At 39.8% G+C, this 288,358-nt stretch overlaps 5 protein-coding genes and 2 non-coding genes across 8 annotated transcripts in view; 1 reads left to right on the top strand and 6 right to left on the bottom strand.

Moving 5' to 3' along the window:
- Positions 1-28,663, bottom strand: part of HLTF (helicase like transcription factor) — a 46,689-nt gene extending 18,026 nt beyond the window's left edge. The window contains exons 1-15 of one of the 2 annotated variants that reach the window (XM_049785334.1): positions 28,497-28,663; positions 26,531-26,738; positions 21,275-21,441; positions 19,889-20,022; positions 19,257-19,354; positions 16,416-16,490; positions 15,961-16,152; positions 14,798-14,893; positions 12,661-12,736; positions 9,042-9,135; positions 7,235-7,314; positions 7,109-7,150; positions 6,920-7,009; positions 3,655-3,752; positions 853-996 (exon numbers count right to left, since the gene is read on the bottom strand). In XM_049785334.1, coding sequence (XP_049641291.1) covers positions 853-996; positions 3,655-3,752; positions 6,920-7,009; positions 7,109-7,150; positions 7,235-7,314; positions 9,042-9,135; positions 12,661-12,736; positions 14,798-14,893; positions 15,961-16,152; positions 16,416-16,490; positions 19,257-19,354; positions 19,889-20,022; positions 21,275-21,441; positions 26,531-26,738; positions 28,497-28,516 — 1,614 coding nt within the window. In that variant the 5' untranslated portion in view covers positions 28,517-28,663. The remainder of the gene's footprint in view (positions 1-852; positions 997-3,654; positions 3,753-6,919; positions 7,010-7,108; positions 7,151-7,234; positions 7,315-9,041; positions 9,136-12,660; positions 12,737-14,797; positions 14,894-15,960; positions 16,153-16,415; positions 16,491-19,256; positions 19,355-19,888; positions 20,023-21,274; positions 21,442-26,530; positions 26,739-28,496) is intronic. The other variant, XM_049785335.1, reaches the window with a different exon arrangement.
- Positions 28,664-51,495: 22,832 nt separating this feature from the next.
- HPS3 (HPS3 biogenesis of lysosomal organelles complex 2 subunit 1) lies at positions 51,496-95,918 on the top strand. Its single transcript, XM_049785523.1, has 17 exons — positions 51,496-51,712; positions 57,277-57,768; positions 58,356-58,527; positions 59,252-59,337; positions 62,581-62,773; positions 65,392-65,473; positions 72,002-72,141; positions 72,632-72,743; positions 74,729-74,910; positions 76,265-76,445; positions 77,914-78,147; positions 80,334-80,519; positions 82,215-82,403; positions 83,886-83,993; positions 88,373-88,579; positions 89,693-89,783; positions 95,338-95,918. The coding sequence occupies exons 1-17, from the start codon at positions 51,496-51,498 to the stop codon at positions 95,463-95,465; spliced, it is 3,000 nt and encodes a 999-aa protein (XP_049641480.1). The 3' UTR covers positions 95,466-95,918.
- On the bottom strand, positions 68,973-69,076 carry LOC126026788 (U6 spliceosomal RNA). The gene has a single exon (XR_007502008.1). It is a non-coding gene; the product is annotated as a U6 spliceosomal RNA (small nuclear RNA).
- A 10,508-nt stretch (positions 95,919-106,426) lies between the features above and the next one.
- Positions 106,427-167,743, bottom strand: LOC126025741 (ceruloplasmin-like). The gene is made up of 19 exons (XM_049785522.1): positions 167,358-167,743; positions 155,500-155,747; positions 153,675-153,887; positions 151,747-151,920; positions 150,095-150,349; positions 148,040-148,208; positions 145,579-145,718; positions 143,405-143,557; positions 141,283-141,494; positions 123,931-124,081; positions 123,329-123,541; positions 122,309-122,592; positions 120,626-120,821; positions 119,089-119,217; positions 115,325-115,438; positions 114,540-114,679; positions 110,821-110,992; positions 108,870-108,981; positions 106,427-106,493 (listed from the first exon to the last, which is right to left on the bottom strand). The coding sequence occupies exons 1-19, from the start codon at positions 167,501-167,503 to the stop codon at positions 106,427-106,429; spliced, it is 3,288 nt and encodes a 1,095-aa protein (XP_049641479.1). The 5' UTR covers positions 167,504-167,743.
- An 11,566-nt stretch (positions 167,744-179,309) lies between these two features.
- Positions 179,310-203,720, bottom strand: LOC126025739 (ceruloplasmin-like). Its single transcript, XM_049785521.1, is given in 18 exon segments — positions 179,310-179,468; positions 181,670-181,815; positions 183,294-183,454; positions 183,486-183,517; positions 185,946-186,052; positions 187,445-187,584; positions 188,357-188,560; positions 189,869-190,085; positions 191,491-191,641; positions 194,577-194,788; positions 195,057-195,203; positions 197,637-197,879; positions 199,295-199,430; positions 199,432-199,469; positions 199,954-200,166; positions 202,187-202,429; positions 203,342-203,457; positions 203,677-203,720. Coding segments are annotated over 18 exon segments (2,709 nt in total).
- Positions 203,721-224,380: 20,660 nt separating this feature from the next.
- On the bottom strand, positions 224,381-245,984 carry TM4SF18 (transmembrane 4 L six family member 18). The gene is made up of 5 exons (XM_049785366.1): positions 245,761-245,984; positions 239,890-239,979; positions 237,890-238,032; positions 225,545-225,725; positions 224,381-224,489 (listed from the first exon to the last, which is right to left on the bottom strand). Exons 1-5 carry the CDS (start codon positions 245,935-245,937, stop codon positions 224,475-224,477), a joined length of 606 nt encoding a protein of 201 aa, XP_049641323.1. The 5' UTR covers positions 245,938-245,984; the 3' UTR covers positions 224,381-224,474.
- Positions 245,985-273,806: 27,822 nt separating this feature from the next.
- Positions 273,807-273,913, bottom strand: LOC126026613 (U6 spliceosomal RNA). Its single transcript, XR_007501836.1, has one exon. It is a non-coding gene; the product is annotated as a U6 spliceosomal RNA (small nuclear RNA).
- Between the last annotated feature and the right edge of the window lie 14,445 nt (positions 273,914-288,358).

Genomic DNA, 288,358 nt, shown 5'->3' with positions numbered 1-288,358 from the left:
TGAGCATATCCAAGAGTAATCTCTGAGCACTGTGCAGTGTGGTACCAAAACAAAAATAAACTGTAAAAATCATAGCTGATAAAATAATCTAAATGTTAATAACAGTTATTTATGTTTTAACATAAAAAATAAACTCTTCCTGGAGCTGGAGTGATAGCATAGCAGTAGGGCATTTGCTTTGCACACAGCTGACCCAGGACCGACCCAGTTTGATCCCTAGCATCCCAGATGGTCCCGCGAACCTGCCAGAAGTGATTTCTGAGTGCAGAGCCAGGAGTAACACCTGAGCAGGTATGGCCCACCTTCCCCCAAACCCCCAATGAAATAAGTAAAAGAATAAACTCTTCCTATCAGCAGAGTGGCATTTTGGGCCAAAGAGATAGTACAGCGGTAGGGCATATGCTTTGCAAGCAGCCAACCCAGGACCAATGGTGGTTCGAATCCCAGCATCCCATATGGACCCCGGTGCCTGCTAGAATCGATTTCTGAGCAGATAGTCAGGAATAACCCCTGAGAACAACCGGGTGTGGCAAAAAAAAAAAAAAAAAAAAAAAAAAAGAGAGTGACATTTGATGAGATATTTTGAAAAACATAAAATATTTCTATTTCATAACAGGAATATAGGAAAATATAAATTAAACCTCAAAACAGACTAGGCAATTTGTGAATTTCATGTACAAAACCTTAAAGACTAAAATTACTGCTAAAAATTCCCCAGATTGTAAAACATTATACTCACATTGTTAAGTAGTTCAAATAAAAATTTTAACTTTCAATTCTTTAAAGGAGAGAAAGGAAGAATGGAAACCCTAAATCTCAATATTTGAAAAGAATCTGTTTCAACATACTCACCCCATAGTCATGAGTTAAAATATTATATGTAGTCAAAACAATATCCTGTTTTGAAAGCAAGGCTGGATCTCTAATACGATCAGAACCATAATAAACATAAAAATTCAAGTGTACATCTGATTTAATATGCTGTCCAAACTGATCCTATAAAAATAAAAGAAACATTTTTAATAAGCAAATTAGTGGTACATTTTATACATGTGTAAAAAAAGTACACTCCTGGTTAGTGTCACAATCAATTCTTTTTTTGGGGGGTTGGGGGTTGGGTCACACCTGGCAGCACTTGTGTTTCTCCTGGCTCTACAGTCAGAAATCACTCCTGGCAGGCTCAGGGGACCATATGGGATGCTGGGATTAGAACCACTGTCCTGCATGCAAGGCAAATGCTTTACCTCCATGTTCTCTCTGGCCCCACAATCAATTCTTAGAATTTTATAGATCATATTCCCCGGGCCTGGAGAGATAGCACAGCGGCGTTTGCCTTGCAAGCAGCCGATCCAGAACCAAAGGTGGTTGGTTCAAATCTCGGTGTCCCATATGGTGCCCCGTGCCTGCCAGGAGCTATTTCTGAGCAGACAGCCAGGAGTAACCCCTGAGCACTGCTGGGTATGGCCCAAAAAACAAAAATAAAAACAAAAAAATAAGGGAAAAAAAAAAGATCATATTCCCCACAACCAGAACAGCAATAATAAACGATACTAATACCTTATGTAAGAAAAACCTAGCATATACAAAACAATAATATGTAGTTTTGTTTTTGGGCCACACCAGCAGCGCTCAGGGGTTATTCCTGGCTCTGCATTCACAAACTGCTCCTGGCAGGCTAAGGAGACCATATAGGATGTCGGGGATTGAGCCCGGGTCTATTCCGGGTTGGCAGCGTGCAAGGCAAATGCCCTTGCTGTGCTATCACTCTGGTCCTGGTAATATATAATTTTGTCAGACCCAATGTGTAGTCACTTTGTTTATAGATAGGAAAATAAAAAAAAACCAGCTAGAGGCCCGAACAACAGTACAATGTTTGCTTTGCAAGCAGCAGACCTAGGTTGATTACTAGGCATCCCATATAGTCTCCAGAATCTACAGGAATCGAATCTGCAGGAGTGATTCCTGAGTACAGAACCAGGAGTAACCTGAACACAGCCCATGTATAGCCCCCAAACCAAAAACAAAAAGAAACCCTAAAAAAAAAAAAAAAAAATCTAAAATATTTTAAGATAATAATTAAGCCATTCCATGGGACCGGAGAGATAGCATGGAGGTAAGGCGTTTGCCTTACATGCAGAAGGTCGATGGTTCGAATCCCGGCATCCCATATGGTCCCCTGAGCCTGCCAAGAGCGATTTCTGAGCATAGAGCCAGGAGTAACCCCTGAGCGCTGCCAGGTGTGACCCAAAAACAACAAACAAAAAAAATTAAGCCATTCCAGTTATATCCCTGGCCAGAGAAATAGCATGAAGATAAAGCGTTTGCCTTGCATACAGAAGGTCAGTGATTCGAATCCTGGTGGGTCATATGGTCCCGAGCCTGCCAGGAGTGATTTCTGAGCGTAGAGCCAGGAGTAACTCCTGAGCACTGGCGGGCGTGACCCAAAAACAAAAAATAAAAAAAAAAATACATACATACATACATATATATATATACCGTATTTTCCGGTATATAAGATAACTTTTGAAACAAAAAAAAGTCAACCGAAAACGGGGGTCGTCTTATATGCCGAGTGTATCTCGAAAAATGTTTCAACATGCCGATAAACGAAACAAAAAAATCAGGCCGCAGTTTCCAAATCTCTTTCTTGAGGGCTCCCAAACAGTACTCAGGAGATCTGGGGGCCACTTTTGGCAAAACCCAGCTAACCGTGTTGGTGGTTCAGTGCTAGGGTCCGAGGATGGGGTGTTGTTTGGTTCATGTAGTGGGGGAGATTAACTGACGCCACCAGGGAATTGCCAGAAAAAGTACCTATGATGAGGGACCAATCACTGCAAGGCTGCTTGGATGCCTCTCTAACAGCCAATCCAAGCAGGCTTTTGATGCATGCAAATTAGACAATGTTCTGGACCCGAATCTACACTGTAAAAAGCCTGCTCAGATTGGCCAGAGTCAGAGAGGAAGTCTATTACGGTATAACCTTTGAACCTTTGCTTGCTGTGATTGGCTCACTGTGGTACATACAGTTGCAGCACAGAAACGTTCTGATTCAGCGAATATAGGCCTAAACCTATGTTTTAACTGCAAAATTAGGTGTCGTCTTATACTCCAGCAAATATGATAATAACAGTAGTAGTATTACATGTAAAATATATATGAAAAGGGCTCAAGGAGAAACCAAGAACGTAGGAGCTCACTATATGTTACAAAATATAAAAATACTTATTAGCGAAGTTCTAATACTTTGAGGGAAAGAAATGGAAGAGGAAAAATATAAGCCAGATCTCATGACAGCAAGTAATATTTCTCTACTATAAATCAAACACAGTAAATATACCCAATAAATAATTACTTGAATAAAGATATAAGGCACTGAGCACTGACTAAGCATCTGTCTCCTACTTCAACAATATTTCAAATTTTGTTTTTGGGGGAGGGGGCTGGCAGCATACAATCAGGGGTGTTCAGGCTTATTCTTGGCTCTGAACAAAGGGATCACTGCTGTGTTCAGGGGGAATATACGGGGTGCCAGTGATCAACTATATGAGAGGCAAATAAATGCTCTTGCCACTGTACTATATTCCTCTGGCCCCCAGTATTTATTATGACAAATATAAATTTTATTATACTTTATAAGCAGCTTTCAAAACTTACAATCCAGTTGCTTAAGACAGAAAGTGGACAGATAATGAGTGTTGTTCTTGGTCTCTCTTCAGTATCAGTTTTCTTTGAACCCTCCACTGCAGATGCTCCTGAAAAAAATGAATTGGCAACAGTCTTTAGATGCTTTTCAACTTAAACATGAAGCGACTAAAGTGATAAATCATCTCTATTAAGAGACAAAGTAGGAAAGATAACTATGACTTGACCATATAAAGTAATTAAATTTTTTTTTTTTTTTGGTTTTTGGGTCACACCTGGCAGTGCTCAGGGGTTATTCCTGGCTCCAGGCTCAGAAATTGCTCCTGGCAGGCACAGGGGACCATACGGGGCGCCGGGATTCGAACCGATGACCTCCTGCATGAAAGGCAAACGCCTTACCTCCATGCTATCTCTCCGGCCCCATAAGTAATTAATTTTTAATTTATAGCATTTTACCTTGACACTCAATTCTGGATAATTAAAAAACCAGTAGTGATCATTTTTATGGGAAAGGTAGAAAATTATGATTGAGAATGAGCACAGAAATTGTGACTATATTCTGATCTGTTATGTTAAAGTTAATCCTTCAGGTGAAAATAACTTCTGCAATTTTTTTCTAAATCTGTATTACAGTTAATATGGAAGTCAGACAACTTCCTGAAACTCAAACCTTTATAATTTCTGCCTCTACTCTACCAGAGTTTTTCTACGTGACCAACAGGATAGTGTATAGTTTCTAAGGCTATAATATTAGAGATGTAGCTCTAACCATATGCAATGGATTAAGTGAGATGCCATATTGTGGATGCATCAGGCAAACTACAGGATACAATCCATTCCACTATTGGGTAATACTTACATTATTTCTAATACTTCACTAAAATAATGCGACAATGAACATTTTTGTCTCCTTTATCAACCTAAAGAGTACCTATCATTAATTTCATATTACAGAATTGCTCTCTAAAGTGCATGAACCAATGTCACGAGTGTTTTAAAGTAGTTAAGATGGCATCTGACAGTTCATTAATTTACTCTCACCAGACTCACATCATTTCCTTTTTTGGGGGGTAACCTTTCTGCAGACTCCACATTTATATTCTAGTGAAGTTAGTCTTCTATTGGGTTACTTATTTATATTTAGGGATTTTTACATATTTTAGATATTACTTGCTAGTTAAATTTATCAGAAATTTCTTTTCTTTTCTTTTTTTTTTTTTTTTTTTGGGTCACACCCGGCGGTGCTCAGGAGCCACTCCTGGCTATCTGCTCAGAAATAGCTCCTGGCAGGCACAGGGGACCATATGGGATACTGGGATTCAAACCAACCACCTTTGGTCCTGGATCGGCTACTTGCAAGGCAAACGCCGCTGTGCTATCTCTCCGGGCCCTATCAGAAATTTCTTTAGCCTTCTCATTCTACATTACTGTATTACCCCTGTAACAACCCTGCAGCAGCCATAAAAGGGGTAAGACCCTTTAATAAAGACTTTAATCACCTGTCATTGGCTGGCAAGTTTGGCTGGTGGTATAAAACCCCACCCCAAGTGAGGCTTGGTGGAAGAGTTGTGAAGTGGTATTGGAGAAGCAAGTGTACTGACGAGCTTTTTCTAACTCCAGGCTTCGGCTTGCTCTAAATTCTACGGGACTCAGCTGTATTTACCTGATTGTTAGTCCTTTTACCTTGTTTACTAATTCTCATCATTTTGTGCTAACCTAATAGTCCCAGCTTAAACAGGCCTCATTATTGTAAATTTTATTTCACTATCATCCTTCATTTGCTAAATTGACAGAACTTAGAATGTGCCCTTATTTATTTTGAATCCCCTTTCTTTAGGTATAAAATCAATGAAATAAGAGGAGATAAAAGTGGAGATATAACTGCTTGTCCTAGATCTCTGTAACTTTAGTTCTTATCTCTTTATCTCAAACATTCAGATTTTTAAGCAGTTTACCTATGAATTACAAGACATAAAATTATAATAAGATTACAATGTTTTTAAAAGTAAACTCTATTAAAACCAAGAATTAAATGATTATAATTGAATTTAAGTTAATTTATATTTAAGCAGCCATAAATTATTCTCTACCTTCACTAAATTATGTTATCAAAAAACCAAACTTCTTCACATATTTTCAAAGTCAAATAAACCAAATAGAATAATCAACAACGCTAGAAACAAAAACCCATCAAAATGCAGTTATTTAAATGGATCAAAAAATTTTGGTATCCTCTAAACCAGGGGTCTCAAACTCAATTTACCTGGGGGCCGCAGGAGGCAAAGTCAGTAGTAAGCCTTGAACATTGGGGGGTGTGATCCAAACAACTAAAACAAAACAAAAAAGATTCCTCTAGGGCAGGGCCACAAAATGTTGTACAGAGGGCTGCAAACAGCCCAAGGGCTGCGAGTTTGAAACCCCTGCTCTAAACCTTTAGTAATATAATTTTTTATCTTGTGACATTAGAAATACATTTTCATTGAAAAGGCCAAAGAGAGGCCGTCGTGGTGGCGCTAGAGGTAAGGTGCCTTCCTTGCCTGCGCTAGCCTAGGACGGACCTAGGTTCGATCTCCCGGTGTCCCATATGATCCCCCAAGCCAGGTGCGATTTCTGAACTCATAGTCAGGAGTAACCCCTGAGCGTCTCCGGGTGTGGCCCAAAAACCAAAAAAAAAAAAGAAAAAGAAAAAGCCAAAGAGACGTACTTGCCTTCCAAATAATAAATCTAGATTTAATCTTTGGTACCCTCTATGGTCCCGATTGTCACAGTGATAGTCTGAGCAGAGCCAGAAGCAAGGCCCAGCCTGTCCCCCAAAAAGAAAAACCTCTTTGGTTTCCTTTTTCAAGCCTGTGTTCGTTTGAACACATCTCTTTTCGCTTCTTTGCTTGTTCTTTCAAGGTTATGTTCTCTCTTAAACATGTAACTTTGCTTTCTTGCTTTTACAAATCCAAGTTTATTCTCTCTTAAACATGTATTCCTTTCCTAACATCATTCTAAGTAAATTTCTATTTTTTGTTTTTGGGTCAAACTCAGCAGCACTCAGGAGTTACTCCTGGCTCTGTGCTCAGAAGTCCGCTCCTGGCAGGCTCGAGACCATATGGGATGCTGGGATTTGAACTCAGGTGCGTCCTGTGTTGGCCTTCTGCCACTATGCTATTGCTCTGGCCCCATTCTAAGTAAATTTCATTTAATAAAAACTACCTTACTTCACTGAAGTATTCAAAGTTCTTTTTCACTGAAAAAGGGAAATAAAACAAGCTTTAAAAAATTTACTAACCCTTTTTCACCATTTTCTTTTTGGTTGCAGGGGACGATGAAGAGAGTGCACATGCAAACTCTGTATCTTCTTTTACCTTAGATGATCCTGCTGTAGAAAAGTCACAAAATCATTTAAAAAATGTATACAGACATATGTGTAAACACAACATATACACATATATATGTATACACACATACATTCACCTACCTTTTACTCTTTTATTCTCCAATTGGGCATTTTTTAGTTTGCCTAAAAATAAAACCAAAACCATCAGTCATATTACAAAGTCAGACCATAGAACACATGACCAAATCAAATACATTTCAGTTGTACCTTTCCCTTTCTGTGGTACTTCACTTGTTTCAATTTCCTCTGAATCACTGCTTTCATTGTACTGGACAGCAATCTTTCTTCTAAAATTTAATATACACAATTACTTAAATAGAATATAAAAAGCTTTTGTCTGGCTTCTGTGAATTTTGGGGAAAATATTTAAGGGAAACTTTAACAAATTTTCTCGAAGACTTATTTTCATAACTTATTTTATTTACTATGTACCAACAAGTTCCACTATATGAGAAAATATGGAAAAAATAAACCATTCTAAAATAGTAATCCTTGGGGCCAAAAAAACAGCACATACGTAGGGAGCTTACTTTGCAGATTCAATCCTGAGCATCCCTCTCCAGTTTGAGGGGCCAGAGCGGTAGACACCGTGCAAGGGCATTTGCCTTCATATTGTCAGTCAACCTGGGACAGACCCAGGTTTGATTCCTGGCATCCCATATGGTCCCAAGGGGCCAGAGTGACAGCACAGTTGTTAGGCATTTGCCTTGCATGCAGCCAACCCAGGACGGACCTGGGTTCGATCCCCAGCATTTTATATGGTCCCCCAAGCCTGCCAGAAGCAATTTCTGAGCCAGCAGTAACTCAAGAGCCGCTGAGTTTGGCCCCAAAACAAGACCCCAGTTTTTAAATCTTTTTTTTGTGTGTGTGTGTCACACCCGACAGTGCTCAGGAGTTATTCCTGGCTCCAGGCTCAGAAATTGCTCCTGGCAGGCACAGGGGACCATATGGGGTGCCGGGATTCGAACCGATGACCTCCTGCATGAAAGGCAAACGCCTTACCTCCATGCTATCTCTCCGGCCCAGTTTTTAAATCTTTTCCTTTTTTCTTTTTTTCTTTTTTTTTTTGCTTTTTGGGCCACACCCTGTGTCACTCAGAGATTACTCCTGGCTATGCACTCAGAAATTGCTCCTGCCTTGGGGGACCATATGGAACACTGGGGGATCGAACCACAGTCCATCCTAGATTAGTGCATGAAAGGCAAATGCCCTACCATTTGCGCCACCTCTCCAGTCCCTTAAATCTTTTCTTTTTTTTTTTTTGGGGGGGGGGGGGAAGCAAACCCAGCAGTGCTCAAAATCAAGAAAGCTCCAGTTTTTAAAATCTGTAAAGCTAAGGGGTTACTCCTGGCTCTGCACTCAGAAACCACTCCTGGCAGGCTCAGGAGATCATATGGGATGCAAGAGATTGAACTCAGATCAGGCGCGTGCAAGGCAAATGCCCTACCTGCTGTGCGCTACCATGCCAGCCCAAAAATCTCTTATTAGTTAATAAACTCAATACAGATTTTGGTGGTAGGAAATACAAAATCAAGTACTTAGCTCCAACTCAGAAGGTAAAATTACTAAAATGAAACTTAAGGATCCAAATTGAGATTCAAGAGCATCCTTTATTTTATTCATATTCTCCCATATAATATTAAAACTTCTATCAATACCATCTCTTGCTTCCATTAAAGATAAAGTTCTTAAATATTAGCCCTTTGGTCAAGCAAGCAGTGTCAGTTTTCTCTCCTTAAATTCATAAAATTCTTCCTAAGTCTCAACTACAGTCAAGAATCCAGAAGCTAGATTTAAGTTCCGGAAAGGGGGAGAAGAGGGTCAGGGAGAAAGAATGGTGGAAAACCATGATTACAAATTCATATATAATTTACTTGCTGAAGTCACAGTGACTTTAGGAGTTTCAAGTAAAAGAATATATTTGAAATAACTCTGTAACTAAGATATAAAGATTTTATTTCTTGCCTAATACTAGAAAACATAACCTGAATAACATAAATAACCAAAGTTTTACCTTTTAGGGCGGGAGCTAGGTAACTCTGTCTTAGAATATTTATTTTTTTCTCTGACATCTGAAATACTGGATTCTCCACCACATCTAGATCCTCCTATTTCAAAGAAAAGGATAAAAAAAAAAAACCAGTATTAGTCAACAGTCTTGGACTTCAAGTATCCTTATTAAAAACCTTGGTTTTCCAACTCAATGGCTCTCCTAATTTCTTCATTTATGTTCTCTCAGTGAATTGTCACTTCAGTTCCTTAATTAGCATGTTCTCACTAGTAATACTTCCCATTTTTGTTCCCAGTCATTTACCTGTAGTTATCCAATAATACTCATTACTAGCTGAATTTCAAGCATTACCAAAGTAGCTGAGAGCTGCTGGACAAAAATGAACAAGAAATAACACAGCAAATTTCCAGTTTCAATTTCAGCTGTTGTCTTTGTCACTTAGCAAACTCTTACATACCATCTACCTATTTAACTAGAATAATCCATATTATACTGGACGCTTAGTCTAGATTCTTTTTTTATTTTTTGGGGCCACACCCAGCTGTGCTCAGGGTTACTCCTGGCTATATGCTCAGAAATAGCTCCTGGCAGCACGGGGGACCATATGTGACGCCAGGATTCGAACCAACCACCTTAGGTCCTGCAAGGCAAACACCGCTGTGGTACTCTCCGGCCCCTAATCTAGATTCTTAACTTTCTGCAAGCTCTTACACATCATTATGTAGTATCATTATCCAATCACCATACTATATTATCTAATCCATAGTATACCGATTACATGATTATTATATATTGCATGTTATATATATTATGATTTTATTTTATTGTTTTTTAACCCCCAACCCAACTTTTTTATTTTATTTTTATTTATTTATTTTTGTTTTTGGGTCATACCTGGCAGCGCTCAGGGGTTACTCTTGGCTCTACACTCAGAAATCGCTCCTGGCAGACTCAGGGGACCATATAGCCATATGGGATGCCGGGATTCGAACCACCATCCTTCTGCATGCAAGGCAAATGCCCTACTTCCATGCTATCTCTCCGGCTCCATAATATGATTTTATATACTAATTACATATATTATCTAATCCATATTATACTGAACCCTTATCTTAGGTCTCAATTCCTTGTATTCTGAGCAGATGACATATTGCACTTCCCAAAGAAAATCAGATGTCGTTCTGTTTTGTTTTATGGCCATACTTGGCATACACAGGGATTACTTCTGAGTCTTCACTCAGAAAAGCACTCCTGACAGGCATGGGAGAAACATGTGAGATGCCAGGGATCACTCAGGCCAGCGTGTGTAGTACAGTACCAGCTGTACTGTTATCTCTAGTCCCATATATCATCTAGGTTAGCGCATGCAAGGCAAACGCCCTCCCCCAACTCCTTAACGCATTTCCTCCTGATTAGTTCTATAAAGCATTCTCCTCATTATAACCAAAATCTTGTTCTAAACGTGGATTTTTTTTTTTTTTTTTTTTTTTTTTGGATTTTGGATTACAGCCGGTGGCGCGCAGGGGTTACTCCATGCTATGAGCTCAGAAATAACTCCTGGCTTGGGGAACCATATGAGACATCAGTGGATCAAACCTTGGTCCGTCCAATGTCAGCCATGTGCAAGGCAAATGCCTTACCATTGCACCACCACTCCAGCCCCTGGATTTCTTTCTTAAATGCTCTTAAATCATCAAAAAACGTAACTCAATTTGCTGCCATCATTTCTCTTTCTTGGGGTGAGGGGTGCTTTGAGTCGCACCCTATAGTGGCAGGGTTCACTCCTGGCATAGATCGTGGTATGATATTGGATACTAGAAATAAAACTGGGATACATGCAAGACAAGAATCTTTAATTTTTTGCTTTTTGTTTTTTTTGGGGGGGGTCACACCCAGCAGTGATCTGGGGTTACTCCTGGCTCTATGCTCAGAAATCGCCCTTGGCAGGCTAAGGAGACCATATGGGATGCCTGGATTCGAACCACCGTCCTTCTGCATGAAAGGCAAACGCCTTACCTCCATGCTTTTCTCCAGCTCCAAGACAAGAATCTTAATCCCCAAGCTGTCTGTTCCCTATTTTTTTATTTGTTTTTGTTTGTTTGTTTGTTTGTTTTTGGGCCACACCTGGCAGCACTCAAGAGGTTACTCCTGGCTCTTCGCCCTGAAATTGTGCCTGGTAGGCTCGGATGAACCATATGGAATGCTGGGGATTGAACCCGGGTCCGTCCTGGGTCTGCTGTATGTAAAGCAAACGCCCTACTGCCATGCTATTGAATGCTCCAGACCCTCACTATTTCACTTATCTTAAATTTAGCAAATACATAATAGTATATACTTCTAAATCTTCACTAACCATTATTAATTTGAAATCTATCTTGATCAGCTCTAACCAATCATAAGAAACTAATTATGTATAAGACTATGCTATATCTCAAATTATGTAAGTATTAAATTTCAAAGATAATATTTCTCCTAACTAAAATTTGGCTTGAATCTATCTTCCTTTCCTATATACTGCTATTCTTTCACATTATAATATAGATACTATAAATTACTAAGGATTCAAAAAAATTTCTTAACTGGTATTTTTAAAATCTGAACCCAAATTGGTCTTCCTCCACTTCTCTATTGGGTGGACTACCACTACTAGCTAGCTCAGCATCATCACCTCCTTAACAAAATGTTCTAACCAGTTCTAACTCAATTCTTTATAAATTCAAACTTTGTGGACCTAAGGGATAGTGAAGAAGATAAGCTTGGGGCTGGAGAGATAGCACAGCAATAGGGCATTTATTTGTCTTGCATGTGGCTGACCCAGGATGACCCAAGTTCGATTCCCCGCACCCCATATGGTTCCTCGAGCTTGCCAGAAGCAATTTCCGAGCACAAAGCCAGGAATAACCCCTGGCCAAGTGTGGCCAAAAACTAAAGAAAATAAAAAGATAAGCTTTTCCGTGACTGGCCCAGGCTTGATCCCTGAGCTCAGAGCCAAGAATAAAACCTGACCACAGTGAGTTTCAAAAATAAAAATTAATAATAAAGGGAGGCAGGAAAATAGCAGGTAGGGGTGTCTGCCTTGCTTGCACGTAGCCAATCTCCATCACTAGCCAACTCCATCACTAGCATCCCATACGGGGCCCCAACTCTGCCTAGACTTATCCCTGAGTGCAGAGCCTGAGCACGGCTTGATATGACTACAAAACAAAGCAAAATGAAAACATTCTGTAGAGTACGAAGAACAGAGCTGGATTTAAATCACTAAACTAAAAATCTAAATCAAATATAAAGTCATATTCAAAATAACAAAGCTGACCCTAATTTGATCATGGTATTGCATATGGTCCTCTGAGCACTACCAGTAATGGATTCCTGAGCACAGTACCAGCACTAAGAGAAAAATACTTAAGCGTGGGGCCGGAGAGATAGCATGGAGATAAGGCGTTTTTGCCTTTCATGCCGAAGGTCAACGGTTTGAATCCCGGCATCCCATATGGTCCTCGGAGCCTGCCAGGGACGATTTCTGAGCATAGAGCCAGGAGTAACCCGAGTGCTACCGAGTGTGAATCCCCCCCCCAAAATACTTAGGTATATGTCCAAAAAAGAAACAAAAATTAAATTTTACCTCTGATTAATCCATCCATCTTTTCATTGGTATTGTTTCTTCCAAATTTCACAGAGTCGTCCTTAACATTACTTTCCTGGATGAGAAGAAGTATTACAAATTTTTAATGTTAGAATAAACATAAAATGCATTTAAAATTTCTGCCCTAACATAAAATTAAATTGCTGCCCCATTTTGAAGAAATGGGAGATGAATTACAGAATAACATAAAAATAAATGTTTCTTTCCCCATAGATATTTCAAGAAATGGAATCTAATCTTTTTTCAATGCGAATACAAAAGGAAAATCTTAGTTGTAAATAGCATGCTATTGTAACATTTACAAAATGAAATTTACTTTATAATTAAAGAGAAAACTTTATATTACAAATTTTCAAAACTATCGTTTTAATTAAGAGATTATCAATGAAGCTGCTACTGCCACTTTCTTTGTAATGTTGGTACATATTAAAGCACAGACCTAAAGTGCCTGTCTCCTTATCTGATCAGGGATTAATCTGCTAATCTTGACTTTTTCCTTTGTGTAGTGTTGTTGCTTCAAAATACATCCATGTGGGACCTACGTGATAGCACAGCAGATAGGGTATTTGTCTTGCACATGGCCAATCAGGGCTCTAATCCTGACCAGGGTTCTATCCCCAGCATCCCATATTTTCCCAAGCCAAGCCAAAAACAACCTGAATGCTGTCGGAGGTGGTCCAAAAACAAACAAAATACATCAATGTATTATATACAAAGTACAAAAAATTATATAAAAGTAAAAGTAGAAGGAAAAGCAATTCAGTTCAGAAACAAAATTTTTAAAATTCACTAAAATGTGCAGGAAGCTAATGTGCAGCCACTTTGTAAAAGAAGTAGAAGATTTACAGAAAAAGTTCTTTGAATCAAGATTTAGCTCAATAGACTAAGTGCACATTCAGCAAGTTAAAGGCCCAGGTTTTCTTCCTGGTATTAAAAGCACCACTGAAAACATACCCAAAGCAGAGGGTTGGGTGGGAATAGCTGGAAAATAATCAGTGTGATCCAAGAAACAAAAGGCTATTTGAATATACCTTCTGCTTAGTTATTTCCTACTTTATTATTTCTATATTGTTGGCTGAGTATAAGATAATTTTTGTACTATTAAAATTTGTCCTTCTAAACTAATTCATTTAGGGGCCAGAGACAGCACAGCAGTAAGGCATTGCCTTGCTTGCAGCTGACCTAGGAGGGACCCAGTTTGATTCTGGGCTTTCCATATGGCTCCTCAGCCTGCCAGGGGTAATTTCTGAGTGCTGAGCAGCCCTGAGCACTGCTGAGTGTGCCCCAAAAATTAATCAATCCATCAAGCTTAATAAAAATAAACTAATTCATTTATTAGAGACAGAACATAAATTTATGTATTAAATACAATATACATTAAGTATCAAGAGTCACCCATATTGGTACCACTAGGATATGAGCATTAACATCCTGGATTACAAAGTGGGTGCAACCACACTTAAAGCATACATACGTTAATGAGGATTAACTATGTACAAATGGATAGTTGTTTTTTGTTAACTGAAAAATAGGAAGTCTGTATCCATCAAAAATAGAATTTGCTAACTGCACATAAAATGTTATGGCTGTATCATAACTTAGCATCCATCCTATTAGCTCTCAAATTTTCTACCTTCAAAATAAAAGTTGTTTCGGAGAAAAAAAAGATTTTTTGATGTGGAATTACTAACTCAAAAGATTTTTTTCGCACACTGAATATTCTTGAACACTGTCATCAAGTATGTGGTACCAACTCTCACTGTTAATGGGAATGCATAAAGGAGGTGATTAATCACATCTCTGAAAACATCAGATATTAAATTGGATTGGAAGGCCGAAGAGATAGCACAGCAGTTGGGCGTTTGCCTTGCATATGCCCAACCCTGGACAGACTCAGGTTCAATCCCCGGCGTCCAATAAGGTCCCCGAGCCTGCTAGGAATGATTTCTAAGATCAAAGCTAGGTGTAACTCCTGAGCACCGCAGGTTGTGGCCCAAAAACCGAAATTAAAATAAATATATATATATATATATATATATATAAAATAAAATAAACTGAATGGCAAAACGAAAAAAGTTTAATAATAAACCAGAGACTAAAGAAAACAGTACTGTACCTTCTTTAGCTGATTCTTTTTAGTTCTTTCAACAGGAAGAGGTTTACCATCATGGAAGTTGGTAAGAATGACTGCAATGGCTGTAAGAGTTTTGCCCTATAAAATTTAAATAGAAACAGGTGGTCAGATTTTGAATACAGTTGACCATAAATATCCCAAAGCCTTTTTAAAATCAAGAATATAAAGAAAATTTGTTGTTTTCTTAAATGTAAATGTAGTTGTTTTTTTGTTTTTTTTTTAATTTTCTACAGCTGAATGCCTAAACAGAAACAAGTATTTGGGCTGGATCAGAGTACAGCAGTAGGGCATTTGCCTTGCATGAGGCCAACCCCAGACAGACCCTGGTTTGATACCACAAATTTTTTTTATTACTTTTATGTCTTTTATGATCTTTAAGTCAGATTTTAAATAATTTCTCTTTTAATGTAATGTGTGTATATGTGTTTGTATAAATATGGAAATTGTATATATGGAATGTCATGTTTGACATTTGCTATGAATTTCATGGTAATAATCAATGACTCAGTTAAGTTTAAGTCTTTTTTATTTATTTATTTATTTATTTTTGGTATTTGGGTCACACCTGGCAGTGCTCATGGGTTACTCCTGGCTCTGCACTCAAAATTGTTCCTGGCAGGCACGAGGGACCATATGCGATGCTGGGATTCAAACCGTCCTCCGTCCTGGATTGCCTGCATGCAAGGCAAATGCCCTACTGCTGAGCTACTCTCTGGCCAAGTGTAAAAGTCTTGAGTAACAGATACTTATCAAAATTACTAAGATGGCTTGATTTTTAGATTAAACAATTTATAGAATTATATCAAGTCCCCTAAGCACTACCAGTAGTTAATTAAACCAGACCAAAGAACCAGGAGTAGCCCAATCAATCATCTTACCACCAGACCACCGCAAAATGGAAAAAGTTAACTCATGAAATTTAAAAGAAAACAGAAAATTGAATTGTTATTTTACTGAATCTTAACCCCCCCCCAAAATAACAATACTTTGAAGCCAAAATTTATGGGAAAAACTTAGACCATCATAAATGTAGAATCTTAGCCCCAAACCAGCACAGCATATTTCTACCTCTCAATATTAATTTTACTCTTGATAAAAATGTAATCACCAAATAAAAGTTTAGTAACTGAAGAAAAAAAAATTACCAAACCCATATCATCAGCTAAGATTCCTCCGTGAACATTTTCCGGTCGTTCCTTCTCAGAGAAATTTGTTATTGTATTATAATATATATCATTTCGCTGTTCCCAGAATGGTGGAAGTTCTCTACTGTTTTCTCGTGAGACCATCCAAGCTAAAGCTTGTTTCTGATGTGGAAGCAATGGTGTTTCAATAGCCTAGAATTAAATTTATAAAGTTGAGTTTTTTTTTACATCCAGAATTTGAAAACAGGTTATTTTATGATAAAATTATAAAAAAAAAAAAAACTTATTTTAAGATCCTAAATAGGTTTTTAATTCAACTTGTTCACTTTTTATATTGCTTTAACAGCAAATAACTAAAATCGTTCACTTTTGGAAGGAGATAGAGGAATTAATCTGTGTGAAACATGTGCTTATAAATTGTTATGACTGTAATCCCAAAAAGAAAATATCAGTACCTCTGCTGGTTCCATTTCATGAGTTTTATCATCTTCTTTTAAATCTTCAAACAATTTGTCAAATTCTGTTTTAAGCTAAAACAAATGAGAAACACTGTAATTAAAATTCTTTAAGAGATTTCAAATAATGTAATTGAAAATAGAATACCAAAATATAACTTTTTTGCGTTATCACACCTTTTATTTATGGAAAACTGAATAGGTACTTTTTGTTTAAAATAAAACTACTTGGGGCCAGATTGATGGTGCAGATGTAGGTAGGGTGTTTGCCTTGCATGCGGCTGACCCAGGATGGACCTCGGTTCGACACCCCACACCCCATATGGTCCCCCAAGCCAGGAGTGATTTCTGAGCGTATAGCCAGAAGTAACCCCTGTGTCACAGGGTGTTGCCCAAAATCCAAATGAAATAAAACTACTTCACTGTAAAAGTAACAAAAAGACAAAAATATCCTGGCCTTTGGTCAGTTTTGTCTCAAAAACATAAACCATAATTTTAAAAAAAGATTAAGCTCTATAACCTTTCTCTTTTATGAGAGATACTGGCTATCAAACGTGGGTCAACCACATGCAAGGCAAAAGCCCTAACTAGTGTATTTATCTCTCTAGCCCTACTTTATTCTTATACAAACCAGATTTAAAATGTTCCCAAGGTCCATTTTGCCACCAACAACTCATTTTTTTATTACTTGTATTTAAGTCACTTTGGAAGTTAAAACCAGATCCATTTATCCTTTTTTCACATTAATATTTGATTTATCATTACTGCAAAGAAATAGTTGGATGTGGTAGAGAAATAACACCAGGTTAAGGTGCTTTCTTTGATACAATGAATCCTGGTTGGATGGATTCCCCAGCACTGCATTTGTCACCCAAATATTACAAAGTCAGTAACCCCTGATCATGACAGGGTGTGATCCAAGCACACCTCCCCACCCTCAAAAATTTAAAAAACAAACAAACAAAAAACTATGGACTAGACAGTATAGGCACTTGCCTTGTACACAGCCAACCCAGGTTCATTCCCCAGCACCTATGTTCCCCAAGTATCATCAGGTAATATGCAAACCACATCTCCCCAACTATGTTCCTATAAAAAAGTATGGGTGGACTCTACTCTCAAAACAAAGTAACGTATGTATTACTATGCTAAAATTGCATGTCTAATTACAGCAGTGATAGAAGTAATTGGTAATAGTTTTGAGTATTCTTTTTTTTTTTTTTTTTTTTTGTGTGTGTTTTTTGGGTCACACCAGGCAGTGCTCAGGGGTTATTCCTGGCTCCAGGCTCAGAAATTGCTCCTGGCAGGCACAGGGGACCATATGGGGCACCGGGATTCGAACCGATGACCTCCTGCATGAAAGGCAAACGCCTTACCTCCATGCTATCTCTCCGGCCCCTGAGTATTCTTTCTTAAAAGATGCTTATTATAAAGAAGATAAATTTCCAAGGAGCCCCAAGTGGTGGTGGTGCTTTTTAAAGAAGGTAGCATTCCTAATCAATATAGGAATCTGAATTGGAATGTATTATGTATTATTCGTGTAAATTATAATAATATACAGCAGTAGTGAATAACAAAAAAAAAATTTTTTTTTGGTTTTTGGGACACACCCAGCAGCGCTCAGGGGTTACTCCTTGCTCTGTGCTCAGAAACCGGTCCTAGAAGGCTCAGGGGACCATATGGGACGCTGGGATTTGAACCACCATTGGTCCTGGGTCAGCTGCTTGCAAAGGCAAGTGCCCTACCGCTGTGCTATTTCTCCAGCCCCAGAAGAAACCATTTTACATAAAAGTATGAGTATGTTATCTGAAATTTGGCCATCAGATACAACTGCAAGTCCTTTCAACAATGAGCATGAAAAAAATAAGTAATTATAATTAGAATATAAAAGGCTAACTTTTATATGGAAGTGAATTTGATTTAACTTGTAGATTGTATTAGTTTGTATCTTTTATTTCAAAAGAAATCAATATTAAAATAGTGCCAAAATATTGCTCAGGAGTTACCCCTGGTTCTGTGCTCAAAAACTGCTCCTGGCAAACTTGGGACCATATCAAATATGCCGGAGACCAAACCTGGGTCAGTCACATGCAAGGCAAACACCTTCCCAGTGCTATTGCTCTGGCCCCAGAATTAATTTTTTTTGACACGACATTTTTAACTTCCCTGAAAGAAGTAAATTTCAAGCTTCACCTTTTAATTAATATTTGAAGACATAAATTATTCAAAGCATGTAATAACTCATGCATATAAAGTCATGTTTTACTGTCTATATGGTTGTGTACATTATAATCTACTTAATTTTTTTGTGTGTTTTTCTTTTTCTGTTTTTGTTTTTTTTGTGTCAGACCTGGTGGCACTCAGGGGGTTACTCCTGGCAGGCTCGGGGGACCATATGTGATGCCAGGATTTGAACCACATTCGGTCCTGGATCAGCTGCATTCAAGGCAAACGTCCTACCGCTGTGCTCTCTCTCCCGTTCCCCATCAGTATTTTTAAAAGTACTTACAGTATCTAAGTATATCATGTGTAATGTTTTATAACTTAAAACATATCTGAAGATCACTACTACCAGCACAAAAGCACATATATATTTCATTATTTAAGCTCATTGATAACAGTACTAAAATTTGGTTAATTAAACCACATTCAAATGTGAGCCACCAGTGGTATGCTACATCATCAACGTGGCCCTGCGCAGAAATCACTCCTAGAAGTACTCAGCAGATAATTTATGTTGCCAGGAACATAGGTTGACGGCATGCATGCAAGCGTGTTATCCACTGTATTATCTCTCTGGTACCTGAAATTTTAACTTTTAGAAGCAAAAGAGAAGCAAACCTGTTCAGTTGTCATCTGTACTGCGGCATGAACTGGCATACTATAACTTGGTCCAGCTCTTCCAGAGCCCCAACCACTTTCCAAACTGAATCCTAAAGCTTTAAATTTATAAAATTGAAATATCATCAAATGTTACCTTTTAGTTTAATATATATTACAAAGTATTTTAATAAACTATTTTATTTTAAAATAAGCTACATTAAGTTATTAATAGTTAAAATATTTTAAAAAGCTACTCCTATTTATTCAAAACATTAATAAAAAATAACTCCGCAATTTTCACTCCCAATGGGGAGATATTTTTTGCTTATAATTTATCAAAGAGAATGTTTAAAAACAAGACAGTATCTGGGTATTCAGATATTATCGGGAAACAGTATGGAGAGAAAATTCAGAATCAATGTACATTTGTATTTTGCACATGCAACCTCCTATAAATTTACAAAATTTCAGAACAGTGTGATAAAAAATTCAGAGATTTCCTTTGAAACACTCCTGAAAGTTTTAACTTGATGCCTTCAACATGAATTACTTTAGATATCCAAACTTAATAAATGCTTAAAAAGAGAACATGTATTTTACAATTGCAACATCATACATGATCAAAGTATTAAGTTAAGCCCTAAACTTACTTTTTGGTGCAGGACCCAATTTAAATCCATGTTTCTTTAACTGATCTAAAACCGCTTTTCTATTTTCTTCTTTCCCCCAGAAAGTCATCTGCAGAGGCATGGTAAAAGCATTGTTTGCACCAAAAGGAACTACCCTGTATAAAAAGATGAAAAGAGCAGTATTATACTTGTGTACATTATCATCTACATAATTTTTTTGTGCTTTTCTTTTTCTGTTTTTGTTTTTTTTGTGTCAGACCTGGCGGCACTCGGGATTACTCCTGGCAGGCTCGGGGACCATATGGGATGCCAGGATTTGAACCACGTTCAAAAAAAGATAAAAAGAGCAGTATTATACTTTTTTTTTTGGACTACTATTAATAATTAAATATTCTAAGAATATTTATACCCATTTATACCCTAAACAGCCCATATTTAAAATAGGAATCCCTAAAGGAGAAAAGGCAGCTGAGGAAACTCGGTTTAAAAAAAAAAAAGGTGGGGCCCGGAGAGATAGTACAGCGGCGTTTGCCTTGCAAGCAACCGATCCAGGACCAAAGGTGGTGGGTTCGAATCCCAGTGTCCCATATGGTCCCCCGTGCCTGCCAGGAGCTATTCCTGAGCAGACAGCCAGGAATAACCCCTGAGCACTGCCGGGTGTGGCCCAAAAACCAAAAAAAAAAAAAAAAAAAAAAAGGTGAATTTAGAATGTACAGGAATTGGGATTCACTGCTTGAGTTAAAAAGGCTGCTAGTAATTCTAGTCAACTGACTGATGTCAGGTAGAAATGAGAAATCTACATCTCCAGAACTTCCATTTATCAAGAGAATTATTTGTAATCTTTATAATTTAGAGAAAAATACTGCATATAACATAAAATATTCCGATATTAAATAATGGAAATAAATTTTAAAGTACTACAGACCTACACCTAATCATAGGTTAGCCTGTGATTTACCTCTTAATTTAAACAAGTATGTTCTAAGTCCCAGGTCTGAAGAGAAGCTGCACTTGTCTTAATATTTGAACCAGTCTCTTATTCTCCAAATTCAATAGAAAAGTAAGGAAAGCAATTAGTTGGTTAGAGAAGTAATGTTACTACATTCTTATAAGTATCGTGATAAAGGCTGTTTGTTAAGATAACTAATACAACCCCTTTAACACACTCAAAGATCGCTACAACTCACAATTATTAAAACTAAACTCAGGGGGCCGGAGAGATAGCATGGAGGTAAGGCGTTTACCTTTCATGCAGAAGGTCATCAGTTCGAATCCCGGCATCCCATATGGTCCCCAGTGCCTGCCAGGAGTGGTTTCTGAGCACGGAGCCAGGAAAAACCCCTGAGCACTGCCGGGTGTGACCCAAAAACCACAAAAAAAAAAAACTAAACTCAGAAAATGCATTACCCTTCAACTTGTGCCAACTTGTTGTCCATGATATGGGCCAAAGCAGCTGCAAGATCTTTCTTTAAGTGGCCAACCTGATTTCCATTCACATTGTTCACCTTAATTGCGTTCTTATCATAAGGGTTACTGGGCTCTCGTTGTAATGCAACCATTTCATTATTATTAACCTAAAAAAAATAATGAACAAATATAATAGAAAATGTATTAATAACTTCATAACTTTATCTGAATTTACATTCACTGTTTTCGTGATTTCTGAATAACGTTACGTATTTTTTAAAAATCAGTATTTTCTTTTTTCTTGTTTTGTTTTTTTGGGTCACACCAGGCAGTGCTCAGGGGTTACTCCTGACTCTATGCTCAGAAATCGCTCCTGGCAGGCTCAGGAGACCATATGGGATACCAGGATTCGAACCACCGACCTTCTGCATGCACAGCAAACTCTTAACATCCATGCTATCTCTCCGGCACCCTAAAAAGCAGGATTTTCTTGGACTCAGTGGGGGCCATGTTCCTCATCCACTTTAAATCAAAATGTACGTATTCCAAGACTGAATTTACATGAACTGATTTTATTTAATTACTTTTGGGTCACCCTGACAAGTGTTCAGGGCATATTCCTAGCTCTGTGCTCAAGAGACCATATGCAGTATCAGGATGGAAATAGAATTGGCATGATACAAGCTAAGCATCTACAGCCCTGTTCAAGTTCTCTGGCCCCAGATTAACTTTACAAAGCCTCACATTCCTCCTCTTATATTCTCCTGGTATATTCTAGCAGTATCCCCATTTTTAGACAAAGACACTAAAGAACAGAAAAATTAACTTGCCAAAGAGAAAAAAAAATTTTTTAGAGGGGCAAGATAGATTAGTAGAGCTGGTATGGCACTTGCCTTACATCCAGCTGACCTGGATTTGGTCCCCATACCAATAAGGTCACCCAAACCTACTAGGAGTGATGTCTGAGTGCAGGGCCAGGAGTAGGACCTAAACTAACGTGGATACGGCCCAAAAAAACAATTGCAGCACAATGGTTCCTAAGCCTGAAATTTCTAGAACTTGATAAAGCAGAATAAAACTGAATAAAACATACCCATATTTTAATTCATACCATTCTAATTCTACTAGATTATAAATTACTTGAAGTGACAACACTAAAAATAGAAGAGTAAGAACTCAAAATTCACTCCTCTGGTAAATAATGAAAATGGTCATTATCTGGGTATCAGCTCAATGGGCTGGAGTACATGCTTTGCACACAGAAGGCACAGGTTCAATCTCAAGAACAAGGCCTCCCAAGCATTACACCAAGTACACCCCCAAAAGAAAAACAAATCAGAATTTAATTTTTTAGTATTCTGGAAACCAACAATGGCTTATTAATTTTAGGAAAAAGGCTTAATAGCAATGCTCTAGTCCCATCTTTTAATTTTTTTTTTTTAAGGCAGTCCTCAGAGGTAATCCTGGTAGGTTTGAGGGACCAAGAGATGCCAGAATCGAACCTGGGTACATCCTGAGTTGGGCACATGCAAGGCAAGGCCCTGCTATCTCTCCAGCCCCTCCCCATCTTTATCTTTACCTATACAAAAACACAGCCTGGCAAACCCAGAGGAAGCAGAACCTTTCAATGATTTATATTCCCCAAAATTGTCATAATTTGGCCTGTATGACAGTTCTATAGAAGATGAGAACTTTCTAATGGGCTCTTCGACTTGCAAACTGCTTTTACATGACTTCTAGAAAGCCTTCTCATTTGGGTGGGTGTTTACTAAAATAATTGTACAGACAGCAGTTAAAAATTGAAGGAAATATACAAACCCAAATATTTAAGGAAAAACTGTAGGAAAAGATATCTACAGAAGATCTGAAAAGCTCTAATAAATTAGTAAGAATCGATGGTTGAAAGCAAGCATAGAACTGCCAATCTGCTCCAAGTTCTACATTTGCTCCAAAAAAGACTCTATGCCCCTGTGTTATATCCTGTGAAATCTTTTTTATCAGCTCTAATTCAAAGTAAGGTTCTGAATTAGCACAAAGGCAAGGTTTTAAAGCACAGCTGTCAACTGCCTGTCTTGGGGTTAAAGGAGCACATCTAGTTTCAGTAAAAAGCAAATTTATTGATCTTAATACCACCATTAACTAAAAAACTCAGTATAGGCACCTGAGTAGCCACACATACAATGTTATAGCATTAATTCAGATGTCACTTATTAAAACAATAAGCAAAAGTGAACAATGGGGAGAATAGAAAAGAGAAAAATGTGTCTTTTTTTTAACAACAAAGATATAAAATATCCCCCAAACCCAAGAAAGTACAGTTCACATACAGGAAAAAAAAAAAGTACTATCAACTATGATTAAGAAAAATGCTTGACATGGCACAATAGCACAGTGGTTGCCTTGCACATGGCCAACACGAGTTCAATCCAAGACATCCCCCCTATGATCTCCAACCATTGCTAGGAGTAATTTTTGAGTACTTAGCCAGGAGTAACCCCTAAACAAAGCTAGTGTGACCCCTCAAAAAAGTTTGATTTACAATAAAATTTTAAGTATGTTCAAAACACCCCCCAAAAATTATAGCAAGGGAACAGATGAATATAAAATAAAAACTTGATTTTTCAGAGAACAAACTTAGACACAAGTATAAAGAATACAAATTTAGGGGCCGGAGAAATAGCATGGAGGTAGGTGGAGTAGGAGAAATAGTATATGGAAGGACAGTGGTTCAAATCCCGGCCTCCCATCTGGTCCCCTGAGCCTGCCAACAGTGATTTCTGAGTGGAGCGCCAGGAGTAACCCCTGAGCATTGCCTGTTATGACCCAAAAACCAAATAAATAAATTAATAAAAGAAAAGAAAAAGAATACACATGTAAGACTTTCTGACGGCCAAGGGTGTGGAATAAGTGGTAGTAGGGACCTACTTTGTATGTGAGGCCCTAGGTTCAATTCCTCAGTCTCATTCCACACATCAAAACACCAAATATGGCCACTAACATAACAATGATAAAACTAGGCATTATAAAAAGCATAGTAAGGAAACAGACAATGTAAAATTCTTAAGTGAGATATTCGATATAAATGATTTCAAGGAATAGAACACATAAAAACACAAGTAGGAGCAGAGACAATACAGCAGGTAAGGCACTTGCCTTAAAAATGGCCTCGCAAGCCATAAGGTACCCCAAATCCCAACAGGAATGATCCATGAGCAGAGGGAAGAAATTCAACTATACAGGACACTGTATGTAGATCAGTGGTTTCAATAAAATTCTTTAAAAGGATTAAAAATTAGGGGCCGGAGAGATAGCATAGAGGTAAGGCATTTGCCTTGCGTGCAGAAGGTCGGTGGTTCAAATCCCAGCATCCCATATGGTACCCTGAGCCTGCCAGGAGCAATTTCTGAGCATGAAGCCAGGAGTAACCCGAGTGCGGCCTAGTGTAACCCAAAAACAAAAAACAAAGAAACAAAAAAATTAAAAATTAGGGGGCCGGTGAGACAGCATAGCAGAAGAGCTAATTTACCTGGGGGCCTCAGGAGGCAAAGTCGGGGTGAGGCAGGGCCACATAAGGGATTTAGCTTACCAAATATTCGCAGTAAAAAATCGCATTAGTAACAAAAAAATCTCAAAACATCGCATTTAACATTTGCATACCCCCGAAGGGAACTGCTCGGGGTATGCAAATGTTTAATGCGGTTTTTTTCTTACTAATGCGATTTTTTTTTTTTTTTTTTGGTTTTTGGGCCACACCCAGTAACGCTCAGGGGTTACTCCTGGCTATGTGCTCAGAAGTTGCTCCTGGCTTGGGGGACCATATGGACACCGGGGGATGGAACCGTGGTCCGTCCAAGGCTAGCGCAGGCAAGGCAGGCACCTTTACCTTTAGCGCCACCGCCCGGCTCACTAATGCGATTTTTATTGCGATTATTCGGTAAGCAAATAATCGCGAATAGTGCGATATCTGAAGACAGGCCGAGGGCCACAAAATGTTATACAGAGGGCCGCAAAGGGCCCGCGAACTGCGAGTTTGAGACCCCTGCCTTACATGCAGCTGATCCAGAACAGTCGGTAATTCAAATATCGGTATCCCATATGGTCCCCCAAACCTGGCAGGAGTGATTTCTGAGAGCAGAGCCAGGAGTAACCCCTGAGCATCACAGGATGTGACACCCCCAAAATTTAAAAATTAAAAGATCTATTAATATAAATAATGGATTCATCCCCAAGGAGTCTCCAGTGAAACATGCTTAGATAAGCAATCTGAGAAGTTTCAACATAAAAATATGGTGGCTAGAGATTCAGTTCAATGGGCTAAAGATATGCTCTGTATGTAGGAGGTCCTGGCACTGAATGGTTCCCCAAATACAGAGCAGGTAGTCTTGAAGCACTGTGCCTGAGCAACTCCAAAAATAATCCTTACACACAGAGAAGAGATAGGACACGGGAAAAATCAGAACACAGTGTCCTCCAACCAGAAAAAAGAAAACTCGGTTATTCAATGGACGTTTACTTTACATTAAAACTAGTAAGATGTAAACTGTGCTAAGAGCTGGAAAAAGCAACCCACCACAAATAGATGTCACAATAAAATCAAATCGTATCTATATTTTTGGGTAAATCATTAAACCCAGCTAAACTTGAGGATTTTCAGTTACAGAGGAAAACATATGTCTTGGTTCATTATACCAATCAAAATGCTTTTATTTTTATTGATTTTCGAAGGTTCACATCTAGCAAAGTTCAGGAGTTACTCCTGGCTCTACACTCAGCAATCACTCCTAGGGGATTCCATAGAGGTTCCAGAGAGGATGCTGGAGAATGAATGGGCGTTGGCTGCATGCAAGACACCCTTATCCACTGTACTATCACCCTGGCCCAATCGAAGTATGTTTTGAATACAAGCATGATGTGAATACAATAAAAAATAAAATCAAGGGGCCGGAGTGGTGGTGCAGCGGTAGGGCATTTGCCTTGCAAGCGGCAGACCTAGGTTGAACCGAGGTTTGATCCCCTAGCGTTCCATATGGTCCCCCCCAAGCCAGGAGCGATTTCTGAGCGCATAGCTAGAAGTAACCTCTGAGCATCACAGGGTGTGGCCTAAAAGAGCAAAAAAAAAAGTCAAACAGTTCAAGTATAAACTTTTGCCTAAATATTCTTCTATAATAGTGTATATTACTTGTAAGTAGCACATGCATTTCTAGGTAAATCCTATAAATATACGGACTTTAAGTTAAGATCTAAAGTTACACTCACAACTCCTGTGTAATATCGTAGTCCAACCACATGCCCTCTCAAAGTCCCAAACAAAACTGAGTCGAGCTCTTCATCGCTAGTTAGAAAGTCGTCTGGAGGGATAATATCTTGAAATTCAAAACGAGGAAAGAAAGTTGGATATGAGAGGCGTGGAAAACTCCCATGGACTCCATATTGGACAGTCTGTAAGTACTTCCAAACAGGATCTCTATTAAACAAACAAAACAAACAAAAAAGGCATAAAATACAATATGAATAAATACAGCATTTAACCAAACATTTCTCAAACAGCACACACAGTATTTAAGAGCCCAAACATTCCCTCTCTAGGTGTCAAAAAAAAAAAAAAACAAAGCCCTCCAAGTGCAAGAATGGCCCTCAGGGCCGGAGAGATAGCATGGAGATAAGATGTTTGCTTTGCATGCAGAAGGACGGTGGTTGGAATCCTGGCATCCCATATGGTCCCCTGAGCCTGTTAGGAGTAATTTCTGAGCCTAGAGCCAGGAGTAACCCTGAGCGGTGCCGGGTGCGACCCAAAATTAAAAAATTTAAAAAAAAGAATGGTTCTCAATAAATAGTTGCTCTGAAGCGGACACTGGGTTGAGTCTGGAAGCCTATGGGCACACTAACACCTTTTCCTGCATCCTCGCCAACATGGGTGGAAAGGGATGTGCCCAACCTCTTGCCCAATTCCCAGGGCATTAGCTCAGTGCTGCTCAATTATTTTCTGTCATGCCCTCCTAGGAAGAAAACATTTTCGTGCGCTCTCAAGCACGACTGTCAATAGTATCTTTATTTAAAAAAACATATAAATAAATATATATATATATATATATAAATAGGGGCCGGAGAGATAGCATGGAGGTAAGGCGTTTGCCTTGCATGCAGTAGGACAGTGGTTCAAATCCGGCATCCCATAGAGTCCCCGAGCCTGCTAGGGGCAATTTCTGAGCGTAGAGCCAGAGGTGTCCCTTGAGCAAAGCCGGGTGTGACCCAAAACAAACAAAAACCCTTTAACCTGCAAAACAAAAATATACCAAATAACTTGAGCAGATTTTTTTTCATCAGAGGTGATGTCTGCATTCAGGGCTACAAGAAGCACGTTTTGCAAGGCATGGCTTTTCTTTTCGAAGCGGGGATGGAAGCAGGAGGCAAGCAACTCTCAGAGAGAGCTCCAGAGACATACAGTAGAGACATAAACTCGGGGTTTAGCTTAGGACAGTTTTAGCTTAGGTCCAATGCGCCTCACTATTGGAGAACCAACCACTGCCTTAGCCCGACAAAGGCCGGGGGGGGGGGGGGGGGCGAGGCAGAGCAGGGCTGCCAGGAGCGAAGCAGGTGATGCCCATTGCTTGCAGGCCCGCTGGGCGGTGATGGAGCATGGAGCATCCCCGGGGCCCTGCAACGCCTGGAACAACAAAACCTGCATCTAAGACCTGCCAGTCCCGCCTCCATGCACGGGAAGGGGTGGGGGGCGCCTCCTGCAAGAGAATGGGGGGGTGGGTGGGAGTCTCCTGCACGAGAATGGGGGGGTGCACGCTTCCTCCAGTCCAGGCAAACCTGGAGGGGGGTGCACCCCGCTTCCCGGGCTGGGGGGCGGGGGGGGTAGTGTCTTGCAGAATGTTGCCAACAACCTGGAGCGAGGTGCATGGAAGGTTCCAGTTGCAGCCCGGGATGGATGCACGCGAGATGGGATGCACCTTCCCGGGGAGAAGCCTTACCTGGGCCCCAAGACAACAATGAGGGCAGGGGTGCAGGGGTGCAGACTGAAGGGGTGCAGCCAAGCCCCCCCCACGGAGCTTCCCGGGGAGCCCCACCCCTTCCCCCGGGGTTGCAGGCCGCGGAGCTGCAGCTGCTGCTGCTGCTGCAACCGCTCGGGCCCCGCGAGCAAGAGAAGGGAAGGTCAGGTTCATGTGGGGACGCCGCCCGCCCGCCCGGCCGTTAGAACCCTGGCCCCCCACTTCACCTCTTGAACATCCAGGACATGGCGCTGGGCGCGGAGGAGAGCGTCGCGCGACGCTGCAGCGCCCGGGTGGTTCGGGGAGCCGCTGGCAAGCGTCCGCTTTCGGGCCCTGAAGCCGAGAAGCCGGAGCCAAGAGCGAGCGCCCGACTCCAGATGCGACGCGACGCGACGCGACGCCGCCGCGAGTCTGCTCCGACGTCGACGCCGTCGCCTAATAGCAACAAGCTCAGCCCGCCCACCTCGGCGACGGACATCTCAGGCGTCCAATCGGATCGAGCACCCTGCGCGGCTCAGCCAATGTGAACGCGGTATGACGTGTGACTCCGCCCCCAAGCCTGCGCGCGGGGGGGGGGTCGCGGCTGCAGGGGGGCGGCTCCATCCGGGTGCTTCCCCGCCCCCAAAGCGAGCGCGCGGGAAAAAGGCGCCAGCCAGCACGACTCCCGCGCTCTCGGCGCAGTGGCTTCGTGGCCTCAGAACCCGACGACCCTAAACCCTAAATCCACGATCCCCCTATTTTTTTCCAGGCCACACTTCATCCAGCCTCTATTTCTCCATAAGGAGGCCTACCAGAAACCGAGCCTCGCTTTGCACTCTGCACCAGCAAGCCCCTGGCTGGGTCTTCTGCAAGATCCACTCTGCAAGACTTTTAGGCCCGATCCTTGGTGCTCAAGTTCAAGCTTTGCAAACTATGATTTCGGGGGGCCCCCGAACTAGGATGGGTCTTGCTGGGGGGACCGTGGCCTTCGTCTCCACAGCGAGCACAGTTCCTTGGCCTTGTCTGAGCCGCCAAATGGGCGTTGGCCCCAGACCCAGCGCCCCCAAACCGGCTGCAAAGGCTGGTTCCAGGGGCTCTGGGAGACAACGCCTCCAAACTGGAGATGGGAGTAGGTGGGGTGTCAGATTGCCTCAAGGACCTCTCTGTTTGCTCCCCCAAGGCCATAGAGGAGGCTGTTGGCAGAGCAAGAGGGGGGGACCCCCCCCCAAATCCAGGACAGGGTGAAATGGCACTGCAAGCCCGTGCACAGCTTTTTATATTTCCTAGGGCTCCAGTTGGGGAGCCCAGATTTTAAGGGAATGTCAGGAAATTAGGCCAGGAAAAATGCCTGGATGGGAAAATGTTTGGAGGCCGGGGGATAAATTTGGGTTCCAGATGGAAAATGGTTTGGGGTATCTGGATTTTAAGTGGATGCTGAGAAAACAGACTAGAGATGGAAAGTTAAGCGGGAGGGGAAGTGAGAAATTTGGTGTCCAGCTGGAGAATGGTGTGTTTCTGATTTGCACTATCAGTTTTAAGTGGGTGCTGGGGAAAAAACAGATCAGGAAATGGTGGGGTGGAACTGACTTAGCCCGACTCGTGAGACTGATTGAAAGATAAAATCCAAATGGGAAAATAAAAGTGAAACCAACAGTAAAAAAGATCTTGGGCAAGGGGGAATATAGCTCAAGGGGCACCATGATAGAAATGGAAGAAGGGAACCTCCTGGTCTGAACCTCTTAATCACATTCCTTCCTGCAAGGCTGGGGGGACTATCCTAAGAAAGTGTTACAAAGGTGCCCCCTCATATATACATATACCCCAAAATATCAAACTTAATTAAATAGTACAGTCATGGGGCCAGAAAGATATGGTGGTTGTTTTGCATATGCCAACATGGGTTCAATCCCCAGCACTCCCTGTCATCCCCTGAACCTGTCAGAAGCAAGCTCTGACCACAGCAGGGGGTGATTTCCCCCAAATAATACACAAATGCCAGCCTTGAGGCAAGCACTCAATAAATGCTCAATGAGTAGAACTCTGGCTTTGCCCCTGGTTCAATCCAAGCACCACAATAAATAAGTATTCAATTATCATTGTTACTATTATTAGAATAAGTCATTGTATTTATTAAGTCTTCTAGCTCTTAACATAGCTGAGGCCCGAGTTTCTGGATCTCATCTTCAGGTTTTCTTGTAAATATCAAAGTAATTGCTTTCAGAATTGCTACCATGTGCATGCACTTGAAAATAGGCCCTTTTTTTTTTTCCTAGAATTCAGAGACAATGATGACAACTCCCACTCTGAAGAATATTTGGTGCATCTTTCCCAGGAGATAACTGTTGCCTCCCCTTTAGAACTTGGCACACACAACGAGCTAAAGTGTGTGGCCCATCCTTGCAATTCTTTTTTTTTTTTTTATTTCCATGACTACTGCAAAGTAACGAAAGACAAGAGTTTTCAGAGCTTCCAGCATGAGCCCTGCACCCACCTTTAGCTGCTGCCCAGAAATTTCCCAGATTCAGAACAAGTATCATTCAAGGTCATAGAATTATTTAGGGTTAGTGTTATAGCTGTGGCAAAATTCCTTTTTATTAAGAAAGAGGGGTCAATGAGGTGGTGGTCAGGGCCATTGTCAGAGATCTTTGCTAACTGAACCAGCATTTCAATTCCAGGACTTGAGGAGGTGGTGCTGCTTTAATTTTATAGTGCTGGTACCTTCCAGCACTATACCTGGTGATGCCCTAGAGGCTGATCAAATCTTAGGCATATACCCTAGACCTCTGAACTCTGACCTCTGAGTTCCCCCAGCCCAAGGATCTCTGGCCGCAAGTTCTTGCTGTTCTTTTTATTTGTTTGTTCGTTTTGGTTTGGGGGCCACACCCTGCTGTGCTCACAGGCTACTCCGGGCTCTGTGCTCAGATATTGCTCCTGGCAGGCTCAGAGAGGGGACTATATGGGATGTTGTGGATCGAACCTGTGTCTGTCTTGGGTCAGCTGCGTGCAAGGCAAACACCCTACAGCTGTGCTTCCGCTCCAGCCCCTTCAGTCCTTTTTATTTTAATGACTACTGCAAGGACTGGAGATATTTTGGCTAAAATATTAAAAAGCCTACCAAAGTAGGCTGGAGTGATAGCACAGCAGTAGGGTGTTTGCCTTGCACATAGCTGACCCAGGATATACTCAGGTTCCCATTTGTTTCCCCAAGCCTGCCAGGAGCAATTTCTAAGCGCAGAGCCAGTAGTAAATCCTGAGTGCTGCAGGTTATGCTCCCTCCAGAAAGGACCAAAGCATTAAATTTACTTTTGATAGACTCAAAAGCATTTTTATACATACTTAAATTTAAACTGTCATTTCAAATGACCCTTTAGAAATTCCTTCATACATGCAAAAGAAAATGTTAAAAAGTTGCATTTATTCATTTTAAGGTAAGAAAACACTTTGAAAATACTCTAGTGAACTTATCTTCAGATCTAATAGACTTGGAAATTATGAGTCTCGAATTCCTAAAAAAATTAAATATAGAGTCAAAGCATATTAATATCTGCATTAAAATTATAATTTTCAAAGAAAATGTTCAGCTCCCAGATAATTTCATAAGTGAGCAGTCTAAAAGTAACACAGCTGCCTGTTAGTATTTTGAAAATTCAGTTTATTAGGAAAAATTATTAGCTGGACAAGTTATAAATGTGTGAACAGAAAAAAATAAAATGCACAAGCTATTTTTACCCATAAAACTATTTACCATAGACATTTAAAAAAGACAAGAAACACAGTTTGGTGTGGTTTAAGAAGAGAATTTTTCAGGTACCTCTGATAAGAGATAAATCACTATTAACTTGTCTGAAAATTAATACTTTAAAATTTAAAAATGGAGAAGAAATGGTGCATATATCAATTACATATACATATAAAAATAAAACTTTTGCTAGATACCAAAAAGATTAATTCTCAGTCTTTTCCCAAGAACAGCAAATCATTCAGATTTTTATAAATTTATTTGAAGGTTGTGGGTTGGAACCACATCCAGTGGTGCTTAGGGATCAAACTTGGCAGTGTTCTGGAATCTGAAAGTGATGATTGACATTAAAGTAGGATTAGCCACATGCAAATGCCTTACTTAACCTATATACTATCTCTGGCCCAATGTTCAAGTTTCCATCAAAAGTTTCTAACTAATGTTAAAAAAAACTTAAGATGATATATTGAGTAAAACTAATTTTGAGAAGTGTTGGATGTCCTCTATGATGCTCTTCAGAACTGTTTGACAGACAGAACCCCTGCAGAGCTAGATATTCCAGGGGGCCTTGTAGAGCTATTGTTCCAGATATTCTCCTTGAGACTGAAAACTTAGGAGACACCACCACACCAGAGATGGGGTAGGATGGCATGAAGAGGGCTGCCCCCCCCCCATTTTGATTAGTATTCCTCATTGAGCTTAACTTTGGGCCATCCCTCCTTCACAAAGAGCTCTGGTTCTAATACCTAGCTATACTGTCCTGCTCCAGTACACTCCTAAACTGCATTGTTCATGCTGAGCTCCTTCCTACCCAGTGCCTCACCTTTCCCAAGGGCTATGTTGTTACCCTTCAGACATCCCAGTTCCTTTTTTTGGGTCCTATATAAGCATTTATATAAACACTGTTGTACAGAATAATTTACATTTGGACAATGAATAATGTACATTTGGATCCTCAGCCCTGGCCTATTTCTTTGTGGTCATCAACTGGGGAAACATCCTCTGTCCCCTTCACACTAGGTGAGCAGAAGCAGACCCTTGCCAGCTGACAGGGTCAGCATAGGTGGCACTCGAGTTGACCTTTGCTAGCCAACAAGTTCAGCACAGAGAAACTGTGTCAAACATGAACTTTAAAATACATTTATTTGGAGGGCAGGAGAGACAGCACAGTGGGGAGAGCACTTGCCTTGCACAAGGTCAACCCAGGTTTGATCCCCTTCATTCCCTAGAGTCCATCCAGCCTGCCAGGAAGGACCCCAGAGCACACAGCCAGGGGTAACCCCAAAGCACTATTGGATGTGGCCCTAAAACCATATGTAGGTAGTGTGTATTATATGTGTATATATATATATATATTTCTTTTTTATCATACTATAACCATTGTATTGACTTTTATGGTTTTGATATACAAAGATGTTGCATCTTTACAAAATCAAACTGCCCAAAACATGCCACCACTATCTTTGTATCAGAAATTTTAAATCCACCTTTCCCTCCTTCCTGCCCCTCTTTCCCATACTTATTTCCTTCACAGCTTAGTATCCATTTGTTTTGTATTTGGAGGAAGTTACCACACTCAACAATGCTCAGAGCTTTCTCTTGGCTCTCTGCTGTCAGGCATCATTCTGGGTGGGACCTGATTGGTACCTCAGTTTTATCATCAAAACCCAGGGTTTATTGTCTTCCCATACTATCTACCCCCTTGTTTTGCTTCTTAATACACCAAACCTATACTTTTAAAGTAAGAAAGAATGTGTTTTAATTTCTTTCACACAGAAAATAGGTTCACAAGTATTTCCAACTCTAGTTTCCTGACTTCAACCTGGAAATTATAATCCTTTATGTTCCAGATGCCGTAAAGATAAGTAACATTTCTAACTATACAAAAAAAATAATGCAGATTTTGGATGGGCTTACAAAGCAGCAAGGTACCCCAGAGAGACAAATCAGGAAAATGCAAGGAAGATTAGCCAAGCGCAGGCACAGATAAAAGCAGTAGGGTCTAGAAAGTGGGGAAGCTTGTTCAGACAAAGACTTCATGGAGGGGCCGGCGAGGTGGCGCTAGAGGTAAGGTGTCTGCCTTGCAAGCACTAGCCAAGGAAGGACAGCGGTTCGATCCCCTGGAGTCCCATATGGTCCCCCTAAGCCAGGGGCAATTCCTGAGCGCTTAGCCAGGAGTAACTCCTGAGCATCAAACGGGTGTGGCCCAAACACCCCCCCCAAAAAAAAAGACTTCATGGAAAACAAGCAGCTTTGATGAGTGAGTACAAAACAAATGAAAATATCATCCAACTAAAGCCAGAAATATAGTCCTGCATTTCTCCATATCAATTCAGTATAGAATCTAAGGTTGCCTACAAAAATAATAAGAGGGTCAATCTTCTAACTACTCAGGCTTAGCAAGCTTTTGAATATTGTTATTAGGCAAAGGGCTATCTGCTGTATCTACCACCCACCTCAAAAGTTCCCTGTAGTCAAGGCCACACTAACTAAAAATCTTCCCTAATTGCTATTTTCTCTGTCCCAAAGAAACAGAAACTGAAACACAAGACAAACAGAATTCACCACAAAACTCTCAGAGCACTGCCCATGCTTTAATAAATTCCCTTCTGTACTTCGAATTTTTCCTCCTACTGCTCCCCAAATTCTATACAGCATAAGAATAAAAGTACACAAACCTGGGACTGGGGAGATAGTACAATGGGCTGGCCACTTGACTAGCATAACATGTGATCACCTAAGTCCTCCAGGAGTAATTCCTAAATACAGAATCAGAAGTAAGCCTTAAAAATAGCTGGGTACAGTAGCCCAATAGCCCCCACCCCCCAAGAACCTATTACAATACTATGGCACAACTAGGATATTACTATTCTCTTTCAATGTCCAAAACAGACTTACTTGGAGCATTGTGGGGAGTTATACTAATATTGCTATTGGGGTCACACTCAGCAGTGCTCAGGAATTACTTCTGGCTCTGCACTCAGAAATTGCTCCTGGCAGGCTCCAGAGACCATGGGATGCCGGGAATCCAACCAGGGTCTGTCCTGTGTTGGCTGCATGTAAGGCAAACGTAACGCCTTATTTGCTGTACTAACACTTCAGCCCCTAATATTGCTATTTTTAATATTTATCTTTCGGATAGAAAGTCCCATAACATGACAAAATTACTGCCGATGAATTCTCCCAGGAGGTTGATAATATAGATCCTAATTTCTGATCCAACCTAGTGTAATGTTCTCCCTCAGAGCACATAACTTAATCTCACAACTGAAAATAATAATCAGGGGTCTCAAACTCAATTTAATTGGGGGCCGCAGGAGGCAAAGTCGGGATGATCCTTGAGTGCAGTCAGTAGTAAGCCTTGAACATTGGGGGGTGTGACCCAAACAACTAAAACAAAACAAAACAAAAAATGATTCCTCTAGGGCAGGGCCACAAAATGTTGTATGGAGGGCCGCAAACGGCCCGCGGGCTGCGAGTTTGAGACCCCTGAATAGAGGTTATGTCACACAAAAATCCAGAATTAAAAAAGTAAACAAAGGATTCAAGGCATTGCACAAACTGATTAAACTCACTTTAAAACACAACTATGCACTCCCCCCCAAAAAAATCTATAGGTTTTTACATTTTTTTGTCCCCCCATTCACAATAGACCAGATTTTTTTTTTCTATAAGTGTTTTAGAAAGTACTTGAGAAAATCCCTTTATAAATATAGCAAAATATTCCTTTTTTGTTTTGCTTCGGTTGTAATTTTTGGACCACAACTAGTGGTACTCAGGATTTATTCCAGGTGGGCTCAGGGGACCATATTAGGTACAGGGGATTGAATTCAGGTCAGTCACGTGGTAATGATCTCGCTGTACTATCCTACCTACCTCCCCCAAATCAAGTCACACTTTGGACTAAATACCTCCCCCAAATCAAGTCACACTTTGGACTAAATGTTCTGACAAAATAGTCATATCCTTGAGAATAATGCAGTGGCCGGAGATAGTACAGTGGTAAGGCATTTCCTTTCCATGAGTTGACCCGGGTTCTGTTAGTATCCAGATTTGAAGGACAAAACTACACAACTGGAACAAAGTGCCAAAAGGACCCCAAAGGAAATGAACCCTGCCAAGGTCAACAGGAAGATTATATAGGGAAGAGATATAGAGAGGTTCCAGCTTTCTGAAGATCTTTAAGATTGGCTATTGTCAAGGGATACCTTTCTACTGCTCCCTCATCCTTCCCTAATTAGGCTACCTGATATGGGCAGATAGCTTGGGGCGGTGTTAATGGAAATAGACCTTTGGAGACCCAGCATGCAGCCCACACCACGTGGTTCCCACAAAATGGCACCTCTCCTTGTTCAGAACCCAGGTCCTAATTGTTCCTTTCCTGGCAAGATGTACTGTCTTGAGGGCACCACTCTTTGGTGTGGCCCAAACCCCTTCTTAAAACTGCTCTCATTATTGAATATTTCAACAGCCAATTTCCTTCACTGTGTGACTCATGCCTGCTTCATAGGTACCTGCTTGGCAGTGTAAGTTTCTACGGTTTTTTGTGCTGCACAATCCATGTGTGCATCTGCTGCCAAGACCTTCAGTTTGCCCACTATTCCACTATGATTCATTCCTGTGTTTTTGGAGACATTCCGACAACTTGTTTGCATTTCTTTAATGGTAATCTCTGGGGAAAAAATCTGAAAAAAAGTAACACTGCCTAGGAATACCTAGAATATCATAATAGAATGACCAATGAATGAAACAGAATGAAATTTTTCCTAATAATTTAGTCCTGACTCATGCAAAAGAGATCTAGAAAGCTGATACGTATTCAGCTTCCAAAATACTGTTAGGGGGTCCTCAAAGACTAGAAAAGACTAATCCTAATGAAGATAGTAGGCAAGGATGGCAGGGGGAGACTGAAAAAGGCTGCCCAGACAAAAATAAAATAATGGTACTTTGAAAATTAAATATACAAATTTTTAATACTGTCATACTTTGGACACAGCAAGTCTAATTTGAGTGAGCTATCCTAAAACAATAATTTAAAAAGAGAAAACTAATTTAGACATAGTAACTACAGAATTCTGTGTCATTCTGAAAAGCCTAAAATTAAATATTAAGGTACCTAATTATGGAAATGGAATTTATTTTTTTTTGTTTTTTGGGCCACACCCAATGGTGCTCAGGTTAACTCCTGGCTCTAAGCTCAGGAAGCACTTTTGCCAGGATCAGGGAATCATATAGGATGCCAGAAATTGAATCCAGGCCAAATGTGTGCAAGGTAAATGACCTACCCTTTGTATTATCACTCTGACCCTGGGAAGGGAAAATTTTAAAATTAAGCTACTCTTCCTACATTATTCTCTAAATCTAGAGAATGAACTGACATTAGCAGGGGGTGGAAGGGTGGTTGGCACATTCAGTCTTGCTCAGTGGCTACACTTGGTATTGCTGGAGGTATCAGTCCAGATTCTTGCCTACAAAGCATGGATTCCAGACTGCCTGAAAACGCTTTCTTTAAAGTGCCAGAATGTAAATAATGTTTGGTTATGCTTCATTCTGTGTACAATAATAGGAAAGCAATTATAGACAAATGAATGGAGGAGGCTGTTTTTCAACAAAACTTTACTTAAAAATAGACTCAGGCCACACTTTGTGGATCACACTATACTGTTAATTAATTTTTCTTTTGTTTTGTTTTGTTTTGGGCCACACCCGGTGATGCTCAGGAGTTACTCCTGGCTATGCACTCAGAAATTGCTTCTGACTTGGGGGACTATGGGATGCCAGGGGATTGAACTGTGGTTCATACTAGGTTAGCACTGGTGTCACCGCTTCAGCCCGTCATTTAATTTTCACAGAACTTATAGCTAACTGCAAGCTTTCGGGCTATCTACATAGTACAGGACTTAAGGAGCCTGCCTTGCATGTAGCCATCACCAATCTGATCCCCAGCACCACATAGTCCCCTGCGTACCACCAGGAAGTGAAGTCCCAAGCACAGCAAGAAGCTGTCTGAACACAGCAAGTTTAGCTCTGAAACCAAAAACCAAAAATACAAATTAGGCTAGTTAGGGATATGGCTCAGTGGCAAAGAGTATAGCTGACATTTTTCAAAATCAAATTTTATTCTGTTTATATTCTACCATAAAAAGGTGCTATATAGCTATTTATAAAATTATAGCTAAAAGCTAATGATTCTGCATTTCTCAAAAATACTTCTTATTTTGTAGCTATTTCAATTTATCGCAATAACTATTTTGTAGCTACTCAACTTACCCAAGTAACTCCTACTTCCAAATGGATCTTTTGTATAGCTATTTTACAAGATGTTTTTTACTTTGAAAGAAAAATAACCATATGAATCTGGTGACCTTGATAGAGCAAAAAAGAAACATTCACCGGGAATATTTGCGCTGAATCACCTCTCCTTCCCATCCAGATCCAATGAGTATGACAATTGTTATCCTTTCTGTGTCTAATTTCTACCAGTTCTTAGTCTTATTCTCAGAATTTTTATATTATATGTTCCACCATAACTACATTCCATCACTTTTTAGATTTAATGGTGGATGCTATGAATAATTCTAAGTTTTCAGTGGGCATTTTTAGCGTTTCTGAAATTAAACTGTTCATGTAACATGAACATTTTACATACAAGATCACTGTAATTAACAATAACTATTACGCATGAAGGCTTCACGGTTTCTTCTTATTATGTAAAAACTAATGTGAAGACTTTTTCAAATTTAGATCCAAAATTCATTCTGCTTGTCTTACCATTGGAAAATATTTTTTTTAAGTTTGGGGGCCATACCAGCCATGCTCAGGGGATAACTACTGGCTCTGCTCAGGGAATCATGTGGGGATGCCAGGGATCTATACCAGGTCTACTGTGTGCAAGAAAAGTACCTGCTATACTATCTCTCCAGCCCCCAAAATTTATATAATGTTTAATATGAGTATTAACTGCTACACCATTTTAATCTCCTGACTCTAGAGTCTGGAAAACCTGCAAATAGAAGAAAGGAAGAAATGATGAAAAAAAAAGTGCTGATGTCCTGTTACTTCCCTCCCCCACTTTCCTGTTTTGCTCACCTTGAGAGGCAGACCTGCACACATCTGGGAGGGGTCTTTGGCTTCCTGCTTTGCCCATCAGAAGGATAGATGGGAATGTTCAGGGGGGATTAAAGAAAGGTTTCAGCAAGAGATATGGCTAATAGAGATAGGTTTGAATGCAGGACGACTTATGGAGCATGCTTAAAAGGTTAAAAAACTTAGGACCCACACAAGTGGTTAAGGCCTTAATAAAGTTTATGTCTCCTGAAACCTGACTTGCCTGTGGATCATTTCCTCGATGCCACCCTGCAGACCCGGCTGGCTAGAAGGGGTTGCTGGTGTGTAGAAAGGCCCCTCCATCCATCTCACCATCATCCAGCACCATCAAGGAATTTTATAATTAATATGTTTTTCACAATGTCCCATTCTAAAAATATTAAATCATAGATACAACCAGGGATTGTGCCAGGGATTGAACTCAGACTTACGCATGCAAAGTATGTTCTCAGCTTGTGCTGACCCTGTCAGCTGGCAAGAGTTAACTTCCCTCCTCCTGTGTGTGTCATGTATTGTGTTCGTCCAACCCCCACCCCATGACTGGGAAAGAACAGATCCCAGGCTGATGACCAGAGACAGTTTATTCCATTACAACAGTGCTTATATAGGACCAAAAGAGGAACTGGGATATTGATGGATATGGGAGTGGGGTGGGGAATTAGGTGTGGTACTGGGAGAAGCTCAGCATGAACCATGGGTCTTAGGAGTGTCCTGGAGAATAGCCAAGGAGTATAGCCATGGCAATATAGCCAGGACTCCCTGTGATAGAGGAAGGATAGCCCAAGGTCAAGCCCAATTGGGAATATTAATCACAAGGGAATGTTGCCCCTCTTTGTACTGTTCCTCCCCATCTTTGGTGCCTGGTGTTTCACAAGCTTTCAGCCTCAAGGAGAATACCTGGAACAAACATTCTACATAGCCCCCTGGAACAAATAGCTCTCCAGAAGCTTCTGCTAGGGGCTTCCTATGCCAGGCACTTCAGGAACAGCATCACATATCACATCCCAACACAGCTTACGCAGTTTTTAAGCTATCTCTCCAGTTCCCTACTAATTTTATTTATTGGACCATCATGAAATACACAATTACGAAGTTGTTAATGACTGAGCTTCAGTCATACTAAGTTGAACACCCAACCCTTCACCAGAGCAAATTTCCCCCATAAATATCCCCAGTTTCCCTCTCCTTTCTCCCTCCCTCCTCCCCATTATTTATTTTCTAGAGCTTTTCTCCTTTCTAAACAATGATTTGCAACGTGGTTACTATCACTTGACCTCCTTTCAGTACGCAGTTCTTGTCCAGATTGATCATTCTCAGTTGTCCTAATTGCATTCCCTCACTCTGTGGAAATCTTTCTACCACGAAACAGCCTTCCTGGACCTCTTCTCTATATTGTGTTTGGGTATTATTGCCATATGCCATACTATTTTCTAATATCCCACAAATGAGTGTGATCATTCTGTTTCTCCCTCTCCTTCTGAATCATTTTCCTTAGCGTAATACTCTCCATATCCATCCAAGCAAAAGCTAATTTATGACTTCATTTTTCTTAACAGCTGTGTAGTATTCCATTTTATAGATATACTATCTCAAATGTTATTTTTGTTTGGGAGCAAAATCACACAGTGTTTCAGAACTACTTTTGGCTCAGAGTTTGTATATCTATCATTCAGGTGGTGCTGAGTATCGAACCCAGGGCTCCGGCACATAAATAAAGCTTGTACCTCAGCTACTTGAACCCTCTCCCCAGCCCTCTACTTCTTCAATTGCCGTGTGGGTTCCTCTCTATACAGAGGTGCCTGAGCTCTCACTGCAAGTAGCCAAGACAGACATTAGGAACCTTTAGCTTTCGTGATCACCATTTCATATTCTCATTGCAAAGTTCCGATAAGCTTCTAATTTTTTGAAAACTAAGCCAAGAGAAGTTAAACAGTGAGAGGGAACATCCCTTGCCAGCATAATGGGCTGGAATAGGAGTTCGATTGGGACCTGCATTTATTTTTCCCAGTCTAATACAAAATATCAGTCTTTAGCTAAGATCAAGTATACACATGAATATCTTCCAGATCCCACCCTCTTCAATCTCCCCAAAGTAGCAACCAAAACAAGTCTTCCCACAGCTCTGGTGGGAGATAATTTGCTTGTAAATCTTATCTTAGAGGAAGACCCTTTGCACAGGAAGCAACTTTGGGAAAGTCACCTGCTTGGTTGGCCTCAAGCTGCATCGGGAGTGGAACATGTGCTTACTTCTCACGAGATCAGCATCTAATGAGGTTGTGCTTGTGTAGTCCTAGTCCCTACTTGCCCTGATTTTACCCAGATTTCTCCAGGGACACTGTCTCTTCAGTTAGGACTACATTTCCCAGAAAGTCTTGCAGAGGGCTCTGTGCAGACCAGGAGGCTTTTCTTACCCTAGTACACTGATGAGAGAATTACCGACATTGCTCCTCATTTTTTTTTTCAACCTCGACCCCTCCTATCCCAATTCTGGTGTCTGAGCGGTTTCTTCTTCAGCCCTTATAGTCCCACGGGTCTCCCCTGTGCAGGATCATAGTGTCTCGAGCTGGTACTCCCTGAGTTCGGGGTGTAAGGTAACCATAAGCTTTTGCAAAATTGTAAGGAAGAGTAAAGTTCCGTGCTTGGTCATCAGTTTCTCCACCTTACACGAAGCTCCTGAAATTCAGGACCTGAAGAATTCAGATCATGCAAAGATGTAGGACCCAGTTTCTCAATCCTTTCTCAGCCAGGCCCTCTTCTGACCTTGTTTTCTTTTTGTAATTCTCTGTCCTAATTGAAATTGGCACCCTAGTCGACCTCCCCTTCCTAATTTCATCTGTTGCACCCTTCGACCATCCCAGGTGCCTCCACTTTAGAAATGCTGGTCTAGGAAATGTTTATCTAAATTTAGGCCTTTGTCTCCTCTTCTGTGAAATGAATCCAGCCTTCCTTAGTCCAACCCTTCTGACCCTGTGGTCAGACTTTCCTAATCGTGTGTCTTCTATCCCAGGGGAGAAATCGGAGAAGTTTCATAGGACTCAGGTCAGTTACTTAGCTGTTGCCAGAAATCGAGGGTCTTGCTAGATACAGCTGGACACTCGGTGCAGGCTAACGATTACATAAAGGAAGTTGTGATCTGTCTTATCTGGGGGAGGCGGATGTCCTTGGGAGAAAAAGGAAATTGAGGGAAGCAGCCAACTTTCAGTTCTGCAGTTAACGATGGTTCAGCTGTGATCTCAGGATAGTCCTGCACTGACTGCAGATAGTCTGCATGTGGAGAGGGGCACCTTCATTTTTCTTTTAGGAGCTTTCTTCTCCAATATTGGAATATTTGAGATTCTTCGTATACCATCAGAGGGTGCTGTTGGCTAACTTTTCTCCTAGAGAGCCCTTGCTTCCTTTTACAACTCAGGCCACAGTTCTATAAACACCCCTTAGAAAAAGACCCAAGACTCCATCCTAGGCTTTGTCCTAGGATCTGATCAAAATCAAGACCACTAATTACAGAGGACTGATTGCAACAACAGTGATGGAACTGAACTTCTAGAACCGTAAAGAAAAACTCTCTCCTACCCTTTGTCCTATGACCGACCTATCTATGCAAATACCAAGATCTCTAGCTACAGAGGCATGATGTTATCCACAACTGAACAGAAAGCTTCCTGGCACCATAAAAAGACTTTGGGGTGTGAAAATCAGCATGTATAGAGCCTGTAGTTGTTCCCATAGCAGTATGCTTCAAGGGCAGAGAAATCCTGTATCTCTTAGGCCAAGGGAATTCCCAATCTAATTTCCCCGATTTACTGTGCCTTTGCAATAAATGTATATATACATATAAAAGAGGAAACAAACCATTTTTATATAAATATTTAGGCACCATGATTACAAGCGTGTTTGTAGTAGGGCTTCAGTCATAAACAATACCCCCCTTCACCAGTGCAACATTCCCACCACCAATGCCCCCCTCCTCCCTCGCCCCTGCCTGTGTTCGTTACAGGCATTCTACCTCTCTCATTCTTCAACATTGTCATGCTAGTTTTAAGTGTAGTTATTTCCCTAACAGTGTTCACCACTGTCTTTGTGGTGAGCTTCAAGTTGTGAGCCAGTCCTTCTAGCCCTTGCAGCCCTTAACTCTATTGTCTCTGGGCCTTATTACAGTAATATCTTTATTTTTTTTTGTTTTTTGTTTTTCTTAAAAAACCATAGTTGAGTGAGACTATTCTGTGTCTATCTCTCTCCCTCTGACTTATTTCACTCAGCTTAATAGATTCCATGTACATCCATGAATAGGAAAATGTTATGACTTCATCTTTCCTGACAGTTGCATAATATTCCAGTGTGTTTATGTACCACAGTTTTTGTGTTTATTTTTTTTTAGCAATTCTTCTGTCAAAGGGCATCTTGGTTGTTTTCAGGGTCTGGCTATTGTAAATAGTGCTGCAATGAATATAGGTGTGAGGAAGAGATTTTTGTATTGTATTTTTGTATTTCTAGGGTATATCCCTAGGAGTGGAATAGCTGGATCATATGGGAGTTCAATTTCCAGTTTTTTGAGGAATCTCCATATTGTTTTACATAAAGGCTGGACTAGATGGCATTCCCACCAGCAGTGGATAAGAGTTCCTTTCTCTCCACATCCTCGCCAGCACTGATTGTTCTTTGTGATGTGTGCCAGTCTCTGTGGTGTGAGATGGTACTTCATTTTAGTTTTGATTTTAATCTCCCTGATGATTAGTGATGTGGAACATTTTTTCATGTGTCTTTTGGCCATTTGTATTTCTTCTTTGAGGAAATGTCTGTTCATTTCTTCTTCCCATTTTTGATGGGGTTATATATATTTTTCTTATTAAGCTCTGTCAGCACCTTGTATATTTTTGATATTAGTCCCTTGTTTGATGGGTATTGGGTGAATTAGTTTCTCCCATTCTGTGGGTGGCTTTTGTATATTAGGCACTATTTCCTTCGAGGTGCAGAAGCTCAATATAGTGCCATCTGTTTATCTCTGCTTCCACTTGTTTGGAGAGTGCTGTTTCCTCCTTGAAGATGCCTTTAGTCTCAATGTCATGTAGTGTTTTACCTACAGTTCTATATACCTTATGGTTTCAGGCCTGATATCAAGGTCTTTAATCTATTTGGATTTGATCTTTGAAACACAAAACCTTTTTAAGTAGTGTTGCTGGTTTTGGTTTTTTGACTGTTTTTGTTTGTTTTTGTTTGTTTTCATAGTTGCTGGTTTTGCTTTTTGGTTTGTTCTTTCTTTTTTTTTTTGTATTTTTGTTGTTACTACCTTGTTGTTTTTTTTTTTTTGTTTTGTTTTTTGTTTTGTTTTGTCTTGTTACCTTTTTCTTCTTTTTTCCTTTTCTTCTTCTAAATGGATATTTATAACACCTAGATGGTCTCTTCCTAGTTTTTTGTTTGTTTTTTCTTTTCCCTTATCTTTTCTTATATCTCCAACAGAACCACATTACTGAAATCATCTTGTTCAGTCTCATAATTTGAGGAGGGGAAATGGATAGTACCAGGACCAGATAGTTGTATGAACATTTAGGGGAAATATAAAATGATCAGATTTGAACATCAAACCCAAAGTCAATGACAACAGAATCGATACCCAGTCTACAACAAGCTGTACAAGTAGGGAACAGTTACACTAGCATTATGGGGGTAAAGGAGCCCAGGGGGGCAAAGGAGGGGATATGGGATGCATGCTGGGATCAGGGATGGAGGGAGGACAGCACTGATGGTGGGAATGCCCCTCATTCATTGTCACTATGTGCCTTAAATATTACTGTGAAAGATTTGTAATTCACTTTGACCACCATAAAAATATAAAAAAAAGGAAAGAAAAGGAAAAAGACACAATGTCCCAGATAAGGCTTGCATTTATTTAGCACCCTAAATACAGAAGGAAAAGAAGTCTTTTGACCCCAATGGTTTCCAAACTCTGCACATTGAAGTCTTTTTAAAATGCTGAGTGACCAGAGAATTCGTACTGGGATTAAAGCACTTACCTTGCGCATAGTCTCCTAACCCATGTTAGATACCTAGCACCACTTATGGCCATTACCAGGTGTGCTCCCTGTGCACAGGGCCAAGATTAAACCCTAGTGCTCTGAGTATGGTTAAAAAATATTCCCAATTCAAAAAAGTTGATGCCTGGCAGCTAGAGGAGAACTCAGAGGGCTTGAGCTCATGTTTTGTGTGTAGGCCCAGGGTTGATTCCCAGAACCATTTAACCACCAAGTATCACCAGGAAGGAGCACACAACCCCCCATTCACCACCCATCTATCCCCCAGAACACATCTCAGAGTCACCTATGAGCATTGTGGGCTGTGGTTAAAAAAAAAAGATAAACCTAAATTTATAAATAGATACTTGGCCTTGGTTTTCATTACTCTGTTCCACTGACAAGAGGTACAATTCAAGGATCTTGATATTTTTCTAAACGAGTCAGGAAGCCAGAGGAAGACCAGAGAAGAGGTTGTAGGCACAGGGAATGGCAAACACCAAGATTTCAAGGTGAGAATGAGCAGGGTGGGGGTATGCTTAAGGAATAAAGTGCAATGGAAGAGTGGTAGGAAACCAGATTGGAGAGATAATGAGGGTGGCAGGACAAGCTAAGAAATTTTAATTTAATCCGAACATCCTGGGAGGCTATTAGATTATTTATTTATTTATTTTTGTATTTGGGCTACACAGCTCTAAGGGGTTGCTTCTGGCAGGCTCGGGGGACCATATGCTATGTTGGGAATCAAACTGGAGTCCATCCGGGGTTAGGCGTGTACAAGGCCAACCCCTACCACTATGCTATCACTCTGGCCACTATCGGAGTTTTTAGAGCAGGAAAATAAGACCGACTCTTTCTCCTCTATTTAAAACTTTGAATAAATTACTTGTTCAGAACCTGCTGTAATTAAGGTTCAGACAATGATCTTTACTTTGACTCTAGGTGGCACTCTAGAGTAGGTAAGTGTCAATCCACTGGATACCTTCCTTGGGATCTTAAAGCAGAATTTATCAACTTAAATTAAATTCAGGATATGTCTTTTCTTTCTCTTCTCTATAAGTGTCTTAGGTATTATAAGGTTTTTCATGTTTTACTCAAGAAAAAAATATGCTCTGACTTTTGATCTAAGACAGTGATAAATGGGGTTGCTTGTTACTGATTTAGGAGATGAAAGTTGGGGTGAAGGGATTAGGAATTTACACTCTAGGGTTGAAGAGAAAGTACCTGGATTAAGGCACTTGACTTGCATGCAGTCAGTCCCGATTCAATCCATGGCCCCCTGTCTCCCACCCTGCATTGCAGAGAGTGCTCCTGGCCAACCAGGTGTGACCTAACCCTGCCCCCAAATAATATAGAAATGTACTGTTGAGGGAAGGAGCATTGGTACACTGGATAGGGCATTTGCCTGGCATACAACTGACTCTGGTTTGATCCTTGGTGTTTCAGGTGGTCCTCTGATACCTCCAGGAGTGATTTCTGAGCAGAGAGCAAGGAGAAATCTCTAAGCACTGTCATGTGTGGCCCCAAACCAAATAAAGAAATAAATATAAATTTACTATTGAACATCTGAAGATTTTTGTTGTTGTTGTTTGGGGGTTACGTCCAGTGGTGGTCAGGAATTTCTCCTTGCTCTGCATTCAGATATCCCTGGCAAACTCAGTGTACTCTATGAAAAGTGTAGATCCAACTATAGTTGTCTGCATGCAAGGCAAGCTGCACTATCACTTTGGCCCCAACAAATCTGAAGTCTGAAAATTACTATTTAGCAATGGAGTGATTCTATTATCAAGTAACATATTCAAGATCAGAGTCCAAGGGAGAAGCTGAGAACTGGGCACTAGAAATGTTCATTTAGATCATTTTATTTATTTATTTATTTATTTATTTATTTATATTTGTTTGTTTTTTTTGGGGGGTCATATCTGGCAGTGTTCTGGGGTTACTCCTGGCTCTGTGCTCAGAAATCACTCCTGGCAGGCAAAGGGCATCATATGGGATGCCGGGATTCAAACCACCATCCGTCCTGGTTCAGGGACATGCAAGGCAAATGCCCTACCTCTGTGCTATCTCTCTGACCCACATTTGGATAATTTTTAAAGTTATGGCTTATTTCTGAGAGTCCAAATTGAAAGGAAGTGTCCAGGGACATCTAATTTTAGAGTCCAGGAAAAGGCAAGTAGGATCAGCAAGGAGTCCAAGAGAGAGGAAGAAGGTCAGAATGGGTGGATATTAGAAACCAAATGAAAACAGGGGTTTAGGAAGGGGAGCTACTGTCTAGATGGAGGTCAAGACAAAGCATTAGGTTTGGTAGTGAGGGGAATTTTCTGGCCAATGCAGATGGAAACATCGATGCCCTATACAAGAAGAACCAGTAAAATCTATGTGGAAGTTGGGGAAAAGGGAGGAGGATGAGTAGAAATTGAGATTTGAGAGAGGGCTGAGGAGAGGATTGAAGGCAGGTCTAATGTTAGAGTGGAGACTGGAATGTGAATTTACTCCCCACTGACTGGCCTTGCCTAAGGACTGCAAGCTAGACATCTCCAGGCTGATGCTGGTTCTTGTGCCAGCTTCTGATATCTCTGTCACTGGTGGTACACAGAGCCCTGGAAATTGCTTCAACAATGGGTTCAATATAGTGACATTTTATTCTTCATCCTACTACCCAATTAAAAAATCTTTCAGAGGATTTTGCTTTTTTTTTTGAGGAAGGGTGGATAAAAGCAAGCAGAGTCCACCCACCTTGCCCACCCACAGACTTGCCACATTGCTAGAGGATAATGGGGGCTACCTCTGGGTATTGTTTGATTCTTTCCCTATTTGATTTCTGGGACTTTTCCAGAATGTGCTTCTCTGATATGCAGTAGTAATAATAATAATAATTAAAATTAGAGGTAGGTAACATTTTGTGGCTCTTTGATCACTGAAGATATTCAGGTGATAGTATGCTTTGGATCAATTAGACAAAACACATTAATTTCAGCAAATCTGGTGGCTGGAATGGCAACATTCATCCCAGAATGAGCCCCTACAAAAGCTGAGTGAGTTTTTTTTTATTAAGAATAGAGCAAGTAACTGCCCAGAATGAGAAAGTATGTGCTGAAGGTACATTTCTTTTTTTTTTTTTTTTTTGGTTTTTGTGCCACACCCGATGGTGCTCAGGGTTTACTCCTGGCTGTCTGCTCAGAAATAGCTCCTGGCAGGCATGGGGGACCATATGGGACACCGGGATTCGAACCAACCACCTTTGGTCCTGGATTGGCTGCTTGCAAGGCAAACACCGCTGTGCTATCTCTCCGGGCCCTGAAGGTACATTTCTTTTTTTTTTTTTTTTTTTTTTTGGTTTTTGGGCCACACCCAGTAACGCTCAGGGGTTACTCCTGGCTATGTGCTCAGAAGTTGCTCCTGGCTTGGGGGACCATATGGGACACCGGGGGATCGAACCGCGGTCCGTCCAAGGTTAGCGCAGGCAAGGCAGGCACCTTACCTTTAGCGCCACCGCCCGGCCCCCTGAAGGTACATTTCTAAGACTACTTGGACATTAGCTTTAAGGAGTACCTGGAGGAATGAGGGCAGCCGGCAAAACTTCAGGGTCACACAGACACAAGGTCACACTTGAACCTGGCTTCTTTCCTTGGGGAACACTTTATATTCCTGCTAGGTTGTCCTGTGACTGCCCTTATTCATGCCATTTCCCCAGCCATAGTGGAAGTGCAAGGGTGGAGCACTAATTAACCCATTGATTACTTTAAATCTCACCTGCTCCAAAAGGTATCCATTAAAGCAGATGATGGGATGGCTGTAGAAGACTACGGCAGATAAAAGTAAGCCTTTGCCTGGGCAGTGGTATCTTGACCCTTTCACCTATATCCAGACAGACAGTAGGACAGCAAGGATCTCACCTAGGCATACAAGGAAAGAGAGCCATGGGGGTGAAGTCCTAGAGAGATCTAGTAATAGGTTATAGAGTAGCAGCCCCAGCAAAGGATCTCAGATGGCAGGGATCCAGATTTTGGACTAGGAAAGCAGGCACTGGGTAGAGAATTGCGTAGAAATAAGATCACACTGGAGGTGACCTGATGGCGAGACAGGCTGAGTCATATTCTGCACGAGGGTCCTGGACCTATCTATTTGAACTATACAATAAACTTGAGGTTCTTAAATGTTTGAATATGGGGCCCGGAGAGATAGTACAGCGGTGTTTGCCTTGCAAGCAGCCGAACCAGGACCAAAGGTGGTTGGTTCAAATCCCGGTGTCCCATATGGTCCCCCGTGCCTGCCAGGAGCTATTTCTGAGCAGACAGCCAGGAGTAACCCCTGAGCACCGCAGGGTGTGGCCCAAAAACCCAAAAAAAAAGTTTGAATATGTATGCAAATATATCAGACAGTTCTCAATCTCAGGAATAAATCCACATCTGCAAACAAATGTAGGATGCAGATATAGCTTCTTCTTCCCCAGGCTTGCATTTTGTTCCAAAGAATAACAAATGCTGCAGGAATCTTTTTGGAAGGCAGCTGTGAGTCTCTGAAGGGATTGGAGAATGTAGTTTTCGAGTTTTTCCTTTAATCTTACCTTCTCTTTAATCTAACCTTCTCCTCAATAATAGACATTTTTATACAGACTATTAGAATAATCTTTTTTTGTCCAACACCCAGAGTTCCCACACCATTAGATTCTAGATTTCGTTTGATTTACAAGCCTATGAATAGTTTTTTGGTTTGCATGTTGGCCCCCACCTGGCAGTGCTCAGGGATCATTTCTGGAGGTGCTCAGGTGACCATATGCGAAGCCTAGAATGGAACCTGGGTTGGTTGGCATCTGCTAGGCAAACACTCTCCCCGCTGTGCTATCACTCTGGGGCCCCCTAGCCCATGAGTTCTTTCACTCAGCAAATATATATGCATTTAAGTCAAGCACATTCAAGGTTGGCATTATTGTTTCCAAATGGAATCATTACAGAATCCCCGATGTTTCGGAGTGAATTGACAGTGTACATCTGAGTTTATTCTTTACAGCCCTCTAACCTTTTATTTAGTTCCCAGGCAACCGGGGAGCATGGAATAATGTTCTCAAAGCCAGTAGGAAATGTTAGTAAAGAACAGACGTCGAATTGACCTACTCAAAAGAGACTTCCCTTAACAACAACGACCTGCTTGCAGGACAGGGCTCTCTGCATTGCCCTCTAATTGTGAGGTCAAGCTAGAGGACGCTCCACATCATCCTAACTTCAATGTAGGATATGCAGATTCCAGGATCTTTAATACAGAAACCTTACACCAACAACAGCAACTGTGTGAAAAATAAAATTGTATTGGCACTACAGTGACTTGGATTAGACAACCTAGTAGCCTAGAGTTGGTCTTATGCAAGAAAACTTCAGGGGTAGGGTCTCCTTATATTTAGGCCAAGGCTTTTTTTTTTCCTTTCCATGTCCCCCATATTTTGGGGGGCCTATGCAAACAGCAATTGCCACTCTAACACCGGTTTTTTACTGTGCTCCTTTGCCTCTAATCCTTAAAAAAAAAACCACTTAAACTTTTGAGGTTAACTTAAACTAATACATGCATGTGCATGGAACTGTAAAAAAAATACCATGCCTTCAATTTAAGGAGTTACATAAATTTTATGGTTTTAGATTGCTTTGCAAACTAAGAAATGTTATAATGTACTATAATGGGGACTCGAGGGACAAAGTAATTGTGCATGAGTTCTGTTTTATTTTTCTTAATGTTTTTTGGCTGAAAGTTTAAAATTAAGGTGTCAGCAAGGTGATTTCCTCTGCAAATTCTGTTTATGGGTGATTGTCTTCCCACTTTACCTTGTCCTCTTTCTTTGTATCTTTGTTCTCATAGTAAAAAAAAAAAAAAAGAACAGACTTCGAGAGTGAAACACCTAAAAAAGTCTAAACAAGCCTGCTTCAAAGAAGAGGCAAGTGCACAGCAGCCCCAGCACCCAGTAAATGACAGCTGAGTGTCTGCTAGATGAAGCGGCAAATAGAGCAAGAGAACTTCAAGCGCTGGAATCAAAACCAGAACGAGGTTGTGGGCGGGGCTGAGATGGGCGGAGCTAAAGGGGTTTGGGGATTGGCTTGCCTGAGAGAGTTGGGCGTGTCCGAGTGCCGGCGACGGGACGGAAGAAAACATGCGGCCAGCGCGCAGGGGGCGTGGCCGGACGCGAAAGGGCGTGGTCTAATGGGTGCGGCGGTCCAGCTAGCTCTGCCTTCGGGGGCCTGCGGAAGCGGAGCCGAAGGCGGGGCTAGCCGGCCCGTGGTCACGTGACTGGGAACCTGGCTCTGACCGGCCGTGGTCACGTGACTGGGAACTTTGGCTCGCGGAAGTGGTCCAGACGCCCGGCGGGGCGGGCGGACGGGCAGGCAGGCCCGGGAGCCGGCTGCCGGGATGGTGCAACTGTACAATTTGCACCCGTTTGGGTCTCAGCAAGTAGTGCCCTGCCAGCTTGAGCCCGAGCGGTTTTGTGGCGGCGGGCGGGATGCGCTTTTCGTGGCGGCGGGCTGCAAGGTGGAAGCGTTCTCCGTGCTGGGCCCGGAGCTGTGCCAGCCCAGATGCACCTTCTCCACGCTGGGCCGGGTGCTGCGCTTGCTGTACAGCGAGCCCGGTGAGTAGCTAGCTCCTGGGGTGTGGGCTCCTTGGGGATGGGGGGGTCTCCTTTCAGACCCCCCCCCCAAGGGGGTCGGGGATGTGCATCAGGCTTCTTGCAACTAGCTAGAAAGAAGGAGTGGGTTGGGCTGCAAATTGCAGCAGGTGCATTGAGCCTGGCATCTTCCTAGCCCCAGAGACTGGCGAGGTGGACCAGCTGGGTTCCTCGCTACCCAGAGTCTTATAACAAATAGCACTTTTTTATTGTTCTTATTTATTTATTATTTATTATTATTATTTTGTTTTTTGGGTCACACCCAAAAAACCCAGTGCTCAGGGGTTACTTCTGACTCTATGCTCAGAAATCGCTCCTGGCAGGCTCAGGGGACCCTTTTGGGATACAGGGATTCGAACCACTGACCTTCTGCATGCAAGGCAAATACCTTACCTCCATGCTATCTCTCTGGCCCCTGTTCTTATTTTTTTTATTAATATCTTTACTTAACACCTTGGTTACAGATATGATTGTAGTTGGGTTTTAGTCATGTAAAGAACACCCCCCTTCACCTGAGCAACATTTTCATCCCCAATATCCCAAATCCCCCTCCTCCCCACCGCACCCCCAAATGTACTCTAGACAGGTTTTCCACTTCCCTCATTCATTCACATTGTTATGATAGTTCTCAATGTAGTTATTTTTATAACTGCACTCATCACTCTTTGTGGTGAGCTTCATGTCGTGAACTGGACCTTCCAGCCCTTCTCTCTTTTGTCTCGGAGTATTATTGTAAAAATGTATTTTATTTTTCTCAAAACCCATAGATGAGGGAGACTATTCTGTCTATCTCTCCCTCTGAGCATATTAGATTCCATGTACATTGATGTATAGGAACATTTTATGACTTAATCTCTCCTGAGGGCTGCATAATTTCCATTGTGTATATGTACCACAGTTTCCTTTTTAAGGTAGGACTTTCCAGAAGATGGGAGAAAGCCGCCCTGCATCTCTCTTCGGCTGCAGTTCCCCATCTCCAGGCAAACCCTTTTTATCGGTAACCATACCCATGTCCTGTCAATTATGAAAGTGAATCTTGTGTTCTGCTTCCTAAATTTGTGTAAAGGGAACTCAGGTTCTCTACTATGCATCCTCAGCCCCCAGCAGTTGAAGCATACAAAAAAATAAGGCAATACCAAGGGAGTGTGTGTTCCAATTTTAGAAAACTTCATTTGAAAAATAGTTGCTTTGGGCCTAAGAGATAGAACTTAAGAAGCTAGCCTTGTATATTTGACTGACTTGAGTTCATCCTTGGCACCTCTCCTAAGTTAATGACTAAGTCCCGACCACCGTTGGTCATGGTTTCCATCCCTCCACTCTAAGAAACTATGTGTTTTTCCCCATGTTTGAACTCGAGAGCATGGAGGTCTGATCCACCACTAGAAGATATTCCTGGCTTCAGAACACCAAACCTGGAGTATCCCTTGAGCACCACTGGGTGTGACATAAAAACAACAAAAAAAGGTGTAGTTTCACATTATGGAAGGATTCAACCAAGAGTTTACTTAATAACTGAAGAATATGTTTGATTCCTGTTTATTGAGAGGGATGCAAAGATGTAAAATTTTGTATTTTATGTTTAAAAGAACTGCTGGGGGCCGGAGAAATAGTATAGCAGTAGGGCATTTGCCTTGCATGCGGCCAACCTGGGATGGATCCAATTCTATTCCTGGTATCCCATATGGTCCCCTGAGATTGCCAGGAGCGATTTCTGAGCACAGAGCCAGAAGTAACCCCTGTACATGGCCTGGTGTGACCCAAAAAACAATCAATTTATAAAAATAAATAAATAAAAGAACTGCTGGGGGCTCAGAGGTATGTAAGTGAAGTGGAGAGATATAGTTTGCAGAATTGTACATCTCCATTTGGTTCTGACCTTGTCTACAGCTGTTTTGTAATTTTTGTTTGTTTTTTGGGGGTCACACCCAGCCGCGCTCAGGGGTTACTCTTGGCACTGTGCTCAGAAATTGCCCTGGGCAGGCTCGGGACCATATGGGAGGCCAGAATTCGAACTGCTGTCCGTCCTGTGTTGGTTGCGTGCAAGGCAAGTGCCTTACCGCTGTGCTATCGCTCCAGTCCCTGGTTTGCCATTTTTAAAGATGTTGGGTCTGGATTTTTATTTTAAAAAGAAAGAAAAAAGAATTTGAGTTATTAGGAACTTCTAGACATTGGGTTTTGTGACTAAGGGGAAAAAAATGAAGGATTACCATATGTAGTAATACCTGTTGACTCCTGGTGGGCTTAAGGGACCATATGGGATACTGGGAATTGAACCTGGGCTGACCAAATGCAAAGCAAGGCAGTATTACTCTGGACCCTGTCTTGTGTGTGTGTGTGTGTGTGTGTGTGTGTGTGTGTGTGTGTGTGTGTGTGTGTGTGTGTGTGTGTGTGTGAGAGAGAGAGAGAGAGAGAGAGAGAGAGAGAGAGAGAGAGAGAGAGAGAGAGAGAGAGGAAGTTTTCACATTGCTTGAGTAACTAGCATAGTGCTGACAATTGAAGCAGTAATAGCTGCATGCAAGGCATGCTTCTTGTTTCCTGTGGTCTCTCCACATCTGTCCCCCCCCCCCCTTTTTTTTACAAGTTGACTAGAAAGCCAGTTCAGAGAGCAGAAGGTTCTGATTTTGGTATTTCTTGTTTTCTTATGCAATTCTCCTCCTCTTCATTTCACAACACTGGTAGTTTTCTTCATGCAACTTCCCTCTTTTAGAAACAGGAATTTTCACCTTCAAGAGCTTTTGTAACTGTTTTTGAATGAGCGTGTGCATAAATGTGCTCGTGTGTGTGCGCACGCACGTATATGTGTGTGTAGGGAGATCAGAGATTGGCTGATGTTTTTTGTTTTGCTCCAGTGGTTATTCGTTTTGGAATAGGACATGACAGGCTTTAGGGACCCTTCTAGCTTTTGCTTGTCAGTGGTGATTTTTGGAATCCCTGGGAGATACTCTGTAAGCCTGGGTTACCTAGGAGAGCTTTCAACATATGCGTTTCTTGGAGTAAGGGCATAGCTTGGCTCAGGGCCATGTGTCCTGCATTCCCAATGTCCCAAGTTGGATCCCTGACTCTGCATGCTTCCCTAACCTAGCACTTTCTTCAGATGTAGCCTGGAGGCTATTGAGCACTGCTAAAACAATTCTTGGAGGTCCTTCCCACCCTGTACCGGTCAGATGTCCCTGTTGATCCCCTGCACCAGTGGGCTCCTGTAGCCATATCTCTGGGACCCAAGTCTAGACCCATCCTGCCTGGTTGTATATATGCCCAAGAGTGGTTCCTGGACTTCTTGAGCACAGCTTGGAATGGCTTCAAAAAACAAACAAACAAACAAACAAACAAAAAAACAAATTAAAGTACTCATTCCCAGAGAGACAGTCTTAGTTCCTTGTGGTGTGGCCCAGCTCTGAAGTAAGGCAAACCTTTTCTCCAAGATTGGGAACTGCTGACCTAGAGCCTGACCACTGCATCCATGAGTAGTGTGATAACCTCCTGAGCAAGGTCTTAGGAAACAAAGATGTTTTTATGATCCACTTTACTGCCTTAAGGAAAGTTCTAGAGTCATGTGGCCCCATTAGTTTAGGTCAGAGAGCTCTCACCTGACTTTCTCCCTCACTTGAACTTCAGTCACTGGTTACAGTTTCTGTTAACCCATTAGCAAACTCTGCCAATCTTCAGTGCACTGGTCTTTTCACCTCGCTACTTATATTTTAGGTCTCACTCTTCCTTTGGATCCTGCTCACTGTAGTTCATCTGAGACCTGGAGATTCCTATGTAGTTTCTCATAGTCCTCTCTGTTAGAGCAAAAGTCCATTGAGGACCATAGAGACCACACACACGTAGTTTCTCATAGTCCTCTCTGCTAGAGCAAAAGTCCATTGAGGACCATAGAGACCACACACACACACACACACACACACACACACACACACATACACACATACCTGGACACACACACACCTGGAGATTCCTATGTAGTTTCTCATAGTCCTCTCTGCTAGAGCAAACGTCCATTGAGGACCATAGAGACCACACACACACACACACACACACACACACACACACACACACACACACACACACACACACACACCATAGAGACCACACACACACACACACACATACACACACACCATAGAGACCACACAGACACACATACACACCTGGAGATTCCTATGTAGTTTCTCATAGTCCTCTCTGCTAGAGCAAAAGTCCATTGAGGACCATAGAGACCACACACACACACACACACACACACACACACACCTGGACACACACACACACCATAGAGACCACACACACACACATACACACACACACACCATAGAGACCACACAGACACACACACACACCTGGAGATTCCTATGTAGTTTCTCATAGTCCTCTCTGCTAGAGCAAAAGTCCATTGAGGACCATAGAGACTACACACACACACTCATGCACGCACGCACGCACGCACGTGCATGCGTGCGTACACACACACACGATACTTCTTCTCTCCTTCATAAAAGAGTTTTTATTTATTTCTCCCAAGGAGATTGAAGCTATAATCCTATGTAGTTTCTATATATTTCTCCCAAGGAGATTGAAGCTATAATCCTATGTAGTTTCTTGTACACACACACACACACACACACACACACACACACACACACACACACACACACACACTCCTTCTCTCCTTCATAAAAGAGTTTTTATTTCTCCCAAGGAGATTGAAGCTATAAAATTACTCCAGATATTCTGGAAAGAAAGAGTACAGTGAATGAAGTGAAAAGCTCTTCATGAAAAGCATAGCACACAAGCTTTATATCTTAGATGGGTGAGAAGGAGGGATATGAAGGTACAGTTTAGATCAGTGAAGGGGACAGTGATGTAAGAGTTGAGAAAAATAAACCCTTTGAGGACAATCAGACTCCTGTAGAAAAGGAAACATAAGGATAATGGGATCCGCAGATGATAGAGAGAGAAAGATGAAGAAAGAAGACAACGTGGTGCCAGGGCAAAGAATTATTGAGGGAGAGCTTCCCAAGCCTAAAGAAAGAATCTTGGTGGGCCTAGTAGATAGCCTGTTAGAACCCAGGACTCCTGACTTGGCTTGATCCTGATCCCCCAAGCATCATTGGGAGTGATTTCTGAGCATTGAGCCAGAGAAGACCCTGAACATTGATGGAGTGACCCCAAAACAGTGCAGAACAGAACCATAAAAATCCCAAGCTGATAGAATGTCCAGATTTCTAAATGCAAAAGGGAAAATATTAAAGGCTGCTAGTGGGGGGAAAAAAAAAGCTAACATATATAAAGGCCTGATTGGGCAATCTTTGGATTTCTCTGCAGAAACCCTTCAGTGTTAGTGGAGCCTAGAAATCCCAATTAGGGTAGGACCAGTAAACTAACACTACAGGTTAGTAAAGTGTTTAATGACATAGTCACAATTCTGAGGGATTAAAAAAAACTTTGCTTCAGCCCTTCCCGGGCAGATTCATTAACCTGGCACAAAGTAAACATTTGTTTGTGACAACATATTCTTTCTTGCTCAGGAGACTATTTGGTAACAATTGAAGAGAAGAATCAAGCTACGTTTCTCCGTGCCTATGTGAACTGGAGAAGTAAGAAGAAGGAGAACTCGCGCGTATGCATCCGGATGCTGGGCCACCACTTGGAGACGCCCTTCAATGACAGTTTTAGGGACCAGATGTCCATCGTGGAAATGCCGTTGGCTGAGACTCCACTGTGCATCTCTTGTTGCCCTGTGAAGGGAGACCTTCTGGTTGGCTGTGCCAATAAGTTAGTCTTATTCACACTGAAGTATCGGAGTGTTAGTGACACACTCTCTCTGGTGGACTTTGAAAGGTCTCTGATTGTACACATAGACAGTATCACCCCTGTGGAAATTTCTCTATGCCTGGGATATATTGCTGTTATGTCAGACTTAGAAGTCCTTATCCTGAAGCTAGAGTCAGATTCTAAACACCCAGAGTCTGCCTACCATCGTCCGCATAAAACCAGCGACCCATTGAGACAGGCTGTAGGTAAGTAGTGGATTCTGCAATCTCTTCTTGTCTTAGGGGGTAGAGAAAACTTTTCCAGCAGTCCTTGAAAGGACCGGAGAGATAGTACAGCGGGTAAGGCTGTTCTTGTAAACAGTTTCCTTATACTCAGCTGACCTGGGTTTGATCTCCAGCATCCTGTGTGGTCAACCTGAGCACTGCCACGAGTGATTCCTGACAAAGCTCAGGAGTAACCCCTGAGCATTTCCAGGTGTAGTCTCAAGGCAATACAAAAAATAAATAGAAATCTCCAAAGTACAATAATATTCATAGTCAACCTGTACTATTGCTAGGGGTTTATGTTAATATCCAGGTGCTCACATTGGATCGTTAGCACACAAATGTATGTATGGAGGATCAGAGTGTTACTCATTGACTAATTCCCAGCCTTGAAATTCAATTTTCTAGTTATGGCAGGGAATGAATGAGAAAGTGGCATTACTTCAAAATGGTCTGTAGGTGTGTGTATGTGTGTGGGTGTGCACAGTGGGGAGATACTTTGCTTCATTTCTCTTCAAACAGTACTTAAAACTTTAAATCTTTTCAATTTTGTTTGTTTATTTGTTTAGGTCTCAGGGATGAAAGTCCACAACTTGAATCAGATGATTTTGTTTTCTGCCAAAAGCCATTGGAACTTCTTGGAGAGAAAAGTGAACAGTCTGGATTGTCTGTTACCCTGGAATTGACGGGACTGACTGAAGAGAAAGTAAAAGACTTCCATGTTCAGCATCTGCTTTATAGGTACAGAATCTCTTCCCCTTAATTTTTTAAATTAAGATTTTTTAATATAATTTTTATTTTGATCATAGTGGCTTACATATTGTTGACAATAATATTTTAGATACATATTTACATAAAATCAGGGGGATTCCCATCGCCAATTTGTCCTCCCTACACCTCCGTTTTCGTCCTACCTCCCATATTCTCCTCCCTCACCCCTGGGGCTGCTAGAAAATGTGGTCCCCTCTATACCTAGTGTAGTACTTAGTAGTCTTGCACCTGTTTGGTCTTGGTTCCTCCCTTATTTCCCCCTCTAACTGGGAGGCAGGACTAGATAGTTCAAGTTATGTGGTTTTGTTTGAAGAAGAGAAAAGCAATAATCTGGAGTAAAAGTCTAATATGCCGAAAATGGGCAGAATCCTTCTAGAGGCTCTCATCATCGTTTTGAAAGACGAAGGAGAAAAATAAGGTGAAACACCCCAACAGTACAAAAAGAAGTGTCAAACATCCAGTGAGCACTCCAACAATAACAAAGATAAGCACCACAAAAATAGCCGTGGTCTTGAGATAAAAAAACATGGCAGGGCACATAAAGTAAGAAAAGAAAAGAAGGAACATTTTATTTTATTTATTTTAATTTTTTAATTAAGATTTTATCCACCATTGTTTCCTATGTGTTTGCTTGCTTGAAGTGCAGGGAAATGAGATAGCTTTCACTTCCTCTCCTATCTTCTCGCACACACAGGCGTTTTACTCCTGATATTTCATCCTTTGAGCTGCTCGGTGATGTCAGGCTGCATTCCCTTCAACTGCTCCCCATTCTGCACACAGGTGAGTAACTCCTCAATTCTGGGAGCTTGGCCAGGGGAGGGACACCAGCATGGCCTCTTAATCAGGTGCTTCCATGGGCTTTTCTGGGGCCCCAAAGAAGTTTCTTGCCACTGTCTAGGTGTGTCTGTTGGAGTAAGCCACAGAGAGGACATCATGAATGAAACCTACTTCCTTCCAGAAATAGTTCAAGGCCCATGAAGAAAAATTGGAGCCCCATTAGAGCTGAGGTTCTGTTGCATTCAGCAAAACTTCTTTTTTTTTAAATTAATATGTTTATTTAAACACATTGATTATGGTTGGGTTTCAGTCATGCAAAGAACACCCCCCTTCTTTACATGACTGTAATCATACAACTATAATCATATTGTAATCACGGTGTTTAAATAAAGATAATTAAAAAAAAAAAAAGAACATCCCCCTTTACCAGAGCAACATTCCCATCACCAATGTCTTAGTCTGGTCTGCAAGCAGGGCAGGGTTATGAGGGGGTCATAGACCAAATGGCATTGGAGGTCAGTGGTTTTTCAATATACTACTGCATATGGATTGGTTGTAGAGTTGGATGCATTTCAGAATGCTGATGCTCTGGCTCTATGGCTGAGATCTGCTGTTGACTTTTCTTTGACCCGCTCTGGGGCTTCGTGTTAGTAATTTGTTATAGCACTTAGGGAAGCCCAGCTTAAGAATCACCACAGGCTTCTAGATGTGGTCCTGGGTGTCCAGCCTCTAACGGTGGCCCAGAGAAAGACCTGGAGTGCTGTTCTACTGAACAAGTTCTACTTGTCCATTTCAGCAGCCAACCACCAGCTCCTGTATGGTGACTTATGGTGCTTGAGGAAAGCAGAGGTGTCTCTGGCTTGCACACTGACTGTCCAGGGCATGCAGCTAAGGTGGAATGACCTCAGGAAAGGATGTCCAGCTAAGCATTGCAGGGCAGGGACCCTTCCTGAGTGCTTACCTGTTCTCTAAGGTCTGGAAAGGGAGAGGATTTGGAGGGAATTTGGAGGGTGAATGCTGGCAGGAGAAGTGGTACAGACTGATGGTGAGACTGCATGTGAGGAACTGAGAGGAGAGGTGGGACTAGGGTGAGCCAAACAAGAAAGAATCTATGTAGGAGGTTCAGGTCTGGCTTCCCAAATAACTTGGAAGAAAATACCCAGTTTGGGCAAAGATAGAACAGGGGTGAAAGTACTTGCATATGTCTTGCATATAGCTAGCCAGAATCAATCTCTGTCTCTGCTCATGGACCACTGAGTACAGAGCCAGGAATAACTCCTGAGCACCATTGCTTATGATCCCCACAAACTCAAATAAGAAACATGCAGCAGTGCAAATAAAATCAAGTCTCTCCTCTTGTCCTAAATAGACCTTCCCCACCCCTTTTCCCTACTGTGGCTCTTTATGTGTGCTGTGTGACCTCAGATTTCATGCCTTCCTATCACTGGGTTCATGCCTCCAATGTCACCTCACTGCAGGTAATTAGTGTTACCTTGATGCTCTGCAGGTCTTGGTGCTCTGTTCATCTTCCACCCCTGAATCATCCCTGAAAGGATGCAGGAACCTTCTCTGTACACTCTCATGTGCCTGGAGTGGGGTGGCGTGTAGCAGTGATCTGATGGCTGTTTGAGGAAGGGTGGGTAGGAGGGTGGTGTTGAGTAAAGTCTGTTGAGATAAAGATTTTGGTGAGGGTTTACAAATAGGGACCCAGCATGGACATAGTGCACTATATTCATATGCTAGGTTAGTTCTGCTCAAGGGAAACATGGGGAAAAAAGAGGGAAGAAAAATGGCTGTTTTTTGCTTCACTTTGGGCCAAGTGTGCATGTCTAGACTTTCTAATTGGTTTGGCGCTATACCCAGTGGCACTCATGGGCTACTCCTAGCACATTGTTCAGAAATCGCTCCTGGCAGGCTTGGGGGACATATTGGATGCCAGGAATCGAACCCGGTTCCGTCCCGGGTCAGCTGCATGCAAGGCAAATACCCTATAACTGTGCTATCGCTCTGGCTAGACTTTCTTATTAATGGGTGGCTTGAAACCAGAGATATTTAGAAACATGGTTATGAAAACATTCAGGTCCATGGAAGTAGAGATAATAGTGTAGGAAAGGAAACCCAGGTCCCCATCACACTACTCAAGGTCTGTTGCTTTCCTGTCAGGAATCAGATCCAATGATTTTTTTTTTTTTTGGTTTTGTTTGTTTTGCTGTATTGGGGATTGAATCCAGATCTACAGACATACAAGGCAAGGCAAAGTTCTACCTTAGAACTATATCCTCATCCTCTCATGTCAGATTATTTTGATGGAACTCTCATCTGATGTCATTTTATCCATAAATATTTTACCATGTATTTCTTCAGTGATTCCTTTCCCCCACACACATATAAACTGTCCCATAAAAATACATTTTGTGGGGCTGGAGAGATAGCACGGAGGTAAGGCGTTTGCCTTGCGTCTAGAAGGACCGTGGTTCAAATCCCGGCATCCCATATGGTCTCCCATGCCTGCCAGGGGTGATTCCTGAGAGTAGAACCAGGAGTCACCCCTGAGCGCGGCCAGGTGTGACCCCAAAACCAAAACCAAAACAAAACAAAAATACCATTTTGTATTTTGGGGTTTTATTCATTTCTTTCTGTGGTGGAGATCCGGGGTAGCACTTGTGCTTGGTGGTGATAGGACAGTTGCACACTTGAGTTGTGGTGCTTGCATAGTTTACTGTGTCTCACTAGAGATCATGCACATCTTTGTGGTGCTGAGGATCCCAGACAGCAAAGATGCTGGGTCTGTGTTGTTGTTCTCCTTATGATGATTATTGGTCTAAGAAATAAATACTGTATGCGGAGTACAGTCAAGGCTCTCAGACTATGAGGCTATGATCTCCTTGATTCCATGCTTTTTCTCTTTTATTTCTGTCTCTTAACCCTTGTGGCAACCCTGTTTCAGGCCTGTCCGCCCAGGCAGCCACTGAGTCATTCCCCTGGCCTCCCATTTCATATTTGAAATAAGTTGGTTGATAAAACAGACTATGGGGCTCACCAGTAGAGCATTGACCTTGCATATATGAGGCCCTGAGTTCAGTGTTCAGCAGCACCTATGCACAAAATAAATCAATACAAAGCCGCTTCCCCCAGACAATTGGTTAGCCAGTGATTGGCTTCATTGCATTGAAGTTGAGATGCTATTTTTTTTTCTTTTTCACCTGTCTCAGGATTTGTTTGATTCTTTCATTGTTTCCATTGCAGGTTCTCTTGCTTCTGATGAGAAACATTCATCTCAGGAAAAGGACTTGCTCAGCCTTTTCTGTTTCTTCTCCTTGCCTCATGTGGGTTACCTTTACATGGTCGTCAAGTCTGTGGAGTTGATGTCAGTCTATCAGTACCCCGAGAGATCGCAGCAGGCTGCACTCACACCACATTTTCTGCATGTCATCACCAGGTTGGTCTCAGTGCCGTGTGATGACCTTTGTGTCACTTAGTTTCCTGTCAGTTCTTGCTGGCTTTTACAATTTTTTTTTTGTTTGTTTTTGTTTTTGGGTCATACCCGGCACTCCTGGCTCTATACTCAGAAATCGCTCCTGGCAGGCTCAGGAGACCATATGGGATGCCGGGATTCAAACCACTGATCCTCTGCATGGGAGGCAAACGCCTTACCTCCATGCTATCTCTCCAGCCCCTAAGCTTTTACAATTTTGTTTTGTTTTTGGGCCACACCCATTTGACACTCAGGGGTTACTCCTGGCTATGTGCTCAGAAATTGCCCCTGGCTTGGGGGGACCATATGGGACGCCGGGGGATCGAACCCGGTCTGTTCCTTGGCTAGTGCTTGCAAGGCAGACACCTTACCTCTAGTGCCACCTCACTGGCCCCAGCTTTTACAGTTTTTTATGGTCTTATGCCAGCCAGGTGCCAGCATTGTGCCATTCTCCTGGACAGTTTGTTTTTTGAAGGCCCAGAATCTGCCTTCTAGCCAAAATGTTCACACTCCAAGATGCAGCAGTACAGTTGTTGCAGAGCTCAGTGGAGCCACTCGGGGTTGTGCTCTGGATTTTCTTTTTGGATTTCCACATGCCTTCCTTGCCTGCAACTGCCATATCCTTTTAGTCTGAGTCAACTCAGATTCTACCATCTGGTGAATACAGATGGGGAAGTCACAGCAGGCTTGAGCTGTGACTTAAGCTGTTTGGTGATAACTCTCTTCTGGTTACCACACCACTGTAGATGGTTTGCTACAGCAGAACTTAAGCTCATTTTCTTTTCTTTCAGTTGTTGGAGGGGAGGAGGCTTTTGATTTTATTTCTGGTGATTGCATATTACTCTGAGAGGACAAAGATGCCAGAAAGAGGTGCAGACACAAGGAGATATGTGCCAAATGTCTCATGACTTTGCAAAAGTGTTGTTGGCTCTGGGTGGAGGGAATGAATCCTGCTGAAATGTTGAGTTTCAAGTAAGGCCTGAGAGCTAGTTAGACTTTGACAGATGGAACTTGGGAGAGCAGGGTGGGATATAGATTGATAGAAGGTCCTAGAAGGTTGCAGAACTGCCTCCAGTTCTGTAGAAAGTCCCACATAGGAATTTGCTTTTATTGGACCCCTGGTTGTTTCAGTTTCACCAGCAGGTCCACACAGGGACCCATTGGACACTCAGATATGTACTCTCTGATCTTTTTTTTTTTTTTTTTGGTTTTTGGATCATACCCGGTGACGCTCAGGGGTTACTCCTGGCTGTGCGCTCAGAAGTTGCTCCTGGCTTGGGGGACCATATGGGACACCGGGGGATCGAACCGCTGTCCATCCAAGGCTAGCACAGGCAAGGCAGGCACCTTACGTCTAGCACCACCGCCCGGCCCCTGTACTCTCTGATCTTTCTGCCCCCATCTTTGCTTTGAGGGTCGATGCTGCCTCACCTCTTCTGTGAGCACTGCAAAGAGAGCCAGATTGCCCAGTTTCCATAGTGTTGTTGAGTGATGCTTGCCAAGTACAGAGAAACTGCAGTGTGATGAAATTCTGCTAGCAGAGCTGCTCAGGGCTGTGAAAATTCAAGTTAGGATCTAATTGGTGAAAGGTCTTATCCAAAGGTAGTTAGAGCATTGCTTAAGATAGAAACTGATAAAAACTGAGTAAAGGCAGGTCAGCTATTTGGACGCTTCCTATAAGGCTGCACCGAGCAGTGCAAGAAAGAGATAGATTGGGTGCCAGAGAAGAAAATCACAGAACTTAATATTTGGAGCTGGAGAGATAGATAATATAGCAGGTAAGGCATTTGTCTTGCATGCAGCTGACAATGGGTTCAATCTCTGGCATCTCATCTGGTCCCCAGAACACTGCCAGGAGTGATTTCTGAGAGCAGAGCTAGGAATAAGCCCTGAGTACCTCCAGGTATGGCCCCAAATTTGGGCAGTGGGGGAAGCCCAACAAAACAAATCAAGACTTGGTCCCTGTCGGGACATATATATAGTATATATATGGAGGGCGCAGGTCAGGTGGTATAGTGTGGGGTCCAAAAGAAGTTGAATTTGCCGTCAGCTTGCCAGGGGTAAGGTAACATCATGTGGAAGCGTTTGTTTTTCATTTTTCGGTTTTTGGGCCACACATGATGGTGATCAAGGGTTACTTCTGGCAGGCTTAGGGGACCATAGGGGATGCCACAGATGGAACTCAGGTCGGTGTTTGCAAGGCAAACACTCTACCCACTGTTCTGTCACTCTGGCTCCATATAGAAGCATTTTAAGCATTTAGACAAGTAGTCCAAAGGCTGGGTAAAAGAACATTGAGCACCTGATTTAATAAAATGGAAGTGATGAGCCAGAAAGTGACCATAGTCCCCAGAGCATGTAGACTGAGCAGAGCAGTTGAGGAACTGAAGTCTGGTCTGGGACTGGTCCTACATAGACACATGAGAGGGAGAAGGGTAGAAATTTGAGGGATGCAGGAGAGCCAGAGGCAAGCATTTCTTTGCAGTGGAAACTGAGGTGTGGAGGAGGAATAAAATGTTGATGGAAGCCAAGCAAAGACCGTGCATTGGCTCAGCTGCCCCTTTCCTCTCTCTTCTTCCTAGCAACAACCTGCAATGCTTCACTGTTCGGTGTAGCGCAGCGGTGGCTCGTGAGGAGGACCCATATGGGGATAGCACCATGCAGGTGAGAGCTGGTGTGGATGGCTCCTAGCAGACATGCTGTCCAAAGCTACCTAACACCACAGGTCTTTGTGTTTGTGTTTGGGGAAGGGAGCACAGTCAGTGGTGCTCAGGGAATACTCCTGGCTCTGTGCTCAGAAGTGACCCCTTGGTAGTCCTCAGGGGACCATTTATGTGGTGCCTGGAATGGAACCAGAGCCAGTAATTTGCAGAGCCTTAAGCCCTGGACTCTCTTTTCTTAATGACTTGTCTGTTGAATTAGAACTTTTATGAATGAATCCTGTTTGAAGTGAGAGGTAGATATTTTTTCCTATAAAAATACCTAAATTTAGGGTCTGGAGTGGTGGCGCAGTAGTAGGGCATTTGCCTTGCACACAGCTGACCTATGACAGACCATGATCCCCTGGTGTCCCATATGGTCCCTCAACCCACGAGCAATTTCTGAGCTCACAGCCAGGAGTAGTCCCTGAGTGTCACCGAGCATGGCCCAAAAACAAACAAACAAACACCTAAATTTTTACTCTTACTTTCTTTCAGTTTTTTCCACAATATTTTTTTTATTTAACCACTGTGGTTTCAAAAATGTTCATAGTTCGGTTTCAGTCATAGGGGCCAGAGCGGTGGCGCCGAGCGATAAGGCATCTGCCTTGCTGGTGCTAGCCTAGGACGAACCGTGGTTTGATCCCCCAACATCCCATATGGTCCCCCAAGCCAGGAGTGATTTCTGAGCACATAGCCAGGAGTAATCCCAGAGCGTCACTGGGTGTGGCCCCCCCAAAACCAAACCAAACCAAACCAAACCAAAAAAAGGCTAAAAAAAATACACTTCCCCTTCACCAGTGTAACTTTTTCCCTCCACCAATATTCCCCATTTCTCTCCTCCACCATCCTTGCTTGTCTTCAGGACAGACATCCTATTCTCTCACTATCATCCTCATGGTAGTTGTTGGTGCAGTTATTTCTCTAACTGCTCTCATCACTCTTTGTGTTAAACTTCATATCATAGACTGGTCCTTCAGCCTGCATCTCGCTTGTCTCTGGGTACTATTTTCTTTTTCTTTTCTTTTTTTTAAATACTGCATATGAGTTAAGACTATTTTGTGTCTTTCTCTCTTCCTCTGATTCATTTTACTCAGCATGTCCAACACATGTAAAGGCAAATTTCATGACTTCACTTTTCCCAAGAGCTGCATAGTATTCCATTGTGTATATGTGCCACAGTTTCTTTAGCCACTCATCTGTTGTCTGGCATCTGGGTTGTTTCCAGATTCTGGCATTTATTGTAAATAGCGTTGCAATGATCATAAGAGTACAGGGGATAATTTTGTATTGTGTTTTTGTGTTCCTAAGGTATATCCCAAGGAGTGGTATTGCTGGGTCATATGGGAGCTCAATGTCCAGTTTTCTGAGGAATATCTACATTGTTTTCAGGAAAGGTTGGACTAGACAGCATTCCTATGAGCAGTAAATGAGAGTTCCTCTCTCTCCGCATCCACACCAGCACTGGTTGGTCTTGTTCTTTGTGAAGTGTACCAGTCTTTTTGTTGTGAGAGATGATATCTCATTGTTGTTTGGGTTTGCATATCTCTGATTATTAGTGATATGGAGCATTTTTTCATGTTCCTTTTGGCCATCTGTATTTCTTCATTGAGGAAATGTCTGTGCATTTCTTCTCCCCAATTTTCGGTGGGGTTAGATGTTTTTTCTTGTTAAGTTCTATCAGTATCCTGTATATTTTAGATATTAGACACTTATCTAATGGGTATTGGGTGAATAGTCTCTCCCATTCCAGAGGTAACCTTTGTACTCTAGTCACTGTTTCCTTTGAAGTTGAGAATTTTTATTATGAATGGGAGTTGGATCCTATTAAATTCTTTCTCTGCATCTATGATATGATTATGTTTTTTTTTGTTTGTTTATGTGGTATGTAATTTGCATATGTGTTAGACCATCATTGCCTCTCTCCAGAATGAATCCTACTTAGTCATGGTTCGACATTCTTGATAAGGCACTGGATCTATTTGCTAGGATTTTGTTGAGGATCTGTACTCATCAGGGATATTGGTCTATAGTTGTATGCGTGTGTGTGTGTGTGTTCTTTGCTTTTGATATCAGGGTGTATTTAGCTTCATAAAAAATATTTGGGAATGTTTCTGTTTTTTTGTTTTGTTTTGTTTTGTTTTGTTTTTTCAGTTTTCTGGAAAAGCCTGTAAAGGATTAACAGTAGGTCCACTTGAAAGAATTTGTTAGTGAATTCCTGGACCTAGGCTTTTGTTTTGGGGAAGATTTCTGATTACCATTTTAATTTCCTCAATATTGGTGGATATGTTCAAATATGCTAGATCATCTTGGTTTAACCTTGTGAGGTTATGAGTTCAAAAATTTTTACATTTCTTTTAAGTTCTCTTGTTTTGTGGCAGAGTTTTTCAAAGTAGTTTCCATTACCCTTTGAATTTCTGTATTATCTGTAGTAATCTCCCCGTTTTCATTTCTCATATGGTTTATTAAATTTCTCTCCTTTCCTTTGTGAGTTTCGCTAGTGTTTATCAATCTTATTTATTTTTTCAAAGAACCAATTCTTGCTTTCATTGATCTTCTAGATTTTTTGATTTCCAAGTCATTAATGTCTTCTCTAAGCTTTATTATTTTCTGTCTGCCTATTTTTGGTTCATTTTGTTGATCACTTTCCAATTTATAATCTGTGCTATTAAGTTCCCTTCTTCCTGATGTGTGCTTGCAATGCTATAAATTTTCCTCTTAGTACTGCTTTAGCTGTGTCCCATAGATTCTGATAATTTGTGTCATTGTTCTTGTTTGTTTCTGGATATCTTTTGATTTCCTCTTTGATTCTGTCTTTGACCCACTGGTTGTTCTTTAGTGAGCTGTTTAATTTACAGGTTAAAATTTTTCCTCTATGTCTGCTTGTCACTCACTTATAATTTCAGTGCATCATGATCCCAGAAGGTAGTTTGTACAATTTTTATCATTTTTATTTTATGTAGGTATGCTTTATGAGCTAGCATATGGTCTATTTTGGAGAATGAGCCATGTGCATTGTAGAAGAATGTGTATACAATTTTCTGGGGTTGGAGAGAAAGCCCTATATATTTAGTAGGCCAATTTTTTTCATTTCTCCTTTCAGAACTGTATAATCTTGTTAGATTTTAGCGTGGCTGACATATCATCAGGTGACAAGGATGTGTTGAAGTCTCTCAGAGTTGTGTTGCTATTGATATCTTCCTTCAAATTTGTCCAAGGTTTGTATTATCTGATCTTAGTATGGCCATTCCAGCCTTTATAAGGGAGTTGTTTACCTGTCTTCTAAGCTTTGACTTTGAGTCTGTATTTGTTTTGACTATTCAGATGTGTTTCTTGTAGGCAGCGAAACATTGGATTCAGCTTTTTGATCCATTTTGCCCCTCTGTGTCTTTTAACTGTTGCATTGAACTTATTGATATTGAAAGAGATAATTTGTCATGGGATTTAGTGTCATTTTTGTTTTTTTTAATATGGAACGCTTCATGAATTTGCATGTCATCCTTGTGCAGGGGCCATGCTAATCTCTGTATCATTCCAATTTTAGTATATATGCTGCCGAAGCGAGCACTAAACTTCTTTTAATAGGAGTTTGATGTGTCTCTTGGTCTGTCTTATCTTAGAGTACATTTTTAGTTCATCCTTTAAGGCTGATTTTGAGTCTGTAAAGTTTCTGAGCTGTTGTTTGTCCATGTAGCTTTGTCTTCTTCCTTCAAACATGAATGTAAGTATGGCTGGGTGAGGTACCCTTGGTGATGCATTAATTTCATTGTGTTTTGTCACTATATCTTACCACTGCTTTCTGGCCTTGAGGATTTCTTGTGACAATCATGTAAATGTTGAAGATTCACCTTTGAATGTAATTTCCCTTGTTGATCTTGCTGCTTTCAGTATTCCATCCCTATCTGTGGGTTTCATCATTTGACTAAGATATGTCTTGGGATGCTTTTCTTTGGATCTCTTTTGGCTTGTACTCTTTTCGTATGAGGATTTGGTTGCCTGCACTCTTTAGCTCTGGGAGTTTCTCTGCATGATGTCCTTGACTGTGATACTTTGTTGTTGTTGTCTTCCTTTGTGACTCCATTGATTCTTATGTTGTTTCTGTTGAGTTTATCAAAGACTTCTAGTTTTTTTTTTAATTAATTGATTAATTTAGGTTTTGGGCCACACCCAGTGGTGTTCAGGGGTTACTCCTGGCTCTGTGCTCAGAATTCCCTCTTAGCAGGCTTGGGAGACCATATGGGATACTGGGGATCGAACCTGCATCTGTTCTGGGTCAGCAACATGCAAGGCAAACGTCCTACTCCTTTGTTATCACTCCAGCCCAGACTTCTAGTTTTGTCTGTTCACATTCTTTGTGGACTATTCTCATTGCCTAATCATTTGTTTTAAGCCTCTTTCCAACTTCTTCTGTACATGGAGTTATACGTTTCATCTTCCAACTCCTTGATTCTGTTTTCAGTCATTGCTCTGTTGAAAAAGCTTTTCAGTGAGATTTTTATTTTGGCAATTTTTTAATCCTTTTATTTCAATTTGAAGTTTTCTCATTTCTACTCTCATATCCTCATGAATCTTATTTGTGGCAATTCAGTTTGTTCCATCCTTTGAATTCTGTGAACATCTTCTATTTTTTTCTCTAAATTTCTTATCTGAGAGTCTAAATAGGTGATTGGTACTTTTCAGGTCATCAGAGCTACCATCTTCATTCTCTAAGCATGGTGGAAGTCTGCGTTGTTTTCCATTGTCACAGTGTGGTGTGGCGTTTTCTGCGTCCAGATCTGGCATTTTTTGATTAGGAAGAGTGTGTGGCCAGCCTTGGGTTCTGTCTGTTCACTTGGGCAGTGCCCTCTGCTGTTGCCCTTTGGTTACTGTTGGGAGGTAGGCTCTACCGAAGTGAAAACTTATTGACTTTTGTTTCTCATTATTTTTCAGGGGCCTCCTAAGTGGTACTCAAGGAACCCAAGGTCCTCTTCAGAGATTCTTAGGGAACCTTGTTGGTGATTTATTGCAGAGACTCAGGGATGTGGTGCTGCTTTGGTCTGGTGGTGTAGGGGATTTCTTGGGTTCCAGGGTGGTGCTAGGGGTCTTCAAGACTATACTGGTCTTGCTTGCGTAATCATGTTGTACCAGGAATCAAACCAGGGTTAGCTTTATGCAAGACATGGCCTTACCCCTGTTTGTGTCTCTGGCTCCAGATTTCTTTGTATTTCATTTTTAGGCTACATTGAGCAGTTCTTGGGTATATTCCTGGCTCCATGCTCAGGGATTGCTCCCTAGAGTGTTCAAAGGACTATGGGGTGCAAGGGATTGAAGCTGGTTTCTTGCATGCAAAGCATGAACTGAGAGCATTGTTCTATGACTGGAATGAGATGAGAGCTTTTAAGGTTACTGTGAAACATCTCACTTAGAATTAGTATAGGATATTGTTTTTAAAGTTTGCACAGGTAGCAACTCACAACTAGGATGTCGCATGTTAATTCTTTGCTTTTGGGCCACACCCAACAATAATCAGGGCATATTCTTAGCTCTTCATCCAGGAATCATTCTTGGCGGTGCTTAGGGGACCCTTGCAGATGCTGGGGATCAAAACCAGCATGGCTCTGTAAAAGGCAAATGCCTTACCTGCTGTATACTATCTCAATGGGCCCATGCTTTTTCTTCTTTAGTGGCAAAGCATGCTACCCCAGAAACAAAGTGTAAGCATATGCAAGAGCACCAAACTAAATAAAGCACATTGACATGGGTATCAGATAGCTTCGTAATTCTTTGGCCATTTTATAAATTGTCTTTGTTTCCATAATGTGAGAGTTAATGGATTTATCCGATCGATAGTCTCATTTTTCAGTGAGAAGTACTATGCTTAGTCTCAGAGAGGTTCCTGACCACAAAGTAGTCTGGTCATTTTATGCTGAAATTCTGTTTCCTCTGACCTTGAGTTTCTGTTCTCAGAAATACACAGCACACATGCCTGAGACCACATGCTCTTGCACACAGGCTCTGCAGGTGGATGTTCATTAGAACCAAATCTGATGTGGCAGAAAACACCCAGGTCAGGATGGTGGATGCCTCACAGATTACCTTATGTCTGCCTGGCATCTGCAAGTATTCCTGATGGTGATGTTAACAAGTCTCTGGGCTTGGCTTTTTTTCTGCTTACCTTGAGATGTGATAACCCCAACTGATTACAGTAGTTTTGTCTTGTTTTGTTTTGTTTTGGGGCCATAACTAAACACACAGGGGCTACTCCTAGTTCTACATTCAGGAATTGATCCTCAGGGTACTTAGGCTTATATATGGGATGAGGGAAATCAATCCTTGGTCAGCTTTGTGCAAGGCAAGTGTCCTCCCTGCTGTACTGATCTCTATACTGTGTTTTTTTTTTAATGGCATCTAGGGCTCTGGCCCTTAGATTGTGTGTGTTTGTGTGTGTGTAAACAGACTGACTTTGAAAAAATAAAGACCGTGTAGTCTTGAATGTGTGGTTTTACTTTCTTAGGCTTGCCCGCCGGTCAGTATGGATGTCTGTGCCTTGAGAATCCAACTCTTCATTGGTTTGAAAGCCCTCTGTCACTTCCAGAATCACCTCATTCTTTTAACCAAGGCGGTCCCTGAAGGCCCCCCACAAAGAAGACCACAGTAAGTTGTCATCACCCCTGTGTGTGGTGTGATCTCTGAGCCCATCTCTTTTCATGTCCATACTTGGAACTGTCAGATGCTTTTCTATGCTGCTTTTCCAAATATAGTAGTGGGGTTCTGTAGCAGCCTTTGTCGTTGACCCAGGAACTTTTGGAAGAAAATTAATTGTTTCCATATGATGAAAAGGATAGAATAATTGCCATAAAAATCCATATATTTTTGTTTTGTTTTTGTTTTAAATTAAATCACTATGAGATACAGAGTTAAAAGTTGTTGAATAGCTTAGTTTCATCAGACAGTGTTCCAAAACTTATCCTTTCATCAGTGTGACGTGCTGCAGTGCTTGCCTGTACTAGACATCTCTGAAAGGATTTGGGATGAATCTGATGTCAGCTGTCTTGCTTTAGGGAGCTAATCATTGCTATAGAAAATTGTTAATTGCTTATAATAAACACAGCTTATTAATTTCTGCTCTTCATTTTGCTTGCAGTTTTAGAAAAGGTAGTACCCTTGGAAAACTGAGAAACTCTCCTGCGGCGGAGGTGGGGTGGAATCTATATGTTGTGAATACTATCTCACCGGTACAGCTGTACAGAGAAATGGTAACTCTTTTCAGACTTCTCCCTCCCTTCATTCTATTTTTCTGGCTTTGTTTTTTGGCTTTGTTTTGGGGCCACGGCCATTGGTGTTTGGGGGTTGCTCCTAGCCATGTTCAGGGGATAAGAGGATGTGGGTGATCAATCCCATGCCTTCTGCTTACTCAGCCCACACTCTAGCCCTCTTATCTTTTGTGCTGCTTTTCTGGTCCCCACACTTTTTTCCTTCTGCATGACATGAAATGGGTTTTACGGCACATCATCCCTGTGGATCATTTAGCTGCTCTCCGCCAGATGACAAAGTCTGGCTTTACCTTTCTGTCCATTGAGGGTTGTGGGGAGAATCCCCCTTCCCTGACTTAGGGCCTGATGAGCTAGTGTCAGCATAAGTAGCCTCTGATCTTTGCTCTGAACCCTGGCAAAGAGTCATGAAGCAGAGTGGAACATAACCTTAAGTCATGCGTCTCATTCTCCTTGAAAAGGACAGTAGTGGGTTGGAGAGATAGCATGGAGGTAAGGTGTTTGCCTTGCATGCAGAAGGACGGTGATTCGAATCCCGGCATCCCATATGGTCCCTCGAGCCTGCCAGGAGCGATTTCTGAGCGTAGAGCCAGGAGGAGCGCCCCCCAAAAAAAAGAAAAAAAAAAGAAAAGTATAGTAGTGTGGACCACCGGTGACTGAATTAATCTCCGCAGTGCTTTTCCTCATTCTTTCTTTTGCAATAATTTCACTAGCAGTGAATCTAAAGTCATCAGAAGAATATAGATGAGAGCTAGGACACTTTACCCAAGTCAGTGGATCAGCTTGCATCTCTCTTATCCCCTACCCTTCCAACTCTTACACTTCCTATTTTATTTTATTTTTGGTTTTGGGACACATCTAGCAATGCTGAAGGGCTGTTCCTGATTGGGTTCTACGTGAAGAAATCGTTCTTGGCAGGGCTCAGGGGACCATATGGAATGCTGGGGATTGAATCCAGGTTGGCTGTGTGCAAGGCAAGAACCCTATCCACTGTGCTATCTCTCCAGGCCCCATTTCACACTTTCTAAACCCATATAGACACACACTGGCTTTCTTCTAATCTGCTGGAAGATAGCTTTTTTTACCCTGATGGTTCAGGTTATGTTCCTGAGATTAGGTAGTACATCTAATTATTATGCTTCTTTAGTTTGAGCCAAGAATATATCCCCTTGCTTTATTTTCTTTTTATGACAAAGGAATTTTTTTTTTGGGTAAGCTGGGGGTATTTTGAGCCACATCTAGTACCCAGGCTATTCCTGGATCTGTGCTAAGGGATCATTCTTGGTGGGGATCATATGTGGTGCCAAGGATTGAATCAGAATTGGCCACATTTAGAGCAAGCACCTTCACCCCTGTACTGTCTCTTTGGACCATAAATTTGTACTTTTTCTAAATCTGTTTAATAATCTATAGTAAACTCCCTCATAATTATGGGGGTGGTAAATAAAAACTCTGGAGTTAGGCTCCACATAATGGTAACTTATTTACTTCTTTTAGATTGATTTTTTTTTTTTTGCTGTTTTTTTGGGTCACACCCGGCAGTGCTCAGGGGTTACTCCTGGCTCCATGCTCAGAAATTGCTCCTGGCAGGCACGGGGGACCATATGGGACCCCGGGATTTGAACCGATGACCTCCTGCATGAAAGGCAAATGCCTTACCTCCATGCTATCTTTCCGGCCCCTAGATTGATTTTTAATATGTCCAAATATTAACTTCACTTACAAAGTGTATTGCTATTCTTTTTTTGATTGTTTTTATATGTGAGATACACCCAGCAATGCTCAAGGGTTACTCCTGGATCAAAATGCTCTGGGGACCAAAAGTGGTGCCTGGTATTGGGCATATTAAGGCAAGCACGTTAGCTGCAATACCATCTCTCAGGCCCTATATTGACACTCAAAAAAGCCTTGAGCTTTTGGGGTGGGATTTTGTCTGTAGTGACGTTAGTTGTTGGTTTTCTTGGTTGTAGATTGAGTACAGTAATACCTATAAGATGACCAAAACTCAGAGCTGCATTCACCTGCTCAGTGAGGCCCATTTGCTGGTGAGAGCTGCCCTGCTGGATGCTGCTCAGTTGGAACCTGGAGAAAAGGCAGAGCTATTGGAAGCATTCAAGGAAAGCTGTGGACATCTGGGGGACTGCTACAGCAGGTAGGCCATGCGTCTTAGAATGGGGGAGAGATGTGTATGAGGCTTTGGGTGGACTCAAAATGCCTAAATGGGATTTGGGAGGGGGCACCTGAAGTTTGAACTTAATGGGCTCTCTTACTCCACCAGCTTTGATAAGGTCACTCTGTGGACCAGCTACTGTGAGAGACTGAACCCTAAGGGGAACCTGGTCCATGACTTGCCTTCAGGGAGAGGGTCTGTGAGAAGAGCAGTCTTAGTGTCTCAAGTTCCTGCATCTTTCACCACTTCATTGACTCATATGAAATGTCATTTCATGACCAATGAGCATCCTTGGGACAGGGCTGGAGAGAGAGAGAGAGGATGAAAAGGAGAAAGCAGTTGTCTTATGTGCCACTATGGTGGCTTTGAACTTTCAGCACCACTTATGGTCGCTGAAACACTGCCAGGGGTCACTTCTGGGTGTTACCATAAAATTTATTCCCTTACTCCATACCCAAAGTTCCCAGGACAGCCAAATTACTCATTTGAACCTTTAGCCTAAGGCAGAGGTAGCAGTTGGACAATCTGTGATTTTAATCTTCATAGTCAATGTTTTTATGAGCTTAAAAAAAAGGCCTAAAGATGCATGGTGGTTTTTTTGTTTTGATTTTATTTTCATTGGGTATTTTTGGTTTGGGGGGTGTATTAAGAATAGTACAAGTGTATTTTATGGTCATTAAATTTTGGTGGTAATTTGGGGTAGACCCAGGCAATGTATGCGGTTTGCCGTGAGTGCTATCTTAGGCCTGTTTGGAGGTAGTCAGAGATTCATATGCAGTGGTAAGAAGTAGTGAGTAGTACAGAGATCTCCTGTACCTAAAAATTTTAATGCAGTATTACTACCTGTTATTGACTTAGTGTAAAAAAAAAAACAACGTTGATTTTGTTTATGGTTCCCTAGTTTGACTTGTTCTTTGTGTGAAGTGTGTGTGCATGTCTGTTTGTAAATGTGTGTTTAGTTTTATATAGTTTTATTTAATGAATTTTTTACTTCGAGGAATATTTAGACATGTTATTGCTTCAAAGGCAATCATATTTCTTCTTAGGAAAATGATAAATTAATAGAATGCAAATTTGCACTCTAATAGTTTAGAACTAATAGTAACATTTACTTAATGCTGTTTAATTTTCTATTATAGTGGGCAAAAGAAATAGAATCTTTCTTAGTCTATAGGATGCCCCTGAAAAAAAAACAAACTAAAAAATCAGAATAACTACAAAATAACAATAGAAAATACTTTGAGATTTACAGTGATAGAATCCATGATCTATTTCATTATGAAACATGCTGACATTTGAATGACATATTTAGGATTTTTTTCCTTTCTTCCTTTAGGCTCAACACCCAGCATTGCCACCTTGCCTTGCCATACTATAAAATGTCTGGTTTGTCCATGGGTGATGTTCTGGCTCGCAGGGACTGGGCAGTAGACTGTGAATCGCAGAGCTATGAGAAGGGATTACTCTTTTACATTAATCACTCACTTTATGAAAACTTGGATGAAGAATTAAGTGATGTGAGTATTTGAGTATCATTTTCCCTTTTGTTGGCTCCAATATCTTTTGCATTGTAGTGAATTCCTGATGAAGAAATTTGAAAGTCTTGTTCCAATATACTTTCCTTTTGGTATTATTTTCTTCTTTTCCTAAAAGAGTAGTTTTTGTGCTGCTTTCTTTGTCGTTAACCATAAAATAGTGGGCTGGATAAGAAGCTAAAGTTGCCAGCCTGAGGCTGGAGCAATAGCACAGAGAGTAAGATACTTGCCTTGCCTGTAGCCGACATGGGTTTCATTCCTGGCACCCCATATGGTCTCCCGAGCCTGCCAGGATTAATTCCTGAGTGCAGAGCCAGAAGTAACCTCTGAGCACCTCCGGATGTGACCCAAAAACCAAAAATAAAATAAAATAAATTTGTTAGCATGTTTCCACGCTTTCCTGGTTAATGACAAGAGACCGTGACCCAGTGTAGTTGGTTGGATAGCGCCAGTGACTGTGGCCTGTTTTAGGAGAACATTTGAGCACTGTCTGTTCTGTCTCTGCAGCCTGTTCACAACCTTGATTGCCTTTCTCCGAATATCTGAAACTTCACTTAGCCACTGATCTTTAGACACTGAAGGGTTGTTTATAGCCCCGGATGTATTTTTGTGTTTGTTTGGGGACCACACTCATTGGTGCTCGGGCTACTGTCAGCCTCATGCTGGTGGTGCTCAGTGCTAGGGATTGAGTCTGGGTCTTCCACATGTGAAACCTGTGAGCTTTCTCCATGGGGAGCCTCCCAACTGATGCTCAAGAAACCCAGGGGATCCTTCTGGCAGATCTCAGCCAACCAGGGTGTGTGAAAGATTCCCTGGGACCCCAGCACTATACTCAGGTGCCTCCAGGCTATAGACTTTCTCTGGGGTTTTTAAGAAATAATTGAATATAGGGGTTGGAGAGATAGTACAGTGGGTAAAGCACTTGCTTTTGCTTGTGGCTGACCTAGATAGGATCCTTGGCATTACCTGGGTTTTTTGAAGTAAGGGAAGAAAGGAGGGGGAGGGAAAGATGGAGGAAGGGAGGGAAAAAAGGTGGGTTGGTTAATATTTTGATGTTTGAGAGTGAAATTTGCTCACATACTACCTTGGCAAGTAAATTTTTGACTAAGGTTGTTTAGTCACATAGACTTTGGAATGAAATCAGTCACATGCTTAGTTTCTGTCCTGAACTCTTGTTAACAATGGCAATGCTGGGTCACAACTTGCTATGTATTTTCACTGCTTTTGCTTCATCATGGCACAGAAAAGCAGTTACTGTCCTCTCATTTCTTCCTTCTAGCACTGTCTTTTGTAATTGCAGAGTAATACAATACATAATTTGTTAAAAAGTTGGCTGGCGTATGATTTTATCTCCATTGCTCTTTCTGTATCTTTTTTCCTATCTTGCTAATTCGGTTTCTTTCCATTGCCTGGCTAACCATTCATTTCTTGCTGTTTCTGCTCTCCCAAGCAATTAGCAGTGAAAGTGGTGGAGATGTTTTTTATGGCTGAGCCGAAGCAATTGCCCCACATTCTCTGTACACCGTCCATGAAGAACATTAACCCTTCAACTGCCCTGAACTACCTCAGCAAGCTGGATTCTTCTCAGTGTTCACCTATCTTGGTGACATTGACCAAGGCTGCAATGGCTTTGAAGATGGGAGATTTGGACATGTACAGAAACGAAATGACAAGCCACTCAGAGGTAGGGTGCCCTGTCTGACATTCACAGTTGGTGTTATAGGACTTGGATGTTCCCTGGGAATGTTCACTGGCTTCTGGAGGGGTTCATTGTTTACTGGTTACAGGAAAATAATATTAGGAAGGCAGGCTTTGAGGGTAGGAGTGCTTAGGGCCTTAGGCCTGGAAAATGAAAAAGGAGGAAGAATGAGACTAGTGCAGTGAACAGCTTCAGTGCTGTTAGTTGCCCAAGCCAGCACTGCCCCAGCCAGTTGCCTACCATGGCTTGAGTGATGGGGCATAGTCAGGGAAAACACACCAGTAATGTGCATGTAGGCATAGCTTGTAGGATATGAGCCAGCAGAACCTTAGGACCCTCACTATTGGAGTGAGAGCCAGCATTATTGCTTAAGTTTCTTTCCTCTCAGGACCACTCCCCTTACCCTTTTGGTACTGGTTTTTGGACCATACCTGACTGTGTTCAGGACTTACTCCTGGCTTTTTTGCTGAGGGATCTTTGCTTGAAGTGCACAAGGGACCATATAGGGTGATGGGAATCGAACCTGTGTTGGCTAGTGCAAGGCAGAAGCCCTACTTGTTTTTGTTTGTTTGTTTTTGCTAAAGCCCCTTATGATTCCATTTTGTCCAAGACATTTTTTTTGTTTTGCTTTTTTGTTTGTTTTTGTTTTGGGACCACACCTGGTAGTGCTCAAGGGTCACTCCTGGCAGACTCAGAGGACCTTGTAAGGTACTGAGTATTCAACCCTGTTTGACTGTGTGCAAGGCCAACACCCTATTTTCTGTACTAGTACTCTGGTTTCACCCAAGAATTTTTTTTATGAGATCTCCTCCCAGGCATGGAGGTATTGTAAGATAATATATATCAAACATTGGGTGATAATAAATCATAAAGAAATTTATCTTGGGCCCGGAGTGGTGGCACTAAGCAGTAAGGCGTCTGCTTTGAGTGTGATAGCCTAGGACGGACCGCGGTTCGATCCCCCAGTGTCCCATATGGCCCCCCAAGCCAGGAGTTATTTCTGAGCGCATAGCCAGGAGTAACCCCTGAGCATCACCAGGTGTGGCCGAAAAACAAACAAAAACAAAAAGCAAATAAACAAAAAAGAAAGACATTTCTTTTAAAGCAAAATTTTTCAAAAGTAACCCTGTATGGGCTTGGGTCTCACTGTATAAGAAGCCTGGGCATTCTTGCAATAATTTTCAGAGACAAAAGAGAGGAGGGCTGGAAGTTACAGCTCACTTCATGAACCTCACCACAAAGAGTGATGAGTTTAGTTAGAGAAATAACTACATTGCGAATTATCCTAACATTGAAAATGTGTGAGGGAAATAGAAAGCCTGTCTAGAGTACAGGCAGGGGGTGGGGTGGGGAAGAGGGACATTGGTGATGGGAATGTTGCACTGGTGATGGGGGGTGTTCTCGTATATTACTGAAACCCAACCACAATCATATTTGTATTCAAGGTGTTTAAATAAAATATTTTTTAAAAAAAGAAGCCTGGGTCTATACTGGGGTAAAAAATTCTCCTGACTTCACAGCGAATTGAGTGTTTGAATCCTTTCTCACTGAAATGGATCTGCCTTTTGTAAGAGAGACCACTTAAGGATATGTTCCGAAGATGATTATCCTGAACTTGAGAAGTCATGTTGATTGAAGTACCTACTGCTTTCTGGGCAGTTCTAGATCTGTTTCTTCTTAGTTCCAGTTGCAGTGCTGTGAGGGAGGTGTTGCTTTAACTTTGAGGGAACTAAGACCCAAAAATGCTAAAATATTTGTTCAAGATGAGGCAGCCAGTGAGTGTTGGAGCCAGGATTTGGTTTTGGTAGTTTGGCTTCTGTGTTCTTGCACCTGATTTTGGTCAAATGCCCATATTAGACTCTGATTTCTGAACCCAGACAGGCGTAAGCACTGCACCACTCTATAAATGACATAGAATGATCATACTCATTTAAGGAATATTAAAAAAAATCATATAATAATCCAAAGACAACAGAGACCATAATCCAAAGACAATAGAGACAAGGGTCTTTGACTTGAGACCTAGTCTTGGTAGTTATAGAAAAAAATTGAGAATGAAGTAATTTATGAATATCTGACTCCCAGATATTGAAAGCATTAGCATGTTTTTCCCACATAGATAGTGTAAATGCGATAGACATTTTAATCCTAAATTCCTTTTTCATCTGAAGATGAACTTGGTGTATGGCTTCATCTTGGAACCCCGGCTGTTGATTCAGCAGAGGAAGGGACAGATGGTCCCCACTGAATTTTCAGTTCACCTGAAAGACACCAGACCTGGATTGCTTGTGGCTTCTATTCTGGGCTTACTGAGGAACAGCCATATTGGAGTCGAAGAAGCAGATTCCTTCTTTAAGGTTTGGCACTTCAGAAATGTAGTTCTGGGCTGTAGAAATGATATAGGGGATGAGATGCTTTTTCAGCATGTTCAGTTGACTTTGGTTTAATCCCTGGCACTGTATGTGGTGCTTTACTGCCAAGAGTTGACTCCTGAGTCAGGAGTAGTTCTGATAACTGTTGGGTATGAACCAAAATTTAGTTTCCCCCAAAGTGATCTTCTTATAAAATGGGTAGGGAGCTGAGATAGAAAGTGAGCTTATTTCCATTCCTAAAAGGAAAAAATGTAGGGAGAGACAGAGACAGAGACAGAGAGATAGCGTCTGCCGTAGAGACAGGCAGTGGGGAGGTGAGGGTGGGAAAGAAACTGGGGACATTGATGGTAGGAAATGTGCACTGGTGAAGAGATAGGTGTTAGACATTGTATATTGAAACTCAATTCAAATGAACTACTTTGTAACTATGTATTTAATAAAATTTCTTAAAAAAGGAAAGTGAGGTTTTTTTTTTTTAATACAAAAAAAGGATTTGCATGTACATAATTGGGCAATAAACTAAAAGTACAAGTTGAGTGACATAAGGAAGAATCCCATTCAGGAAATGTAGAATATGTTTCCTATTGAAACGTCTAAATGTGAGGCTGGTGAGGTGGCGCTAGAGGTAAGGTGTCTGCCTTGCAAGCGCTAGCCAAGGAAGGAATGCGGTTTGATCCCCCGGCGTCCCATATGGTCCCCCCAAGCCAGGGGCAATTTCTGAGCGCTTAGCCAGGAGGAACCCCTGAGCATCAAACGGGTGTGGCCCCAATCCCCCCCTACCAAAGAATAAAATGTCTAAATGTGAGACCAGAGTGATAACACAGCAGATAGGGCATTTTCCTTGAATGTGGCCAACCCAGCTTTGATCCCCAGCATCTCATATGGTTCCCCAAGCTTGCTGGGAGTGATATCTGAGTTCAGAGCCTGGAGTAACCCCCGAGGACTGCCATATGTGGCCCCAAAACAGAGTGTAAATTTGGGCCCAGGCGATAACTCACTGGCTGGAGTGCATGTTTTGCATGTCGGAGACTGCATGGTCCTTTGTGTGTGTTTGTGTGTGTGTGTGTGTTTTGGCTCACACTCGGTGACACTCAGGATTTACTCCTGGCTATGTGCTCAGAAATCTCTACTGGCTTCGGAGACCATATGAGAACGTTGGGGATCAAACCGAGGTTCGTCCTAGGTTAGTACATGTAAGGCAAACGCCCTACCACTTGTGCCACCACTTCGGCCCCTACATGGTACTCTTGAGTATTGCTGGGTCAACCCCCAAGCAAAGAACTAAGATTAGCCCCAGAACACTACTGGGTGTGGCCCTGAAACACAAAAATAAAAGTAAATTAAACAGATCAAATAATTTTTTTTTTTTTTTTGGATTTTGGGCCACACCCTGCTTTGCTCAGGGGTTACTCCTGGCTGTCTGCTCAGAAATAGCTCCTGGCAGGCACGGGGGACCATATGGGACACCGGGATTCGAACCAACCACCTTTGGTCCTGGATTGGCTGCTTGCAAGGCAAATGTCGCTGTGCTATCTCTCCAGGCCCCAATTATTTTTAAAAAAGTTTAGCTGTGCTTTTGCATGGTTTATTGTCAAGCTAGTGATAGATGATTATGAAATGCATTCCGGCTCTTTATCCTCCAACATCCTGTTGCACTGCGTTTGTTTCAATGATTTCTAGGTGCTTTGTGGTAAGGAGGAAGGTGCAACTCCTCAGCTCCTAGTAGACTTTTGGGAAGCTCAGCTAGTCGCTTGCATCCCGGACATGGTCCTTGAAGAACTATTTCTCAAACTCACGACCCAGTACATCTGGAGACTGTCCAACAAGCAGGCCCCAGACACCACGCCACTGCGCACAGCCGAGGACCTGGTAAGGAAATGGGATGAATGAGATATGAAACTAAGATTGGCCACTGCAGCATGTTATTAGAACGAACCCGCTCAATGATGGCTTAGATCTAACTAAGCTTGCTGAAGCAGGAGTTAAAAGATGTACTTAAAAATGGGTCAATGAGTGAAGCTGCCAACAGTGTTGAATTATTCTATATTCTAAAGGCCTGTTTGTAAATCATATGCTGAAATGGTACCTTAGTTGCTAAAGAATGAGGGGAGGAGCTTTTCTCTCCAGACATCATTACTTCCATCTGCCATCAGGAATCTTCCTTTTGCTCACTAGTGGGAAAGGAATGATATGTGAAGAAGAACTTGCTATCAGGCCCTTGTCCCCTGCCAACTGTGCCCTCCTCTGTACCCCTCTACTTTGTACCCTCTATATACATTTCCTGAGCATGGGGAACTCATTAGAATTCATTAGAATTTGTCTTCAAGAGATCTTTCCCTCCCAAAGAAAATATAGTAGAGATAGTATTCAGTTGTTACTGTTAACTTTATTTTTGGTTTTTGGGTTTTTTTATTTTTTGGTTTTTGAGATACACCCGGCAGCACTCAGGGGTTGCTCTTGGCTCTGTGCTCAGAAATTGCTCCTGGCAGACTCAGTGGACCATATGGGATGCCAGGGATTGAACCAGGTCCTTTCTAGATTGGCCGTATACAAGACAAATGTCCAACTGCTGTGCTATTGCTCCAGCCTCATACTGTTAACTTTTGAAGAATATAGTTAACTTAAAAGTATTGTGCTTTTTTTTGTTTTGTTTTTGCTAGAAAATGCCTCTCTGGAACATTATTTTTTGGTGGAGTAGGGGGTCAGCTTGGGCCACACCAACTGTGCTCAGGGCTTACTTCTGGCTCAATGATCAATGGCCACCACTCCTTGTGGGGTTTAGGGGACCATATACAGTACTAGGGATTTAACCATGTTGGCTTTGTACAAGACAAATGCCTTAAAACTCTATGCTATTTCTCCATACCTTTTCTCTGGAATATTTCAAAATTCCAATCATAAGGTAGTATTTATTTCTGCTGTATGTGGTGAGGTGCCAAAAGGCACAAAATTCTCCACAGTGCATCCGATATTAAAGACCTCTTATCCCAGCAAAGAGAACACAAGGGATTTCTCACTATTTTCCACTGTTTGCTCATTGTATCCAGAACATCTAGCTTTGCTGCATTCTCTCTCTCTCTCTCTCTCTCTCTCTCTCTCTCTCTCTCTCTCTCTCTCTCTCTCTCTCTCTCTTTCTCTCTCTCTCTCTCTCTCTCTCTCTCTCTCTTTTGGCAGTTTTCAGGGGTTATTCCTGACTCTGCACTCAGGGATCACTTCTGAGATGCTGAGGGGACCAAATGGGATTTAGGGGTTTGTACCCCAGCTGGTTATGTGCAAGGCAAATACCTACATGCTGTACTACTGCTCCGGCCTTCATGTCACTCTTGATATAAAATGTCTTCTGCTTTCCAGATCAGCGCCTGTGGTCATTATGGCTTGGTCAGCCCATGGGTTAATGTCTTAATATCCTGTGATCCCTTACCTGATAAAAATTATGCTGAAGACCTTGCAAAATTACAGGTAAATAAAAATACCTCCTCTCACATCCTTAGGGGTTATTCCTGGTTCGGGGCCCACAAGGCTAGTTTCCTACTAGTGGAATCAGAAGCACAGCCTGTCTATAAGCCACATAACGGTATGAGCACTTTGTGGTTAATGCAAGTGGATCATATACTGAGTGGTGCTTGTATTTATTTTTGTTTTTAGTTAGTTTGTTTGCTTTGGACTACACTCAGTAATGATCAGAGGCTACTCCTAGCAGGGCTTGGGAACCATATTATGCTGAGGGTTGAGTCCAGGTCTTGCAGATTGAGTTCTCTCTCTCTCTCTCTCTCTCTCTCTCTCTCTCTCTCTCTCTCTCTCTCTCTCTCTCTCTCATCTCTATCTTCTTTCTTTCACTCTTCTCTTGTTTTTAGTGTTCTCTTTAGGCTCTGTGTGTCTTATTGGAAACAGGATAAAATACTTTATCTGGCTCCTGAAAAGGATTTTTTTGGGGGGCAAGATTTCTGACACTATGGACAGTGCTTTGAATGGAAATGAGAACTAAGGTTCACTTGAAATTGGTGGTCCAGACTGAGCGAGGCAGGGCCTTAATGAGTGTAGTTCAATGACCCAGGAACCAAGTCTAAACTGCATATGGTTTGGATTGGTTCTGTCATCATGGCTGCTAGCATTAACCAATTGATTAGAAGTGTGGTGCAAACTCAATGGGGCAGACTGGTCTTTCTCCTGAAGGATTTGACAGGTTTCAAGTCCTAACTATAGTTACTATTGTTCATCTCACTGCTTGAAAAAGTGATTTCATGTTGTAAATTTTATTTACAATTTTGTTTTTTTTGGTTTGTTTGTGTGATTTTGTGCCACACCCAGCATTGCTCAGAGGTACCTCTGGCTCTGCACTCAGGAATTACATACAACTTGCAGGCTCGGGATCATATGGGATACTGGAGATCAAACCTGGTTCTGCCATATGCAAAGCAAATGCTGTACCTACTGTACTATTTTGCTCTGTCTTCCCATTTACAGTTTTCAAAAGAGTTCTTTCCAGCAATCTTTTCTCTGATGGTAGAAAGTTAGTTAGCCTACTTTTGTTTGTTTGACTGTTCTTAGGGCTTATTCTTGACTCTGCTGTCTGGGATTACTCCTGGAGGGAATTGGGTGGCTATAAGGGGTACCAGAGATTGGCTCCCCAGTGCCTGGCCAGTGCCCTGCCTGCTAATATTGCTCTGATTGAAGCCTAATCTGTTTCTTTTTTAAAATTTATTTCCTAGTTGCAATTTTCTAGATTCCTTATGGGTCAATTACAGTTCAGGAAAAAACATAATATGTGGAAACAAAACAAGCTCTTTGTTCTCAGCAGAGAAATGAGAAGGGGTGAGGGGTGGAGAGACTTTTCTGAAGAGCTTGTTAGAGCCATGTGACATCCCTCAACTGTGACCCCACTGCACTTGCCCACAGATTTCAAAATTCTATCTCCATGAGCTTATTTATCTGAAGAAGTGAAAGAAAAACCTGCTCATCTTCTCCCTGCCCAAAACTGCCCACCTTGTGCATGGTTCAGGCCTTATAGTTGGCAGGAGCTCTTCAGACTTTCTCTCCCTGGAACCCCATATAGTGAGTGGGTGAGGAGAAGAACATGTGTGGGACATATCGGGAGATTCACCCTAGATGTTAGCTGGAGATCTGAGAAAGATCATGTATGTGTTGTAGTAGAGAGAAGTGCATTCCTAGAACTGGGAAAAAACACTTGTGTACCCAGCTAAGAAATGGCCACAGTAAGAGCAGATTAAATGTTTGGAGTTTTGAGCCAGGGGGTTGTTTGGGAGGTCTTGGAGCTACACATCACTCTACTTAGATTTACTCCTGCCTCTGCTTAGGGGTCATTTCTGATAGATCATATGGGTGCCAGGAATTGAGTCTGGGTTGACTGACTGCATGGCAAGTACCCTGCCCAGTGTAGTACCTTTCTGACCCCTGCCCTTTTTTTTTTTTTTTTAATTTTTATTGTGGCCAAAGTGAATGATAAATCTATCACAGTGATATTTAAGGTAAATAAATGAGGGGCAATTCCACCACCAATGTTGTCCTCCCTCTGCCCCTGTTCCCAGCATGCAGTGCATCCCATATCTCCCTCCTTTAGCCCCCTGCCTTTTATTTTTAGTCTTTTTTTTTTTGGTTTTTGGGTCACTCCTGGCAGGCTCTGGAACCATATGGGATGCCGGGATTCAAATCACCATCATTCTGCATGCAAGGCAAATGCTCTACCTCCATGCTATCTCTCGCCCCCCCCCCCACCTCTTTTTTTGGTTTTGAGGTCACACCCAGCAATGCTCAGGGGTTATTTCTGGCTCTGCACTCAGAAATAGCTCCTGGCAGGCTCAAGGGACCATAAAGGATGCTGGGAATCGAACCCAGGCCCATCCTAGTGGGCCCTGTGCTAGGTGAACACCTTACCGCTATGCTTTTGTTCTGACCCCCACATTTCCCTCTTATCAGGAAATCATTCCAGTGAAGGTCACTATTAAGCATGCAGGAAAAAAGGAAGGTACCAACCTCATTCTTCTAGCTAATCCTTGGTAGAGTCTGGAGTAAGATAATCACGCTGAGTGTAAGCACATGGTTGATACTCCATATCCTCCCATGAGTCTGAGTAGATGCTGTGGCACAAAGAATACAGAAAGAAGAAAATCAGGATAGGTCCCGGCTTTATCCAGGAGAAAGAAAACATGAAGATGGATTTTTTTTGGTAGTAGAATCAAAAGTTCTATTTATAGTTTTAGTGCTTAAATATCAGTTTTGCTAATATTTCAAACAATGAAATAATAACTTGCTCTTTGTCATTCAGCTTGTGGCAGATGACATTGGTAATCAGTGATAGGGTCTTAACAGTTGCTTCAGTTTTCTTAAATACCATATTTTTTGGTCATGTATGTAGGTCCTGCTCACAAAAATGTATAAAATAGAAAACACAGGTGAGCTTTGTACAGGATGTTAGTTTCTGCCTTATCTACTATGCTATGCAGAATCTACATCAAGTTTTAAAAACTCTGTTCCACCAGTATCTTCTGACCTGTAGAGTTTTATTTGATAGATTAGCTGTGAATCACTATGTTTTTGAAGGTTTTTAGTTGGGTCTGTTTCCCACGGACCCTTTAAGGCTTCTTGGATCGGGTCCATGCACTCCTCAGCTCTGGAAATTCTATGATTCCTTTAATTTGTGTTTCTTTTTTTTTTTTTTTTTTTTTTTTTTTTGGTTTTTGGGCCACACCCTGTGACGCTCAGGGGTTACTCCTGGCTATGCGCTCAGAAGTTGCTCCTGGCTTCTTGGGGGACCATATGGGACGCCGGGGGATCGAACCGCGGTCCATCCTAGGCTAGCGCAGGCAAGGCAGGTACCTTACCTCCAGCGCCACCGCCCGGCCCCTAATTTGTGTTTCTTCATTAAATTTACGTTCTTGTTTCTCAGGGATTCTGTTGATTCTTCATGGTTTGACTTGAATTCAGCCCATAGTGATCTGGTGTAAAATTCATTTCCTCTCAGACTTTTCCCCCATTTTTTTTTTTTTTTTTTTATCATTTTATAGATGTTTCCTGTGTCTCATCTTGGAGTTTTTGGATTTTTTTTTTTTTCTCAACTGCTTCTATTCTGCTACTTAGAATACTCTTTATTTCTGTAATTTCTGACTGAGGTGTTCTCATTTCAGCTTACACACTTTTGCTCTGTGCTGACTGCCTATCGCGTTGTTTCTTTGAGCACATGGAACATCCTCAGCCTTCTCAGTAGTTCTTCTCTGAGAGGTGAGGGAAACTGGTTGATAAGGGGAGAGCCTCATTTCTTTTGTTTTTATACATTGAACTTGGCGGGCTTCTGTGCACACTTTCTGTTGTGTTAGCAGTGCTGTGTGGGTGAATCTTTGTTACTCTTGACACTGAGAAGTTAGGCTGGGTATTTCCCTTTTTCCTTTGCTATCAGTCTTCACCTAAGTGAAGTTGTCAGGTGTGTCAGTGAATTGTCAGGTGTAATTAGGAGAGCAGAGCTGAAGCCATATGGTTCCGGATACAAGCAACATGAGTGGAGGTCAGGGTGTCACTGATGTGGTTGATGGTGTGGAGGTTGCCAGGAACCAGGTGAAGTGAGAGGGGAGGCAGCAAAATTTGCTTCTTATTCCCCTAAGGCCCTGGGAATGTCAGCCAGGAGTGTAACCTCACTAGGGAAGGGTGAATGAGCAACTAAAGGGTCTGAGCAAGCAGAGGAAAGTGGGCCAATTGCAGTGGCAGAGATTGTGTTTGGAGGGTGGTAGTGGTGGGAATATGTCATATTTCCTTTTGATAAAGAAAAATTGTACTCCGTATGTGTTTGTGTTGACTCATCCCATAACATTTCACTTTTCTGTTCATAGTCTCTCATATGTGGTCCTTCATTTGACATAGCTTCCATCATGCCGTTCTTGGAGCCGTTGTCGGAAGCCACAGCTGCTGGCCTCAGCATCCATGTCCTGTGCCGCACGCGCCTGAAGGGGCATGAGCAGTGCATAGACACACTGTTAGAGCGCTGCCCCGAGGCCATCATCCCTTATGCCAACCATGAGCTGAAGGAAGAGAACCGGGTATGTTCTCAGTTCTGTCACTCTGGCTGGAGAAGTGTGGTTCTAATACCACTGTCTTGCTGCTTTATTTACAAAATGGGCAGTTATGAGCAGCTATTAAAGTACATGGTGATGGTATATTTTCTTTTAAAAGTCTTGTCAGGGCCAGAATGATAACATAGGTAAAGCTCTCTCCTCACCTGGGTTCTCAATCTGGATTCAATCCCTGACATCCCATATAATCTCCAGAACCCATCAGGAATAATTCCTGAGTTTAAGCCAGGAGTAACTTTTGAGCATCACTGCAGGTGGTCCCCCAAATTAAAAATAATAAAAAAATATTGTGTGGATGTAAGTCTATACCAGAAAATTTTCTGTGCCTTGTGTTTACTTGAGAAGTTAGGAAAGTTTGTATGCTTTTTTGTTTGTTTGTTTTTGGCACACACTTGCAGTGCTCAGGGGGCTACTCCTGCTCTGTATTCAGGAATTATTCCTGGTGGTGCTCAAGGGACCATATGGAATGCCAAGGTGTGAACCTGGGTTGGCTGCATGCAAGGCATGTAGTACTATTGCTCTGGCCTAAGAAGTTAAGATAGGTTTAGATTTGTTGTTGAGTTTTTTGGTTTTGGGGCCACACCTGGCAATGCTCAGGAATTACTCTTGGTAGTGCTTGACTACCTTATGGGATGCCAGGGATCCAGTCTAAGACAGCTATGTGCAAGGCAAATAACCTTACATCTGCACTGTCACTCTGGCCTCTTGATCCATTTTTTTTCTTGCCATCATTCTATCAAGAGATTATAGAAGAGTGTGTATTTCTTCTCGAAAACATCTGTGTGAATATGTACAATATACATGTGTAGATGTTCAAGCTACAAACTTGACTTATATGATATGACTTAATATGTTGATGCTATGGCTGCAATTTCTGTTAATTAAACTGATTCAAGTAATTGATGGTCTATGCTGACATAGTTAAGTGTTAAGAAGCTGTCTGGCTGTTGTGAAAACTACTTCTGCTGCCAAGTTTGGTGTCATCAGCAGCAGGATGAGCACTTGCCCTCTGCTTTCTTATATTGGATCTGAATATGAAATGCATCAAGCTTAAAATTCATTCCTTTTTTCCTAAGATAGACTTTGTGGTGGAGAAAATTATTGCCTGAGCTTTGCCAGAGAATCAGACGTGGAGGAGAGAACTGTCAACTCTACCTGGCATCACTGAAAGGTGGAGTGATGGGTTATTTTTGCTTGGCTATAAATTTTATCTGGAGCCTTTGTTTTAATTTAACTGTTTTTTTTGGGGGGGGGTTGGATGTAGTGTGGTGTGGGGGCTTCTCTCAGCTCATGCTCTGTATTCACACATAGGGATCTCAAGAAAACAGGAGGTGCTGAGGTTTGAACTTTGGCCATATGCAGAGCCTCTATAGCCCAAGATTTACTGTTTATAATTTACTGAAGTCTTCCTTGCTTTCTTGTTTTTTTCATGTGACTCTCAGTTGATTAATGAGGGTCTTTGTAGTCCTTCAGGAATTTATTTCTTAAATCCATAGGCTCTCTTGCCCATATAGTTGATGTGCATTGATTTCTTTCCACTGTACAACTGGAACTTTTTGTTATTTATTTAAAAATTTTTTTAAATTTTGTTTTTGGTTTTTTTTTGGGCCACACCCGGCAGTGCTCAGGGGTTACTCCTGGCTATCTGCTCAGAAATAGCTCCTGGCAGGCACGGGGGCCCATATGGGACACCGGGATTCGAACCAACCACCTTAGGTCCTGGATCGGCTGCTTGCAAGGCAAACACCGCTGTGCTCTCTCTTCGGGCCCTAAATAAAAAATGTTATTGTACGTTTTTGTTTTCTTGCGACCACACTTGGTAATGGTAAGGGATTACTCCTAGTTATGTGTTGGGGCCTGTATGCGGTTCTGAAGATTGAACTTGAGTTGACTATATGCAAGGCAAGCACCTTACCCACTAACTTTCTTCAGTTTTCTTTTGTTGTTGTTGTTGTTTGTTAGTTTTGGGGCCACACTTAGTGGTGCTCAGGAATTACTTTTGGCTCTTACTTCTGGGATCATTCCTGGCAGTACTTGGAGAACATATGGGATGCTAGGGATCTAACTAAGTTTGGCTTTTTTTGGTTTTGGTTTTTGGGCCACACCCAGTGACACTCAGGGATTAGTTACTCCTGGCTATGCGCTCAGAAATAACTCCTGGCCCGGGGAACCATATGGATCACTGGAGATCAAACTGAGGTTCCTTCTGGGTCAGCCTCCTATAAGGCAAATGTCCTACCGCTGCGCTATCACTCTGTTCCCAAGACCTCTCTCTTTTTTTTTTTATTAGTTATTATCATTCAGTATTTAACCAATATTTATTAATTTTTAATTCAAGGTTGACAGTGCCTACTAAAGTTTTTCTCAGAAGATAAACCGATACTGGAGCTAGAGAGTAAGGTGCTTACCTTGTACGTAGCCAAACCAGATTCAATACTGTCACGCCATATTCCTGAGCACATCAGGAATGATCTCTGAGCACAGAGTCAGGAGTAGCCCTAAGCACAGCTGATTATGACTCAACCCACCTCTCCAAATAAAATAAAATAAAATAAAAGGATATATACATATAAGCTCAAAAGAATAGAGAACTGGGGTATTGAGTATTTTAACTGACTTCTTTGAATCAAAGCAGCTATTACAGTGCTAATAATAATAATAAAAATATTTTTTCAGGAAGGTTAAAGAATATATTAAAGTCATAAAGGAAGAACACAGTACTAAAAGTCCAAAATAGGAAAATAGGACAAAGATTTAAGAAATTAAAATTATTTGGAGCCAGAGAGGTTTTTTTAAAAAATAATTTTTGGGGCCAGAGAGGTAGCACAGTGGTAAAGGCATTTGCCTTGCATGTGGCCAACCCAGTACAGACCCGGTTCCATTCCTGGCATCCCATATGATCCCTTGAGCCTGCCAGAGGTGATTTCTGAGCATAGAGCCAGGAGTATCCCCTGAGTACTGCTAGGTATGACCCAAAAATCAATCAATAAATTAATAAACTGCTTAAAAAATAGAATCACCATTATTGTTATGATTCAGCACTGCCACTCATAGGGGCTATCTAAGAAATAAAAACATATTCACCCCTTCTGCAAATGTTTCCAAATCCTTAATAAATTATCTCAGTCACAGATGCTCCCTACCTCTGTACTTAAAACATTTGAATGACCATTAGGATCAGTAAAAGTTGTTAATTGTTGTGGCCAAACTCTGGAGTGCTTGGGAGCATTAGGTCCAAAGCTGGCAGTGTTAAGAATAGGGGTTACCATACTGTAACATACTGGGAATCAAATCTCCCTGTGGCTTAACTTGTCATTCTTCTTTAAAATTAATGATCTGGGCACAAAGTAAACTGTGTAAGAAGTTAAGATTATTAATCCTAATTGTCAGCAAGTATCGTGACAATTTGTTAGTCTTTTTAACAAGTTCTCAAGAATTTAAAATGAGTGTCATTAAATTAGACAGTTTTTGGATGTTCGTAATTGATCCATAAGTCTTCATATAGATCTATGCAGTGTGCATAGGAATTTGGTCATAGTTTTTTTGTTTTTTTTTTTTTACTATAGTTCAGCCCTCTAACAGTCTGAGGGACAGTGAACTGGTCCCCTATTTAAAAATCTGAGGACCACTTATATAGGGGGTCATCAGTTTCTTGACTCTGCTGTGTTACTATCACTAGTGAGTTGTTGAAAAGTACCGTTACGCTGATCTCAGCCTATATGCATATTGGAAATGGATCGTATTGGAATTATGCTTGCAGGTTAATAAATAAAGTGACTCCTGGGGGTGACTTCCCGAAGAAACCCCTCAAGTAAAGATAATGTTGTGAGAGGGAAGGTGAGGAGCTGGCTTTTTATTCTCCTCTGCCTGTCCACTCTGGAATATTTAGTCTGGTTTTTAGAGAATGGAAATAGCAAGAGTTTGATTAACTATGCCAACTGCATGCAGGCTGCCTATAATCTGAAATAGGGTATTGGTGTTAGTGGGTTACTGTTGAGTGAGAGCCCCCACATCTTCCTGCCATGAGAGCCAGACATCTATTATAAAGGCACATTCTGGATTTTTTTTTTTATGATCCCCATCCATACTCTCTATCTCCACTTCAGTCATGATCACTCCACTAACAGTTCCACTTGCCTATATTTTTAAAATAGAGTTGCAAGGCCTGAGACTACATATATGTGACGGTATGTCTATGACAGTGGTATCTGCATGATAGTGTGTGCCTGTGTGTGACACTGTGTGGCTGTGTGTGTTACAGTTGTGTATGTCTGTGTGTGGTGGAATACAATGCTGGATGAATGTGTCTGGTGGGACTCAGCCTGTGATACCTCAGGACCTGATATTGCATTTCGTACATTCTGTGTCACACCTGCCATCAGCAGTGTGCCTCCAGTGGGGGGAGCTTTCTGTAACCTTTGAGAAATGCAGGGTGTAAGGGAGACACTGAATAACTGTAGGGCAGTTCCCAGGGACTGCCCTCTGTTGGTAACATGCCAGAGGTAGAGTTTAGAAGGAATATGGCTCCTTGCACAGAGTCTGACACAAGCCAGTCTTAACATCCTGAGACCAGCACAAATATAAGGTTGACTCAGTAGTCAGTTTTTAGTACAATGGTGGAGATGGAGGCCAGTTTTCTGTGCCATGAGCTGTGAGTTACTATCTTTTCTTAACACAGCATTTTCCATCCTTGGCACTATTGACATTATTTGGACCACCACATAATATGCATGGTTTGGGGTGTATTACAGCATTTCCAATAACTACACCCTAGTTATAACTGTCTCTGGACATTAGCATATGTCCCCTCTGGGACACAATCTTACTGAGGACCCCCATCACTTTCTCCAGGCAGAGCTGTTGATACTCGTGTTGGTGGTAACTTGGGTCAAGAAAATAGTGCCAGGCCCGGAGAGATAGCACAGCAGTGTTTGCCATGCAAGCAGCCGATCCAGGACCTAAGGTGGTTGGTTCGAATCCCAGTGTCCCATATGGTCCCCCGTGCCTGCCAGGAGCTATGTCTGAGCAGACAGCCAGGAGTAACCCCTGAGCACCGCCGGGTGTGGCTCCAAAACCAAAAACAAACAAACAAAAAAATAGTGCCGCTGTGTTTGGAATGAACTCACTGAGACTTCTACTGCAGTCAGGAACAGAAATCAAGCTTCCAAAGTCATTTTAAAATTCCACCAGTGAGAAAAAGCCTTTATAACCATCTGGTGGTTTTTTGTTTTTCTTTTTAGACCAGCTAGTTTCTAGACAAGTACCAGTTTAAAATAGTGATCTTATTCTTGGGAGTTTAAACTCATAGCAGCCCCTGAGCACGTCAAGTAGTCAATAGGAGAGGAGAACTGGGCAAAGATAAGACACTTAGCTTTAGAAACTCACTCACTTCACTTTTGAATTTGGGGGACTATTTCTAGTCTCCACATAGAGGTTGCATAAACTGGTTTGAAAGGAAAGCATCTGTAATTCTTTTTCCCACATGGATTTTGCAAAACTGCTTAGTAACATGCTTATCAAGGTGCTACCTATTACATTTGGGCTGTGTGTGGTTGCATTTTGATCTAATGCTGAAGGGGCTCTGGATGACAGTGCCATGAGCAGATGGTCACACTGTAATAGAGACTTGGAGATTTAGTGTTTTCTTTAGTCACCAGTGAAAACAGGTGGGCATTTAGTCCCTACTCATCCTCCAGGTTTTGCCCTGATGATTCTCGGGGTCTTTTTCCAGTTGCACTGCTGCTTCACTTACTATGTAACTGTGGACCAGCTTCTCTTTGTGTAAGGAGGATCAGGTTGCAAAATATTGGACAGATTATACTGCACAGACACATGCCATTGAGCTAGAGATTATCTTTCTGCTCATTGTGCAGAGAGAAAGAGAGAGTCGGGAACTGCCCGGGAGGGTCACCAAGGCATAGGGCATCTCTGCAGAGAAATGGATATCATGCAGGCATCATAAACTGGTCCAGCTCTTTCTGTGGGCACACCCAGGAAGAACTAAGTTCTAGAACATTGACAGGGTTCATCAGAGAACCTTGTTTTGTCACTGGGAAAGAAAACCTGGTTATGCAAACAGATTTGTACCTGATTAAAAAATATGAAAGGAAGTGAGCAAGGATAATGTCATCCCAATTGTTTATGGTATTCCTTGCCCTCTGAAAAGAGCCTGTTGTAAGAATTAGCTGCAGTGGTACCCTCTTATTCAAAGCAGTAATCGGGTAATTACATTTTTCTATAGTAGTGGACAATGGAAATTATTGGGGAGGGGATTGTGTAATACTCTCACAGTGACACTATAGACCCTACCTCCATGGGCTGTGAAGAAAATCAGCTTAACAGAACTTTAGAAAAAACAGATGAAGCCATACAAAACCTGAGTTTAACCTCTGATTTTAAGAGAGAGATTTTTATGTTTCTCATAGATAAGCATTTTTGTTTGTCTTTTTTGTTTTGTTTTGTTTTGTTTTTTGTTTTTGGGTCACATCTGGCTCTACACTCAGAAATTGCTCCTGGCAGGCTTGGGGGACCATATGGGATGCTGGTATTCGAACCACAATCCTGCTGCATGCAAGGCAAATGACTTATCTCCATGCTATCTCTCCAGCCCGATTAAACATTTTGTGATCTTAACTTGCTTTGGGTTGACTTGAAATATTGAAGATGGGTGGGGTAAACAACAGAGTTGCTGTTTTCACTGTACTTATCTTCCCCCACCCTAACAGAAACATTGTCAGTGGTTGCTGTGGAACTAGAGCTGAGAGATTTCCTGAATGTTCTCCCTGAAGATGGCACTGCTGCCTTTTTCCTGCCATATCTCCTCTACTGCAGCCGGAAGAAATCACTGATGTGAGGGGTCGTTGGCAAAGCACCATCCTGGCATTCAGTGTGGAGACCAAACTTGGAAAAATGCCAAGCCATCTACAATATAAAGTGTTTCAGGTTGAATATGCCCATCTATTACCAGGGCTTTCCAGCTGCTTCCTTACCAAGTAGCAGTATTATTTTTTCTTAATTTATGAATGGAATTCATGCAATTGTCCAGAATATTCAAAAGCTACAAGGCATAAGAATTCCTCCTGAAGTCATTATTTTTTAAAAGAAGAGATGAACTTTTTTTTAAATTTTGGGCCACACCCAGTGACTCTCAGAGGTCCTCCTGGCTATGCACTCAGAAATCACTCCTGGCTTGGGGGGCCATATGGGATGCCACGGGATTGAACCGCGGTTCACCCTGGGTCAGCAATGTGCAAGGCAAATGCCCTGCTGCTGCGCCATCGCTCCAGCCCTGAGAAATGAACTTTTATATTCCAAAAAAAAAAAATCTGTTGTTACTGGAGACAGGACAATCATTTTTTTTTTTTTTCATTGCTAGAACACACAGAAGCATTTTGCAAGCAAGCTTAGCTTGAACGAATGTCACTCCAAGGCCTCTGGATTTTGATCTTGATTTTTTCCAGACTTCTTATCTGGGTCACTTTATAGATTTAAAGTTTTGTTTCCTTTGTGAATGATGTTCATGTTTTTCCACAATAAAAGATGTTAAACTGTTGTCCTGGTATTTTTAATGCCTGCCCATGATGTATTTCTCTTTGAGTCAAAGGTTTACAAGCTCCTTTTCTGGTTCACATGGTTTGTGGAATACATGGTTTGTTTTGACTTTTAGCAAAGACTTGTTTCAACTTTGGTGAATGTATACTTTTGCTTATTTACCTAAAGTCTTGGGGAAAATATTTTTTTAATGTATCATAGTTATTACTTCTTTAATCTTTCTTTTTTTTTTTTTCTCTTGTCACACTCAATGATGCTCAGGGGTTCTTGCTGGGTCTGCATTCCATATAGGCTCAGGGGGACCATATGGGATGCTGGGAATAAAATCTCAATCACCAGTGTGCAAGGCAAGTGCCCCCCACCCCCTATGCTTTTGCTCTAGCCCCAAATCTCTTATTGACTTTTGAGCCCAAATTCATGATTTCATTGGTAGTATATCTATTCCCTTGGCATTTGCTATATTTTGAAACCCTAACAGTTTTGAAAACCATAATAGTTCATCTTTACCAGGATTTAATTATTATTTTAACATCTTGATTACAAACACGATTGGGGTTGGGTTTCTATCATGTAAAGAATACCCCCCCCCCATCACCAGTGCAACATTCCCATCACCAATGTCCCGAATCTACCTCCTCCCCACCCTACCCCACCCCACCTGTACTCTAGACAGGCTTTCTATTTTCCTCATACATTCTCATTGTTAGGATAGTTCTCAGTGTAGTTATTTCTCTAACTAAACTCATCACTCATTGTGGTGAGCTTCATGAGATGAACTGGAACTTCCAGCACTCCTCTCTTCTGTCTTTGAAAATTATTGCAAGAATATCTTTCATTTTTCCTAAAACCCATAGATGAGTGAGACCATTCTGTGTCTTTCTCTCTCTCTGACTTATTTTTTTAATTATCTTTATTTAAAAACTGTGATTATAAGTATGATTACAGTCATGTAAAGAACACCCCCTTCACCAGTGCAAGATTCCCACCACCAATTTCCAAGATCTCCCTCCTCCCCACCTAACCCACACCTGTACTCGAGATAGGTTTTCTACTTCCCTCATTCATTCACATTGTTATGATAGTTCTCAGTGTAGTCATCTCTCCAACTGCACTCATCACTCTATGTGGTGAGCTTCATGTCATGAGCTGCACCTAACAGCCCTCATCTCTCTTGTCTCTGAGATACTGCTAAAAATGTCTTTCATTTTTCTTAAAACCCATAGATGAGTGAAACTATTCTGCGTCTATCTCTCTCCCTCTGACTTATTTCACTCAGCATGTACATGCACATCCATGTATAGGAAAATTTCATGACTTCATCTTTCCTGAATATATATATTCCATTGTGTATATGTATCACAGTTTCTTTAGCCATTCATTTGTTGAGGGGCATCTTGGTTGTTTCCAGAGTCTTGCTATAAATAGTGTTGCAATGAATATAGGTGCAAGGAAGGATTTTTGTATTGTATTTTTGTATTCCTACGATATATTCCTAGGAGTGCTATAGCTGGATCATGTGGGAGCTCAATTTCCAGTTTTTGGAGGAATCTCCATATTGCTTTCCATAAAGGTTGGACTAGATGGCATTCCCACCAACAGCATAAGAGTTCCTTTCTTTCCACATCCCCACCAACACTGCTTGTTCTCATTCTTTGTGATGTGTGCCAATCTCTGTGGTGTGAGATGGTACCTCATAGTTGTTTTGATTTGCATCTCCCTGATAATTAGTGATTGGAGCATTTATTTCTTCTTTATCAAATTGTTCTCCATTTCTTCTTCACATTTTTTGATGGGATTAGATGTTTTTTTTTTTCTTGTAAAGTTCTGTCAGTGCCTTGTATATTTTAGATATTAGCCCCTATCTGATGGGTGCTGGGTGAATAGTTTCTATCACTCAGTGGATGGCTCTTGAATCTTGGGCACTATGTCTTTTGAGGTGCATAATCTTCTCAGCTTAATATATTCCCATCTGTTTTTGTTTTTTGTTTTTTGTTTTTTTTTTTGGTTTTTGGGCCACACCCGGTGATGCTCAGGGGTTACTCCTGACTGTCTGCTCAGAAATAGCTCCTGGCAGGCACGGGGGACCATATGGGACACCAGGATTTGAACCAACCACCTTAGGTCCTGGATTGGCTGCTTGCAAGGCAAACACCGCTGTGCTATCTCTCCGGGCCCATATTCCCATCTGTTAATCTCTGCTTTCACTTGTTTGAGAGTGCCGTTTCCTCCTTGAAGATGCCTTTAGTCTCAATGTCATGGAGTGTTTTACCTATGTGTTATTCTATATATCTTATGGTATCAGGTCTGATATCAAGGTCTTTAATCAATTTGGATTTTACCTTTATACATGATGTTAGCTGGGGGTCTAAGTTCAATCTTTTGCAAGTTGCTAGCCAGTTGTGCCAATATTACTTGTTGAAGAGGCTTTCTTTGCTTCATTTAGGATTTCTTGCTCCTTTATTAAAAATTAGGTAATTGTATGTCTGGGGGACATTCTCTGATTATTCAAACCTATTCCACTGATCTGAGGGTCTGACTTTATTCCAATACCATGCTGTTTTGATAACTTTTGCTTTGTAATACAGTTTAAAGTTGGGGACAGTAATGCCTCCCATATTCTTTTTCCCAATGACTGTTTTAGCAACTCGAGTGTGTTTATTGTTCCAAATGAATTTTAAGTGTTTGATCCACTTCTTTGAAGAATGTTATGGGTATCTTTAGAGGGATCGCATTAAATCTGTACAATGCTTTGGGGAGTATTGCCATTTTAATGATGTTAATCCTGCCAATTCATGAGCAGGGTATGTGTTCCCATTTCCGTGTGTTCTCTCTTATTTCTTGGAGCAGGGTTTTATAATTTTCTTTGTATAAGTCCTTCACATCTTTATTTAGTCAAGTTGACTCCAAGATATTTGAGTTTGTGTGGCGCTAATGTGAATGGGGTTGTTTCCTTAATGCCCATTTCTTCCCTATTATTGTTGGTGTATAAAAAGGCCATTGATTTTTGTGTGTTACTTTTATAGCCTGCCACCTTGCTATATGAGTCTATTGTTTCTAGGAGCTTTTTGGTAGAGTCTTTAGGGTTTTCTAAGTAGAGTATCATGTCATCTGCAAACAGTGAGAGCTTGACTTCTTCCTTTCCTATCTGGATTCCCTCGATATCTTTTTCTTCCCTGATCGCTATAGCAAGCACATCCAGTACTATGTTGAAGAGGAGTGGTGAGAGTGGACAGCCTTGTCTTGTGCCAGAATTTAGAGGAAAGACTTTTATTGAGGATAATATTTGCCATTGGCTTTTAGTAGATGGCCTTAACTATATTGAGAAAGGTTCCTTTCATTCCCATCTTGCTGAGAGTTTTGATCAAGAATGGGTGTTGGAATTTATCAAATGCTTTCTCTGCATCTATTGATATGATCATGTGATTTTTATTTTTCTTGTTGTTGATGTTGTGAATTATGTTGATAGATTTACGGATGTAAAACCATCCTTGCATTCCTGGGATGAAACCTACTTGATTGTAGTGGATGATCTTTTTTTATTTTTAGTTTTAATTATGAGAACAATGATGCAAAGAGGACAAGATAAAGTTACAGTGGAAGGACAATCGCCCATAAACAGAGTTCTCAGAAGAAATCCCCTTGCTGACGCCTAAATATTGAACTTACAGTCAAAGATCATTAAGAAAAATAAGGCAGAAAACATGTACAACTACTTTGTCCACAAGTCCCCAGATTGTAGTACATTATAACATATCTTAGTAGTACACAAAGCAATCTAAAGCCATGAAATTTATGTGACTCCTTAAACATTGAAGGCATAGTATTTTTTTTATATTTTCATGCACATGCATATTAGTTTAAGTTAACATCAAAAGTTTAAAAGGTTTTTTTAGTGGATGATCTTCTTAATGAGGCATTGGATCCTATTTGCCAGGATTTTGTTGAGGATCTTTGCATCTGTTCATCAGGGATATTGGTCTGTAATTTTTTTTTTGGTAGCATCTCTATCTGATTTCGGTATCAAGGTGATGTTGGCTTCATAAAAGCTTTCATCAAATGCTTTCTCAGCGTCTATTGATATGAACATGTGATTTTTATTTTTCTTATTGTTGATGTGTATTATGTTGATAGATTTATGGGATTGCATTCCTGGGATGAAACCTACTTGATCATAGTGAATGATCTTCTTGATGAGGCATTGGATCCTGTTTGTCAGGATTTTGTTGAGGATCTTTGCATTAGTGTTCATCAGGGATATTGGTATGTAATTTTCTTTTTTGGCAGCATCTCTATCTGGTTTTGGTATTAATGTGATGTTGGCTTCATAAAAACTATTTGGAAGTGTTCCTGTTTTTTCTATTTCTTGAAAGAGTCTTGCCAGGATTGGTAGTAGTTCCTCTTGAAAGGTTTGAAAGAATTCATTAGTGAATCTATCTGGGCCTAGGTTTTTGTTTTGGGGCAGACATTTGATTACTGTTTTAATTTCCTCAATAGTGATGGGGTTGTTTTGTTATGCTACATTCTCTTTATTCAACCATGGAAGGTTATAAGAGTCCAAGAATTTATCCATTTCTTCCAGGTTGTCATTTTTAGTGGCATAGTTTCTCAAAGTAGTTTCTGATTAGTCTTTGAATCTCTCTAATATCGGTAGTGATCTCCCCTTTGTCATTTCTAGTTATCAAGTTTCTCTCTTTCTCCTCCTTTGTTAGTTTTGCCAATGGTCTTTCAATCTTGTTTATTTTTTCGAAGAACCAACTTCTGCTTTCTTTGATTTTTTGATTTGTTTTTTCGGTTTCCACTTCGTTGATTTCTGCTCTCAGCTATGGGACACAGCAAAAGCGGTACTCAGAGGAAAATTTATAGCTTTGCAAGCATACATAAGGAAGGAAGAAGGGGCATACCTGATTAGCTTAATGAATTAGAAATGAACCAAAAATAGGGAGACAGGATTTAATTATTGAGATTATTTCTTAGCTCTTTTTCTGTGCCAGATGATTGCTTTGACCATTTCTTTTCAAGGATTCTCAAAACTCAAGATTGATGCCATTCTAATTTGATTGCATTTATTTCCTTTTTTCATTTTTAATGAAATTGCCTGTGTTGTTAAGAATGGGCATGTGTATAATTTTTCACTTTCTCTATGACCAAGCACTGTGCCTTTGTTTGGTCAGAGATGATATCAGCAGTATGTTCCCGGATTGAAACTATTTTAGTGACTCTTAATTATGATCTTTCAAAGACCATACCAAGAGCACCATTGGGGAGAGCAGGTTATAAGGAGCAAACCAATTATAGAGCTGGTGCTACAAGTGGCCTCTAGGAATCAGTAATATTATGGGTGAATTAATCATGTATAATAATACAACATAGGCCTTTTCACATGGAGCTGGAGAAGCACATGCTTTCAGTTTTTTATTTTATTTTATTTTTGTTTTTTTGGGCCACCACCCGGCTGTGCTCAGAGGTTACTCCAGGCTATCTGCTCAGAAATTGTTCCTGGCAGGCATGGGGGACCATATGGGATGCCGGGATTCAAACCACCTTTAGTCCTGGGTTTGCTGCTTGCAAGGCAAACGCCCTTCTGCTGTGCTATCTCTCGAGCCCATGTTTTCAGATTTTTTTTTTTTAATGCTTATTGCTATTGCAAAGCAGATACTCCATTCAGCACTTTCACAGACTTTGGTAGGGGTCATTCTTTGATTTTGTTTCCACTTATCAATTTATTTCTTTTTGTTGGGGCTGGTCTCTATAGGAAAAGAAATGGTAAGCCCATTATTTAAAATGAGTATTATGTGTTTAAAAGAATTAATATAGATACTCTGAAATGGTTTCCATTTTTTCAATGTTAGTATTGAATTACTTTTTTTTAGTTATTGAATTACTTTTGATTCATTTATATTTTTAATTTTTGTTTTTAAAAAATCTCATTTGTCTTTGCTTTATTTAAAGAAAGATTATCTTTCCTCCCCATGTGATTGATCTTTGTTCACCATAAAAAGAAAAATACTAACTTTACTGTTGAGAAAGTGGTCAAACATCTCCTTAATCAAAGGATCAAAGGCAATGTAACCATATGGGGAACAAATCAGCATCAGTACACTGAGAATAAGTACTGTTGCTTCTCAGAGAATGTTATTCCAAAATGCTTTATGGTTTCTACTCTGGGAAACTAGGCTTGTTACTCAGTGGTACAACATTTTCCTTGCATATATGAGACCATGAGTTTAGTCTCCAGCAGTGCACACAGATTTTTCCTAGGTCTTTCTAGGGTATGATTGCTCGTAATCTGTGTTACAAGATTATGGTATCAGGAAATAGAACTCCAGAAGATGATGATTAGATTAGGAAAGTGGTGCTTCCTGAAGATGGGCTAAGTGTTCATACAAAAGAAGCCCCAGAGCATTGACCTGCCCATTTGTCATGTGTGGATAAAAATTGCCATCAGAAAACTACCCCAGGTGACCCTATTGGCACCTTTGAATCCTCTGAGGAGGAACTGCTCTCTAGATTACACTTACGGACTTCTACATGTGATTGTTCCCTGTATTGCTACCAAATGGCCAGGAGGAGGGTGAGTAGGGGCTGGAAATGTCTCAGTTGTAGAGCTACTGCCTTGCAGGCATGAAGACATGAGTTTGATTAGCACTGCCCCACATGCCACATATAATATCTCACCCCCTTATCATCACAAAAGAGAAAATTTATTTAAAATAAATGAAAAAGAAGAGAGAAGACAGTTAAACACAGCACACGGTGGCATGTTCTTTGGTAAGGAACAGGCTTTAAGTAACTGGTAAAATTGGAAAAGGGTCTATCTATAGTCATTTTTATTTTTCCAACATCAATAGCTGCATTATGCTTATACATGAGATTCATTCTTAGGCTTTATGAATATGACTGGAATGAATATGTTGTGTGTGTAGACACAAGAAGGAAGAAAGAAAAACAAGTGGAAAGAAGAGGATACAGGAAATTTTGGTTTTGTCCCCCAATGTTTGGGAGGATGGGAGAGGTATGCACCACACCCTGTGGTGCTCAGGGGCTGCTCCTGGTTCTGCTCAGGAGTCACTCCTGGTGGTAATCAAAGGGCTCTATTGGATGCCAGGGATGCTAGGGTTTGCTTATAGATGCAAGTATTTTAATTCCTTTCTTGACTGATGTCTTCATTTAAAAGAAAATAGAGTGAAGTGACAGGCTACAAAATTAATACACAAAAATCCATGGTTTTACTATAGACAAGTAAAGAAAAAGAAGAAAAGATATTAAAAGAACAATCCCATTCATAAACAAATCCCATTCACAAAAGTGCCACAGAAAATCAAGTACTTGGAGTCAATTTAAAAAAGGTGAAAGACAAAGACAAAGAAAACTACAAAACAATACTTCAAGGAATAAAAGGGGAACAAGGAAATGGAAACATACACTGCTCATAAGTCAGGAATATTAACCTCATTAAAATGGCAATACTTCCCAAAGCATTGTACAGATTTAATGAAATTCCTCTAAGAATATCCATGACGTTTTTCAAAGAAGTGGATCAAACACTCCTGAAATTCGTATGAAACAATAAATATTTGTGAGTAGCTAAAGCATTACTTGAGAAAAAAGTTAAGAGGAATCATTTTCTCCAACCTTAAAATATACAATAAAGCCGTAGTCATTTTGCACAGGCACATTAAATTGGGAAAATATTACATATGCAACAAGTTCTTATCTAATAAGAGATAGGAACACAAACTTTGTAATACAGACCTTATACCATGGACATTGCCCATACACTCCTGAACTATCGACATCTACAGAAACAACCACAATTGTCTAACATCACCAGGAAGCAAACCTCTACCAGGGAAGACCCTACTGCTACCCTGGCATTGACTTACTCCAAAGAGTGTTCCCTTAACACCCAGATGACTCAGCAGTAGCAACAACCTGCTTGCAGGGCAAGATGCTCTGCATCTAATGGTGAGGTGAAACTAGAGGACACTCCACATCATCCTGATTTCAATGAAGGAAATGCACAGAAACCAGAATCTTTAACTACAGAAACCTGACACCAACAGCTAATGTGCAAAAAATTTCACCAGGACCACAGAGAATGACTCAGGTTGGATAACCTAGTATGCCTGGAACCCAGAGTCAGAAACATTCAGGGATAAGGTCTACTTTTTATTTAGGCCAAGGCTTTTTTTTTTCTTTTTTCCATTTTTCCCATATTTTGCTGGGCCTCTGCAAACAACAATTACCACTCTCACACTGTTAGTACTGTATTTTTTAACTCATCCTTTTTTTTTTAAAAGAGCTTACTGAATTCATTGTGATTCGATAATTTTCAAAAATATTCTTTCCTCTCTTTTCCATCTCTTTGGTTTTTATTTTCAATTTTCTATTTTTTAAATCATGTTGCTCTTGGTCTTCCTAAAACAAATGTATTATTATCAGTGATGCCAACTATGTAATGCATTTTCTTTAAATAAAAAAAAAAGTAGTAGTCATTAAAGCAGCATGGTACTGAATAAAGATGGACTCTCAGATCAGTGGAATAGACTTGAGTATTCTGAGATGGACCCACAGGTATATGATCAATTAGTCTTTGATAAAGGGGCAAGAAATACAAAGTGCAGCAAGGAAAGCCTCTTCAACAAGTGTTGGGAAAACTGACCAGCTAGATAAAAAAAAGTGAACTCAGACCTCTCTTTAACACCACGCACAAAGGTCAAATAAAAATGGATTAAAGACCTTGATATCAGATATCATAAAGTACACAGGAAAATGTAGGCAGAGTAATCCATAACAATGAAGCTAAAGGCAGATTCAAGGAAGAAACACCACTGGCCAAGCCAGTGGAAGCAAATATAAGCAAATGGGATTACATTAAACTGAAAAACTGCAACTCAAAGGAAATGATGTGTAGGCTGCAAAGACTGTCATGGAATGGGAGAAACTATTCACTCAATATCCATCTGATAATATCTAATAATATCTAAGATATACAGAGTATACATTGATATCTAAGATATACAAAGCACTGGTAGAACTCAGCAAGAAAAACATATTACCCCCATCCAAAAATGGAGAGAAGAAATGAACAGAAATGTCCTCAAAGAAGAAATACAGATGGCCAAAGGGAACATGAAGAAAAAGGCTCCACATCACTAATCTGAGAAGTAAGAGAGGGGTGGGAGGGAGAGGGAGAGAGAGATAAAATGTCTGCCTCAGAAACAGGCAGAGTAGAGGGTGGGATGGAAATGAAGGATATTGATGGCAGAAAATGTTCATGGGTGAAGTGTAGTATACATTGTAAGATTGAAACTCAGTCACAAGCAATTTTGTGATCATAGTGTTGTGAAAAAATAAAACTTTTTCTCTGTGTGTGTGTGTGTGTGTGCATATAGTTTAATGTGAGGGCCTGAGGATGTAGCTAACACTGTGGGATTGCCCAAGTGATCCAAGTGTGGTACATGGAAGACCATGTGATACTGGGGATTGAACTAGGATTGGTTGCTTATACAAGGCACATGCCTTAAACCCTGTTCTCTTACATTTAGTCTCACTGAATGAACACTTAGATATTTATTAGAGTACTGAATTGGATGATCAGAAATCCATATCACTGCCTATAAAACATCAAGCAGATAGGCTATCTAATGGCCAGAGATATGGATTCTAAAGAGTGCCTCATCAGAGCAGCAGTAGATAAGGTAAAGTGCTTGCCTTGCATGCAACTGACCTAGGTTAAATCTCCAGCACTCCATGTGGTCCCCTGAGCTCACTAGAACTGATCCCTGTGTGCAGAGCCAGAAATAATCTCTGAGTACCATCAGTAGGTGTAGCCTAAAAACCAAAATAATAATATTAAAAATGAACAGAGGGTCTCATTTGCCAGCAGAGATCTTTATGCTTCTTCTGGAAGGAGAAATGAAGTACTGACACTTCTCTAGTGATTTGTTTTCCTTTATGGAGGAAATGGTTTCCCTTATATGGAGCAACTTTATTTCAACCTGTCACCACTGGTCTGTGTCACAGTAAGCAAGCACTTTTCTAGGATTCAGAATAAGTGTCAGTATTCCCCAAACTTGAATCAATTTTAAAGATCATTCAGACTGATAACTCTAATGCCCTTTTTCCCTTCTAGTTTCAAGTGCCTCTTTGATTCCTGCTCTCTTTCAGTACCTGTTCCTTCTGGTAGAAAAAATTTCTCTTCACACTTCTAAATATTTTTTCTTTAATTTGCTATAGTATCTATAGTTTTCTTTATAACTTTTAGAATGGTTTCTCCTGCTGCGGACGTGCTGTGTTCCTAAGCAAAACCTTCATAGGGTCCGAGAACCTTTACGGGGAGAAAGCGGGAGCACAAGGTGGACGGATATGAAATATGAAATAAATGAGACCACACAAAATGCATTGTATGGGGACTCACGTCTAAGAGACGAAAGACAAATTGTACTGTTCAGCGCATGACATTTTAAGCACAAACTCTGGTATGCAAGGTGTCTTCAGGGAAAACAAAGAGCAGAGGATCTTCCCAATAAGACTGGGCCCTAGGATCTACATATCACATAACTATCTGATGTAGGTGAGAAAGAGCCCTGCTAGAGGGCTGGGTGAAAAGATGAGGTGGAGGTGTTTTGGGGTAAGCAAAAACAGTTTTTTTTTAAGAAACCAGGAGGAGAGAGACAGGTTTTGGAAGAAATGTATTTGCAATGGCCGGAATAATTGTTTACTACCATAGAGCTAGACTCAGAAAAACAAGCTGCTGGCACCAGGTTACTTGAAGTAAGAGTCACAAATAAACTAGTCAGCGGGGAGTTTTTGGTAGGCTTCCTTTGGTACCGAAATTTCTTTGTGCTGCAAGATAACTAAGGCCAAATTACTGTAGTAGAAAAGGAGACAAAAATCAAAATAAAAGAAAAAGAAAAATATAATGTCACAGCCATGTCAGAAATATAGCCAGTAATCCATGCAAGGGTCAATGATTGAGTTCTCTAAACGGGCCTTCTGGCAGATATTTCTTGGGAGGAAAATTAGGCACTGCACCAGGAAAGCCAAAAGCCATGTCTGGTGTGTGCTTCCTTAATAAATGGAGACATACCTTTGCGGATAGTGACATTCTCCTGTCTACAAAAAATACTCATCACCTGAGGGGCCCATCAACCTCTGGTGCAAGAGTAAATATTTTTGTGTTTCTAGAATCAAACTGCCAATCAACCTACCTCAATGGTCCCTCACTTTTTTTGGGGGGGGGGAGGGGGCCACACCCAGTGACACTCAGGCTATGCATTCAAGATCTCTAATTACAAATGTCTGACTTTAACCACGGAGACTGAGCAGAACTTCTGGAACCATAATGAAGACTATCCTAGGCTTCAGCCTCGGATTTGAGCAAAACCAAGACCATTTATTACAGATGACCGATTAAAACAACAATGATGGAACAGAACTTCTAGAACCGTAAAGACTCTATCCTAGACTTTGTCCTATGACCTGTGCAAATACAGATCTCTAGCTACAGAGGCCTGATTTTATCATCCACAACTGGTAACATAAAAAAAGACCTTGGGGTGTGGTAATGAGCATGTACGGAGCCAGTAGTTGTTCCCATGACAGTAGGCTTCAAGGGCAGAGAGACCCTGAACCTCTTAGGCCAAGGGAATTCCCTTTCTTACTTCCCCAATACTTACTGTGCCTATTGAAAAAAGAAAACAAAACCTTCTCAGACCAGCACTCCTTTTTTTAGCACTCCTTTTTTTAAAAAAAAAAAAAAAAACTTTTTCTCTTTTTTCTTTCTTTTATCTTTTCTTTTTCACTCGTGTGATTATTATTTGGTGTTTTTTTTGTTTTTTTTTTTGCTGCTGGGTGCCTTTTTATTGATTGTTACTGTCTTTTTTATTTAACTGTTGGGGTTTTTTGTTGTTACGTTTTTCTTCATTTTTTTTGTTTTGTTTTTGTCTTTCAGAAGAACAACACAACTTGTGAATCATCTTGTTCTGCCTCATGAATTGAGGGGGGAAATAATAATGAAGGGTACTAGGACCAAACAACCATATAAACATTGAGTGGAATTAAAAAATGATCAGACTTAAATACCAAACCCAAAGTCAACAACAGAATCGATCCCCTGTCTACAACAAGCTATACACAGAGGGGAACAGTTACACTAGCACTATGGGGGGAAAGGAGGAAGATATGGGACACATGCTGGGAAAAGGGGGAGGGAAGACAACCCTGCTGGTGGGAATGTCCCTGATTCATTGTCACTAAGTACCTTCAATATTACTGTGAAAGATTTGTTACTCACTTTTTGGTCACAATAAAAATTATTACAAGAAAGAAAAAGAAAGAAAGAAGAAAGAAATTGCTCTTGGCTTGAGGGACCATATGGGACACCAGGGGATTGAACTGCGGTCCATCCTAGGCTAGTGCTGGCAAGACAGACACCTTACTGCTTCGCACCACTGCTCCGGCTCTAGTGGTCCCTCACTTTTGATTAGTAGTGTGAATCCAACCCTCTGTTTAGCATTTTCTAGCATGTATCCAGTGGTTTTAGTACTCGAATCTTTGATATTCTAGTATTCACAGGACTATTCTCTGTAATAAGTGCTTTCAATGAAAGTGTTTTTTCCAAGGCCCTGGAGTTCAAATGAAAAAAACTTAACGTTTGCTCTCATTTTTTGGTGATTTTTAATTTGGAGATATATGGATTTACATATTTTCTTCAGTTGTCATGTTTCCTTTTATATTTGATGAAGAACCACAGTAGTGATTTTTCTCCACATAATTTCCACTTATCAGATTGGCCTTTGCCAATTCCAGTTGTACTGAATTCAGAGGACTCAGGAGTGGTCTAAAAACAAAGGCTCACTCACCAAAGAACAGGAATCTGACTTAAGGGAACACATTTTATTAGTGTTTATCTATAAAAGATATATGTGTGTGAACTCATGTCTATGATGGAGTGGTATTGCTGCTGGAATGGTAGGAGTGTGGAAATGGTACATGGGTATTCTGATTCTGTTTTTGTCTTTCTTTCTGGTCTGAATATTACAATAATGCCCAAGATGATGGTGTTAGGAGGTGAAGTGCTTGGAGAATGACTCCATTGTCTTTTATCCATGATGTGCTAATATATCTATATACCGTATTTTTCGGTGTATAAGACGACTTTTGAAATGAAAAAAAGTCAAGCAAAAATCGGGGGTCATCTTACACGCCGAATATATCCCGAAAAATATTTCGATATGCCACTAAACGAAAATCATCTGGATATCGCCACGAAATGAATTTTCCAACTGGATCCTGCACCGATCACTGCAAGGCTACTTGGACTGCCTCTCTAACTCAGCCAATCCAAGCAGGCTTTTGATGCATACAAATTAGACAATGCTCTGCACCAATCACTGCAAGGCTGCTCGGACTGCCTCTCTAACTCAGCCAATCCATGCAGGCTTTATATGCATGCAAATTAGACAATATTCTATACCCGAATCTACACTGTAAAAAGCCTGCTCAGATTGGCCAGTCAGAGAGGAAGTCTAAAGTTAGGGGTCATCTTATACTCTGGAAAATAGTTTTCAGAAAAGGACCCTCAACCAGCCATTCCAGCACCCTGGCCTCAGAGCAATCCCTTCCAGAATTTTGCAAAGAAACTAGTTACTCAGGTATTTTCTTAGAGCTACTAGAATGAACAAAGACCATTCTTTTTTCAAGCAATAATCTATAATACCTCTTTTTTTTGCCCCCCCCCCCAAATCATAGGAGGAAAATGGCTATTTCAAACAATCCTTTTTGGAATTTCTTTTAAAGAAGGGGTTGTTTTGTACCAATACTATCTAGAAGCAAAGAAGTTTTCTATTAAGAAGGAAGTTGTGTAGTGTGTTGTATATAGCTCATGTCTTATTTCTTGTATTAGATTAAGATAATTAACTGGCATGGAATTTGTATTAATTAAATTAATTTGTATTTAAGAGCCGAGAGGTACTGGGAGTAGAGAGAGATTGAATGGACACAACATGCACCCCATACAGGAGGTTTGGGTTTGATCCTCCAACCATTGCTAAGAGTGACTCTGAGCACAAAGCCAGGAGTGATCTCTGAGCAACTGGATAAGGCCCAAAAACTAGAAGAAAAAAAGAAGACACTGTTGATGCTGTTTTCATTATCAGCAGTTCCTATAACTCCTGAGTATTGCAGGTTTTGGAAGGAAGGAAGCAAGGAAGGAAGAAAGAAGGGAGGAAGGAAGGAAGGAAGGAAGGAAGGAAGGAAGGAAGGAAGGAAGGAAGGAAGGAAGGAAGGAAGGAAGGAAGGGAGGGAGGAAGGGAGGAAGGAAGGAAGGGAGGGAGGAAGTAGGAAAGGGAGGGAAAGAAGGAAGGGAGGGAGGAAAGGAGGGAAAAAGGGAGAATGGGAGGGAGGGAGAAAGAAGGAAGAGAGGGAGGGAGGAAAGAAGGAAGAAAAGGAAGGAATGAAGGGTGAAAGGAAGGAAAGGGAAGAAGGAAGGCAGGAAGGAAGAAAAGGAATGGAGGGAGGGAGTAAGGAGAGAGGGAGGAGGAAGGAAATGAAGGAGGGAAGGAAGGACATCATAAATTCAAATTCCTGTTAGGTGAAGTGGAAGGAAGCAACAGAGCTTATATTGATAATACATGGCTTCTGGAATTGCTTACCAGATATTGTTGAATTCTGTAGGACCGTGTATGTCGTCTCCATTCCAGCATGGACGTGATCAGCCACATGACAGTGGAGTAGCCAGGTTCCAGGTATATTGGCGAGCATGTGGATAGCTTGGTATGTTCCAGGGAAAATGTCAAAGACATCAGATTTATAAGCACCCCAGTTCTTAATTAGAAAAATGACAAAAAACAAAACAAAAAACAGTGTTAATATAGGTGAGTTTATGTAAATGAATCTAAAGGAAAAAGAGAGTCTGTGCTGATACAAACTATAAGACTTATAGTTGGGAGACTCCTACTAAACCCTTGGTCATCAGGTTGATGTAATGAGCCACAGGTGAGTGAATTTAACCTACTGCCTTTAACATTGATCCGAGTTGTAGTAAATGAAATGTAACTCCACCCTGGATTTAGGTGTAGCTGCCTGAGACCCGCCCATTTCTGGGAGGGGTCTTGGGAACGAGATATTAGGTGTAACCTTACCTGCAAGACCCTGCCCATTCCTGGGAGGGGTCTTGGAAAAGTTAGATAAGCCTTGGACCAAGGGGATTCGGATTCGGCACTTTCTGCGTTGCTGGGCGCTCTGGCTTTTGGGTCTCTGCGTTCTGGTCTTTGACCAGCATGGAGCCCAAAGGGAAGATGGCTGAAAGGAGTTTAGATGCAGGGCCAAGAATAACTAGTGCTGGAAAGGTTATGAGTAGGCCACACACATGTGGTGAATAGGGCATGAATAAAGTTAATGCTTCCTGATGCCTGCCTGTGAGTGAGTTCAATACCCGTCGCTTTCCTGAACCCCAGACCCGCCGGTTGATGGGGGTTGCGGAACCACATGGCCTGGGATGGCAAAGAGAAATCCTTCGCCATCCAGCACCATAATTATTTATTTAATGCAACACCGAGTTGCCTCTTTGTCCATTCTTGAATTATTACTGTGGCCTCATTTGAATGCTGCCCTCACTTGCTGATCTTTTCCTAGCAGTACTGGTCTTTGAAAGTTGAGACATGAACAATGAAAAACTGTAAAGAAGGTAGATGGAAAAAATTAGGAGCAGCTTAGAACTGGAAGGTTCTTTTTATAGGCTGAAAATAGAAGGCATCAAGAATATAACGGGTGTGAAATCAAATGAAGATGATAAAATGGCCTCTTAAGCAAATGGCTTTTTCAAAAATGGGTTCTGAATTTTTTTTTTTTTTTGATTTTGGGCCACACCTGGCGGTGCTCAGGGGTTACTCCTGGCTGTCTGCTCAGAAATAGCTTCTGGCAGGCACGGGGGACCATATGGGACACCGGGATTCGAACCAACTACCTTTGGTCCTGGATCAGTTGCTTGCAAGGCAAACGCCGCTGTGCTATCTCTCCGGGCCCGGGTTCTGAATTTATTACTTGAATTCAAAGCATGGTTAAATTTCCTGCTGAAATTTAGCTGAGTTAAGCAAATGGATTTTTCAAAATTGGGTTCTGAATTTTTTACTTGAATTCAAAGCATGGTTAAATTTCCTGCTGAAATTTAGCTGAGTTTAAAGCAAAGGCCATTTTTTGTTTGTTTGTTTGTTTGTTTTTTGGCCATACCCGGTGACACTCAGGGGTTACTCCTGGCTATACACTCAGAAATCGCTCCTGGCTTGGGAGACGGTATGGGACAGTGGTGAATCGAACCACGGTCAGTCCTAGGCAAGTGCGCAAAACAGATGCCTTACTGCTTGAACCACTTCTCTGGCCCCAAAAGCCAATTCATTTTTGACCACAGATAAATGATCTTTTCAGGTTGGGTATTTCAGATTCAGAACTTGGAACAGGAAAAAGCTATCACTGAGGCAGGTTAATAGGGTTAAGCTATTTCTTACCACCACAAGAACCACACAGGTCAATTAGATGGACTGGGTGAACTTAGTAGAAAACTTGCCCACAATCTAACTTTGTACTTGACTATAGAAAATTGCCATAATCTTGACCCTCTTGAGTCATGTGGCATTAATTTCAAAATTACCACATACAGTATAAAAAGTGGAATGATTTGAGTGCTGAGGTATCTCCATTCTTGGGGCTGACCTTTCTTGTAAAAACCCTTCTTTTTCATGAACCCCAGTCCCTGAGTTTAGAAATACTTTTAAAACATCCAGACTCTGGGCCCAGAGAGATAGCACAGTGGCATTTGCCTTGCAAGCAGCCGATCCAGGACCTAAGGTGGTTGGTTCGAATCCCGGTGTCCCATATGGTGCCCCGTGCCTGTCAGGAGCTATTTCTGAGCAGACAGCCAGGAGTAACCCCTGAGCACCGCCGGGTGTGGCCCAAAAACCAAAAACCAAAAAAAAAAAAAAAAAATCCAGACTCTGTCCTCTGGGGCTCAATCTAGGTAGTATTCTCTGCTTTTACTCCTTTAGTACTTGTACTAAATTAGTTTTTATTTGTTTGATTGTATAACATGTAAATTATTTTTACACTTGATCTTAGCCAAAAGGCCGAGAAGCGATGTAAATTATTTTTGATGAAGGTAAAGTCCTGGACTCTTGAGTAGAAGATTAGGACTGACTTTTCTTCTCCTATAAAGAGCTTAACCTCACCTCAGTTTCAAGACCAAAGACCCCCCAAATCTAGGACTTAGCAATCAATTTTCAATCCAAGTAGGTTAATTGGAACTTATGTATATCTTTTGTTTTTAACTCTATTTTAGCCAGACTACACAATGTTGCATTTTCTCTATTTCTTATTTCCACTTTCCCTGATAAAAACACTTTTTGAGGAGCCTGAGACATAGCTTAATGGTAGGGCCCATGCTTTGCATGAGTGGGGCTTGATCCCCAGCTTTGCTGTGATGCAGTCCTAAGCACCACAACACCACCTCAAAAATCCCTTCGGGGAGGGGGGGCAGAAATCCCTTCAGGGGTCAGGTAGTGGAGAAGGTTAGGCACACTGGCAGCAGAGCTTACTCCTGCTCTGTGCTCAGGGATCAGTCCTGGCAGCATGGGGGATGTATGTGGTGTCAGAATTGAATCCATGGTGGCCACATGCAAGGCAAGCTCTCTTAGAGCCAATGAAATTGTTCCTCAGAAGACAGGAAAAAAAGGGAGGAAAAAGAATCAATAATCAATGATCAATCCAAAGGACTAGTTATGAACTTAATGTATATCTGTATTTATTTATTTTGTGTTTTTTTTGGGGGGGCATCACACCTGGCAGCGCTCAGGGGTTATTTCTGGCTCTATGCTCAGAAATCGCTCCTGGCACGGGGGGACCATATAGGATGCTGGGATTCGAGCCACTGTCCTTCTGCATGCAAGGCATGCTACCTCCATGCTATCTCTCTGGCCCCCACTTATGTATATCTTAACAGTTCCTTGAGTTGTTGGCAGGAGTTCACAAAGATTTAAGTCAGTTTCACAGGTTCTCTGGACCTGTCCTTGTAAATCATATTTCTTCTCTCAGATTAATCACTATGTACATATTTACCCTGTCTGCTAACAATTCTATTCCAATACTTTATTCAGGAATATATTTGAAGCCCAACTCCATGAAAATTTACTTTCATCTGAGAGCACATGAATAAGGCCAAGAGTCTAATGACTGTTAGCAATACTAATGGGAATTATTGTGTGAATCTTAGTTGTCTTTTGAAACTTCAACTCTTCACTGGTCCCTCTGAAGAAATCTCTTTCTTCATTTGTATGAAAACATTTTCAATGGAGCAAGAATAACCACCATGGGTGACTCTTACCTGGTACTCAAAGCTGTGACCATGGAAGTGGACTGTGTGCAGATCTATTTCATTGCCCATTCCTATTAGGTACCATGTGACATATTCCCCTACATACATGGTGAGACCTTGTAGATTCCCAAACATTCTTCCGTTAATAGCTGAAAAGAGCACAGGATATTACATGACCTTTGCAGATATTTTTAGCTACAGCAATTTCACAGAAAACATGATTACTGGTCTCATGAATACAATCTTTCTGAGGTAACAGAATTTACTTCATGACAGATAAAGAGCATGAATACTTTAAGATCGATAATAATACCAATGCTTTTCTAATCATTTTGCATTGAAAGCCTGCATCCTTGTTTTGACTTTTATTTAAAGGCAGCAGAGTTTTTTGGAAATTGGGAATGAGGTTAATAGGTGGAGTGAGGTTAATAGCTTTAAAGAGAATTTGACCTCATTAACAAAGTAAGATGGAAGTGGTTTATTAGAAAAATTGGAAGTGGGGCTGGAATGGGGCATTTGCCTTGTATGCGGCTGACCTAGAATGGACCTGGGTTCGATCCCCAGCATCCCATATGGTCCCCCAAGCCAGGAGCAATTTATGATCACATAGCCAGAAGTAACCCCTGAGCGTCATCATGTATGGCCCAAAAACCAAACCAAACCAAACCAAACCAAAACAAAAACAAAATTAAAAAAAAATTGGAAGGGGGTGCTATGAATGAATGAATCTAGAATGAATCAGATTTTATTTGAAAGTAAATAGAAGAAATAGGTTTCAGAATAATGTATCATACCATGCATTTTATTGCTTTCTATGAATTCTTCATCATCTTTATTAACTTTCTCGGGGTGATCAGAGTATGTTTTGATGTTTTCATCTAAGTACCAAGATTCATTCTCATCAAAAACTAAAAATAGAAGGGAAAATTCCAATTTCCTTGTGGGATCGAATGTTTTCTTGTAATGTCTTCGACAAACAATTAATGAGCCAATTAATCCACTATAGAGATCCTGTTAACAAGAAAAAACATTTCATCATCCTTGTGATATGGGTCAAGATTTCAACAACTGTGACCTCAGTGCCTATGACTTCAGGAATTTTAGAGGGTGATGTAAACACTAATCCATTTCGCATGTGACAATACCATGTCTATAATTTACTACTTTAAGTAGATTAAAACCAGGGTGATATGTTATAAAATCATGTGGTGTAATAACAGAAATATAATCAAATATAGGAGGCTGTGAAGATAGTATGGCAGGTTGGGCCCTGCACATGGCTGACCCGAATTTGATCCTTAGCACCTTCGATAGTCCCTCACCCATGTACCACCAGGAGTAATTCTTGAGTACAGAGCCTGGAGTAAGTCTTGAGCATTGCTGAGTGTGCACCCCACAAAAATAAAATAAAACCAAATATACTGATTGATTCAACTAAAGAGCAATTGACAAGGAAAAGCATTGGTTTGCTTATTTTATACACCTATTATACCAATTTGCTAAAAATTTAAAGAGGGATCCAACAAAAAGCTGCCCCTCTTTACTCCCTACCTTACTCTAGCCTGTTAGTAAAAATAAAGGGGAAAAAAGGAGTGGACTACTTTCTAAGAGAGATGTCAAGTGCATTTGGTTAATTATATGTAAAACTTGATTAGGCTGAGCATAGGATGAGGACTAGGTTTTCAAGGATGTTTGATGTTTAGGAATTTTAGATTGTGGCATCTGAGTCCTAAGTAGCCATTGGCCATGTCTGGGTGGTATATTTGAATTTGAGATGAATTATCCCAGTAGAACAGTGAAGAAAGGCCTAGAGAGGAAGTGACAGGACACATGTAGGATGTAGCAGTAGTTCAATGACAAGGACCAACTTATGTGAGTGGCAAGAAAGGCTAGTTATTGGGTTTTGTATATATGTTTATTTATGTCCAAGATTCTAGCCTAAAAAATTGAATATAAGTCACACTTGTGCTGTTTATTACAACAGGAAAGACAGAGGAATTAGAAGGGGTGCCATATTTCCACTGTGAAGATTTTGGGACACACTGGTGTAGAAATTGTTCAATATGTAGCTAGGCAAATCTGGGACTAAGAAAAGAGATATAAACTAGAGGACTAATTTTGTCAAAGAATCTTGAGGCAGGTTCTATTTCTCGTATATTTGAAATACTGATCTAAAGCCAGAACAACTAAAGTACAAATGCAGTTAACCACTGAGCATGGCTTTTATTGAGAAGTTGTATGTCCTTTCTGCAATATTCTGGAGGCCTGAGAACCACTCCTGGAGTACTTGAAAGGCTGGCCAATGGTATGATGCGTGTGCCCTACACAGGGTCCCACTTAGGGTAATCCTAGGACCTCCAGGCCAACATCCTGTGGGGGGAGGGCTTTAACACTCTTAGAAGGGTCTTGCAGTGTCAGGAATCAGCCTTTTCAGGGGCCTCATCTAGCCCTGGGACTCTGAATCAGTAAGTAGGTCTAAAGGTTTGATGCTTGGACCCAAAGTGAATCAGAGACCATCTAGTCCACACTCAACAGTTGTCAGGGCTATGCATTACCAGGGATCTAACTCAGGATCTTCTACATGCAAGCCATGTGCTCTATGACTTGTGTTATTTATATTATGTTTTTATATATTTTATTATATATTATGATATATTATTTATTATTATATTTATTACAATATATTACATATTATTTACATATTTATTTTTATTATATTAAATTATTATGAGGTACAGAGTTTAAAAGTTATTGATAGTCGAGTTTAGGTCAAACAACGTACCAATAGCCATCCTGTCACCAATGTTGATTACTTGCTTTGGGTGATATTTTTAGTCTTGAGACTGGCATTCTTATTATCATGAAGATAGAACTACAGTATTGTGTACCTCAGGTTTTTGGTTATTTTGTATGGAAATATAAATAAGACACTGGGTAAATGAATACTTAATTATATTTCTATTTATTGCAAACAGTTGATCCTTAAAAGTAAGCAAACCAAAAATTGACACCCAGGAGAATTGCAGTCATTTACTTTCCTGAGATTTTAACAAAGAATTGTGCATAGGAGAACTCTTAAACTTCATTGTCCTCCTTCTATGTCTGCTTTGGAAATTTTCTTCTTTTTTTAAAAAAAAATTTTTTTTATTTTTGGGTCATACCCAGTGGCATTCAGGGGTTAATCCTTGCCTTTGTGCTCAGAAATTGTTTCTGGGAGGCTCAGGGGACCATATGGGATGATGAGAATTGAACCGGGATTAGACCTGGGTTGGCCTGGGTAAGGCAAAAGCCCATCCACTGTGCCTGGGAAATTTTCATGACACAAATGATCAAATGTTTACCTTCACTTGATCCACTGTTGAATAGTAAGCCCAAGGAATACAACCGCTGTCCTCTCTTTCAGCTCCAGAGCTTTGAGGGATTTTCCAGATGTAGGTTCGAGTTTCCCCTAGTAAATCAAGTGTAGTGATCTTTGTTTAGATTTTATATACACACTAAATCTTTATAAAGTATAGTTTAGGTAGCAAGGTATGGTGATAATAGTCCTAAAGTTCACCATACAAAGTTACTGTATCTTCACTCCCACCACCACCGTAGCACCCAAGACCTTCCACCCAGTCTTTATGTAACCTCAAGTTCACTGTTTTTTTTTTTTTTTTTGATTTTTGGGCCACACTCGGTGATGCTCAGGGGTTACTCCTGGCTATGCATTCAGAAATCGCTCCTGGCTTGGGGGGACCATATGGGATGCTGGGGATCAAACCGTGGCCTGTCCTAGGCTAGCGCCAGCAAGGCAGATGCTTTACTGCTCTGGCCCTTCAAGTCCACCTTTTTTTTCCTTCTTTATTTGAATATCTTGATTACATAAATGATTGTGATTAGGTTTCAGTCATGTAAAGAACACCCCCCCCTTCACCAGTGCAACATTCCCACTACCAATGTCCCAAATCTCCCTCCATCCCACCTTTTAATTCTCCCAACCTCTAGTCACATGGGTGGGCAACTGGTTTTGTAAATTAAAGCCAAGGGTTTGTGCTCATTCAATAACGAATTCTCTTGTTTTCTGTTCCATACCACACTGACAAATGGAATCATCCAGTATTTTTTCTTCTCCTTTTGGCTCATTTCACTTAACATGATTCCCGCCAGTTCCATCCAGATTTCAGTAGACTGCATGGTTTCATCTTTTCTTAGGGTAGCATTTATGTACTCAGTTCCAATAAACAGTTACTCAGTGACTGGATATAGTAAGGCTGTGGGTTAATCTCTTTGACCAGAGCAACAAAATAGTGGTTGGCAGAATGGAAGAGGAAGAGGGTTTAAGACTGCCAATTTAAGTCCAATTCGTTCTCCTTGACCTATACTCTCTTTTCTGACCTTTCTCCAGTGTAATTGGGGGTGGGCAGTGGAGCAGGAAGTGCACACACAGACCCACCTGTCACATCCCTCTTCATCACCTTCTCCTTCACTTCACTCCAGAACATTCACTTCTCTAATAGCAGTTGTTTGGGGGAATGATGATAAAATATTATTGTTCCCCAACCCCTGCCATAATTACCTGGTAAAGTTGGGGCAACCACAGGACTGTCTGTTTTCACTCCATGGGCATGTATGGAATAGGGTCTGGAAGCCATATTTTTAAAGACAATTTTCACTTTTTCTCCTGTATTCACATGCAGCTGTGGGCCTGACAAGAGAGAGAAAAGAGGAATTGATGCAAATGTCACACTGGAAGTCCTAACTCAGTAACAAAAGCAGGAAGTCTGGGGACTTCTTTTTTTTTTTTTTGTAAGAATTTATTCAAGAGACAAAATTGATTAACATATTGAGGTAAACTAACATAACATAATATAGTAACATAACATAACATATAAGAATATAATAATACATGTAAGTCAAAAAACATTTCTGATTAAAACACATTTTATTTTGTTCATAATGACTTACATATCTTTCACAGTCATATTTTAGGTACGTATTAACATTGAATCAGGGGAATACCCATCACCAAATATGTCCTCCCTCATCCCAGTTCCCTTTCTGCAATCCATATACCCCACCATCACCCCCCGGGCTGCTAGAGTAGGTGGTCCCCTCTTTGTCTAGCTTACTATTAGTGATCATATATCTGTTTGGTCCTGGTACCCTCCCTTGTTTCCCCCTCTATTTAAGAGGCAGAGCTAGATAAATAGAGTTTTGTGGTTTTGTTTGAAGGAAAGAAAAGCAATAGATTGTAGCTACAAGACCAGATAATGCATTTTCTTTTCTTTTCTTTCCTCCCTCCCTCCCTCCCTCCCTCCCTCCCTCCCTCCCTCCCTTCCTTCCTTCCTTCCTTCCTTCCTTCCTTCCTTCCTTCCTTCCTTCCTTCCTTCCTTCCTTCCTTCCTTCCTTTGTCATACTGCTCAGGAATTATTCCTGTCTGTGCTTAGGGGACCATATGGGTTGCCAAAGGTCCCATCTGGGTTGGCTGCGAGTGCCCTACTTGGCCCATTTATTTATAATATTTAATATATTATATAAAATATATACATATAATATAATAAAGAACATTCATTATTTAACTTCATAGTCGACATTTTAATTTAAAAGCATATAACTATGAAGCTTGAAGCTATAACAGGGATAATTGGGTTGAAAGTTTTAGGATTTGCATCCAAACCACAGACATCAATTTCATAAACACTAAATAATACCATTTTCAAAGCAAATGGGGTCAACACTTGTCTGACAGGAACAAGGAGTATTTATTTCGGGGAAATCTTCAAGGCATTGATTAGGGGACCTGGGTTGATCTTCAATACTTGGCCAACCAGGTTGGATGTGACACTACTCAGTTGGAAACCAATAACAACATTACATCTTGGTGTTTGGTGAGCTCCAGGGTCATGCTGGCAGTGCTCAGGAGGGAGCATGGTGCAGGACAGGTATGTTCCCTAAGCACTAGTATTTCCTGACCCTAGAATGATTCTATCTTGTTGGTTCAATTCTTTAGCAAGTGATCTCTTGTTCCTAAGAAATGCTTGTTTTGTTATTATATCTAGGTGACACTGAATATGTGCCCACTGACCGACCCGAGGAATTGGAGTAGCAAGTACCGAGAATGCCCAGGTGTTCTTCCTCAGCACCTCTCTTCTTCTCAGTCCTGAACGTGCTGTCCGTGTATTGGCGATACACAACTTTCTTGTATTTTGAACCAATGTAGAACTCTTCTTTATCGAGAAAGACATTTGGAGCACTGTCAGAACACACATGAGCAAAACTACCTTTAGTTAGTGGAAGCAGTTTTCCCTGCTACATTTTGAATAAGAAGAGAGTTTTCACTGAAGTGATTCTGGTTGTTTGGGATGTAGCACCTCTTTCCCAATAAGAAAGAAGGATGAGGCAGGTGGGCAGAGCAGGTAGCAGCCACAACTCAATATGTACAAGCACCACAAATAAAGGTGTGAGGTTTCCCAAGTGTGTGAGTATTATATCTTTGTGCCTCCTCCCCTCACCCTCACTATCTGTCATCACAGCATCCACAAAATTCAGGGAAGGAAAAAAATAATAATAATAAAAACATGATGCTACAGGGGAGATTGCTCTGAGGACTATGTATAGACTTCACATGTGAGAGGCCTAAGTCTCACTTCTAGCACCAATGGGAGTGATCCTAAACATAGAGGTGGGAGTGGCTCCCAAGGGTTGCTTGGGTGTGTCCCCAAACAATATAAAATGAACCACAGGATATAAAATATTCTTCATGTATAGGAGAGTCAGGGTAGCTCCATCTTTCAAATGTGAGACTCAATTTGATCCTTGGTACTACCCTTCATACCCAAATGAGATAGATGCCAGGGACACTGATGTTTGGGAGTCCCAATATCATGACTCTCAGTTCTTTCTACTAATGTGTGTTAATCCTTTGCTTGATATGTGCCACCCAGGCAAACAATGCAGCATAGAGTGCCAGCGAAACCCAGTCGTCACAGAAACAATGAGGGGAAGAGAAGGGGAGGAAAAGGAAAACTAGTAAAAATGAAAGTATTCTTCTATGAATCACAATTTTCTTTGTTGGGATGGGGTCAGCTTGATCTTTATGTGATGCATGAAATTGAAAGTAGGTCAGCCATGGGCCCAGAGAGATAGCACAGCGGTGTTTGCCTTGCAAGCAGCCGATCCAGGACCTAAGGTGGTTGGTTCAAATCCCGGTGTCCCATATGGTCCCCCATGCCTGCCAGGAGCTATTTCTGAGCAGACAGCCAGGAGTAACCCCTGAGCACCGCTGGGTGTGCCCCCCCCCAAAAAAAAAGTAGGTCAGCCATATGCAATTTGAGCACCTTAATCTTGCACTCTCTCAGCCCCTACATATCACAATTTTAAGAATGTGGAGGAGGGCTAGAGAGTGTGTAGAGAGTGAAGGCATTCTCACTGCTGGCAGTAAACCTGATTCAATCACCAGACAGCTGCAGAAGTGACTCCAGAGCACAGCAAAAGAGTACCGAATATTGCCAGGCTCCCAACCCAAATATATGGATCCCAACCCAAAATATAAAGAATTACTACAGAGTAAGGAGAGCTTTATAAGTCAGACAGCTAAACTAATACTTGGTAAGGAAATCTTTGGAAGATTGCTAAGCTAATTCTTATCTTGATTGATAAGGAAATTTTCAGCTTTGAACTGTAGACATTCATTCTAAGTTCAGTTGAACATTAGTGACAAGATAGGGGCAAGAATATATGCACAGAAAAGGTAGGAAAGGACATGACTACAAAGAGTTTAAGGTGCTGGGTGGTACTCTCCCTGCTGGAAAATTACAGAGAAGCAAAAATGAAGGAAATGGCAGCAAAGGCAGGGAATATCCTGTGGATATGGACCTCTGCTCCTGGAGCTGGTGCAGCTCTGTCTCCCAGGACCTGTGTGGAGAATAGTCCCACTCCATCTCCACTGCTGCCACGTAATAGGTGCTCTGTTTTCTGAATAAGGAGGACTCCGACTGTGCCTTGCAGTGTTCCACAGTGTAGGTCTGCCTCATGCCAGCTGTGTAGTGGTCCGTGGTGAGACACTCCAACTCAAAAGTTCCTGCAGTGGGAGCCAAGAAGCAAGTCACTATTCATTGCTGGCTGCTGCACTGGCTTCTCTTCCTACTCAGAAACCAATTCAAACTGTCTGTGACCCTCTGAACAGTTGGTCTTAGTTCAATTCATGAGCCGAAGACCTCAGGCTGACACCCAGGATTTTTTTTCTTTGCTTATTCTGATTATTTGAATTGGGGTGTGTGTGTGTGTGTGTGTGTGTGTGTGTGTGTGTGTGTGACTATACCTGGAATTACTGAGGGACTATGCTGGCTCTGTGCTCAGGAGTGAGCCCAGACAGTGCTGGGTGGGAGTAGGGAGCACCAGATATGGTGCATGGGACCCACACACAACATAATGTACTTCTGCCACGAAAGCAATGAAATTGTACTTTTTGGGTCAAAAGGGATGAAAGTAGTGGTGATTCGACTAAGTAGAATAAGCAGAGAAATGAAACATGATTGTGGAACGGTTCTACCCATGAGTGGGATATAAAAATGGAAAGCCAATGAACTGGCAAAAAGAACAAAACTATAATGAATCATAATTTAAGTATCTACCACCACAGAGAAAGCTATGGTGGTGGACCCAGACAGAAAAGCTGGAGTGGGGGCACAAGGATCTTTTTGGTTGTGAGAAGGTACTAGAACTTAGTTTGTGGAGGGTAGTGAATCCCATACACCCGAAGAGGTGTGAAGATGTACCCCTGAAAGTCTATAATGTTGGGGGTGAGAAAGCATCACCTGTGGACTCGGGGACCATGACCACTAGTTGGCTGGCTTGAGGGAAAAGGTTGACTGTGTCTCTTCTTCTGCCTTTTGAAGAAAACGTGTTTCCAGTAAAGTAGATCCCATGCACATCAGCCTCGTTCCCAGCACTGAACAGGTACCACATGACTCGATCTCCTTGGCACATATGTAGTCCAGGCAGATTCCCATACATGAATCCATTTATAGCTGTGAAAGTTGGGGAATGACATGTGAATCAAGTGGATTAGATCTTCCTCCACAATTGCCTCTGAGCTTTTCAGAATCTACTTTGTTTTTTTTTGTTTTTTTTTTTTTTGGTTTTGGTTTTGGTGTTTGGGCCACACCCAGTGAAGCTCAGGTCCCTGCTTGTAATTGATATGTTTTTTGTGTAATTTACTACTCTGAATTAAGTGGGTTGAGAAGTGGACCAAGACATTAAATAAGTGGTTATAATATGCTTATTATTAATTTTACTGTATTACTAATTCACTAAGAATTAGTCAATGCACAATGCAACTAGTTCTTTGACTTACTTAAAAGTATTGTGGATGCTGTGTAGAAATAAAGGGATGATGGGTGGGCAATATGGTACTTACAATGCATCTTATTAGATTCCTGAAAGTCATCATCTGTCTTATCCACCAGATTTGGTGCAGTTGTAAATGTTAAAATATTATCATCTAGGAGTAAACTTTCATTTTCATCAAACACTGTGGGAAACAAATAGAACTCCTTATCTATAGCATTCTGTAAATCAAAACAAGAGCAGTGAGTTAAAGACATAATACATACCATAGAAAAACTTTCATGCACATATTAGGGTTTGTATACAAATTTGCTAAAGGAAACACAGAAAAATCCATTCCTCATTTGAAATTGGCACAAGGAATAGGCCAGTTGATCACCAGACTTTTTGATATTTTTGGGGGGGATGGCCTCACCCAGTGACACTTAGGGATTAATCCTAGCTCTGTGCTCAAAAATTGCTTCTGGAAGGCTCATGGGTCCCTGGGATGCTGGGGACCAGACCTGGGACTGATCGAGGTGCAAAGCAAATGCCCTACCTGCTGTGCTATCACTCAAGTACAAGATTACTGCAGTCAGTGTTTATTCCCGGTTACCAGACTTTTCATTACTATCTGGAGAGTGGAGATTTGAGTCAATCTAATAAGCAAATTAACTCATTATACACATGAAAGATCTCTTGATCCTTCCCCTTCTTTTTCTTTGGGAACTCTGTTCCCAAGCAATGAACTCTACCCCCAAATAATGAAAATTAGAAGGCACATAGGTCCATGCTAGAAATCAAGGACAGTCCCATGTGAATTCATGAGATATCAAAGAATTCTTGTAGACAGAGTGGGTAGCAGCAGAGTCAAGGATCATTGGATCAATTCAAGGATCATTGGTTGTGTCAAGTGACTGGAACAAGAGTTCAATCAAAGGGCAAGCCTTCTCATACTACCTCCACCGCCCTGTTTGTTGTGAAAAAAGAAGGAAGCAGAGACTATGAAAGCAGCACCAGATAGCTGCCAAACACCTAGCAAGTGGCTGCTTCATGACCCTCATCTATGGCTCTGGGACAAACCCTGCCCAGAAGCATCTGTGAAAGGTATGTGATTGGAAGTGAGCTGGCACTGCCTCAGAAGGGTGGAGCCAGAGGAGCTAGTCACTCTTCTTTGCTCCATGGCTGCTCACATATCCTAGTCAATGAACCCTAGCACAGAATGTATAAAATATCACACTACATGTGCAACAATGGGGAAACAACACAGGCCAACACCATGCATAGAGAATGAAGATGGCAGTTCTGATGACCGAAAAAATGCCAACAACCTATTTATCCTCTCAGATAAGGAGTTTAGAGAAGAAATATGGAGGATGTTCATAGAACTCAAAGAAAGCATAGATTGAGCTGAACAGACCACAAAGATAGAAATAAGACTGTAAACTGAAATAACAGGTTTTAAAAACTTAGCAAACAAAATGAAAACCTCAATGGAAAGCCTTTCCAATAGAGTAACAACAGTTGAGAACTGAATCAGTGAGCTGGAAGATGAGATAAATAAGAACTCCATATAACAAAAGAGGTTTGAAAAAAGCCTTAAAACAAATAATCAGACAATGAAAAAGCCCTCAAAGAATGTGAGCAGATGAAAATAGAAGTCTTTATTAAACTCAACAGAAAAAAAATAGGAATCACTGGAGTCCCAGAGACTCAGGAAGAAAATCCTCAGAAAGAATCAACAGTTAAGGACATCATTGCAGAGAAACTCCCAGAGCTAAAGAGTTCATGCAACCAAATCCTGTATGCCTGAAGAGGACCAGCTAACAGAGATCTGAAAAAATAAAAATAAAACACCCCAAGATACATCCTAGTTATGACAAATCCCACAAATAGGGATAGAATACTAAAAGCATTAATATCAAAAAGGGAAATTACATTCAAAGGAGTGTCCTTAAGATTTACAGCAGACTTGTCAAAAGAAACCCTCAAAGCCAGAAGGCACTGATGGGTTATAGTGACAAAACTCAACAAAATGAATGCTTTGCCTGAATACTGTGCCCAGTCAGACTCACTTTCACATTTGAAGGAAGTATACATAGCTTCATGGATAAACAACAGTTAAGAAATTTTACAGACTTAAAACTAACCTTAAAAGAAAATGGAAAGGTCTACTTTAAGATAAGACAGACCAACAGACACACCAAACTCCTGTACCAAGATGACACTACATCCCATGACAATTCTCTCTCTCAATATCAATGGTTTAAATGCACCAGTTAAGAGACACAGAGTGGCAAAATGGATCATAAAGCTGATCCCAACACTCTGCTGCCTACTACATCTGAATAGTCAGAACAAATACAGACTCAAAATCAAAGCTTAGAGGACAATCATCCAAGCAAACTATGCCCTTAAAAAAGCTGGAGTGGCTATATTAATATCAGATGACACAAAGTTTAGACTTAGGAAAGTTATAAGAGACAAATATGGATATTCCATAATAATCAAAGAAATCACACTCCTAAACATATACATATCCAATGAGGGACCAGCAAAATATTTAATGCAATTGTTGACAAATCTGAAAGAAGACATCAATAGCTACAATATAATAGTGGGAGACCTCAACACCAAACTGTCACCCCTTGATAGGTCAACCAGGCTGAAACCAAACAAAAATATACTAGCTCTGAAAAAAACAAATGGAAGAAAGTGACCTAGTATATATATATATATATATATATATATATATATGTGTGTGTGTGTGTGTGTGTGTGTGTATGTGTGTGTATGTATATATATGGCATATATATGTATATATATATAGCACTCCATCCTCAAAAAATGCAATGCACATTGGTCATTCTCCAGGATAGACACACATATATATATATATATGTGTGTGTGTGTGTGTATGTGTGTGTATGTATATATATGGCATATATATGTATATATATATAGCACTCCATCCTCAAAAAATGCAATGCACATTGGTCATTCTCCAGGATAGACCACATGTTGGTCCATAAAACATACCTTCATAAAATCAAGAGGATAGAATGTGTACAGACAACCTTCTCAGATCACAATGCACTGAAATTAGAAGTGAACTACAAAGGGAAAAGAAAGATAAACTTTAACACCTGGAAACTAAACAGCACACTACCAAACAACTAGTGGGTCAGAGATGAAATCAAAGAGGAAGTCAAAAATTCCCTGGAAACAAATGACAGTGAAGACACAAATTATCAGAATTTATGAGACACAGCAAAAATGGTACTAAGAGGAAAATTTATAGCTTTGCAAGCTCGCATCAGGAAGGAAGAAGGAGCCTTCATAAATAACTTAATGACACAGCTGATAAAATTAGAAAGTGTTCAATAAAATGAGGGAAAATAAGATAGGCAGAAAAAATAAATAGCTTAAGTAGAAATTAATGAAGTGGAAATCCAAAGAACAATCCAAAAGACCAACAACAGGAAAAGTTGATTCTTTGAGAAAATAAACAAGATTGAAAAACCAATAGCAAAACTCACAAAGAAAGGGGAGAGAAAAAATTAATAAACTAGATTATAAATGAAAAGGGGGAGATCACTACAGATTATACAGTGATTCATAAGGGTAATCAGAGACTACTTTGAGAAACTCTATGACCTAAGACATGAGAACCTAGAAGAAATGGATAAATTCTTGGACTCTTATTATTTTCTATGGTTGAATTAGATTGAGTTAGTATATCTAAATAGGTGTTGGGGACTGTGACTTGTTTGAGGCCATTTTGCTGTTCTTTCTGCCATAACCCAGCCTTTTTTACCTAAAGGCTACGTGCAGTCTTGCTGTAAGTTCTTGGGCCAAAGAGAAAAGAATGTGCAGCTACAAAGTACAATTAATCTTGTAGTCCGGAGGAGAGCAACACGGCCCAGTACCATTCCCAGAAATGAGGTCTTACTCCCTCAACTACATTCCGGAGTCAACAAGGCAGTTATTATGTGTATATGTTACATTGTCTGTACAAAATTATTTCTGTAAGAACATTGCCCCCACCTTATATCTGTTAAAAGTTTAGAAATGCAGCTAGAAGGTCACAAAATGTTTCCATGGATACTGCAAGAAGTATTGCCCACTTGCCTTATTTGGAATAATGAAGTAATTTTCATGCCAAAAGAATGATTGACATTGCCTTTTGCCTGCCTCCTTCACCTTCCCTATTTAAAGAGGTGCTGGACCTCAATAAACGCCTTTGAGCAGTGAGACATTGCCTTGGGTCTTTATTATTAACCTCTCTCAGATTTTTTACAGTGTGGTTGTGCTTCTACTCAGCAAAATAGAAGTGCGGTCGTCTGAGAAGCCTTTCCAGCTAATTCCTGCTGGCCGGGCCCCCCTGGGGGGCTTCAGGACCCCGCATTTTGGCGCCCAACGCTGGGCTCGAAGACCACCGCCACACTCCGAACGACTACGGGTCGGCGAGTCCGGAGCTGTTTCGTAAATCGCAGGATATACCTCATCAGGGTAGGCGTTGAAACGAGTTAGCCTTAATCAAATATTTAAACTGCAGTTTTTTCAGTCGTTCTGATCACCGCCCCTGATTGGCTTTTGGGGCTTCACCCATAGGATACGCTACCATGGGTGTTTTCATTGAGTACTGAACTTAAATTCATTATTGATATTCAGTCTGAGTTGAAAGCCAGACATGTAGAGGTTACCAAAAAGAATATTTGTAATTTTCTTATGTTTATTCATAATGTATGTCATTGGTTTATTATTACCTGTCCAGAAATTGTTGCGTCCACTTGGGACAAAGTAGGACATGAAATGAGTGATTATTTTGTAAATAATGATGATTCACAGAAGGAAAAAATTATGTTCCAATATTGGAGCCTGTTAAGAGATATCATTGTAACTAAAAATGCCGGAACCGCCAAAGACATCATCCATGCCGTTGAATCTCATGTACAACAAGTCTCCCGTGAGTGTTCCAGGACTCCCTCTCGTTCTAATTCTGTCTCTCATCTCCCTTCTCCCTCTGAGAATACTTCCCCTTGTCCTCCCTCCACCATTGATTCTTCTACCTTTGTCTCCAAAGTAACTAATGCTCTTAAAGATCTCTCTAATGCTTCTCATTTATATCCCTCCCTTACTTCTGTCCATGCTTCTGCTCTATGCACCCAGACCCCTACAGAAGAGGCCGCTGCACCCTCTGTGCAAAATCCTAAACAGCCCTTCACTTCCCTAGCCTCAGCTCCGTCCCTGTTCCACCAAAACCTTTACTCCCCTCACCACCCTCCCCTCCTTAGCCAGCAATTGCAACAATACAAAGCCTTTAATTGGAAAAGCCTCAAAGAGCCATTTCAAGCCGTAACCTCCTATGGCCCCCAAGCCCCTTACACGCTCTCCTGCTTAGAATCTAAAAGCTGAACTCTTTGTCTCTTGGGAAGTTAATTTTTTTTTCCATTGCAAAGCCCCTGCAAATAGGCAGGAATCCTAATCTCTAAGCTCTTATAGCTGGCCTCGCCTCTTTTCATACCTTAAAGGTACAGCACACACTTTCCAGGTCCCAGCTTGCCAACATGGCTCTTGCTGCCCTCTGTGCCTGGAAGTCGCTCCCCAGAGCAGGCATTCCAGCAGCTCCCCCACACCGGCAACAAACTGTTGCTGCTTTCTCCTTTCCCCCCCCCCCCCTTTTTCTGACTTGAGTTCCCAACTCACCACAATTACATCCATGGTCTCTCACCTCTCTAACAAACTTGATAATGCTCTTAGCTCAAAAACCAGCGCTACCTTTCCTGTCTTTCTCCCTAATGGAGAAAGTCTTCCCCCGCCTGCTCAGCAGCCTCCGCCGCCCCAGGAGAAAAAATTCTAAATGCCCTGAACGCTCAGTCCCTAACCATGGCAATTTCCCTCCTCTCACCGCTCCCCCTCTTAAAGCTATAGATATGAAACTACTTAGCCAAATTAAAAATCTTAAACAAATCTTAAGCCTTCAAAAACAGGCTGCTTCTCTTGATTCACAGGTTTCTGCCCTTCAGGCGTTTCCCCCCCCTCCTAAATCTATAGTTGTCTGTCCTCTGCCCACTGAATTCTACGGCCAGGCCCCCCCTCTTGAGAATTCAAAGGAACAAACTAATAAAAATCAGGCTGAGTGCCATAAAACAGAAACTGCTGCAGTGCCTACAAAAAATTCTAACGGCACAGTGAGCAGGATAATTACAAAGTATCATCTGCTAAGCCATAAAACCTTGCAATATCTACACTTTGCTGTTAAAACTTCTGAGCCTAATGTACCCTTTACTAAGTACATTTTGTTCAAACCAGCCCTCAGCCTCCTTCAGCCTCTTTCCTGCCAGCCTTGGAAAACAGCCAGCTCAAGCCCTGCCACTCCCACTTTAAGCCTTCCAATTCACCTTGAAATACCCAATCTTTGTTATTCAAAAGAAATCTGAAAAGTAGCATCTCTTGCATATTCTCAAATCAATTAATAAAACCATGATCCCCATAGTGCTTTTGCAACCCAAATTCCCCTCTTCAGTTGCCATTCCCTCTAATTCCAATAAATTAGTAATTAATCTTAAAAGATTGCTTTTTTTTCCTATATATCATTACACCCTGCTAACTGTAAATAATTTGCCTCTAACCTTCCTGCTGTTAACTGTGCTAGCCCCTCCCCAAGTTATCAGTGAAAAACTCTGCTTCACCTTGTCAGCCCTACACTTCGTCAAATATGTGTTATTAGGTTTAGTGCATTAAGTAGTGTAAAGTAATTATTAAAACATTAAAAAGCAACAGAAAGATAAAGGCAATAAATTTTTTTTTCATGCCTCTCAGAAAATTTTAAAGCAAGGTCATAATTCTGTCACTTTACAGATAACAAAATATTGGTAAAAGAAAAACTTCTTTGTGTTTTAAAATCCAAACGAACACAAAAGTGTTAAATTTAAATCTTATATTTCTATTAAAAGTTTTATTTTAATTTTTAAAGTATTTACAAAATTATGTGAAAAATAATGTGGTTAGCCTTTTTAAACAATATAGTTAATTTAATGCACAGTAAACACCTATATGTACTTTATAGTACCCTTAGTTTTAACTTTGTGCTACAGCAATGGTTGTTCTTTATTTCTGCATTGAAAGAACTATTATTTTAAGTTATTAAAATTAATATTTTAATTCAAAATATCAGCACATTATACAAATCTGTATATTTGTGTCGCAGTGAAAAAAATAATATAAATGAAAAAATATATTATATATAATTTTATAAGAATATATAAAAGTAACTAAACTTTATAAGCAAATTAACTAGTATTAAATACAATTTTGGTCTTAAGTTCTAGGTGTGTAAATGCATCAGATGTCTTTAACTATATTTTGTAATAATCTAAGCATTTAGTTAATTTAGTATATAATATTTTTTACAAATTATTCACTTAAAGTCTTCATAGTAAAAACAGTTGTTTGTATTTTTAAAATCAGTTTTTTATACCTTTAATAATCATAGTTCATGCTATTGTGTTTAATCATAAAAATTTTAATACTTTATTGCAGCTGTCTTACTGTTCTACTGCAAAACCAATTTAAAGAAAACCTATTCATTTACAGCAAATGATTTCATACTTCAGAGTGAAGACTCCTTCTACAGTGCTCATTAACCATTTTACTTAAAAAATTTTTACTGCTTATTAACCATTTTACTTAATGTTTTAAACTTCAAATTAAAATTGTTTTAAAAATGTTTTGTGTTAATTCTAAACCTTAAAATTTATTTTCAGCAAAGTTCCACTCCATCTACATTAAGTACTTCTCAAAACTAAAAAAGTTTTTCTACAAAAATTTTTTTTCTTCTCACAAACATGCTAGCTAAATATTTAAAAGCGCTTGTCAATTTTTTATAAATAAGTCTTAAATCAATCCTTTTGTCTGTTTATGTGTCTGTTGTGATGAATGAAAGTGGCCACAAGTGTAAAATGTTGTGTTTAGTGTTGTTTTGTTTTGTCTGTTTATTTGTTATCTCTACATTTTATAATAATACAATTTTTAAAGCCTTATCCATTTTTCAAATTTCAATTAATTTTTTCAACCTGGTTCAGTCTGGTCAGTTCACAAACTGGCATCTTGCAACTAAAAATCATGTGTTAAAAATTATGTATTAAGCTAGCTTTGTCCTTCTAAAAACATGGCGGAAAGTGTGAGGGATGGCAAACCCCAAATTTCTCAATGGCCATCGGGGATAACTTTTCCCTGGAGAATTTCTGGACTTTGCAGTCACCCAACTTTCCTGCTATGTGTAAGTTCAGGCCTATAGAATATGTATTTATAGCTAAAAAATAGCATCTAGCTTTAAAATAATAACTAAAAAGTTTAACAAAAATCATTTATGTTCAGTTTAAAAGTTTTTGATAAATTGGCGATTGTTAATTATAAAAATTTTTTAAATGCTGAAGTCTAACAAAAAATTTCCGCAGCCTTCCACAGTCCTGTCTTCATCCACTTCAAAAAAGCCTGTCACCCCTCCTGCCAGCCGCCTTTCCTGCAAACCTGTTTCTGACAAACTCCACCTTTAACAATGCTGAATTGAGCACTCTGCCTAGCTGCCTTGGATGCCCACCACTGCCACCAACAACCTCCATGGCAAACAAGTCACGGTCGTGGAACTTTGCTTACTCGAACCATATATGTGCCCGCCTGTTCAACAATCACACATTTGCAATCAAACCATTATTGTTAACAACTCTTCCATCTTCATTGAAGCCCCCAACTCCACTTATTTTGTTTACTCCACTGCATTTTCTCCCCATATTGTTACTGAAATGTTTCTTGCTTATCATAATTATTATGTTTTAGCTTTGTTAAAGCCTACATTAACCATCAAACCTGTTGGTCCGGTTTCCACCTTGAACCTCATCCTGCAAATGGTCAATGCCTCTGCCCAAGCGCTCTCCAACACCAGCTATGAACACTGTTAAATCTGCAATTCACCGGTTTCGCCGTTTTATAAAAGCATCACAACGTTTAAATCTCCTATCTACACCAATAACTCTAAACTTCTTCTCTGGAAAGTTCAGCCTCAGCGTCATCAACTCACTATTAAGCAAGTTGTAAGCTACGAACTCTGCCTTCTAGCCCATCCGTCTCCTCTCAAGTTATTTTAAATATTATAAATGCCTCTGCTCTAGCCCTCACAGAACCATATTATAAACGCTGTTTGCTTGGCTTCTCTCCTCAACCCCTACTCTTATCCTTCCGTCTTTCAAAAACGAAACATTAATGAAATCAAACATAGCTTACAATTTCTCACTGATACTGTTAGTTCCCTTGCATATATGTTGTGCTTCAAAATCGTCGTGGTTTAGATCTCGCCCTTATGAAAGAGGGGGGAGTCTGTGTAGCCCTTAAGGAACAATGTTGTATTTTCAAAGACAAAACTGGATTAGTTAGGAATAGCGTTCAACACATTGGTGACGGTATAAAAGACTTCCAAAAACATTTCGATGAAGAACAAAGTTGGTAACAGGGTTGGTTTTTCTATTCTCCTTGGATACATACATTACTGTCCACTATTTTGGGCCCTCTTATTAGCCTCATGCTGCTCTTTTCTCTTGGCCCATGGATTTTCCGCAAAATTACTGCCTTTATTAAAAACCAGGTAGATGAAAAGGCAAAAACCTCTATTCAGGTTAACTACCAGCGTCTAACCCCGCGTGACTCCTGTGAAAACTTGGCTTTAGTCACCAAGCCGCCTTTCCAGCCACTAAGTTTCCAGGAGATAGAGCGCATAGCTAACAAACGGAGCTCGCTCCGGTACTTGTGCTCTCGGCTGTGGAGATACCTACGACGGGATTAGCAAGGTCCCAGTTGGACACGGCCCTAAAAGGCTACAACGCATAATTCGAATCTCTGTGCACACCCACGGTGCCTGTAGCCATCTTTTAAATGCAGCTTTGGCCGTGTCCAACCTGGTCAAACCTTGTAGCCTAAGACACGGTTCTTCCACCCGCTCACGACTTTCCTTCTTTTATTAGAAGAGAAAGGGGGAGATGTTGGGGACTGTGACTTGTTTGAGGCCATTTTGCTGTTCTTTCTGCCATAACCCAGCCTTTTTTACCTAAAGGCTACGTGCAGTCTTGCTGTAAGTTCTTGGGCCAAAGAGAAAAGAATGTGCAGCTACAAAGTACAATTAATCTTGTAGCCCGGAGGAGAGCAACACGGCCCAGTACCATTCCCAGAAATGAGGTCTTACTCCCTCAACTACATTCCGGAGTCAACAAGGCAGTTATTATGTGTATATGTTACATTGTCTGTACAAAATTATTTCTGTAAGAACATTGCCCCCACCTTATATCTGTTAAAAGTTTAGAAATGCAGCTAGAAGGTCACAAGATGTTTCCATGGATACTGCAAGAAGTATTGCCCACTTGCCTTATTTGGAATAATGAAGTAATTTTCATGCCAAAAGAATGATTGACATTGCCTTTTGCCTGCCTCCTTCACCTTCCCTATTTAAAGAGGTGCTGGACCTCAATAAACGCCTTTGAGCAGTGAGACATTGCCTTGGGTCTTTATTATTAACCTCTCTCAGATTTTTTACAGTGTGGTTGTGCTTCTACTCAGCAAAATAGAAGTGCGGTCGTCTGAGAAGCCTTTCCAGCTAATTCCTGCTGGCCGGGCCCCCCTGGGGGGCTTCAGGACCCCGCAAATAGGCCCATCACTGTTGAAGAAATTAAAATGGTAATCAAAAGTCTTCCAAAAAACAAAAGCCCAGGCCCAGATGGATTCAACTAACAAATTCTTTCAAACCTTTCAAAAAAAAAAAAACAAAAAAACGACTACCAAACCTTTTTGAGCTCTTTCGGGAAATTGAAGAAACAGAAACACTCCCAAATAGTTTTTATGAAGCTAATATCACCCTGATATCAAAAGCAGACAGACATGCTGCAAAAAAGAAAACTACAAACCAATAACCCTGGTGAACACAGATGCAAAGACACTCAACAAAATCCTGGCAAATAGGATCCAATGCCTCATCAAGAAGGTCTTACACCATGACCAAGTAGGTTTCATTCCAGGAATGCAAGGATGGTTTAATATACATAAATCAATCAACATAATACACCATATCAACAAAAGGAAAAATAAAAACCCATATGACTATATCAATAAAAGCAGAGCAAGTATTTAATAAAGTCCAAGACCCATTTATGATAAAAACTCTCAACAGGATGGGAATGGAAGGAACTTTTTTCAGTGTAGTCAAGGCCATCTACCACAAGCCAATGGCAAATATTATTCTCAATGGGGATAAACTAAAAGCCTTTCCTCTAAAATCTGGTGCAAGACAAGGCTGCCCCCTTTCACCAATCCTATTCAACATAATACTAGAAGTACTTGCCATAGCAATTAGGCAAGAAAAAGATATCAAGGGTATCCAGATAGGAAAGGAAGAAGTCAAGCTTTCACTGTTTGCAGATGACATAATACTATATATAGAAAACCCTAAAGACTACCAAAAACCTTCTAAAAACAACAGATTCATATAGTAACGTGCAGGCTACAAAATTAACACACAAAAAGCAATGATGGGCTTCTTATACACCAATAATGATAGAGAAAAATGGACATTAAAATAATCCCCTTCACATTAGTGACACACAACATCAAATACCTTGGAGTATGTTTAACTAAAGAGGTAAAGGACCTATATAAAGAAAATGACAAAAGCCTGCTTCAAGAAATAAGAGAGGTCACAGGAAATGGAGACACCCTGGTCATGGTTTGGGAAGATTAATATCATTAAAATGGCAACACTCCCCAAAGCATTGTATAAATTTAATGCAATGCCCTTAAGGATCAAACACTCCTGAAATTCATTTGGAACAATAAACACTCAAGAATAGCTAAAGTAACCCTTATGTAAAAGAAGGTTGGGAGCATCAATTTCCCCAACTTTAAATTTTACTACAAAGTAATAGTCATTTAAACAGCATGGTATTGGAGTAAAGACAGACCCTCAGATCAATAGAATAGACGTGAGTATTCAGAGAATGTTCCTCAGACATACAATCAATCTTTGATAAAGGGGCAACAAATGCAAAATGGAGTAAGGAAAGCCTCTTCAACATGGGATTAAAGAGAAAATTGGTCAGCCACATACAAAAAAAGTGAACTCAGACTCTATTTAACACCAGGCACAATGATCAAATACAAATGGATTAAAAACCTCGATATCAGAACTGGAACCATAAAGTATATAGATGAACTAGTAGGTAGAACACTCCATGACATTGAGACTAAAGGTATCTTCAATGAGGAAACAGCACTGTCCAAACAAACGGAAGTGGAGATAAACAGATGGGACTATACTGAGAATCTTCTGCACCTCAAAGGAAATAGTGACTAGGATACAGAGGCCACCCACAGAATGGGAGAAACTATTCACCCAATACCCATCAGATAAGAAGGTAATATCTAAGATATACAAGGTAATAACAGAAATTAACAAGAAAATACATCTAACCTCATTTTAAAAATGGGGAGAGGAAATGAACAGACACTTCCTCAAAGAAGAAATACAAATGGCTAAAAGATACCAGAAAAAATGCTCCACATCACTAATCAATAGGGAGAGGAAAATCAAAACAACAATGAGGTACCATCTCAGGCCACAGAGACTGGTATGCCTCATAAAGAAAAAGAACAATCAGTGCTGGCGGGGATGTGGGGAGAAAGGAACTCTCATTCACTGCTGTTGGAAATGCTGTAGTCCAGCCTTTATGGAAAAGATATGAAGATTCCTCAAAAAACTGGAAATTGAGTTCCCATGTAAACCAGCTATACTACTAGGGATTTATGCTGGAAACACACACAAAAAAATAATATAAAAATGCCTTCTGCGCACCTATATTCATTGCAGTGCTATTTACTATAGCCAGAATCTGGAAAAAAAAGATGTCCAGCAACAGATGAGTGGCTAAGGAGTCTGCAGTACATATACACAATGGAATACTATGTAGCTGTCAGGAAAAATGAAGTCATGAAATTTTCCTATATGTGGATGGACATAGAAACTATTATGCTGAGTGAAATAAGTCAGAGGGAAAGAAATAGATACAGAACAGTCTCACTCATCTATGGGATTTAAGAAAAATAGAGGGCATTATTGTAATGATTCCCAGAGACAATAGAGATGAGGGCTGGAAGGACCAGCACACAGTGTGTTGCTTACTACAAAGAGTGGTGAGTTCAGTTAGAGAAATAACTATAGTGACAACTATGACAATGGTAGTGAGTGAGTGAAATAGAATGCCTGTCTCAAAGACAGGCAGGGGTTGGTGAGGAGGGAGATGGGGGGCATTGGTAATGGGGATATTGCACTGGTAAAAGATGATGTCCTTTTTTATAACTGAAACCCAAGTATAAACATATTTGTAATCAGGATGCCTCAATAAAGATATTAATTTAAAAAAAAAGAAAGGAGCACTCTGAAAAATATACACTTTATATAGTTCCATATTTTCTCCATTCTGGGAAAGAGAAAACCTAGAGATAATAAAAGCAATTATTAGGAGTTTGGAATAGGAGAGGAAGGGGCAAAAATGGTGGATTTTTAAGGAAAGGAAACCACCTGTATACTGTAATGACACATAAATGTCAGTATACAGTATCAAACCCAAGACTGAACTCAAATGAGAAAAAAATATTGTAGTTCTTAATAATGTCTTCTCAGTGTTTTATTATTATAACAAAATTATGACCGTAATGAAGATGACTAATAGGAGAAATTGGGTGTGGTGGCAGTGGTGATATGAAAACTCTCTCTTTTCTGCTTGATTTTTTAGTATATCTAAAATTTTTACAGAACAAGAAGGGAAGGAATGAAAAGAGAGAGAAGAAAGAAAGAAAAAAGGAAGGGAAAGGAAAGGAAAAGGGAGAGAATAAAAACAAAAGAAATAAATAAAAGGGAAAGGAAGTGGGAGAGAAAAACAAGGAAGCAGTAATGTAATTCTGTGGGATGATTCAGTAATTCTCAGAAGGCAGCTATTGGTCTACAAAATCAAAGTACATGAACATCTGGGAACAATTTACAAATTATTCCTGCAAAGATAAGCAAACTTTAGAAATGACTGTATGTCTTTCTTTTGAGATTAATTTTTCAAGCTAAATCATAACCAACTAAGTTAAAAATAAAATCCAACTACAGAATAGACCTGAAGGTTAGACACAAAAAACACACTATGTACAGTCTTAAGAAAGTTCTAATCTAGAAGCTCTGTGAGAAATCCCTGAGCAGTAAAGCTAAAAGTAGTCCTGGAGCACAGTTGGTGTGATGCAAACCATCAAAACAAAAGAAAGAAAAAAATAAACAAATAAAAGAAAGATCCCATAAAATAAAAAAAAAGAACCAAAAGTTAAAAAAAATAAAAAAAGGTTTTTTTAATATAAAAATTCTTATTTGATCCAAGTAATTCTCAGATCAAAGAGGAATCAAAAATAAATTCCTAAGTACTTAGTGATGTCCATGAATACACTAAGTCTTCATGTAGGGACAATAAAAAAGAACATAATATAATAAGATAAATAACTTTTATTTTTTCAATAATTTTTATTTTCAACTAAACCAAACAAAAAATATAGTAAATATTTGGATAGAAATAAACAGAATAAAAAAGAAACTGGCAATAACAGACCAGAGATAAATGACAATACAAATGAAAAGATCTAAGCAAACTTAAATGTACTCTTTGAAAACATCAAAGAAATATGCAAAACTCTGGCAAATCTAATGAAGAAAATGAAAAGAGAATTCCAATATATTACACTGTGGATCAGAGGGCTACATGACTATATAGGTTGAGGAGAGAAAAATGAAGACTATTCTTCATTAATAGCATTATTTAATTACTTATAACAAATAGCATTAATATCAATAATAATTAATATCAGCTGACATAGAAGGTGTCTCTTGAACAGATCACTATCCATGGGGACACTAAAAACAGTGACTAATATATGAATGAACATTAAGATGCAAAGGTTTTGAGCAAAGTCCTGGCATACAGGATGCCATGGTTTGAGATTCGACACAGCATGGTCCTACAGTGCTGAGTAAAAATAGATGTTCTCACATAAGGTAAGTGAAAAATTTCATAATTCCCAAGGAAAGGTATCAAACCATATCTAGCATAAATGTAATTTATTTATCCTTTGCCACTATAATGCTATTTCTAGGAATTTATCCTAAAGATATGCTGGCAAAAAATACAAACATTAGTAAGGCTTCCCATTGTATTGCATTTAAAGAAACAAAGATTGGAGGCAATCCAAGCACTTGCATAAGAACAGACTGTTAGCAAAATTGTTTCACATGTTCACACAATAGAGTAATAGTTAAAGAAAAGTGAATGAAGTGAGTCTCCATAAATTATGAGAGAATTATAGCTTATAGTTTTAAATAGAAAAGAAGGAAGGACATTATCATAGACAGTTTTACTTTTTCTGAAAATTAAGAAATTTAGCATAAATCGGTGGCCTGTAAGTAATAAATAAATAGGAAGAATCAGTCCAACTAAAACTGGTTCTATGAAAAGATCAATGAGATCAACAAACAATTTTCCAGGGGCCAAGGTATTACAATGGAGAGAAAATGATCTTTGCCACAATGGTTCTGAAACAACTGAATATCCGCATTAAAAAAAAAGTTTATCTGGGACCAGGATTATAGTATAGTGGGTAAGGATTGCCTTGCATTTAATCAACCCAGGTTAGACTCCCAGTTCCCATATGATCTTTAAGGCAACCCGCAATGATTCCTAAGTTTAGAGCCAGGAATAATCACTGAGCATCATCAGTGTGGGACAAAAAAGTAAGAAGGAAGGAAGGAAGGAAGGAAGGAAGGAAGGAAGGAAGGAAGGAAGGAAGGAAGGAAGGAAGGAAGGAAGGAAGGAAGGAAGGAAGGAAGGAAGGAAGGAAGGAAGGAAGGAAGGAAGAAAAGAAGGAAGGAAGGAAGGAAGAAAGGAAGGAAGGAAGGAAGGAAGGAAGAAAGAAAGAAAGAAAGGAAGAAAGAAAGAAAGAAAGAAAGAAAGAAAGAAAGAAAGAAAGAAAGAAAGAAAGAAAGAAAGAAAGAAAGAAAGAAAGAAAGAAAGAAGAAAAAGAAAGCCTTTTTACAGAGGTTTACAAACTATTAAACAAGGGAGGAACAGTGGGGTCAGAACACTACTATTACATAATCCTGATTAATTTCTGAATCTGAGAGTTGTCAGATTGACAATACTCACAACTTAGATCATCACAAACTTCTAACATGCCGATAAAAGTACCCAGTGTCACACAGGAAATAATCTTGAAAAAAGCAAAAGAAGCCCTCCCAAGAACTCAAAAGAGGAATGTTAAAATGAGATCCCTAAATGTTCTCAGTTAAATAAAGACATAGGAAACATGAATAGATAAATATTATAGCAAAAACACAAGAGTATAAGTTGTGATTATATAAGGAATCAACTTCAATAACAAACATAAAACTAGACAGAGATGTGAAAAATATCAACTCTAATAGGATATTTAATGGTGTTAAGGAATCATAATAAAGATTTTAAAGTGTTTTATTTTATTTATTTTAAAGTGTGATATTTGTATTAGGAGTATTTTTCAAAATCCTTATTTTTTTTTTTTTTTTTTTTTTTTTGGTTTTTGGGCCACACCCTGTGACGCTCAGGGGTTACTCCTGGCTATGCGCTCAGAAGTTGCTCCTGGCTTCTTGGGGGACCATATGGGACGCCGGGGGATCGAACCGCGGTCCGTCCTAGGCTAGCGCAGGCAAGGCAGGCACCTTACCTCCAGCGCCACCGCCCGGCCCCAAAATCCTTATTTTTAAAGATGCATATTCAATTTTATTTTAGAGATTTTAAAAATAAAGTTCAAAATGTCTCCCTAAACAGTCATTTCATAATTTCTAATCAATATATTTGGGGGGCCACACCCATTTGACGCTCAGGGGTTATTCCTGGCTATGTGTTCAGAAATCCCCCCTGGCTTGGGGGGGACCATATGGGACGCCGGGGGATCGAACTGCGGTCCGTCCTACACTAGCGCTTGCAAGGCAGACACCTTGCCTCTAGTACCACCTTCCCGGCCCCACTAATCAGTATTTTAAGTCATGTTCTTTCTCAATTAAATATTGGGGAACATATATTTTGTAAGTATTTTTAAAGATGAATATTCACATCTAATAGCCTCATATAAACCTTTGAAACCTAAAACCCTGCATCCAACTCATGCTGGAGCAATCATGTTAACAATTCTTATAATGCATAAATCTTTAAGCTTGAGAAAAATTTACAACAAAGAGTTTGTGTCAAATCTTCATTCTTTCAAAATTTAGATTTTTCTCAACAATGAAATTAAAAGAAATGGGATAGGATTATTTTCATGTTTCCTGTTTGAATTCACTCACCGTTTTCCCATCTTTATCTAAAGTTCCTTGTTTGCATATTTTCATGGGCCCAATAAGTCCAGTGAATAGATCTTTGGTGGGATCCACAGCTGAATAATACATCTTTGTTAAACAGCATTCATCTTTATAAGTAGGTCCCACTTCCCTGGGGACAGACCATTCATAAACCAAAGTTTTCCCAGGTGCCACGCAGGAGGCTGGATGACACCTATCTGTAAGAAAGGTCACATAAGAGAAGGCGAACATGCTTTCTTATGTGCTTAGCTGAGTCACAAATAAAGCCTGTGTTAGTCTAGAAAAAGCTGGTTCTGAATTCTTCTACTATCCCCATATCATATCCCTTACTAAGTGTAGATTCCTTCGGGAAACCTTCTCTACATCTCTACTAGAAGTGGGTATCAGAATGTTACCTGTCACTCTCTGAATGTTGTTGAACCTTTGCAAATTCACCTCCAGGAATCCTAAGTCCCTGTTGACTGTGGCATAAAGAAGGATCCTTTTTACAGATGACTTGGTCAGAGGTGTAAGGCTTTTGAGTGCAATTAGTGCTCTCCTGTGGGGGATAGCCCAGCTCTCTTTTTCTCCATGTAAGGACACAGTGAAGAGTTAGAAGGCCAGTAGAGGGTCTCTACTTAGCCATGAAGACCTGATCCAGGACTTCCAGAGAATACATTTTTGGTGTTCATCAGCCAGTCATTCTTCTATATTTATTTTAATAGTCCCAACAGACTAAGAAAGGGCCTTTTGTGTTCTCACAACTCTAGAATAACCCTCATATTTCACACTACTGCATGTGCATTTCTTCCCCAAATTAAATGAACATCATCACTTTATTTTGACCGGTTAGAATAACACCGGAACCTGCAGCTATATGGTCAGGTAATCTTTGATAAAGGGGCAAGAAACATTGCAGCAAGGAAAATCTCTTCAACAAGTGGTTATTAGAAAAACTGGTTAACTAGATGCAAAAAAGTGAACTTAAACCTCTTTTTTAATGCTGTACAAAAAATTCAGATAAAAATGGATTAAAGACCTTGATATCATACCTGAAACTTTTCAGTACACAGAGGAAAGTGTAGGGAAAACAATCCATGACATTGGAGCTAAAGGCACTTTCAAGGAAGAAACACCACTGGCCAAGCAAGTGGAAGCAAAGATAAGCAAATGGGACTACAATAAATTGAGAAACTTCTGCAACTAGCATGAAAACTATTATGCTAAGTGAAATAAGTCAGATGAAAGAATGGAAGAATGATATAAAACACAATAATGGTTGTCTCTAGAAATATGGCTAATAATGCTTTATGTGATTTCTATTTAGATTTTTTTTGAGTGGAGAGGAGGCTTGAGAAGTGCTAAGGATCCTTTATTGCTACACTGGGAACTCTCAGTCAACTGGAAAGCATCCTAGGGCCCGCACATGAGCTACTGTTCAGGCCTAGTGTAGTGTCAAGATTACCCTCCCTTAGCCACTCTGTGATACTAGTAGCCTCCAGGACTACACCCTGGAATTCTCAGGGTATCCAAGACTGTACCTGGTTATGCAGGGACACCATATGGTGCCACAAATCAAACCAAAATCAGACTAGCTAGCTCTACCTGCCATACTATCTCCTAATCCCTATATTTTCTATACTTAATTTTTTTAAATGAGCATAAAATCTTATAACTACTATAGAATTTCCCCCCTTTTTTTGGAGGGGAGGTGCACACTCAGCAATTACTCTGGTCTCTGTGCTGAGGAATAATTTCTGATAGGATTTGAGCCCATACAGGGTGGTGGGTATCAAACCCTGGTTGGGTAAGTGCAAGGCAAGGCTTTACCAGCTGTACTACATCTCAAGTTCTGCAAGAAAAAATTTAAAATTAACAACTAGCCACTACAGAAATATATCACTGGTACATTACAAATAAGCACCAGCAGCATTGCCAATAATCTCAAAATGAAGGCAGCAATAAAGTTCCATAAACTTGTTGGAAAGGAAGGGAGGGGGCTTATTGACTAAGTGACATAATGCCTAAAAGTAAGAGATGAAGTTTCCTTGGAAATCCCTTCCAGTGGCCTTTGCAAGGCTGTTTTCTGGGTGGCCCTCTTGGGGTTGGTAAGCGTAGCCATACTTACTTCTATTGTGGGCATTGTACTGCCCGGCATAGTATGTGCCCTCATTGGTCTTATTCACTTTTAGTCCAACAGGCTCAATGCTGAGAGGATGATTTGCTTTGTTAAAGAAGGTAACTCTGATGGTGTCTCCCACCTCTGCCCAAATCAGAGGACCTACAGGTAGAGAGAATTTATGATATTCTTTATATTTTGGCATAAAATACATATATCATCTTAATGCAACAGTTTTTTTTTTTACTTGTCTTCTGGCAAAAGCAATGTGCCAATCAACAACTTGCTTATGAGGAGACTGAAAGTTTATTCTTTCAATAGTTTCAATACTGATTTGACAGGAGGATGCTGTGATGAGAACCATTTTGGATTCAATCTTGGGTTAATAAAATGTGTCATTTTTTTGGATCTAAGTTAATCCACAGGCTTTCGAACAACCACAAAAGTTACTCAAAAAGTCTTCTCTTCTTATTCTGGTCTTCTGTTGCCTTTGATGTTATTTCTGAGTCAGAACAGTGCTATCCAGTGTTAAATAAACCTTGAACATCTTAAGTGGGGTAAGTTCCAATGTCGTGGGGTGAAGAATAATGCAAATGTGAGTTTTCCATGATTGGAAAAAATGTAAATGTCAAGTACAGAATAAGAACATAGATATAGATACAAAAAATTTTGATGTGAAATATATTTGAGAGCTTCATAATATATTGTTTTTATATGTTAAACTAATTTCAATCTTAAGAAACTTTAATTCTTTATAAATTTTATGAGATGGGACTGTATTTCTTTTTTTAATTGGGTGCCAAGATTTACAATACTGTTAAAAAATTTTATACATACATCATTCCAATATCACACCTCTTACCAGAGTCCCAACTTCCCACTGTGCTCCAAATGCTCCCAACCACTCGTTTACTTCCATATAGGCTTAGTTCTATAGGCCAAATATCCAACTGCAATGACTTTAACCATTGTCCCCTTACATGTCACAGAGTAGAGAGTCATTATAACTCATTGTACAGGTGATAATGTACATAACTAAATTCTACAAAATTGTATTTTAGTGTTTTTGAAATTACACAAAAATTTGAATCATAATAAGTTGATAAAATCCTTTTCAGAAATAATGTCTTTTTAAAAAATTTAAGAATATGGGTTATTCTATGCTGATACATTTAAATTTGACATGAACTAGATAAATCCTACAAATATACAATTTAGTAAGAGTGAGAAAGAGAGAATTAAAGACACTTTAAGAGAAAATTTAAATAGGCCTATAAAAATACATGGATTGTTGTTTTTACTATAGATCTCATTTTACAGGAAGTATAGGACTTTACAATGTCAGATTAATAGCTGAAGCATGAAGAAGCTCTACATTCAGACTTATAGCTCATCTGAGTTGTTCTGCCCAGAGTTCTGAGTAAGCTTTAGCACAGTTTACAGAAGTTCTCTAGCAAACAGGATTTTATTTCTTTGTTGTTTGTTTGTTTTGGGCCACACCCATTTGATGCTCAGGGGTTACTCCTGGCTAAGTGCTCAGAAATTGCCCCTGGCTTGGGGGGACCATATGGGATGCCGGGGATGGAACCGAAGTCCTTCCTTGGCTAGCGCTTGCAAGGTAGACACCTTACCTCTAGCGCCACCTCACTGGCCCCAGAATTTTATTTCTAAGGTATGCACCTTCAGCTAAAAATACAAGCTAGGAAAAAAAAAATACAAGCTAGAGGCCAGAGTGATAGCACAGCCATATGGCATTTGCCTTGCATGCGGCCGACTCTGGAAGGACCCGGGTTCAATTCCCAGAATCCCATGTGGTCCCCTGAGCCTGCCAGAGCGATTTCTGAGTGAAGAGCCAGGAGTAACCCTTGAGCACCACAGAGCGTGGCCCCCCAAAACGACGACGATGACAAAAAAAAAAAAAAAAAAACACAAGCTAACCAGACAATTTATTTCAACTACAACCCCTATTACCTTTTGGGATAAAAACAATAATTTGTAGTCTCATTTTACTAGTGGTAACTTACCTTAAGAGAAGATATTTACTTCTATATTTTATTGACATGTGATCATCCACAACTCTCTTTTTTCTGAGTACGAAATGCTGCATTGCATGCAGCTTTGGTCTTGAGGTTGGTATCAACAGGGTAAAGGAAAATAGTCCCATATAATTTACATAGACTCACCCAGGATGCCAAGGTGTTCCTCCTTTGGCCCTCTTTCCTTTTTCTTTGTGAAGGAGGCATCTGTATACTCTCGGTAAACCAACTTTTTATAAGAACCTCCAATTCTTGTAGCACCTTGTTCAAAGAACACCTCTGAAGCACTGCCAAAAGAACAGGGTTGAAATGTGACGTGGAAGACAGGCATTCACGGAAGATAAAGATGGGAGAGACACAGTCTAACCAGGGCTTAGAGATCATTACCCATACTTCAATAATGACTAGCAGTACCAGGCCAATTCATAGAAATATGGTGGAGATGGTTCACTTTCTCTGGTGTGATGGAAATTTCAAGAGGAACCATATCATCCCTGATAGTCAAACACATCAATCTAGAACAGATCTTTTATGTTTTTTTTTTGGGGGGGGGGGCACACCCGACGATGCTCAAGGGTTACTCCTCGCTATGCATTCAGGAATCGCTCCTGGCTTGGAGAACCATATGGGACACCGAGGGATCAAACTGTGGTCCGTCCTAGGCCAGAGCCAACTAGACAAGCATTTTACCATTCTGCGCCATTGCTCCAGCCCCTAGGACTGACTGGGACACATCAATTTGTGCTCAGGGCTTACTCCTAGCTCCTGGTGGGGCTCAAGGATAATATATGGTTCTAGGGATGAACCTGGGTCAGTCATAAGAAGGCAAATGTCTTAGATCTTATTTTATTTATTTATGGGGTTTTTAGGGGCATACTTGATGGTGCTCAGGGCTTACTACTGGCTCTACATTCAGGAATTACACCTGGTGGTGCTTGGGGGACCATGTGGAATGCTGGGGATTGAACCTGGGTTGGGCAGGTGCATGGCTAATGCCCTATCTGCTGTACTGTACAATAGATCTTATTTTAGATCTCAGAGTACATACCTCATAGTGCTTGGGAAACCTATGTGATGCCAAGAGTCAAACCATAGCATCACATGGCCACAGTCTCATACAAGGCAAGTGTTTTCATCCTTGTACTCTTTCTCTCTAACTATAAAACATATATTTAAATATTTTATAACATGTTTAAAACATAATTTTTTTCCAGATCAAAGATGAGCTAGCTCAGGAGCTTTTCTTGATTATCAGATATTCACCATAAAATTCACATGGTAATGTTACAAGTTGTTATTGTATTTTTCTTGTTTTACAAAAATAAAAAAGTGACACACAGAAAGGTCTTTAACTTGCACAGTCAGTCACCCTATTTGTCTCTTTCTTCCATTGACAGATGCCTCCAGAGTGCTGTGAACACAATGACATGGAGGGCATCCCCATCTATTGACATGTTTTCTGTCAGAAAACTCATTTGAGAAACTGTCAGCCTGGCAGGTCATCAGTAGGAGTGTTTAGAGCATTTCTCCCAGGGTTGCAAATATGGCATGGGGATTTCCAAAGACTTTCTGGAGTAAGGGTCTTTTGGTTTTTTAAAACAATCCAGAGAGGTAAAGTTAAAAATAAGATCAACTGTCCACATTGGAGAGAATGAAGCAGGTGTTTACTAAGAAGAAACAAGTCATGGGAAGAAAATAAGCCTGAGGTGCTCTCTAACATGACCAGTGGTGCTAAGAGAATGTAGGGGTAAGGAAATTTCCTTATAAGTCAAAGAACCGTGGCCAGAGAGATAGCATGGAGTTAAGGTGTTTGCCTTGCTTGCAGAAGGTCAGTGGTTCGAATCCCGACATCCCATATGATCCCCCCAGCCTGCCAGGAGCGATTTCTGAGCGTAGAGCCAGGAGTAACCCCTGAGCGATGCCAGGTGTGACCCAAAAACCAAAAAAAAAAAAAAAAAAAAGTCAAAGAACCTGGATTGATTCTTCAGCACCACCTTTGAACCTCTGAACACTCTCAGGAGCAACTCCTGAGCACAGAGCCAGGAATATCCCCTTGAACACTGCTGGATTTGGCCAAAAATACTACATACAGTCCCCTGAGTACTACCAGAAGTGAGCCCTGAGTGCAAACACGAATAAACCCTCAGCTCTACTAGATGTGGCCACCAAACCAAAAAAATGTAAAAGAAAAACAAAGCCGGGGGCCGGGCGGTGGCGCTAAAGGTAAGGTGCCTGCCTTGCCTGCGCTGGCCTTGGACGGACCGCGGTTCGATCGCCCGGTGTCCCATATGGTCCCACGAGCCAGGAGCAACTTCTGAGCACATAGCCAGGAGTAACCCCTGAGCGTTACCGGGTGTGGCCCAAAAACAAAAACAAAAACAAACAAAAAAAAAAAAACAAAAGAAAAACAAAGCCTAAGAAAAACTAAGTAAAAGAAATCCAAAGAAAAAGACAAATCACATCTTACTGTATTGGACTAAACCCCTCAAAAATATTAGCAGACTAGTTAATCAATTCTAGTATCAACTATAATTTTTTGCTGAATCAGCCTTTGATGGTTTTTTAAAGGAGGAGTCATATTTTGGAATCACATCTTCTTCTAAATTACCTTTCAGGCTCTGTTAAATTTTGGTTGGTGATTGTATCTGTGCCAGAGGGTGCATAGTTCCAGATGATCTCTTCAGCAGCAATGTAGTACTGTCTAACTTCCCCCTGGACAGGAGGTTCATGTGAGAGTTTTTTGCAGTCTTTAACCTGGAAAAAAGCCTGCAAGCCAGCTGAAAACACACAGAAATAGACATCGGGTTTACGGACCTAGTGTTCCTCTCTTATCATGCCTTGTAAAATACAGGTCTAAAAAAAGCAGTAAATCGAAGAAATAAATAGCTATAAACAATATGATAAATTGGGGCCAGAGCGGTGGTGCAAGCAGTGGGCATTTGTCTTGCAAGGGCTAACCTAGGACAGACCTCGGTTCAATCCCCCACCATCCCATCTGGTCCCCCAAGCCAAGAGTGATTTCTGAGCACATAGCCAGAAGTAATCCCTGAGAGTCACTGGTGTGGCCCCCCCCCCCAAAAAAAAACAAAACAAAAACAAAAAAACCAATATGATAAATTAAAATAAAAGTTGCAAAGAAATGACAAAAAAGTAAAACAGATTGCCCCTCACTCCATATGGTATGGAGATTAAAAGTGTTTTTAAAAAAATGTGGTTGGCATTTTGGTGGACATTCACCTGACATTTTCTGATAAGTAAAGCAAGATACCTCAGTGGGCAAGCAAAAGAAGAGAGGCTATGTAATAGCCAGGGGTTAGGGAGAAGTGGCATGGAAGAATCAATGAAAGTTGATTTTTTTCCTTAATTTTAAATTATTTTGAATTACAAAATTTTATCACAACTGATAGTTTGTCACAACTGCTCAGGGTTTACTGTGGCTCTGTTCATAGGGATAATTCTAGGAAGAGTTTGGGAGACCATATATGGTGCCAGGATTAAATCCTGTGCAAGGCAAATGAAAAGCAAATGCATTCCCCATTTCTTTGGTCAATAAATCTTGTTATTACTGGGCTATTAAACTAAGTGACTGTACAGGGCCTTCCCTGGCCAAGGTCATATTTGGCAGGTTTACTTGAAGATCAAAGTAACGTGCACAGAGATCCAGATTAAACCTAACTTCTCTTGGAGATATATTACAACCTAGTATTTTTTTAATATTAAGAATGTGTGATCCTTTTATACTTAATAGAAAAAGGATTAATTGAGTTAAACTATGGAATAAATGAACTCAGAGAAAATCATTTTTTATATACACCTGGCAGTGCTCAGGGACTACTCCTGGCTTTGCTCTCAGAGGTCGCTCCTGGCAGGTTCAGGCCAGGAATTGAACCGGGATCCATCCAGGGTTGGCTATGTGTAATGCAAATACCCTACCACTGTGCTATTGCTTCAGCCCCAAAACTTGTAATATTTGATAAAATAAATTTTATGAAAAATAAGCTACATTTAGAACAATATCAGGTCTTGTGGTGTTTACAATATTGTTGATCAAAATAAGATAGTTGTACATGGGCTGGAGTGATAGCACAGTGGGAAGGGCATCTGTCTTGCAGGCGGTGACCCAGATTCAATCCTTGGCCACCAAAACCTGCCAGGAGTGATCTGAGCATAGATCCAGAAGTAACTTCTGAGCTGCACCAGGTGTGACTCCCTCTCAAAAAAAAAGTTTTATGAAATACTATATTTTTATGACCACTTTTAATGCCACTTATACCTTTATAAAATGAAAATATTTCTTTTAATGGGGGAAAACACACCTGGTTTGTTCCTTGCTCTGCACTCTGAAATTAGTGCTAGGGGGCTCAGGGAACCATAGGATGCTGGGAAGCTAATCTGAGCTGGCCACATGCAAGACAAGCACCCTACCTGCCATGCTATTGCTCCAGACCTATTTTTAATCTTTTTTAAAAATCACATTGGGTGAATTCTATTCTAGGAATAAAATTAAGCAACCAGAACAAAGTTTGATGCATTCTGTTCTAGGAATAAAATTAAGCAACCTGTACAAAGTTTGTGCCAAGATCTTTAGATTGTGACTTCTAGCTATCACCCTTTCATAGCATAACTAAGACATAACTCTTCATTTGGGTAAGGAATCTCCTACCTTTCAGATGGTTTAGATTCTGACAGCTAAGCATCCATTCTCCAGGGGTCTGGGCCACCATAAAAGCATCAATAAGGGTAGCCGGAAAGAGATTGATAGTATCAATACGGTAGTTCTTGCTAGTCAACGTTTGTCCATGGAAGTAAGCTGCATGTATGTCAACTTCATTGCCCATTCCAAAAAGATACCATTTCACTCTGTCCTCAGCACACATGGAAAGACCTGGGAGACTTCCAAATGTGTATCCATTCACAGCTAGAAGTAAAAAAGAGATGGTAACTGCACATGTATATATATATATTTGGAGTAGGGGTAGAGACCACTATAGAAGCAGAGTTTAGGAACGGGATCTAGAAGGCACATAAGCCTTATAAAACTGGGGTTGGAAATGCATGCATGCCAGCTCTTTCCTGTGTTGTTAATTTATTTTTCATTTTGGACTGGATTTTTGTCATTCAATTTTAGGAAAACAGAACACTGAACAGAATATAAATACAAAAGTGTGCATCTATACAAAACATATATATAGTGAATAGAAACAAGACTGAAGCAATGAATCATGTAAGTCGGAATAGAAATTATATTAATATTTTCTTTTTGCTTACTGAAAGCCTCCAATTTTCTATTATCAATATGAATTTCTTTGTGAATAATTTTTTTAAAAAAACGTAAGGATATTGGAAGACAATTTTGAAGAGATATGAAGGAGGATAGAAGATAGGAGAAATAAAGGGCAGTAAAAAGCAGTGACCAGAGCTACAAAAATCATCGGATGGCTTGAAACTTTTGGAGAAAACTTAAGCTTTCTGTCTAAAAGAGCTATAACTAGAGTAGAAAGTGGTTCTGGAAAGCTCTGTGAATGCACCAAATATTGCATTGGGTACAGTGGGTAGGGTTCTTGCCTTGCATGCTGCTAGCCAAGATTTGGTCCCCAGCACCCCATATTGTCTCCTGAACACTGTCAGGAATTATTCCTGAGTTCAGAGCCAGTAGTAAGTGCTGAGCATCACTGGTGTGGTTCCAAAACAAAACAAAACAAAAAACAACTGTGAATCTCAGGGTGATTCATAAAAAAAATTAAAGACCAAAATTACAACAACAAAAATATTATTTTGAAGTTACACAAAATAACTATAATTATTAAGTTGTTGTAAAGGAATTTTATTTCTTATTCAAATTATGAGTTATAGACAAGCTTAGTGAGCTCAGTATCTTGTGCCTGAGAATTAAAGAGAAGTCTAGGCATTTCTAGAAGTAAAGTTACTTAAAAATAGAAAAGAAATAATTCAGGGGCCCGAGGGTGGACATGTATATGCAAATGTTTAGAACTTGCTTTAAACTATTTCTTAAATATAGTTTAACATTTTACAATATAGGTATAATTCTATATACCAATTTTCATAACTTTAGATAGACTAATAAATTTTAGAATGAATTTGCAGGAGAAATAAGCACCTATGTATAGTGTACAGGTTCATTAAACCCTAACTGATGTTTCTGTCGACTTCTACATGAATATCAAGTTACATACCCAAAGTACTTTGTTTTTAGGAGCCACAGAAATACACTACTGATACTTGTGCAGAACTAAACTTAGCAGAAGGGACACAGCAAGGAAAAAGGTAAAGGAAGTTGATCTTCCAGAAACTCACAGTACATCTTGTTACTTTCCTGGAATTCTTCATCGTCTCTGTCAACCTTCTGTGGTTCTGAGCAGTATGTTTGAATGTTGTCATCTAGGTACCAGCTGAGATTTTCATCCACCACAGAGAACATCACCACAAATTCTTGGTCAACATCTTTTTCTTTTTCTCCATCCAGAGAATCTGAAGTGAAAATCGCACTTTAAAAGTTGAAGTTAAATCTATGGTATGTAATATAGTTAATTTTTCTGTATTTATCTTCCCAATATACCACACATTTGTACTAGTCCATTTTATTTATTGACAGGGGAAGATCTAGAGAATGTTTTTTGGAGGGAGCTTTGGGTCACACCTGGAGGTGCTCTGCTTCTGTGCTCAGGGATCTTTTCTTTGGTGATGCTCAGGGGGTCAAATAGGAATTCACCTGGAGCTGTAGCAATAGGAAAGTGGGGAGGGTGTTTGCCTCATGTAGCAGACCTGGGTTTGATACCTGGTATCCTATATGGTCCCCCAAGCTTGCCAGGAGTGATTTTTGAGCACAGGGTTTGAGTAACCCTTGAGCACTGCCAGGTGTAGCCCACCCTTCCAAACAAAAAAATAAAACAAAACTGGGGTTCACTGCCTGTAAGGCTAGTGCCTTATTCTTGCTTTCTCCAGCACCTTAAGGAATTTTATGCTCAGCTTCCTGAGCTTAGAAATTTTCATATATCTTGATGTCCACTAAACACTTAATATTAAATGTTTTTGCAAATGAGAAGGTGCATTAAAAAGTTTGTATATATTGGGCCAGAGTGATAGATAGCATGGCAGGTAGGCCATTTGCCTTGCACATGGCTGACCCAGATTCCAGGTTCAATCGTGGCATCTCATATGATCCTTCAAACAAAAGCAAACAAAAATAATTGTATATGTATTCTGATCTTCATAACTATAAACAAGCTATCATAAACTCGTAGGTAACTAATCACTGTTCAAGTATAAATTTGATTTCAAGTTCTTCAGCTGATTCGCCAACTCCTCTGTTTAGAAATAGTTTAATATTAAGGAGTGCCTTTAAGAGGGTCACAGTCAGTAAGTCATATTTCTCTTTAAATTTAATTAAAATTCTTTTTGGGGGGGTGGGGGGCACACCAGGCTATGCTCAGGGGTTACTCCTGGCTCTGTGCTAAATAATTACTCCTGATTGTCCCTAATGTGGGGATGCAGGAGATGCAAGTGATTAAACCTGGGTTGGCCACATGCAAGGCAAGCACCCTACTTTTGTATTATTGCTCTGTCCTTATAAAAATCTCATATTTTTCCAGCACTATGGTTGGAAATTAGATAAGCATACCAGACTCTAATTTAATGCAGTTGAGCAATGTGGAAGAATTTTTCTTCCAAAATCCCTCCTGTCCTTATCTTTCTCTGCCCTACCAGTCTCTCCCCTCCCTCCCCAACACTATCTAGGAGAAAGGAAGAAAATATCAGGGTAGGAGTAATCAAAACAAGAAGGCTTACATTTTTGTTTGTTTGTTTGGGGAATACACCGAGCAATACTCAGAGCTTACTCCTGGCTCTGCGTTCATGAATTATTCCTAGCAGTGTTTGAAAGACTAAATGGGATGCTGGAAATTGATTTAGGCCAGTCAAATCAAGGCAAGTGCCCTAACTCTGTACTATTGCTCCAGTCCCAGGAAACTTAACTTGTATTAAAAATACAAACTGCCCTGTCTCTTGCTTTTTGATCCTATCTTGTGAGCAAGGATGAAAAAGTATACCTTTTATTTTTCTTTCCTGTTTTTGGGGGACCCCAGTTATGCTTGGGATTTACTACTGACACTGCACTCAAGACTCATTCCTGGAGACTATATGGGATGCTAGGGATCAAACGCAGGTCATTGTGTGCAAGGCAAACTCCTGGCCTGCTGTACTATCTCTCTGGTCCCCAAACATACCTTTTTTACAGATGATTAAAGGCCCAATGAGGCCTGAGGCAATATCTCTTGGTGCATCTATATGGGAATGGTAAATCCGGGTCACACAGTTGCTGTCTTCCTGCCCTGGGCTATGTGGAGTGCTAGCAAACAATCTGTAAGTATAGTTCTTTCCTGGATAGATTTTGTCATCTTCTCTTAGAGCATCCGTGGTGTTATCAGGGTAGAGAGCTCCTAGAAGGCAACATGGAATGTAATTTCAGACTGAATGAGTTATCCTTTATTGAGAGAATGAAGGTTCATTTACTCATCCAATACACATTTGTTTATCATCAGATTTGTAGCCCTTTGGAGATGCTATGCTGTTTGAAAAGACAAGAGAGTTATAAGATCAAAAAGTTTTAAAAAGAACATTACATTTTTATACTTACCTGAGTCATCAAAAAGCACGCAGGAGAACTTAGTTTGTAATTTTATAAATAATGGCTTTTTAAAATGTTGATTTTTTTTTTGGTCACACCCCTGATGCACAAGGGTTACTCCTGACTCTTTACTCAGAATTACTCCTGGCATTGCTCAGGCCACCATATAGGATATCAGGAATCGAACCTGGGTAAGCCATGTGCAGGGCAAGTACCCTACCCAATGTACTATCTCTTCAGCCTCTCACAAACCATTTTTACCCACAAATTATGGTTTGGAAATAGCAAAATCCCAGCTTGTTCTATGATTTGGAACTTCTTATATGATATCTGATGTTTTGCTCATGAATTAACATGGAATTAAAAACATCTTTAATTTTTTATTTTAAAATTTCCAAATATGCAACAAAATGAGAAAATAATAGAACCTTCATGTAAATCTGCCTTTATTCATGATTAATTCAAAGCCAATCTTGCTTCAATTATACTTAATCAGATATGCTATCATTATAATTGTTTTAAAAAGAGCAAAATATGTGAAAAAATGTGAAATATTTGTCTATTGTTTGAAGTTGCCCCTAACTATGAAGGAAAAGGTTGACCAGAAACCTTGCTGGTGTGTGTGTGTGTGTGTGTGTATGTGTGTGTGTGTGTGTGGTATGTGTGTTACAATATTGATTTTCTAAAGCAATAATCCTTAAGAAAAGACTAGTAATGAAACAAATATAATTTTACCTGAATTTCTAGACTTGATTCTTAGAGTTTCAACACTGCTGTTTTTTTCTTGAGCTACTTGTACTCTAGTTGTCTATGCTTTGTTTTCTCACAAATATATACATTATATGTATGAATATACACATATGCAGTGAAGCACATGAAATTTAAGTAATTTGGCTAAGGACACTCATCCCATCCCATAGAAGTCAAAAATAGTATTCAAGTCTTAGTCTAGAAATTTGAAGACCTTTGCATAATGACAATAGGATCTTTGCCATCATTATCATCATATATTAAGCTAGTAATCACAAGCCTCCTCATCCTTGGCTTTCAGACACAATTTTTAAGTCATTCAATTCCCACTTCAAATGATCCTTTTGTTTTGCCTCTCAGAGGGAACTCTGGGTGGAAAGACAATTTGACCGATATTTGACCTGTGCTGCTTTGAAAAAGACAGTTGATTCAAAGTTAGGTCGAGAGGTAACTATAAACACAGCACATTCCCATGAAGGAGTTACAAAACTAAGATGATCTGTATCTATCCTGTTTCTTCACTCTGCATTTTAATCTCCTCTTGCCTTTTTTTTCTCGTTCAAATTGTTTGGAATGGAACTGAGAGTTGAAAAGTGAGTCCCCTCTGTCATGGCATTTTTATCACCCAGAAAAATTCTTCCAGGAAATCTTGGCTGGACTAGAGTTGTACTTACCCTCGTGTTCTTTCTGATATTCTATTCCATGTGTATGGAATGTGTAAGGCCTAGAAGCATAGTTTTTTAAGTGTACATAGACAGTATCTCCTATTTCAGCCTTGATAATGGGGCCTAAAAACCCAAGCCACTTAGGTTTTTCAATCTTCTTCGTATAGGTTTCATCTGTGTATTGAAGATAAATGGCTTTCTTGTATATTCTTCCAATTCTGTCAGGGCCACTTTGGAGGTAAAAATTAGCATGCTCCCTGCAAAGAAAAAAGAAGAAAACTCTATGAAGCAATGACTTCTGGAGATGATGGTATAATGATGGAGAAACCAATGACTGTAACATATGAAATATTTTTCTACTGTTTGAAGTTGCCCCTAACTATGAAGGAAAAGGTTGACCAGAAACCTTGCTGGTGTGTGTGTGTGTGTGTGTGTGTGTGTGTGTGGTATGTGTGTGTGTGTGCATGTATTCCACATTCACTACACTGATGGTGCATTTCATTAGAGTACTTTTTTGGGGCAAGAGAGGCTGTGAAGAGATAGATGCTCAAGAAGAGCCAAGGACCCCACTGGACAGTAGGACCAATGACAAGTTGATATGAGTCCCAGGGATGTGACCCTGGTAGTTCAGGTGGCCTCCAAGGCTACACCTCTCAAGAATTGGAAACTATGTGGTTCTGAGGATTAAACCTGTGTTGAGGTGTTGAGGTGCCCGAGTGATAGTACACTAGTAGGGCACTTGCCTTGCAAGCAGATCTGGGTTCCACCCCCAGCAACATATATAGTTCCCTAAGCATTGCTAGGAGTTGTCCTTGAGCATAGAGCTAGGAGATAGCCCTGATCACTGCCAGGTTTGACCCCCAAATGTAAAACAATCCTGTTACCCCTCCCTGGCTTGGACACATATTAGACACATAACTACTGCACTAGCTCCTAGTCTCCCCATCAAAGTATTTTCTACAAGATTTCCATATTTAACACAGAAGCAATATGAAACAGATCACAGAGTTTGAAGTAAAACATTTATTTTGGGGGAGGGGATGGTTTAGGCTATAACTGGAGTTTCTTAGGAATGCTCAATGGACCATATGCCAGTGCTAGGGATGGAATAGAGGTCAGCCACACACCCCTCAGTCCCCATACTGCGTTACTGTGTTCCCAATGCTAACATGAAATATTAAAATAAAGAAGTTAAGGTTTGGCTTACTTAGGGTGTGTCTCTTCCAGCTACCAGGGAACAATTATAAATAATTGTTTATCTAGATACCTGGGATCTTAGTGTATTTATATGTATATGTATATGTAGCATGCATGTCCTTAAAGGTAAAATGATTGGTGTAACTTTATTTCTTTAGCATCTCTAAAGCAAGATTAGGTGATGCAGGCAATGTTTGGATTTATTCTGTCATTTTTGGGAGGTTTTTATTGCCTCCATGTTCTTGTTACTGAAAACAACTGAAAACAAGACCATTTTGTATTCTAGTTCATGTTTGATTCAGTTGCTTAAAATATTAAAAAGCAAACATGCAAAAAGATCGACAAAAGAAATTTCAAACTGGAAAATGAAAACAAATGGAAAACGTATAAAAAGGAAAACAGATGGAAAATACTGGGAAAGGAAAGCAAAAGAAAAGAGTCAAACTTCGGAACTGGTCTTGCTATTACAATCTTTTCTCTGTAACCCTTGGTCTTTCAGGGCTCCCTTGGGACTCTTGTCTCTGGAAGTTATCTGGGGCCACTGAGAAATTGTGCTTGTTCATGAGTTTGTGTGACATGACTTTTGACCTTCTCTGTTTTCCTCCCAGGCCCTGTGTGTGCTAACGAATAACTGCAGTCTTGTTTCCCAACTCTGAGCTCATTTTAAGTGGGAAGGAGAGTTTCCCTTCCTTGTTTCCAAGCCAAAGTCAGTCTTTCATGATACACTGTGTACAGGCCTTTAACTATCTTAACCACTGAGTAAAATATATAAATATATAATTTACATATTACTAATATTACTATTAATATAATTATCAATAACATTACCAATATTATCATAATTAATTATAACCATACACTAATAATAGAATGATCATGATTAATATTATTAATATTAAATTATTAAAAATATAATTAAATAATATTATTAATATATTGAAAATATAAATATATAATATATATAAAATATATTCACAAAGCCCTAGCCTTTGTGAATAGTTCTGAGGGCCTGAGATAAGCCCAGGTTTTTGTTGTTAAAAAAAAAACTCACCAGGGAAGACTCTACCACTGCTCTGACATCAACCTGCTCAAAAGAGACTTCCCTTAACACTAAGAAGACTTGACAACAACAACGACCTGCTTACAGGACAGGGTTCTCTACTTTGCCCTTTAATGGTGAGGTGAAATGAGAGGACGCTCTGCACCATCCTGACTGCAATGTAGGATATGCAGATTCCAGGATCTTTAATACAGAAACATGATACCAACAACAGAAACTGTGTGAAAAATAAAAGTGTATTGGCACTACAGACAATGACCTGAATTGGAGAAACTAATTTGCCTGGAGCCTAGAGTTGGTTTTATGCCAGGAAACTTCAGGAGTAGGTTCTATTTGTATTTAGGCCAAAGCTTTTCCTTTCCATGTCCTTCATATTTTGGTGGGCCTATGCAAACAATAATTGTCATCCTACCACCATTTTTACTGTGCTCCTTTGACTCTAATCCTTTTTTTTTTTTTTTTTTTTGGCCACACCCGGTGGTGCTCAGGGGTTACTCCTGGCTGTCTGCTCAGAAATAGCTTCTGACAGGCACGGGAGACCATATGGGACACTGGGATTCGAACCAACCACCTTTGGTCCTGGATCGGCTGCTTGCAAAGCAAACACCACTGTGCTATCTCTCCGTGCCCTGACTCTAATCCTTAAGAAAAACAACCCACTTAAACTTTTATGGTTAACTTAAACTAATATGCATGTGCATGGAAATGTAAAACAGTACTTTGCCTTCAATGTTTAAGGAGTTACATAAGGTTTATGGCTTTAGATTGCTTTGTGTGCTGTAAGAAATATTATGTACTACAATCTGGGGACTTGAGGGGCAAAGTAATTATACATGGGTTCTGTTTTTATTTTTCTTAATGTTCTTTGGCTGAAAGTTCAAAGTTAAGATATCAGCAATGGGACTACTGAGAATTCTGTTTATGGGTGATTGTCCTTCCACTGTAACTTTACCTTGTCCTCTTTCTTTGCATCTTTGTTCTCATAATTAAAAATAAAAAATTAATAAGAAAAAAAAAGAAAAAACTCAGGTGAGTTTGGACACTGCTCTGGACTGAGTTGTAGAAGTTCAGAGAGTGGGGAGGGATTGCCCCATATTTCTCAAAAAGGTGAGGCAGAAAAGTGGTAGCTTCTCTATCCAGTCCATAGCCATGTCTGTTGCCTTGTTGCCTGGTCCAAGTCTTTGTGTCCCAGAGGCGAAGTTGGTAGGGATGCACTGGAATCATTATCTTCCTTCAATACCCAGTGTCTCAGAGCTGCCACCATAGACCAAGAATCTCTAATTCCTCAGAATTGTCTGAACCTCACGATTTTCTTAATTGCTCACTGACTGAAATGAATGAGGGGAGGAGGGGGTTCCTTCTTCAACCCTGTCAGGAGATGAACTAAGCAGGAAGTTAGAAAAATAAGGGAATGACTTTTTTTGTGCCCACGTGATGTGTATGTGTGTAAATGGACATGCATGTGTGTGAGAGTGTATGTGTGTTTTGAGGTGCAGGTTCAATACTCCTGCTATTATCTCTCCTATTTGCATTCATTTTCTAATTGCTTATGGCAGTTTCCATTTTGTTAGAATAAAACAAAACAAAACAAGACAAAAAAACCCAGATGAAACAAACATGCTTTTCAAAGGACATTCAAGTGCCAGAGAGCTAGCATAATAAGCAGAGTGTTTATCTTGCATATGGCTGACACAAACTCTACTTCTGGCACCCCTTATAGTCACCCAAGGAGCGATCCCTGAGCACTGCTGTGTGTAGTCTTCAAACCAAAAATAAATTAGAAATAAAATTTTACAAAATATAAGGAAAATCAGCAGGACAAGCGTATGAATTCCTTCCCTAAACTACAGCTTGAATCTGCTCCATTTTGGGCTTATTATTCTAGAAGGTTTAACAAGAGAAAATTTGTAAAGTGTTGTGAGGCCCAAGTTTAAGAGCATCTTCACGGGGTCCTTGTACATGGAGGAAAGTCATGGAAATTTTGTGTTACAGGGGCACATGTCTGTGCTCACAAAGTTTTCTGCACAGAGAGGGTCTCCTTCTATTCACCAATAGAACTGGACCACTCCTTCTTACAGGTTCCAGGGAAGACTGTTCATGTCTGTCTTTAAACTAGCACTAAAGGGTTATTGGGCAATGCATATTTAATGTCAAGAGCAGAATGAGGTGAACAAGTCAGTTCCTGGAATTTCAAGGAAGCTGTCAGTCACAAATTCCATGAGAAGACTCTATTAGAGCTCTTCTCTGAACCCACCAAACAATTCACGTTTGTTGAAATTTTTCCTGTTGATCACTGTAACATGCTTTTTTTTTTTTTCTCCATATAATAGATATGTTTCCTTCTGAGGAGTCACATTTCTCTCTTTATCCTTTCCCCATCACTCTAATCCTAGAGTCAGTTCCTATCATTTCTGGTAGATTCAGATCCAGAAGCAAAATGTTAATGGCAGGAGATTAAACAAAGAACTGTTTTAATATAGCCTTACTAAGGTGATCTTAATGCTATTCCCTCAAAATCCTGTCAAGTGAGAAATCTAGACATGCCTCTTAAAATGTGGGTGTTACATGCGAAAAGGTGTGACTTCTGGGCTTTATTCGTGGAGAGTGGTAATTTTGTATATGTGTTTTATTGCTGCAGAACTAATGAGTACTTAGATGCTGAAAACAAACCATGTGTCATTTTATAGTTCTATGGGCCGGGCTCCACCATAACATAATGGTGTTGGATGGCATGAGTACTAGCCCAAAAACTCTGGGGGATCTTCCAACTACATTCAAGTTAGCAACAGAACTCAGTTCATTGAGACAGTGCAGTTGAAAATTCATTTTCTTACGGTTTTCTGAGCACCTCTCCCATACTTAATTCTTCTCACATTGTCCCTTCTGTTTGGGTTAGCTGAATTTCCTTCACATCTCTCAGAATCTCACTAATTTTCTTTTTCTATGGGAATAGTATTTCTCAACCTTTTGCCCTTAATGGCTCCCTTCAGACATTGTTTCCTTTCTGTACAACATCCCCCACTCCCACACCCAACCTAAGTTGGCCCCCTAGTCTTCTGTCAAGGTCCCTCATTTATGTGTTTTTAGTCCATGGTTCTTTTGGAATATATTCATGGTCCTGGTTAAGAAATATTGTTCTAAAGAAGTCTCTTCTTTATTTTTATTACATATTTTATTCTTTATTTTATTAATATATTTATTTAAGCACCATGATTACAAACATGTTTATAGTTGGGTTTCAGTCATAAAAAATTACACCTTTCATCAGTATAACCTTCTTTAGATGTGATCCACCCGATCTTTTCATTCAAAAGTCAGCGGTACCACTGGGATTGTTCCTAAATTCTGCAGTGACATTTATTTCTGGGAGTTATTCAGAAATTCTGTTTACTCTGTGTAGGAATCTCAAAGCAAACAGTCCCAAACTAATGGGTTGGCAAAGACTTACTTAGCCTGTTGCCCAGACACAAACTAGAGGCAATTTCAGTTCCTACCAGAGACTTGGATTCACTAGCACACCCTGAAAATAGGTCCTAGTTGTCTACCTTCTTTGTGATTTATTGTCAGGAAAAATAGAACCCAGGACAGTAAATTGTAGAGCCTGGAAGATGTGATGTGTCAGAATGATTCAATCATTCCTTCATTCATGTCACTCTGCAGATATTTGTGCCACCCCTCACTGCTTCAGGAGATGAGTCATTCTGAGAGACTTGTCCAGCCATTTTAGCAAATAATTTAAACAAAGGCAGTCTACAAAATGTGAAGACATTTTTAGAAGAGGTTGAATAATGCCTTCAGTGTAAGTTTTCCCTTAAAAAATGTTTTGCTTGCCTTTCTGTTTTCTTAAACAGGAGATACGGGAAAAATATCAATTTTTAGGATAATGCTAGTAACTCTGGAGATGAGTCTGTAGGGAATCATGATCACTTACTATCTGCATCATAAAACTTGGGGCTATATTCAAGGTAGGCTATTGTTTGCTCTCTGTTCCTCAGATTGTAATTTAAGCTGTTATATCTTTTTTTTTTTTTTTTTTTTTTGGTTTTTGGGCCACACCCTGTGACGCTCAGGGGTTACTCCTGGCTATTCGCTCAGAAGTTGCTCCTGGCTTCTTGGGGGACCATATGGGACGCCGGGGGATCGAACCGCGGTCCGTCCTAGGCTAGCGCAGGCAAGGCAGGCACCTTACCTCCAGCGCCACCGCCCGGCCCCTAAGCTGTTATATCTTTTTGGTCATTGTTTTTGCTCATAATGATATCCTTACTATATAATTTCTGATTTAGTTCACATATTTACAAGGAGCTTTAAAACTGAGGCACAATATTTATATAAATTGTATATTAAATCAGTGACTGTATCGTATTTTTTTTGGTTTATCGGGCCACACCCGTTTGATGCTCAGGGGTTACTCCTGGCTAAGCATTCAGAAATTGCCCCTGGCTTGGGGGGACCATACGGGACACTGGGGGATCGAACCGCGGTCCTTCCTTGGCTAGCGCTTGCAAGGCAGACACCTTACCTCTAGTGCCACCTCGCTGGCCCCTATATTAATGCTAATATCATATTTCTTTTTTTAATGTTAAATTTTATTTTCTTTTTTTATATTTTGTTTTCCTTTATTTAAACATCTTGATTACATATATGATTGTGATTAGGTTTCAGTCATGTAAAGAACAGCCCTTCACCAGTGCAACTTTCCCACCACCAATGTCCCAAATCTCCCTCCATCCCACCCCACCCCCACCTGTACTCCAGACAGGCTTTCCAGTTCCCTCATTCATTCACTTGATTATGGTAGTTCTCTGTGTAGTTATTTCTATAACTTCACTCACCACTCTTTGTGGTGAGCTTCATGAAGTGAGCTGGAAGTTCCAGCCCTCTTCTCATTGTCTCTGAGGATTGTTGCAAAAATGACTTTTATTTTTCTTAAAACCCATAGATGAGTGAGACTATTCTGCATCTCTCTCTCTCCCTCTGACTTATTTCACTCAGCATGATAGATTCCATGTACATCCATATAGGAAAATTTCATGACTTCATCTCTCCTGACGGCTGCATAATATTTCATTGTATATATGTACCACCGTTTTTTTTTAGCCATTTGTCTGTTGAAGGGCATCTTGGTTGTTTCCAGAGCCTGACTATTGTGAATAGTGCTGCAATAAATATAGGTGTGAGGGAGGGGTTTTTGTATTGTATTCTTGTGTTCTTAGGGTATATCCCTAGGAGTGGAATAGCTGGGTCGAATGGGAGCTCAATTTCCAGATTTTGGAGGAATCTCTATATCGCTTTCCATAGAGGTTGGACTAGACGGCATTCCCACCAGCAGTGGATAAGAGTTCCTTTCTCTCCACATCCCCACCAGCACTGATTGTTCTCATTCTTTGTGAAGTATGCCAATCTCTGTGGTGTGAGATGGTATCTCATCGTTGTTTTGATTTGCATCTCCCTGATGATTAGTGACGAGGAGTATTTTTTCATTTGCCTTTTGGCCATTTGTATTTCTTTTTTTTATCAAAGCGTCTGTTCATTTCTTCTTTTCAAACAAGTGAAAGCAGAGATCAACAGATGGGAATACATTAAGCTGAGACACTTCTGCACCTCAAAAGAAATAGTGCCCAGGATACAAGAGCCACCCACCGAGTGGGAGAAACTATTCATCCAACACCCATCAGATAAGGGGCTAATATCCAAAATATACAGGGCACTGACAGAACTTTACAAGAAAAAAAAACCATCTAATCCCATCAAATAATATCATATTTCTATATCATCCATGGATAAAGGATTTGTGGTGGTTATTTTTTCATTGGAAGCTTTTTCTATCCTAGAACCAGGGTTAAGGGACTTGCTTTGCATGTAACTGACCTGTTGAACTACAACTGCCTATGATCCTCTGAGCACTGGCAGGAATAACCCCTAAGCACCACAACTGTCACTGAAATAATTGAAATAGAATTTAATCTTTACTTCTAGCTTCCTAGAGTTTAACAAGAAAAAACAAATCTAAGAAATATTATTTGTAGTTATGATCCTGCTAATAAAGTCCAAATCCTGCCTGAGTAGGCCTGGAACACTGTTGAGTTTGCAAGTTGTTCTTATAGGATGTTTCTCTTACTTTTTCTTATGCAAATATAAATGACAGGAGCAAAACCTTGTTTTTAATATTATTTATTTTTGTAGGGCCAGCAATTAAACCCAGGGCTTTTTACATACAGACACATTTGTTCACTTGGTTGAGGGGCCACATTTTATAAACTGTCTATTGTTTGTTAAAGTGACAGATAAGATACTGATCTAAGTAAATGTCACTTCTGAGTATAAGTAAATACTTAACTCAAACAATTAGAAAGAAATGCCATTGATATTAATATAAGAAAAATAGACCTTAATTTCCTCACGAAAAACCCCCTGTTGTGGGACTGGAGAGATTAAGGTTTAAGGTTTATGGGTTTAAGGATTTAAGGGTTAGGGTTTATGCATTGTAGCCTGCTGACCTCTCTCTGATCTCTGGCATGACATGGTCCTCTGAGCACAGCCAAGTGGGGCCCTGGAGGCTCCAACATAGCAGGGATGGATCATATAACCTCCAACAATGCAGGGCCTCAATGGCACCATATTCTAAGACATTCAGATTGAAGACCTGATCTAGGGTGTGAGAATCACTGGGGGTTCTTCCCATGTCCCCCAAACAGTGTTTAGGGGTCCCTTCCATCTAGCCCCTAGACTCAGGTTTTTCTGCTTCAATGCTCTGTTTTACCAAGACTTTCAGTTTCACTCACCCTATAACCTCAACAATTTCTATTTCATTATATCATGGGGTAGATGCTGAGACCACAGATAAGGTGCTGCTCAGGCCAAGTGGCAGAGGCACACAGGCTAAACCTGGCAGTACTAGCATGTACAGGGAACATATGGTGCTAAGGGTCAAACATGGGACCTCCAGCAGGAAAAGCTTGCACTCTAGCCTTTTGAACCATCTCCCCAGTATCTTTAATTAGTTTTCCTGAGGTTAGTAACATTCCTTACTGCATTAACAATGAGACATCATTATATAAATATAAAATATTTCATCAATTTGATATAGTATGTTTTTAAGTAGATAATGTTATTAGCTATGCATTTTACTGTCCAAAATTTCAAACATACATAAAATCAATGCGAATATTACAGTGAGTGGTTATGAAATTTGGCTCATGGGTTGATCTATTTTTAGTTATTCTTTTTGTTTTGGGAAGCCATACCTGCTTGTAATTAAGCTCAATTTCAGGCTCTGTGCTCAGAGGACCATATATGACACTGGGAATTGGACCAGGGTTACTGCATGAAGACAAATGCCTTAGCCACTGTACTATTAGATCTAAAGCTATTTAGATATAGTTTTAAATACTGATTGTCATCAATTTATTTGATTTATTACCATTAAGTTGAATTTATTAAGAGAATTGTTTACTCACCATTCATCTGAAAAGGGTTGATAACCAAGATATATAAAGAACTAATGAAATATTACAAGAAATAAACAAAGCTATCAAAAGCCGGAGTGTAGAGATGAACAGAAACCTCAGAAAAGACATACAGATGGCCAAAAGATTTATGAAAAATTGTTCTGCATCATCTATCATTATACGAATGCAAATCAAAACAACAATGAGATATCCTCTCACAACAGTGAGTCTAGTACACAATACAAATAACAAAAATAAGAGTTAGTTAGAGTGGATGTGGGGAAAAGAATCCCTCATTCACTGCTGGTGAGAATGTTGTCTAGTCCAGCAACTAGTTCAATATGAGCAAACAATTTACACATCTCTAAAAGGTAGAAATTGAACTTTCATTTGTTCCAGCAAATCCACTTCTTGATATCTATTCAAAAGGCCCCAGAACTCAACTTACAAAGGACAGTTGCACTCCCATATTTATCCCATCACTGTACATAATAACCAACATTTGGAAGAAATCAAAATGTCTAAAATAGATAACCGGATGAGAAACTTGGGAATAAATTGTGATACTACTAGGCTGTAAGAAAACATGAAATTATGCAATTGTGCTACATGGTTGGATCTGGAGAGTATCATACTGAATGAAGTTAGTCAGAAGAAAAGGGCCAGGTAGAAGATCACTGCCATATGTAGGATAGAAACAATCAAATGCCCAAAGGCAAGAGAAACTGAAAACTGGTTTAAATGCAGAAGCTTGTCAGAGGGAACGGATGGGGGACAAAGGCAGAGGGAAGCAAACATTGAAGTGGAGGGTGTGGTGCTGGAAAGTTTCATGTGTAAAATTATTAATAAAAGTTTTGTAAACCAAGATGCCTGAAATAAAATTTTATAAATAAATTTGTGGGGACAGAGAGCTAGAACTGGGTTTAAGGCAATCCTCAATACTACCTAGGATGTCCCAAGGCCAGGTGTGACCTTTGAGCTTAGAGACAGAAGAACCCACTAACCAGTGCTCAAAGATCTCTCCAAAGTTTTTAAGAAAACATTTTTCAATGCATTCAATGTATTTTTCAATTTTCCAGCATGGTGGGTAATTGATTGATTGATTGATTTTGGGAGGCCTCCCCAGCAGTGCTCAGTGAGTTCAGGGGTTCATTTCTGTCAATACTCTGCCTACCGGGACAGATGGTTCAATGTCTGGAGATGGTGGAGCACAGACATCTCCAAGTTGGTGTAGTTGGTATAGTTCTGGGGACCATACAAAGCCAGAGATTGAATGGTGCATACAATTCATACACCCCCAATTTCTGAACTATCTCCCTGGCCCTTGAATATTGGTTTTCAAGTGCCAGATTTCTATCAGATATCAAATGTTTAAGTAGCATTTTTAAACATGATGAACTTTGTATAGACAAAGTTCCATTGCAGAGACTTCCTACATCTTTTTGATCCTCTTGTTTCTCTGTCTGGCAAACTATTGCCTGACTTCAAGGGGATTTCCATTGAACAAAATAACATTCACATCACATGGGTTCTGCTGGTGGTTCAGCAAAACAAGCTCACATTTCTTGCACTTGTATGAAGTGCCAAGCTCTGCACTAAGCTGAGCATACATGCATGTCTATATATCCACCAGTCAAACACCTTCCATCTGTATGCTTATTGTGCCCATTTTCCAGATGACAACATAGAGGCTCAGAGCTCTGAGTTTAACTTGCCAGCCAGTCACTCAACAAGCATGGTCCACTTTGTTGAATTGTATCTGATTTTAAGGAGATGCTGAAAGCTAACAAAATGGATCCTTACTGCGGACTCAGTCGATGCTACTATAAAAGTAACACTTTGCATTTGCATTCTTTAGAGAGTGTGTCATCAGACAAAAAGACACAAACTTGTTGGAGAAGCAGAAGCACCAGAGGACAGTTTAAAACTAACCCCACTCCCCACCTAAATTCCCAGGATCCAGGAGGAAGCGTGACAAAGTCTCTCTAAAAAGTTTCCCAGACCTCAAAACAGGACTTAAAAAAGATCTATTTAAGTTTCTTGAGTTTTAACTCCACACTCTGACATTTCTGCACATAGCAAATTAAAGAAACATTTTTCTCTCACTTTTTTAAGCTGGGATTGATAAAACTCCACTATAAACAATAGAAATAGAGACTCACGTGTCAACTGCAATTAGTTTCTTCTCCAAAGAGTTCGAGGCATAGGTCCAAATGTCTTCAATAATTGCAAGGTAATAATGTTTTGTTCTTGCCCTGGTGGAGGGACTATGTAAAAGTAGAAAAACAGCAAGCAACAAAATCTTCATTGTTTTCCTCCTCTTGGAGCCGGAGAAGCAATGAACTGAAACCAAGAGCCGTTCATTTTATAAATGAGGTTTTCTTCCTTTATTTGCTTGATTGACACAATTTAATGTTGCACAAGACAAAATGATTTTGTTAAGTAAATAGCATTTTCCACTTCGGTACAGTTCTCGTAAACCTAGGAGAGGAGTTCTTCCTTCACTGCCAGAGTTCTGTGATTACCAATAAATCGTCAACAGTTATTGTTGCAGGCCTCAGAACTCTGCATTCCTCCAGTCATTGTGCAAATTCCAAGAGGCGGGAGTCTTCTCTCAAAGCTCCCTTTGTTTCTCCAGCAATCTGCCTTAGTGAGATGCGCTCCAGACAGCACACTTTGAAATCAGGATGAAAACTATGCAAAAGTAATCCAAATCTGTGCTTCCCTATTTCTGGGAAGTCTAGCGACACTTGGTTGCATTTTTAAGACACCAAATTAAGCATCCCCCAAGAAACAGTTTTATTTGGCAGGATTTATAGCATTTGCAAGCTCTGAACTTACCAGAAAGTTTATCTGACTCATACTGCTGCGTGCAGACAACCAGCAGAGCGTAAAGCTGATTGGTATTTCTATTTTGATCATCTAAATCTGACCTCTACTTGTTGACAAAGACAAACATTAGTCTTAGTACAGAGAAATATGTTAATTGGCCTGCTTGATTAATTCTTTCTTTGGTGTTGGATGTGAACATCAGTGTGGAAAACTCTTTTATTGAAACCCTGTCTTGAGGACAAAGTAGATAGTATTTTTTTTTTCTTTTAGTCAAATAAGATATAGGACAGGCAGCAAGTAGATGAAAAGGTGTTCACCATCTCTTATTATTGGGAAAATGTAAATTAAAGCAGCAGGGCCAAAGAGACAGTATAGAGTTAAGGCATTTGCTTTGCATGCAGCCAACCCAAAGTCAACTCCCAGGAAGAAGCCCTGAGCATCTCAGGATGTGGCACACAGCTTGCTCCATCCCAAATAACCCAAAAACAGCAATGTGTGATTACCTCACATCTGTGAGGATAGCTATACAGACCTGAAAAAAGTGAGAGGTGGTGAATCCAAAAGGAAATCCTTGCACACGTTCAATGATATTGTATACTGTTATATTGTATATTTTCTCATAGGAAACAAGATGGACAGTTCTCAAGAAATTATAAACAGAAATTTTACATGCATCATCCTATTTCTTAGTATTTACCAGAAGAAAATAAAAATGCAAATTTAAAGAGATAGATGGACCCCTGGTCCACATTGTAGCATTATATTCAATAGCAAAGACCAGGAAATATTGCAATGTCTATTATCAGATAAAAATGGATAAAGCAGATGTAGTCTTGGGATGGAATATTCGTCAAAGGTATAAAAATAAGGATAAGAGAAGAAATTCTGCCATTTGAACTAACGTCGCATCAGCCTTGTGTTTAGTGAAGTAATCCAGATGAAGAAAGATAAATATTGCGCAATTTCACTCTTAGGCAGTTTGCAGAGAAATAAAACTAATGGTTGAACTAAATGAAATGAAATGAACTCCTTTATAAGGAGTTAACCTTATAAGACCATTAACCTAAATAGAAAATAAGAATAGAAAATAAGGGAACGAGAGAGATGGGGAATCAGATAGAAGGGATACATATGTAGCTAAAGGTAGAAATAGGATTTTTGTGGTGAATTTAATGTAGTCATTTTACATGCTGATTTTTTTTGTTTGTTTGTTTTTTTGGGCCACACCCGGCAGTGCTCAGGGGTTACTCCTGGCTGTCTGCTCAGAAATAGCTCCTGGCAGGCACGGGGGACCATATGGGACACCGGGATTCGAACCAACCACCTTTGGTCCTGGATCGGCTGTTTGCAAGGCAAACGCCACTGTGCTATTTCTCCGGGCCCACATGCTGATTTTTTAAAGTTTATTTTAAAACATTGAGGTAACATTGATTTGCAAGAGTGCAGATGTTTACATGTGTTAGGGGTAAAATGTTACTGCACTATATCCACCACCAAAGTGCCAATATCCTCGAACTGTCCATAGAACCTTTTCAGTTTCCTTTCCTTCCCTACTTGGTAAGTCAAGTCCCCAGTAAGTCTTAAGAAGTGTTTGCTTTTATTGAACATTGTTAGCTTCCTTATTCTTTTTTCAAATCTCCCATGAGTAATATCATTCCATTTTTTTTTGTAGTTTTCTAACGTATTTCACTTAGCACAACCTCATCTACTTCCATAATTTCTTTTTTTATAAATTTTTATTGAGACCATTATGAATTGCAAGTCTTTCACAGTTGTATTTCATGCATGTAGTGAAAGTAAATTAGGGTCATTCCCACCACCAGCGTTGACCTCTCTCCACTCTAGTTCTCAGCGTGCATCTCGTACCTCCACCATTACCCCTCTTGGTCTACTAGTGTAACGGCTCCATTTTGTATTTAGCTTGTTATAGTTTGGGCTTCTTGATTCTATTGTTGACTTTGGATTGGGTATTTAGTTCTGACCATTTTTTTCCCAAACAATTCACCTGAGACCACTTGGCCCCTGAAACCATTGACTTTTTTTCTCTTCTCAATTTGTAAGAAGACATAGAAATTTGAGGCAGAGCAAAATGATTCATGTTCTAAGGTTCTATAAAAATGTGGGAGCCCCTATCTAAAGGATATAAATAAAATATAAAAAATGGTGCATATAGTTGATCCCATGATGGTATGCTTCAAGGATGGAGAAACCCTGAATCTCTTAGGCCACGGGAATTCCCTTTCTTCCCCAATGCTTACTGTGCCTCTGCAAAAAAAAAAAAAAAAAAAAAAAAAAAGTGGGGAGAACGCCAAACCCTACCACTCCAGCACCCATACTTTTTCTTGTTTTGTGTTGATCTGTTAGTTTTTGACTTTATTTTCCTTCTCTTTGTTCTTCCACTTTTTCTTTTTCACACTTGTGGTTATTATTTAGAGATTTATTTTTATTTTTATTTGCTGGGTCCATTTTTTTTCTTTTTTTCCATTTTTCTTTCCTCCTTTCTTTTTTTGGTAGTTGTCACCAAAATTTTTTTCTCCACTTTTTCTTATCCTTTTTATCTCCAATGATGGTGGAATGGATGCTCAATCTACAACAAGCTGTAAAGTGGAGACCAGTTGCACTAGCATACTGGGGGGTAGAGGAGGGAGCTATGTGATGCATACTGGGAATAGGGGCAGAGGGAGGACAGCAGTGGTGGTGGGAATGCCCCTCATTCATTGTCACTATGTACCATAAATGATGCAGTGAAAGATTTGTAATGCACTTTGGTCACAATAAAAATTAAAAAATAAAAAAAGGGTGCATATATACCAGTAGTACCATGTGGCATTGCATAGGCACATTAAAATGGGAAAATTTTATGTGTACAAACAAGTTCTTATTTAATAGAGATAAGAACCACATAACTTTTATATTGCCGTAGGGCCTTACACCCTGAACTGTTGTCATAGTCCCTTGGCTTAGGCTTCAGAAGATTGGACATTAGCCATTTACCTCTGAACCTTGGATCCCATATATGGAACCAGCACAATTTTCTACACCAGCACCAGGAATATGATTTCTACCAGGGAAGGCCTTAATGCTGCCCTGGCATTGACTTACTTTAAAGTGGGCTCATATGACACCCTGATAACTTGGTAACAACAACAACAACAACAACAACTGCTTTCAGGGAAAAGGGTTCTCTGCATTGCCACTTAATGGTGAGATGAAACCAGAAGATGTCCCATGTCTCTCTGACATAGGATCTGTACAAAAACCAGGATCTCTATCTACAGAAACCTTACCCTGACAACCGTGATTATGAAGAGCTTTTATTGGAATCATAGAGGAAGACTTTGGGATTAGACAATTTAGTATGCCCGAAGTTTGTAGTTGGTCTTATGGTAGGAAGTTCTATGGGTAAGGTCTACATGTTTTTAGGCCAAAGCTTTTTCCTTCTTTTTTTTTTATATATATAAAATATTTATTTAAGCACCATGATTACAGGCATGATTATAGTTGGGTTTCAGACATAATCAGAATACCTCCCTTCACCAGTGCAGCATTCCTACCACCAATGCCCCCCTCCCAACTTCCCAATCCTTGCCTGTATTTGAGACAGACATTCTACTTCTCTTACTCATTATAGTCATAATAGTTGTTAGTGTAGTTATTTCCCTAACTGCACCACTATTCTTTGTGGTGAGCTTCATATCTTTTTTTTTTTTTTTTTGAGGAGGGATTTTATGGGCCACACCTGGCTTACCAGGGGTTACTCCTGGCTCTATGCTCAGAAATCACTCCTGGCAGGCTCGGGGGACCATATGGGAAGCCGGGATTCAAACCACCGTCTTTCTGCATGCAAGGCAAACTCCCTACCTCCATGCTATCTCTCAGGCCCTGAGCTTTATATCATGAGCTGGTCCTTCCGGCCCTCATCTCTATTGTCGCTGGGGATTATTATAATAATGTCCTTAATTTGTCTTAAAATTCATAGATGAGTGAGACTATTCTGTGTCTATCTATCTCCCTCTGACTTATTTCACTTAGCATAGTAGATTCTATGTCCATCCATGTATAGAAAAATTTCATGGTTTCATTTCTTCTGATAGCTGCATAATATTCCATTGTGTATATGTACCACCGTTTCTTTAGCCGTTCATCTGTTGAAGGGCATCTTGATTGTTGGCTATTGTAAATAGTGCTGCAATGAATAGAGGTGTGAGGAAGGGATTTTTTAATTGTATTTTTGTGTTCTAGGGTATATTCCTAGGAGTGGTATAGCTGGATCATATAAGAGTACAATTTCCAGTTTTTTGAGGAATCTCCATATTGTTTTTGATAAAGGCTGGACTAGATGGCATTCCCACCAGCAATGAATGAGAGTTCCTTTCTCTCACATTCCCACCAGCACTGATTGCTCTTCATCTTTGTGATGTGTGGTCTCACACAACAGACACTGGCACACTTCATAAAGGTTTTTCCTTCTATTTTCCCATATTTTGCTGTACCTATGCAAAAAAAAAAACCTGCCACATAAACCTTTTTTTATTTTTATTATCTTATTTCTTATCTTTTAAATTGGGCATCCTGCCCTTTCCACAGAACCTTGGAACACAGATCACTTTATTTTAACACATATTCTCTCATTTTTCTATAAAACTAAGAGGAAAGGAATAAAGAAAGATTGGGGGCCAGGAGGCAAGTGGTCTCAGATTTATTAGCAGGGAAATAAAGACAGAACTAAATAGCTAAGACAAAGTCAATGATAATAAAATCGAGGGACCTAAACGTTAACAACCTAAACTTAAATGGATCTGTTATACTGGCAGGCCAGGGGGCAAACGGTGATGGTATAGGATGACTCTGGGTCCATTGCTGGAGAGAGGTTGACACTGGTGGTGGGAAGGGTCCTGACTCATTGTATATCTGAAATTCAACTATGAAGGACTCTGTAGATCTCAATTGTTTCAATAAAATAAAACAAAAACAGTTAAGATAAAAAAGGAATCAATAAAAGGAAATTATAAAAACAAAAAAGGGGGGGCAGATAGATGTGGCAGCGTTTTTTTGTTGTCGTTTTGCATAAGTGCAGTAAACATATGGTACATTTGGGAATAAAAATAACAAGCTAGTCAGTCTCTATGCCCTGGTTTTGAATTGAGCTTGTATCCCAAGCAAGACTTTTCTACTTGAATTTCTACTAAGTAGAAAATCAGATACTAAGTAGAAAAGTAGATCTACTAAGATCTACTAAGTAGATCTCCCTCCCCCCTAAAAATAAGAGCTGGAAAGAGAAATGGGGTAAGTTACTTCTACACATGGAAATAAATATTAAAAAATTATAACTATTAAGGAAATGGATCTACAGAAACATACAAAGAAAATATAGATATTCCTTTTAAGTCTTTTGAGATAGTCTAATGGGGAGATAAAGTCCAGGGCACATTTTTAGCCCACACCATGATTTTGTGGAGTCTGAGAAATGGTTCGCTGCAGTCAAGATCAGGTTTGAGCTGGGGGGGAAGGGGTCCCTCTAGAGCTGAATCCGATAGCAAGCAGTTTACAATAAAGGGAAGTGGGCGAAAAAGGGCCACATAGAATGAGTCAGCAGAAGTGATGGCTGCAGTTTCTTGCCAGGCCAAGAGATGGGGGGTGGGGGCTGAGAGGGTGTTCTTTTGTTTTGGGAGCCAGGTGGCAGATTGCTGAGGCCGGGGTATGGTCCCTGTTCCTGAGGAGTTACAAACTGAGGGTAAAGAAGGTTAAATATGGAGAGATAACAGATTAGGGTTGAGGAGATGAGAGGATAAAAGAGGATTTGTGAGGTGGTGAATAGGAGGTGGAGAGAAGGAGGGATAATATATAACCGGGACTATATACAATCTAGGTAGGGCTTATGTACAATACAGATTAGACAAACATAGAAGAGTCCATCACATACAAACTCACACCCACTTAAAGAGAGACATTGGAGATCTATTCATAGGTTGTAATTGGAGGGCTAACCCTTATGGGATATGTCAGAGTGCATTAAAAAATGGGGGAAGGTATTTTCCCATTTCTAGGCACTTCAACAATGGAGGGGGTATAATTTGCTAAATAAAGCTTTTGGACTTAGATCGTACGTGGAGCATTTTAGGATAAATTCAATTTTCACAGCTGGAGCAGTAAGCAATAATAAGCACAATAAAAGGAGTCTACCCCATGTATTGTTATCTACCACGTCTTGTGCATCCAGATTCCTGAAAGGAAACTGTCAGCATGGGTATTATTATATAATATTTCATAATTTCTTATAGCTAAGTGCAATCCTTATTTCATAATTTTTTATAGCTCTGTGCTCAGGAATTACTCCTGGTGGGTTTGGGGGACTGTATGGGATTCAGGGAAACAAACCAGTGGGGGCATGTGCCTTATCTAGTGTACTTTGCTCTGGCCCCATATTTTTTGGGTCTATTTACCACAATTTCTATAGTTACTCATCTATTGTTGGGCATTTGGTTGTTTCAAGATCTTGGCTACTGCAAAAACAACTCAATGAATGTAGGTGGTCATATATCTTTTTGAATGAGTGATTTCGTGCTCTTGGGATAGATATCTGGAGTAAAATTGTTGGACCATGTGGCAGCTTTATTGTTAATGTTGTGAGAAACCTCCATCTTGTGTTTGTATGGCCTGGACCAATTCACATTTCTATACAATTTAATGTTTAATGATGCTCATCAGAAACATGTAATATTATAATTCACTTATTTCAATAAAAGTGTAATTAGAAAAATAAAATTTCCAGTTTTTATTCATGTTATACTATTACTTAGAAAAGAAGGGGCCGGAGAGATAGCACGGAGGTAAGGCGTTTGCCTTTCATAACTAAGGTCAGTGGTTCAAATCCCGGCATCCCATATAGTTCCCCCCGAACGTTCCAGGAGCGATTTCTGAGCACAAAGCCAGGAGTAACCCCTGAGTGAAAAGTGAGAAAAGAAAAGAAACTTGATCTAAATATACATTTGTACTAATAAATGTTTTCTCTAGAATACATTATTACCTTAGATAAGTAACACTGAAAAGTTAGGTCAGGATAAAGCAACCTGATATTTGTATAACTAGTAAATTTAATAGGTATTATTTCAGTGAATCCCAGGCATTGGTCTAAGTAATAATCTATTCACAGTGATTATTCATGTACAAATTCTACCCCCATCAACTTCCATTCTACTTTGGAGAGTTATTGAGTGGGGAAGGCATTTTTAGCAAAAGGCCAATAAAGAAAAAGAAATCAAGAAAAGTTTATACGGATGTCGGGACAAAGAACAGAAGAAGTTAAAGAATTGTGGGACTTTGTGATTGTAGACAAGATATTTACCTCCATCCCTGTCTATTTTCTCATCTGTAACATTTTCCCCTCAGAGGGCCAACCTAAATTGAATTGCTTAGATTAAGTGAAATTCATAGAGGAGGAGGATTTCTCACCAGCTAGCAAGTATTTTAACCGTCCGATACAGTATATGAAGTCATTAGGCCTATGGTGTGGACTGATTGTGTATTGATTGGGCCCTTAGATCCACAGGGCCAAGATATTTGCCACATGCCACTGGCCAAGGTTTTATTTGCGTGATGTTGTTCCTTTTAAAATGACTCTATTTCTAGCAGTTCTTTAATTAAATAAAAAAGCATTAAAAAGCAACAGCAACAGGGCTCCATCTCCCCCTCATACCTGTCCCTGCCCTGTTGTCCACAATCTTTCAGTGCTTCATTCTTCCCTAGAGGGCGCTTTTGTTCGAGTTGGAGGAAAGCCACTCTGTGAGCCAACCAGTTTCCCAAGCTGGACCTGGACTTTTCCCTCATTCTCTCTATTGATGCCAGAGGGGTACTTGGACCATGGAATGACTGGGGAGTTTAAAGCGAATCTTTGGAACTGACCTATATCATGGTGGGGGAGGTAGGTTGAGGTGGGGAAGATACGCTGGTGGAGGGTCGGTACTGGGACATTGGATATATATCAAACCTTGTCAGGAATACTATTGTAAATCACGGTGCCTCAAATTAAAAAAAGAAAGGAAAAGCCCTGAAGTGGACCCTGACTAATATTGCTATGGAGAATTTCTGCATCCAGGAGAGATGGGGTCAATGTGACCACAGTCTGAGTATCAGGAGTCACACGATATCATGCAGACTTTTTTTCCTCCAGAAAGGTTTATACTCCAGAAGCTCAAGGGCTACTTTGGTATTTGCTTTTAAAGAATTGTGAAGTTAATCTGATCAGAGTTCTAACAGTTCCCCCCCACCTTTTTTTTTTTTTTTCTGGTTATGCTAAAGATTTCTAGACAAGGGAAACTGTTTTCTGCAGTGGAAACATGGGGCTTGGTGATGGAAAAACATATAGCAAGTATCCTTTATTAGAGAAATCTCTTTAACTTTTCTTTCTGACAGGAAGATTGACACTCTTTCCCACTGGTCCTGAGAAGACCCTTTGGTCATTTCTTATGGATAAGAAAGGAAAGTCTAAGCCATAAACTGGCTCTGAATATCTGCTTGGACAGCAGGATTATTGTTTATGATGGGTTCTTGAGGCCTGTCCTAGGTTGTTAGGTAGGGGGAGGCTGCAAATATCAAATAACAGGTCATTTTGGCTGTGTCCACAAGGGGAATTTTTTTCCCCACAGAAAATTACACAACTCTGGGGTTTTGCAGGCAAGTGTGACCATGGACTGAACTTTAATGTGGAGTTCGCTAACTGGACATAGTTGAAACTTTTTTTACCTCAATTGGTCAGCTGCCCAGGATCCGGTCAAGGTCCTGATCAACCCTCTCTGGCTGAGAGGATCATTGTAGGGCAAGCAAGAGCTCAAACTTTAATCTACTAAAACAAAACAAAACAAAACAAAAAAAAAACAACTGTACCGTGTTGACAACTACAATTTTATCGGAAGGCATTACCATTGTTGACATAAAATTTTAATTATTTCTTCATGCCTGTTCTTTCACTATTTTGAGAGCAATTGATTGCTTTTAGGTCACACTTGGCAGTTCTCAGGGATTACTTCTGGCTCTGCAACTCAGGAATCACCCCTGGCAGGCCCCAGAGTTCATTTGGGGTTCAAGACATTGAATTCAGGTTGGCCTCCTGCAAGGCAAGAGCTCTACCCACTGTGCTGTCACTCCAGCTCTGCTTAAGAGAAGTTGAAACCAAAGCTTATGATTAACAATGAGAGCAGACCACTATGCTTTAAAATGGTTATTTTGGGGACCTCCAGATCAAGTGGTGCTAGGGATGGACTTTGAGTTCCCATAATGCAATGCATGAGCTCAGGAGGTCCTTGGAGCAAACTAGAATTCTTTTTACAGCAGCAGTAGCAGCAGCAACAACAACAACAGTAATAATAACTTAATAAAAGATTGGATCCATAGAACTTCCAGGGTGGACTGTCTACTTTCTGGAAACATTTTTCTCCTTGGCCCTCTAAAGTATTTTGCCTTTTACATCTGTGCTAGAGTCATGCTTTAGTTCTCTAAAGCAGTACTAAAGTCCAGTATTTTGGTATTCTATTTAGTATTTTAGCTAGTAGCTTTAACATACTAGAGTAACACTGTTTTTGATTGCTTGCTTTGTGTGACAAGAGTAGTAATTTTTAAAGAGGACTTCGAAATGACACAAAGGTTACTCAGAGATAGATTTTGTAACAATCAGTACCATTCGATAACAAGGCATGCCTATTATACTTGGTAACTTGGGGCCATGAAGATCAGTTTCAGAGGTAGAAATGGTGACCAGCATTGCTCCAGCCTTTATGGGGGTCTCTTTGGGGACAGCCAGGATGAGCAAAGGAGAGTTTAGTATTGCCTAGGTTAGACTGAAGGGCATAAACTTCTCACAAAAAAGTTTACCAAGAAAATATTTATTTGAAGCTAACTTTCTCATGACATTATTACAGAAAGTTCTTAGCCAGCCATTTAGAGACTTTTTCATTCTTTGATATTTTTTTGTTTATGAATTTCTTAAGATTTTTATCAGGGAGAAATATTTATGCTGCAGAGGTTTCATGATGATGTTCCATTGGAATACTAAACTCAAATAGTTGCAGAGCTTCAAGAGAAAAATTAGGAGATCTATGTAAGTATTTTTTCTCTTTTTTGAGTTTTTTGAGCCATACTAGAGTTTAATCCTGGTTCACTGCTCAGAGATCACTCATGATGGTGCTCAGGGTATCATATGTAGTGCAAGGAATAGACCAGAAGAATGTAAGGCAAGTGCTTTACTCTTTCTACTATCTTGCTGGCCCCTGTAAGTCTTAAGAACATCCTTAATAGAACACCCATTACTTTTGCCATTTATTATACATCAAACATCCAAAAATTACATTACTTCTAATTAGTTCAATTTACTTATACAATTGCAAATCTACTCCTTCTATCTCATATGGGCAGTAGATGTATAGATGCTGCCAAGCTTGGCTTTATATTTGGAAGGAAAAATTTAGTTTCCCAAACAAATAATGCTACACGTGCAGATTAATTTCTCAGAGAGTAAGGTTTATTTGATTAAGGATGAATGTGAATCATGAAAAAATAAGAATAATCATACTATAATTATATTAGTCAGCTACATAGTCTTCCACTAGGTAAAAATTAAAATTTGACCAGTAAGTTTTACTTTTATTTTATATTTTTATAAATATTATTTATTTTATATATTATAAATATTTTTATTTTTTATTTGTTTTCAGAGAGGTTTCAAAAAACAGTTCATACTAAGCTTCTCTCACTCCTTCAGTATGAAAGTCATAAAAAAAACCATCAAGAGCACAGCCTTGGTTAAAATAGCATAAAATATGTCAAGGAGTTGGAGAGATAGGAGAGTGGATAAGGCTCTTGCCTTGCATAAGGCCCACTCTGGTTTGATGTATCCCATATGGTCCCTTGAGCAATGCCAGGAGTGATTTCTGAGTGCAAAGCCAGTAATAAACCATGAGCATTGCCAGGTGTGACTCCAAAACCAAAAAATAAAGATGCTTAAAAGATTTTCTGATTTTAAATTTTTGTGTTTTGTTTTGGGGCCACCCCTGGTGCAGGGCTTACTTCTGACTCTGTGCTTGTTGATTACTCCTGGCAGTACTCAGGTGTCCATATGCAGTGCTGGGAACTGAAACTTGGTGTGTTGAATGCAGGGCAAGTGCTTTACCAACTGTGTTATCTTTCCAGCCCTGCAATCATTAATTTAGGGAAGAGCTAGGAAACACATTATAGTGAAATTCATTTAAGCGTGGGTACTTTCATGAATGAGACAAACTGCTCTCACCTTTTCATTCAATTACTGTATAAGTGCTTTCCATTCCACGTGCCAGGTGATCCGTCAAATGGCAGTGAAACAACCAAGTTCCAGGATCTCTAGCATACATTTTTACAGTTTCGTAAACCCCAGGGGGGAGGTTATAAACATCTGAGCAGTACAGTCCAGATTTCTGAACCAGGACAAAAAATACAAGTTAGTCACAAGGCTTTTAACTAACTAGTAGCAGCCACTTCCGTCTTATCATCTGAGATGATCCCAATTCGTAGCCCTGGCTACTGGGCTTGGTTGAAGATAACAGTGACAAAGCTTTGGGGGTCCTGGTGACTTTCCTTTGAGTACAATTGAAGAAAAAGTAACCCCAGCAAACATCAGTGATAAACTGACTCCAGGGAAACCTCTGTGGAGTCCTGTGTCAAGATCATACTAGGCACTAGCCGTGTCTTCAGCTCAGAGAGAAGAAAGCTCTAGATTAGAAGGTCTCACATACCACACTCCATTAGTTTCAAGAGAAATAATTTTCACTAGGGATATTGGGAGAAGTGTATGTGATCATTGCTTGATGTGCGGTAAGTAGAAATGCTCCCGTTGATAGTAAAGAAAGGCATTTGGGGTTACCTACGTTTGTGCATGCTTTTTGGGGTGAGACTGAGGTTAGAGGGCCTTGTTTGTTCATTTATTACCTTAGTAGAGAACCTGATGTGTTTAAAAAACAACCCTATCTCTAGGCCACCTTGACATTGAAAGATAAAGGCAGAGAGCCTGGCTAGGATGGATTAGAAGGAGAAAGACAACTCTAAATTGCTCTGAATACTAAAATGGTAACCATTTAAATAGCGGGAGATGTAGGAGAGAACAGATCAGGATAAAGATCCAGAAAAGTACAACAAAGACTTAGAGGAGAGCCAAAGGCAGGAGATCGGGACAGTCTTCATGGTGTATGGTGAAGTATAACAGAAAATTTAGGTTTTCTATCTATTAGACTTAGGTCTACTATTGATAGTAATTTAATTCCTTTATGGAGGAAGCAATGCCTTCATTTACCTCCAAATATTCGCTAGAAATCTATAACACCTCCAGCTTCCAGTGGCCCTGACTTTTTGTTGCTTAGAGGACTTACAGGGAATGGGGGTTCAATCTTGGGCAAAGGCCAAGAGATGAGAGGAGAAAAGACCAGTCACGGGCCTTGAGAGGTAAAGGGGAGGAGTAGAAGAGTTGGGGTGAAAAGAATAAAGGCAAGCTCCTGAGACCTCTGGAAATAATAGAAGGCAGAAAATTGGAGGACCTCGCTGCTTCCTGTTGGATGCAACTTGAGACTTCTTTTAAGATGAATTTTGTTTCAAAGTTAAAAAAAAATATCTGACCGGGCTGGAGAGATAGCATGGAGGTAGGGCGTTTGCCTTTCATGCAGAAGGTCATCAGTTCGAATCCTGGCGTCCCATATGGTCCCCCGTGCCTGCCAGGAGCAATTTCTGAGCCTGGAGCCAGGAGTAACCCCTGAGCACTGCTGGGTGTGACCCAAAAAACCACACACACACACACACACACACACACACACAAATAGCTGACCAAGATACTGCTGTGTGATGGCAAAAGAAGAGGGCAATATGAAACCAATTTTAAGGGAAAGCTGATGAACTCTTAGGTACAGAGAAATGGAGCCCTAGAACCATAGAATTGAGGAATGACAAGCTATCCTAGCAGCAATTTGTAACTTCAGAGGGAGACTCCTGCTTCCAGTCATCCCAGAGTAGAGTCAGCAGCTACAGTAATTTTACATAATTAAGTTCCACCCAACTAAGAATTTCAGTAACTTGTGACCATGTGTGATAACTTAGAGTCCTTGCAGAATTAGAACTGGTAGCAGCAGACTTCATGGGATCAATAGGGGGTCGTATGTAAGGGAAGGTAAGAGTCAGGGACTCTAGAGTAAAATTGAGGTTCAGATCTGATGTTGTCATCTGATTACAGGATATAGGATATAGTTCATTTTTTATCTTGTTATCTCTTCCTCCCATCATACTAAAAATTACCTATCTTATTGTTTTAGGAGGAAATCCATGCAAAAAACTAAGCCTGACATATAAGTAAGTATTAAATGTTAGCTTTCATTATCATTAGAGAACTAGTGACTATAGAGTCACATCGGTGTAGGATAAGAAATGAGCTTCACACTCTCACATTATTTCAGTGTCCCCAGAACATAACCAAATTGATTACAAACTCCTTGTACCTAGAATGTGGTGTGGATGATGGTATGGATGGGGCCTCAGTTCAGATTTGACTTTTGTTCATTTTTCTCAAGTGCTTTATTTCTATATCCTGCCCCAGACCCTAGTTCACCAGGCACTTGGTGATGCAGTGTTCCCATACTCTTATCTTGTATTCAAAGCTGTGACCATGAAAGTGAGCTGTGTGCAGGTCAGTTTCACTCCCCATGCTAATCAGATACAAATGCACTGCATCGCCCACACGAAATACCAGACCTTCATTATTTGCAAAGACTCTCCCATTAATTGCTATTAGAGAAAGAGAATCAGCTTATTAGAATCAACAATGTTATGCATTTTAAAAACACTTTATATTATAGCAAATATTCTAGGAGTTTTCACAGACTATGAGAAATTTTTATTTTTTTTTTATTTTTGGAGCCACACCCAGCAGTACTCAGGGATCACTACTGGTGTTGAGGTTAAGAATGATATACAGGAAAAGAAAATCTGCCAAAGAAGATGTTTATTTTAAAATAATTCATACTTTGTGGGTATCTCCTCTTCCAATTTCTTTTACATTCCACCTTAATGATCAGAACCTCCCACACCTGGAATGGGTGGGAAGGGGAGTCTGCTTGGTTGGGGAGACAGGTGATAAGGAAGAGAGTTAGAGAGAAAAGGGAGATCAGTAGAGAGAATCAACAAGGAGAACCAGCAGAGAGAATCAATAAGGAGAACCAGCAGAAAGGATCAGCAAAGGGGAGTCAGTCAGCAATGAAGCCGGAAGAGCAGCTGAAAGGGAGACAGAGGCCAAGAGAGCCAGAGAAGGAGCAGAGAAGGAGCTGCTAGGAAAAGGCTTAAGCATAGAAGCCATGTGAGGAAATGTACATGGTGGCCAGGACTGTAAAATAAAGTGGGCTGACTCCTAGAATTCATCTGACAGCTTTATGAATTTCTCTGCCATCACCCTCAACCTTCAGATCCACCAGCCATAGGACCTGCAGGAGCTGGGCCCAGCCAGCTGAGAAAGGCCTCACCACCACACTAACTCTAAGACTCTTTAATTTATATTAAAACAACAATCCTTTTTTAAAAATGGACATGAATATTACTCAAAAAATTAAAAAAAGATATACCATATGATAAAGCAATCTAGTTCTAGATGTCTCTTCCAAGAATATAAAAGTATTTCCAAAAGATTTAGACACACCTGTGTATATGGCAGAATTATTTATAATAGCTAAGATATATGAACAATTCAAGTACTCTGTGATAGGTTGTTAGATAAAGATGATACAAACAGTGGCATATTGTCAATATAAGAAAAGATAAACTATTTTTAAAAGCATAATATTAAAATTTTCTGACACAGAAAACTTAAATGCGATACACATTTGAGGGTCCATTCATGCAGTTTTACTGAGTTGGAGCCTCTTCCCTTTCCTTACTTTTGGTCTGTGGGGTTCTTTTGTATGTCTGCAGCTGATAAGAAAACAATTTATAATAGAGAATGGAAACCTAAATCTTTTACTCATAGTCTTTGCAGCTTTAGGCAAGCACAGTATCTCAACTAACCTGAGTCGACTAGTGTGACCTGGAAACTCTTTGTTAGTGAGTTGGTCGGGGACCTTACCTGATAAGAAAACAATTTATAATAGAGAATGGAAACCTAAATCTTTTACTCATAGTCTTTGCAGCTTTAGGCAAGCACAGTATCTCAACTAACCTGAGTCGACTAGTGTGACCTGGAAACTCTTTGTTAGTGAGTTGGTCGGGGACCTTACCATGCATCTTATTGCTGAGCTTAAAATCATTATTATTCTTGTCTACTTGGCTGGGATCTTTAGCATAGGTATTGATGTTTTCGTCCAAGTACCAGGATTCATTCTCATTAAAGATCATGAAGAGGAGAACCTGGTGAACTAAGCTGGGAGAATCCGGTGAACTAAGCTGGCATTGGCGTCTTTTCGACATACGATAAAGGGCCTATCAGTCCACTGTTAAGATCCTGAAGAGGCAAAACAAGATTAGATATCTGGCCCTCAATTAGACATGGTTGCCAATAATGGCCAAGAGCGGAATACTCTAGCAGGGGTTCTTCTGGGTTCAGAACCATATTGTAGTAATCAGATAATAAGCGTGTGATGAACATGACAAATCATGGTTGCAAGAAGTCTTATCTTCTCACTCCAAAGAGCTGAAGTCAACAAAGAACAACAAACTCCTCAATGGCATTAAAGGCACATTCTTCAGTGGATTAAGCTTCATTTTCCTCTTACATTTTAATTTAATAAACTATGGTTTTCATCAGAATTCTTTGACACTGTTGTTGGTTGGCAGAAAAGTCTAAACAATCTCTGGTACCTGTCCAGGACCTTAGGTTTGTTTACAACTCAATTACTTTAGGGTGCAATGGCCAAGTAGGTTTTTGTTCCAGTCATAGAAGAGCAATGAATAAAAACACCTTCAGAGAGAAGGTTTTTTTGTGGGTGAATATAGAAACTGAAACTTTAGAGTTGAGTATTTGAAAAAAGAAAAATATATTTATTGTATGCTTTTATTTGCCATTCATGACTGAATTTGTTTTACATTATTAGAGGCATTTTATTTTATTTTTTTTCACAAATCTTACACAGTGATATTTAAGGTACACAGTGACAATAAATGAGGGCCTTTTCACCACCAGTGTTGTCCTCCCTTCATCCCTGTTCCCAAGCATATATCCCTTATCTCCCTCCTTTATTCCCCCAGAATGCTAGTGTAACTAAAAGCATATATAGAGCAGCTCCAGATATTTTTACTAGTGGTTTCTTAAAGGTTTAGAGTCAAAGGAGCACTGTAAAAACAATGTTAGAGTGGCAATTATCGTTTGCATGGTCCCACTAAAGTATGGGGGTGATGGAAAGGAAAAACTTTGGCCTAAGTACACGGAGACCCTACCCCTGAAGTTTCCTGACATAAGACCATTTCTAGGCTCCAGGCAAACTAGTTTGTCCAATCCCAGTCATTGTCTGTAGTGCCCATACAGTTATATTTTTCACAGTCTCTGTTGTTGCTATCATATTTCTGTACTGAAGATCCTGGAATATGTATATCCTACATTGAAGTCATGACTGAATTTTAAGCTCCATAGAGCCAGCCTCTGCCACCATGGCTTTTACATGAAAACATATTAACTGCAGTTAGAGCGTCTTCATTTTCTGCAATTAGAGAGTCTTCAGCATTTTTGTCTGGTCTGTACATGTACAGACTTTTTTCTTGTCTTTATTCTCTAAACAATGTAATATAGCACCTATTCACTTAATAATGGGCTGGGTATCATAAGTAATCTAGGGGTGATTTAAAGTGTTCTAAAGGATGCGAATCAGTTAGAATCATTAACTGTTAATAGCAGTGATCTCTTAAGAGGAATGTGTTGAGAGGTTATTTCATCATTGTGTGCATGTCACACAAAAATGGTTAAGTAGGACACACCAAGTTTAAGTGAGAATAATTTCTTGCATCTTTATTCTTAGGTAAATATGGAGATGACAATATTTTCTAGAAGCATCTATGGATTTTGATATCTGAGGGGGTCCTGGAGTAAATCATCTGTGGATATCTAGGGATGACTATACTTTTCTCTCTAAATCAAATCCTGCTCAATGAGATGAAGGGTAGAATATAATTTATATATATGTATATATATATATATAAATGTAGAGCAAGCAAGAAAGATTAAGTTTTAATTATAGTGGCATAGAAGAAGATAGTGAAAAATTTAATATCCACAATGTAAACATGAGCTTCATTCTTTAAATAAAAAGGAGACAAATCCACGGAGGACTGAAACAGAGCAGTGCTTTCTTGGGAACCAGTGCTTCCTTGCAGAAGCTTGACATGAGCATAGCCATTTTAGACTACAGCAGCCATTATGCTGCAAGCCTGTCCTCTAGTTGAACTGTAACTTGAATACTTGTCAGATGGCCATGAAACAATGCAGACCACTAACTGCAAGCCTGAGAAATTCGCTGATGTCATCTAGGCACTCCCTAATGGGATGTTCTGGACAACTTCAGCACAGGAGTTGTTAAGGTTGTACTAGTTACGGGCTAACGTGGAATGTTTGGAAAAAATGTAAAGCGTTGCACACGTGACCCTCCCTTTGCGATTTCTTACTATATAAGCTTTGTTAGTTCTGAAAATAAATGCCACCTTGATCAGAATTTTGCCTTGGTGGTCCCTCTTTTTCCTTCTCATTCTTTTCACAAGTGAAGGCTCTTTCCACAACCGTGAATAAACTGAGGCCGCGGGCTGGCTCAGTGCTTAGGTGACTTAATAGAAAGTTTGATAGATCTAAAGTTTTTATACATCTTTTAAATAAAATATAACCTTTTTTTTTAAAATTATAATTTCCAGGAGAAGACATTAAAAATGTGATTCTCTTTAAACTTAACCTTAATTGGGTTTACAGTTGAGTGATAAAACCATGGTATGCGTTCAAAATTCTCTGACGTAGGTCCAGTTCTTTCAGGAATCTCCCATATGTATGTACGGATGTCTCCTAAAGTAAATAAACAATAGCTGTTTAATAGAATCTTTCAGAGACACACAGATGGCCCACAAGAGAAAAAAAAAGCTCAACATCACTTTTTGTTAGAGAAATAATAAACTTAGTTGGAAACTGGCTTTCTAGTTAGAAACAGATGGAATTTGAAGAGCCAGAGGCTGAGATGGTTGTGAGATAAACTCAGTGGTGAAAAGGCCCCTCAAAGAATACTCCAGGGTTTTGACCTTGGATTCCTGAGACACTGAAGATGGCACCAATGTCTTACACTCTCTGCATTTTCCTCCCCCTTCCTTTTCTTATAGAAATAATACTAAGCTCTAGAAGGCCATTTTAGGGCCTTTGCAAAAGCAAACAGTCACTATTACTAACTGTAAGAAAGAACCAGAGAATTCTGCTCTGGAGGCTGCCAAGGGGCAAGCTTAAAGGAGCTGAGGGGGCCACAGCCCCACCTCACAGTCACACATCAAGAGGAGGCCTCAGGGAGACAAATGAAGACCAGAGTCCCATACCCCAGGTCTGTGAAATTCTCCATGCTTCATGTACCTTGGGTTTGCACTGACCTGTCAGTTTCCTCTCTGAGTTGTCTAAGGTGGAAGGAAGAGCTCTAATTCCCTCCATGTTTAGACATAAGAAAAAATGAAACAATATCTAATGTTAACATTAACATTTACATTTATTTTATTTGGGGGGATTCATAAGAGATTGTGGTTTAGAGTAGAAAAAACTGAAAGAGGGTAGAAAAGCTCCTGTAGAATGGGAGGGGTTCCCTAAGTAGGATGATCTACCATCTTTTCAGACTTGTTGTTTTGTTTTGTTTTGCTTGGGGGGTCACTCATCGTTCTGTGCTCAGGGATCACTCCTGGTGGTTCATAGGAGACAATATGTGAAGCTGAGAAATGAACCAGGTTCAATTACTTTCCTCGTGATTGTTTCAGCTCTTGCTGCCATATCTTACTAGGAGACTGATCCTACTCAATCTCATCAGCTGCGGTATAAATGATTCTTCCTGGAACTGTATTTGATTAAAGTTTTGCTCTGGACACAACTTTACTGGATATTTGCATCTCATGCCTCCATACAAGTGCCCAATGGTCATACAAAGCAAATACCCTGCCCACTGTACTAGCACTTCCGCTCAATTTAGACAAACATTCCCCTCTTCATTTTGGTTTTTTTTTTTCAGTGTCAGTGAATTGTCTCCTAGCTGCTTTATGCTTTTTCATCTATGACTGATGAACTCTGAGGGTAGAGAATCAGGGAAAAAGCCTGACTAGTCTATGATCTCTTTAATTTCCATGGAGAAAGACAACCAGTCCCATTACTTAGTCTATATCTAATGACCAAGGAGGAGAAAGCCCAAAGATCAGCTTTACCCTGTGTCAGTACCTTGTAAACCCAAGTGCTTTTCGTCTTCACTTATTTCTTTTTCATGTGTGAATGTGCTATCGATACACTGTTTGTATAAGACCTTCTTGTATTCGGATCCAAGAAACATCCCAAATTTATCCATAAATATGCTTGTTTGACTTGAAAGAAACAAAATAAACAACACAATGTTCATAATATGAGATTAAATCCTCATCTGGAAGACCTTGTTGACATCAAATAATCATAGCTAGAGACTATTGTATATTAAAAACCTGTTGTCTTAAAAACATTAATTTTGGTAAGATTGTTGGTTATTTAAGGTACAAGAAAATTTTCAGTTTAAATTTTCAGAAAAATTTCAGTTTTTTTCAGTAAGAAAAAAATCACAGAAAATTTCAGAAAAATTTCAGTTTTTTTCAATAAGAAAAAAAAATCACAGAAAGCCATCAAATTTTGCAAGAAAGAGAAAAGATCAAATTAAGGTTCCCAGAATAGTGACTAAAACCATAATGGCAAAAGGGAAAATTATGTAGATGAAGTTATGTTGAATATACTTCTAAATGGTGAGGCAGGATAAGACATATCAATGCCTGGAGTGAAAAGAGAGTAGAAGAAACAGAAGGATTAAGTGTGTAGAAGAGCTGAAGTCCACACACAGCCTGGTATTTAAATGCAGGCCATTAGAGACGATGGAGTGCATATCTCTTTCCTTTTTTCCTTCCCTCCCTCCATCTCTCTTTTTTCTTTCCATTCCCCACCCTTCCCACACACACACATACAGACACACGAAAATCTGGTATTTAATGCTGGTCTTTCTTTAAGAGAGAGGAAATCTCTCTTTCTTTTATATACACACACACAAACACAAAAAGTAAAGATGGAGGATGACAAAACAGCCCCTTCCCAGTTAGAAAAAGGTCACGGCCATACTTCTCTCCTTGAAATCTTTTCAACTCACGCTGCTATGTCTTGTTAGGAGCATAATTCCACATAGTTTCCTCAGCAACAATATAAACAACTTTTTCTTCTTGGACCTGCATTTCCGTAGAGTTTTTCTCTCAACAGTGTTTTACTTGGTATTTGTGTTTCATGCCTCCTTGATAGTGCTCAGAGGCCATACAAACTAGGTCGAATGTTCCAAGAGGTGAATCAGGGAAGTCTATTAAAAGATCTACCTTCAGAGGCCCGAGAGATAACACAGTGGTAGGGTTTTTGCCTTGGATGCAACCAATCCAGGACAGATGACAGTTAGAATCCCTGCATCCCATATGGTCCCAGTGCCTGCCGGGAGTGATTTCTGAGTGCAGAGCCAGGAGTAACGCTGAGTGTGACCCCCCAAAAAAACAACAGCAACAACAACAACAAAAAAGATCTGCCTTAAGATTTCCTTTCTTCATGAAATCATCTCTAAGATATACCTACTTTCGAAACACATATACACACATATCAAAATATGAGGAAGTGGATTCATTCCTTTGACAAATATATAGGTTATTTTCTTTATGCTTTATCTATCTCTAAAATACATTAGTGAGAAAAACGGATAGAAAATCTTTGTCTTTCTAATTTCTATTACAGGACATTGTAGAAAATGCAAATAGATTGAGTTAGCTGTCTTGGAATGTGATCAATACTGTGGATTAAAGAAAAATATTAGAACTGTGGATGAAGAATTGAGAGTTTTACAGAAGAAATGTGTTTTGCAGGGGGTTCATATGAGCAATATTTGATCGAATGATCAGAAGAAACTGATTGAGCATGGAGTTGGAGTGATGAATCGATCAGAAAGAGTAATCAGAGCAGAAGATCAGGTGGAAAGATGGTCAAGTCCAAGGCCTGCTAGGTATGTGTCATTCTGAACTCAGAGGCCTATGTATCTGGAGTGGCATAAGCAATGGCCAGATAACTTCCTTCTTCGAGATCACTGAAAAGTCTGTGGCTCTTGGTTTGTGAAATAAGGTACCATTATGGGATTGGCATCAATGTGTGGCCTGTGGCCCTGTGGCAGGGGAGCTGAAAACAGATGAGCAAGAGTGGAAGGCAGAAACCTGTTAACTGCTGTGAAAAGATGGACAGGAGATAATAGAGTGAATGGCTACAGTCACAGAGCGCCACATGAAAAGTGATGAAAGAAAAGAAGTTTAACCTATGAATAATCCTAATAAAAGCACAACACTACCATAACCAAAAATTCAGCTCCAACCTGACACACTTATGACTGTCACCCATTCCTACCACTAAATTCACTAAATCTCTTCAGTGATGGCTGTGATCATTCACGGTTACTTTTTGTGGAAGGCAGTTTCAAGATTACAGCATTGACAGACTAAAAGGCTAATAGGAAAGGGAATTTGTTCAGAATGAAATTATTCCAGAGCAGTTGACTTAAGGTCTCCACAAATTTGCTGCATGTATGCCTTCCACAAAGGAAGATATTCAGATTCACCTATGGAATCAGGTCTCATGAATAGTGTATTGGAAATGTGAGAAATAACAAATTCAGTGTCTCTCCTTTTTCCTGAAGAAATGAAGGTATTTCCTTGAGTATATATGCCATGTAATTCCTCTCCTCCTCCCACACTTAAAACGTGCCATGAAACATTGTCTCCTGCACACAAGACCACTCCAGGTAGATTTCCATACATATATCCATTTAAGGCTGCAAGACATTCGGGACAAGCAAGGGAATTTAACTCAATGACATGTTTTGGAGTTTAACCCAAAGCTAAAAATAAGATGCTTTATTTATGTAAGAATGAATCATATCAAGGTTATTGGAGTTAGTGGCCAGAGCAACAGTACCAAGGGTAGAGTGTTTGCCTCGCACGCAGCCAACCTGGATTCAATCCTAGGCATCCCTTATGTTTCTCTAAGAACCACCAGGAGTAATTTCTGAGTGCAGAGCCAGGTGTAACCCCTGAGCACTACCTGGTGTGACCACACCCCCCCAAACAAAACAAAGGAAAACAAAACAAAAGATCATGAGTCAACCTCTTACTTTTTGAGTTGAGGAAAATAAGACCACAGAGAAAACTCCTTATCCAATGTCATCAAGATAATTCTTTTAACTGTTAAGTTTGGAATTTAAATCTTCAAATTCTCTATGAATTATTTTTTTACTATACTATACATGACTTCAAAAACCAATGAACAACCCAATCAATAAAATCAAATACCCTATCCAATTACTCCACAAATTTGGTTATAAAGATATGCATGACTTTTCTACTTTACATTTTGCAATAGCTAAAATAAGATATTTATACCAAGAAAACATTTATATGTATTCAGTAAAGTAAATTTAACACAGCAAGCCTATGAGACAATGTTTTATTTATTTAGGTTTTGGGGTCAACCTGGTAATGCTCAGGACTTATTTCTGACGCTATGTTCAGGGATCACTACTGGTGAATTACTTCCAGTGGACTAGGAGATCAAACTCAGGTCAGTCACATGCAAGAGAAATGCCCAACCTGCTGTACTATCCCTCCATCCCCTAAATAATATTTTTAATTGGAAAATTACGCTGTGTCTTTTAAGAATAATCTGTATACTTTTAGCCATAATGGAAGAAATACATTTATGTCTTACAAATGAAATGATCTCTTACATGCCATCTTGTTAGATTCTTGGAAGTCTAGGTCCTCTTTATTCACCTTTAGAGGCTCCCTGGTAAATAGTTTGATATTTTTATCCGAGAGATAGCTAGTATTTTCATCGAAGATCACTCTGGCTCCTAGATAATATTTTAATTGGAAAATTACATTGTGTCTTTTTAAAAAATCTACAATTTTAGCTATATTGGTGTAAATGAATTATGTCTTATGTGCCATCTTGTTAGATTCTTGAAAGTCTGGGTTCTCTTTATCCACCTGTAGAAGCTCCCTGGTAAATACTTTGATACTTTTATCCAAGAGATAGCTAGTATTTTCATCAAATATCACTCTGGCCCCTAGATAATATTTTTAATTGAAAAATTACAGTGTTTTTTAAAAACAGTCTGTACATTTTTAGCCATAATTGAATAAATACATTTATGTCATACACATGAGATTATTGCTTACATGCCATCTTGTTAGATTTTTGGAAGTTTGGATCCTCCTTATCCACCTTTCCAGGCTCGCTGGTAAATAATTGGATATTTTTATTCAAAAGATGGCTTTTATTTTCATCAAATATCTTAGCAAGCAAGAAAATTTCTTTGTCAATTCCTTCCTGTGGATGAGAAGAGAAAGTGGAATAGACATGAAACATGTCTAATGAAACATGGAAGGTCTATCTCCAAAGTCTAGTCAGGACACAGGATTACCCATAACAGGAAATGTGAACACCATAGAAAATGTAATCAAATGCACTTCTTTTTCTTCTTTTTTGATCAACAGTTTACATAAAGTCATGAATCCTAGTGAATAGATCTGTCACAGGTCTAAGAAAATGAGAGGAATATCTACAACATCTTAATTTTCATCTAAGTTCTTAGAGTAGAAACCCATATATATGAGCTCCATAACACAAGGTCATATAATCACTGATGTATGTAGTGGCTTTTCATTAACTTTAATAAGGAAATTAAGTTCAATAAATTATTTTTAATTGTAAAATGTATGTACTGCTAAGGTTCAGAAACAAATGAACTTTTTTTAAGTGGGAGCTGAAATTGTTTAAAAAATAATTTATTTATTTAAACACCATGATTATAATCATACTTGTAGTTGGGTTTCAGTCATAAGAAGAACATCTCCCTTCACCAAGCAACCTTCCATTACCAATGCCCCCATCTCTTACCTCCCCACCCTCCACCTGTATTCAAGACAGGCTTTCTACATCCCTCACTCACTGACATTGTTATGATAGTTCTCAGAGTAGTTAATTCTCTAAATGCACTCACCACTCTTTGTAGTGAGCTTCATATCTTGAGCCAGTTCTTCTGGCCCTTATCTCTGGGAATTATTTCAATGTCTTTAATTTTTCTTAAAGCCCATAGATGAAGGGCCAGAGAGCTAGCACAGCGGTGTTTGCCTTGCAAGCAGCCGATCCATGACCTAAGGTGGTTGGTTCAAATCCCAGAGTCCCATATGGCCCCCAGTGCCTGCCAGAAGCTATTTCTGAGCAGATAGCTAGGAGTAACCCCTGAGCACTGCCGGGTGTGGCCCAAAAACAAAACAAAACAACAACAACAACAGCAACAAAACAACCCATAGATGAGTGAGACTATTTTGTGTGTGTCTCTCTCTCCCTCTGACTAATTTCATTCAGCATAATAGATTCCATGTACTTCCATGTTTAGGAAAATTTTATGACTTCTCTCTCCTGATGGCTGCATAATATTTTATTTTATATATGTATCACAGTTTCTTTAGCCATTCATCTGTTGAAGGGTATCTACCTAGGTTGTTTCCAGAGTCTAGCTGTTGTAAATAGTGCTGTGATGAATATAGGTGTGAGGAAGGGATTTTTGTATTGTATTTTTGCGTTCTTAGAGTATATCCCTAGGAGTGGTATAGCTGGGTCAAATGGGAGCTCAATTTCCAGTTTTTTGAGGAATCTCCATATTGTTTTTTTATAAGGGCTTGACTAGACGGCATTCCCACCAGCAATGAATGAGAGTTCCTTTCTCATCACATCCCTCCCAGCACTGATTATTCTTGTTCTTTGTGATATGTGCTAGTCTCTATAGTGAGAGATGGCACCTCACAAATGAACTTTCTGAGTAAAATGTAAAAATTACTGTAGAATATTCATTAGATGATTTTATATGACTCATTATATAAATGATATTTTGTTCAGTTATATTCATATTTGGGAATTTATAAATTTTATTACATATAAATTATAAAACAGAGAAAACCTTTTCTATAAATACATCTGTTAATCTTCAAGCACAAATTGAGCATCCATTATATGCCAGAGAGAGAAAAGTAGTTATTACAAAGCAATGAACAAACCCTTGCAAGTGCTTTTAAGGACCCAAGACTCTAAAGGAATTGGTAGGGCAATGAAAATAAGTAGTTGGATAAGCTCTAAAAGAAATACAAGTTAGGGACACTTTTCTGAAGGGAAGAAAGGACCTTTAGTCTGTATTTTGAAAATGTATTTTCTTTTGTTTGTTTATTTTAGGGGCAGCTCATCAGCTGTGCTAAGGATTTGCACCTGGCTCTGTTATCAGGGATCATTTTTGAAGGTGCTTGGGGACTGAACCAGGGTGCAAAATCCTTAACTCCTGTACTAGCCCAGATGTGTTCTCTTTTAGCAGGTAAAACAGTGATAAAAGACTACAGACAGCAGACAGAGAAGAAATGCAACAGCAGAGATGGGAATTAGCTCCTTCCTTGCCCCCTTTGGGGACTAACGGGATCACAATTGCTGTGACTGTATGGTGCCAGGGAGGAGACACATAATGGGGATTTCCAGTTCAAGCCATAGGTGATACAGTCTTGAACATAGAGAATGGTCTGTGGAAACAAAAGGAAGAGACCTCAAGGTATATTGAAGTGGAAGGAGAGTGGGATAGAGCCCAGGAGATTGAGGGCCAGAGATTTTGGTGTCTGTTATGAGACTGCGGGAATGGGAGGTGAGGGTAGCAGAGTGGGTGGTGAGATGAGGGATTTGGTGATAGAATATTCAGGCTCCATCAATTCTGGTGTCAGTGTTTGGAAACTGAAGAAAGGAAAAGTGTTGCCATAAAAGAGGAAGAGACAAGAAAGGATAACCCTTTCCAGAGGATGAGGAAGGGATCCAGAGAGCTAGAATGGGACTAAGGTGCTTGCCTTTCATATGGCAGACCCTGGTTCAAGTCCCCAGCATCGCATATGGTCCCCATAACATCTTCAGGAGTGATCTCTGAGCACAGAGAAAGTAAGCCCTGAGCACAACTGGGTGTGACCTAAACCAAATATAAAGAAACTAAACCAAACCAAAGCAAACCAAACAAAGAGTGATGAAAAGTTTAGATAATTCCAGGTAAGAGACTTCTGGAGGGTTTGACACAGAGGAGCATTCATCAGACAGAGGAAGGCTCTATTCTGAGTGGAGGGTCCCTAGGCACAGAGAAGGTGAAAACACATATTGTCAGGTTACCTTTCCTCACAGTGTGATGACAATCCTGTGTGATGTCTCACTGAGGTCCGGTTCGACACAACCCATGGCTCACCTGTTTGCCATTTTTTCCAAGTGTTCCGGGTTTGCACACTAGCAGAGGCCCTATAAGCCCACTGTTAGTGTCTTTGACCCAATCCACTGATGAGTAATATAGCCATGTCAGGCACTGGGGGTCTGAGTCTGTAGGACCCACTTCAACTGGTACTTCCCAGGTATAGACGAAAGTTGAGCCAGGATTCACATGTGAAGAGGGTGAAGGTGTGCCTAGGAAGAACAGAGCATTTTCAAAATGGGGCCCAGGATCAAAGGACCCTAGATACCAGAATGGGAGATCTGAGAATGAGGACTATATGGTGCTTGGTGACAAGTTATGGGAGTAGGAAGGAATTCATGCACTTTAACTCAGGACACAGCAGTTATTGGGAACATGGTCTGCACATGTCCATGGACTGAACATGGTCCTAAAAAGTGTATTTTTCATTGATCTCGTATTGGGGTGTGGCTCATAAAGCCCTCCTGAAACTCTACTTACTTCCTTCAAAGATTTGGTATAATGTGCCCTCGTTGTTTTTGTCGTATTTTAACCCTTGAGCTTGGATGCTAAGGGCCACAGAAGCCTCATTGTAGAAGATGACCTTGACGACCTGTCCCATCTCTGCCTTCATGACAGGACCTAAAACCCAGCAGATTTAGTACTTGTGCTTTACATTGTTGTCAACATGGTAGACATGATCATTGAGCTGTTTAACTGGAGAAAGCTAGAAGAAGTAAAAGTAGGAACCAGAGGTGAATCCAATTGCAAGAAGTCTAAGTCATTTGGGAACCTAAAAAAATCACTCCGAATCACAAAATTCTAAACTGTACAGGTTCACAGGGATAAAAATGATACCTAAAAATTGAGTGAATTTTGGGGCTTGAGATATAGTACAGCAGATAGGACTCTTACCTTGCATGTGGCTGACTCAAATTCAATCCCTTGCATCCCACAATGTTCCCTGAGCACTGTTAGGAACAATTCCTCAGCACAGAGCCAGGAATAACCCCTAAATATTGTCAGCTGTGGGCCCATCCCTCAAATTGGGTGAATCCAGATTATAAATTGCCTTCATAAGACTATAAGATGACACCTAAGATCTTTAATAGGATTGTATAAGAAATTCTGATTATGTAGAATTGCGTAAATTGTCTTTATAAACCCATAAACTATGAATGGCATTTTACCAAGTATTCCAAAGTGTTTGGAAGGAAGCATCTGTGTATTCATGGAAAACAAATTTTGCATAAGTTCCTTCAATTCTGGTTGAGTTTTGTTCAAAATAAAGACAGGATTTGCTGCAAAATAAAGTAGATAAACAAACTTAAAAATTTATAGTAGTCATGTGAAAAGAAAGTAAGACCTGGCATAAGTTTAAGATATTTCTACATTCATTCCTTATTATAAAAGCAGTGCATGTTCATTATAAGAATTTGGAAAATAAGGAAAAAAGACCAAAAATGAAGATTAAAATGACAGTCAACATTTGCTATGGCAATCTATCTGGTCTTTTGTCAATGCATCGATGTACAAATATCTATGTCTGTAGCTTAGTGGTTATATACAGACTTTCTTTTGATTTTATGTTTGTTTCCTTTTGTTCTTTTCATGTTTCTTGAACACAACCAGCTGTGTTCAGAGATTACTCCTGATGGTGCACTAGGGTCCCTATCTGGTACTGGGAATCAAACTGGAGTGAGCCATGGACAAGGCTACCACTGATCACTAGTACTTTTTCTCTGGCTCAGCATGTAATTACTGGCCACTTTTAAAAATAAAATGATAAATGCTGGCATCTCCATCACTTAAGTGGAGGATCTGATTAAAAGGTAAACAAACTAAAATAAGAAAATCTACAGAGTTCTGCATAAAGATGTTTTGGTCCAACATAATTCCAAACTCTGCTACTTTTAGATATTTGGGCAATAGCGTGGCCTTTGGGGGCTTTTATTTATTTATTTATTTTTGGTTTAAAAATATAACAAAATGATAATAATCTCTACTCTGCCTGATACTAAATTCTTGAACTTTTTTTTTTTTGACACATAGACCAAAAGCAATGAAAGTCAGAGATGCCAGTCTAAAGAATACTAGTCATGATATCCAAGATTCTTTTTACTTCCTTTAAAATTCTTGGAGAGAGAGTGAAAGAGAGATAAAGAGAACGAGAGAGAGAGAAAACTTTGCAGATGGGTGGCCTGAGTTTGATCCCTGGTGAACATGGTTTCTTGAGCACTCTTAGAAGCATTCATCACACAAAGAGCCAGAAGTAGCTGCGGAGCATTTTCAAAACAGTCTTCAAACCAAAAACATTTTTAAAGAAACTAAACATCTCCATATTTCTTGACATAAAGAAACATGTCTTTATAGAGTCTATCCATGTCTCACGAACCAGATGCACCCTAGAGCATAGGAACTGCAAAGGAATTTGGGAAATCAGGTGCCTTAGAGGACCAGCCTGGAATCCCAAGGATTTTTGTTTCTTTTTCTTTTTCTTTTTCTTTTATTTTTGGTTTTTGGACCACACCCGGTGACACTCAGGGGTTACTTCTGGTTATAAGCTCAGAAATTGCTCCTGGCTTGGGGGACCATATGGGATGCAGAGGAATCAAACCGCGGTCTATCCTAGGCTAGCATGGGCAAGTCAGAAGCCTTACCACTTGCATCACCACTCCGGCCCCAAGGATTTCATTTCTAAGACAGACTGACTTACCTCTTCTCCCACGTAGTATGTTAGGGGCACAAGATTATTTTTAAAAGCTTAGCATACATGAGCAGGAGGCTTGCTGGAGTGAACAAACATGTACTGTTTGGGGGCTTTTCTTTATTCTTTTGGAAATTTTTTTGATAGAGCTCTGCAGTCTACCATTGCATATAGTCCATGTGGACACCATTATAAATCAACACCTGTGGACTATGTATTGAATATACTGAGCTTATGTACAGTGTATATGAATCATGCTGAGCTACCATCAGTTCACTATTAAAAGTCCAGTGCTTTCAGAAGAGAAGGCATTGTTAATGGTTACAGCCTTGGAAGTTCTCTCACTGTCTCATTCAAAAGGTTTATCTCCTTACCGTGTACCAAACAGCCCAGCATCCATTTTCCTGGGCCCTGGGCTACCATGATGGCATCTTCCAGAAATGAAGAGTATAGGGCAATGGTGTCCTTTCTTTGATAGTGAGAGATCAGAGTCTGTCCATGGAAATAGACCGGGTGGACATCAATGACTCCACCCAGACCAACCAAGAACCAGTGGACCCGGTCTTCCACACACATGGTGAGATCAGGCAGATTTCCATACACGAATCCATTTATTGCTAAAAACAAAGATAAGTGAGAAATTAAGGTAGAATAACAAATGCCCCCCCCACAGACACACACAACGAACATGAGAACAGTATTTAGTAGGAAATAAATACATTGAGTGGGCAGAGGAGTAGAGCAGGAAGGGGCAATGTCTATGGTGGAGAAAAGTGTTCAACTGGGAGGAAAAGACTATGCTAAAAGGTGGTGAAATGTTATGTATGAAATCCTGTCAGTAATAGTACTGTAAACTACAGTGCAAAAATTTATATAAAAAGCACCCTTTCAGAAGCAGATTGGTGGGAGACAAATAGAGGTGGGTGGGGACATTGGTGGAAGGAAGTTGAACATTGCAGAAGGAATTAGTGTTGAGATATTTTATGCCTATATCCCAATCAGGAATAATTGTGTAATATCATGGTGACTATATAAATTTATTTAAAATAAATGTATGTGAACCTGTCAAGCATGGCTAAAGGAGATATAATCTGAGCACTATCTTATTACATAAATCTCATCATCTGAACATGGGGATTTGCAAGTGTAACCTGTAACAAAAGTTGAGCAAAGAAAAAGATCATATATAATTTTAATGCTGAGAAGCTACAGGACCAAGAAAAGAAAAAGTAAGCTGAACAGAAATGAAAGGGGAGGGCCCGAAGAGATAGCACAGAGGCGTTTGCCTTGCAAGCAGCTGATCCAGGACCAAAGGTGATTGGTTCAAATCTTGGTGTCCCATATGGTCCCCTGTGCCTGCCAGGAGCTATTTCTGAGCAGACAGCCAGAAGTAACCCCTGAGCACCGCCGGGTGTGGCCCAAAAACCAAAAAAAAAAAAAAAAAAAAAAAAAAAAAAAAAAAAAAAAACGAAAGGGGAAGGATAGAAAGTGGAGGTTAAGTCTTTGTTCTTCATAATATTTATTATCATAGAAGAGTCTTCCTACTCTTTTGCTGTTTGATTTTGATCAATATCAGGATTTTGGAAAAAATATAAAATAAAAATAAAATATAAAATAAAATATGGGGTGGGTGGGTGTTTGAAATCTTAGGTCTGAGCCCTGATGCTGAAAGAATAAAAAAGAAAGAAAAAGAAAGAGAAAGAAAAGAGAGAAAGAGAGGGAAAGAGAGAGAAAGGGGAAAAAAGGAAGGAATAAAGATAAAAGGAAGAAATAAAAAAAGGAAAAATGTAAATATAAAAGGAAGGAAAGGGAGGAGAGGGAAGAAGAGAGGAATATAAAGGAAGGAAGAAAATGGGAAGAAAGGGAAAGAAGAAAGAAAAGGAGAGAAAGGAAAGTATAAAAAGAAGAAAGAAAATGAATGGAATATTAAAAATTGATTTAAACATGAACAAAGGAAATTGCTAATTAGAGAGAATAACAAAAGTTACAATCATAGGATCTAATTAATAAAAAATATTTCTTTTGGTCTTACAGGGCATTAAATTGCTTTTCTGGAAGTCAGGATCACTGGTATTAACTTGGGCACAGTCAGTGTAGGCGGCAGCAATACTGTCATTGACATACCAGCTTTGGTTTTCATCGACTATAGATAACAGAAGAAAAAAAATACTTGTCGATGCCTTTTTCCTGGTCTCCAATCAGTGTGTCTGAAACAAAAAGGAACCAAAGTTTAATGATGTTCTCTACCATCAATATTTTTGCTACAAGAAAACCGGTAGGTTTAAATGAGTCATGAAAAAAAAAACTCAAAGTCAGATTTATACCTTAGCTGGGAGAACTTTAAAAAAAAAATTTAGCAAGGAGCTTTTCCATTTGTTTCTTTCCTCTAGAGAAACCCATTGGCTGTCAGAGAAAAGTGTCAGTACTTTAAGATGGAGAGTGAACTTTTTCTGGGGTTTCACTACCACCTGCTGATGGACCTGCCTTACTGGGCTGACCTAAACTCAGCATCCCCATCTAGTGCCAAGAATCCAAAAAGGCAATTTTCTTTCATTTGAGACACCCAAGTCCAGGCAAATGAGAACATAGTGGGCAACAAAACTGCAACGTAACTAGAAATGAGAAGGAACACCAACCCCTGATATTTGCCACCACAGTGAGATTTGATGAATAAGATTTGATAAATGTTACCTTTTTTACATATCATCATCGGTCCAATAAGTCCTGAAGCCAAGTCTCCCTCGGTCTCAACGTGGGAGTGGTAAATTCTGGTCACACAGTTGCTGTCATTGGGGCCAGGCCCTTGATTTTCCTCAACATACCACTTATAAGTGTACTGCTCCTGTGGACCCACACTGTCATCCTTCTTTTCCAAGCCGTAGGCTTTGTCAGGGTAGAGAGCACCTGGAAAATATAACCTGCTCTGTGGTCCCCAAACATTTGGACATTTCTTCTTAATCTGCTAAATCATTGGTGTATTTTTCATAATAAAGTGTGCATTTCCCATCACTCCTCTCTGCCTGGAAATCCATTAATTGACTTTCACTCAATCTCAGATTGGCCAGTCTCTTATATTAAAAAGGAATAAGGCCTGTACAAGATGAACAGGGTGGGTGTGCTCTTAAAGGGTGCATATTCTTTCTCTTTTTCTTTATTTCTTTGGGTTTTTTTGGGGGGTGGGGTGGGGGGGAATGGGAGCACACCTGGCAGCCCTCAAGGGTTACTTTTGGGCTCTGTGTTCAGGAATTACTCCTGCCGGTTCATATGGGGACCATATGGGATGCTGGGGATCAAACCCCGGTTAGTCACAGGCAAAGCAAATGTCCTACCCATTGTACTCTCTCTCCAGCCCTGGTTTATCTTTTTTATGTAAGTACAATGCTCTTAGACTTCAGAAATACAAAAGTCTAAGCTCCAGGGTTTGTCTTATTCTTTAAGTCTATGTTTTCTCTTAAACACGTATCTCCCTTGAATGTGTCTATGTCTCTTTGCTTGTGATTATTTTCAGCTCTGGTGAAGCTCTTACGTTCACTTTTGAACATATATTTTCCTTTCTTTCTCTTCCCTTAAATCTTCTTTCTTATACAACCACCATGAAATAATGTTATTATTCATGATTGGGTTTCAGGCAATGTTTCAACACCAATCCCTTCACTTCCCTCCACAAGTGTTCCCCCAAACCCCCACTTGCCTCCCACTAGTCTGCCTCTACAAGAGGTAGTTTTAATATATATTCATATATATATATATATAAATATTGACACTGTGGTTTACAGGACAGTGTTGGCAGGATTTAATACATAACACTTTACCCCCTTTCAGCACCATCTCCTCCTCTCAGTTGGATGCTTCTCTCCACCATAGACATTTAATATTCTCACCCCTGTCCTATCCTCCAGCCTTCTCAATATCTCTCTCATCTTTCTAAGTAAAATGATCTTAATTCACTAAAAAATAAAATAACATAAAGAAAGAAGTAATTTTATAAAGAAAAGAAAGACTACAAGGGTTTCTTCTCTCTTTTCTTCTCTTGTAAGTTAGACTTGTCACATAGGATCTCAAAAATATCTGTGTGGTGACTTGTCACCCCTGGGAACCTGTAGGCAATCTCTACAGTTTTCCTCTGAGTCTAACACCTTGACCTCACTCATTTCTTTATCTCTTAGAATTGTGCCCATCATTTCCAGTTTTGAGGACTGGCCTACTAAAAATTCTAGACAAATCCCACCCCCCAAACTGTCACAGGTTAAGCTTTTCATCCTTGACCTCTCTTCCTATACCTTGGTGAACACAGGAACCTTTTCTGTGGGCTTTCTTTCCACTTCCTTTCTCTAACACTCTATCAGGTCACTGGGAGACATGATGGCCTTTTGAGACGTCTAATGATTTATCTCTTTCTTAATAACTTCCCAGAAGAAATGGAATGTAGTGGGAGAATATTTCTGCCAATCAATTACTACTCATTGATTTCTTTTTAAAATTTAGGTTATTAGACTGCACCCAATTGTTCTCAGGGCTTGCTGATTTCTGGCTCTGTAGTCAGAGATCACTACTGATGGTGCTCAGGATATCATATGCAGTGCCAGGGATAGAACCTTGGTTAGCCACGTGCAAAGCAAATACTGGACTCACTATACTATTGGTCCAACCCATTGGCCTATTTATTTCTATGTATGTGGAAAAACTTGCTTTCTTCCTAGGAATAAAAGGGTGATTATTCATGTAAGAAGATAAATTCTAAAAGGACTGTTTTGAGAATAAAATAAAATGCATGAAAGGATAAGCCATAAAGCCACAGCAGGAAGAGTCTTTGTTCACCTCCATTGACTTTTAGTCCATCACTATATCTCATTTTTTCTGTGGTAGCTGGATCCTGCTTCCATCAATAGAAGCTTGGGAGAGTAAATTGAGAGAAATGACTTACCTTCATATTTCTTGTAGTAGGATTGCCCATGTGGATGACAACTAAAGGATCTGGAAGCATTGTTTTTTACATGCACGTAAATAACATCTCCAGTTTCTGCCTGAATAACTGGGCCCAAAAATCCTATCCAGGATTCTTTTTCAATGACAGTTTGAAATGTATCATTGGTATACTGAACATATGTTGCCTTTTTATAAGTACATCCTATTTGACTTTTGCATTGGTTGAGTTTGGACTGAAACTCTCTGTCCAAAAGAAACAAGGAGAAAAATGAAGAAGAAACTGAAACAAGTTTGGATTGGAAGGAGAAAAAGAGAACGAAATATGAAGAAACATAAAGTGAGATGCTTTAACAGAACTCTAAGAGAACTTGGACAGAGGAGACTGCTAAGGGAGTGATAAAATGTTTCATTCATGAGAATGTGAGACTGTTGGATGAAAATAGCAAACACAAATAAATCAATAGAATGGGCAACATTTTGGTTTAAAAGACAAATCAGATTGTTCTGACTGTTAAAAAGCTTTGTGGTGTTTAAAAACATTTTTCTTCTTTTATTTTTTATTTTTCAGTTTTGAGGCCACAGTAGGTGGCTCTCAATGTTTTCTCCTGGTTCTGTGAACTAGGGGTATCTCTGGTAGCTTTCAAGGAACTGTATGTGATGCTGGGTATTGAAGAGTTGGTTGTATACAGGGCACTCCTTCTGCCTCCCTTTCCTCATGCTTACCACCTTGACAGACACATTACAAAGTCTTTAGTGGTTGCACTTTAGATCTCATCTTTTAGTTGTTGTTGAGCTTTGAAATATAACTATACCATTCTCCCACATCACCTATAACAGAAGCTCCACCTGTCCCCCCCATTACTTTCCTTCCTCATCTTTTCATTTCAACCCTGTTAACTTTTCTTCTCTTTCCTTCTCCTAAGCTCAGGGATCAGGAATGATGTAGGCATCCTTCCTTTTCTACATTACATTTCCCTAGGATGAAGAGATTTCTGATGTATCTTAACATCTATTTTCCAGGCCTTGACAGTACAGGACAAATGGTCTCACATCAGAGTATCTATGATATTCTCCATTGGCCTGTTCTCCAAGAGTGACAAGCACCAGTGTTCTCTTCTGATGCAACTCTTTCTGGTGTAAAAAGATCACTTACCCATCTTCTGCAAAAGACTTTCAACACTGACCATATTCTTCTCGTCAGGAGCATAATTCCAATGGATTTCCTCAATGCAGATATAGTAGTGCCTGTCTTTTGCCCAACTTGAACAGCTAATAAGAATCAGAAAGGTTGGGGCCGGTGAGGTGGCGCTAGAGGTAAGGTGTCTGCCTTGCAAGCGCTAGCCAAGGAACGGACCCCGGTTCGATCCCCTGGTGTCCCATATGGTCCCACCAAGCCAGGGGCAATTTCTGAGCGCATAGCCAGGAGTAACCCCTGAGCATCAAATGGGTGTCACCCAAAAAAACAAACAAACAAACAAACAAACAAACAAACAAAAAAGAATCAAAAAGGTCAATGGTAAAAGGACTTCCATTGTTATGCCCTGAGCCTTCAGAGATTGGGTAATGCTTATTTTCTTTTATAGTCAGTTTTCTGCCTTCATATTTCGTCACTAAGTTTTGATTGCATAAGAGCTGATCAGGTGCTTTATCCATATGTATATCTTTTCCCTTGCAAATGTATTGCATTTCACAGGTCAGGCCAAGTGACAGACTGTACAACCCTTGGGGAATTCTGGCTCTGAGCGAGTGTGCTGCGACCAGTGTACAGCTTGAATAGGTAGCTGTCTGCCTGCTGCCATCTCCAAACAAGGAGATTCTTTTGCTCTGTCATAGCATTTGTCTTGTTTTCAGTCTTCATGTTCTTCCTAGCCTGGGTTATCCTACATATACCTCCTGGAGTCTTGTCCACATATTACTTTTCATAAACTGTTTCTCTAGATTCCTGAAATGAGTTGATCTATAGGTCCTTTTAGAAAAAAAAAATCAATTACTCAGGACCATCCTGGAAAACTACTTCTGTCCAGTGAAAAGTGGTATCACCCACTTTAAGAAGCATTGCCCTAGATGGCTACTTATTTACTGTATTGAAAATGTTAAATAATTTCTTTATTATTGTGTGTGTAAAGGCAGAAAGGAGGAAATTTGGGCCAGGCCCAGCAGAGCTATTCCTGACTTGATACTCAGGAGCTACCCCTAACCATATGCAGTGCTAGAGTACAACTTATGTTGGCTGAGGAGGCTACAAGCAAGCCAAGAGTCCCTCCTGTACTAGTAGATGCTCATTTTTAATTTCTTATCAATGAAGACCTTTTTTTTTTCTTTTTCTTTTTTTTATTTTTTTCAGTGCTATGACTGAATCCAGGGCACTCTTTTGATGAGTTTTCAATATTAATAATCTGTTCCCCAATCTATGGAAGCTGATTTATTGGGGACACTGGATGAGATGGGGAGGGGACATAAATACTGGAATCTGACAGTGCTTAACTCTATGTGTTTTTAGTCTTGGGGCCTGTACATCACTATCAAATTCAGAGTCTTATTTCGAAAATGATAATACTCTTGCTTACCCTGTTAGAAAGTTGTGAAAATGTAATAAAATGAAACATGCTGTAGGAGGGCCTCTAGGTCCCACCAGGAGCTTGGAAAAGTCAACACCTAACAAGTGTTGTCTATTTCCCTTTCTTTCCTGTTGGAGGGAATTTCTGGATTTATCTGACCACAGACTCCCCAGGTCTCCAACCTGAAAGTTCAAAACACCCCCTTCCCTGTGTGGCTTATGCCTAGCTTTTCATTTGTTAAGTCTCCTTGCTGCTTTCCTACACAGCAAAGCCTTCCTGGCATTTCAGCCTACAGAACTCTGTCTCTTTCTGACTCCAGCAATGGTCTTAGGGTCTGGTGATTAACTACATGAAGTTTCATGTGGCCATCATCTCCTCTCAAGAGATAATGAAATTTGGAGTTTCTTCTTCTTTATCCCAGAGAGGTGAGACATGATTCTTTATTTTGTAGGGAACATGACTGTGGTTGTTGTACTTTATAAAGAATGGTGCAGGGGTCCTTACTTGCCAATCTTACTTACCATCTGTTAGGATTACCACTACTATTAAGTATTGTTGGAGACATCCCCATTTAGAAGTCATAGTAATTTTAAGTAGTCAGAGTGAAACTCTGATTTAGGTTAAGAAACCCAGGTTAGGGCCCGGAGAGATAGCACAGTGGCGTTTGCCTTGCAAGCAGCCAATCCAGGACCAAAGGTGGTTGGTTCGAATCCCGGTGTCCCATATGGTCCCCCGTGCCTGCCAGGAGCTATTTCTGAGCAGACAGCCAGAAGTAACCCCTGAGCACCGCCGGGTGTGGCCCCAAAACAAAACAAAACAAAACAAAAACAAAAAAAAGCAAACAAAAAAAAAAAGAAACCCAGGTGAGGGGCCAGAATGATATAGAGGTTAAGATTTTATCATTACATTCTGTTGACTCCAGTTTAAGTCCCTGGTATCACACATGATTCCCTGACTGCTGCCAGAGCTAAGAACAGAGCCAGGAATAGATCTAGAGAACCACTGACAGTGATCTAATTCCCCCAACACATAGCTTTGAAAGGAAGGGAGAAAAAATTATTATATTAAAAAAACTGTGTGTGTTGTCCTGAGGATTGAATCCAGGGTCTAAAACATAGAGGCATGTGTGTACCTCTGAGCTAGAAACTAGATCTAGCACCTTTTCTTAAATAAGGAAGTGCCTTTCCACATTGATAGTTAAAAAGTCAACAGACTACTTGCATTGTGAGGAGGCAATATCTGGTAATGCTCAGTCTTTATTCTTGGCTTTGTGCTCAGGGATACTCCTAGCTAGGCTTGGGGTATGGTCTAAGATTCTGGGGATCATATCTAGGTTGACCACATGCAAGGCAAGCATCTTACTAGCTGTACGATACCATTAATTACTGCCCCCAACAACTTGATATTTTTCTTGTTTTCATTAAATAGCATAAATAGCATGAATCTTTCCTATAAGCGACATTTGCCATATTCAAGACAGATTAAACTATGCAGCTGCCATATCATAACATTTTTCACACATGTGAAACCTTTGGTGTGTCCTTGAAGCAAGTGGATACTAATGGTCTGCTTTGGGAGATCGTGAAATCTGAAGATGTTGTGGAATCTACAGAGCAATAAAACCTGTCTGGACTTGGGTTTGAGGCGAAACTTCCTGAGCTAGAAACAAGAGGAAGGGATTCAAACCCTGAACTTTTTTTGGGGAAACAGGAAAAAGGGTTGGAGAAAACACCCAGGTCAGTCCTAAAAGGTCTCAGAAGAATGGGTGAAATCAGAGTGGGATTCTGACTCAGAGAGAATAGAACTGGACTGGAATCATTGGAAGCCTCATTATCCTTCATTGTGGAAGTATCTGATTATTTTCATTTATATGGTGACCTTGCCAAGCAGGTAAAGTATCAGTATTACTCAAATGGGCTTTCCATGAACTAGTAACACCCATTCATTACTAGGACTCCCCTTTTCATCCTCCCAGAAACATTAATTTTCTCTGGAATGTGACTAATGGAAAACCCATTGACCTTTCTTTTCTCAGTATCAATAAATACAATGAAGTCTAAAGTTCAAATCAAATGGATCCAATTCCACTCCCCACTCACTTTTCCAGCACATTTTTTTCAGAGCCCAAGTGGCTTTGTAACATGGGAGTCATAGTACTTCAAGATCAGAGAAATTGGGAAGACAAAATCTCCAGCCTGTATTTTGCCCAGAGAAGGAAAATGATGTTGGTAGATGTTTTGTTTTCAACAGATGGCTAAGAAAAATTGGTTTCAGTTTGGGAGAGTAGGGGTGAAAGAGGCACCCTTTCTAGGTAATGTGATATTTTGTGGCTTGTTTAACAATGATTTTTGGAGTTCTGGTCTTTCCTTCTCACATAAATCTCAGTAGGTCAATGTTTGGGTTCAGCAGTATTTGAAGTTGCTCATATTTATTTGACTAGATTCTTGGTTTGTAACCTCAAAACATAAGGTAGGAAAGGAAGATTTGTTGAATTAGTCCAAAGATGTGGACTCAAAAAATATGAAGTTTTGGATTATATCCTGGTATTTTCATTCCACTTATAAAAATAAGTTTAAGAAATGCATAGAGCCCATAAAAAATGGGCATAAGGGTCTCACAACAAAAGCACCTTATGTTTGTCCAAACATAGAGCACACCTTAACAAAGGTATTTTTTTCAGGGCCTGAGAGAGCATCTCAGGTAAGTTACTTGCTTTGCATGTAATTGACCCTGTTTTCATTTCTTATCTCTGCTTATATTACTTATATCTGTTTTTGTATGTTGACCCCAAAGTAAAATTTAGTTTTAGTTATTTTTTTATCTACAAAAAGCTAATAAAATTCCTTTGGAATATGTGTCATCACCCTTAGGCCTAAAAAGTGTTTAAGGAAGGCCTAACTTTCAATAAATAGTAACGGATAGAAGAAATAGACGGAAAATGAATTGATGTGCAAGTTACTGGTATCTTTCCTATGGCCTTTAAACTCCCCGTTTTGCCCCTATTTCCCTTATGCTCTATTGGTTTGCCTAATTGGAGAATACACTTAGAGTTAGACATTCTAAGAAAAATTTAACAGTTGTTGATAATACTAAGGAATATGCAAACAACTAAAAGCAATAAATGAAGTAACATGCAAGAACAGATATAAATAATGTAAGCAAGGAGCTAAACTTTGATTTATTCTAAGAATAAATCAAAGGGAAGTGAAACTAAAAACATTAATATAAATAAAGAATTCGGGGTTGGAGAGATAGCATGAAGGTAAGGCATTTGCCTTTCGTGCAGAAGGTTGGTGGTTCAAATCTCGGCATCCCATATGGTCCCCCAAGCCTGCCAGGAGTGATTTCTGAGCGTAGAGCCAGGAGTAACCCCTGAATGCTGCTGGGTGTGAACAAAAAAAAAAAAAAAGAAAAAGAAATGAAGAATACTTTTGGGTTTTCATTGAACTTGACCCAGAGCCAAGGGAAAAAACAGTGATCTTGGAGAGAGAAGAAAGAAAACAAACCAGAAGCACCAATTGTACAAATGAAACAGAACATCCCAGTATATAGAAAACTTTCAAAATATATACTAAATTGGAACTTTAGAAGAAACACAGCAAATACTAAATACATTTAACATGCATGTTAAATGGTCCCGAAAAATCATGAATAAACTATCAGTGAAATTGGATGTTTTTGCAATTGAGTGACAGAACAACTTAAATGAAAGTAACAGGTTCTGGCTCAGTGGAAGGGGATCAGAGGGCTTGGTTTACAGACATGAGCTTGAGGATTCAGTCTCCATATGCGGAGTGCAATCTCAGCACACTGTCATCTGTGACCCCAGGGGCACCTCAATAGTGGTAACCCCTGGCAAGCACCACAACTGTGTGGGTATGACCCATCCCACCCCTGCAGAATTGTAACAACTGCATCAAGTACAAAGGGAAGAGAAGGGGGGGGGGGGAACTTGCAAAAATAAAATTAAAGAGATATTGATAAACGGACAGGAGAAGCAAAGAGAATAAAAATCCAGTTGTCCCCAGGGGCCAAGGTCCCCCCATAGCACAGTCACCTCTAGAAAAAAGACTCTAAGCAATATAAATGTGGAAGTGGAAATAAACTCCTCTGAGATGCTTTGTTTTCTGTTTCTTTGTTTCCTGTCTTTCTGTTTTCATAAAGCCCCCAAGCTTTCTCTAGATTTACACAGATGTCACCTTCATTCTGCCCAAAGCAGTTAATGTTGCAAAGGATGTTCTAAATCCAAATGGAATGTAAGTATTCTGGTGTTCTTAACCTCCTCTGAGTGGTTTTCCACCTCTTCCTTTTGCAATGTAAACCTTCTCCTTTTTAATCGGATTATACCTTTGTGTGATGAGTTTTTATAAGAAAAACCTCTCTAGCTTGGAGGAATTTAGCACTTTTTGAAAACTGGAACAAAGATCATTATTAGACAACTGTCCTTGCCCCAAAGCCTAGCTGGAAGGACAGTTTATCCTCAGTTTTCCCCTCCCCATAAAGCTTAATCTGGCTTTGGCAAATTCTGTATATCAGATTTAGAATGCCTTAGGAACATGGAAGATAAGAGTAAGTGTGAATGTATGAAGGAAAAGTTTATTGGGAGAAATAGGACCCTAGATAAGAAGGTGCCAGCAAACCTTTATTTTAGAGTTGGAGGCCTGCCCTTTGTGACTTGTTCAAGTTTCTGTTCTCTTGGATATGACCATGTGTGTGCCTCAGATCTGAGTTAGGCCTGGGAATTTCTTGCTGTTCAGTTGCTCCCTGCATCCTGAAATATTTTACTGAGTTGCAACTAAATTGGCAACGGGGCCCTGTCTCATGGGAACAGAAATTGTGAGACATTCCAGAAGGGCTGATCTCTCCATCGCTGGTGCCTGAGAGAGTACTGGTGGGTCCCACACTGATTTCTTGCATTTTTGCCTGTGTCTTAGAACAAGGAACTTGTCTGCCAGGAACATTGTATTTATCGTTGGTTTGGACACTATATTCAGTGGTATTTGAAGGATACTCCCAGGTCTATGCTCAGGGGTTATCCCCAGACCTTGGTAGTGCTTGAGGGACGATGCAAAGCATGGGCTCAGCTTGCTGTGCTGTCTCTGAAGTTCAAAAACAGAGGTTCTAACTGTCTAACACTTCATTTTAGAATTAAGTTTTGATATTAAATGAACCATCATGGAAACTAGACCATAAGAGTGTTTTGTTGTCCATTAAGGCACCCATTGGGTCTGCAGTCAACCCTTTCTTCTCTGTGCCCCCCCATCCCCCAATGAACACTCATTCTTGTGGTAGGCACAAGGCAGAAGCTGTATGTCTACCACCTCCCAACCTGCAGGGTCACAGTCTATAAATTCTTTCTTGACCTGTCCCCATGTCTCTGATAAATGAACTGAGAGGCAGCAGAACTGAACCTTTGTGGCATTCTTCCCACTTCTTAGGCATTTTCCATTTCTTTACAAGTAATCTTAAATGGATTATTGTCAAGAATACTTTCCCATCCAAGAAATGATTCTCTTTCACCCTTTAATACATGAAGCTTATGATCAGACTAGTGGCTCACTGGACATCACAAAGCTAATGCATATGTTATGCTCTATTTTCACAGGTGAATATGGCTTGTTATTTGGAGGATGAGGTGTGGTTGGGACACATTCTGCAGTACTTAGGGATAGTCCTGGCTCTGTGCTCAGAACTGACCCCTGGTGGTACTCATGTGTGCTGTGTGGGGATTGATCTGGGTTAGCAGAATGCAAGGCAAGTATCTTGTCCTTGTATTAACCCTCCAGTTCCGCAGATGTAAATATGATACAACGAGGAAACAAATATGCTTGACAAGCTAATGCTACTTAGTCCTACCAATCCAGGTCCCCTAAATACCTTTCAAGATGAACACCCATGGATTTTGTAAATCAGCATTTGTCATAGAAGATAGCAATTGAAGCAGTCTCATAAATGCAAACTATAACAGTATTTTTAAGTGTGACTAGATAAGCCTATCAGTTTTCTATCTATCCTGCTCCCTTGGGTGGAGATTGTGCCCCTAATGCTAAAGGAGAGTCAAGGAGATGAATTGCAAGAATTTGGGAATCAGTTTTTAGTGACTGGGCCACCTTCCCTTATGCCACATAAACTCAAAGGTGAGATCATTTGTCCATGAAGGATTAAGAGGATAAGCATGGTCAAGACTCTGCTTTATTAAGGTGCTCAAGGACTCAGTTGAAGTCAACTTCTTTCACTTTCAGGCTTGAGGATTTAAGTGACAAGAAATAAGAGTTGACTCATTAAGTGAATACAAGTTTTGAATAATGCTGAAATTGAGTAGGTATATGTTTGGAGAAGAAAATGTCAGAGCACCACTTTTGAAAGTATTAATTTCAAATGGGAATAGCTAGATATAATTTTATATATGTACAATTTTATACACATGTTGAAGTACTGGGAATTAAACACAGGTCTCATGCATGCAATGAATACATTTTATTGTTGAGCCTGATCTCCAATCTGAAGCAAGATCTTTTTAAATATAGAGACCCAGCAGATAGCACTTTCTTTAAGTTCCAGACTGAGTTGAAGATGATCAAATAGCTGGGAATTTAGTTCAATGGTACAGTACTTACCGTGCACACATGAAACCTGGGTTCTGGGTTTCATTTTGTCACCACACACACACACACACACACACACACACACACACACACACACACACACACACATTTGCCTTTCATGCAGAAGGTCGGTGGTTCGAATCCCGGCATCCCATATGGTCCCCCTGAGCCTGCCAGGAGCAATTTCTGAACATAGAGCCAGGAGTAACCCTTAAGCGCTGCCAGGTGTGACCCACCCACCCCCCTAAAAAAAGAGGAAAAAAAAAAGAGGCCCAAATTAGACCACCTCAAGATCCACAGAGAGCTGTTTTCCAGGCTCTCTACTTTAAATGTATATTATTTTTTGTTGAGAGTAGAAGAATAAAAGAAGTTTTTACACTTTCCTTACTCCCTTTGTCCTTCCCCAGATGGAAGAAGTGAATGACACAAAAGAACATGGTTTGTGCGTGGGTGTGTGTATATGTTTGTAATTTCTTAACTTGATCAGTGAGATGATCTCTCTATTTGAGAAACAACCTTTTCCTCTTCGTTTCTTTCTTTTTAAAAATTATTTAGTCACCACGAATTAAAAAGTTAATCATGATTGAGTCTCTGGCTTACAATATTGCAACACCAGTCTCTTCACTAGTGTCCACTTCTCTCATCTAATGTTCTCTGCTTTCCTTCCACCCCCCTTTTTTCTTTTGACACTGAGGTCACATTAGGGTAAATAATAGGGTTTTATGCATATTAGTTTGCTTCAACTATCTGCCAACCTCCAGAGTGACCCCATTGGTATTTCCTAATCAAGGTCCATTCTCATACAATTATTCCCCCCCCCCCCTTTTGTAAATTGGTATTTAGGCCACACCTGGTGACGATCAGGAGTTACTCCTGGCTATGAGCTCAGAAATCACTCCTGGCTTGGGGGAACATATGGGACGCAGAGAGATCAAACCACGGTCTAGGTCTAGGTCTAGGCTAGCATGGGCAAGAGGGACACCTTACCCCTTCTGGCCCCAATGATCCCCTTTTATAGAGGAAGTTATTCCCTTACTGTCACTGGAATTCCCTCCTCTCCCTTCTGCATACTGAACTGAATTTCTTCATCTCTTTCTCCCTGATAGAAAATGGCACCTTCAAAAAAAATCTCCACATGCATAAATTATGAAATCGATTTTTCTTTGTTTACCTATGTGACTTTGTTTGGATGGCTCGACCATTACGAGAAGAACCCAGTGGGGTGTGGAATTTCCCTCTGCACCCTGAGAGAGCAGCAGGCAGGCCAAAGTCTCCTCATATACCCTTGAGCTATACCCAGGGCTTTGGCAAAGGATTCAAGAACTTCTAACTGAGAACTTTAAGCTGGGACTGTTCTCTGGATAATGGATGCCTGCGTGCCCAACTATCATTTTCCAGAGCTTATAAACAGTCTGATGAAGCAAAGAGGTCACATGCCAGTATGCTTCCTGCAAGAAGAACAGATGGATAAAGTTCCTAATACGAGGCTCTTCTGCAGAATGATTCTCGGGGATCTATTTCCCTCTTTCTTAAAAGTCTTAATAACCAGTGTGCTGAGTCTCTTCACTTTTCAGTTTTTCTCCCTGCCCCATCTCACTTTCCAAAGCTAATTAAAAGCAAATAATATTACAGGGAACTTCTAAAGTCCTTGAGATGAATGATAAGCTACTCAACTTATGCCAACAGTTTGACAAATAAGGATCTGGCAGAGTTAGGATAGTAAATGTTTAATAAAAATAAAAGTCAACAAGATGAGGACAGGTTGTGTCCAGAGAAAGATTTGATTATGTCAGAATAAATGTTGCCCTCAGGGTGGCCTTTACATTCAGGTAAATGGCCCTGTTTGTGAAGAATGAAAAAATCAAAAGTAACACGAAGGGCTGTGTATTGAATTTGATTAAAGCTTTGTCAACAAAAATGGGCATGTCAGAACCAAAGGACTGTGTTTATTTTGATTTATTCTAAGATTTAGTGTAGATTTATAAACTTAATCTAAGTTGTGAAACTCATTTTTAGTCACTTTACATTTATTTCCATTTACATATATTTATTCAATTTGTTTGAGACTACACCCAGCAGTGCTCAGGCTACTCCCTGTTTGATGCTCAGAAGTCATTCTAGTAACCATACAGTATTAGGGATCAAGCTCAGTCTTTTGCATGCAAAGTGTGTTCTGGACTGCTAAATAATCTCCTGGTTTGAAATTATGATTTTTTTTTAAAAAATAAAAGTAGTTAAATGTTTCAGAGGTTCTCAAACTTATTTGGTCTACCATAAACTTTTCTGAAAAATTTAATTTCTCGGGGGGCCGGGCGGTGGCGCTAAAGGTAAGGTGCGCCTGCCTTGCCTGAGCTAGCCTTGGACGGACCGCGGTTCGATCCCCCGGTGTCCCATATGGTCCCCCAAGCCAGGAGCAACTTCTGAGCACATAGCCAGGAGTAACCCCTGAGCATTACCGGGTGTGGCCCAAAAAAAAATCAAAAAAAAAATTAATTTCTCATGCCTTCCCAAAAATCTTTTTCTTTAAATAAACAAACAGAAAGAGCCTCCAGTTGCACCCAAAGTTACTTCAATCTTCTGGTACCTCGTTCTGGCTCCTGAGTTAGGCATCATCCCTTTTAAGAAACACTGAGCTACAAATGAAAGATAAACCTTTCTTTCATCATTGACTTCCTATTTAAGAATAAAACTCTAATTAAGCATGTTGTTTCATATTTCAGCACTTTCAGTGGTCCCTTTGTTAGGAGCAATTATCTTTGTTGATTATATGGCCTGGGAAAAATAGAAATGGGATCCATTCACCATTAAGAATGTTGCTCCAATGGAGAAAAGTCATACTAATAATGAATTACAAGTTCATCTTTTGCAACCAGTACCCTTCCTCCTTTTTTTTTATTCCATAGAGGCTCAAGAGTTGTGACTGGGACATAGAAATAAGGTCTAGATAAATATCTCTCCAGAACACTCACGTTTGAGTGAAAGTAGTTTCTCAAAGTCATTGACTTAGCAGGTGACACACACATTTCAGGACAAAGCCCTAGTTCTCCAGAAATGTCTGGAAAGTTTATGGCAAAAATTACTTTGCTATATCAAGGGCATCCAACTAGGAAAGTAAGAAATCAAGCTCTCACTGCAGATGACATGATACTATATTTAGAAAACCCTAAAGACTCTACCATAAAGCTTCTAGAAACAATAGATTCATATAGCAAAGTGGCAGGCTACAAAATTAACATGCAAAAATCAATGGCCTTCTTATACACTAATAATGATAGAGAACAAATGGACATTAAAAAAACAACCCCATTCACATTACTATCACACAAACTCAAATACCTTGGAGTCAACTTAACCAAAGAGGTGAAAGACCTATACAAAGATAACTACAAAACCCTGCTTCAAAAAATAAAAGAGGACACAGAAATGGAGACACATACCCTGCTCATGGACTGGAAGGATTAGCATCATTAAAATGGCAATACTCCCCTAAGCATTGTACAGATTTAATGCAATCCCTTTAGAATATCCCTAGATATCTATGGATATATATGGGTATCCATATATATAGGTATATATATATATATGGATATATAAGGGATATATATGGATATCCCTTAAAATACCCATAAAATTCTTTAAAGAAGTGGAACAAACACTCCTAAAATTCATTTGGAACAGTAAATACCTGCAAATAACTGGAGAAATTCTTGGGAAAAGGAATATGGGAGGCTTCATTTTCCCCCACTTTAAATTTATTACAAAGCTATAGTAATTAAAACAGTAGGAATTGGAATAAAGGCAAACCCTCAGATCAGTGGAATAGACTTGAGTATTCAGAGAATGTTCCCCAGGCATACAATCAATTAATCTTTAATTAAGGGTCAAGAAATGCAAAATGGAGCAAGGAAAACCTCTTCAACAAGTGGTGTTGGGGCAACTGGTCAGAGACTTTCAAAAAGCGAACTCAGAACTCTATCTATCTATCTATCTATCTATCTATCTATCTATCTATCTATCTATCTATCTATCTATCTATCTATCTATCTATCTATCTATCTATCTATCTATCTATCTATCTATCTATCTATCACTATGCACAAAGGTCAAATCCAAATGGATTAAAGACCTTGATATCAAACCTGAAAGTATAAGGTATATAGAATAACATGTAGGTATGACATTCCATGACATTGAAACTAAAGGCATCTTTAAGGAGGAAATAGAACTCTCCAAACAAATGGAAGTAGAGACAAACAGATGGCACTATATTAAGCTGAGAAGCTTCTGCACCTTAAAGGAAATAGTGGCTAGGATACAAAAGCAACCTACAGAATGAGAGAAACTATTTACCCAATATCCATCAGATAAGGGGTTAATGTCAAAGATAACAAGATACTGACAGAACTTAACATGAAGAACATCTAACCTCAACAAAAAATGGGGAGGAGAAATGAACAGACAATTTCTCAAAGAGGAAATACAAATGGCCAAAAGGCACATGGAAAATGCTCCACATCATTAATCATCAGGGAGATGCAAATCAAAACAACAATGAGGTGTCATCTCACACCACAGAGACTGGCAAAAGTCAAAGAACAAGAACAATCGGTGCTGGAGGGGATGTGGAAAGAAAGGAACTCTCATTCACTGCTGGTGGGAATGGCACCTAGTCCAGTCTTTATGGAAAACAATATAGAGATTTCTCAAAAAATTGGAAATTGAACTCCCATATGATCCAGCTATACCACTCCTAGTCATATACTCTAGGAATACAAAAATACAATTAAAAAATCTCATCACACCTATACTCATTGCAGCACTACTTACAATAGCAGATTCTGGAAACAACCCAGATGCCCTTCAACAGATAAATGGCTAAAGGAACTGTGGTACATATAAACAATTGAATATTATGAAACCATCAGGATAAAGTTATGAAACTTTCCTATACATGGATGTACATAGAATCTATTATGCTGAGTGAAATATGTCAGAAGGAGACAGATTGATGCAGAATATTCTCACTCATCTATGGGTTTTAAGAAAAATAGGGGCTGGCAAGGTGGCGCTAGAGATAAGGTGTCTGCCTTGCAAGCGCTAGCCAAGGAAGGACCACGGTTCCATCCCCCCGTGTCCCATATGGTCCCCCCAAGCCAGGGGCAATTTCTGAGTGCTTAGCCAGGAGTAACCCCTGAGCATCAAACGGGTGTGGCCCGAAAAACAAAACAAAACAAAAATAAATGAAGAAAAATAAAAGACATTATTGTAATAAATCTCAGAGACAATAGAGATGAGGGTTGGATGGTCCAGCTCATGAGGTGAAGCTCACCACAAAGAATGGCGAGTGCAGTTAGAGAAATAACTACACTGACAGCTATCATAACAATGTGAATGAATGCAGCAAGGAGAAAGCCTGTCCAAAATACAGGTGGGGGGCAGGGGAGGGTGTGGGGAGAAGGGAGTTTGGGGACATTGGTGATGAGAATGTTGCACTGGTGAAGGCGGGTGTTCTCTGTATGACTGAAATCCAACTATAATCATGTTTGTAATCAAGTTGTTTAAATAAAGATATTTTAAAACATTTCTGTGCTGTCTTTCTATGGACTACGGGCCACATGTGGCCGATGAGGATATTTATACTACCGCTGGGTGTTTTGCTGATGCTTGCTGCCTGTCCCGCTTAACAGCTGACTTATGTGTGTGTAATGTGCGCAGGATTCTCTGACTCCCTTCCTTTTCTCTGTCTCTTGATGCCTCTTCTAAGACCTAATTTCTTTTTTAAAATTCTTAATATTTATTATCTATCATTTGCTTACCAAACTATAACTATATATAATTATTTATTCCACATTATCATACATAGTTTGGGGAATCACATATGCATTGCTTGTCAATGTGAAGACATAAGGACATAAATACATATTATTAATAATAATAACAACTGAATTCATAAGAAGGAAGTAATCAGTAACACTGATATTCAGTTAGAAATAAAGCCATTCAGAATTGCAATGAATGCACTGTATATAACACAGTAAACTGAAATATTTCTTGTTATTCAAGGCCTTAAGTCAATCTCTAATGATGGATTAAAGGTGGATTAAAGGTGGATTATTAATTCCATACAGCACTGACCAGAGCATGGCATTTCTTACAATAAAAGTCAGCTTTAGGGTTTATATAATAGGGTATATGATTTACTAAGTAAATATGGTTTCATTACTTTATACTACCCTCTCTTTTACATCTTTAGATCTGCTGAGTCTTGATAACTTGACCAACACTTTATTCTCATTATCAAAGTTATTTAAGGTGATCAAATATTAAGCAGAGGTCCCATTTGTTTATGGTAATTCGAAAACAACCAGTTTATGAAACTATTTTGAATTTGCTGTGGGAAAACAGCCCTAATATATTTTCCCAGTGGTGGAAAACCAGAGACAAAGACAATACCAATAAGACAGAGGAAAGTTTACCCTTATGGAAAGATCACAACTTAACTAGTTTTGAACCTTCAAATGCAGTTCATATATACAAGCCTGAATTTTTTCAGAATTATGAACACCAAATTATATATATACTGATATGTATATATATTTTTTGGTTTTGGGGTCACACCCAGTGGCGCTCAGGGGGTACTCCTGGCTTTGCACTCAGAAATCACTCCTGGCAGGTTCGGAGGATCATATGGGATGCCAGGATTCCAACCACCGTCTGTCCTGGATCTGCTGCTTGCAAGGCAAATGCCCTACCGCTGTGCTATCTCTCTGGCCCCAATACTGGTATTTTTTTTTTTTTGGTTTTCAGGCCACACCCGTTTGATGCTCAGGGGTTACTCCTGGCTAAGTGCTTAGAAATTGCCTCTGGCTTGGGGGGACCATATGGGACGCCAGGGGAATTGAACCCTATCCTTCCTTGGCTAGCGCTTGCAAGGCAGACACCTTACCTCTAGCGCCACCTCGCTGGCCCCAATACTGGTATATTTTTAGACTCATACTCTGAAATATGCCATGAAAACTTTATATGACTTTAGCTCTATTATGAATAACTTTGTAACTATGAAAAAATTTTTATGTCACACCTGGCAGTGCTCAGAGGTTATTCCTGGGTCTATGCTCATAAATCGCTCCTGGCAGGCTTAGGAGACCATATGGGATGCCGGGATTCGAACCATTGTCCTTTTGCATGCAAGGCAAATGCCCTACCTCCATGCTATCTCTCCGGCCCTGACAAAATATTTTTTATTGTGACCAAAGTGAATTATAAATCTTTCACAGTAATATTTAAGGTGCATAATGACATTAAATCAGGGTTATTCCCACCACCAATTTTGTTCTCTCTCCACCCCTATTCCCAGCATGCATCCAATATCTCCCTCTCTTGTCTCCCCCCCAACCCACGTAAGACCTAATTTCTATGTATCTCTTCCCTCTGAGATATATCCTAATCTCAGGAACCATGGACTCAAAACGGCAACCATTTTTTTTTTGCCCTCTTTTGGTAGCACTTACGTTTGTTAATAGACTTTTTTCCAGAATGAAACATTTGAAATTTCCAACAAGATATAGATTAACTGATGACTAGACTAACTAGTCTAGTTCCAGGGGTCTCAAACTCAATTTACCTGGGGGCCGCAGGAGGCAAAGTCGGGGTGATCCTTGAGTGCAAAGTCAGTACTAAGCCTTGAACATCGGGGGGTGTGACCCAAACGACTAAAACAAAACAAAACAAAACAAAACAAAACAAAAAAAAAAAAAGATTCCTCTAGGGCAGGGCCACAAAATGTTGGACGGAGAGCCACAAACGGTCTGCGGGCCTCGAATTTGAGACCCCTGATAGACTGTCTCTAGCTACATACAAGATCCTGAGACTGAGCATGCAAAGATGAGAGAACATGTGTGTTTCCCACAAAAAAATAAAAAATATTAGATGCCTCTACACTGTGGTGCCAGAAGAACCACATAACCTCAGTCAATATTTAACCTTTTGGACTTGCACAGATCAGTCAGCCTACATAGCAGCTCCAATTTGGATGGTAAAATTCTAGCCTCTAGCACTCTTGTAGCTTCTCTTGGGAAGTGTTGGCAAAGGATGCAGGCCAGGAGTAATCCATTTTGCCAATGGGAACCGATAGGGATCTAAATATGGTTGTTAATATGTGCACAATTTCCATCATCAATAGTCAATTTGTCTAATCTTACAATTTTTACCTCTTCCCTTTATATTTTTTCTCTCAAATTTCTAACACAGTCTGTCCCCTTAACCCTATGATCATGCTTCGTTCCCTTCTACTTTTTTTTTTTTGTTGTATCTGTGGCATTTACAGGTCTCAACTGTGACAAGTCTACTCCAACTGCAACTGAGATTTGGATAATTACTGGTTTGAGGGTCACATCCAGGTATTTTTCAGGGCTTATTCCTGGCCTTATTCCTGAATGAGACTCAGAACTCACTCCTGGAGCTACTCAAGGGACCAGATAGGATGGTAGGGATCATCTGGGGTCAGCCAATATCTTTCCTGACTTTGTACCTCAGTTCTGATATGTTACTAATTTCTAAGAGCTTTATGGTTTTTAACTCACTTCATCTTCACACAACTCTTCTTATTCCTGTTTTACACATTCTCAAACTTGGGCACAGAGAAAGTAAATTTGACTAGTAAACTCAGCAGAGCTCTAAGAATTGAAACTGAGAAATTCTCTTCCTACAAAAGTCACAGGAGCTGTTTGGGTACATGAAACCCAAGCACACATCACTTGAATTTTCCATCCTGAGATGTGAACTTTCAAACTTTAACTCTGGGACCAATACCTGAGCGCTCTCCACCTTTGGAGAAGCCCTCACTCTCCCTTGAGGGTGTTACTTTCTTATCCATTCCCTCCCTTTCCTTGATACCTTCCCATAAAATTTGTTTTTACTCAAAACAAAAAAAATATTGCAGGGGCCTGAGCGGTGGCTCGGAGCGGTAAGGCATCTGCCTTGCTGGCGCTACCCTAGGACAGACCACGGTTCAATCCCCCGGCATCTCATATGGTCCCCCAAGCCAGGAGCGATTTCTGAGAGCATAGCCAGGAGTAACCACTGAGCGTCACCCAGTGTGGCCCCCTAAAAGACAAAAAAAATTGCAGACACTTGTAGGTTATACACACATACCAAATAATTATCTGATATATACTAATTGATATGAAAAATAATAAGCATTATATAAAATGACATCTATACATTAATGCAAATTATACACATATTTAACACTCACATATATACTAGATGGCAAAACACACACAAAGAATAGATCATGGAAATTCAATTCAAACAACAACAACAACAAAAATTTATCTAAAAGGCATATATAAAACCCTGCACTTAGTATTTAAAGAAAGCATATACTTTCTTTGTTTGCTTTTTCTTTTTTTTTTTGCTTTTGGGTCACACCCGGCAGTGCTCAGGGTTCCTCCTGGCTCTACGCTCAGAAATCACCCCTGGCAGGCACGGGGGACCATATGGGATGTCAGGATTCAAACCACCATCCTTCTGCATGGAAGGCAAACGCCTTACCTCCATGCTATCTTGCCAGCCCCAAGAAAGCATATACTTTTAAATTACCTAGAATACTTTCAAATACTATCCATTAAGTAATCTTAAGAAGATTCAGGAGAAACTCTGAAGAATTCTGTAGGTCACAATTGTTTCAATAGAATAAAATAATAATAATAAAAAAGGTTCAGGTGAGCTTAAAAGATTGTAAGGGGTTTTATACTGTTGACTCTGGTTTGATCTCTGACATGACATTTGGTCCCCTGAGAATTAATTAGAACTCAGCCAGATCCCTAAATAGGGTCAATTGTAAATTCTGAACACTGATGGGTATGATCAAAATAACAAAAAAGGTGTTTAAAGTCTCAGAATTTTATAGACAAAATTCTATGATCACAATACAAGGAAGCTGGAAGCCAATTTTTAAAAAAGCAACAAGATCTATATGGAAATTTTAGAGACTCTTAAAATCATAAAAAAATAAAACAAATAGAAAAGTAGAACAAATTTATAACTGGCTAACAAAAAAACCAACACTGCCAAATTTGAGAGAGGCCATGGTTCTTAAAAATACATAGTTTTAAGTGCTTATTTTAATAAATGAGCAAGAGTTGAAATTAGTAAGTTATTTCCTTTAGAAGTCATGAAAAGCAGAATATAGAAGCAAAACAAATAAAGGAACATAAAATATGGATATAAATGCATACACAGAATTAACTTTTAATCAGTATTACTCTAAGGATTAGAAAATGGAAAGATAACTTCTAAATAAACAAAAAGGTATTATACATATGCCTTCATGACCTGTTATTTCCTATGTTAAGCTCCAAATTTTACAGTAAGTTGGAGAATACTTGATTTTCAAATGAGATTTATTTTTCCACATCATTCAAGTAGTATATTTACACAGGAAAATTTAAACATATAGGACAATGTAAAGAAAAAATAGAATTCATGATTACACTATCAGGAAGACTATAACTTCATGACTAACATTCAAGTTTTTTATCCAGCATATTTTTTGATATTTATTCTAGTACATCCCACATATGGTCCCAGAATGACAGAATTGAGTCAGTCTGAATGAGACTGATAAACTGGTCAGGTGAGATTGCTTATAGGAGGTTTGGTGAGTGTTTGAGAAATAAAGACAAAGGAGGTTACTGTATAGGAATGGACTTGATGGAGCAAATAAAACTCTGCATGCTGATGGTATTCTTCTTTTAATGATTTGGTTGTGCTGCTCTTCTCTACCTCCTTCAAAATCAAGCAAGATTAATCACCAAATAACAGCATTTTAAGCTAAGATATGTCAGAGGTCAGTTGGGTAGCAATAGACTGCCCTGAATGGGTATCTACTTAAGTCATGCTACATTCAAATGCTTGTGTTAGCAAAGACTGCAGAGAGAGCAGAGCATCACCAATGGGATAGGTTTTCTCCCCAATAGTCCCCCATCCCCTACCCGGTTTTGGCACAGGGCAGTGTCACAAACATTGTAGACAGTGTACATGGGCTAAGCATGAGCTAAGAGCAAGGGCTAAGTGTCCTGGTGGACTTAGGATGGAAACAGATGCTTAGTAGGGCCAGCCATGCTTCATACTCAGCGGAGTTAAAGGGTCTGGTTTGACTGTTTTGTGCTCAATTTGTGCTAGGCCCTATTGATGATGAGAAAACATAAGGCATGACTTCTCTCCTCAGGGAAATCATGGAAAGTATGGGTATAATGCCTGAAAATATTGTACTTAAAATAAAGGCCTAGGGGGGAGAAACAGGATGTGATAAGTAAGAAGAGGTAGTTGGAGGGAAAAGGGAAAATATCAAGGCCTTAGACACATCAGTAGGGTATAGTTGTGGTAGATGTGCATATCTAAACCACTGAGTCATCAATACTGGGAGCAGGGCACCCAAACAATAATAAGCAAACTTAATGATATCCTTGTTTAGGAGATAGGGTGCTGATGGGAGAGAACTTGGTGGCATTGGTGGAGGGAAGTTGACATTGCTTGTGGGATTGATGTTGGAGCATTGTATGCCTAAAACTGTATTCTGAATGCATTTTTAAATCCCGCGCCTAACTAAAAAAATGTATTTGAGGGCCCGGAGAGATAGCACAGCAGCATTTGCCTTACAAGCAGCTGATCCAGGACCAAAGGTGGTTGGTTCGAATCCTGGTGTCCCATATGGTCCCCCGTGCCTGCCAGGAGCTATTTCTGAGCAGACAGCCAGGAGTAACCCCTGAGCACCGCTGGGTGTGGCCCAAAAACCGAAAAAAAAATGTATTTGAAAAATTTTATATAGATAGTGGCAAGCCGACAACTCAGGTATCTACCAGTCAATGGTCACATTGACTGTTTATTTACCTGAAGATTACCTCTCCTAGTGTATCACACCTATCACCAGGAGTGAGAAAATAAGACTATCAGTCTTGATTAATTAAATTAATCTAGTCTTTTAAAAAGCTACTCTATCTCACCACTTTCCTCATTACATGTCAATATTTACTCAAAGGTGCCAAACATAAAGGCTAGAAAAATATACTAAAATAAGAGTAAAATTGGGGCCAGAGAGATAGCACAGCGGTAGGGCATTTGCCTTGCACACAGCCAACCCAGGACGGATGGTGGTTCAAATCCTGGCATCCCATATGGTCCCCTGTGCCTGCCAGGAGCGATTTCTGAATGCAGAGTCAGGAGTAACCACTGAGAGTTGCCGGGTATATGTTTTCAAAAGCGTTTTAAATTAAAATAACTGTAATAAAAATGGGGAATATAGATGAAAGTAAGAAGAAAGGCCATCTATGACCCAAATCAACCACAGTTGACACTTTTGTGTAAATCCTTCTAGATTTAGATTTTAGTCCTAAATTTACTAAAATTATTTGGCATATTGTTTTTCTTAGTTATGCTTGTGATGTAAACATAAAACATGTAATATGCAATTTCATATGGCAGTGCTTATCTTTAAAAATAATTTGAAATGACTGTGTTATTTTTTAATAATTTAAAATGTCAAAATTGAGTCAGTGAAACAATATTGAAGTTAGGTTTTTGCCTTGCATGCAAATAAGCCTGGTTCGATCCCTGGTTACTACATATGCTCACTTGAGCACCAGTAGTAATGACTCTTGAGCAGAAAACCAGAAATAACTTCTAAGCACTACCAGGTATGACTAAAACGCTTTCCTCATCTCAATGAATTGACTCCTCCTTTCTCCATACTTATCCTAAAGTGAGACTTTTGGAGTATTTCTAATTCTCAGACAACTAAATAATTCTAAATAATATATAAAGTTTCCTAAAAATTTTGTTTGCATTCTTAATTAGTTCCATAGTAACATTTGCTAAAAAAATAAATTGGTTTGATCAAAGTCTATAAACAGTTTTGAAGATCCTGACACCCAATTATTTGAAAAAAAAAATTAAATGGAAGAGTGGCATGATTGGTATTTCCAATGAGTACTATAAATTCACAATGGGCAAGAAAACACCAAACAGGAAAAAAAATTGAATATCTTCTCCAGTCTATCCAGCAGGTATAAGACTAGATCTGTGATCGTATCTTGATAATGGAAAACATTCTTGTCTTCATTCAGATAACTCCAGGCTATAATGTAAAAACAAGGGGAAAGTGAGCAAAGGGTAAATCTGGAGTGACAAATAATCCACAATAAGGAAGAAACAAATTTATATCTCATGTTCAAAACATGGTAAAACAAAAATATTCATCTGCAACAACTAGGAAAGGCATTATAGATTGACAGTAAATAAATTACTGATAATGCATTCAGGATTTCTCTTCCCTCTGGCCTTGTTTGATAGACTAGCAACTTGAACCATAAGTAAGTCAACATCAGTATTTAACAGATGTAGCAGATAGTTCAATTAGATAAAGGCATTTTTTTCTTCCTCACTAATGTAGCAGCATTCAAAAGAGTAAATATTTTGTGGGGATAAGATTATGAACTTTTGATTATCTTATGAACAAGGAAATTCTCCAAAAGTGGTAAGATTTTTTTGTGCTTTGAGCTATTTTTTTAAATCATAGTACTTTTATTTTCTTTTAATTTAAGCACCATGATTACAAACATGCTTGCGGTTGGGCCTCAGTCAAGGAAAGAACACCCTTCTTTACCAGTGCAAATTCTCACTACCAGTGGCCCCCCCAATTTTCTCTTCCCCCACCCTCTGCCTATATTTGAGACAGGCATTCTACTTCTCTCACTCATCAACATTGTCATGGTAGTTCTTAGTGGGGTTATTTCTCTAACTGCATTCACCACTCTGTGGTCAGCTCCATAGAATGAGCCAGTCCTTCGGCACTCATCTCTATCATTTCTGGACATGATTACAATAATGTCTTTTTTCCCCCATTTCCTCCAGAATCTTACTCATTCAAAACAAAAGTGTGATTTTACTATTCAACACAAAATACCATTTTTATGATTATTCCATATATATTTACATCTAGACAAACCAAAGGTCACACTGTAGTAGAATGGAGAAAGCAAGATATGAGTGTTCGAATCAAGATGAGGGTAACAGGAAGGGAGAAGAAAAGAAAGGAATTTTAGAAACCTATTTAGACAAGTCTCATGGAATTCTGGACAGTGCAGAGTGAGGGCTAAAAGGAGGAAGTTAAGCACCATGAGGGTCTGTTACCTGAATGATGATGGAGTAGGTACCACAAAGGATCTTGGATAATTGAATGCCTACTTTGAGGAGGCAGACGATCACCTGAAGAGTACTAAGAGATATCAGGATGGAAAACAAGATGATGTTCCATTCCACAACATGTGCAGGCTCCAGGCACTGTGTCCATATGCTGGAATCTGTAAGGAACCTGGCAGAGAGGAAGTGAACAAAGTCTCACTGACAATGGGTTAAGGCCTGGCCTTCCAGGTAGCTGAACCCAGTTCAATTCCTGGTACCAGGTATGGAACACCATATGTGTACGTATTCCTGGAGCACCAATAGGGGTCACTCTTGTGCTCTGCTATGTATATCACAACCCCTGCTCTCACGCAAACGAAAAGATTTATGGACATGCCTGGATACTTAATCCAAAGGAGAAACCGCCATATATATTTGGAAGGTAAGATTAAAATTCATAATATTCTGTGTCAACTAATATTCCAAAAAGTCATTCTGATAATTATACAGATGTTGAACACATGATATGCCATATACACAAATATCCCTGTTTTGTGCTTATTATACACAAGATTCCTGACTTAGCAATAATTTTTAATTCAGTTGGGTGGCCAGAAACATACTCAATTCTGGCTTAATACAGTTCTACAAGGGATATAGTTGTACAAGGGATAAAGATTTCCCTCTGAAGACCAGAAATTAGCCTAAGCTGTCAAGGCAGCCTCAACTTGGGCTGAGTATAAAATCACATAAGTGGCCATAGAGTAAAGAGAAATGCTGTTTGGAATTCCTAGGTTTTATCTAGAGGCCTTTAGAAGAATGATTTCTGCAGCTGAGCAGATAGGATAATTACTGGAGTGAGGGAAGGGGATGTTGTTGAAATGCATATTTCTGAGGCATCCTTGCCCCTTTCCACTCACTGTCTGGATCAGTGGTTTTGCATTTCCCAGTTTCAAGTTGATATTGTGGCTACTATGGGTCTGGAGCCTGCAGCATGCAAATATCTGTTCTGGAAAAGTGCTGTTCTTTAGCTGCTAAGAAAAGTTAGGCCATGTAGATGAAACACAAAGCATCAAAAAAATTCCATCCATCTGGTCTATCCATGGGTTATGGAAATTAAACTACATCCTGAACAATCCCCCAAACACAGTGAATCACTGGACTCACCTGTTAACCTCTAGGCTAGCCACGACCTTGGACAGTTTTGTATTCAACTAAGTTGAGATGGAACACTGGTCTCCAAAATTTCACCCAACAAAAACAATAGGCTTCTATTTGCAGGGATATAACAAGACAAATAACAAGACCTTTAAAATAATAAACAAACTATAGTGTTGGAAACTTGGGCACCAGCCATGTGTCCTGGGCAATGTTGTTTGTGGTGGACAGGCATGGATTGCAAATATTAGTGACCACCTCCTCCAAAACTTCACTCCTTTTTATTATTTTTTCTCCTACAACCTTTTCTCTCTTCTTCTCTAACTCTAGCTTGCTCTCTCTCCTCCCTTTCCTTCACTACTATTGTCTATGTTCTTGCATAGCCAATGGCCATAAATATCAAAACTGAACAGGAAATTCAAACTAGATCCAGAAGATCCACCTTATACTTCTCACTAGAGTCCAATCAAGACATTGGACTTAACATATCAAACTCTAGGTTTACTACATATATTTGGGTAGAGATGATTAAAAAATACTTCATAAACTGTTAAGCTAAAGCAATTTCCTATTAGTATTTCCCAAAACTCATTGTCAATATCCCTGAAAATCTCAGTTTAGTATCAGATTCCCAGGAAAACAATCAAAGCCTTCTAGGACCCTTTCCAGGTCCTGCTCTGGACAGATCACCCTACCTTTTAGAATAACAGGACTTGCCATGTTTTTACTTTTCTCCCACTTTGCTCTGGTTGATTCTGCATGAAAACTTCAGAGAGTTTTTAGAGCATTGGCAGGATCTCAAAGGAATAGAGAAATTCACCCAAAACCTCCTTTCAACATAATTTCAACACAGCTACCTCAGAGCCTGCCTCCTTTCTTCATACTCCCATTTCAAAGGGCATCTATTTCCTCACTGCACTGTATATTCTGGAGGCTCCACTGGAATAAATTTTTCTCCAAAAGGCCCCCGATACTCTGAACATTGCCATAATAACTTGGCTCAGGCCTCAAAAGAATGAGCATTGCCTATACACCCCTGAACCATAGATACAATCTATGGAAACAACCACAATTTTCTTTATATATATATAAATATATATTTATAAATATATATATATTTATATATATATAATATATTATATATAAAAAGAAAATTGTGGTTGTTTATATATAATTTTTATTTTAATCATAGTGTCTTACATATTTTTTACAGTGATATTTTAGGTACATATTAACATTGAATCAGGGGAATTCCCATCACCAAATTTGTCCTCCCTCCACCCCATTCCCATCTTGCATCCCATGTCCCCCACCCTTACCCCCGGGGCTGCTAGAATGAGTGGTCCCCTCTTTGTCTAGCTTACTACTTAGTGATCAGACAACTGTTTGGTATTAGTACCCTCCATTATTTTCCCCTCTATTTGAGAGGCGGAACTAGATAGTTCAAGTTATGTGGTTTTGTTTGAAGAAAAGAAAAGCAATAAAATGGGGTAAAAAATCAAATAAACTGAAAATGAGCAGAGTCCTTCTAGAGGCTCTCATCCTCGGTTTGAGACACGAAAGGGAAAAAGAAAGTGAAACACCACAATACAAAAAGAAATGTCAAATAAATTATCCAGTGAGCACTACAGCAATAAAGATAAGCACCACATAATAGCCATGGTCTTGAAATAAAAAAACATGACAGAGCACAAAAAGGAAGAAGAAAAGAAAAGAAAAAAAAAATTGGAGATAACAACTTCGATATCCACACCAAAACAAAGAAGTCAAAAAATAGATAAATAAATTAAAAAAATATTTTGTGCTCTTTTTTTTTTCTGCATAGGCACAGTAAATATTGGGGACATTTTTTGGGGGATTTGGACCACACTCGATGATGCTCAGGGATTTCTCCTGGCTTCTCATTCAGGATTAATGGCAATGTGTAAGGGATCATATAGGATGCTGAGGATTGAACCCGGTTGGCCACATGCTGAGAAACTCCTAACAAGGTTGCATTCTGCCCCACCCTCAATTTTTGTGTAGTTGTGATCAGTGAATAGAAATATCACTGTCTGTTCAGAAAAGAGAGACAGAGAGGAATAGAGTTATGTGAGTGTAGCCTGATATTCTTGTACTGAAAGGGGAGATTTTATTCCTTTTTTAATTTAATTAATTAATTAATTATTATTTTTTGGGGGGTTGTTTTTTTTTGGGGGGGGTCATATTTGGCAGCTCTCAGGAGTTACTCCTGTCTCTATGCTCAAAAATTGCTCCTGGAAGGCATGGGGAACCATATGGGATGCCGGGATTTGAACCACCACCATTTGCATGAAAGGCAAACGCCTTATCTTCATGCTATTTCTCCGGCCCCTAATTTAATTATTTTTATAAATTTTTTTTGGTTTTGGACCACACTCGATGATGCTCAGGGATTTCTCCTGGCTTCTAATTCAGACTTGTTGGCAATGTGTAAGGGGCCATATGGGATGCTGAGGATTGAACCCGGGTTGGTCACATGCAAGGCAAATGCCCTACTCACTATATAATTGCTCTAGTTCCAATGCTTCTTTTTAAAATTAAGATCACATTCATTTATATAAGTATATATGTTTTATTTTTAAAAATAATTTATTTAAGCACTGTAGTTACAGAAATGTTCGTAATTGGGTTTAAGTCATAGAATGTACATTACCCTTCACCACTGCAATTTTCCTGCTACCAACGTCCCCCAGTTTCCCTCCCCCTATGCCCTACCTGACTCTGGAACAGGTACTCTGCTTCTCTCTCTCACTCTTGTTGTCATGGTAGTTCCAGTTGTTTTTTTTTATTTTTTAAGGAATATCCATTTTGTTTTCCAGAAGGGCTGCACTAAATGGCATTCCCACCAGCAGTGAATGAGAGTACTAGTTCCCTGCATCCATGCCAGCCCTGGTTGTTCCTGTTCTTTGCTATGTGTTCCAGTCTCTGTGGTGTGAGATGATACCTCATTGTTGTTTTGATTTGCATCTTCTTAATGATTAGTGATTTTTCATGTAATTTTTGGCCATATGTATTTCTTCTTTGAGGAAATCTCTGTTCATTTCTTTTCCCCGTTTTTTGATAGACTGTAAAATCATCCCACACACTATCTATATCTCCAGCCCCCAGTGAGCGAGTCTGAATCAGGGTGCACATAAAATAATCTAAATCAGGTTCAGGATGAAACACATGTAGTCTGGTAGTCTTCTGCCTCGTATGGAGCTCACTGCCTGCCAGCCAGTACTTGAGTACAGAGATCACCCCTGGGAGGAGCAGTAACCATACCTAAGTTTACAAGTAAGACAATCTTTGTTTTGGGTGAAATCAAGTTGTCAACAAACAAATACAAAGATAGGGATACACTTGGTTTTAGGTAAAATAAGGTGTAGCCCAACAATGAGGTAAGACTTTTTTTTCTTGTTGAATTCTGTCAGTACCTTGTATATTTTAGATGTTAGCCCCTAATTATATGGATATTGGGCGAATAGGTTCTCCCTTTCTGGGGATAGCCTTTGTATCCTAATCAGTGTTTCCTTTAAAGTGCAGAAGTTTCTCAGTTTATGTAACCCATGGATGGATCCTCAGTATTTGTCTATATGTATGCATGAGTGTATGTGTTGGCCACCTCAATGTCTATCTAATGTCCATCTGTAATATACATAATGTCTGTCTATATTGTATACTGCTCCTCCCCATAAAACCCCTCCTTTCCCCCCTCTTAACACCTTATACATTCTTTTCTAAACCTTCACTCTCTCACCCTCCATCTGTTATTCCCTCCCATTTAACTCAATTTACCCTCAGTTCTTAACTCCTCAGGAAATGGAACATTCTCCCCATCATAGTCAGCTGCCAATCAGCTCCTAAAGTGAAAAGAGCCCTGGAAGAAGCTACCACTGCCAAAGCTGCTAATTTGCTCTCGGTGGCCCTTCCCCAACCCCCAGCCCACCTTCCTTCTCTGTGGACTATTGCTTGCTACCAGATTCGGCTTCTGAGAAGCCCTCAACTTGAGGACATTTCCTAAAATGTGACTGCTAGGAGCCATTTTTTGAACTTCATAAGACCAAATCACAGGCTGAAGCTGTGCTCCGGATTTTATCCTCCCCCAACCCCAACTATTTTGAAAGATTTAAAGGGGACATGTATTATTTGAATATTTCTTTTGATGCATTTCCTTAATAGGTATAATCCTTACTGTCTATCTTCTTATGTAGAGGCAATTTCCCTAATTTTTTGGATCTATTTAGTAGGAAATTCTAGTAGATAAGTTTCTCTAGTGTTCTGAGTTCATGTTAGAACAGGTTATAGGGATTGTATAATTTGTTATTTTTACCCCAATATGCACGAGGTGGCATTATTCCCTTTTGCATAGGCACCTTAAAATGGGGAAATATTACATGCGCAAACAAGTTTTTATCTAATAGAGATAAAAACACATAAATTTTATATTGTAGTGGGGCCTTATGCCCTGAAACTTGTCATAGTGACTTGGCTTAGGATTCAGAAGATCAGACATTGACCATTCATCCCTGAACCTTAGACCCTATCTATGGAAACAGCACAATTTTCTACACCAGAACCAGGATTCAGACTTCTAAGAGGGAAGACCCTATTGCTTTTCCTTATCTTGAAACAATGGATTATTATCAGTTATGTCAAATATGTGATGCATTTTCTTTAAATAAAAAATAAAAAAAATGTAAGTTTCTCAGTTAATTGTAATCCCATTTGTTTATCTTTGCTTCTACTTGCTTGGACAGTGGTGTTTCTGCCTTGAAGATAACTTTAATCTCAATGTCATAGAGTATTTTGTCTATGTTTTCTTCTATATACTTATAGTTTCAGTTCTTTTTTTAATTATCTTTATTTAAACACTGTGATTACAAATATGATTATAGTTGTATGATTACAGTCATGTAAAGAACATCCCCCTTCACCAGTACAAGATTCCCACCACCAATTTCCCAGATCTCCCTCCTCCCCACCCCACCCACACCTGAACTCGAGACAGGCTTTCTATTTCCCTCATTCATTCACATTGTTATGGTATTTTTAAGTGTAGTTATTTCTCAAACTGCACTTATCACTCTATGTGGTGAGCTTCATGTCATGAGCTGCACCTACATGGGTTAATGGGGGAAAAATGGTTGGGAATGAGGCAGTACAAGATTAGAAATGAGCTTTGTAGGGAGGGCAGTATCAAGGTCACAATACAATATGGTTATTATGTATATATAACTATATGCATATAATTCTATCAATATATATTGTACACGTGGGGGCACTAGCCCCTGCGTGGTTTTTGAAATGGAGACCAAGGAGAAAAATTTCCAGTGACTCTCTCAAAATAAACCAGTGCTGCTATGTCCTGCCCTCCTCCCAAAGTGCATTCCCATTAGTGTAGGGAGAGGTGGGGGGAAAGCCTGATGACCCCTATAGAGTCCACCTGGACCGGTGCCCAGGGAAGGCCTGGAGTCGAGGGGAGAGAGAGGGGGATGTCTGGGGGCCTGCCAAGCCTCTCAGCACTCCCCAGACTAGGGAGAAGGCCTCCAGCATGGGGCCTCCCCAAACCCCATACCTGGCAAGAGCTGGCCTCCAGAATCAAAGAAGAAACTGGAAGCCAGAGATCTGCCTTCCTTCCTCCCCATGCACCTCCCCGTGGAGTATGGAGGGTAGGGGGAAGCCTGAGGACCCCTAAGAATCCACCTGAACCCACTTCTGGCCATCTGAACTGGCACCCAGGGAAGGCCTGGAGTCAGGGGAAAAAGACAAGGACGGCTGAGGGCCTGCCAAGACTCCCAGCACTCCCCAGGCTAGGGAGAAAGGTTCTGGTATGGGGCCTCCCCAAACCCCATACCTGACAAGAGCTGGTCTCCAGAATCAAAGAGAAAACTGGAAGCCAGATGTCTGCCCGCCCTCCTCCCCATGCACCTCCCCCTTGGAGTACAGAGGGATGGGGGAACCTGAGGACCCCTAAGAATCCACCTGAACCCACTTCTGGCCATCTGAGCTGGCACCCAGGGAAGGCCTGGAGTCCAGGGGATAACGAGGGGGACGGCTGAGGTTCTGCCAAGCCTCCCAGCACTCCCCAGGCTAGGGAGAAGGCCTCTGGCATGGGGCATCCCCAAACCCCATACCTGGCAAGAGCTGCATAAGCTGAGTTTTTCAGACCTGTTATTTCAGTGTGAAAATTTCTAATTTCAGTTGTCAAATCCTCTTGATGCTTATTTGTGCTCCAGTCAAGTCCATTGATGTTTGTTTGTTTGTTTGTTTTTTGAGCTCCCTGAACATCTTCTTTAATTCTACTCTAAACCTTTTATTTGAGAGGATACCTAGCTGTTTCCTACTTTTTGGATTATCAGAGCAGCCATCTTGATTCTTTAAACATGGGGTTGCACTGCAAAATTTTTCCATTGTTAATACTGTAGATTGCTCCTTACAATGTGGAGAAATGGAGTTTAGGGGTTAAAAGATAAGTGCAGCCGTGGAGCGAAGCAGAGTGGCCATGCTCTTTGGGTGTGGGTCCTGGAGAGATTATGATCCTTGGTGTCTCTGGGCTGGCTCCGAAGAAAGAAGACAGAGAGAAGGGAAGCCGTCCTTTTTAAGTCTCTGGGTGCCCAATCACATGGCAGGAATCAGCCCCACATTTTAGTTGGATGGGGACATCTTACATCAGAGGTCTCAAACTCAATTTATCTGGGGGCCACAGGAAGCTAAGTCGGGGTGATCCTTGAGTGCAAAGTCAGTAGTAAGCCTTGAACATTGGGGTGTGTGACCCAAACAACTAAAACAAAACAAAAAAAGATTCCTCTAGGGCAGGGCCACAAAATGTTGTACGGAGGGCCACAAACAGCCCGAGGGCCGAGAGTTTGAGACTCCTGTCTTACATGGTGTGGATCCTGGAGAGATTATGATCCTTGGTGTCTCTGGGCTGGCTCCGAAGAAAAAGGTAGTTTCAGTTCTGATATTAAGGTCTTTAATCAATTTTGAATTAACTTTTGTGCCTGGAGTTAAGGAAAGGTATGAGTTTACTTTTTATTTTTTTTTCATTTGGCTGACCAGTTTTCCCAACATCACCGGTTGAAGCTTTTCTAGAAGCACTTTGTGTTTCTTGCCACTTTATCAAAGATTAATTGATTGTATGTATGGGGGTTATTCTCCTGAATACTCAAATCTATTCTATTAATCTGTGGAACCTTCTTTATTCCAATACCATGCCATTTTAGTGATTATTGCTTTGTAGTACAGTTTAAAGTTGAGGAAAGTGATGCCTCTCATCTTTTTCCTAAAGATTTCTTCAGCTATTCATGAGCATTTATTGTTCCAAATGAATTTTAGGAATGTTTGATTCACGTTTTTGAAAAACGTCCCTGGTATCCTTAAAGGGATTGCATTAAATCTGGACAATACTTTGGGAGTATTGACATTTTAATGATATTAATCGTCCCAATTCATTAACAAGGTATATATATATATATATATATATATATATATATATATATATATATATATATATCCATTTCCTTGTGCCATCTTTTATTTCTTGAAGCAGTGTTTTGTAGGTTTTTTTTGTATATATTTTTCACCTTGTTAGTTAACTTGCTTTCAAGACATTTTAGTTCCTGTGGCACTTTTGTGGATGGGATTGTTTTTTAATCCATAAAGTCAAGGGAATAGAAATTGTACGAACTACCTTCTCAGGTCATGATGCACTAAAATTAGAAGTGAATTACAAACAGACACAGAAAAAAAACTTTAAAACCTGGAAATTCAACAGCTCACTACTGAATGGGATGGATCAGAAACCAAATCAAAAAGTAAATTAAAAGATTCTTGGAAGCAAATGAGAATGAAGACACAGATTATCAGAATCTGTGGGACACAGTAAAAGAGGTACTAAGAGGAAAATGTATAACTTTGAAAGCACTCATCTGGAAGGAAGAAGGAACCTATATAAATAATTTAATAGTACAGCTTAAAAATGAAAAAAAATTACTAACAAAATGAACCAAAACTAGGTAGATGGGAGGGAATAATAAACTTGGGGCAAAAATGAATGAATTGGAAATTCAAAAAACAATCCAAACCTGATCCAATGTCATATTAAAAGAAAAGATTAATGAAAGCAAGAGTTGGTTATTTGAAAATAATAATTAAGATCTATAAACCATTAGCAAAACTCACAAAGGGGAAAGAAAAACTTAATAAACCAAATTAGAAATGAAAAGTTGGAGGTTACTACAGATACTACAGAAATTTGAATGATAACCAGAGATTACTTTGAGAAACTATGCCATTTATATGTTTATATGTTTTGGAGGCACCGTTTCAACTCTTTTCAAAGCATATGGACATGGTGTCTTTGGTTTGGCAGTGGGAAAAAATTCAGGGATGGATGACATGAAATATGAGGTTAGTTTTCATGAGACTTCTTTATCAAGACCCTTATCTGCTCCTGAGAAAGATGTTTTCTAGATTCTCCAGACTCAAGAGAAGTCTCTCAAGTGAACTGTGAAACACAGAGTCCTGAGTGCAGTTAGAGCACAATTACCATGACAATAGTGAAAGAGAGAAGCAAAATACCTCTCCAAAAGACAGGCTGGAGTAGAAGGGGTGGGAAATGGAAGACACTGGTGACAGGAAAGTTGCACTGGTAACTGGTGGTGTATATTTCATGACTAAAAGCCAACCACAAACATTTCTGAAACCACAGTGTTTAAATAATTTTTTAAAAAGAAAAATATATGCCTCAGAGACAGGAAGGGAGAGGGCAGCAGAGAGGGTGAGAGGGAAATTGAGGACATTGGTGGAAATGTGCACTGGTGAAGTTTGTAGTATAATGTATGACTGCAACTCAATCATTAACAACTTTATTTATGAAAAATAAAAGTGTATTATGAACAACCTTATAACCACAGTGTTTAATTTAAAAGTTATCAGAGAAAGTGACCTGTGCAGACACCGAGATCTCTAGATACAGAGGTCTGATTTTATCTCCCAGGATGGAGCAGAAGTCTCCCAAACACCACAAAAGCACCAAGGGGAGAGTAAATGAACCTGAACGGAGTCTATAGTTAATCCCATGACAATATATTCCAAGGGTGGAGAAACCCTATATCTCTTAGGCCAAGGGAATTCCTTTTTGAATGACCCCAATATTTACTGAGCCTGTGCAGGAGGGGAAAAAAAAAAAAGCAAAAAAGCACAAAACAATTTATTTTATTTTATTTTATTTTTTTATTTATCTAGCTTTTGTCAATTTCTTTGTTTTGGTGAGGTTATTGAAGTTGTTGCCTCCATTTATATTTATTTATTTATTTATTTTCTTCTTTTCTTTCTTTATGTGCTCTGCCATGTTTTTTATCTCAAGACCATGGCTTTTATGTGGTGCTTATCTTTATTGTTGGAGTGCTCATTGGATATTTTATTTGACACTTATTTTTGTACTGTTCAGGTGTTCCACCTCTTTTTCCCCTTCGTCTCTCAAACCGATGATGAGAGCCTCTAGAAGCACTCCGCCCATTTTTGGCGTATTTGATTTTTACCCCAGTTTATTACTTTTCTTCAAACAAAACCACATAACTTGAACTATCTAGTCCTGCCTCCCAATTAGAGGGGGAAATAAGGGAGGTACCAAGACCAAACAGGTGTAAGACCACTAAGTAGTAAGCTAGGCTCAAAGGGAACCACTTATTCTGGCAGCCACAGGGGTAAGGGGGGAGGATATGGGAGGTAGGACGGGAAGGGAGGTGTAGGGAGGACAAATCGGTAATGGGAATCCCCCTGATTTTATGTTGATATGTACCTAAAATATTATTGTCAACAATATCTAAGCCACTATGATCAAAATAAAAATTATATTTAAAAAAAAGTTATCAGAGAAAGAACAAGAAAACAAACAAACAAAAACAAAGGCAGCTCTGGATATAGGTATAGCTCAGCTGTGAATTCTGGCCGAGTGTAGGGTGTCTCAGATAAATGTGGTCCAGGGACATTAGAGTTGGTTGTTGGGAGTCTAAAGATGTTACACCTTCCACATAGTGTGGGACAGACACTCCCTTGTACTACCACTGGGATTCTAATCATGGGATTAAAGAGACATCCTCAGGGCCGAAGAGATAGCATGGAGGTAAGGCATTTGTCTTGAGTGCAGAAGGTTGGTGGTTCTAATCCCGGAATCCCACGTGGTCCCCCGAGCCTGGTGTTGCCGGGTGTGACCCAAAGACCAATCAATCAATCAATCAATCAATAAGAGACATCCTCATATCATTTCCTGAGTCCTGCTGCTCCTGAACTACCTTACCTCTGTAGCCAAAGGTCACCAATTAACCCAGCAAAATGCCTATCACAGGTTCTGTGCCACTTAGAGATGAATCCCTTAATGTCTTCTTGAACATTGTTCTTAGGAAGTATTCTTTTCTAGGAAACCAAGATTCCTGTCTACCTGCCAGTAGTTTCTGGCTTCACTGCCAGCTTCCTTCTCCCTCAATGGAGCCACTGATGGCAGCACCCCGTGGACACCATCCAAAAACTTGTGGCTTTCTTACAACCAGTTATTTTCACCTGGCAACAAACAGCATGCTCTACCTGGCCACAAAACTAACCTGAGAACTAGGACACGCTTTGCATATCTGAAAGTACGGGTTCCTTACCCAGAACCACCACCTCCCCCTCCAAACCCACAACCCATCCAACTCCCAGACACAAGAGTTGTCAGTTTGCATCATTGTAATGACCACAAAACTTTGTTCCAAAGTATGGAAAAGATGTACTTTCATTTGTATGTCTTCATGATAGTCTCATAATAAGGGCCTTTGGCATAGTACAGGGATTAAAGCTCTTTGTCTTGCATGTGGTCAACGCAGGTTCAATCCTTACCACCAAATATGGCCCCTAAATTTTCCCAGGAGAAACTTCAGCACATAGGAGTAAACTTTGAACACTGTTGAATGTCCGACACTCTCCAAACAAAACAAAACTAGACATGCATTTGGAAGCATAAGACTAGAAAGGAAAATGTTTGAACAAAATGAGGGGAGGAATAAATTGGTTTGGATATTTGGAAAAGAGCAGAAAAATTCTGCATGAATGTTTCCCACAGGAAACCCCAATGTGATCATGGGGTGCTGCACATATGAACATGAAGCAAGTATCTATGACTTTCCAGTCTCCTTGATTTGGGAAATTTGTCCTTACCGTCCAGCAGTGTTTTCAAAGGCATACTCCCAGCCATGGAGGGTGCGACAGTAGGGTCCCTGAACCAGGGCCAGTGCAGATATGACTAGGCAATATCCAGAGAAAGCGATTCCAAGGGCAGAAAAGATAATTGATAGCAGTGTCTAAATCGAAGACAGGAGCAAGAAATTAGTGCAATAAAAGAAACAAGGGAGTAAAATGATCAGACGGGACCCTTTTCATGCTGATCTAACCCAAACACCATCTAGGGAATATTAAACATTTACATGGCAGTAAAATATTTTATCCAAACTTATATAATCATCTCTCAATAAAGATTAACTTATTTATTTATTTATCAACTTATTTTTTTTTAATTTTGGACCACACTAAAGATGTGCAATCTTTTTTAAAATTTATTTTATTTTGCTGGAGAGATAGCATGGAGGTAAGGCGTTTGCCTTTCATGCAGAAGGTCGGTGGTTCGAATCCCAGCATCCCATATGGTCCCCTGTGCCTGCCAGGGGCGATTTCTGAGCATAGGGCCAGGAGTAACTCCTGAGCGCTGCCGATGTGACCAAAAAACAAAAACAAAAACAAAAACAAAACAAAAAACCAAAACCAAAACCAAACAAAAAACAAAACAAAACAAAAATTTATTTTATTTCTTGAATGATACCAGGACCAGACAGTTGTATGAATATTTAGTGGAAATAAAAAAAATGATCAGACATGAACACCAAATCTAAAGTGAACAACAGAATCATTACCCAATCTAGAACAAGCTGTACAAATGGGGACCAGTTATACTAGCATTGGGGGGGGTAAAAAGGGGAGATATGGGATGCATGCTGGGAACAGGGGTGGAGGGAGGACAACACTGGTGGTGGGAATGCCCCTCATTCATTGTCACTATGTGCCTTAAAGATTACTTTGAGAGATTTGTAATTCACTTTGGCCAGAATAAAAATTAATAAAATTTTTATTTTATTTTTAAAAATTGTTTTATTTAAGCATCATGGTTACAAAATTGTTCATTGTTGGGTTTAAGTCATACAATGTATACCATCCTCACCAGTGCACCCTTTGACACCATCACAGATATCTCCTGTTTCCCTCCCACCCCGCAAATTCCATCCCTGCCTTGCTCTTGGGAAGGCAAGTTGCTTCTCTCTCTCTCTCTCTCTCTCTCTCTCTCTCTCTCTCTCTCTCTCTCTCTCTCTCTCTCTCTCTCCCCATCCCTCCATATTTCCTTTTTGACACTGTGGTTTGCACTATTTTTAATGGAGGGGTGTTTCCTCAAAGAAGAAATACAGGGGCCCGGAGAGATAGCACAGCAGCATTTGCCTTGCAAACAGCCAATCCAGAATCTAAGGTGGTTGGTTCGAATCCCGGTGTCCCATATGGTCCCCCGTGCCTGCAAGAAGCTATTTCTGAGCAGACAGACAGGAGTAACCCCTGAGCACCGCAGGGTGTGACCCCAAAAAAAATGCAGATGGCAAAAGGGCACATAAAAAATGCTCCTCATCACTAATCATCAGAGAGATGCAAATCAAAACAATGACATATCACCTCATATCACAGAGAATGGCACATATCACAAAAACAAAACAAAACAAGAACATCCAGTGCTGGTGTGGATGTGGAGAGAAAGAAACTTCTATTCACTGCTACTGGGCATGCTGACTGGTCCAGCCTTTTCGAAAAATAGTATGAATATTCCTCCAAACTCAAAGTTTTTCATGGAAACCATCTGTTGCATGTACATTACTTTCCCCTAAAGTTGATAAAGGGAGAAATATTTTCATAGAAAGATGGTTAGGAAGAAGTAGTCAGAATTTCTGGAAGAATATCATCAGAGCAAAGATGGAGGAAGATTTGTAAAGACAAATGAAGGTAATTTTTGGAGTTGAATGCTCAGTTTCTGACTTGAAAGGACCAATATTGCCATTATATTTTGTTTCTGAGATAAAAAAGAACTGGGGCCCACTATACCAGCCTCAAAGTTCAATTGCTCTTACCATGTATCTTTTGCTGCAGTTTTCACTCTGGCAACATTTGTAGTTATTCTTATTCTCCAGTGCAAGAAGAACTGTAGCTATGATGAGCATCTGGATTGGGAAGAGAGACCAGATCAGAAAAAGAAAAAATGGTTTGTATTCGAATAATGCCCATAATCAGAGCAAAGAGACTTGAAGCCTGAACTTAGGTCTAGTAGATCTGGCTTCAATGCTAGTCAACTTTTCAACTGTGTTTGCCAACTTTTCAACTGTGTTAACTCAAGACAATATAAACCCTCAGAGGTACTGTTAGTTAAGCTATGAAAAAGGAACTAGGTGCATAAAATGGAACAAGCCTCTTCAATGAATGATGTTGAAAAAAAAAGTAGGGAAGGAAAGAAAGAAAGAAAGAAAGAGAAAGAAAGAAAGAAAGAAAGAAAGAAAGAAAGAAAGAAAGAAAGAAAGAAAGAAAGAAAGAAAGAAAGAAAGAAAGAAAGAAAGAAAGAAAGAAAGAAAGAAGGAAGAAAGGAAGGAAGGAAGGAAAGAAGGAAGGAAAGAAGGAAGGAAAGAAGGAAGGAAGAGAGGGGAGGAGGAAGGAAAGAAGGAAGGAAGAGAGGGGAGGAGGAAGGGAGGGAGAAAAGAAGGGAAGAAAGAAAGCAGAAAGAAAGAAAGAAAGAAAGAATAAAAAGAAAAAAAAAAAAAAAAAAAAAAAAAAAAAAAAAAAGAAAGAAAGAAAGAAAGGGAGGAAAGGAGGAAAGGAAGGAGGGAATGAAGCATGGAAGGAAGGAAAGAAAGAAAAATGGAAAGGAAATCAAAAAAGAAAACATCACACCAATCACAAAATGTAATTAAAAGTGGATTGAAGATCAAAAATTAAACCAGAATTCAGAAAATATATGGAGAAAAGCTGGATTGAGAACTCAGTGGACCGAGTTATGTAGAACATTTAGGTTTAATACCTAACACCACATGGCCCCCCAAGCATTGACTAATCTACCTCTAAGAACAGACCTAAAGAACATCCCACAGCACTATGTGGTTCCCCTAAATAAGCAAACCAACAAAAGCAATGCATTGAGGAAAACATAGGTGGAACTCTTAGAAACTCTCCAAAATATCAGAGGTGTCTTCAAAGATTCTACTCTGTTGTCAAATAAAATAAAATAAAATAGTAAAATGTGAGACTACATCAAACTTTAAAAGTTAGTTGCATGGCAAAAGAAATGGGCTAAAATAAGAGACTTTATTGAACTGGAACACATACCATATAAAGGGCTAATATCCAAGATAAATAACATACTTACAAAGATCAACACCAAATATCCATTAAAAATGGGGCAAAAAGATAAACAAACTTTTCTCTGACTAAGATATACATGCAGACAGTAGGTTAAAAAAGTGTTTAGCATCACTTAATATTAAAAAAAAAGAAATGAAAATGTTAATGAGATATCTCATATCATTGAGAATGGACAGGAAACAACTAATTGGCTTAGATGTAAAAAAGAATCCTTGTTTACTGTTGGTGGGATGTTCTCTGGTTCAGCCTGTGTGGAAAACTCTATGGATTCTTCTCAATGAAGTGAAAGAAAAAAAGGAGTAACACTCAAGCTTCTTATGACTTTGGGAGTGTTTCTCAGCATCTACCCAAAGAATAAAAAACACATTAGCTCAAAAAGACATTTGTATATTGAAGTATTAAGTAGAATAGCCTGGATATAGAAATAAACTAAGTCACAAGAGCATAGCAGTGGATTTGTGAAATATAGCTATGTTATGAGAAAAGATAAAATCTTACAGTTTGATGCAACTTGCATGGAACGAAAGGGCATAATGTTAAGTAGATAAATCAGAAAGGCAAAGATTAAATACCCGATTATCTCATTCATACATGGAATATAAACAAAACAACTGAATAAACAGGATTGAATGAAAACAAGCTCATGGGCTTTTGATTACAATACTGAGGTTATTTGACTGTGGGGAGGCAGTGAGGGTGGGAAGGAAGAGATGAACTCTAAGTAATATAAGGACAGTAGGGGAGAGTCATGGACACTTTGGTCGTGGCGGTGCTATGATGACTTTGTGAATCAAAGTCATAAACAGTAAAAAAAACATATTATTAGGCCACAACATACTAACAATGTTACCTGAATCATAATAAAAATTTCTTAGAAATTAGATAACAAAAATAAATTAATAAATAAATAATGAATTAATAAAAAGATTCATAAAAGGATGCTAAGAAATCACCTCATTTAGTTATGAGATGATGTCTGCAAAATGTCTAACATTGTGCTTGATTCATCTTGTATGAGTGAGTGATCAGTGTTAGCTCATGCTACCATGGATGCCAGAAGAGGACAGTGAAGATGGAAACCACTGTATGGAGATAGGAATAGCCGTGTACCATCATTTTTCACTATCTCAGTTTGAAGGTCAAAGAGAAGCAGTTCAGCAGCCTTTGCTGCATTCCCTTCTTTCTCTGTTTACTGTGGTATGGGTATAAGAGACATAGATCACCTGTAACTACATATCTCAATTCAAAATCAAGTAAGATGAATTTCCCCAGACGTTTCTAACCCTTTCCCTTTACCAAAATTTGGTTAAAATGCAGTTTATCTGAAATAAGCCAATGAATTGAGAGAAGTCAATGAATTCTTAAATTTCCTATTATCTTTTTTAATTTTATTTTATTGAAACTATTATGATTTACAAAGTCCTTCATCATTGTGTTTCAGACATACAGTAAATCAGGGCCAATCCCACCACCAGTGCTTACCTCCCTTCACCAATGTTCCTTGAATGCATCACATAATCTCCCTGCCCCCCTACTCTGCCAATATAACAGGGCAATTTGAAGTTTAGGTTGTTAAAGTTTGGGTCTCTTTAGTCCATTATTGTTGACTTTGGCTTTTAATTCTTTCCTCTTTTTAACACCACCAATGCACCTGAGACTACGTGGACCCTGGCCTCCATCCTTTAACATTTGTGTTTCTCCTCTTCCACTCCATTTCTTTCCTTCTCCTTGCTATACTCTGGGGCCAAGGGTTTTTGAAACAACTCCCATTTAAATTACTGCATTTCTTCATGTAGTTATTCTAGTGACCATCTATAAGTGATATTCTGTGTTTATCCTTCTTCTGGCTTACTTTATTTAACAGTTCCATCTATGTTGCAGCAAATTGCATGATTGAATTATTCCTTACAGCTATGCAGTATTCCATTGAATATATGCACCACATTTTCATGATCAACTTGGCTGTTGTTGGACATCTAGGTTGATTCCAAGTCTTAGCTATTTAACTGAGTGCTGCAATGAATAATGGGGTGCAAACATCCTTCTGGATTAATAGTTTTTTTGTCCATGAATTGTATCTTAAGCAAAGGATTCAAGTTATGAAAAGAACCTGACTTTCTTTGCTAGTTCTTTACTAGCTTCTGACTTGGGTAAGCTTGGGTCATGCATTGCTTCTAACATCTTGCCCACCTATACTTTGCCCATCCTGACACCTCAAGCTTAACTAACTGTATTTTACTGCTTCAACTGTTTCATTGCCATTTTTTTTATTAATTTATGTTTCATAATTTTTAAGCATTTCCCCTTTATCCTACAATTTTTTTAGGCAGTAAGCAATAAGTTTGAAGAAATCTTAGAGTATAAAAAACAGGATATTTTCTCAGGTGTAAAATTTACAGGAAATATAAGCCACAGAGTTATACCCTGCTTCCTTCTACCTTATTTCCTTTCAACAGGATGAATAATTGTGGACTCTAGTATATATATGTAAGGCAAGTGCCCTGCTTTGTTTTATAAAATTACTACATTCTATATTCTTATTACATTTCAACTTTAACAATATTGCATTTACTAATTTAAAGTTTACTATTTAAAAATTTACTCATTTAACATGCATATGGAGCTAAGTGAAAATTACCTTCCAATATAGTTAATCAAATGTTATAAGCACCCACAAGGAAATAGATATAACTTCTGTTTTCATAGCTTCTCTCCTGTATTGTCAGTGGTATAGTGAGCATACAGTGTTATTTTTAGAACTGATACATGCAGGAAAAGTGTCTCTTCCTTTGAGTTGCCAACATGATTGACTATCATTTTGTATTTAAAGAGCACAAAGTCATCAGGAAAACATTTGTAAATTCTTGGCGGGGATCATTAGATTTAGTTTTCAAAAACATGTCCCATTTTCAGGGTCTAAGGCCAGAGATTTAATGATGTTATGGCTCATCCTTTGGCCAATATTGATAAACATGATTATAACTGGCTACCTATTTGAGAAGTCTTTGTCCTGGATCCTTCATTTCAGATTTAATTTAGTCTCCTCAATTATCTTGAGAGTAAACATCATTATTCACATTTTCCAAACAAGGACACTCAGCCCTTAATTTGGGGAATGGAGTAGAACCCCAAAGATCTTAAGTAGGTAACTCAAGATCAAATAGAATATAAAACAGGGGCTGGAGAGATAGTATGGAGATAAGGCGTTTGCCTTGCAAGCAGAAGATCGGTAGTTCTAATCCCGGCATCCCATAAATGTCCCCTGAGCCTGCCAGGAGCGATTATTTCTGAGCATAGAGCAAGGAGTAACCCCTGAGTGCTGCCAGGTGTGACCCTCCCCCCCAAAAAAAACAGAGATTAGATTTATTTAATTTTATTAAATATTTTATTTGAATGCAATAGAAATTAGATAGAACTTTTTTAACCATTCAAAAATGTATAATTTTCTCTAACAAATTTTGAGTTCACTGGAAAGAATTGCATGGATGTCCAGGCAGAGCTTAGATTTATTTGAAAACAAGTTTATCTGGGACTAGGAGATATACCATTAGATGGTAGAGCCATCTCCAGCACCACATGGTCCCCGAAGCAACATCAGGTAAGGACCTAAATGGTCCAAATAATCCCTGCCATTATAGGGACTTACCAATATTGCATCCCTGCATTGAGCCACCAGTCATCTTGACCAAGAATTATTGGTGGGGGTCCATGAGCTTTCTGCGCACTGTTTGGGAGACTCTGTTTTCCCCAAAGCAAATTTGTCTGAATCTCTAAGTCTCCCCCTTTGAAATTCTCTTCTACAACTCATTAAAAGAAATTATGATTGCAGACAGCAAACTATTCAGGGAATGATGAAGAGCACTGGAAAGGAAATCTCGAAGTTGACATGAAGGGCTCATGAGAGCAAATATATTTTTTACAGGCTAGTGTCCCACGAACTCTTGATTGCTCAAACTACATACGTAAGGAGCCTTCTGCAAAAACACATTTCTCTCCTTTTTTTTTTCTCTTCATATCCTAACAGACTATCAACTTCCCGAATATTGCTCCAACCTAGCCTCAATACATATTCCCTTCCAGATATCAAACCCATAATTAATCTAATGTGATTTGGTTATTCATTTTTACCAGAAACAAGTGCATTCTTTTTTTGTTTTGTTTTGTTTTGGGGCCACACCTGGCAGCGCTCAGGGGTTACTCCTGGCTCTTCGCTCAGAAATCACTCCTGGCAGGCTTGGGGAACATATGGGATGCCGGGGATTAAACCCGAATCAGTCCCAGGTGAGCTGTGTGCAAGGCAAACACCCTACCACTGTGCTATCACTCCTGCTCCAACAAGTCTATTTTTTGGTTTTTGTGTTTTTGGTTTTTGGGTCACACCCAGCAGTACTCAGGAGTTACTCCTGGCTCTATGCTCAGAAATCGCTCCTGGTAGGTGCGGGGGACCATATGGGATGCCAGGATTTGAACTACTTCTGCATGCAAGGCAAACGCCTTACCTCCATGCTATCTCTCCAGCCCCCAACAAGTCCATTCTTAATTAAAACAAAAGCATCTTTCTGCAACCCCCCAATCTCCAAATACAAACTTACCAGGATACCCGAGAAACAGATTCCTTCAAAATACCACACGTAGCTGGTGATTTTGTTGCTGGCAGCATAGAAAGTTTGCCCGTTGGGGAAATACAACAAAATATTCACGACTATACTCCAAAGGGCCAGTGGGATGAGCAGACCAGTCAGGCAGTCTCCACATTTTCGAGTCCCCATCTCACCCAGCTCAGACCTTGCAGGAAATTGCAAGTGTGTAGAGTAACAGAAAGCCTGATGATCTATCTTCCTCCCGTCCTGTTTTTCCTTTGTTTAAGATACCAGCTACTTCACTTCATATTCATGAAGATCCCAGGACAGAACTGCAGTCCAAATCTCTGGTGTGAAAGACTGGATCACTGTGTGGAGAACAATAGACAATGGCCCAGTGATATACAGGTCTACAGCTGAGTTGGATTTTAGCCTATGCCAAAGGAATGCGGTGTTTTTGCTGCTTTTTAAAATAAGCTCTTTTCCTCCAAAGACTTAACCCTGGGCATGTTTTAAGAAGGAAATTGGGGTGGGGAGTGGAATTGAGTTTGGGAAATAGCTAAAAACAGTCTAAGATACTTAAACTTGAGGATGTTTAATACTTACCTTATAACTCTATGATTAAATATTCTGCTTATAATTTGATACATAATACTGAATTTAAGGTGTAAATGTGCTTTTTTTTATTCATATATAACAGCAGTCTTACTCCTTTTTTTGTAAAATTGAGCTTGAAGTCATTTTTTTAAATAATATTTTTATTTAAACACCTTGGTTACAAACATGATTGTGGTTGGGTTTTATCATATAAGATGACACCCCCCATCACCAGTGTAACATTCCCATCACCAATGACCCAAATATCCCTCCTCTTCTCCCCGCCCCCACCTGTACTCTAGACAGGCTTTCTCTTTCCCTTATATATTCTCATTGTTAGGATAGTTCGCAATGTAGTTATTTCTCTAACTAAACTCATCACTCTTTGTGGTGAGGTTCATGAGGTCAGTTGTACCTAAAAACAAATATTGTATAAACAGGAGATATGAAAAAGACATTGACAGAAACAGAGGGGTAAGTGAAAACTAAACAAAACAAACAAAAATCCCAAGACCTTGGAAAGTTTATTTCAAGACCAGTGCTTGATCTTCAGAGTTTGGCTGGTGGCTAACTTCCAAATTGAGGGAAGCTATGGTTCTCAGGCTGAGATGAGGTGATTTTTTTTTTTTTGAAAGAAAAAAAATTTCAATTTCAATCTTCACCTGGATTCAAGCTTTTGGTCTTGATTTTACAGAAAAAAAAATCTGGAGAAGACACACTGACGTGATATAACATTTCTTTTTATATTTTTGGCTGTTATTTTGAACCATTAGGTTTAGTGCTCAGAGGTTATCCCTGTTTTTGAGCTCAGGAATTGCTTCTGGTAGACTTAGGGGGATCATATAGGGTTCCACAGATTAAACACAGATTGGCTGCATGCAAATCAAATGCCATACATGCTATATTATTACTTAACCCTAATATCATTTTTGTTGAGGGAGGGTACTAGTTCTTTTATTTTTAATTTAAACACCATGATTATAAGGTTGTATATAATACAATTATTTTTTTCACAAATAAAGTTGTTCAAGATTGAGTTAGTCATACAATATACAACTACCTTCACCAATGCACATTTTCTGCAAACATTATTAACAGTTTCCTTCTCTCCCTCCCAGATTTCTTTTCCCTCCCTGTCTCTTCAGCATGCACATCTCTCACTCTCTCTTTCTCCACATATATATATGTATATATATGTATATGTATATATATGTATATATGTATATTTCTCTCTCTTTTCCCCCTCTCCTTTTTTTTCCTTTTAGACACTTTGAATTGCAATACAATGCACATTTCCCACCGCCAATGTTTCCAGTTTCTCTCCTGCTCAACCTTCCCCACCTGCCTATAGAACAGGCATTTTACTCTCTCTCTTTCTCTCTTTTCCCCTCTTTCTGTCTATTCTTTTTTGACTCTGTGTTAATGAAGGGGTGACATGCATCTCACTTTATTCCCCTTTCAGTACTTAGTTCTTGTCCAGAGTGATCTATTCCAACTATCACTGTCTTAGAAACTTCTCAACTCTAACTACACTCTTCGCTCATTGTGGCAAGCTTCCTATCATGAACTAGTCCTCTGGCCCTCATCTCTATTGTCTCTGGATATTATCATCATACTGTCTTTTATTTTTCTTATATCCCACAGATGAGTGAGATTATTCTTTTTCTATCCCCCTCCCTTTGGCTCATGTCACTTCACATAATAATCTCTATGTCCATCCATGTATAAGTAAATTTCATTTTTCCAAACAGCTGCCTAATATTTCATTGTGTAGATGTACCACAGTTTTATTAGCCACTCATATATTGTCGGGCATCTGTGTTGTTTCCAGTTTCTGGCTATTGGGAAATAGCACTGCAATGAATATAGGTGTGTAGAGGCATTTTTGTGTTGTGTTTTTGTGTTCTGGGATATATCTCTAGGAGTGGTATAGCTGGATCATATGGGAGCTCACTTTCCGTTTTGTTTTTTTTTTTTTTTTTAGGAATATAGGAATATCCATATTGTTTTCCAGAGACTGTACTAGATAATATCCCCCCCCCCAGCAGTAAATGAGAGTTCCGTTCTCCCTAAGTTCACACCATATTAGTTGTTCTTTTTTGTTTTTGTTTCATTTTTTGGGTCATACCCGGCGTTGCTCAGGGGTTACTCCTGGCTCTCAGAAATTGCTCTAGCAGGCTCAGGGGATCATATGAAATGCCAGAATTCAAACCACTGAATATCCTGGGTGAGCTGCGTGCAAGGCAAATGCCCTACCACTGTGCTATCACTCCAGCCCTGCTCTGGTTGTTTTTATTCTTTGTGATATATACCAGCCTCAGAGGTTGAGATTATATCTCATTGTCATATTGATTTGCATCTCCCTGATGATTAACGATTTTTCATGTGCCTTTTGGCCACCTGTATTTCTTTTTTTTTTTTTTTTTTTGGTTTTTGGGCCACACCCGGTAACACTCAGGGGTTACTCCTGGCTATGTGCTCAGAAGTCGCTCCTGGCTTGGGGGACCATATGGGACGCCGGGGGATCGAACCGCTGTCCGTCCTAGGCTAGCGCAGGCAAGGCAGGCACCTTACCTCTAGCACCACTGCCCGGCCCCAGCCACCTGTATTTCTTCTTTGAAAAAATATCTGTTCATTTCTTCCTCCCATTTTTGGATGGGGTTAGATTTTTTGTTAAGTTCCATCAATATCTTGTATATCTTAAATATTAACTCCTTATCAGATGGGTATTGGGTGATTAGTTTATCCCATTTTGTGGGTAGCCTTTGAGCCTTTTTTATCCTAGTTACCATTTCCTTTGAAGTGCAGAAGCTTCTCAGTTTGATGTAGTCCCATTTGTTCATTTTTGCATCTACTTTCTTGGACAGTGGTGTCTTCTTCTTCTTCTTCTTCTTCTTCTTCTTCTTCTTCTTCTTCTTCTTCTTCTTCTTCTTCTTCTTCTTCTTTCTTCTTAGTCTTCTTGTTCTTCTTCTTAGTCTTATTTCTTCTTCCTTCTTGTTATTTCTTCCTCTTCTTCCTTCTTGTTCTTGTTCTTTCTTCTTCTTGTTCTTGTTCTTCTTCTTCTTCTTCTTTCTTCTTGTTCTTCTTGTTCTTCCTTCTTTTTCTTCTTCTTTCTTCTTCTTCTTCCTTCTTTTTCTTCTTCTTTCTTTCTTCTTCTTCTTCTTCTTCTTCTTCTTCTTCTTCTTCTTCTTCTTCTTCTCTTCTTGTTCTTGTTCTTCTTGTTCTTCTTCTTAGTCTTCTTTCTTCTTCCTTCTTGTTCTTGTTTTTTTCTTCTTGTTCTTCTTGTCCTTCTTGTTCTTCTTGTCCTTCTTCTTCTTCTTCTTCTTCTTCTTCTTCTTCTTCTTCTTCTTCTTCTTCTTCTTCTTCTTCTTGTCCTTCTTCTTCTTCTTCTTCTTCTTCTTCTTCTTCTTCTTCTTCTTCTTCTTCTTCTTCTTCTTCTTCTTCTTCTCCTTCTTCTTCTTCTTCTTCTTCCACACCCTTGATGCTCAGGCGTTACTCCTGTTACTCCTGGCTATGAGCTCAGAAATTGCTCCTGGCTCAGGGAGACCATATGGGACGCCAGAGGATCAAACCAACATCAGGTCGGATATCAAAGTCTTTAATTCATTTTGATTTGAACTTTTTGAATGGTATTAAAGAGAGGTCTGAGTTCACTTTTTTGCTTGTAGTTGACTAGTTATCCCAAGACCATTGTTGCTCCAGTTTGTATTTTTTGCCTCTTTATCAAAGATTAATTGATTGTATGTCCGGGGATCATTCTCTGAATATTCAAGTCTATTACATTGATCTGAAGTTCTAGTTTGTCTTTATTCTAATATCATGCTGTTTTTAATGCCTACTGCTTTATAGTATAATTTAAAGTTGGGGAAAGTGATGCCTTCCATCTTCTTTTCTCCAGGATTGCTTTATCTATTCTTGGGCATTTATTGTTCCAAATGAATTTTAGGAGTACTTGGTCCACTTCTTTAAAAAAATGTTTTGGGTATCTTTAGAGGGGTTGCATTAAATCTGTACAATGCTTTGGGAAGTATTGCCATTTTAATGATGTTAATACTCCCAATCCATGAGCAGGGCATATGTTTCCATTTCATTGTTGTTGCAATTCAGCCCCTGAAAAGGTTGACTGATGGAGGGATGGAGAATGAGGTCTTTCCCTCCCAGCTTGTCTGCCATCCTGTCCAGCCAACGGTTCTGAGGTGAAACGGCAGGTAAACAGCTTGCAGACAGTCAGGCTTGTGGAAATATTAGCTTTATTCGGTGGACAAGACTGAAGTCCAAAGTCTCAGCCTCAGTTCCAGCCAAGAAGCCCCTCGCCTTCCACAGACCATTGTTTTTATCCCCCAGAATCAGGTACCACCCAATGGTGGGATCAGATACCACCCAATGGTGGAAGCAGAATTAGGTACCACCCTAGGGTGGGGGCAGAATGCCAGGTCACACCCTAGGGTAGGGCACAATCACCAATCAGGGTAGGGTCAGTAACATAATAATCCCATAAAATGTTTACATACACAACAATTGTATCCTATTTTTTTCTTATAGCAGTGCTTTGTACTTTTCTTTGTATAGATCTCCCACCTCTTTAGTTAATTTGACTCCAAGGTAATTAATTTTTGAGGCATAATTGTGAATGGGATATTTTTAATATCTCTTTCTTCTCTTTCATTATTTGTATATAAAAAGCCATGGTTTTTTTTAGCGTTAATTTTGTAGCCTGCTACTTTACTATAAAAATCCACCATTTCTAGAAGCTTTTTTTTGGTAGAGTCTTTAAAAATTTCTAAATATAATATCATGTCATCTGCAAACAGTGAGAGCTTGACTTCTTCCTTTCCTATCTGAATGCCTTCGATATCTTTTTCTTGCCTGATTGCTTTGACAACTACTTCCAGTACTATGTTTAATAGGAAAGGAGAGAGGGTGCAACCTTGTCTTATGGCAGATTTTAGAAGTGAGGCTTTAGTTTTCCCCACTGAGTATAAGATTTGTAATAAGCTTGTGGTAAATGGCTTTGACTAGATAAAGAAAAGTTCTAAGGAAACTGTGTGTATCTGTGGAGATAGATAGTGAGAGTAACAATGAAATAATATAGAAGGGCAGGGACTAGCACACCACTAAATTGGTATATAGATGACTGTAGTATGGATTGTGCCAAATTAAGTAGCAAAGTTGTATATCCAGAACTAAGGGGTGTAAGAGAGTTCAGAATTCAGATAACACCAGCATGTATGTATACAGCAAGATTTTATTTACCAAAATGATAATAAGAATATTTTTTCTAAATGGCCTTAGTTTGGGAGTTGTCAGGGAGTACTTTGGGCTATGGGAGTTTCTTTGTTGCTCTGTTTACCAGAAAGTTTGTAACTCCAACACTGTATGAACTGGGGCCTCAAGGCTCTTCTATCATTCTCTAAAGACATGAAGTGGTCCTTTTGTTTCAGTGTTTTGTAGCAGCCTTTCCCTATTCAACAGGGCAGGGACTTGCTCTCGCCCCTTCCAAGGGCACCCCAAAATTTTCAGCCATGACACCAATACACCCATGAATTTTTTGCAGCTTGACTCATATTTTCTGATAATAGTGTAAATGTATGGAGCTATAAGATGAATTGACATGCAGTACCTTGTGAGATGTAATTTGTTTTATTTTTATCTTATTATTCAGTTAGTTAGTTTTGGGGATCACACCCAGTGGTGCTCAGAAGTTATTTCTGCCTCTGGGCACAGAAATTACTCCTGGAAGGCTCAAGAAACCACATGGGATCAGGTTGCTATCGTGCAAGGCAAACTACCTTACCCACTGTGGTATTTGCTTTAAGGGCTATTTGCCCCTAGATTCTTTATTTTTAAATTGAAATACTTGAAGCCAAATTTAGATTCATACAAAACTATTCTACCGAGTAGCTGTTTCCTATATTATAATGGACTCCCAAAGAAATTTCTGGACTTCTGCCAGATATTATTTTTCCATCATTCTCTAGTGTTGTAGTTTCTATGCTTTGTTTTGGAACCACATCCAGTGATGCACAATGATTACTTTTAGTTTTGACTCAAGAATTATTTCTGGGTATGTGTGGGGACCATATGGGATGCCTAGAATCAAACCCAGGTCAACTGATTGCAAAACAAATACCTACCCACTGTACTATCATTTCAACCCCTATTTTGTTTTGTTTTGTTTTAAATCAATGTACATCAACAAAGGCTGAACTTTGGTAGATCTATCTTCAGGGACTGAGAAACAACCTAAAATCATGTTTATTATATAGGCTCATGTAAAAGCAAAAATAGTTTTGGTTGAACATTTATTAAGGAAGCAGGGACTCAATATCTTCAAGAAAATAACATCAAGGCATTAGATGGAGATGATGTAATGTTATATAGCATTGAAAATTACAGCATCTTCAACCAACGCTTCACCCTTTCCATCAACTTTAAAGAATCAACTTTAAAATATGAGTTAAACAAAAATGTTTGGTTTGGCTTTAAGTTTCTCCTTTCTTGCAACTTCCTGCCACAGATTTTTGCAGGTGCTGAAATGAAAAGAAAGGGGGAAGACCAAAAGAATTTATGACAGCTGCCTGCCAAGAAACACAGAGGCAGCTGTGCTACCTTGAGCACTTTTGTAAGGTGTTTGTTTAATTGCTTTAATTTTGAAGTCACTCCTGGTGGTGCTCAGGATACCATATGGGATGCCAGGGATCAAACCCCAGTTGTGCAAGGCAAAAGCTTTACCAGCTATACTATTACACCATCCCTGAGTTTTGTAAGGTTCTAAGAGATGAAATGCACTCAGGTTTTTACTTTTACCACTTCACATGTTGGAGAGACACCTCTAGGAAATTTTTTCCCTAGCATTTTTCATGGAAGAATAGGGTTATTAAACATGGCCCAGCTTGCTTCAGTGTGGTGGATTTTGGGAATTTTTAGCACTGTTGGAAATATTCACTCCTTATCAGGGCTTTATTCAAACTCCCTGTGATAAACTGAATTCTATGGTGGATCTTCTTCAGGCAGGACACTGTTAGAAACATTTACATACGTTAAAACAAGCCTCTAAGAGCCAGTGAGATATTTAATGTACTGGAATGCATGTTTTGCATATAGGAGACCCAGTTCAATTCCAGGTGTTATATACACTCCCTGAGCATTGCCAGGAGCAACTCCCTTGCATGCAGTTGCAAGTAACCCCTGAGAAACATTACTTATAACCCCCCAAATTCCCCAATGAATCAGTAGTTAAGGCCAGGACTGTTGTATTCTTTGGACCTGGTAGGTCTCTTACCAAACTCCTTTTCTTCATTCCAAATTAGTATTCAATTTGGATTCTGACTCCAAAGGAGACTAAACTCAGGGCTGTTTGGAGACTCAAGTTTTAGTGGGTAAAATACAGAGGCCAGAGACCTTCACTAGAGAGATTCTTGATGCTGCTGTGAACAGATGTTAGAAAAGCATCATGTATAGGTTTAGTAGACCCCAGTCTTGATCAAGTCTCTCCCAACCCAACAAATGACTTTTGTCACAAGCTTTTTGATAAAGCTTGACAGAGAACTATGAGGCCAATTGCAACTTGAAAGTTGACTCAGGATGTCAGAAGTGATTGAGGAGAATCTTTATAACACACAAACCTAAAGGAATTATGAAAAGAGCAATTGTATAATTTAAGGAAAAGGATAACTAAAACTGGTATTTAATATCAATCTTAAGAAAATTCTTTTTTAATCTATCTTCTGAAGGAAAATAAAGTAGAATGTTCCCAAAGAAACATTCCCAAAGCTATTGGTTAAAGTTGGAGTGATTCAAGATTTTCTTGCTGGTTCTTTAGGAATGAGGACACAGTCATGAGCTGAGGGGCTTCCTGGCTGTCTGTGCTTCCTGTTCTCACAGCAGCCCCAGGAGGAAATCCGCAGGATGCCTGCCATTGCGCAGGGGGGACTTGGTGACTCCAGAGGAAGCACCCCACCTAAAATAGCCTTGGTCACAGTCTCTGAGTCATATAAATTCAGAATTCATTAAAAATTCTGGAATAAAGTCCCAGGTGAGAGCGAGTGGAGAAGAAGGAAGCTTTTGAGAGTACCTTGAAGAGAAAGGGTGGCCTTACATATAAAAGTGGGGACTGCATCAAAGAAGGCTGAGAGTTTCAGGGAGCAATCCAGACTGAGGGATATCCATGCTGAACAAGGATGGAAATATTGGTTGGCTCCAAGCCAGGGAATATGGGCAGAAGCAGTTTCCTCAAAGACAAATAAGGAAGCTGTCAAACAACTGTGCACACAAAAATGAGCTTCTATGTGAGTGTGTGTGTGTGTGTGTGTGTGTGTGTGTGTGTGTGTGTGATTCTTTCTCTGCAATAATCTGTCCCCAAATGTCTAGAGCACTAATAGCATCACAGTTTAGCTTCAAGTCATGGTAAATATAGTGCAGATTGCTTTCTGGGAGAAGGCAATTACAAAGCTCCCTGTATAATGTCCTGTTTAAGTCTGAACTATCCTGTGTGCTTCTTCTTCTGTGCTAATACTACAGAGACTATTCGCTTCTTCCTGCTCTTCCCACTGAGATATTAAGGAAATGATTTCTGTCATGATGTCTTTAAACATGGATTAAGTGTTTCTGACCACATGGAAAATTACAGACCAATATCTCTGATGAACCTAGATGTAAAGATCCTCAACAAAATTCTGGCAAATAGTATCCAATACATCATCAAAAAGGTCATTCACTATGACCAAGTAGGTTTCATCCCAGGAATGCAAGGATGGCTTAACATCCTTAAATCAATCAACATAATACATCATATCAATAAAAAGAAAAAGAAAAATTATATGATCAAATTAATAGATGCAGAGAAAGAATTTGATAAGGTTCAACACCCATTCTTGATAAAAAAAACTCTCATCAAGATGGAAACTTTTCTCAATATAGTCATGGCCATCTACAACAAGCCAATGGTAAATATTATTCTCAGTGGAGATAAACTAAAATCTGGTACAAGACAAGGCTGCCCTCTCTCACCACTACTATTCAATATAGTACTGAAAATACTTGCCCTAGTGATTAGGCAAGAAAAAGATATCAAGGGCATCCAGATAGGTAAGGAAGAAGTCAAGCTCTCACTGTTTGCGGATGACATGATAATATATTTAGAAAACCTTAAAGACTCTGCCAAAAATCTTCTAGAACAATAAATTCATATAGCAAAGGCAAAAAAAATCAATGGCTTTTTTATACACCAATAATGATAGAGAAGAAAGGGATATAAAAAAAATCCCATTCACATTAGTGCCACACAAATTCAAATATTTTGGAGTCAACTAAAGATGTAAATGAACTATACAAAGAAAACTACAAAAGCCTGCTTCAAGAAATAAGAGAGAACACAAAGAAATGGAGACACCCTGCTCATAGATTTGTAGGACTAACATAATTAAAATGGCAATTCTCCCCAAAGCATTGTACAGATTTAATGTGATCCCTCTAAAGATACCCATGACATTCTTCAAAGAAGTGGATCAAACACTCCTGAAATTTGTGGACTCACTTGCCCCTGCAGGGAAACTACAAACATGCCTTAATTACTCAGAGGAAATAGGGGTTTAGAACATACAAAGAACACACACAGACAAAGAAAATGGGAAAATTAGTGAGAACATTTAGCTTCCGTTTATTGTAAAGAGGGCAGATCATTATATATAATTCATGGTGGGGGGGAAGGGGTCAAACAAAGAGCATTAAAAAGAAGTGTAAAGCAAAACACTTTGAGCTACTTCTCAAGGCTTGTAGTTACAAAGATAACAGCATAAGTTTTTCCCTAAGATTCCTCAAGTCTTCTAGCTACATAATAAGCAATGATCCCCTAACATAACTCCCCCTGTAGCACCTGGCTACAAAAATAACAAATATCGCTTCTCCCAGCCCATGGATGTGTCTAGAATATGTTCTGTCTAAAATATGTTTTTCTCCCAAGGTTACTGGAGTGTTCCCTTTGGCTTGAATGTGCCTAGAATATGCTCTGTCTGAAATGTATTTCTCCCTGGTGGTGGCACTGGACAACTTTGTTTCTACTGAGGTTTATTCAGAGGCCATAGGCATCCATACATTGAAAAGGGAATATTTAACATGAACAACAATTTGTTGGGTACTAAACATGAATGAAGAACTCTGAAGGGCCCTGAGAAGGAGCACATAGGAAAGTTGTGCTCTGGGAAGGCAAAGCTCCTTTATTATGTAGAAGATCACCTTGGTTATCTGGTCAGAGCTGATCCATCATGGAGAAGCTTGAATCCCAGACTAGATCATGGTTGGCCAAGTCAGAAATTTCTCCAAGGGGAAACTAAGGGATGGCCTAAGGGTCCCAGTTGGAGTGCTTCCCGAAGCATCTTTTTCTGGGGGTGGGCATACCTGGTGACGCTCAAGGGTTACTCCCAGCTATGAGCTCAGAAATTGCTCCTGGCTTGGGGGGAACATATGGTATACCAGGATCTAACGGAGGTTTATCCTGGGTCAACCGCGCTCAAGGCAAACAACTTACCGCTGCACTACCGCTCTGACCCCTGCCTGAAGCATCTTATAGAGGGAGTCACTGAGGAAATTTCATTGAAGATTAATGAGGCACTAATGGGTGGGATCCACCAGTGGGGTTTACCCTTCAATGTGACTTTGAATCACAGCAGTAAGAAGAGAAAAGCCCACTGATTTGGGTATTAGCAAAGAAAAAAATAAAAGGGATATTGGGATTGGGAAGGACAGAGGATTGTGAAGGCAAGTAAATATGGTCTTTAGATTTCTGGGGAAGAAAAGCTAGTTTATGAGACTCAGATGAAAAATAGAACTTATTTTTCAGTATTTTTGTATCACTAGGTTTGAGGGTGGGGCATAGAGAAATTTCTCCTGCACCTCATGTTGCATTATCAAATTACCTCATCTTTTTCTAGTCACTTATTATAAAGGTCTGGTTTTTGCACTGAAAGAAGCTGAAGCCAAAGATGAAGTAACAGGTGATTCCCCAGTAAGTACTTGTACTTGGTGACTTATAATCCAGTTATGGAAGCAGTTCTGTTCACTACTACACTTCATTAACTTTCCAAAATTATTACTGGTTATGGAGGCCTGAAACATAATGAGCCAGGCGACTATCATTAAATACTGCTCAGCAGATTCTTCCCCATCTCTGACATCCTGATGTTCCAGTTGGGGCATGGGAAGTTAACGAGTTGTGTGCACTATTCTCGATCAAGCATTTCACCAACAAGAGAGCATTCCCGGGGCCGGTGAGGTGGCGCTAGAGGTAAGGTGCCTGCCTTGCAACTGCTAGCCAAGGAAGGACCACGGTTCGATCCCTTGTCATCCCATATGGTCCCCCCAAGCCAGGGGCAATTTCTTTTTCTTTTTTTTTCATGTGTTACCATTATTTATGTATTTGTGTTTGTATTCTATGTGTATATATAATACATATTGGTTTCTTCTCAGGGAATACTCATGGCTCTGTGTTCAGAAATATCTGATGGAGAGGGACAGGGTTTACCTATTGTACTACTTCTGGCCCTACTATGATATTTTATTTGTTTTGTTTTTTGGGTCACACCCGGCAGCGCTCAGGGGTTACTCCTAGCTCTTTGCTCAGAAATCACTCCTGGCAGGCTTGGGGGACCATATGGGATGCCGGGATTTGAACCACCGTTCTTCTGCATGCAAGGAAAATGCCCTACCTCCATGATATCTCTCTGGCCCATATTGTGATAACTTTTTTTTCCCTTTATGTAGGGTTTACTTTTTTTTTATTTAAACAACTTTATTACATACATGATTGTGTTTGGGTTTCAATCATGTAAAGAACACCACCCATCACCAGTGCAACATTCCCATCACCAATGTCCCAAATCTCCCTCCTCCCCACCCAACCCCCGCCTGTATTCTAGACATGCTTTCTATTTCCCTTGTACATACTCTTTATCAGAATAGTTCAAAACATAGTTATTTCTCTAACTAAACTCATGCCTGTTTGTGGTGAGCTTCATGAAGTGAGCTGTAACTTCCAGCTCTTTTCTCTTTTGTGTCTGAAAATTATTATTGCAAGAATGTCTTTCATTTTTCTTAAAACACATAGATGAGTGACACCATTCTGTGTCTTTCTCTCTCTCTGACTTATTTCACTCAGCATAATAGATTCCATGTACATCCATGTATAGGAAAATTTCATGACTTCATCTCTCCTGACGGCTGCATAATATTCCATTGTGTTTATGTACCACAGTTTCTTTAGCCATTTATCTGTTGAAGGGTATCTTGGCTGTTTCCAGAGTCTTGCTATGGTAAATAGTGCTGCAATGAATATAGGTGTAAGGAAGGGATTTTTGTATTGTATTTTTGTGTTCTTAGGGTATATTCCTAGTAGTGGTATAGCTGGGTCATATGGGAGCTTGATTTCCAGTTTTTGGAGGAATCTCCACATTGCTTTCCATAAAGGTTGAACTAGATGGCAGTGGATAAGAGTTTCTTTCTCTCCACATCCCCGCCAACACTGCTTGTTCTCATTGTTTGTGATGTGTGCCAATCTCTGGGGTGTGAGGTGGTACCTCATAGTTGTTTTGATTTGCATCTCCCTGATGATTAGTGATGTGGAGCATTTTTTCATGTGTCTTCTGGCCATTTGTATTTTTTCTTTGTCAAAGTGTCTGTCCATTTCTTCTCCCCATTTTTTGATGGGATTAGATGTTTTTTTCTTGTAAATTTCTGTCAGTGCCTTGTATATTAGGGGCAATCTCTGAGCGCTTAGCCAGGAGTAACTCCTGAGCATCAAATGAGTGTGGTCCAAAAAAAAAAAAAAAAAAAGGAGAGCATTCCCCTATGCACAGAATCTCTGCTTAGCAGAGAGATAAAATGAGCTTAGAAAATAAAAAAAAATAAGCTTTGATTTTCCAAGCCTTTGACATGCTGGTGTTGCTCTTACTAACATTTAGCGTATTCTTTTCTTTTTAAAAACTGAACTAGCTGACAAATTTATGGATAGAATTAAATAACAAAACATGTGCCTCTGAAAATGTCAAGTCAGACATGTTATGCACTTTAAAAATGCTTTTGTTTGTTTGTTTTGGGGCACATCCAGCTCCTGCTGTGCCAAAGGCTTATTCCTAGCTCTGCTCAGGGATTATTGCTGGCAGGGATAGAGGACCCTATAAAGTACTGGGAATTGAACCTAGGTTGACGATATGCAAAGCATGTGCCTTTCTCACATTACTATCAAGTCAACCCCTCTAAGCTGTTTTATATTCAACACTTTTCATTTTGTTTTTTGTTTGGCATCATACTGGGTGGGGTTTGGGGGCTATTCCTGACCACAGAACCAGAGCTGAGGATTGCCCATGATAGTGGTTAGATGGCCATTAGACACTGTGAAACAATATAGCTCCCCCAAATTTAGAATAAAGTCAGAACTCATGGCTGGAAGCCAAATTAGAGATTCCAAAGTTAGGGCAAATGTGATGTGCGTATGTATGTATGTGTGTATGTATGTATGTATGTATGTGCGTATGTATGTATGTATGTATGTATGTATGTATGTATGTATGTATGTATTTCACAAGTCTCTCAGGATATCCTAACTAATATGTTACTTATTTTGGGTATGTTCAGAAACAGCTTAAAGGGAAGAACTAAGAGATTGCAAGACACTTCCCAGATAGGTGATAAAATAGGAGATAAGGAAAAATATTTCAGGAACTCTTAAAGCAACCTCATAAATTAGATTAAGTGTCAAAGAGCTTGCCAGGATGTCTTAAATACTCTAACCTTGTTTTCTTGTCTTGTAATCTCACTATACATTAGTGAAGTAATAATGTGGCCTTCGCTCCATCCCATGCTCTTGTGTAAGAAAACTATAATGTGTGCTAATAGACAGCTCAAGTACCTTGGTGCCACTTGGGTTGGGGGTCCTCAGGATTGAGCTCTTAATAAACTTCCTTTATGTATCTTTGGTGTCTCCATGTCTCTATGAGTCTGGCTTAATCAATACCATGAATCAAATATGTGTCTCCATCATGCAGAGAATGTGTTTGACACACTGAACCACTCTCCAGCTCCTCTCAAACATATGTAGTTAAAAATATAAATAATTATACAGTGATTATTATTGATCCTTCAACTAGAATCACCAATTGTTTAGATTTTTCTCCCTTTGTTTTTCATATTTCTCATTAAATTTTCTCTTAACTCTTTTCAAAGAAAATTGCCGCCATCACAGATTTAGTGAAAGAATTTCAAAGGACATCTTATAAATCTTTTTTGGAGGGGTTTGGGGACATTGAAGAGTTTCCAAATAGTGTTCAGAAGGCCCGCTAAGTACCTCTCAGTCAACGAGGCCATTTTGTTCAATGCAAGGGCTCGAGTATGGAATGGAGTTGGGATACCTGGGCCTCCCTGGTGCTGCTGGGGCCTCCAAGGTCATATCCATTTGTACAGAAGGCCATGCTGTGCTGGGAACTGAACCCAGAATCTGCATATGCTAGTCATGACCCTAACTGCTGCACTATTTCCAGACCCATAAATATGTGATGGGGGTACTGAACCACACCAGTGTTCAGGATTTATTCCTAACTTTGTTCCCAAGGATCATTCCTGCCTGTGTTAGGGACAACATATGTGGGATTTGAACTTGAGTCAGCCACATGCAAAGCAAGCACCATACACTGTATACTTTTATTCTGCTCCATACGACATCTTATAAGACCAGGAATTCAGGGCCCGGAGAGATAGCACAGCGGCATTTGCCTTGCAAGCAGCCGATACAGGACCAAATGTGGTTGGTTCGAATTCCGGTGTCCCATATGGTCCCCCGTCCCTGCCAGGAGCTATTTCTGAGCAGACAGCCAGGAGTAACCCCTGAGCATCGCCGGGTGTGGCCCAAAAACCAAAAACCAAAAAAAAAAAGACCAGGAATTCTAAAAGACCACATTGAAAGTTTCTTCATATCATTAAATATATGTATTTTTCTTTATTTTGTACTATTCAAATAATCACCTTAGAAATTTGATTCTAATATAACTATCAACCATGAATTTATCGAGTAGATTTTATATTTTCACTGTCCTTTTACTTTTGAGTCTATAGATGTACAGTCAGGTACTGTATTTAATTTGGAACAGAGTAAGTCAAATAACTGTGAACAAAGTTGTCTACACATCCTAAAGGAAATCTGTTTGCAGTACAAGAGGGACTGCTACATAATTTTGGCCCGTTTGTAAAGAGATTCATTGTTTTTTTTTTTTTTATATTGGATTTTAGAATTTTCTTTTTTGGAGTGGGATTTACTTTAAAAAAAAACTATTATTATTTTTTAAAATAGGGATCACTTTTACTTGGTTCAAAATCAGAACAGAGCTGCTCATACAGTTCAATTGGTAGAGAACATGACTCCTCCTAAGAGCAAGGTTTTCAGATTGATCTTGAGCACTGCATGACCCCATGAGAAGTATCACCACAAACCTCTCTTAGGAAATGGTCATACAAGGGCAGTGGTGGCTAGCTTTGATATACTGGTGGTGATGGAGGCAGATAAGACTCTACTTATGTGCACAAAAGCTTAACTCTACTGTAAATAAACAAAATAGTCTGAATCTTAAAAAAAGTTGTATTTAAAGAATTATCACTGACATTCTTTTCTTTTATTCTTTTCTCTATCACATACAGCAGCAGATGTTTTCACTGTTTTTACTTAAAAAATATATTGAGGATCCCCCACAAATGATTGTCTTGGTTTCAGTTCAAGGGCCAAGAATTCAATGCTTCTGGGGCCCTACAATGCTGGGGGGGGTCTCCTTGGCTACCCCAGCAGTGATGCTAGAGATGTTCAAAACTGCTTCCAATAATGTTCAGGGGACCTGGTGATTCAGGAATTCAAGCCCATATCAGATGCATTTCAGTTATGTAAACAACTACTGTACTGTCTCTGGACCTCACTTGTGTCTATTTTAACTCCTTTGGATCCATTAACTTTTTTAATAAATAATGTATTTAAGCACCATGGTTACAAACATGTTCGTAATTGGAGTTTAGCCATAAAAGGCACACCTCCCTTCCCCAGTGCAACTTTCCCTTCACCATATCCCCCCATTTCACTCCTCCCATCTCCTGCCAGTCTTTGAGACAGGCATTGTATTTCTCTCTCTATCATTGTCATGGTAGCTATTAGTGTAGTTATTTCTCTAACTGCACTTACCACTCTGTGATAAGCTTCTTATTATGGGCTAGTCCTTCCAGCCCTCATCTTTATTGTATCTGGGTATTATTATTATACTGTCTTTTATTTTCTTAAATCTTACATAAGAGGGAGGCTATTCTGTGCTTATCTCTCTTCATCTGACTTATTTCACTCAACAAATAGTCTCCAAATTCATCCATGTATTAAAATTTTTTGTGACTTAATTTTTTCCTAACAGCTGCATAGTATTCAATTATATAGATGTACCACAGTTTCTTTTTTTTTTTTTCTTTTTTTGGTTTTTGGGCCACACCCGGCGATGCTCAGGGGTTACTCCTGGCTGTCTGCTCAGAAATAGCTCCTGGCAGACACGGGGGACCATATGGGACACCGGGATTCGAACCAACCACCTTTGGTCCTGGATCGGCTGTTTGCAAGGCAAACACCGCTGTGCTATCTCTCCGGGCCCTCACAGTTTCTTTAGCCACTCCTCTGTTATAGGAACTTGGATTGTTTCCAAATTCTGGTTATTGTAAATAGTACTGCTATGAACATAGGAGTACAAAGAACATTATTGTATTGTGTTTTTGTGGTCCTAAGGTATATTCATAGGAGTGGTATTGCTGGCTAATATGGGAGTTCAATGTTTAATTTTTAAGGAATATCCATATTTTTTTCCAGAAAGGCTGGACTAAATGACATTCCCACTAGCAATGACTGAGAGTTCCATTCTCCCCACATCCACACCAGCAATGGTTGTTCTTGTTCTTTGTGATGTGTGCCAGTCTCTGAGGCATGGAATGGTACCTCATTATTGTTTTGATTTTCATATCTCTGATGATTAGTGATGTGGAGCATTTTTAATGTTCCTTTTGGTTATCTGTATTTCTTCTTTGAGAAAGTGTCTGTTCATTTTTCCTCCCCATTTTCTGATGGGTTATATGTTTATTTTTTCTTGTTAAGTTTTGCCAGTACCTTGTATATCTTAGATATTAGCCCCTTATCTCATAGGTGTTGTGTGAATAGCTTCTCTCATTCCATGGGTGACCTTTTTAATCTAGTCACTGTTTCCTTTGAAGTGCAGAAGCTTCTCAGTTTAATGTAATCTCCTTTGTTTAACTTTGCTTCCACTCATTTGGACAGTGGTTTTTCCTCCTTGAAGATGTCTTTAATTTCAATGTCATAAAGTGTTTTGCCTATGTTTTCTTCTATATACATTATAGTTTCAGGTATTATATCAAGGTCTTTAATCCATTTTGATTTGACCTTTGTGCATAGTGTTAAATAGAGGTCTGAGTTTGGTTTTTTGTATGTGGCCAACCAGTTTTCCCAACACCACTGTTGAAGAGGCCTTCCTTGCTCCATTTTGTATTTCTTGCCCCCCATATCAAAGATTAATTCATTGTATGTCTGAAAGTCATTCTATAAATATTCAAGTCTATTTTATTGATATAAGGATCTGTTTTTATTTCAGTACCATGTTGCTTTGTAGTACAATTTAAAGTTGGGGAAAGTGATGCCTCCCATCTTTTTCCCCCTCAGGGTTGCTGGGTGTTGCCCTAAAGTCAAATAAACTAACAAACAAAAAAGAAGAGAACTCAGACCTCCATCTAACACCATGCACAAAGGTCAAATCAAAATGGATTAAAAACCTTTATATCAGGCCCAAAACCACAAGGTATGTAGAACATGTAGGTAAAACACTCCATGACATTGAGACTAAAGACCTCTTCAAAAAGTAAAATGCACTCTCCAAACAAGTGAAAGCAGATAAACCTATGGGACTATATTAAGCTGAGAAGCTTCTGCACCTCAAAGGAAATGGTGCCTAAGATACAAAAGCCACCCACAGAATGGGAGAAACTATTCACCTAATACCAGTTAGATAAAGGGCTAATATCAAAAATATACAAGGTACTGACAGAACATAAGTAGGAAAAAAAATCTAATCTCATCAAAAAATGGGAGAAGAAATGAACTAATTATCCAAGAAGAAATATGAATGGCCAAGAGACACATGAAAAAATGTTCCACATTACTAAATACCAGGGAGGTGCAGAGCAAAACAACAATAAGGTACCATCTCACGCCACAGAGACTGGCACACATCACAAAAATCAAGAACATTAAGTGCTGGTGGGGATGTGGAGAGAAAGTAACTCTTATTCACTGATGGTGGGAATGCCATCTCATCCAGCCTTTATGGAAAATATATGGAGATTCCTCAAAAGACTGGAAATTGAGCTCCCATATGATCCAGATATACCACTTCTAGGAATATAACCTAGGAACACAAAAACACAACACAAAAATGCCTTCCTCACACCTTTATTCATTGCAGTGCTATTTACAATAGCCAGACTCTGGAAACAACCAAAATGCCCTTCAACAGATGAATGGCTAAAGAAACTATGGTACATGACACAATGAAATATTATGCAGCCATCAGGAGAGATGAAGTCATGAAATTTTCCTACACATGGATGTACATGAAATCTATTATGCTGAATGAAATAAGTCAGAGGGAAAGAGATAGACAAAGAATAGTTTCACTCATTTATGGGTTTTAAGAAAAAGAACATAAATTATTGTAAATAATTCCCAGAGACAACAGAGATGAAGGCTGGAAGGATTGGCTCTCAATGTGAAGCTTGCCACATAGAGTAGTTAGTTTAGTTAGAGAGATGACTACACTATCATGACATCTCAGTGAGAGAGAGAAAAATAGAATGCCTGTCTCAAATACAGGAGGGGGCAAGGAAGGAGGAAATGGGGGGCATTGGTGATGGGAAGATTGCACTGGTGAAGGGTGGGTGTTCCTTTTATGACTGAAACCCAACTACAATCATATATGTAATCATGGTGCTTAAAAAAACAAAAATATTTTCAAAAAAAAGGGGGAGTTCTTTGCTTGAATGATTGTCCTCCTACCTTTGATTTTGAGTCTGTGTTTATTCTGGCTAATCAGATGTGTTTCTTATAGGCAGCAAAATATTGGATTCAGCCTTTTGATCCATTTTGACACTCTATGTCTCTTAACAAGTGCATTTCATCCATTGACATTGAGAGAGATGATTATTATGAGATTTAGTATCATCTTTTGGTAAGAGTTTGGTGTGTCTTGTGTTCTGTCTTATCTTAAAGTTGATATTTCAGCACATTCTTTAAGCTAGTATTGAATCTGTAAAGTTTCTAAGCTGTTGTTTATCATGAAGCTCTGTATCCTTCATTCAAACCTGAATGTAAGTTTGGCTGGGTGAAGTACTCTTGGAATGCATTCATTTCATTGAATTTTGTCACTATATCCCACCATTGCCTTTGGGCCTTGAGGGTTTCTTGTGACAAGTCTGACATAAATCTTACAGATGTTCTTTTGAATGTAATTTCTCTTTTTTGATCTTGCTGCTTTAAGTATTCCATGTCTACCTATGGGCTTTGTTATTGTAATTAGGATGTGTCTTGGGGTGCTTTTCTTTGGATTTCTTTTGTCTAGTACTCTTCAGGCCTGTAGGATTTGGTTGCATGCACTCTTTAGTTCTAGGAGTTTCTCTGCCATGATGTCCTTGATTGTTGCTACTTCATGGGGGTTTCTTCCTGTGCCTCTGGGACTCCAATGATTCTTTTGTTGTTCCTGTTAAGTTTATCAAAGACTTCTGCTTTTATCTGTTCACATTCGTTGAGGATTTTCCCATTTTCTAGGCTCTTTACCAGCCTCTTCTATAGTATGTAGTTGCTATGCGTTTTATCTTCCAGCTCACTGATTCTGTCTTCTACCACTTCTACTCTATTGGAGAGGCTTTCTAGTGAGGTTTTCATTTCACCTATCAAGTTTTTAAACCCTGTTATTTCAGTTTGAAGTTTTATTATTTCTACTCTTAGGTCTTCTTGATTCTTATTTCTGGCACATGCCATTAGTTCCATGCTTTTTTTTCTTTTTTGAGTTTTATGTTCATAGGACTCAATATAGAACTTCTATATTTCTTCTCTAAATTTGAGAAGGTAAATAGGTGGTTGGTACTTTTCAAGTTATTGGAGCTACCATCTTCATTCTCTAAGTATGGTGGGGCCCTATATTATTTCCCCATAGTTACGGTTGTAGTGTGATGATTTGTTGTTGTTGTTGTTTTTGGTCCGTGCAAGCATTCCTTGACTAGGAGGAGTGCGTCACCATAAGTGAAGTGGAGCTGCCACTCATCATTGGCTCTTTGTCTTTGACTTGGATTCTGTTTCTCACTTGGGCGCTGCTAATGTAGATTCTGGATCCAAAGCCTCTGGCTCTGCCTCCTAAGACCTTGTTGTCTCTGACGCAGGTTCAGCCTCTCTGGATTCCCCATCATGGGTTTCCACCTTAACTCCTTTGTATTCCTCTTCAAGTGTGCAAGGAAAGGCAGACTAAGGGCTAGAGAGATACAAGAGTGGGAAAGGTGCTCACCTCGCATGCAATTAACCAGGGTCCAATCCCCAGCACCCCATTTGGTCCTCAAATCCCTCCAGGAGTATCCCTGAGCACAGAGCTAGGATTAAGCCCAAAACAATGTTGCATGTGGTCTCCCCACTCATATAAAACATAAAATAAGGCTTTAGAAAAAGCAAAAATAGTCTTCATTTTACATGATACATAGCATTTAGACCTCTTTTATCATGTACTAAATTACATGCCCTGGAAATCATCCATATCAGTTTCTAGAAGACTTGTACTTTTTGTTAAAGTTACTTAGTTGTGTTTTAGTGGCTGTGTTAGTTGTTTCCTGTGTCTTTGTATTATAAATAATAGTGTAAAGAGCATATTTTTATATTTTATATTTTTATGTATTTTATATGCATTCTTTCATCATTGTGGGAGTTGATTTCCAAAGAAGTTTTCCCTGGGTAAATAATCATGATCAGTGTTAGACGTGGCCCAACTTCCTTCCTCAAAATGGTAGCATTTTGGAAGCCAGAGCAATAGCACAGCAGTCGGGTAACTTGGGTTTGAAAGTTGGTATCTCATATGGTCCCTCGAGCCTCCAGGAGGAATTTCTGAGCACAGAGCCAGGAGTGATCCCTGAGTGCTGCCAGATGTGGCCCCAAAACAAAACAAACCCCCCAAAATACTGTAACATTTTTCTATTCTCACTGGCATTGTATGACAGAGCTTGTTACCTTATACTCTTGCCTACAGTACATTGCTAACCTCTAAAATTATTATTGATGATACCTCTGTGTAGTTTTGATTTGCCTGTATCTCATTATGAGCAAAGTTCAACATCCATTTGCATATTTAGGAGACTTACTCCGTTCTATAATTTGTAAAAATAATGCTAAAAATTTATAATAAAAACTACAATTTACAAAAAAGTTTCAACAAACCATATCTACTCTATAATAACTATTTTATTTCATGCTATAAAAATGTATGGTTGGCAAAGCGCTTTATCAGTATAATCTCATTAACTCAAGAATTGTTCTGTGGTGTATACAGGAAGAACATTCACATTACAGATCTCAAAACCAAGATGAACTGGGCAGGCTGATGGACTGTGACAGACTTACCCTGGTTTGCACCTTTCAGCCCAAGATACCCCCCCACCCTAAACCCTTGGAAGCTACTCATTTTCTCATAATTGAAGGTTTCACAAATAACTCAGGGCATCAGATAGATCTGAGTTCAGCTAAATCCATGTTTGTTTGTTTTTAATTTGTTTTTTGTTTTTGGGTCACACCCGGCTGTGCTCAGGGGTTACTCCTGGCTCTATGCTCAGAAATCGCTCCTGGCAGGCTCGGGTGACCATATGGGATGCTGGGATTCGAACCGCCGTCCTTCTGCATGCAAGGCAAATGCCCTGCCTCCATTGTAGCTCACTGGCCTCTGTTTTTAATTTTAAATACTTTTTATTTTAACCGAAGTGAATTACAAATCTTGTACAGTAATATTTTAGGTATATAGTGACATTGAATCAGGGCATTCCCACCACCAGTGTTGTCCTCCTTTCATCCCTGTTACCAGCATGCATACCATATCGCCTTCCCTTGCCCCCCGGGCTGCTAGTATAAGTGGTCCTCTCTCTGTCAAGCATGTCATAAATTGGGTATCAATTCTGTTGTCTTTGGCTTTGGATTTGGTGTTTAAATCTGATCATTTTTTATTTCTACTCAATATTCATAGGACTGTTAGGTCTTTGTACTCTCCATTATTTCCCCCCTCAATTTATGAGGCAGAACAAGATGGTTCAAGTTTTGTGGTTCTGTTTGAAGGAAAGAAAAAGAAAGAAAAAATGAGGGTCAAAAATCAAACAAGCAAAAAATGGGAGGAGTCCGTCTAGAGGTTATAAATATCCATTAAGAGAAGAAAGGGAAAAAGGAAGAAAAACATAACAATACAAAAAACTACAATGACCAAAAAAATTCAAACAAAAAAGACTCCAAAAGCATCACAGCAATAAAGATTATAAAAAAACAATAATAAAGGTCCCAAAATAAAAACAAAACAAAACAATAAAAAACACAAAAAATGAAGGAAAACAAAAACAATAACAAAAATTAATTTGTGCTTCTTTTTTTTTTGCATAGGCACAGTAAATATTGGGGAGACTAGAAAGGGAATTTCCTTGGCCTAAGAGATCCAGGGTTTCTCTGCCCTTGAAGTATACTGTCATTGGAATAATTACAGGCTCCATGCATACTTTTTTACTCTCCCCTAGGTTCTTTTGTGGTGTCTGGGAACTCTCTGCTAAATTGTAGATGATAAAATCTCTGTAACTAGAGATCTTTGTATATGGAGTCTAGGATGAAGTCTTTCTTTGCAGTTCTAGAAATTTGGTTCCATCACTGCTGTTTTATTTTTTTAATATAATTTTTATTTTAAAAATAGTGACTTACATATTGTTGACAATAATATTTTAGGTACATATTTACATAAAATTGGGGGGGATTCCCATCACCGATTTGTCCTCCCTACACCTCCGTTTTTATCCTACCTCTCATATCCTCCTCCCTCACTTCTGGGGCTGATAGAATATGTGGTTCCCTCTGTACCTAGCTTACTACTTAGTAATTTTGCTCCTGTTTGGTCTTGATGTCTCCCTTATTTTCCCCTCTAACTGGGAGGCAGGACTAGATAGTTCAAGTTATGTGGTTTTGTTTGAAGAAGAGAAAAGTAATAAACTGGGGTAAAAGTCTAATGCACCAAAAATGGGCGGAATCAGAGGCTCTCATCATCGGTTTGAGAGATGAAGGAGAAAAATAAGGTCTGGTAGAGACAATTGCAACGGAATGGGGCTTCTGGAAACACAATGAAAGACCCTATCCTAGGTTCCATTCTAGGATCAGTGCAAAGACCAAGACCACCAACCACAGAAGATGGATTAAAATGACACTGAGGGAACAGAAATTCTAGAACCACAAAGAAAGACTTCATTATAAGTCCCACTCCTGGACCTGTGCAAATACTGAGATCTCTAGATACAGAGGTCTAATTTTATCACCCAGGATGGAGAAGTCTTCCAAACACTACGAAAGCACCACCAGGAGAGTAAGAACCTGAACAAAGTCTATAGTTAATCCCATGACATATACTCCAAGGGTGGAGAAACACATATCTCTTAGGCCAAATGAATTCCTTTTCGAATGACCCCAATATTTACTGTGCCAGTGCAGGAGGGGAAAAAAAGCAAAAAGCACAAAACATATTTTATTTTTTATATATTATTTTTTATCTTCATTTATTATTATTATTTTTTATTTTTATTTACCTATCTACTTTTTGTCTATTTCTTTTTTTTTTTTTTTTTGGTGTGGTGATTGAAGTTGTTCTCCCCATTTATACTTATTTTTCTTCTTCTTTTTTTTCTTTATGTGCTCTGCCATGTTTCTTATCTCAAGACCATGTTTTTTTTTTTTGTGATGCTTATCATTATTGTTGGAGTCCTCACTGGATATTTGACACTTCTTTTTGTACTGCTGGGGTGTTTCACCTTCTTTTTCTCCTTCGTCTCCCATCACTGCTGTTATAATCAGTCTTCTGTAGTTGCAAAGATCCTAGGACAAAACCTAGGATAGAGTCTTTCATTATGTTTCCAGAAGCTCTGCTCAGTTGCAGTTGTCTCAGTCAGACCTCTGGGATTAGAGATCTTGGTTGTTGTACAGATCATAGGCCAAAGCCTAGACTAGAATCTTTTTTATTGGTCCCAGGATAAGTTCTGCCCAGTCATAATGGTCACAGTCAGTCTTCTGTAGTTAGTGATCTTGGCTTCTGCACAGACCAACGGATGATGTGTCTTCTGATTTCATCTTATTGTTAGGTGGAGAGGTAAGACAACCTGCTCTTAGATCAAGTTGTTGCCATTTCCTCATTGTCAGGATGTCATATCCAAACTGGCATGTGTTGGTGTCAGAGCAGTATTAAGAATGTCCCAGAGTGAGTTTGATACCTGGAGCTGTTGAGGAGAACTGTGTTGGTTCTATGTCTGAGTTCTAGGGTTCTGGGTTAGATGGTCACTGTCTAATCACATGGAATCTAAGTTGGGACCACATGACATTATGTTCAAGGTGGGAGTTAAATTGTATTGTAAAATGTATGCGTTCTTATCCCTAGTAGATAAGAGCTTGTTTCTATACATATAATTTCCCCCTTTTTAGTATGCCTTTGCAAAAAGAAATGGTGCTATATTAAATTTCTGGTGTATTTGGGGGTGAGAGTGTCAGGCTCCATCATCTCTATGCCCTGATTTTGACCTAAGCTTTTATCCCAGGCAAGACATTTTCTTGTAGGTTTTTGTACTAGGCAGAACCAAAACAGGTGAAGCTAAGAAAGAGAAGAAAACAAAAACAAGACAAAAACATATATATATATATATATATATATATATATACACACATATATTTATACACACATATACATGTATATATATGTTTTTAAAGGAAAAAATAAATAAAAATGAGTTTAAAAGACAAGGGAACAGAGTGATGCAGGAGACTACCGTACATTTGGGGATAAACAGATTAAGAGGTAGTATTGTAAAGGTCTTAAACTTATAAAGGAAATATAGGCTTCCCCATTGTCTTTTGGATATTCTTGTGTGGAGTGGAATCCAGGGCACTTTTTCATCACACACCCTGGTCATGTTGAGTTTGAGAAATGATTTGTGGCAGAAAGGGCTTGGGTAGAGTTCTTGCACTGGGGATCCTTCTGGAGCTGAGTCCAGTATTAAACAGCAGTCCACATTTGTGGGGGAGGTTTGAGAAGGAGGGACACAGAGCATGAGTCAGCAGGAATGTTGGTTGTAGTTTCTTGTGGGGGGAAGAGATGTGGGACTCAGTGGGTGTCCTTTCGCTTAGGAGCTGGGTGATGGCTTATTGGGGCAGGAGGTCAGTCTTGATACCTAACGGATTAAGAACTGAGGGTAAAGAGTGTTAATAAGAAGGGATCTTGGATTGAAATTGGGGATGAAGGAATAGTTTTCTTTTTTTAGGAGAAAAAGGATTGGGTTTTGGGGGCTCACAGCCCTAACGGAAAGCTCTAACTGTCCTTCAAGTACAGTATTTATTGTTTAGAACCAGTGAATACAGGAGGAGGAAGTATAAGCATTAACAGACATTTGCCTATTATGTTAATCAAACCAGACTAGGCTTTTCCATATTAAAGGTGTTTGGGACAGCTAATGGAAAGTCTCTGAATATTTTCTTCTGGGAGAGGTGGCAGATATAAGAGTGAATACAGAGGGCACCAAGAGAATGACCACCAAGAGGGCATTCCCTAGTGGTGCTGGTTTTCTGGTAATTGGTTCATAAATTATCATTCTGGTAAGGGTTCATAAATAACCTTTTGCACTCCTTTCTTCAGACTATCATTTTTCTATCTAAGCTTATTTATTTTCTAGATGTCTGTATATACAACATATCTCCCTTTCTTTTATTTTCTTCTTGGACTATTAGCTTCACAAAGGCAGGCATTTCCAGCTTGTTGATGGCTTGAGCCTCCAGTCTCTTTGGTGGCCTGGTGTTTGCAGTAGTCCTTCCAGACTATACCTAACAGTGAAAATATAATGATTAAAGTTAAAAAAGAAGAACTGCTAGAATTATCATAAAGATTAGGAAATGTTTTAGTGCACTGGTACTAGTTTTACTAATGGCCATCCTTCCATTGGTTTCATTGGAGGTGACTCGTATTCCCTAAAGTTGCATTCTTGTTTCTAAGACAACTTCTACCTCAATGTGCAGGCTTTAGAAGCTCCCTAGAAGTTGTTAATCAGGGATAGCTCACTTCTCCTTTACTATTGCTTACCCTCCTCAGTTGGTGATATCTTTGGGTCCCAGTACTGGCTGTACATTAACTAATGATTTAAAATCTCATGGAAAAAGTGAAAGAACCATAATCACCACCAAAAACTTTAATGGAGCTAATATGTATTATAACAAGATTGCTGAACATAACGTTAGTCTATAAAACATATTGCTGATTCTAGGCAGGTAGCTCAAGTCCTAGAGAATATTCCTGGTACTGCTTTTCAGTTCCTCTTGCCATCCTCCCCCAGCATCTCTAGAATAGTCCTCACAACAATGAAAGTTACTTCCCCATGCTCCTACCATACCAATAATGAACAAGAGCAATTTTTAGTTAAAACACAATACTATTTACATCAGCACCTAAAAACACAAAATAGGGATGAATATTGCCAAAATGTAAATTTCTATAAGGAAAAAAAAATGCTGGCGAAAGAAAATAAAGTCAAGCAAAACAAAAGTAAAGTAAGCACATATTCAGTATCTACACTCTGACTATTGGAGTGACAATAGACACTGGTCTCTACCTCAGACTCAGTGGATTTGGATTTGGGTATTAATAGTTTTAAAAGTCCCCAGGTTGAAATATGCAGTCCAAGGTCAAGACACAGAAACTAAAACAATACAGTGAAAATTATCTTTGAAAATGTAACAAGGGGTCAGTTCTTCATTTGAGCTTAATAAAATACATCACTAATCAGTGAGTTCATTATTACTGTTATGATAGAATTTAAAGTATACCTCAACCCTGCTCAGAATTACTCAGCAAGTATTACCTCATTAAACCTCCATTAAGTTAGATCCATCTTCAATTTACAAACTAGGAAATAGAGACAGTTGAGGCTTTTGGCCTTGCCTGAGACCACACACCTGTGACTCTGAACAGAATTGTGTTTTGGGTGGGTTATTAGTTTTATGGGCTGGCACTCTGGTGGTTGGCCTTCGTTTATGCTTCTCAAAGTCAGTGTTGGCAGCCCCATTAATGCTTTCTTATTTTTTATTTTTATTTTTTTTAAATATGGAATGCTTCACGAATTTGCATGTCATCCTTGTGCAGGGGCCATGCTAATCTTCTCTGTATCGTTCCAATTTTAGTATATGTGCTGCCGAAGCGAGCACTATTTTTTTTAATATAATTTTTATTTTGATCATAGTGGCTTACATATTGTTGACAATAATATTTTAGGTACATATTCACATAAAATCAGGGGGGATTCCCATCACCGATTTGTCTTCCCTACACCTCCATTTTTGTCCTACCTCCCATATCCTCCTCACCCCCGGGGCTGCTAGAATATGTGGTCCCCTCTGTACCTAGTTTACTACTTAGTAGTCTTGCACCTGTTTGGTCTTGGTGCCTCCCTTATTTCCCCCTCTAACTGGGAGGCAGGACTAGATAGTTCAAGTTATGTGGTTTTGTTTGGAGAAGAGAAAAGTAATAAACTGGGGTAAAAGTCTAATGCGCCAAAAATGGACGAAATCCTTCTAGAGTCTCTCATCATCGGTTTGAGAGACGAAGGAGAAAAAGAAGGTGAAACACCCCAGCAGTACAAATGAGCACTATTTTTTATTCTTTTAATGTCCTGAGTTTCTTTCTGACTGAACAGGACCCTTGAGGGAGAAACAGTAGTTCAGCTCTATGCCACTCAACTCCTCAGTTCCTTTTGTTCTGTTAACATGTTAAGCCATATACTAAACTACATGGAAACTTTGAAACTTACCTAGTGCCATATATACTAGTGTATAAACTGGCTTGAGTATAAGCTGACCCCCTGATTTTACCCTAAAAACTGGGAAAACTTAGTGACTCGAGTATAAGCCAAGGTGAAAAATGCAGCAGCCACTGGTAAATTTCAAAAATCAAAATATATACCAAAACAATGACAATGATTGAAGAATCAGTAGGCTAAATGTTTTTCAATGTTTATTGCTAAAGAAAAACTGTAAACCAGCAACAATAACTTTAAAATTTTAAAGTGCAGAAAACCATTGCTTAACAGGTAATCAAGCTAAATCACAAAGGTTAAAATCCTTCAAAACTGGATTTCTCCTCCTCATTATTGTATGTCCAAACAGAGCTTTAGCTGTGTCTTATGTGAGGGTATCAGCATAGACATTGTCATCATCACTGAGTTCACAGACATAATCACTGCTGTCGGTCTCAGAAAAAGCGCAGAATATTGTGGGCTAAATAGTTCAATGGCATACAGTTCAGTTCAGCTGCCTACCTCTTCAGCTCTGCCACCACTTGCAGACTGAGCTGAAACGCTGCCCCTCCAGCAGATGGAAGATGACAACTGGAGACTATGTGTATTCTTTTATGACCCAAGTATAAGCCGATTGGGTTTTTTTGGCACAAATTTTATACTTATACCTGAGTATATAGAGCAGGGGTCTCAAGCTCAATTTACCTGGGGGCCGCAGGAGGCAAAGCCGGGGTGATCCTTGAGTGCAAAGTCAGTAGTAAGCCTTGAACATTGGGGGGTGTGACCCAAACAACTAAAACAAAACAAAACAAAACAAAAAAAGGTTCCTCTAGGGCAGGGCCACAAAATGTTGTACGGAGGGCTGCAAACGGCCCCCCGGGCCACGAGTTTGAGACCTCTGATATAGAGTATTCCTAATAAATTAATAAATTCTCTGAGAAATCAATATAGTGATATACAGCTAGAAAAGGAAACAACTAGAAATTCATACCAAGGAACATGAACAATTTTACCAAAAAGATTTTGTTTCTTTCTTCTTAAATTTTTTTATAAATACTTTCTACCCAATCATCTCCTCCAACCTCTGTCTTAATGCCCCAAAGTTTTATAACCAGAATAGTGAAGCAATCCCGAGCTAGTCTCAACACTTTGGTCCAAGAGATTCTTATAAACAACCACTAATTCCATATACATTTATAGACATCAGCCAAAAATGTGCTTTAGAGGAAAATGTAATGATACCAGTGTCTTTCCATTTCCGTTTCAAAACCTGGGTCTTGCCTGCTTCTCTTCTTCCTTCACAATAAACAAGCCGAAATAGGATGCAGCTAAAAAGGAGCAACTGGGTTTGAGCTCAGACATTTACAATGGCTCAGGAAAACCTGTAAAAGCCCAAATGATGGTATTATGGATGTCCATAAATATCAACATGGTTTATTTATAGCATTTATAATGTACTTCGCCAGTAAAAATTACTCCAACAATGGAAAAGACAATTGCAGTCCCGTATAACCTCTTCATCCTGAAGTGAATCCAGGAAGGCTGGTGGTGGTGGTGGTGGTGATGGGGAGGAGCCAATGGGGTCCGTCAGGGTTGGCTTTACTTCTCCTGACCACATGATGGCACTATTGACAATCAGTGGAAGGCTCCTGGGGAGGAACAGTCAAAGGATGCCTGTCCCTGCAAGGTGTACAGTGGGTCTTTGGAGAAAACATACAGTGTCCTCCCTCAGCTCTCAATTCTGCCAGGATTCCCCATGGAGCTGCCTTGGAATCCAACTTTTTTCATTTCTATACAGCCAGAGCTGAACCCTGAAACTGAGTGGTAGGGGTTCCGTTGTTCTCAGGACAACCTGGCATCCATCATTTCTCTATATTGATTCCCTACTCCCACAAACCCTTCCCACCAAATGGCATCAGTATAATCCTCATACAAGCCCCCACCTCCATCATATGCAATTCCAACACACAAAGGGTCCCTCTCTGACCTTTGCCTAGCCTCACACTCTTTACCTATGTACTCTCAGAGGCTTAAGTGCAATTGGAGCTTCTTTTTTTTTTAATTGCTTTATTTAAACACCATGGTTACAAGGATGTTCATAATACAGTTAGGTTTTCTTTCCCCACAAATACAAGGTATTCATGACTTAGTTTCATTCATGCAACGTACAACATCCTTCACCAGTGTACATTTCCGGTTCCCAGGGTCCCCAGTTTGTCCCCCAGCCCCAACCCCACCCGCTGCCTGGCTCTGGGACAGACATTTTTTTTTTTACTTTTACTTAAGCACTGTGATCACAAAGTTATTCAAGGATTGAGTTTCAGTCTTAGAACTCTTACACCCTTCACCCACAAAACATTTCCTGCCACCATGTCCCCAGTCTTTCTCTGCCCCTACCACTTGTCTGTTTCTGGGGCAGCCATTTTACTTTTATCTCTCTTTCACCTTCTCTCTCTCCTTTTCTCTTTTTCTATCTTTCTCTCTCCTTTTTTTCCTGTTAGATACTGTGATTTGCACTATTGTTAATGAAGGGGTACCATGCATATCACTTTATCTCCATTCAACACTCAGTTCTTGTCCAGAGTGATCAATCCCAACTATCATTTTCATAGTAAACCCTTCTCTGCACTATTTGCATTGTGCCACTATTTGTGGTAAGCTTCGTGCCATGGACTTTTCCTATTGGCCCTCATCTCTATTATCTCTAGATATTATTACTATACTATCTTGGTTTTGGTTTTGGTTTTGGTCCACACCCAGTGGTGCTCAGGGCTACTCCTGACTCTGCACTCAGAAATTGATCCTGGGAGGCTCATGGGACCATATGGGATATGAGGGATGATCCCAAGTTGGCCATGTACAATCTCTCGCGTCTCCCACAAATGTTTATGTCTATGTCTAATCTTCTGATTCATTTTCCTCAGCTAATACTCTTTTATCCATCAATGATTTAGCAAATTTCATGACTTCATTTTTCCTAATAGCTGCATAGAATTCTGTTATGTAGATGTACTACATTTCTTTAGCCACTAATCTATTCTTGAGCACTTGGATTGTGTCCAGATTCTGGCTATTGTGAATAGTTCTGTGATGAACATAGGAATGCAGAGAGCATTTCTACACTGTGTTTTTAAAAGTGGTAGTACTGTATCATATGGATACTCAATTTCTAGATTTTTTTTTCACCAGCAGTGAACAAGTGTTTCTTTCTCATCAGCACCAACCCTGGTTTTTCTTGTTCTTTATGATGTGTGTGAGATGGTACCTCATTGTTCTTTTGATTTGCATCTCCCTCATGATAAATGATGGAGCACTTTTTAATGTCTTTTGGCTATTTGTATTTCTTCTTTGATGATATAGTTTCATTTCTTCTCCCCATTTTAGATTCAGTTAGTTTTTTTCTTGCTAAGTTCTACGAGTCCCTTATATATTCTAAATATTAATCCCTTATCAGATTGTTATTGAATGAATAATTTTACCCATTCCATGGATAGTCTTTGTGTCCTAGTCACTGTTTCCTTTGAGATGATTAGAATACACAGTTTAATTAGTCTTTCTTAGTTTATTGTGGTCCCATTTGTTTATATTTGCTTCCACTTGCTTGGCCTGTGGTGTTAAATCTTTGAAGACACCTTTAGACTCACTGTCATGGAATGTTCTGTCTACATTTTCCTCTATGTGCTTTATGATTTTAGGTTCAATATTAAGGTTGTTAATCCGTTTTATTTTGATTTATGTGCAAGGCATTAAAAAGAGGTCTGGGGCCAGAGAAGTGGTGCAGTGGTGGGGCATTTGCCTTGCATGTGGCTGACCTAGGACGGATCGCGGTTTGATCACCCACCATCTCATATGATCCCTCAAGCCAGCTGTGATTTCTGAGGGCATAACCAGGAGTAACCCCTGAGCATCACTGGATGTGGCTCCCATAAAAACCAAAATAAAAAATAAATAAATAAATAAATAAATAAATAAAGGTCTGAGTTCACTTTTTGCATGTAGTTGGCCAGTTATTCTAGTACCACTTGTTGAAAAGGCTTTTCTTGCTCCATTTTGTATTTCTTTTCCCTTTAACAAAAAATAATTGATTATATACCTAAAGATCAGTATCAGAATATTCAAATCTATGCCATTAATCTGAGTATCTGTCTTTATTCTAAAACTATACAAAAAAATTACAAAACACTGCTCCAGGAAATAGATGAGGAAACACATATCCTACTCATCATTAAAATGGCAATACTTCTCATAGCATTGTATAGATTTAATATAATGGCTATAAGGTTACCCATGACATTTTTCAAAGAAGTGAATCAAACACTCTTGAAATTCAAATGGAACAATAAACCTCCATGAATAGGTAAAGCAATGCTTAAGAAAAAAAAGATGGGAGGCATCAGTTTCCCCAACTTCAAACTGTACTATAAAGCTATAGTCATTAATAGCGCTTCTTAAGGGTATCACTAACTTCCCCCCAGGAGCCCATTAAGCTATTTCCTAGCCTGGCCTAAAAGAAAGCACAGCTTGCACTTCTCTCAGGAAAGGTTCTAGAAAAACTAGAGATGACACCTAACATCTCACCATTTTCAATGAAATGGTAGCTCTGACATATATTTACATTAATTTACTTTTGTTTCTGTTTGGGGAACACACTTGGCAGAGGTAAGTGCATCTGCCTTTGTGTTTATGGATCAACTCTTGGTTGTGTTTAGTGGACCATATGGGTTCCAGGATTTGAAGCAGGATGGTGGTCTCAGCCAAAAAGCAACACAAAGTGCTGCTGGACTATCTTTCTGCCACCACTCATTTTTAAGAAGTTTCCCCAGCAGGGCTCAGGAAACCTGAGGACTCTTCTCTGAAATTCTCTGAAAAGTTGGCCAGCAGATTAATGTGTGCGTTTGTATATATGGTGCGAGGTCACACATAATGGTGCTTGGTTAGCTCCAAGGTTTAACTGGGAATGTTTTAGAGACCACGTAGAACTAGCTGGGGATGAAACTGATAAAACCATACAAGACATGAGCTGTAACTCTTGTGCTGTCTCTATAACTCCCAAATTTATAATCCATTATTTTGGCTAGACTAAGTGTCTCCAATTCCTCGGAGTATGTTTTACCCTTCTCTTGCTCACACCCTAGCAGTCACATACCCATTCCCCACACACCATATCCTTAGTATCTTCTGTTTGATTAAGGTCATGTTGACTGCTGTGATAGCATTGTGGTTAGTCATGAGACAAGATCCCAGACTCCCAGTGCCCTGTGCTCTTTCTGCAGCTTGACCTTAGATTGCCAGTTGTGAAGGAACTAAGGGGAAGGGCCTGAGGATGGACAAATATACAGGTAAGTGATCCAGGCAGACCCTTCTCAGACCTGGGTTTACTTTCAGAAACTCCAGGTAGTACATGGAATTCTTAGGGCTGCTGAATCTTGGGTGTGACTGTCTTGACAACTGTCTCTCTTGCTGGGCTCTGTTCTTCTTCTTAGCGTAGGCACAGAGCGCCTGCAGGTGGAACATGACTGTTTAAGTCACATGGAGTCCATTTTTTCTTTCCTTGGAGGAGATGCTTTCTAGCAGCCCAACCGATTCACATAGTTTTGGCTACTCCAATACCACGAGCTATGAATCACACATGCCCTGACCACCAGACTGTCTACACATATCTCCCCTACATAGTTTGAGGTCCTGGTGATTGAAGGACACCAGGTAGCAAGAGCTGATGTTTATCAAAAGAAATAATAGTCAGTGCACTGAGGCTGCAAAAGTAGGAGGTGGACAAGAGAAAAAAAAGAAGCAAAGCATATAAATAACATGACTTGAGACCCAGAGCCCTTCAGGGTCATTGTAATTCTGACCTGTTAGCTGAGAATTTTCTCAGGCCAGACAACCTCCTCAGAGCTTCTCCTTCATGCAGAATTACAAGTATCAGGGAGAATAACAAGAAATACTGAGACACCTTTGCATGGTCTGAGTACCCTTCAATATTTTAAAGACACAGCCATTGTTGCTGAGGGTAGCAGTGAACATTGCTAGGTTTCCTGGGTGTTCTGTGGCGCTGATTTATTATTCCACTTTCCTGCTGGCACAGATGGTGTTTCCACACCCCTTCAAATGCATTTCACACCTTCCAGAACTTTCCCTGCACCCCTATAATCCACATCTCTTACCCTCTTTCCCCTAAAGAAACCGATGGCAAGCATTGCCCTCCATTCTTTAGAGTTGGATCATCCAATGCATCCATCCCCAAACACCATGAAAGTTCTACTCTTTATTGTGGGTGAAGTTGTTGTCTGAGGAAAGATTGTCTCTTAAACTAAGGGAGAGGATTTTAAGAGTAGTCAAGTTGTTCTCCAATGTGATGGATATTAAAAGTACCTGGACAGTTCATCAAGTCACAAATGGTTCATTGGACTCCATCCTGGAATGTAGGTCTCACAACCATAGTAGTCTTGTATTCATCTATATTAATCAATTAGTTAGACATCATTAAGCCTTCTCAGAGCTCTTCCTAATGAGCCCAAACATTGGACCTTCAGATCTTTCTCAATGGATCAAAACCAAATGTAGAAAACTCCCTTTAGCATCTCTGTTTTATCCATTTACTCCATCCCCAAACTGGGATGTCTTTATCGTTGTTTTTTCTCACCAATGCAGCTGAGACTGCTTGGCCCCTGGAAGTTGCTGAATACAACTTCCCCCAGTTTCTGCCTCCCTCCTTGTTCAAGGAGAAAGGGAAAACATTCTTGTAGGAAAACATCACCAGGGAGCATCAGAAGTGTTCATGATCTCAGATAATGCTCGACCTTCATGCTGTGTCTATAATCCTTGCATCTCAAGGACTTTCTGCAAACATGAACTCATTTGTTTGAGAATGCTTGAGTCCATAAGGACTGATGAGATCATGTTTATGAGATGAGCTGTGTTCTCAAGATGAAAGGCAGTCTGCTTTTCAAGTAAAAGGTCCTTTATAAAAACCTTAAAACTCCCCCCAGAACTTGGCTGTCTTTTTTTTTTGGCTTTGTTGTGATTATTATTTAAACTTAGGTCACAGACCAGGCCACATTCTCTTGGGAAGTTTGTGGATGAAGGAGAGGAGCAGTAAGAATATCTGGGATACTCCAGTCTATATGACATTTTCCTTACTTAAGGGAGTTTCTTCGTGTCTGTCACTTCTCTTCCCACATGTGCACAGGGAATGCTGTTGTCTGACTCATATCAAGTCTGCATCAGCATTTGCATAGAGAGGACTCTCAGGGTTCATAATTCTGACGTACTGGGAGCCATTTCAGACCACAAAGCCTACATGTGGTGAGCAAAGGATCTAAGAGAGGGAGTGAGTAGGGGGCAGGGCCACAAAGCACCTTCTTTGACATGAGAATAAAGAGAAACTGAGTCTTTTAAGCATATTCACATGGACTAATATATAAATAAGCTTCATGCTGAATCTAGCATAGTGCTCAAAATCCTGCTAGGCACACTCAGACTGTTGACCTCCTATTAAGACAATACCTCTCCATAGACATGAAGCATCCTTCTGCAACAAGGGAGCAAAAGTTGTGCTCTCTCCCCCTTTATTTATTTATTTTTTTTTGTTTTTGGGCCACACCCGGTGGTGCTCAGGGGTCATTCCTGGCTGTCTGCTCAGAAATAGCTCCTGGCAGGCACGGGGGACCATATGGGACACCGGGATTCGAACCAACCACCTTTGGTCCTGGATCGGCTGCTTGCAAGGCAAATGCTGCCACTGTGCTATCTCTCCGGGCCCTCTCTCCCCCTTTATAAAGAAAGAAATCTTCACAACAAAATTTAGAGAACTCACCTCACCCTTCTTGGGGACCTACTGACTTTAGTGAGCCCCAAACCTACCTGAGTTCCCATATGTATGCATACCTCCCAGTCCTTTGCCCTATCTCTATAATCCTTAATGCATAAATTTTCCTGTGAATAACTTTCAATCATTTGGGTCAAATCCAAGGAGCATAATTTCTGGGGTTTTGATAACTTTATGTTTAATTGCCTTGGAAGCTACCCATCTACCTTCCAAAGATGCAGGTTACCAGCAGTGAAAGAAAGTTCTAGCCACTTAGAGTCAGCACAGTGTTTGGTGTGGTCAGGATTGAGGACTCTGGCTGTTCTGAACTTGCAGGGGTATCAAACTCAATTTTCCTGGGGGCTGCAGGAGGCAAAGTCGGGGTGATCCTTGAGTGCAAAGTCAGTAGTAAGCCTTGAACATTGGGGTGTGTGTTTGTGACCCAAACAACTAAAACAAAACAAAACAAAAAAAGATTCCTCTAGGGCAGGGCCACAAAATGTTGTACGGAGGGCTGCAAACAGCCCGCAGGCTGCGAGTTTTGAGACCCCTGGATATTTCACTGCTGCAATGTGCAACCTTCAATCACAATAATGCTGAGCATCTCCTCACATATTATTGGCCAGGTTTCTGCTAAATTGTCATCTGTGCCTATTCTTTGGTGAGATGGCTAATCTGATCTACTGTTCCTTTAAAAATAGGTTGTTTTTTTCTTTACATGACTGAAACCCAACCACAATCATGTTTGTAATCAAGGTGTTTAAATAAAGATGTTAATTAAAAAAACAGGTTGTTTCCTTTCCGTTGTATTAAATTTATGGTTTGTTTGTGTGTGTGTTTTTAAGGAGGGAGGGGGTTTAGGCTGCACTCAGAGGTACTCTAAAGTCCTGGTGCTAGTGAACCATTGCAGTTTTAGGGATGGAACTGGGTTTGGTCAAGTGCAAGACAAGTGTCTAAACCCTGAACTCTCTCTCTGTGATTCTGCTTTGTAAGAGTTTTACACAGTGCAGTAATAATATAAGAGAACTACTATTCTATACTTTTCATTAATGACCATAACAATGGATCTGATATGAGGAAAATCGTAGGGTTTATCACATTTTTGTGTATAATTGAAACAAGCCATCCCAAATATGGCTGGCAGTTAAAGCATCTCTATAGCACTGTTTCGGTTTTTTTTTTTTTTTAACGGTTCTTCAACTATTAAAATGTATTAGCAAGTAAGAGTCCAGCAACTGAGAAGATGGTTCAAATTGTTGGAGTGCCTTCCCAGGTAGTCTGGTCTATGTTGAAAACTTTGGGCTCTTTTTCCGTTTCTTGTGTGAAGACACAGAAGCCCACTAGGGCCCGGAGAGATAGCACAGCGGCGTTTGCCTTACAAGCAGCCGATCCAGGACCAAAGGTGGTTGGCTTGAATCCCGGTGTCCCATATGGTCCCCTGTGCCTGCCAGGAGCTATTTCTGAGTAGACAGCCAGGAGTAACCCCTGAGCACCGCCGGGTGTGACCCAAAAACCAACAACAACAACAAAAAAGAAGCCCACTACTACATCTGACACCCTCTGACACAAACTGCTCAGGTCTACAACTTCACCTTATCAAACTGCAGGCAATCAAATATATTACAGAGCTATAGATCCTGGATATCATATTCCAAGATTTCACAGTAGTATCTGTCCAGTAGGATCACAACAAATCTGATGGAAAAGTTACATAGTAGTCCACCAAGTTCAGGAATTTAAACAGTGACACAGAAGATTCAACTAGCACTAACTCTAGACCAGTAAATCCCTAAACACTTACTTTAGTAATAGACTTGAAAGCTATAGCAATTATTACAACTTGAACCTTATTGATCTAAATTTTGATAACCCCATTGCCATTGTGTGTAACAAACAATATGAAGTAAAGTTTTTGTCTGCAAAAAGGCAAGCTAGGGTGATGGGTGGAAAACTGGGAACATTGCTAGAGGGAAGGTCACACTAGTGGTGGAATAGGTTCTTGAATACTTATTGCGTGAAACAGCTAATTATAAATAATTTGTTAAATCATAGTTTTATAAAAAAATTTTTTTCTAAAAACATGTTAAGCATTCAACCTTCAGCACTCCACGGCTCTCCCAGAATACCTCCTAGAATGGCCACAAGCACAAAACTAAGACCCCATTTCTTGTGACCACATAATGAATCCAGGAATTATTTAATTTCCTGTGGAAATTAAGGGAAAATGACCTACAAAGAACAGTAACAACAAAAATAAGTTAAACAGAAGCTGGCAACAACAGCCTCCCTCTGAGCCATCGAGGCTGTTGAGTGGACTTCAGGCAGGAGGAAGCTGGCATCAGGGCATATGAGTTCGAGGGATGCCCAAGGGGAATCCAAGATAAACATCTGCAGTCTTTCCCTCTCTCTAGATGCTTCTCTTCTACTAGCACTACATGCCATCTAGCTGATACCCTCACCAGTGCAAACATTCCTGATGATGTGACCTGATTTCTTCTCTCCTTGAGCAAGAGAACACTTATCATCATTTCAAGGTGATGGCCCCTGAGGCCAGAAACACACCCCACAGCTCATAGGTTCACTGGCTCATAAGACATCCCCCAACCCTCTAGCCAGTGTCTCCGAAGCCTGACTCATCCAGCATAACCAGTAAGGACACGTAATTTTGTTCCTCTCTTTCCCACAATTGCATCTGCTCTCCACCTCTGGTTTCTCTGGGCACTCCAAACCTTCAAGTGCAGCACAAGTGGATGCATAGGCCAATGCAGAAGGAAGGGGCTTTTCCATGCTTCTAGGTTACAGACACAATTATCAGTGCTAACTTCTAGACACACCATGCTCACTTTGTTCAACACATAGGAATAATATGTGGACTTGAGGGGCAAACAATTACCTGGGTTGACTCCAGGTAATGGAAGGATGAAAGGTCTTCAAAGCAGATACATCTGTTTCTTGCTACACTGCTATGATATCTCTCACATAGAGATAACAACAACAGAAAAACTCAGTCTCAAATAGTGCAGCTGGAAATCAAGACCTCAATGGAACCTAAGAAGACGGGTTGTTGAAAAGGCTTGGTATATTTTCCCGAAGGATGGGAGCAAGAGTCTCAAAGATGGTAATTTGGCAGAGTCTGAGAACAAAAGACAGGGACTAGTCCAGTCTATATCAGAGTCTGCCCTGCCCATGGAGAGGGTTGTGTTCTTTTATCCGAGCTTCTATCATTAGTCAAAAAGACTTCTCTTTACCCCACCATAGAGTCTGTCCATAAATTTTCCTTGTGTCCAGCTCTGCATTTTTTTTCATCTTCTGTTCTTCTCACCCCCCTCCCCAAGCTGCAGCTCTAAGATTTGAAAGTGAAGTAATTTGGAAAATTTGGGTTTGTTGTTTGTGGTGTAGTTATCAAAGTTAGGCTTCATATCAAGTATGTGTTCTACCACTGAGTCATAATATGGCCCAGCAATTTGGGGTTTTGTTTGTTTATTTATTTTTTGGTTTTTGTTATGTCTTGTTTTGGTCATGAAGCCACACGAGGTTGTGCTCAGGAATTACTCCTGGTGGGATAAGGAACAATGTGGGATCCCAAAAATCTAATCCAAGTCAGCTACATGCAAAGTGAATGCCTTACCTGCTGGACTATCACTCTGGCCTCAGCTAAACAGGAAGTTTTAAGTCAGATTTTTAATAAGCAGACTTTTCAGAGGATAGAGACAGTAGTGTAACAGTTGATCTTCAGGAAGTTTCTAAAATTGTATTGTACACTTTTTGAACATTAAGATTATTTGGAGGGTTTGAGATTGAACCAAACCACCAGTACTCACGTCTGACCCTGTGTGCAGGGATTACGCTTGGCAGTGCTCAGGGGACCATACGGAGTGCTGAGGACTCAACTGGAGTAACAGCATTTAAGAAAAATGCATCACCCCTATACTATCTTTCCAGCCCAAGATTATATTGCACTTTAGAAACCTTTAGTTCACTTTCCTAGAAATTTTCAAGAGCATCTCATAGGAACTCAGTTTAGTATAGAAGGTGCCACTGAAGTCTGATGCATAAGGTCTGAACCTGACACAATTACCACTAACATAGTTAAAAATGTGTCCCCTCAGGGGCCAGAGTTATAGCACAGTGGTAGGGCATTTGCCTTGCATGCCACCAACCTAGGGCGAACCTAGGTTCGATGCCCGGCATCCCATATAGTCCCCAAGCCTGCCAGAGATGATTTCTGAGTGCAGAGATGTGTCCCCTCGTGGAGCCAGAGTGAAAATACAGCGGTGGTAGGGTGTTTACCTTGCATGTAGCCCACCAGCGTTTGATCCCTGGCATTTCATATGGTCCCCTGAGCCTGCCAGGATTAATTTCTGAGTACAGAGCCAGGAATAATATCTGAGCACCACCAGCTGTGGGCCAACAATTAAAAAAAAATGTGTTCCCTCCAAAAAGAGATAAAAATCTTAATTTCAGTCCCTCCAAAAGGGACCTGAGTTTCAAGGACAGCCTTTCAAGAGGGAATCCCTGCAAAGAGTGATCAATGCGACTCTATAATTATGACATTAAGACATACATTCTGGGGAAGACAGAAACTCAGAAGATGACTATGCTTTGGCCCAAGAGCAACATGAGTAGAGGGGGGACTGGGATCCAGTCCTGGCACTGGGATCCTTCTCTAGCACTTTCAGCAGTGGTCTAGCTTGATGAGGCCTGGTTTTAGATTTCTAGCTTGCAGAACTGTGAGAAGTAATTTATTATTCCTTTCCTTTTCTATTTTTTGAATTTGAACCATACTGAAAGTTACCCAGCAAAACTGGGCCTTGAACCTAGGCCTCCTGCATTCTAAGTCTAGTCTCTAGTTCTTTCAGTTAGAGTTCCATCCCATCAAGATAGCATTTCTAACATGTCCCCTAAGTATGGTGACTGTACACAGCAGTGCAGTACAGAAAATAATACATAAGCCTTGTAATCATTCTGTAGACTGGGTGGTAGGTAAGTCAGGTACATTGTTTTTCTCTCTCCACTTCTTCACACACAAAAAAATACATAGAAAACAACAATCAAAATAACTATTCTTGTCTTCATCCAATATAACAGAAGCCTCAGTTTTAGCCAACTCAATGGCCAGCTGCAATACAGCAAAGATTTTCTGTCACCAGTCAAAGAACATTTCCATCTTAGTGGATCTTAGGTTCCCTGTCACAACAACTCCTCTGTCAGAGTGGGAAGCCACCTCAGACTTTACATTAGCCAATGAACACGATTGTGTTCTCCTCAAACTGAAATGACAAAGTTTGGAAACAAACTAGAGTTGCTCATGGAATATGGACCTTGATCCTCGAGGATCTCAATCCTGCTGAGCATTGTCTATGAATTGAGAATATGCACATTGTTCTAGGACCTGAAAGTGTGAGCAGACAGCATTCTGAGACTGGATCATCTGCCTCTCACTATATTCTCAGTACCTGATGCGGTGCAGAGCCCCCACATAAAAAATCCTGGAATATAGAGCTAGTGAGTGATGGACAGTCCTTTGTGTGGGGTGATGATCTCTCTTGAAGGGTACTAGGGCTATGGGGATGCTAATGGAGAAACAATATAAGAAGTCCCATTGGACAACAAACTAAAATGTTTCTGTATGGTGAAAGAAACACAGGCTAAAATCAGAAGACAGCTAACTGCATGGGAGAAAATTTTTGCACTCAACACATGAGATAAAGATTTAATATCTAGGATATACAAAGCACTCACAAAAATTAACTTCATAAAACTTAAAAACCCCATCAAAAATGGGAAGAGGAAATGAACAGACACTTTTCTGAGGAAGACCAAAAGATGGCCAATGAACACGTGAAAAAATGTTCCTTATCACTTATCATTAGGAAAATTAACATCAAGACAACTATGAGATACCATCTTTTAACAGTGAGGGTGGCACATGTCAAACATACTGGAAACAATCTCTGTTGGTGTGGATGTGATGAGAAAGAAATTCTTATCCACTGTTGGTGGGAATGCTGCCTGGTCCAACCCCCTATGGAAAACAGTATGGAAGGTTCT

This window comes from Suncus etruscus, chromosome 13 (assembly GCF_024139225.1).
Source record: "Suncus etruscus isolate mSunEtr1 chromosome 13, mSunEtr1.pri.cur, whole genome shotgun sequence".
Taxonomy (NCBI): domain Eukaryota; kingdom Metazoa; phylum Chordata; class Mammalia; order Eulipotyphla; family Soricidae; genus Suncus; species Suncus etruscus.
The sequence above is the reverse complement of the archived record's forward strand: the minus strand, read 5'-3'. Positions and strand labels throughout refer to the sequence as shown.

Coding starts and splice junctions, on each gene's coding strand:
- HPS3 (XM_049785523.1), top strand. CDS start 51,496: ATGGTGCAACTGTACAATTTGCACCCGTTTGGGTCTCAGCAAGTAGTG. Junction 82,404..83,885: donor TGCGCACAGCCGAGGACCTG/GTAAGGAAATGG, acceptor TCTGCTTTCCAG/ATCAGCGCCTGTGGTCATTA. Junction 89,784..95,337: donor CTACCTGGCATCACTGAAAG/GTGGAGTGATGG, acceptor CCACCCTAACAG/AAACATTGTCAGTGGTTGCT.
- LOC126025741 (XM_049785522.1), bottom strand. CDS start 167,503: ATGAAGATTTTGTTGCTTGCTGTTTTTCTACTTTTACATAGTCCCTCC. Junction 110,993..114,539: donor GTCACAGCTTTGAGTACCAG/GTAAGAGTCACC, acceptor TTTCTAATTAAG/AACTGGGGTGCTTATAAATC. Junction 108,982..110,820: donor ACAGAATTCAACAATATCTG/GTAAGCAATTCC, acceptor CTCTGAATTCAG/TACAACTGGAATTGGCAAAG.
- TM4SF18 (XM_049785366.1), bottom strand. CDS start 245,937: ATGGGGACTCGAAAATGTGGAGACTGCCTGACTGGTCTGCTCATCCCA. Junction 238,033..239,889: donor ACTGCAGCAAAAGATACATG/GTAAGAGCAATT, acceptor TCTTCGATTTAG/ACACTGCTATCAATTATCTT. Junction 225,726..237,889: donor TTTGAAAACACTGCTGGACG/GTAAGGACAAAT, acceptor CCTCTCTGCCAG/GTTCCTTACAGATTCCAGCA.